General features: G+C 49.1%; 3 protein-coding genes and 3 long non-coding RNA genes across 15 annotated transcripts; 3 read left to right on the forward strand and 3 right to left on the reverse strand.

The window, feature by feature from the left end:
- Window positions 1-12,602: 12,602 nt before the first annotated feature.
- Window positions 12,603-28,318, reverse strand: PARD6B (par-6 family cell polarity regulator beta). The gene is made up of 3 exons (XM_045082087.1): window positions 28,186-28,318; window positions 23,574-23,796; window positions 12,603-15,610 (listed from the first exon to the last, which is right to left on the reverse strand). Exons 1-3 carry the CDS (start codon window positions 28,249-28,251, stop codon window positions 14,787-14,789), a joined length of 1,113 nt encoding a protein of 370 aa, XP_044938022.1. The 5' UTR covers window positions 28,252-28,318; the 3' UTR covers window positions 12,603-14,786.
- Window positions 28,319-29,768: 1,450 nt separating this feature from the next.
- LOC106005257 lies at window positions 29,769-39,610 on the forward strand. Its single transcript, XR_006607348.1, has 4 exons — window positions 29,769-30,532; window positions 37,297-37,449; window positions 37,953-38,066; window positions 39,506-39,610. It is a non-coding gene; the product is annotated as an uncharacterized LOC106005257 (long non-coding RNA).
- On the reverse strand, window positions 33,585-55,563 carry LOC101677629. The gene is made up of 6 exons (XR_001178487.2): window positions 54,899-55,563; window positions 52,406-52,513; window positions 49,108-49,262; window positions 43,840-43,999; window positions 39,481-39,814; window positions 33,585-37,107 (listed from the first exon to the last, which is right to left on the reverse strand). It is a non-coding gene; the product is annotated as an uncharacterized LOC101677629 (long non-coding RNA).
- Window positions 55,564-56,907: 1,344 nt separating this feature from the next.
- RIPOR3 (RIPOR family member 3) lies at window positions 56,908-128,687 on the forward strand. Of its 6 annotated transcripts, XM_004746208.3 has the most exons (22): window positions 56,920-58,435; window positions 101,044-101,162; window positions 109,359-109,505; window positions 112,515-112,593; window positions 114,117-114,140; window positions 114,454-114,507; window positions 115,133-115,282; window positions 115,448-115,511; window positions 115,853-115,896; window positions 116,064-116,189; window positions 116,268-116,413; window positions 117,902-118,031; window positions 119,378-119,947; window positions 120,787-120,917; window positions 121,912-122,029; window positions 122,667-122,802; window positions 123,439-123,600; window positions 124,242-124,403; window positions 124,643-124,845; window positions 125,475-125,558; window positions 127,001-127,091; window positions 127,535-128,687. In XM_004746208.3, the coding sequence occupies exons 1-22, from the start codon at window positions 58,433-58,435 to the stop codon at window positions 127,636-127,638; spliced, it is 2,847 nt and encodes a 948-aa protein (XP_004746265.2). In that variant the 5' UTR covers window positions 56,920-58,432; the 3' UTR covers window positions 127,639-128,687. The 6 variants fall into 6 exon arrangements, with proteins under 6 accessions (XP_044938023.1, XP_044938027.1, XP_044938026.1 ...); XM_045082092.1 differs by having other exon boundaries at window positions 56,916-58,435; window positions 116,064-116,413; XM_045082091.1 differs by having other exon boundaries at window positions 56,917-58,435; window positions 115,133-115,511.
- Window positions 72,152-77,348, forward strand: LOC106005258. The gene is made up of 2 exons (XR_001178491.2): window positions 72,152-72,443; window positions 75,880-77,348. It is a non-coding gene; the product is annotated as an uncharacterized LOC106005258 (long non-coding RNA).
- On the reverse strand, window positions 120,910-196,277 carry PTPN1 (protein tyrosine phosphatase non-receptor type 1). Of its 5 annotated transcripts, XM_013053182.2 has the most exons (11): window positions 196,055-196,197; window positions 187,894-187,994; window positions 152,158-152,248; window positions 148,801-148,901; window positions 145,707-145,805; window positions 139,873-140,010; window positions 136,653-136,862; window positions 136,072-136,233; window positions 135,475-135,698; window positions 132,938-133,109; window positions 129,583-132,490 (listed from the first exon to the last, which is right to left on the reverse strand). In XM_013053182.2, exons 4-11 carry the CDS (start codon window positions 148,834-148,836, stop codon window positions 132,344-132,346), a joined length of 1,188 nt encoding a protein of 395 aa, XP_012908636.1. In that variant the 5' UTR covers window positions 148,837-148,901; window positions 152,158-152,248; window positions 187,894-187,994; window positions 196,055-196,197; the 3' UTR covers window positions 129,583-132,343. The 5 variants fall into 5 exon arrangements, with proteins under 5 accessions (XP_044938030.1, XP_012908636.1, XP_012908635.1 ...); XM_045082095.1 differs by lacking the exons at window positions 129,583-132,490; window positions 187,894-187,994 and adding an exon at window positions 120,910-121,160 and having other exon boundaries at window positions 196,055-196,274; XM_013053181.2 differs by lacking the exon at window positions 187,894-187,994 and having other exon boundaries at window positions 196,055-196,275.
- Window positions 196,278-285,986: the final 89,709 nt, after the last annotated feature.

The raw sequence follows: 285,986 nt of genomic DNA on the forward strand, positions 1-285,986 counted from the left end.
CTAGTTAGAAAATAGAGTGGTTGTGGGGCGCCGGGGTGGCTCAGTGGTTGAGCCTCTGCCATCAGCTCAGGTCATGATCCCGGGGTCCTGGGATCGAGCCCCGCATCGGGCTCTCTGCTCAGCGGGGAGCCTGCTTCCTCCTCTCTCTCTGCCTGCCTCTCTGCCTGCTTGTGATCTCTCTCTGTCAGATAAATAAATAAAATCTTAAAAAAAAAAAAAAAGAACACGGAAGAGGAAGCAAGTAGGAGGACGGCCGCCGTGTTCACTGAAGAGGAGACGCCACTTTCTAAAGCTGTTCTCCCCTCAGATAATCCACACACGTAGTAAAATCTCCATCTAGGCCTGCAGTGGAATTTTTCTTTTGAAATATAACAAAAAGATCCCAATATCCACCTGCAAGAATTAACCATATCATATCTGACTGATCCTCAAAGACACTTTTCTTTCATATTTTAACATTTTTTTTTAAAGATTTTATTTATTTATTTGACAGAGAGAGATCACAAGTAGGCAGAGAGGCAGGCAGAGAGAGAGAGAAGGAAGCAGACTCCCTGCTGAGCAGAGAGCCCGATGCGGGACTCGATCCCAGGACCCTGAGATCATGACCTGAGCTGAAGGCAGCGGCCTAACCCACTGAGCCACCCAGGTGCCCATATTTTAACATTTTTAAAAAATTATTTATTTATTTGTCAGAGAGAGAGAGAGAGCGTAGGCAGGCAGAGAGGCAGACAGAGAGAGGGGGGTAAGCAGGCTCCCCGTTGAGCAGAGAGCCCGATGTGGGACTCGATCCCAGGACCCTGAGCTCATGACCTGAGCCGAAGGCAGAGGCTTAACTATCTGAACCACCCAAATGTCCCTTATTAAAAATTTTAAAAATAAAATGTGAAAACCTGGATACAAGGGACAATTTCCTAGGAAAATATAACTTGGAAAAATATTAAAAAATCTAAACAGACCGATTTCCCAGGAGAAACAGAGATAGTTGTCAAAGATCTATGCCCCCAAGAGCACCAGGTACAAATAGTTTCACAAGGGAATCCTGCAATATCTTTAAGGAATAAAAATATTCCGACATTATTCGAACTTCTTGAGAGCACATAAAAATTTCTTTTCCTTCAAACTGTCTTCAAAAGTCAGCGTAACCCTGATGCCAAAGTCAGACGAAAGTTACATGAAAAGGAAATGCCAATTTCCTCTTATGGATACTTATGCAAAAACATTGCATTAGGAAACCGAATCCAGTAGCACATTAACAAATAATCATATAGCATAACCCAGTGAGGCTTATTCCAGGAAGACTGGTTCAATGTTAGAAAATCTCTTAAGAGAATTAATTCATATTAATAGATCCAAAGAGAAAAAATATTTTTTTAAAGCCGAAAGACATTTGACAAGATCTGGCATCCTTGTTTGATGAAAACAATCCTGAATACCCGAATATACACAAATAGACACACACACACACACACACACACACACACTATAGTAGGAATTGATGGATTTTAAAAACTTTTTATTATGGAGAGTTTCAAGCATAAATAAAAGTATTTTTTTAAAGATTTTATTGATTATTTGACAGACAGAGATCACAAGTAGGCAGAGAGGCAGGCAGAGAGAGAGGAGGAAGCAGGCTCTCTGCTGAGCAGAGAGCCCGATGTGGGGCTTGATCCCAAGACCCTGAAATCATGACCTGAACGGAAGGCAGAGGCTTTAACCCACTGAGCCACCCAGGCGTCCCCACTGTGTACTTTCTAAAGTTTTTTTGTTGTTGTTTGAGCCACGTGAATTTCCTTACCGTTGCAATAATGAATTCTGTAAGAAGTAAAGAACAATTGGGAGAAGCGAGAAGATTTGCACTGTAGACGCTCAAGTGTATTTTAAAGTTTTAGGAATCAAAACAGTATGAAACACTTCTAAAGGAAACAAAGATCAGTAAAGGAGAATGAACAAGCCCAAGAACATCGAAGAAGTGCGTCCATGGTCAGGGTGAGATTTCAGTTCGCTGAGAAAGCAGGGTCTTATTCGGTACATTATGGTAGAGTAGCTGATGCTGGGGCACCTGGGTGGCTCAGTGGGTTAAAGTCTCTGCCTTCAGCTCGGGTCATGATCTCAGGGTCCTGGGATCCAGCCCCACATTGGGCTTTCTGCTCAGCGGGGAGCCTGCTTGCTTCCCTTCCTTCTTTCTCTGCCTGCCTCTCTGCCTACTTGTTTGTCAAATAAATAAATAAAATCTTAAAAAAAGAAAAAGAAAAAGAAACCTGATGGGGCATTGAAAAACCTGACCTTCTTCACCTGACCATCAGATCATTTTCAGGTGGATTAAATATTTAAACGTTAAAAAAAAAAATTGTAAAAGTACAGTAACACTTGGGGTACACTCTGGCAAATATTTATATAATTTGAGAGTGCAACTGTAAGAGGAAAGAATAAAGGATCTTCCTATAGGAAATAAAAGATTCCTAAGCAATAAATACAAAAACCAAGGATAGATAGAGTAAAAAGCAAATGACTAATTAGGGAAAAATGACGGCCAAAATGTCAACTACCGGAATATATAAATCACTTGTACATGTCAAGAAAAGGCCAGAGGTGCCTAGCTGGCTTAGTCGGTAGAACACGTGACTCTTGATCTCAGGGTCGTGAGTTCAATCCCCATGTTGGGTGTGGAGCCCACTTAAAAAAAAAAAGCCAGTATCTCAATTTGTTAATGTCACACAAAGGACCCAAATAAAGAAGATGATAAATGGGGGCGCCTGGGTGGCTCAGTGGTTAAAGCCTCTGCCTTCCGCTCAGGAAGTGTCCTGGGATCGAGCCCCGCATTGGGCTCTCTGCTCAGCTGGGAGTCTGCTTCCTTCTCTCTCTCCGCCTGCCTCTCTGCCTACTTGTGATCTCTGTCTGTCCAATAAATAAATAAAATTCTAAAAAAAAAAAAGAAGATAATAAATGAAACACAAATAAACAATTAAAAAAGAAAAAAAAAACCTTGTCTTAATGATCAAAGATCTGCAAAGTAAAGTAACGAAATGCCTTTTTTTTTTTTTTTTAACTGAATAGGCAGAACATAAAAACAAGAAATCTAATGTTTCGGAGGGAAAAGCTTCACACATACTCCTGGTAAAGATGCAAAGGAGAAGACCCTTTCTGAAAGAAAAGTGCATATTTTCTTGAGCCAAATCCTTTCCTTCTCCAAAAAACACGTGTGCTTTGCCTTGATGATTCCTCTCCTGGGAATTTATCCTAAGTAAATAATCAAACAAAGAACAAAAACACGTATTTACAAAGCTGTTGCCCACAGCTCTGTTGACAACTGAGAAAAAGATGGGGTTCCCTGGATGGCTCAGCCGGTTGGGTGGCTGACTACTCTGGGTTTCGGCTCGGGTCATGGTCCCGGGGGCCTGGGGTGGAACCCCGAGTCCTGCTGTGCGCTCCGCGGGGAGTGGGCTCGTCCCTTTGCCGCCTGTGCCTCTCCCCTGTGTGCACTCTCTCTCTCTCTCTCTCAAATTAATACACAAATAAAATCTTTATAATCAAGAGAAAATGAAAGGAGCTAACAATAGGGTATTGGTTCTTCAAAACGATGGCTCATCTGTACAATGGAATACGCTGAAGCCGTTGTTACAAATGATGCAAAGATATTTTGACAGAGCAGAGACACTCACAATATATTGTCCTCTGAAGAAAGCAAACTACGGAATAATTTATATGTTGCTATGACCCTGGTTTTGTCAAAACACAAGTGAGGTAATATATATTGATGTACATATGTACCAAAAAACTCAAGGGTGGTTATCTCTGAGAAGTGATTTTGGGGGGAGGTGACTTTTTTCTTTTATATATGCGTTTTTTTTTTCTAGAATTTTTCCCGAAATCTTCAATCACTTCAGTGGACACTCGGCTTGCTTAGACAGTCTGCGTTTCATAAGCAAAGTTACACACGCAAATGCATGTTTCCTCTTCCTGGGTACAAGAACCTCTGAGCCCAGAGATGAATATATACAAAAAACTTCGCTTACAGTTTTTACTTTTGTTTCCGGTTGATGGGAAGAGCATCTAGGAACAAGTCCTTCAACAAGAAAAATGCAAAAACAATTAGCCTTAGGAAGAAAGGAGTAAAAATAAGCGGAATGTCTATTTGCCAAGGAGACAGTGGTTCGATGTTCTGAGAAGCCCTAATTGAGAGCCAACCACCAGGATGGAAATGTGCATCCACTCAGGAATAAATTATGCATGGCCGCTGTTAAATATTTCATCCGTCCTTCACCATTATTTGTCTTCACGTGGCTAAAAGAGGAAAGACATCATAAGCACTACGGGGCCGGTCATCCATCCTCTCCTAGAGCGGCCACTAACATTCAAACACAAACCCTCCTGGAGAGGAAAAGCTCTGACCATGATTAAAATAAGAGATGACTCGGCAGGTCCGGTTGGAACTTCATGTCTTAATTAAGGGATGTCAAGGTGACCTCACCTTCCGCATGGTCTTCCTTCCAGATCCTGCGCGTTTTGCTTGGGTTAGCACGCTGCTCGAGAGAGAGACGTTTGCGAGTTCTTGGCGGCGCCCAGGCGAAGGGCTTTTGTGTTTCTCTGTATCCATGCAGCGAGGGGAAAAAGCCAAGGAGGTAATTTGAGGAGTTGTCGGGAGCCGATGGAACCCGTGCAGGCCTTGGTCCCTTGGCCAGCTGCCCTAGCTGCCCCGCCTTCTCTGCTGGCTCTGTCCGTCGACCGTTGGTTCCCTCCCTCTCCCCTGGCCCCGTCTGCTTGGCTGCTGGAGGCACACGCCAGCCACACTGGGCACAGGCCCTGTGAACCCCAGCCAAGACACCCTGGGCCTGCCCGCTGGAAAAGCCAAGGTCTTAGGGCTGCCTTCTGCGGGGGACAGAAAATTTATGACGATGGCCATTTGGGGGTGAGGTTTATTTGGAATCCTTACTCAAGCCTTGCCTGGCATTTTGTGGATGTGTGTGCTAGAAATTTATTTTTACCTTCCGACAGACCAGAGGGGGGGTGTGTGTGCATGTGTGCATGTGTGCGTGTGTGTGTGTGTGTGTGTGTACATGCTTCTACCCGATTTAAAATCAACGAGTTAAAAGCTGTCTGTGTTTTTAGGTCAAGAAGGCTTTTGCACATTTTTCTGCTTTACCACACGGGAATTCAAACAAGTGGAGTCTGCACTTCTGTGCGTGCATTCTGCAATCCTTGAGGCGGGTTGCTCCTCAAGCGTGACTGACTCGAGGTTCTTTCTGCCTCCAGGGGGTTGTGGGGCCGGTATCTGGCCCACGGTCCAGACGCCCCACGGTCCAGCGTGGCTGTTCCCGATCCTCGCTGGCATTACTGGAAGTCCCGCATTCTCAAGCCCTCTCCAGGCTTGCTGGACCCACACTCTGCAGGCATTTCCTGAGTTAATGATTGAGTTTCTGAGTCACTCGGCATACAGAGTTTTGCCTGAGTCACCGCGGGCTCATACCTGAGACAGCTCCTGAAGGCCTCTGGGAATGTTGGAGAAAACCTGATTTGCAACTCACTAGCTCCCATAATCGGAGGCTAGCCTGGCTGGCAGCACCAGAGGCCCCGGGAACAGGACCCCGATGTTGTCTCAGAACAGCACCGTGTTTCTTTGGAGCATAAACTGCTCTTCGTCAGAAGCAATGGGTGGGGGCACCTGGGTGGCTCAGTGGGTTAAAGCCTCTGCCTTAGGCTCAGGTCATGATCTCAGGGTTCTGAGATCGAGCCCCACATCGGGCTCTCTGCTTGGTGGGGAGCCTGCCTCTCCCCCTCTCTCCCGCCTCTGTGCCTACTTGTGATCTCTGTCTGTCAAATAAATAAATAAAGTCTTAAAAAAAAAAAAAAAGAAGAAGAAACAATGGGTGAATGCCATCTTCTTGGGGTTCGTGCGCTGCTGGAGATGGCGCGGGCGAGGAATGCCGCACAGATAGAAATCAGGGGGTGGCACCATGAGTCAAATTCCAGCCTTTCTCGTCCTTTCTTTCAGCACATCATCCAGCCCAGAAATGCAGCCTGGGGTTTTCAGAGGCTTTTTCTCCGCACACCTGGAAGCATCTGCAGGGGCTGTTAACTACAGTCGATCACACCGCAGTTCCGATACGGCGGACTGGCCTACCCTAGAGGCGGGGTCCGCTGCAGAGGGGGCCGGAGCCTGAAGCTTCTTTTGCCAAGTGAGCGAGCAGTACAATGTATACGAGGGAGGCTTTTTGTCATTTTATGAATTTTAGAAGAAACGGGAGCCATGCCCATGAAGGCAGCGCTGAGCAGCACCGGAGAGGGACAGAGGGACTGCGCTGCATTTCAGAGCTCCCCGGACTTTAACGTGCCCAGGAATCACTTGGGGGGATCGGGCTGAGAGCACAAGGCCGGGCCCCACCAGCGGAGCTTCTAGTCGGTAGAACTGAGGGGGGCCCGACACCTGCGTTTCTAACGGGGGCCCGGGGGGCTGTGCCTTGGGTTCCCTCACTCAGTCCCTCTGGGCCTCGGCCAGCTCCCTGAGAAATGGACAGAAAGGCTAACGTTGGCCGAGCGCTTCTTACCCCTCAGGTACTGTTCCAAATCCTTGGGACACATTACCTCATTCCCTCCTCACAGTGACCTTCGAGGGAGGGGGGACACAGCGCAGGGAACAGAGTCGCTGGTGGGTCCGTGGTGGCTGATGCTCTGAGACAGGGCTGGCCAACAGGCAGCTCGTGTCATGGCAGTTTTAAAAATCAGACCGTCTCACGGGAAATTCTGGGTTTCTGGCATCTTCTGCAAAGTTCAAAGAGCGGGCAACACGGAGGCCGCACATACCACGTGGCAATTACCGAGTGTTACACACATGCACACACACAGACGTGTAAAAGTGGACTCTGGTTTACAAGCCCACCGGCCCTGCCCCACCCTGGCCCCCTGGGTATCTGAATTTACCCATTTCTCTAAGACCAAGATTCTCTTATTTCTATATTTCAAAAGTAACCAACTTTGACCTTTCTGCCATTTCAGATTGAAGTTTCTATTGGATTTATGCATTCTTTATATATTAGATTTAGATCAGAGTTAAATCAAATCAAATCAAACAGCAGTACCTGAAAACACAAGTCTGGATGCTGTCATTATTAGATTTAAACTTGTCCTTCAAATTCACAACACTGCCGTTGGACCCCAAATAGAATTTCCCCGGTACTGTTCCCTTTGATAAAGGACTGCTCTGCCCCTTTTACCTTTGCAGAGTACTTCATGCCTTTGACCCTCTCTGTTATAAAACCTGAATGCCCACATACTTTTTTTTAAAGATTTTTTTTTTTTTAACTTACTTGAGAGAAAGAGAGTGATAAAGAGAGCATGAGCAGGGGGGCAGCGGGGAGAGGGAGAAGCAGGCTCCCCGCTGAGCCGGGAGCCCCACGTGGGACTCGATCCCAGGACTCCAGGATCATGACCTGAGCAGAAAGCAGGTGCTTCATGGACTGAACCACCCAGGCGCCCCTGCCCAAATACTTTATCAACAAAGCTGCCGGGGTGATCACTATGCTCACTTCCTGGGGCCTTTCCTCTTTCTCGTGGGGGCAGCACCCTGATTCCTTCCCTGAGGGACCAGCCCCGCCTCCCCCAGGCCAGATTCCAGCGGGTGACCCAGCCAGGGCTGGTGAAGGCTGGCTCTGAGGCTTCGGGTCTGATCCGCAGGGAGTACAGGCTCCTATGATGGAAAATACACCGGAGATGCCACCACAAGTGGGTCACTTGCCTGGGAAAAGAGCAGAGGAAAGCAAAGCAAGAAATGCAGAGAGAGTCTGGCCGGTGCTGTAAAATCCAGTACCCACGAGCTCCGTGGGGCTCCATATAAATCCCGTGAATGTAAAAATACAGCTTCTCGGCTGCACGGGCTGCTTCTCAAATATACAGCAGCCACGTGTGGGCCAGCGATGACTGTTTGGTATGAGGAAATATGGGACATTCCCATCACTGCAGAGTTCTAATGGACAGCACCGGGAGATGGGATCTGTGCCCCAGTTCCAGCCCTGGTTTTTCAGCTATGCAGCCAATAAAGCTTCGGATTTCCACAGCTGGAGCTGGGTTTATTCAGAGCCCACAGAATCCAAAGACCTCCGACTAGCACTCGCCAGACATGACCGTGTACATGCTTTGGGTTTCACTGGGGCCTTTTCGTTCCCTGGAGACAGCGCTGGGGAATGCCCTCCTCGGGTCCAGAAGCGTGGTCAGGCAGACGACCCTCGGGAACACTCCTCCTGGCTCACCGTTCCCATCACGTCTTCAATTAGAAGACGAGCAAAGATACAGAACAGGCGGATGGTGGACACAGATGTCTTTTCTAAGCACCATACATGTCTGTTAGCCTAAGAATAATTAGAATTGTGGACGACTTAGAACAAAAGCAGTCTCCCCCATTAGCAAGCGTTACAGGGCGCCTGGTGGGCTCAGTCGGAAGAGCACGTGCCTCGGTCTCGGGGTCCTGAGTTTGAGCCCCGTGTTGGGTGCAGAGATTACTAAAAAAAAAGAAAAAAAAATCAACTTTAAAAAAAAAACCGTGTGGGGCACCTGGGTGGCTCAGTGGGTTTAGCGTCTGCCTTCGGCCCAGATCATGATCTCAGGATCATCCCGGCTCAGCGGGGAGCTTGCTTCTCCCTCTGCCCCTCACCGCCTTGTGTTCTCTCCTGCTTGCTCTGCTCTCTCCAGTAAAAAAATCTTTTTTAAAAAAATGTGTTTTGGTGGCTTATTTAAGGGTCGGACTCTTGGTTTTGGCTCAGGTCATGATCTCCGGGTTGTGGGATCGAGCCCCGTATCAGGGTCAGTGCTCAGCATGAAACACTGCTTCTCCCTCCCCCTCTGCTCTCCTCCCCCACCCCCTCTTGCTTTCTCGAGCTAATAAATAGAAACTTAAAAAAAAATTTTTTTTTTTTAAAGAATGTATTTATTTGACAGAGATCACAAGTAGGCAGAGAGGCAGGCAGAGAGAGAGAGGAGGAAGCAGGCTCCCCGCTGAGCAGAGAGCCCGATGCGGGGCTCCATCCCAGGACCCTGGGATCATGACCTGAGCTGAAGGCAGAGGCTTTAACCCACTGAGCCACCCAGGCATCTCCCCCGCAAAAAAATTTTTAGGTGCTTTTACATCAGCACCGTTGAAACAAACCAACATGCTGTGCCTCCTGACATGGCACAAGGAAGATGTGACGTCATATCCGCGGTATTCTGGTCCGAAACGTGTAACTTGAATCTAATTATGAGGAAACAGACAAACCCAAATTGAGAGACAGTCTGCAAAAAGTTTGTCTTTACTTTTCAGAAGTTTCACTGCGATGAAAGACAAAGAAAAGCTGAGGAAGTGTTTTGGATGAAAGAGAGCAGAGATGTGCCGTCTAAGTGCGATGCCTGCTTCTGGACGGACCCTGATCCGGGGACCTTCCCTGTAAGGGACATTTGGGGGACAACTGGTGAGATTCTCGTATGGTTTGTGTATTAGATATTTTTGTATCACTGTTATGTTTTCTGAATTCGATAAATGAACTTTGGTTGTATAAAGGAATGTGTAAGAGTATCTGTGTTCTTGGGAAATGTGCGCTTGTCTTTAGAGGGCTAAGGGGCTGTGTTCTCTGCAACCAGTTCTCCAGTGTTTCAGGAGAGACTGCAGAGAGATAAACCACATGTGGGTATTATCTGGGTGAGGGGTGTCAGCCAGACTTCCATGCAGCTCTTTGCCATGTCTGAAGTGATTTCCAAATATAAAAGCATGCAGGCAATAGTGCTTCCCCATCCCCCTTAAGAAAAAAATATATATATACTAGTATGTTCTATGGCAAATCTTTCAAGTGGAAAGCAAAGTGCTTCACAAGTGTTTTTCAAATAGCGCATCCTGACTTTGTTTTGGGATGTCCCAATAAACATTTTAAAGAATGGAATAAAAAAGTCAGAGCATTTGCACTTAATATTAAGTTTCACTTTGTGACACCTGCAATTTTATACATATACGTGTGTGTGTGTGTGTGCACATTCATACACTGTGTACTGAATTGCAAGGACCAATACATTTCTTACTGTGGGTGGGTTTAAAAAAAAAGTTTGAAAGCTGTTCTACTAGAGTATCTTCAATAGGGTGACTCACATTCTAATTTATGGGAGACACCAGTTCATGCCTAGCAACCTGTCCTGTCCATAGAATTAATAACAAACTCAGTCACTTGGAAGTGTCCTGATTTGGATTATAAAATTATAGTCACTCTTATTTTAAATGCATGAACTCCTTCTTATAACAAAGTACAGTATACATAAGTATGCTTGATGGCCAAAAAAGAACTTTAGCCTTTTTTTAAATAGGAAGAATGAATTCACATATTATTTATATAATTGAAAAAAATTCAAAATTACCTTTGCTAATATCATATTAAGTAACTTTGTTGTCCATCCCTTGGGATTATAATGAACTAGCTAATTATAATAAACTAGAAAAGAGTTATTTCATGTTACATGAAGAACATTGGTTTTGGAATAAATACCATTTCCGAGAGGTCTCTTTAAAATGGGAAAACGAGGGGCCCCTGGGTGGCTCAGTCCTTAAGCGCGTGCCTTCGGCTCAGGTCATGATCCCGGGGTCCTGGGGTCAAGCCCTGCATTGGGCTCCCTGCTCAGTGGGGAGTCTGCTTCTCCCTCTGCCCGTCCCCCTGCTTGTACTCACTCTCTCTCAAATAAAATCTTTTTAAAAATGGGAAAACTAAATACAGATTGTAAATAAAATACGAACTCTAGGGGCGCCTGGGTGGCTCAGTGGGTTAAAGCCTCTGCCTTCGGCTCAGGTCATGATCTCAGGGTCCTGGGATTGAGCCCCGCATCGGGCTCTCTGCTCAGCGGGGAGCCTGCTTCCTCCTCTCTCTCTGCCTACTTGTGATCTCTGTCTGTCCAATAAATAAAATCTTTAAAAAAAAAAATGAACTGCACTGAATTTTAATATTAACTTATAAAATACACAAATTTTATAAAGTAAGATTTGGGGAAAAGGTTCTTTTTAAAATAGTACCTAAATCATACATGGTTTTTAGAGAACTAAAAAACACATCCTGAGGACTCTGAAATGATTAAATCCAGCGAAGTAATTTCCTTTACATCTACCTTCTAGTAGAGACAGCCGCCCAACGACACACAGGAGGCACTGACGTCCGTGCTTTCTCCTGCAGGGAAGGGCCGTCACTAAGCGATATGCTGTCATACAGTCAACACTTTCAGTGTCTTCTAAGACACGCCGAAACCTCTGTGTAGGAGCTCGGCTGCCAAATCATTGACATACACTCTCTCAAAGCTTCATCACCCACAACCAAACTTTCGTCAATCCAGAAGACGGGAAGATCAAAGTGCACCCAGTTGTGGCTGTTTGTCCAGGCACCTTAAGGCTACGCAATCAGAACGGAGGGGCTCATTTTGCCTTGCAAACTTCTGTTTTTTCCTCAAAATCAAACTTAACTCTTTGCCCAGAACTGAAGACTTGGAAGCAGTAGGGATTTAAGATTCAAACGACACTGGGGTCGTATTTTGGAAGGGGGTGGGGGGAGGGATGTTTTAATTCCACACCATTGTTTCACGGATCCTGAAACCCAGAGATAAGTATCGGGTCCTGAAGGCAACATGGTCTGTACCAATCGGTGAAGAGTTCTACATAGATGATGTTGAATTTCAACTCTTAAGGATTTCCAATCTTATTTTTTTTTTAAAGATTGTATTTATTTATTTGACAGATCACTAGTAGGCAGAGAGGTAGGCAGACAGAGAGAGAGGAGGAAGCAGGCTCCCCATCGAGCAGAGCCCGATGCCAATCCCAGGATCCTGGGATCATGGCCTGAGCCGAAAGCAGAGGCTTTAACTCACTGAGCTACCCAGGCACCCCCCAATCTGTTTTTAAATTGCGGGAAGGCATCAGAAGGATTATCCTCCACTCTGGTTGACAGAGTTAGAGCAGAGATCAGCTAAGCCAATGACAGTGATGAATTTGGGATTAGAAATAGTTCAGTAGGAGGGTCCGATCTAGCTCAGGGCTCTTCCGTCATCCAGGATAACCGCAACCTGACCTGTACGGGCAGTACCACCCAGGGTGGTACTAAACAGCAAGGCTAAGTGAATTTGAATCTCAGAAGATACACTGTCCCATTACAAACTACTTTTGTCTTGTTGCAAATCATCTTACTGCAAATGGTACCTCTCCGCACCAGTGTCACACGTAACCTCTCACACGACCAGTGTAACTATGTTTTAAATACTACCTCCCTGTCTGTAATCATAAGCTCATACACAGCCACAGTCGCTGTACCTACAACTAAATTAAAAGTTGAGGAAGCCAGGACATTGTTGTAACTTATATTTGTAACTTAATTTTCTTCCCCCTCATTTGCTATCATATTGGTGCTTGCTAAGTATTTGCTGGGTCATTTTTCATATATTTGCAAACAAGAAAGTAGCCTTTATACAAGTCTATCTTTATTTGTAAAAAATAATATACAACTAAAGCTAAATTGATTTTTAAAATCAAAGTTCATTTAGTGATAATGTACATTTTATAATAAAATTGTAGTAAAATACTGACATTTGAGAGTTTAAACAAAGTATCATTCATGTAAAAATCATGTTGTCGCATGTAAAATTTAATTAGAAAATTCATAGTTCACAAAAGTACGTATATTTTGTTGATAGCTCATGAGAACATTATCATAAATTTACTCAAGATACAGAACAAAATTCACAGTTAGGCTTGACATTTCGTACTATAAAATTTTACACTGAATCCACTGATCCTTCTGTTAATAAGGTACACTTGGAATAATCGATTCAGACTACCAATGACCGGACATTTTATTGTATAACCAAGAGCTATTGGTTTTACAATACGTCTAGTAATCAATTATTTCACCAATAATTTAAATGAGAAATCTAGTTTTAACAGCACTGACATATACTCTTAGCAGGATAATTAAAATAAAAAGCACTAGCAGCTTTGATTTCCATTTTCATGAATACATACAAGACAAATCTGTACTTAATAGTTAAAATCTGTACAAAAAGTCAAGCCCTGAAGTAAGTATTTTTCCTCCAAGAGAAAAGTTCAGATGTTAAAACTCTGTTAAAAAATAAAAGAGAGAGAGAGAGAGGTAGTGTGTGAAAGGATTTTTTACTTAAAATGTTGAACCCCTGCACCACTTATAGTATAAATGAAATTTAACCTACATGTTAACATTTTACTGTTCTAGAGTCAAATTTCTATACCTCACAGAAGGTTAAAGCTGGAATGCCATTAGCAAACGGTGGTAGAGAAGTGGAAGAAACTGGGTGAATTCAACAAAAAAGTACATTGCATTACATAACGTTGTGCAGTTAATAGTTCCGCGATAATCTGTTTAGTGGTAACGTGAGCAAAATACACTAAGTATTCTGAGTCAAGTGACCTGCCTTCAGTCCAAGACTTCTTCATATATCTTTACCCTAGACAGAAAATATCCTTCAAAACGGAGTCACTGAATTCTTCATTGCTTCCCTAGTACGCAGCTGTTACGGAGGAACCCATTCTAGCCCTACTGTAAAATGAATGAATAACTCACTCTGAGAGAAGGAGCCGTAAGCCACAGGGGACTTAAGCGCTGCCCGCAGTCCTGGGTTTCTACATACAGGCCTACTGCGGGGCCCGTCAGGCGAGGGAAGTCAGGCGAGGGATGGAAGTCAGCAGCCTCGCCCTTCACTTGTTCTAAGTGGATGCCCTGGAAAGTAATCAATAGCCTCATAGAATCACTAGCAATACACTCTACCGGTCCAAGGTGAATAGTCTTATCTTTTCTCATAAAGTACAGGTAGTGTTCCTAGAAATCCCATTAGGGAAAAAAACCAAATCATCTCATGTAAAAAAGTGCACAAGTGTGTCGTGTGTGTAAAAATCTCTTAATTTGGGTGCATTTTTAAATCCAAAATGATTCCTACTACTCAAATACATAGCAGAGTATTAAAAGCACACCCACGAAACACACACCAACAGCAAATGGAATGATTCCAATGAGACGGGGGTGCGGGTGAGGAGACGAAGGGAGTCTCAGGTGTAACCAGCTGACGGCGCTGCCTTTTCAACGTTAAGTTATACGCACAAGGAGTGAGTCTGTGAATGTGAAAACTATGGGATGAACAAGCTTGGAACTTGAACAACAGTTACAGTTTCTTAATTCAGGAACACGGTGTCAATGCTTTATGATGTAGGAAGCGACTCCCAAAAACAGGCGATTGGTTTGATTTCTTAAATATTAGGGGGAAAAAAAAGCATCTGAAAAAATTACTTGTAACAACGAACAACAGAGGAACAACCTTAAAAAATCAAGATAAAATATAGGGAACATAGGAGCTGAGGTCCCCAAGGTACCAAAGGGCAGAATCAGACTTCTTCACATTAGAATTTTAAAAAATATAGTTAAAGGAAAAGCTAACTGGGCTCTGCACAGCAGGTTAAAAAATATGCAACCACTTCGAACGGAAATGATCTGGTCCTCTCAGTTCTGAGAATGTGCTCTAACATCCAGTTCTCTAGAGACAAAATAACAAAAGCACGTAATTTCATTAGCAAAGGCCCCTTTCAGACTTAAACTCACCTCTGACAAACTGAAGTTTATATTAACAATGATCAAACTACTATTATAACAACATTTCAAGCTTGCAATATTAATTTTCTCATGCCTACTCCAGGTCACTGGTTCAGAGGTATATATGCTTTGAACAGCCAAATCTACAAGTCCCTGTGGCATCCTCACTCCAAAGACATTCGGACAAAGGCTTCATAGAGTTATGATCGTTCCGTCTTCTTCTAAGAGTTTTTGATCCGGAGCATGTGTTTCTGTATTTGTGCCACTTGCTACAGGTGCTAAGCTCACTTCGTTAGAAGGAATAAAGCCGTTCTGTCCAGACTCAAAATTCAGTTCTATCTGCGTTAATGATTCGAGGCTCTCCGTATTAGGAACAGCTTTAGGAATCTGCTGTGGCATTCCATTATCTTCGATAACAATGTCATCTTCATCACTGTCTTCGTCCTCTGGCTCAAAGCTTGGTTCTACCTGCTGGACACAGCCCAGGAGGCTGTTATCTGTGGACTGGCCGGAGCTGCCGGAAGTCCTACTGTTCCGAACCACATTATTCCTCTGGTTTGCTGGTCTCACCGTTATAATGAGGTTGCGGCTGTTGGCGATCATCATGTCTGTTACTTGGTCAAGACTCTTCCCTGAAACTTCTATGCCATTAACTTCTAAAACTTCATCATTAACAGCTAGTAGTCCTGTGCTTTGAGCCAGGCCTCCTGGGACAAGTCTAGATATAAAGATCCCTGGGACCTTCTCTAAGCCATGTGGCGTGACCCTGACACTGGAGCCGTCGCGGATGTAGAACCCTAAGGGTTTTTCAGTGCCGTATTTGTAAAGACGAACCCTACGGTGTGTTTCTGGGAGAATGTCCACGTCTATAATAGAAGACACAGGTCTGAAGTCTTGGGGCATACTAATGACTATGTGTGGCTTTTTTCTATGGTTGTCAGGACGCAATACATTGGTTAAAACATTCTTCTTCTTTATTAGTGTGTCTGTACCAAAGGCACTGTAGTCTGCTTCTTCTGTTTAAAAAAATAAAATAAAATAATTACAGAGATGATGTAAAAACACCCAGTTTACCCACAGTTGAATCCATACAGAGAGATAACTCACATGTATTTGGTACATAAACAATTTACTTTTTTTTTTTTTGACAGATCACAAGTAGGCAGAGAGACAGGCAGAGAGAGAGTGGAGGAAGCAGGTTCCCTGCCAAGCAGAGAGCCTGATGCGGGGTTCAATCCCAGGACCCTGGGATCATGACCTGAGCCTAAGGCAGAGGTTTTAACCCACTGAGCCACCCAGGCGCCCCAGTACATAAACAATTAAAATATTAGCCTATTCTAATCAGATCAAAAGGCAGCGCAGTAGTAAGACCTGCTGTACCAACAAGAAACCACTAGGTGGCCCTCTCAAGCACACATCATAAAATCCCAAATGTTTAATCTGATAAAGCTCAAGGACTACTTACAACAGTAAGAGGCGAAAATCAAATTCTTGTTAAGTTTACACACACATTTTAAACAGCATTTCAAGTGAGTTACTTAAAACATATTTTTCTTTCATTTGTTTAAGAAACTCTAGGTTGGGGGCGCCTAGGCGGCTCAGCGGGTTAAGCCTCTGCCTTTGGCTCAGGTCATGATCCCAGGGTCCTGAGATAGAGCCCCGCATCAGGCTCTCTGCTCAGCGGGGAGCCTGTTTCCTCCTCTCTCTCTGCCTGCCTCTCTGCCTACTTGTGATCTCTGTCTGTGTCAAATAAATAAATAAAATCTTAAAAATAAATAAGTAAAGAAAGAAAGAAAGAAAGAAAGGGACACTTTTGATTCCCAAGGTAAATCAAGGGAACAAACTTCTATTACAGGCAGCGGGGCAGATGATGTAATTCAATGAAACAGACAATATGCATGAAATGATCATGTAAATTAGATGAATGTATATCTAGAATTTAGGAATTTTAGTCTACTGCAAATAAATGTTCTCCCTCAGTTTTCTGGGGGAGATCTTATCTTCAATTTCTCCACTTTTGAAAGAGGCTGAAGTCTAAGATTGAACTTTTCTTCACTGTGTGAAAAAGAAGTGTGGAGGCCCCTTTCTTGGCGGTTGTGCCACAGTCTTTCTTCCACTACAGGAATTTGTGTGGCCAAATCCCATTTGCCATGGAGCCTTGTTTTTTAAGTAAAAATGTTCTCGTTTTTAAATGCTGACACCTAATTAAAATAACAACAAAACAAACACCAGTTTGAGTCAAACAACTTGCATGGATAGCGTTCCTGCTTCCACCCAGAGGACCTACCCTCTCTAATGTAAAACTAAGGGAAAACAGGGCACCTAAAACCAGATCTGCCTTCTGAAATCAAACTGCTGGAGGAAAATACCTACAAACAACACCTCATCAGAGAATGACAGGTTTAAAAAAAAAAAAAAAAGAAAAGAAATGAAATTAACATCAGGTGGGAAACTTGAAACCATGTTTCAAAAATAACAAAGGAGGAGAAACTAAAAATTCAGAATTTTCAAGGATAAAAATATATATATCCGAAGAACAAAGGAGACAAAATCCCCCTCCTGCAAAGAACTAGCTCAAAATCCTAGTCTCAGCAACTCCGGATAATAGTACTATCACCACACTGTGACTGTACAGGCTCAGTTTATATTCTGTCCCTTGACTCTCACTCTATTGATAAATATTATCATCTTTACTACATAAACCAGGAAATGAAGAGTACAAAGTAATGATTAAGAGTACAAAATACAAAGACTGGACCTTTATTTTCTTACTAGACCAATACTTTACACATTCACAGAATGAGTATTAAGTGTCAGGTGTGTGTGTGTCTGAGTATGGAGAACTTTTTTTCCTCAGGCTGCTTCAATTCTCCAAGAGCTAGTTGCAGAGAAATGTACAAGACTTGGAGTACCTTAATTTTTGGCATTTCCCCCCCTCTGGGGATAATTCTGTCTTTATTTAGAAAGTATGTATACCCTGTTCTCACAGAGACAAATTTGTTTATAATTTGGCTTTGGAAATTAACTCACTGATATGAGAATCATTTTGCAACATTTGACCGAAAGCCTCTCAACGATGGTCTCCTTCTCAGTATGTTTTCTCAGAAGTATATATTTTCATTTTAAAAGAACCAATTAAGAAAACCCACATAGGATTTATAAGGAAATTTCCAGACCATACACACAGAGAGTAAAACTAAGTTGCCTACATGGGAAACCTGACCAAAAAAAAAAAAAAAGAAAAGAAAAAAGAAAACAACCCCAAATCTGCATAATTTGGCATCGCATCCAGACTGTTTGAATGCTCTCTGCTAAATTCTCAAAAGCAATATGCCCCAGCACAAAGGCACCTTTGTTCTCCCATCTAGCTAATCAGTTTCCAGCCACTGGGAAAAGAAATATTTTGGCAGAAAGCCAGGGTGCAGAGTGTTAGTTTAAAGTGTAAAGGTGACTGTCCACAGGGGACCGGGAATTCACTTTCTACCTGAGTCTGTGTGTCAAAGCACTGAACTCAGAATAAGATGAAAAGTTCGCAAACCTGGTTCCCAGCAACCTCTGTCGCCACAAGAACCCAGGCTTATGCAACAGTACAAGAGCGAGGCTCCCCCAGCAATCCCTCCCTCATCCCAAGCCTGTCCCTCGGCCACTATCTCGGCTGACGGCAATCAGCAAGGATCCACTCGGAATGCCTCTGAGGAGCCAAATTGCTGGTCTCAATTCCTTCCGAGCCGAAAGCTCCTGCCCTCCGCTCACGGGAGCAGCCTCGCACGCACTCCCTCTGGAACGGTCACTCTTCAGACCGTTAATTCTGAAAAACCTGGTTATCTCATTCCTTAACTCACAGGGAGTCGCAAGTCACAGATTCAGAGCAGAAGGTGAGGGTCCACCAGTAGTGAGTGGCAGGCACAGATCCAGGAAGGAAAAGCCTACAGTGTTAGAGCCCATCTGGAGAAAACCGACCAAAAATGAAAAACCAAACCCTCATATAACCCCCTTCATCATCCCTGTACAGTAGCGAAACAGTCACAGTTCATGGTAGGGTCATCGAGGAAGTTCAAGATTAGGACCCATTTAAAATTCTGTGAGAAGACAGGGAAGAATGAAGTAATTTTTGAAATCATCCTGTTCCGGGGCTGACCACCTTCTGCCCCGAAGAGCCAGACGGTGAGCGCTCCGGGTTCGCGGGTCACCCAGTCGCTGCCGCAGGAGCCAATGGGCCAGACATAAAGAACGGCGAATGGCTGCGTTCCAAGAAAACCGCCAGCAAGCTGTGTTTGCAAACCCCTGTTCTAATCCAAAATGGTTAAAAAGAACTAAATCTGGCAACTTTAAAAGGATTAAACATCACCTAAAGCAATACTCAAAGCATGCAAATCCCTTCATTTCCTAATATAAGGAATCCTAATCACCAAACATTCCAGAAGCGCCCGCAACCTGGCCAGGCCGCAACCTGGCCAGGCCTCGAATCCCGGCCGCAGATTCAGTGAACCAGAGAGGAGTGGGGGGCTTGCTCTCGTGGAGCTTACAGTCTGCAGGAGGAGAGGGCCATTACCACCTGCAATCTCATTATTTCAAAGGGGCCAGGAGCCTCGGTGTAGACAGACTGCACTGCGCCGCGGGCGCCCAGCCTGTGTGCAGGGTGCAGCAAGGCTTCTCCCGGGGAAGTGAGGTTTGCGCTGAGACTGGAAAAGCAGCCAGCAGCTAATCAGGTAGGACAGGGAGGAATGCTGCCGAAGCAGGGTCCAGCAAATGCGGGGAGCAGGATGGGGGAGGGGCAGAAACCCCCCGGGGAGGGAGGGAGGGGAGGGAGGAGGAGGAGCCAAGGGCCCCTGCGGAAACCAGGCCTAGGGATGATGGACTTCAGCCTAAGGGCACTGGGAAGAAAACAAAGGTTTGGGTTTTTCTGTTAAACTCACCCTGACTTTAAGTGGGAGAGTGACCCTGAGGGAGACGACAGGCGTTACTGCCATCATTCTGAATAGTGCCTGGCCTCTAGCAGAGGCAGTGCTGATGGGGAAACAAATCTGAAAAATAATTAGAACTGCTGGAACAGGCTTGGTGACTGGCTGAACTACAGGTGTGTGTCACAGGTGACACCCAGGTTTCTATCCTGAGCAACTGGTGTCCTACGCTGTTCTTCAAAACTCAACTGACAATTATGATGCATCTCTCTTGGAGCATTTTGAAATCACGGCGGGATTCACTGAGAAGTGATCGTCAAGTGCACCTACAAACTAACGTCCGCTGCACAGCCCTAAGGATTGAGGGGCCTGGGCCACCAGGCAGTGTCTCAAGTGTGACAATGCGTAAAGCAAGCAAGGCTCTTCTAGGGTTTCCAACAAACTCTTTCCAACAAATGCGCCTTCTGGTGTCATCCAGAAGCAGAAGGTAACACAGCAAGAAGCTGTGGTGTGGATGTTCGGATCAGATCCGGTAGGGAGTCCGTGCGCATCCAAGGATTCCAGACTTGGCCGCCCCTCCCTGACTGGCTGGGAAACCTCTAAACTCCAAAAGGGGACCGGGGCTGGCAAAGTATCTGGGAATCCCTTCTGCGAACCTGACTTTTCAGATAGCAGGGATTTTGTTTTCTTTGGTTTCTGCTTCCATGATAATAGTCCTAGAGTACGGGGGCTTTTCTTCTAGCAATAAATTACGGTAAGACACAAAACCTTTCAAGATACGCAACGATACAATCTGAAATCTGAGTTCATACTATATAGTTTATGCATTCAACTGTGAACTTTCACTTCGAAGAAACTTCTGGTAGGGGTATCAGATTTTAAAAGACCACGTGATTTTAAAACTCAAAATGGTTTAAAAAAAATTTTTTTTTTAATCACTTGGTACCATGTAAGTGTAATTGCTGCCCTATTGATTCCTAAACTGGCATCAACAGGCCAAGAAAACAAAGTGTATTGTAATTAAGCAGTAAAATGTTACTATACTTAACATCACGCTTTGTATTAATTTCCTAAATTTACTGTTCAGTGAAGTTTGCCTAAAATCAGCTTCTGCTCAACATCTGTTGAGCTTTACAAGAAAAAAGTATCACTGTGAATCACAAGGCACCACATAAGTCTTGTTAAGACGGACAATAAACAAGATAACTCACGCATACAGAAGGTAACTCCAGGTCTGATAAAGGTGGGAGGGTCAAGGGGCTTCCGTGATCCAACAAGACCCCCCCTCCCCCCTCCGAGGAAGTTATTTGAAGTTATTTGCGAGTGATAAGATCTGAAGGGTGGGGGAGGGGGTTAGTGAGGAGAGAAGCAAGAGCAGAAGCACCGGGACAGCAACACCATTTCCACGTCCGAGAGCTTGAGAGCTTGCGTGCCTGGTGGGCCTGGTTGAGCAGGACCGCGGGGCGGAGGGGGGGCGGGAATGGAGAAGGATGAGGCTGGGAAAGCCCAGAGCAGGAAGGATTTCACTCTGGGTGCAATGGGCGGCGGGGGAGGGGGGCGTGAAACAGGAACGACTTGACCAGCTTACTTTTATGCTTTCCTTAAGTCACGTTTGTATTACATTTATATGTTTATATTTTAACGGATTTTAGGGCACCTGGGTGGCTAAGTCGGTTAAACATCTGTCTTCTGCTCAGGTCGTGATGCCAGAGCCCTGGGACTGAGTGAGCCCTGGGGGGGGGGGGCTCCTGCTCAATAGGGAGCCTGCTTGCCCCCCCCCCCCCCCCCCGTCTCACTGCCGTGTGCTCTCTCTCACCAACTCTCATAAAGAAATGCAATCTTAAAAAAGAAATCAAGATTGTATTTATTTATTTGATAGAAAAAGAGACAGAACACGAGCAGGGAGAGCAGCAGAGTGAGAGGGAGAAGCAGACTCCCCGCTGAGCAGGGAGCCCCGACGACGACGTGGGGCTGATCCCAGGACCCTGAGATCATGACCTGAGCCTAAGTGCCCCATGTTCATATTTTTAAAAACAAACGTTCTGTTGAATGCACCGCCTACTTCTAAATAAAACTTTACTTTTTTTAAAGACAGGGGAAGGGGTAGGGGCGGAGGGAGAGAGAATCCTAAGCAGACTCACCGTGCCCTGTGGGGAGCTAACAGGGCTCAGGGCTTGAGCTCACAACCGTGAGGTCATGACCTGAACAAAAACCAAGAACGGGAAGCTTCACTAACTGCGCCACCCAGGCGCCCCTTTTTAAATCGAATTCTACAAGCTGCTCACTATACTGGACATTGATTTCTAGGACATAGAAAACTTCTGTTCACATATAAACATGTTCAAAAGCAAAGAGCAGAACACAACGACCCTTAACAGATGTGAGGACTGATCCCACAACCACTACGTGTTGCAGCGCCAGTAATAAAAAACATGCAGTGGCATGATCCAACTCTGACCATCTAACAGAAAGGATAATCCAACAAAATTTTGTTGGATGGCAGTGGTTTAAAAATAACCACTCCACGCCTGCATACCCCTTCCAAATACAACAAAGTATTTTAATGAAAATTACAACTGCTACCAAGAAAGGCCTACTCATCGATAATTAATATTACTCTGCTTAAAATGACCAGTTCCACGTGAATGCTTGTCTTCTCTCCCCTACTGATGTTCTTTTGTCTCCAACAGTCCGTGCAGCTTTCCAAGGGTCTATCCCTGGTCTTCATCCCTACAAGGCCTGACGTCTCCTCCGGAGAATTTCTCAAATATCACTTCTCCACAGACTTCCAATTTTCTCTGACTGGGCCTCCAGATTTCAATCCAAAGTTCCTGTCTACCATTTCCAATTTCCTACGTGGCATGGTTAAAACTCACCAGCCAAATATCCTAAAACCAAACCCATTTTCTTTCCAAACTAATCTCCCTCTTCCAAATTCTGGTTGTTTATGACACTGTTCTAGCCGTCAGACTCGAACCCAGAAAGCTGTTCTCTGCTGGACTCCTCTTCAACTCCCCGCCATCCCGGGGGGAGCACAGCGACTCTCAAATATCAGATATGCCCTCTTCAACGCTGCCACTTTCGTCGCCTGCCTCCTCCACTGGGGCGGCTTCCCAGCTGTCCCTTCACCGCCGGCTCCTGGCCCTCTCCTCTAAGACCCTGCTCACTTCAACTCATCCCCAACCGCCAAATTAATCTTCCTAGATTAATACTCTAACTACACCACACGACTGTTACGTATCTATGAAATCCATCTCAGAGGTCTTTGGGAAAATCAATTTGTGCGTTTCTATGTATTCTGTAAACAGTTAAGTGTTATGAACATGTCACCCTTGGGAGGTTTATTTTGTTGGTGGACTTTAGTTCCTCCAAACCCAGAAAAGCAAAGCTATATAATCAGTGGAATTTCAAAGCCCTAGGAGTGGTCTAACGTTTATCAACTGGGAAATAAAGTTTCACCTTCAAGGGTAATTCCTAACCATTCTCTCAAACTGTTTTCTGGGTTGGTTTATAAACACTGTAAGGCTTTCATTATCCCACCAATACTAAGTTTGCTGCTGTCATGCTGGCTTTCTAAACCTCTTCATTTACCAAAACCAAAGAAATAAAAATGGCACACATCATGCCCAGGCGCGGCCAGGCAGACACACAGACTCACGGGAGGCCAGAGTTTAAAAAAAAAAAAAAAAAAAAAAAGTTCTACAACTCAAAATTCTTGTCATATAGGATGGTTATTTCAAATGTTCTTTTGCAAGACTAATATCAGTGTTTAAATTCCTCCATAATAATGACTTGCTATCTAAGTTTCCAGATAATTAACTTTATTTCTGTGAAGAGTATTCTAAATAAGTAACTTTCCTTCAGGTAGTTATTAAGTAGTAAATACAGCACTTGAAAGTTGGTTGCCACCAAAAAACGAGCATCTTTCTCTGATTCCCAAGTCCCAGTCTTTACACCATATCTTTCTGAATGGACACAGTTCTATTCAACAAAGTGAGAATTCAATGCATAATCCTACCCGTGAGGAAAATAAACTACTTTTATTTCTAAAACAGTGTCTCTACACAGTGGTACTTACCCTTTTTTTGTATAAAAATCCTAAGCAGTGGATTGGCCGTTGAAACAGCTTTGTGGTAATTGTCATCATTATTTATAGGTAACAAGTCTCCGTGGATGTCTGCATAGCCTACTAAAACGTCAACATTGGGTATCTTATGAACGTGTTGCAGTAATCCATAAAACTCCTCAAATTTTCCAGGTTTGGATCTTTCCAGTGAAAACCGACGAAATTCAGCTCCAAACTATAAATACAATGAACATCTTAATTAAAAACAAACAAAAGTAACAGGACCCAATCTGAAAATGCACTCCATAGGAACATTAACAGTAGCAGTGTTTCTCTTAATAAGAAAGAGTGTTGGAGTGACACAGTCTATTGTCACAAATCTCATTATTTGGAGATAAAATAGGGTAAGACAGACAGGAACGTGCCTTCTCACTGCTACATCTCCGAGGGGCATTCCCATCAAGGATGAGGCTCCACTCAATCCCTGGGGTTCCCAGGCCTCCCCGGGGACTGTCCCGCAAGAGTGACTCCGCTCAAACCCTGCCTGGAGCTCAGATCTTGACAGCAGTCCTCTCCCCGCCCAGACCATGGGGTAAGAAAGATGTGCCCAAGTCTTTATTTTGGTAATTAGCAAAAAGCACCGAAGTTTCTTCCCCCATGAAACGAATTATGATTTCAGAGGAAGTGGAAAGAACTAATAGCAACACATAAAGAAGGGACTTTGAGCTTCTTGGCATGAAGGCACAATACAAATGGGAGGTCTATCCTACAAGGAATAGGTCTAGAGATAAGGAGCATCTTCCCTATAATCATGCTGGAAAAAAGCTTTATTAATACATAAAATATACATCCTACAACCATCCTATTAATGCAAGGAGTGTGGATATGCTTGGCCCAGTGCCTGGGCCCTACAGACGGAGGGCTCAGGCCCGCCACAGGAGCTCACCCATGAGTGGTAAAGACGACAAAGACATCCGAGAGGTATTAAGGAACCACAAAACCACCTCTATCACGCCCCGTTCTCATTCCTCTAGAATCATACCTTTGCTCTCCAAACGCCAGATTATTAAAGCGGTTGGTATTCAGCACTCAGGACTGGCTTCATCTGGTCCCCGATAAACAGGATCTATGACTGACTATGGGCCCAGTGTGCCGTTTCCTCCAGGGGGAAACCCAGGTAAGGTTAATCAGCCTTCCTCAGAAAGCGCCCGGGTCATGTAAGCTCAAGGAACCCTACAAAACTATGATCCCACTCTTAGGGATCACCGTGGAGACCAGATATCAAACACTCAGTTGAGTCCTCCAGCTGATTTTTTTTTTTTAATTTTAAACAAATGTTTGTCAAATGTATTCAACCACTGAACTCCTTTTTCCTCTAAATATCTACTACTAAGAAATACTAATGTATTCTAATGTAATGTAATACTAACACAGCCTTAAGCATCAGCAGAAACAGTCTCCATCAGAATAATTTGAGCAGATTACAAATGTGTCAGTTCCTCTTCCAAAGGATCGATGTGATATCTCAAGGCACTGTATCTGTTACACTGAAGAAGTTCATGTGCTTGCTAATACCCACACCTACTCATCAGTATTAAATTAAGTTTAAAATTCACCCAAACCACCTCCTCTAATGAATCTGAGTTTTCATGACACATTCCTAAAACATAAACACCAACATTGGTCAAGAATATAAGGTGACTCATACCTAAAACTCTCGAAGTTTAGTCACACCTTCACGTTTCAAAGTCAATAAAAACTCGGCAACACCCTTCATATCAGAGCTAGTCTTATGATGTTATCAAAAGTCACAGTTTCTCCTCCTTGGTCTTTATCCTGGTATCACAACCTAAAGCTACTGCCACGGATCTGCACTAGGGTTTATCACTGTCCCAGGTACGTGAATGAGAGTAACATCTAACCCATGAACATTTTAGGGCTCCAATGACTTTGCTCAATAAAGCTTTGGGGTGAAAATCCTTTACTCAACTTGTTTTTCTCTTCCTTAAATGTTATGATAAAAACAATGAAAAACTGTATGGCTTCACAGCTGACGTGCCCTTTTGCAAATGTTAGCAGAAAACAAAACTGAACAAGAGAAACTTACTCTTCTTGCGGAAAAACAACAGGATTAAGAGAACGTATTACTACGTGAAGAAAAATACTAAGACAGAGATAAAATTAAGACCCAGTAACACCTATTCACTGTGTGAAGCATCTGTAACTCTTATGTAGGCCAGTCTAGTTTGTCTTGGCCACCCAGGATGTGGCCTTCTCCCAGCATCTGCTAGGAGAATAGACACCCTTAGCCCGGCATCTGTTGGTACGTTCAAGAAACTGCAAAGTTAATTTCAATACTGCTTGCCCAAGAATAATAATTAGAACATGTACAGCCCAAAGATTGTTCCAAGGTCATTAAAGGATTCCACCTTCATTATCGATTAAGAACTTGCCCCGCTCTGCTCAGGTGATACAGTTGACACTGTTTTTTACGCCGAAGAAAAAGAATCTGAAGTGTGGATCTATCTGCACATCACGGGGTTGCGGTTACAACCTCTTGACCATCAGTTTTGTAAAAAGCTGTGCTATCTCCAAGGCAGCTGACAAAGGGAAATACTGTTTCAAACATCTGTCCAAATACTTTGTAAATGATAAAGATGACAAGTGTTTCATTTAATCAGCTAAAAATAAATGTGTCAACAGCATCTATTTAAAACAAGGTGTCACAGACCCACTAAAACCAGTACCTAATATTCTGTCTACACACCAACTTCGAGCACAACAGAGGAACCACATTTCATTCAGTGCAGGTTCTCAGAAAGCCTTGATTCTATTTCAGAGACACGGCTCACTACAAGTGCAGCCTGACAGCTCAAATATATAACATGTAGGAAAGACTCACAGTCAGCGGACAGAAGAGAAGGGGGCCAGAAAGCCTGAAATTCCTGTCCCAGAGTGCGCCAGCTTTCCTGTCCAGGAGACAAATGACCATTTGATTGTACTTATCAGTGCACCTAGAATCTCTGCCCATTTTTTCCCCTATGATGAAGAATTAAAAATTGCTACCAAGATTAGGACCACAAACTGCATTCGAAGATTATGCAATATCCCAAGTGTTTGTCTTTTCTTAACCTCAACCCCCACAGATGCAAACTAGATTCATGACAGAAATGCCTGAGAAAGTTCAACCAGTGGGCACAGAACCACTCAGGCCACTATACCGCTCGAGGAAAAACCCTGTATATTTGGAGTCATCTTAACCCCTAGCTCAAGCACGTCTCTTCCATTTGCTCTAGCGGTTCCACTGAGGACACGGGGAAGAGCACATTCTCTCAACTGCTATAATTACATTTCTGTTCTTATTAAACAGGACGGTTTCTGTGAAACTACTGCCCCTCCTGCTCCAGAAGTTACAAATAACATTTAAATGATGTTTAAAATGAATGCAGATCTCAGTTACAGCAACTTACAGAACTTTGCTTATCAACGAGATAATAAAGCCATTCCCCCCACAGGCTCCGGGCTGCTCTCTTTCCTCCACTTCACTCAAAACCACTCCCTGATTTGGGATTTGCCCGGTTTCATCATTTCTGAAGTTGATATGCTTGTACTGTTCTCCCATTCTTGCAGGTGTTTTGCTTTTCTCAACTCTTTTTAGTGCTCTCAAAAACAGTTTTAGTCTATAGAGTCTAGAAGTTATTCTGTAAAAAGGCTTCCAGGTTTTGTCATAAAAGCAGAGTCCCGCAAAGTCTTAACCTTTCTGACCCCTCCCTTTTGTCAAGAGAATCAAACTAGATCATCTAAACTTCTTCGGCTCTTCAACCCAGGAAATGCTTGCTGAAAGTGGGGCTGTGGTTGCCGATCACCTTCAAATTCCAGCTCAAAACCCCCTCTGGAAAGCATTCTCTACCTAATCCCTAAAGACTACCCAGCTCAGGCAGCCTTGCAATTTAGGAATTCAGGGGATGCGGCGGGAATGATCAGCAGACTGGCATACCGTTGGTCAAGAAGGAAAACACTTGATGTGAAAAGGTAGCCCGATGGAATGAGAAGAGCATCCAGCCTCAAACTGTAAAGAGCTACTCAAACGAAAGGTGATAGTGTTAATTTTATAGATTAAACGCATACCAAAGGTAGTGCTGGAAAAATCCCTAGCAGGAAGCAAAGCGAACTTTAAAAGGTCCCTTTAGTGCACTGGGTTCTCCCTTTCACCCCACTCGATGCACCCTTGAACCACAGAAAGGGGTAACACTTTGTGACCACGCGTCTTCCAAATAGCTTTTCCTCCGAGACCAGGAGCTAGAATTTACCCCCAAGCCTTCGTCCCACACTGCGCTCAGACGCCTCCCATCCCTTAACAGGAGTGAGATTCAAGGAGATTAAGTGCTCCATGGGTCTTCCCACCTGGGCCAGGAACAAACACACGGCCCCTCCTTCGCCCCCTTCTCGGCAAGTTTACTACCCACCACCTCCTGCCTCCGCACCCCACTGCCGCACCCCCCGCGTTGCAGACACCGGGCAGTCCCCCCCCCACCCCGGGCGCCCCGGGCAGCCCCCGGCCTCCCCCAGGCCCGGCCCCGGCCCCCATCAGCCGGCCGCTCCGCCCAGCCCCGGCCCCGCGCACCTTGCTCTTCACCTCCATGGTGCCCAGGCAGCCGCTGCCCGCCCCGTGCCGGTGGCTGCGGTTCATGCTGAGGCCGGGCCCCGCGGCGGCCTCCTCCGGCCGGGCCGCCCCTCGGGAGCGCAGGGAGCGAGTGCGCGGCCGGCGGGTTGGGGACGCGGCTGCGGCCCGGGCGACTCCTCACAGGCACCTGCAGAGGGGCGGCCGCGGCTCGGGTCTCCGCGCAGAGCTCCGCTCGGCTGCCTGCTCACGCGGCCGGACCGAGGGTCGGACTGGCTGCGCGGCGGGTGGGGACGCGACTCCCTCCCTCCGGGCCTCGGCGGCGGCCGCGACGGAGGAGGAGGAGGGGGAGGAGGAGGAGGGGGCGGAGCAGAGGCGACAGGCGCCGCAATCTCGCTCTCGGCCGCCTCCCCCGCAAGCCCGCGCGCGCGCACCCGAGGCGGGCGGGAGCGGCGGCGCGTGCGCGCGCTCACCTGCAGCCTCGGCCAAAGCCTCGGCGGCTCGTGCTCCGCCCACACCCAATAGGAACCGCGCACCTGCGCCAGCGTCGCCAACCAATCGAAACACGTTTCGCGAAGCGCGTGGGCGGGCCACCTTCTTGAAAATCCCGCCCACCACCGTGCGATTGGCTCCGCGCTGCGAGGGAGGGGCGGGATCACCTGAAGCCTTGGGCCCCCTCCTCGGATCAAGCAGGAGAGCTGGAAGGCGCATGCGCGGGCTCTGGTGTTTCCGCCTCGGGAAGGCCGGCCGGAAGCGAGAGCGCACCTGGAGAGGAGCTGGGCGGGTGCCTTTTGCGCAAGCGCAGGCACGCGCCTGACGTCCTGGTCCCGGCGAGAGCGCGCCGGGCTGGGTTTGGCCGGTTGCCGAAGCGCGTTGGAGCTCTTCGGTTCCCGGCGCCCCCACCCCACGTCCACTTTTGGGTGCTGCAGCAACGCCTCTCCACCACCCAGTTGGGTCGTTTAGGCGTCCGGCTGCAACCCTGGTTACAAAATAAAACTTTTCTCGCTCTGCAGCAGTTAGTAGGGGAGAATATCAGGGCTCTTCGTTCTCGTCCATAGAGATTTTTCTGCAACTCGTCGGGTCCCAGGAGGTCGAGGGAGCGCCGCGGTTGGGGAGGGAAAGTGAACTGAGGCCAGGATGGCTCCCCTCAGGTCCGGCTTCCCTCAGGACTTCTAGATGGGCCCGCCCGGGCTTTCTTTTTTCTTTGCTTATTTTGTATTTATTTTATTTTTAAACTAAGATCTTCCTCTCCCTCCTCCTCCTCCTCCCTCCTCTCTCCATTTCTTGGCTGATTGCAGTTTCCACCAGTGGCAGCCTCTGGATAACGTTCTTTTCTCCGAGGGTAGTGATAGAGCGGTGTCCTCTATAAAGTCTGATAAAAGACTGAACCCTTTGCTCTAAATGCCCCAGAGTCAGGTTTCTCCTTACGGGGACGCTGTTTAGCATTGGCGATGCCGGGAAAGTGGAGAGGAGACCCTCAAGTCCCCCCATCCACGTAGAAGGGCCCCCTTGACCCCTCCTCTGCGCGGACCTGGGCTTGCGGGGTGGGGGGGGGGGGGGGGGGGCGGTGTCTGAGCCAGGAGGAATTGGTTAGGGTACTTCACTCCACCTGAGTCCTCAGGGCCTTCCCCTCATCTGCTTACCTCAAATCCCTCCTGACCCTTGTACATCCTTCCCAGCACCTGTGTGACAAGTTTGTTTTTTCATGTTTTTGGAGTCATCTGCCTCTGCCTCAGAATGAAAGCACTGAGGAGGCAGCCACCGTGTCAACTGACTGTTGCTGAGCCCGTAGAGTGGTACCTGCCTCCTAGCAGGTACTCGCACGTGACTTCACTGGGTGCCTGTGGTTTCTCCAGGCTAACTCCCCCCACCACCACCACCCCCGGGCTCAAAGGTGAGAAGCCCGTCTTTCCCCAAGGGGGTTGGGTTCACTAAGTGTTTCTGGGGGAATTTAAGTTTTTTCTGGCGGTTTTGGGTGGAAGTACAGATGGAAAGGATTCCATCCTAAGCTGAATGATAATAAGGCTGTGGCCTCCACCCCCTGTTCGAAAGCACCTAATTTGGGCTGTGCTGGACATTAAGTGTGGTGTTGTGATAGGGTAGCTCCATGGTTTGGACTCAAGACCCGTTAAGACCTTAAAAATTATGAAGGGCCCCCGAGTATTTAGTTTGTGTGTTATGTCTTTTAATATTCATTGTCTGAGAACTAAAACAGAATGTTTCATCAAAAGAACATACAAGCACACACATTCCATGAGTCATCAGGGTGACATCATCGCACACCATGTCCCTTCTGTAAAACACCACTGGATACCTGTGAGACAATGACGGTGAGAAGAACAAGTAACAGGTCAGTAGTGTGAAAATAGTTATAGTTTTGAGAATCCCCTGAAAAGGTCCCAGGGACACCCAGGGCACACACACACACACACACACACACCCCGCCCTGCCCCGCCCCTGCGTTTATGAACCGTTGAGTAGAGAACATGTCACAGCCTTTAGGAATCTTTATTCTCAGCTGTCACCTTCTCCCCAACTGCCAGGGCCATGCCCTGGAAGCCAGGCCCCACTTCAACATGAGCGAGTGTGGGGTGGCTGAGCTCTATTACTATTATCCATACTGATTTATCAGGCCCTTTCCAAAAGGAAGTTCACGGACGCCAACACACCTGCGTGGGCCCTGCATTCCTAGAGGCATTGTCATGTCCTCTCTCCCCTCCTCCGGGTGTGGTATCCCTCTTGGACTTTCCTTTCTACAGGGAGGACCGGGCCAGAGCTTCCTGGATCTCCTGAGTGGAATTTGCTCTGAGGCCTGCGTCACAGGTGTGCCTGAGCGGTGTAAGGAAGGAATGTGGAAAATAGTTTGAATTTGATAAAGGTATTGTGGAGGAGGGAACCTTTTCATTCCATGAGCTATTGTGGCTGCGCGTTTGTTGGCAGGGCCTGAAACTCAGCCTTCCTTGAGAAGCGTGAAGCCCAGAGCAACAGCACAGAGGAGGGTTTATATTTCTGTTTCTTTAGTTCCCAGACTGAGCCCTAATCTCATTTCTCTCCGTCATCCCTCCCCACCCCCAAATCCTCAAGCGAAAGCTGATCATGGAATGAAAAGCTAGTCCCATGCCTGGGAGAATTAGTACCCAGTGAGTTAGTGAGATAAGTAAGGTGAGTATGACACGGACTCGATAAATTATAGGGTCTCAAAATCGTTAGTTGGGAATGGGCTACCACTGATTATCACACCCACACGCTGGCAGGTCCGTCCAGCCTGTCTCCGCCCTCTGAAGAAGCCAGTAGGGGTTACGCCGGTGCCACATCGCCCTTTTCAGTACTTCTGTCTTTAAGAAAGGGAGAATGAGGTGCCAAAGAGTCCTATATACTAGTGGCGAGATTTTATTCAAGACATTTTTCTTGCCAGCTCTTTTTCCCCTTGATTGCTCAAGTTCCAGTTCTGATGGAGCTGGTTAATAATTCTTTAAGAGTTGAAGTGTATATTTATGAATCTCAGACTACTCACCAAAGCATTTTAAGCCCTTTAGCAGAGGTGGAATTAAGTCACATGACCGGTTTTCTAGTTAATAGCTTATAACACTTTGGTACTTTGTGTGGGGGTGGGGCGGGAGTGCTGGAAGCTCAGGAAACGAACGAATTACCTCCTGTAGCCTTTAGGAAGCTAGATGCCCTTTTAGGTAAAAGCCGTCTTCATGGGAGGCCGTATGTGCCAGGCACAGTGCCGGAGCCCTACCCTGGAGAAGTTTGCCCTCTGACCTCTTCCCTCTCTAGGACTTAATTTCTCCGTCTGTGAATGCAGGCGCTGGATGAGCTCATCTCCGCAACTCCTTCCAGCTCTTAACATTCTTCGGTTCCCCAGGGATAATGGAGATTGATCATTATTTCAACATTACCGGGGACGAACTAGAATGAAATGGGTAATCTTCCCATCAGGCTTCACAGACGGTCTGCCGTCATCAGCTAAAATATTCCAGTCCTAGGAGGTGTGGATGAAGATGATGATAATTCCCATTTATCTGAGGGTCCTACCTGGTTCCATGCACCGTGCCGAATGCTCTCCTGTGGATTATTTTATTTACTTGTAAGTGACATGGAAGAATCTTATGGTTGAAAACACTCAGATCGGGATGCCTGGGTGGTTCAGTGGGTTAAAGCCTCTGCCTTCAGCTCAGGTCATGATGCCAGGGTCCTGGGATCGAGTCCCGCATCGGGCTCCCTGCTCAGCGGGGAGCCTGCTTGCTCCTCTCTCTCTCTCTGCCTGCCTCTCTGCCTGCTTGTGATCTCTCTCTGTCAAATAAATACATTAAAAAGTCTTATTAAAAAAAGAAAGAAAGAAAACAGTCAGATCTTAATATTTTTCTGATAGACGTTAACTTGAGCCCTTGCTCTGCTCCGCATTGATTGGGTGACCTTGAACTTGTTCGTTTAACCGCTCAGAGCGTCAGAGTCCTCTTCTATGAGACGAGACAGAAGCAGCCACCTCATAACATTGTTGCAGGGGTCAGCGGAAAAGCAGTGCATGAAGCCGCTCTGCCAACCATCAAGTGTAACACGCATGCTAGTGGTTATTATTTAGCAAGTAGTACTGCCTACCAAAGCCTTTGGCAGAATTTCAAGAAATCCCTTGAAATAAAACAGAAATGTATAATAAACCATTCTTCTTGTCTTCACACGGGGTGGCCTTGTAATGGACATCTCTTAGCTGAGATGCAGCCCAGAGTAGTTAAAAATGTGACTCTCAGGTGCCTACATTCAAATCCTGCCTCTGCTATTTCCTAGCTGTGTGACCTTGGGCAAGCTCTTAACCTCTCTGAGCTTCCATTTCGTCATCTAGAAAATGAGGATAGGAAGAGAGTTGATCATCTTCATTTGTGTGCAAAGCATTCAGGAAAGGACCCAGCACAGAGTGAGGACTTTGTAAAGGTTACCCATTATTGTCATGATTGCTAATTATTTTTATGACCTAGTGCCATAACAGAATTCGTTAATGTAGTAAGTATTTAAAGCCTCAGCTATGTCTACAGCACTGCTTTCAGCATGGAGATAAAGGATAAAAAGTGAGGATAGGATTTCTACCATCTAGCATTTCACAGTTCACATATAGATTGGTTCCGCAAATATTCTTGAGCTTCTACCATGGATCATGCAAGGAAACAAAAATCTGAATACAATAGAGTTCTTGCTTCCAAGGAACCCACGTCCAGCTGAGAAGTCAGAGCCAGGGAGAGATGTCTTCAGGAAGTGGTGGCCGCTGTAGTTAAGGGTGGTGGGGGGTTGTTGGAGTTGACATTCCAGAGATCACATTTGACTCTACCACCTGTGGAGCCCATCTTTCTCTCTCTAGACCATTTACCTTGGGAATCAACCGAAGATAGTGATAACATCTATCCTCCTTGAATTAATAAGTATTTATAGTCTATTATGTGCCAGGTGCTATTCTAGAAGGTAAGCTTACAGTAGTAAACAAGACGTGACAACATCCCTGCCCTCCCAGAGCTGACATTCCACAGGGTAGAGACTGAACACACAGATTAATCAAAATGTGTAGTGTGTTAGTGATACGTGGAGAAAAATAAAGCAGGGAGGGAAGATGGGGAGGCCAGGGGGGTAGAGCAAGGTGTGGAAGGAGAAAGAAAACCCAACAGGAGGTGGCAGGGGTGACCTCTCAGGGAAGCTGGGGTGAGAAAGTGATCCTCCTGCATCTCTGTGTGTTTGGGGGAGGGGGCGGAGCGGGGAAGGCTTCCTTGCAGGCAGGGGCTCAGCACGAGCGCAAGGATTAAAGGCGATAAAGCTCAGTCTGTCCTGGCACGCGGCAAGCACTCAGAAGACACCAGCTGCTATTTTGAGCCATGACTCAGGGCTGAGGCCAGGGTACGCAAGGAGGGCGGGAGCAGAAGAGAGAGAATGACTAAGTCAGCCTGGGGGTGGGGGGGCGGTCTGGGGTGTTTCACAGTGAAGTGACTCTCTGGTTAGCGATCGGGCAGAAGAATGAGTGGGAGTTTGCTAGAGGCATGGCGGGCTGTGGGACGGGGGAGGAGGCATTCCAGGGAAAGGGAGCTTTGCAGCAGAGGTGTGGGGGCGGGGAAGAACATGGTGTGTTCCCTAAGCCATTGCGTGGGGCGTGGGTGTGCCCGGTGCTGGGGGCCCTCTCCTCTCTGGAGGTGGGAAAGTTTGATGAGATGGGCCTCACGTGCTCTCCTGACCAGTTTGTGCTTTCCCCAGTGGTGCTGGGAGACTCCTCGAATGTTTACAACTGGGCGATGAAAGGATCAGATTTGTATTTTCATAAGCTCTACAGAGGAGGGAGGCACCGGGGGCAGCAAATTAATGAGTGCAGTGGGGAAGGGTGTAATTAAAAGGCAAAATGAATGGTATGGCTTATGGGACACGGGAAGGCAGGACATCCATCTATCCATCATTCACTCATTCAGTTCTTGTTCGGTGAGGTCCAGCCCTGTGCCTGGCACAGGCGAGACGCTGGGGCTGCTCTGGGGACCAAGACCATCTGTTTCCATGAGACAGACATGTGATAAGTGAATTCATTTTGGGAGGGGGGTCAAGGAAGTGTCACAAACACGGTTGTTTGGGCCCAGGCTGGTAGCTGAAGGGAGTGGAGAGGCTGGGGGGTGGCCAGGCCAGGGCTCACCTCCCACCTGTGTGGCTGAGAACATGGCTTTGTCATGGCAGGTCTTCTGATTCCTTATGAGGTTGGATGGTTTTACGTCACACTTCCTGATTTTTAAATGTCCGCAATTGGTCAAACAGGGTGGTGATTGAGTATAAGTGGAGAGAGAGAGAGAGTGAGAGAGTGTGTGTGTGTGTGTGTGTGTGTGCGCGCGCATGCGCGTTCTAATTAGGATGGGTTGTAGGAAAAGCTCTGAGGACATGATATTGAAATATTATAAGGTGTTGGGGGTGGGGAGAGAGAAGAGCATGTGGCAAGAATCCAGGCGGGAGAAATGCGGTGTGTTTGAGGAATTACAGGAAAGCCTGTGCCTGGAACTTCGAGACTGAAGGAGAATGGTTCCAGAAGAGGCGGCGTGTGAGAGGTGGGCGGGGCCCGGTCATGCTGGGTCTTTGCAGGCGGGGGTGTGGGGTTTGGTTTTTATTCTGAGTTCACCGAAAGGCTGTCTCTGAGTAATCAGAGATAACTTTAAGCTTTAAGTGGCATCATTCAGATTCTGGATTCTAGATTTAGAAGAGGGAGGAAAGGAAGAGCAGTTTTCAGGGGGGCGGGGGGGATGGCGAGGCCGGAGTGGTTCTCAAGGACGCCAGCATCCTTGGGTAGAGGATGAGCAAGCTGAAGGACTGCGAGGCAGGCAGCACAGCGGGATGAATTCTGAGGCCCTGGAAACCTCAGGAAGTGACATTTGAATATGAGGTTGGTGTCATGGTATGGAAGTCACAGAACCAAGATCCTCGGTCTCTTCTGGATTTCATCTCGTGGGCCAGAGTGCCCCAAATGTCCCTGAGGTTACCAGTCATTCTGGATGCTCATTAAAAATGCAGATTCCAAGGCTCCCCTTCCACAAGCCCATTTCCAGAGGTCTGGAATGGGGCCAGGGAACCTGTAATTTGAAGTATCATCTGTGGGATTCTTACCCTCCGGTAAATTTGGGAAGTGCTGATGGAGGCGCTGGGTGTCACGGGGTGTCTCTGACCTGGGAGCCAGAAGCTGGTGTTTTCAGACAGACATGAGGAGAGACAGATAACACAGGCAGGGAGACCAGTGAAGAGGCCCTTGGATTTGTCAGGACACAAGACTGGGAAGGTCTAGACTTGGGTCATAAGCAGGCTGTCCTTGATTCTTCGGGCTGCTGTAACAAGGTGCCACCAACCAGAGGGCTTAAACCGACAGAAATCTGTCCTCTTACGGTTCTGGAGGCCAGAAGTCCAAAATCAAGGTGTTGCCAGGGTTGGGTCCTCCTGGGGGTTGTGAGGGGGAAGGTTCTAGGCCTCTCCCCTTAGCTTCATGGGGTTGCCGGCCATCATGGCTGTTCCTCGGATGTGAGTACATCAGTCTGTCATCACATGGCATTCTCTCTATTTTAACCTTCAAGTTAGATGCTGCTGGAGGGTTGAGGGAGAAAGACTACACGATTTGTTGGGAAGCTGTTTGCCTGGCATATAGTTGATTCTCTGGAAGCTTGTTCTATAAACAGCAAGAAACATTTCCTGGGGGACTTTGGTGGTGCCAGATCAATGGTGATGTGGGTGAAGAGACACACGGAAGTCCCCTATAGAGTGGACGATAAGTAAACGAGGACCATGGCACCAACGGCAAGGAAGATGGCTGCCGGGGGTAACCGTGAATAATGGCAGCTAAGACTACGGACGGAGCAGTGAAATGTGCCTAAAGCACTACAGTGTACTCCCCTTTTATCTTAGGGTGGGTTTGCCTGGGACTTTCCCAGTTGTATCCCCGAGCGTCCCGGGACAATCCTTCAGTCTGACAAACCCAGTTTTATCTTCACAAAAATACATGGATTCATGTACTGTTATCACCCGCATTTTACCGGAGGAAACCGGAGCATAGACACATTAAGCAACTTGCCCGGGGCCCCACAGATAAGGGGTAGAGCTGGTGCCCAAACCCAGGCAGCTGGGTTCCAGGTCTCTTGCCCTCTGTTGCCTTTGACAGGGTACAGTGAATTTCAATTGTTGGTATGAAAAGATTTCTTCCATTATGAAATACATAATTTTGTCTGGAAGCAGAAAGCATGCCTGTGTCCTTTTCCCCTTGCCCTGAGACAATCCAACAGGTAAGAAGAAGTCAGTTAAGAGTCAGGTTGCAAGACTTGTTGCCTTCTAGGAGCCTTCTAGAAACATGATAGCCTCCAGGGGATCTGCTCCACAGCTCTGGCATCTGATCAGAATTCCTCATGGGATTTTTTTCAGCAGAGGGAAGATGGTTCACTATGGAGAGAAGTTTCCAAAATGAAAATAAAGCAACAAACAACCCAACTTGTTAGCAAAGATCCAGTGACTTAGCCTTATTAAATTCAGCATTAAGGAGAAGTGAACGAAATCCTTTAGATTTAGAAACCTTCCCCACCCCCAGGGGACATTAAGAACCAAACATACATATGTATTTTTTAATTTAAGGGAATGCCAAATTTTTGTAAAATCAAGCCAATGAAGAAAGCTTGAGAACCACGACAAAGCCAGTCAAAGCCGATGCCCAGATGCCTGTGATCTTATGCTTTCTCTTGGGAAACAGAAAAGATAGCAAGACCCAGGGAACCAGGAGGATGAGAGGTGGGTGATGATGGGGAGCGCGGCAGGGGAGCCCGGCTCAGTCCCCATGCCCCATGCCTCTGAGGTGGCCCAGCTGGGACAGGGCACCTCATCTCTCCGAGTCCTGTCCTTACTAAAATGTGCTACTGAGGAGCTACTCAGAGGTTGTATGGAGAATCCCACCAGATGATAAATGTGTCACCTGACGCTGTCACTGGCACATGCCCTGTGTTGAATTAATGGTACCTGTCACTGCCCACGACTCCTTTGGGCTTGCACTTTGGTCTATGATTAGGAAGAGCCCTGAGCTAGCGTGTGTGGAAGGCTCCCGCGGCGTAAGGCCTGAGCTGAGTGAGCTATACGCACTCTCCCATTTTGCCCTCACATGAACGCGGGTCCTACTATCATCCCATTTGCAGACGTGGGGACGGAGTGTAAATGGCCTGTTTAATGATTCACACACAGGGGAAGGGCTTAGGACTCAGGTCCATTCTGACCCTGCTTTCTATGGCGTGACCTTACAGGAGAGCTTGAAAGGGGAAAGAGGAGTCATCTTTCTCCTTCCGGGTCCCTCTACGTTTAAGGAAGACCTGTTTGTCTCTGAAAAGTGCCTGTGGAAAATCTGAAAACAGAGCAAGGTAGGCCCAGCCACCTTCAGGGCTGGGGAGTTTCTGCCCGTGAACTGAGGCAAAAACTTTTTAGGCTGAAGTTGTTTCCCTCACGGTTGAACCTGACCCAGGCTGAGACCCTGCCCACTCCTCCTTTTCTTCACCCTGAAGTCAATGGTCCGAAAGCTTCCTCTTAAACAGCAGCTCTTCAAATTAAGAGCTTTGTGCATGGGGCCTGTGTTTCCTGTTCCTTGTTCAGGCTGGTAAGAATGTTTATCTGAGTCTGCCAACTTCGTCTGACTTTGTAACCGTGAGCCATGAGTGCTGCTTTTTATTTGTGTGTGGCCCTTGCCTCACTTTTCTTATATATATATTTTAAAGATTTTATTTATTTATTTGACAGAGAGTGTGAGAGAGGGAACACAAGCAGGGGGAGTGGGAGAGGGAGAAGCAGGCTTCCCACCCAGCAGGGAGCCCGACGCGAGGCTCGATCCCAGGACCCCGGGATCACGACTTGAGCCGAAGGCAGATGCTTAACAACTGAGCCACCCAGGCACCCCTGAAGGGCCAGATTCTAAAGAATTTTCCACTCATTGCATATGAATACTTTCGTAAAATATAATAAAAAATGAATTGCCAGTAAAGAAGGAAATTAAAAAATCCCAAAGTCCTATCAAATGCAAGCCCTGATTCTGTAGTTAGGGTTCAGCAGGCTCCATTTTGAACAGCACAGTGCTGGAGCCCACGATGACGGTACAATGCACTAAGTGTCCCCACAGGAATGAGATCCCAAAGGACAGGAACAGAGAGGCGGCATCCTGCGTATGGTAGAAATAGCCTTGAGAAACCAGTCTGGGGCCTCCATTTCCCACTTGCCAAATAGTCCGCCCCACGGGCTAGTGTGTGTAACTGGTGCATAAGCACTAGACACACGGAATCTGAGGAACACTGCGCATCTCAAATCATCGGGTTCTTCTGGAAGTTCAAGAACTCAAAACTGCTTAGGTGAGATGCATATAGACTTACCTTATAGTATTCTACACATTAAAATATTTTAAAGTAATTTTTATTATAAAAGCAAAGCATTCTGTAGGGGAAAAGTTTCCCCCTCACTCTTCCTTCTAGATCTTTCGTTATAAATACAGCAATGTACACATACCATACAGATTTTTTTATTGGGCAAATTTTGCTTGTTTCACTCAAGAATATATCATCATGGGAGCGCATGGATGGCTCAGTGGGTTAAGCATCTGACTCTTGATTTTGGCTCAGGTCATGATCTCAGGGTCATAAAATCCAAGCCCTGCCTCAGGCTCTGTGCTGGGCACAGAGCCTGCTTAAGGTTTTCTCTCTCCCTCTCCTTCTGCCCACTCCCCTCCACCACATGCGCACTCGCTAAGAAAAAATATATATATCATGGTGGTACTTCCACTTCACTACTTACATTCCTTCTTCATTCTTTTCTCCAGGCTACGTTGCTTTCCAAGGGATAGGTATGCTGTAACTTATCTAGACAGTCTTATGATGGTGGACGTTCAAGTCATCAGCACTCAGTGTTTCACTGAACATCCTGGGCATCTGTCTTGTGCACTTCTGTGGGTATTTCTCTAGTCATAATCCAAGAAATTAGTGGGTGTGCACATTTAAATGTGTAGGGACGGCCAAAGCTGTCTTCTTGAGGGACAGTGCCAGTCATCAGCAGAGTCGGAAGTTGGAAAATGTGCTGTTGAACGGAACACCTCCTTTTGCTGATCAGCAGACGGGACGGGGGGAAGAACCTGATGGAAGTCACATGTGAGTTCCAAACACAACCAAGAACACGGCCTCCTGATTCTCTGCCCAGGAAGGTCCTTGTGTTTCTGTCAACCTCTAATAGCGCTATGGTCCTTTACCTGGGCTGGTCTGGTGCCCTGCCCAGACCCAGGAGCAAAGGATTTGAATAAGCATATACTGGTCACATTTCAACCTCGGCCCTTAAGATCATGTCTTCAGTTACCTAAGAAAGGGACTCTGACTTGGGTGTCTTGGCAGTCCTTTTGAGGGGGGAACATCTGGTCCCTTTGGAACAAATCATTCTTCCCACGTCCAGGGACAGCTGAGTCTACTGAGTGAAGCATGGAGCTCGGCCTCTGAGCTTAGCTCCGCCCCGCCTGGGATTTGGGACGTGGTGCTCAGCCTCTCTGTGCCTCAGTGTCCCCACCTTGGAAACTGGAGCCCTTCACAGAGCTATCCTGAAAGTAAAACAGTAATTGTATGGAAAGGGTTGGGAGGCTCTCGGGATGTTTGTTTTCCTTCTGGAATGTGGGGCTGAGGCGTCCAACAGAGGGCAGTCTGAGCTGGAAGCCCGGTTCTCCACACTGAGGAGCATCTGCAAGGCGTTCCCCGGTGCTAATTTGTTCCCAGAGTTGAGATTTAATTGAGGTCAGAGTCATTTGCACTTATAACGCTGGTGAGCTGCTCTGAAGAGGTGATTTAAGGACAAGAAATGGCCGCATCCCAAAATTCCTCAGACACTCCCTTTGCACTCATTTCTCTCTGAATTCTTCATCTTCTAAATATCATCATCTGTCTTCACTTCTCTATCGTCAGCACACTCCATTTCCGTCCACGGCATCACCGCCTCTCTGGCCATCCAGGACCGTAACTCTACTGTGAACCCTGGACCCCCTCACTCCCCATGTCTGCGCAGCTGCCTCATCCCGGACGAGTGCCCTGGTCCTTCCCTGTGCCCGGGCAGCAGCACCCCCAGGGCAGACCTCCCTGCCAGCCAGCCAGCACAAAGTACCACGTCCGGACAGGTCTGGGGAGGTCCAGTCTGAGCACTGGGGCTGGGTGACCTGATCTGCTGCTCTGGCTGCCTGGGTGACACCCCTCCCCTTCCTTCACAGGGCACCAGGGCTCGCCAGCGCCCGGTCCAACCCTCTGCCTTCCTTTCCCACTGTAATGGCGGCCCTTTAGGGAGAGGGGACTGTGGAAAGCCAAGGCCTTCACGGGTCTGATGTCATGTACTTCTCAGGGGATGACTGACAGGAACCGTTAGTGTTCCCGTTGATGGACGGAGAAACTCAGAGCCTGCGGAGTACAGTGACTTGCTTCTAGTCACGCAGCTGGGAGCGGTAACACTGAGATCTGACGCCCGATGTGTCTTAACTGTTTCCCAAACAGTGGCCCTCAACCCAGCTAGCGGTGTGTTAACAGTGTCCCATGAAATGTCTAAAATGTCAATGGCTTCTGTCTCAATTTCTATTTTAAAAAGATGAGTAACTGTGTTTGAGTTTCCCTTAAAAAAACCAGTCGGCGTGGGAGCCTCCGCTTGCCCAGTGAGCACAGAAGCGACAAGTGTGCATGTGTCCCACCTTCCCACTGGGTCTTGGTGACGCCAGAGCACCAGCACGGTGAAGCTCTACGATATTAACCAGTCTTCACTCTCACACTATCTTGCTTCATTTCCACCACAGCAGAACACTGCTGTGGTCCTGTGCCCAGCTCACGAGTGTACTATGTCACTGAAAAACCAACGTCACATAGGAAAACACAGCAACAATCCTCTACATGCCTGTGTTCCGTCCGTGGAGCAGTGCCTACAAATAGAGATCTGGAGTGATCTCTGCTAACCTCTTAGGAACAGACACAAAAATGGAGAAAATACACTTTTAGAAGCACCAAATGTTAGAAATCCAAGAGAAGTAAGACTATAAAAGGTTGCAGTTAGGACGGTGGCCCCTTTGCTAAGAAAGAGGCTCCCTGGGGCGCCTGGGTGGCTCAGTGGGTTAAAGCCTCCGCCTTCGGCTCAGGTCATGATCCCAGGGTCCTTCGATGGAGTCCCACATTGGGCGCTCTGCTCAGCAGGGAGCCTTCTTCCCTTCCTCTCTCTGCCTACTTGTGATCTCTTGTCTGTCAAATAAATAAATAAAATCTTAAAAAAAAAAAAAAAAAAAAGAGGCTCCCTGAAGTCGGGGACTGTGTCTACTTCCCTGGTCAGTTACCAGTGCCTGGCACATAGGAGACGCTCAGGAGATGTTTGTTGAATGAATGAGCGTCCGTGATATGGTCCGACCCAGGATGAACCTGGATTTCTGCACTTGGCTCCCTAAGAAGAACTAAATGATGACTAAAGTTTTCTGCCCTTTGTGGTTTGCAGCCCTCTCTCCTCCTCTTCTCCCTGGATCCTCCCCTCCCCTTGTGCCGTGGCTGGGGAAGGAGGTCGGCAGAGGTGACGTGTGGAGCTCAGGGCCCCACGATAGAAGGTTCTGATTCCACATCTGCTGAGGGAGGCTGTGCCTGGCCCCCATTTCTGTGACTGGACCCCGGACCTGGGTCCCGGACGTCTTCTACGACTCCTTCTGCAGGTTACAGTCTTCAGTGTCATGGCATCAAACACCACCTGCGCTGGTGGCCTTCCCTGCTATCTCCCGCCCCAATCTCTCCTCCGAACCCAGACGCACATTAACCTGCCTGCTCAGCCCCTTCATTACTCCTATCTACTAGACATCTCAAACTGAACGCAGTCCAGACTGAACCCCTGATCTCTCCACCCACCGTCTCGTCGAGCTCTTTCCATCCATGCGGCTGTCGCTTCTAGGCGACTACTGCTGCACTCCTCCTGGACTCCTCTGCTTCTCTCACACCCACATCCAACCCTCTTGGCTTGACCTCCCAAACAGCTCCAGAATCCAACTCCTCCTCACCACTTCCACGACTTCTACCCCGGACCAAGTTGCCGCCATCTTTTGTGCGGTCTCTTGCAGTGCCTCCTCCCTGGTTTCTGGCCTGCTCCTGCCCCTCTCCAGTCTAGCCCCGACTCCAAGCCAGAAGGGACCCAGTAAAACCCGAGTGAGCCATCAGGTCCCTCCTCTGGCTGAAGCCCTCTGAAAGCTTCTTATCTCGCCTGCAGTCAAAGCAAACCCCTCTCCACAGCCTCCGACAGTCTCTATCTTGCCTGCTTTCCCTAACCTTATCTCCCACCACCCTTCCCTGCACTCACGGCCTCTGCGGTTCCCTCTGGCACTCCCGTACGGCTCCAGCTCCGCTTCTGGTAAGAAAGGAAGGCGTTCTGCACAGACCTACTTGCTTTCTTTATGATTTGCATCCCCCATGACACCATGAACTCCACGTAAGCATGGACCTTGTTTTTCCCACTTGATTTCCAGAAACTAGAACTGTTCTGGTCCGGAGCAGTGCCCACGAGTAAATGAGGGTGATCAATCAGAATCTACGGATGGTTGACCCCTGAACAAAGCGTGGGTTGGGAGCATCGGCCCCGCCCAGTCAAAAATCCACGATAGCTTTGACTTTCAAAAACTGAGCTAGTAATAACCTCCCGTTGACCGGAAGCCCTGCCGATAACATAAACAACAGATTAAAGCAACAACAACAGCAGATTTTTGCATGTTATATGTACTGCGTGTTGTATTCTTACAGTGAAGTAAGCTACAGAAAAGAAATTGGTATTAAGAAAATCATAAAGAAGAGAAATACATTTGTAGTACTGTGCTACACTTACCAAAAAAAAAAATCCACGTGTAAGCGGACCCACGCATGTTGGACCCCCATGTTGCGGAAGGGCCGGCTCCGGTTCTAAGAGGCAGTGACCATCTTAGACGGAACCCAAGACGAGTCCACCTCTGCTCACTCTGGTGAAGGGTGAGCCAGCATGCGAGCACAGGCCAGGGCCCCCAACACGACATATGCGGTGAATTACTTAAGGTTGGACCGAGATGCAGGTGGGCTCTGCAGAGGTTCTGACCAGTGGCCACCTCAAGACTGAGGTTAGACAAAGCGACTTGGGAGCTTTGTGACTTACCTGGAACAGGAAACAGGAGGTACGCAGGTAAGGGCTACCGAGTGTGAGTCAGGTGCCGGCACGCTGCGGAGGTCCTCACCTGAGCGCCCTGATGAAAGCCTCACGCAAGCCCGCGGCTGGCCGCTCTTCTAGCACTGTTGCATGATGAAGAAATGGAGGCCTGTGGGAGTTAAGCAACTTGACCATGAACACTCAATGAACTCTCTCTCCTTGACATTCTGCTTCACTGAGTTTGGGGTGAGGCCCTTAAACCTGCCTTTTTTATGATTTTATTTTTTTATTTTAATTTTTACAAAAGATTTTATTGATTTGAGAGAAACAGAGATCGAGAGAGGGAGAGCGAGCGAGCATGTGAGCAGGGGGAAGGGCAGAGGGAGAGGGAGAAGACGACTCCCTGCGGAGCAAGGACCCTGAGATCATGACCTGAGCCCAAGGCAGATGCTTTAACCAACTGAGCCACCCAGGCCGCTCCTAACGACCGTTTTTCAGTAATCTCTACACCCAACGTGGGGCTCCAACTCACAACCCCTCGATCAAGGATCGCATGCTCTGCTGCCTGAGCCACCCAGGCGCCCCAAACCTGCCTTTCTAGAAAGCACCAGTGGTTGTTTTTGTCCTGAGGCAACTGGGGAAACATTGAACTTTCCGGAAACATGAGGACCAACTATGGAAGTCAATTTTGCTGTCTTTAGGGCTGCCGCCCTTTTGTCCACTGCCGTGCCCAGAAGTCCTAGGGTCACTCCTGCCCCACACACAGGCTCCCTCTGGGTGTCCCAGACTGCATAAACGCCAGATGGAAAGCAAGCTAGTGGCATGTGCTTGGCGTTTTTCCCAGTTCACTTTCCTCCCCTCCAGAAGTCTCATTTGCCTTCAGCTTGGTGGGTTTGCACTGGCTCTTAAGTTTGATAACTGTATCTTTTATCTCTGTCACCTCCCTCCTGCCCCACCTTTCTCCCTTTGAAAATATTTCAAGACTTTTTCCATGGCTGTTAAACCATAAGGTAAAGATTCAAGTACCTTTAAAAAAAAAAAGCGTGACACGCAAGAAACGATTAGGTCTCAACAATGGGAATCCAAATGGAATGAAACGAAACTTCAACAAATATGTATTTGTTTTTGGTATTTACTGCTGAGAGCAAAGCTAGGGAGTTTAAGTGGCAGAAAGAATACACGTCCCCTGTTTACTACTGGGCGGCTGTCCTCGGCCCCCAATGGAGCGCTCCTGGGGTATGGTTTTTCTGACACTTGAACACACCACCTCCCTGCATCTCGGGGTCTGGGGTCCTCGAGTGTCCCCAGTGGAGCGGTGGATCACATTTTCCCAACAACGAGCACAATTTCTCCCTTAAGGGAACTTGTTATCAAGAGATTTGAGGGACTGGAATGTGTAATACAAAACAGACATGCAAAGTCAACGGAGTTTTATGGCTCAAGAGAAAGAATGACTTTATTGACTATAAAATAAAGTCCACATGCTACAAGTTGGCCTGAACCCACCTTGGGCAACTTCTTTTCCCTCCCAAATAGATCTGAGATGAAAAATCTGCCAGCCGCTTTGTAGCGCGGTGGGACCGGAGGGGTAAGGTGCTGTTTGAACCACAGTCTCCTGGGAAGAGGGGCTAAGCCGCCCCGGGGAAGTTGGGGGGATGTGGGGGGACACACTCTGCTGGTCAGTATTCCCGCGCTTTCGGTCATGCCCTGGATGGTGGTACCATGTTCAGCAGAATTAGGACTTAAGTCATTGTCTCTATTAGGAAATCAAGCTCCGTTTAAGGAGATGCATAGCGCCGTCAGGCTGACATGAAGCAGACTTGTGAGAACAGATTTCTCTGTGTCGGCCTGGCAGGATAAGGGATGCCCAGAGAGCTGGTAAAACCTTACTTCTGAGTGTGTCTGTGAGGATGTTTCTGGAAGAGATGAGCATCTGAGTCGGACTGAGGGAAGAAGGTTGCCCTCACCAGCACAGGTGGGCACCACCGGTCTGTGGAGGGCCTGAACGGAACAGCAAAGGCAAAGTTAGGGCCGGCATGTCCATTTCCCGCCGTCCTCAGACTTGGGCTGAATTACACCACCAGTTTTCCGGGTTCTCCAGCTTACAGAGGGCAGACTGGGGGACTTCTGGGTCTCCATAATCTCGTGTGTCAGTTCCCATACTAAATCTCCTCCTACATGTATCTTTAGATCCCCTATTGGTTCTGTCTTTCTAGACAACCTGAATACATTCCCATAATTTTTGTTTCTCTTCCCACTTGGCCAAGTGGAACCACGTAAACTTCTGTTCATTTGCTTCCTTCTTTTCTTGTGTACCCTTTGACTCTCTGGATGCCCTATACCAACGCCACAAAGTTCTGCTCAGATGCCTTCTCTTCCAGAACATCCTTCTGGAAGCCACCATCAGACGCCATCTCTCCCAGCCGGCCTGTGCCAGCGGCTCCCACACACTGCTCTGGGCGCCACTGTACACACCGTCTCGCTCTAGCCCGAAGCCGGGTGCCGGCCCATACGCTCTCGCTCGTCCTCGCCCTCTGAAGTCATCCCCTGTCCCCATCTCCAGCCCGCTCGTCACAGAGATTTTTCTCACACGCAAACCTAGGCTGCCACATGCATGCCCCAAAACTTCCGCGGCTCCCCCGAGTCTGATGCTCACGATAAGACTCCACCGCCTAGGCCACAAGCACCCTGCATGGCATGGCCCCGTCTAGCCCTTCAGCTTTGTCTTTGTGTTTTGCCTAAAATGTAACTAAGAGGCCATAAAATTCACCCTTTGAAAGTATACAGTTTAGGGGGCATCTGGCTGGCTTAGTCGGTAGAGCATGTGACTTTTTTTTTTTAAGATTTTATTTACTTATTTGACAGAGATCACAGGCAGGCAGAGAGGCAGGCAGAGAGAGAGAGGAGGAAGCAGGCTCCCTACTGAGCAGAGAGCTGGATGCGGGGCTCAATCCCAGGATCCTAGGATCATGACCTGAGCTGAAGGCAGAGACTAACCCACTGAGCCACACAGGCACCCCCCACCTTTTTTTTTTTTTTTTTTTAAGATTTTTAAAAATTTATTTGGGAGAGAGAGAGAGAGCTCGCACAAGTGAGGGGAGGGGGCAGGGGGAGAAGCAGACTCCCTGCTGAGCAGGGAGCCCCATGTGGATTTGATTGCGGGACCCTAGGATCATGACCTGAGCTGAAGGCAGACACTTAACGGCCTGACCCCCCCAGACACCCCGATGTCTGCGGCTCTAACCTGATCAGACCTAAGTCCTCTTCGTCAACCCTGAAATGAAATTCCTCAATAAGGTAACCTATGTCTACAGAATTCTCAGACTGTAAGATAAAGGCGAGTCAAAAGTAACTTACGATAAAATCATGTGGGGGCACCTGGGTGGCTCTGTTGTTGAGCATCTGCCTTTGGCTCAGGTCATGACTCCTGGGTGCTGGGATCGAACCCCACATCGGACTCCCTGCTCAGCGGGAAGCCTGCTTCTCCCTCTTCCACTCCCCCTGCTTGTGTTCCTTCTCTCGCTGTGTCTTTCCCTGTCAAATAAATAAATCAAATCTTAAAAAAAGATCCTGTGTGTGTTACTGCTGGAAGTCCCAGTGCAGCCTCCAGGGGCTTGAGCTTCCAGGTGGAAACACGACGGCCACAGGTGCAGGTGGGTCTAGGTGCTGGGTGCGGACCACCCACGCGCCTCAAGCATGCTGGGTGCAACCGCTGCCGGAGCTGTTCCTCTAGAATAGCAACCAACGTGAATTCCCAAAGTTCAGCCTTCTCTTGATTCGCATGGTCACAGCATTCCAGGAAAGTTCAGTATATATAACCACCATGAGGAAAATACTCTGTGTTTGTATGTAAAACAAAGTTGGGCTCCAGGCTGACCTAACTAACCCAGCAAACCTTCCAGAACCTTCCAGACCTCCTCTCACCAAGTGAAGTCTCCTTCCGGGCACCCCGTGCTACTTCTTCACATCACTGGACACCATTTGTGGTCATATGTTCACATGTCTTCTTTTTAAAATTTTTTTAAAAGATTTATTTGAGAGAGAAAGTGCATGAGCGGGGGAAGGGGCAGAGGGAGAGGATATCCAAGCAGACTCTCTGCTCTGTTCCTAGCATCATGGTTCAATTTAGGCAGTGCATATTTGATTTGAAGCTTTTACTAGAAGTCTGCAGCAAAGAGAGACACGCATGCTTGGGGAGGGGGGGCAAATGGGTCTTGTCAAAATTGTCCAGAGCCCGACGAGGGGCTCCATCTCTAGACCTATGAGATCAGGACCTGAGCAGAAACCAAGAGTGGGACGCTTAACTGTCTGAGCCACCCAGGCACCCCTGTCTTCCTTTTATTTAAGTCCCTGTCCCCCACAAGACACAGATCCCATGACGTCTGCATTTGTGACCTTCCCATCTTTGTATTCCCAGCCTTGAACGTGGCGGCGCCTGGTACTGGACATTTCCTGAATGAATTCCTAACAGCGTTTTTGCCCGCTTCCTCTCTTGTCCCAGGAGTTCTTAGAGTGCTGTGGCAAATTTATCTGCATCTCCGGTGCTGACGATGGTTCCTTTTTCATATGGAAAACAATGGTCAAATATTTAGTAGGTGAACAGAAGTGAAGTTACCTTTGGGCTACCAGTGTCCTCACAGATGGGCTAAGGACACATTTCGACACATGCTTCCACAAATCCTCCAGAAACTCTTTTGCTAGAGACATGGTCATATGGAAATACTCCTAACAGTTGTGGTTTCAGCAGAGAACCTTCCTTTTCATTCTGTGAACAGTGATGATTTCCGCTCTAGCTGCTGTGTAGCAAATGACCCCAAAACTTAGTATCTTAAAGCAGTGATGGCTTGGTTGTTTCTCACCATTCGGTGGGGTGGCAGTCTGGGCAGTATTGCTGCTGACCTTCTTGGGCTCACTCCTGGGGCTCACAGTCATCCCACAACTCAACTGGGGCTGGAGGGTCCAAGGTGGCCTCCCCCACACACCCAGCAGGGTTCTGCTGTCAGCGGAGTTGCCGTGGTTCCCATCCACACAGACGTCTAGTCTTCTAAGGAGCTAGCCCAGGCCTCTCCACTATTTGTCTTGAAATTCCAAGCAAGTGAAAGGAAAAGCAGAAAGTCTGGGGTGAGGGCCTGCTTCCAAAGCTGGCAGACCACCGCTTCTACCTCATTGTGGGAAAGCAAGTCACAGTGCCACCCAGATTCAAGGCGGAGACAAAGGCGTTCAGAAGGAGCCGATCAGCACACTGCGAAGGGCAGGGGACCCCAGAAAGACACTCACCAGGGGCTCTTATTGTCATGCCCGCCATAGCGATCTCCCTGGAGCACACTCTTCTTCCTGGTTCTGGAATCCAAAAGGCAGCACTGGCTCTTATTGATGGAGATCCTCTGGGATGCTGGGTCTCCTCTTGGGACTTGGCATCTCCTTCTCCGGCCCTAAAGATGGAGGTGCAGAATATAGAGATGATGTGTTCTTTCCAGGTTGTGTGGATTAATCTGGGGAGCGGGGCCTCATTTCTCCTCCGGTTAAGCCCTCATATCATTTTATTATTGTCTTGCCATTTGCCTTGTTTCTCTTCCAACTCAACAGCAATAAAAAATTGGGTTAATGGAGCCTTCTGGCTAGTGGTTCTGTAGACTTCACTACAGAAGGACCTAAGAGTTGAGAAAGCACTGGTTCTGTAGCAAGACTGCTCGAGTGTGAATCCTGGCGCTACACCTTGCTGTGGGAGCTTGGGGAAAGGACTTCACCTTCCTATGCCTCAGTTTCCTCCTCCCTGACCTGGGAATCATGAGGCCAGGGGTGAGGCTGTTGCAGGGATGGAGCAGGTGTGCAGAACAGCTGAGAAAGCACCAGGTCAGGGTTTTTTTTTTGGGAGGGGGGCATTAGGGGAGGAAGAGGGAGTGGTGGCTTAACCAAAAAGCAGTCTGTAGTCTCTGGTAGTACATCCGTGAGAGCAGAGCCAACATGTGCATGCCTCCTGCTCATAACTGTGTCTCATTCTAGCCCTATTACGAGGTATTTGTGCTTTCGGTATAAATTATAAATCTAAACACATGCAGGGTTTGTTTTTCCCCCAAAGCAGATTCCAACCAGCATGAAACCAGCCAACCCAAATAAATTGTGCACTTAAGTCCATTGTTTCCAGCAACATGTAAACTGTTGGGTTGCAGAGAATGGCTTTGAAGAGGGCGCCCCATTAGTGTTCCTAGCATCAGGGTTCAATTTAGGCAGTGCATATTTGAAGCTTTTACTAGAAGTCTGCGGCAAAGAGAGACACGCATGCTAGGGGAGGGGGGCAAAGGGGTCTTGTCAAAATTGTACAGGATGCATTTAGGCAGTGTTGTCATAAAAGCACAAAATACAGCACCAGCCCTGAACTCAAGGAGCCTCGCAGAATTCCTCAGCTGGGGAAGTCATTCTGGGAATGCAAAGATCGCTTTCAATGTTATGTTTGTAAGGAAATGACAGTCACCAAGTGGAGAATGTCAGGTCCTCAGAGAAACCCTGTGGGCACTCACGTGCAGAGAGCTGTTTACTTAACTGGAGTTGGTTCTGAAAGTATTTGACTCTGGAGGGTCCCAAAGGGAGTGTGGAGGGTGGCTGGGATTTGCTCGCAGGTCAGGCCTGGGCTTTTGCTAATCCCCCCAGCTGATAAAGCTCCAATCTTCAGGGCAGATTCATTCTTCTGTTGAACTAAGGTTTATGGCACTGGCAGACACCAGAGCAGGAACCTGTCGCTCTAAACATTTCCCCAGCAAAACAGAGCCTTCTTCTATCTGATGGACTGGGAGCTTGTCACAGTGGAGCAGAGGTGCCTGGGGTGAGGCTCTGGGTGAAGAGGAGGCTCTGAGTGTGGAAGAGAGGCCTGAGAATGAAGGATCTGGCCATTTATCTCCAGGAAGAATCCAGCAACGTGACATTCTCAGCAGCGCTGAAGGTAGACAGTGCTGACAGAGAAGGGGAGTTTTGATGTCACTATCAGGCAAATCATGGATTGTACCAAGTAGGTTGAGTTTGGGGGTTTGTCCTTTCTGTTAAGCTCACATCCCCACTGCCCAAGTGGGAGGTCCTTTCGCCACTCTAGACTTTGTCCCTGCGGTCCTGTTGGGGCATTAATGGCAGTAAGGAGTCCAAAAAGCCCCAGGAGTGAGGTCACCTGGTCCCCAGTCGGGCTTCTCCAGGAGAACTGGACAAATGAGGAGATCCAGCCCTTAATTACCCACCACCTCCTCTGCTCCGGGCACTAAGGGCGCAGCGGCAACACAGCTGTCCTGGGCAGGACGGACTAGGTGGAGGAGAAGAACACGAAAACAGCTCGTCTCATGGGATGACAGAGGATGATGGTGATGATAACGGATATTCAGCAGGAGCCAAACACGGTCTGCTGTCTTGTGCTTCTCGAGTTGAACATGCATGTGACTCACTTTGGGATCCTGGTAAAATGTGGGATCTGGTTTGGGAGGTCTGGGGTGGGCTGTGGGACTCTACTAACAAGCTCCAGTTGGCTGGTCCCCAGACCTCGCGTTAAGAAGGCAGGCATTATTTCACCCAATCTTCAGAACATACCACTGAGGCACTCTAGTTATTCCCACCCAATCTTCAGAACATACCACTGAGGCATTCTAGTTATTTACAGACAAGGAAACGGAAGCCTGGAAAGGTGAAGGGACTTGCCTGAGGCCATACAGCTAGGAACAGAGGACCGGACTCCAGGGTCTGCGTGCTTACCCAGCTCTGCCCTGGTGAGGCAGTGGGCCTGGCATCAAGGGGGGCCCAGTGCCAAGTAGGGGCTCAGAGAAGGCTCTGAGAGAATGTGCCTCTTGTGGGCACCAGCAGGTTGAGGGTTAAAGTATCAGCCAGGTGAGAGGGATGAGGGTGGGGACAGAGTTCCCAGCTAGGGGGCTTGGCACAGGACAAGCACTCAGGCTGTTTACTCAACAGAGCAGGAGAGAGGTAGAAACCCAGGCTCTGCAGGGCACAAAGGCTGCCGTTTCTGGCCTTACCCTGCGGGCCTGAGAAGGAAGGTTCTCTGGAAAGATCCTATAACCTGTTTACTCATCCGTCCCTGGTGACACACTTCCTTGGGGCATCCCCTTCATTCTCAAAGGCACTGTCCCACCCAGCACTCACTCCCTGGGCTGCAGGGAGCACTTGGCCCTGTGGGTCTCTGTTTACACATCTGTCTCCTGCGAGAACATTTCCTCCTTATTCATCTTTGTCCCCGAAATACCCAGCCTGGCTTGCGGGGTGACAGCACCTTCTCGGCTTGCAGCACGAGGGTGCTGTGGGGAGAGCATGGGTGGAAAGAACTGGGTATGCCGTGCCATCTGGAAGCTGTGTGCCCAGGGAGGCTGTAGCGAGGGTCCTGGGGCAGTGGGTAGTCCTGGGGCAAGGATCTCCCTGCCAGGCCGCCTCTTTCCCTGGTGTCCCCCAAAGGCCCACAGCTCAGGCATCGCTTTGACAACTCTGGCCATATTCATGCCTCGGGGGCTCCCGTGGACTTAAGATTTTTCCTGTGCACTGATTTCCTTCCCCCCAGCCCCCCACCCTGACTTCACTGTGACCAATTTCCGACCTGCAGCAAGCAGAGTGAAGAGCATCAGGAGGCCCCTCGCCCCTCCCCTGGATCCGAGTGTTAATGCTGTTGCCACAGTCCGTCTACGTTCTCCATTCCTCTCCGGACCTACATGTTAAAAAAAAAAAAAATAGCATGGGTCAATTTTTCTCTGGGTTCATAATAAAAATATAAAAAATATCAATAATAAACACGCAAACAAACAAATACTGGGATGCCTGGGTGGCTCAGTTAAGGGTCTGCCTTCGGCTCAGGTCATCATCCTGGAGTCCTAGGATCCAGCCCTGCGTCTCTCTCTCTCTCTCTCTGCATCCTCTCTCTCTCACTCACTTGGACTCTCACTCTCTCACTCTCGCTGGCTCTCTGGCTCCCTGCTCAGCGGGGAGTCTGATTCTCCCTCTCCCTGCCACTCCCCCTGCTTGTGCTTCTCTCTCACTCTGACAAATAAAATCTTTAAAAAATATATTTATATAAACTGTAACATTCAGCCTAATTTTAGATTCATGAAAAAGTTGCAGAGAAGGTGCAGGGAAGTCCTCTATGCCCCGCACCCGACCTCCTACGTTACTCCTGTGGTGCGTCTGTCCCAACAATTGAACCAGCGTGAGTACGTTACGTCTAACTCGACCCCACGTCCTATTAGGATTTTGTGCCTTCTCTCCTTACCTGGTAGACTCACTATTTAAACTTTAAAAGATTCAAAACAGGAAACTGTCCACGGAAAACCATCATCCTTTGCCAAACACGGTTCTACTAGCCAGATGCTATTGGTTGCTGAGTGACCTCAGCCCGAGGCCTGCTTTCTCTTGGTTAAAAAGAGAGATGAGTAAATGTTGCCGAGGTGGTAAGTCAGGTGGGCACAAAGCTGAGACTTCCTCACAGGGCCTGCAGCATTGTGTCGGGCCCAGTCCCCGTGGGAGCCCTGTGCATGGTGTCCCTGGGCCACATGCTCTGACAGCTGCAAAGCCCACATCTGGGGCCACGGGGCTCCCAACCCAAAGCTTCCTTCTGCACTGGAGGATGGCATTTCTCTTCTACACCAGAGCTCCCCCTCGCGCTGTTCCCTAAGCCAGGAGTCAGTCCTGGGAAGAATTCCATCAGTGGCGGGGGGAGCACCGCGTGCCTGTCCTGTCCCTGAGACATGGTCCCATGTGCTGTCGGTGACGGGGAAGGGGCCTGTCTAATCGGCTCTGCAGCGGTCGCCCGGTAAGGCCCGGACTTGTTCATATTCATTCCCAGCAAGTGTTTCAAAGTGATTTTCATGTTTCCTAAGTTAGAGTAGGTGACGTGGTTTCCTGAAACCAAGTCGGCACTTTTTTTTTTTTAATGAAACATTTGCAAATGTATTTGTCAGACACACACATTTATCAGTGAAAAACATGCAATTCTCAGTGCCATTACACAGGATTTTTCAAATTGTTTGGTTCTCATTTGATCTCTAGTTAATTATTTGTCAGTCACTACTCTTTCTCCTCAATTTAAAAATTTTATGACTAAGACTAAATACCAGCTCCTAATAATAAAGACACATTAACCCATTTAAGAAACGTGAATTAAATGTCTAAGTTGGCCTAGATCTACGATTAACTTCAACTTTTTAAAGAGTAACAGGATTTTTGTCTTGAGAGATTGGTTGTTAACAGCCTGCCTTCCTTGACAGAAACGTGAAGATAATTTCATTTACTAGTGACTGTGAAGCAGGCAGAACATACTCCGCTTTGGATATTAAGGCTGAAAGAGAAAAAAAACTACTCGAGTCTGGAAAATGTATTTCCTTCTACTGATATCAGCCAGTATCATAAAGCCATAACAAACAGAAAAGCTGAGTCTCCCAAGAGAGAGAATTTGCTTTTAGCTTTAAACGGCCAGCATGGAAAACGTAATAAAATAGAGAACACAACTTTTATCTCCTGCCCAGATACAGGATGGCTACCTTTGTAAACGGCTGATACAACTCTGTCTAACTTGGCTCTGAACAATTCCATAGGTAACCTGATGGAAAACCTCCAGCCATATCGAAAGCAGAAAGAACAAATAAGAATTCTCCAGAATAGGGGCGCCTGGGTGGCTCAGTGGTTTGGGTTGCTGCCTTCGGCTCAGGTCATGATCTCAGGGTCCTGGGATCGAGCCCCGCATCGGGCTCCCTGCTCCGCAGGAAGCCTGCTTCCCTCTCTCTCTCTCTCTCTCTGCCTGCCTCTCTGCCTACTTGTGATCTCTGTCTGTCAAATAAATAAATAAAATCTTTAAAAAAAAAAAAAAGAATTCTCCAGAATAGAAATCTGCCAATCCTACATCAGGAAGTTCCCTAAATAGCCGTGTGATCTCTCTAACAGCCTATAACAAGTAGGAACTGACTTTGTACACAGCATTTTACGTGCTGCTCACCTTCTCACCTGTTGCAAAGGATTCTCATTCTAGCCCTGACGTTTTCAGTGTATCTGGGTATTTGTCATTTGTAAAACCCACTCTGCGGAGAGGGCCTTTCAATCTCACCTTTCATAAGATGCATGAAGCCCTTCAGAGTAACAGATGTTTGTGAATTAGGGAAGAATCCACTTGCTCTCAATAGGCTGCAGCAAATGTGTTCGTCTTCATTTCCCTGGAAACACAGGCTGTGAAGGAAAAGAGTAGCAGGAGGGGATCACAGAGGGGACGGGAAAATGTGGCCAGAGAAGGTAAGACGAATTCATGCTCTGGGCTGCAGTCACCGTACTGTCCAACTCGATAGGACTGACTCCTCGGGAGACATGGGGAGAGCATTGTCTGTGGTCTGAAGGCGAGAGCGGAAAGCTTCACACACACAAACCAACTCAGTCGTGAGGCACCCAGTTCCTTTAGGACCAGCGAGTTCCATTAGTTCTGGGGCTTCCTTTGGCCTGCAGCAGTATTTCCCAAGGGCATGGTCTTTATCAATACCTGGACACAGATACTTCGGGGGATTCTCTTATCTTCCTCAGCCGTGACTTCGCAATTGTGGAAAGTATCAGGAAAATAACAGCAAAGTTCTTTCTTGGCGTAGGGTTCAATGGCATGGAAGTAAGGTTCTGACACAAAGAGAAGCATTTGGCCTTGTCTTTTAAAAACCATCATTTTGGGGCACCTGGCTCAGTGGGTTAAAGCCTCTGCCTTCGGCTCAGGTCATGAACCTGGGGTCCTGGGATCAAGCTCCGCATTGGGCTCTTTGCCTGCTTCTCTGCCTGCTTATGATCTCTCTCTCTCTGTCAAATAAATAAATAAATAAATATTTTTTAAAAATGTTAAAAAAAAAAATAAAAATCGTCATTTCCACTCTAAGTGCCGGGCAGTGACTCACAGATATTCCTGGCAATGCACTAAACCCTCCCCGCGAGGCTCGGGGAGGGGGTGTCAGTTTTACACCCACCTGTCTGCATCGAGGGAGAAGGGCTTTGGTGCGCGCGGGGCGGCTCAAGTCGGCACTTTTTGTCCTTTCGGCACAATATTGTCCTTTCCAATATTTATCTGCTGTCCTCGTTTTCAGGAGACCGAAGCGCCCGAGGAAGTCTCCAGGATAGCTCTCCTGTTCCTGAGGCGTTCACTCTGTGACAAGTCACTGCCGGCTCAGGGGTCCCACATCTGAGGTGATCACACCTGAGCAGCTGCAGAACTGCCGGCTCAGGCCTCAGCACGACTGGTGATCTCTCCACGGATGTACTGGAGAATTCTCTCAGTTAGTCCAAGGGGCCATGTGCTTGGATGAAATTCTCTCTGCACCCAGGTGCGGAGGAGGAAGCTGCTTGAGACACAGGTAACAGATGAGTCCATTTTCACTTTTTTTTTTTTTTAAGATTTTATTTATTTGGGAGAGAAAAGAGAGAGAATGAGCAGTGGGGAGGGGCTGAGAGAGAGAGAGAAAAGCAGACCCCCTGCCAAACAGGAAGCCCCATGCTAGGCTCCATCCCAGGACCCTGGGATCATGATCAGAGCCAAAGGCAGATGCCTAACTGACTGAGCCACCCAGGTGCCCCTCTTTTCTTTTTTTAAAAAAGATTTTATTTACTTATCTGACAGAGAGAGAGAGACAGCAGCAGGCAGAGGAGAAGCAGACTCCCCACTGAGCAGGGAGCACAGGCGAGCCTCCATCCCAAGACCCTGGGAACATGACCTGAGCCAAAGGCAGATGCTTAACCCCTTAACCAACTGAGCCACCTAGGTGTTCCCATTTTCACTTTTCAAAATGAAACTGTTAACAGGTAAGAGCACCACCCTTAAACCGTTTTTGCTTCCTTCTCTCCCAGCACTAATGACCCAGTTTGGTTTAAACCCTTTGAGACTACTTTTCAGGCCTGACACGTGTTTCTGTAGTATCTCATTCTTTGTGTGTACTAAGGGGAGGGTTACACAATCAGGATTATACCAGATATGTCACTTTGACCCCCTTCTCACTCAGTAATATGTCTTGGAGACCCACTGTTGTTGTTACCTACACACTTAGCTCATTCTTTTTAAACCACAGCCTGGTAAGCCATAGCATGGCCCTTCCACATTGTGTAATCAGTCATTGTTTGATGGGTGTTTACATTATTTTCAATTGCTTCCTATGATAAAACTTTTTTTTTTTTTTTAAGCAGAACTCTGTGTACATGCCTCCTTAGGCACATGCATAAATTATTCTGGGTGGTGGCGTATATGCTCATTTCTGATTTTCAAAGGTCTTGTCAAACTACCCTTCAGAGTGTGTGTGTGTGTGTGTTTGTGGGAAGGGGTGTCAGTACTACTCTTTGGGGCTGTTTATTCCTGGTTTCTTGTCTGCAGTGGCTGCAGGGTGGAAGGGAGCCAAGGGAGAAAGAACTTCATCTCTAGGTGTTACAGGCTGGTTGGCTCCGCAGGGCTGGCCTCTCTGCAGTGGTGGTCAGTGGGGGCTTTGTTCCCTGGTCCATCCCTGAGCAGAATCCGAGAGCTGATGGGCCAAGGTGACAAAGGGAGCCTTTCGTGTGTGTCGTGCCTGGATCCCACCCCGACAGAGACACCAGTCGAGTTTGTAGGAGTCGCACATACAAATGTAACAGAGGTGGGGGGGGGTTGTGGGGAAAGCCTGAAAACATTAGGTGGTAAAAAAAGGAACAAAGCAGTAAAAGAAGCTGACCACTAACTAAAGACGTAAAGGGAAAATGCCAAGCTAAATCGCACCCAGGGAGAATGGGAGGTGCAGAGGGGACCACGGGGCTCGGGGGAAACCAGGACCACAGGAAGAGGTGTGTGGAGGGTCAGATCCCAGATCCGGACTGACGATGGAGGGACCCACGGGGGAGAGGGAAGAAAGGACAGAAGGAGTGAGGAGGGACATGAAAGTGGCAAGGTACGAAGACGAGGCAGAGATGGAGCAGGGCGGGCAAGGCTGTATCCCTGTCTGTTTGTGATTAGCACACAGCCCTGCGAAGAACGAAGAACGGAGTAAACAGAAACTTCCAGGCGTCCCCACACCCCCCTCTGAGGAGAAGCAGAAATCAGATGCTCTGTGATTAATCGTAGAGAGTTCAGGACACGACCACAAGCGCTGTGCGGACTTGAAATTAGCTGCCTTTTCCCGTCCCCTTGCCAAGATGGGAGTGGGGGGTGGGACGTGAGGGGGTGGGGGCCCCGCCTGCGGGGGGCCGCATGGAATTCTCCCTGGCAGAGCTCAGTGACACTGACGGGCAATCGGCCGCGTCCAGAGCAGCAGGCAGCATCCGGGGAGCGCGGGCCGGCCGGGGGGGCCCCAGGCGGCTTCCTGGAACCCCGGCTCCACGGCCGCCTACACCCGGACACAGGCCAGATAAGAGGCCGACTGCGCTATCAGAGCCCGGCAGTGCAATGTCCCCTGGCCCTCAGCACCGCAAAGAAGACCAGGGGACAGTGGCTTCCTTGTGAGCAGCCTCCGAGTGGCTAGTCTGGAAGGACTTCCTCAGCCCCACCCCTGCGGCCGATGCAGATGCAGCGGGTGAGGGTCGCAGCTCACCTCAGCGACAGAGAAAGCCAGGCGGCCTGGAGGAGGAGGCGTGCCCCAGCCTGAACGCCTGTACCTGCTGGATGGTGAGTGATTCTGGCATGTGGACCAGACGCTAGAGGGAGGTGAGGTGTGAGGAGGCGAGCACTTGCTCACACTCCAGCCTGGAGCTCCCCAGGAGAAGGGAGCCAGAGAGGGGGGAATGGGATAGGGGGGGCTTGCTGTGTGGTCTTGGGCGAGTTCTCTCCCCTCCCTGGGCCTCGGTTTGTCCATCTCTGCAATGGAGTGGCTGGAACAGAGGCTCTTTAAGGGGCTTTTACTGTGACTGTGTTTCTTGTGTATCTGTCATATGCCACTGTGCTAGGCATTTATGAAGCTCTAGCTCAGGAAATCCCCATGAGCCTTCAGAGGGGCACGTGTACCCTCCTGGTATCTGAGCAAACAGAGGCTCAGAGAAGTGAAGTGACTCACCCAAGGTCACACAGCTTTTCAGTGGCAGAGATCAGAATTAGGTCCTTGCCCTTCTGACTTGACTTGCCCTAAACTCTCCACTTCCAGTAGTCTGTATTCTGTTCTGATTCCATGATCTCTGCAGGAAGCAGGGGTGCAGGAGGAGAGGGCGTCCAGGGGAGGATTACCTGTGGGATGTAGGCAGAGAGGCTGGAGAGAGGCAGCCACAGGCTGAGCGGTCTTCACCTCTGGATGGGTGGGGGCATGCGTCCCAGGCAGGGGCTCCTGGTTGGAAGGAGCAGTGCCGGATGCCATGTGCTGTGCTCGCCTCCCTGCTGTCAGAGGCTCCCCAGGATGGGAGAAGAGGGTTAACATCAGGCAGGGGTGGAGGGAGCTGGGCGTGGCAAGAGTGGCACATGCCTCTACTAGGTTTTGTTCCAATTATATTTTGCTTTTCCAAAAATCTGTTTCAAATCATTCTGGGCCCCCACTGCTCCTCTGGATGAAACAGAATTGTGAAACACATACAGAGTTTTCCACACGCCTCCCCCGGGGGGAATCACGTATTAATATTATTGGAGGCTATCTGCATATGCAGCCCCACAGCTGTGGCAGCAGCAGCCAGATAAGCTGCGGATCGAGTCCATGAGTGTCTCCCTGGCACGGAGGAGAAGGATGCACGTTACATCCGAGGCCCGGGAAGCACACAGCAGGACCGAGGCAGGTGGGAAATCCCTTGGTGCCAGGCATCTGGGCAGAGCTGGAGATCCCGGCACCCAGATGTGGTCGCTTTTCTCTCCTCTTGGAAAATTCCACCCCGCAGCAGCTCTGTACTGACGCAGGCCTCCCTTCCGTTAGGGGATTGGCTCAGAACCTCTGCCTTGGGCTTGAGTCGAGACCTGAGTGGGGGTCCTGGCGCCACCACTCCCCACCCCTCCCCCAGTCCTGAGCACACTGGGACGACTGGTCATCCTACCCACTTCTGGCCTTGATTTTTCTTGTAGACACTTCAAGGGTCTACAAGTCACCTTCCATCTCTGGGCCTCTGTTTCCTCACCTATAATATGAAGGGTTTAATTTACCCTTTCCTATTTTAGGAAACTCTAAAATCTCTGTGTAATTCTTAAAATTCCGAGAGCCTGCTTGGAGGGCACTGAAGTTCTCAGGAAGTAAGAGAAGACAAGGGTCTCCCGTGAGCCCTGCCATCAGGGAAGGTCTGGAGGAGGGGGCATGCAAGTGGGCTTGAAAAAGGGACTGAGGGGTTCACTGCTGACATCAGCCATCCCAGGCCTCTGGCCCTGTGGGCCTCTGAGGGGCCAAATGGATTGCTTTCATGGGGAGTGATTTAACCCAAATGCGTGCTGACTAGGTGGCCCGTACCTACTCTGCATCAGAAGCTCAGCACCCACCCCCAGGACCCCCCAGTTCTTTCTGGGGAGCAGATGAAGGGGTATCTCACATGAGCCCACAAACTGGGCTCTTGCCTGCTCGTCCTCTCTGGCCTCCTCCGGCCTCCAGCCTCCGGCCTCCGCCTACCTGAGACTCTCAGAGCAGAGCCCCTCGTGTCCCCCGCCTTGTGGTGCCCAGGCTGCTCTGGGCTCTGGGCAGAGATGGAGGGACCAGCTTCTTCCCCAATCCGTGCCACGTGGTCCCTACACCGTGGTGTGCTGGACACAGCTCGTCCCGGCTTTGGAAAGCCAATGGTCAGACTGTCAGAAATGTGGTGAATGAGTTGCTAAGCAGAGCCATCATTAAAAATTAAATTTCGCAGACTTCTAATTAAATCAACGATGTTACAAAGGTCATGAGTACTCACTGCTCATCCCTTTCCCTGTCTGAAAGGATATCTGGCTGCTCTCGAGGCTCCCAAGGTGACTTTTGTCCACGCTGCCTGGTCGAAGCCCACCTGATAGTCCGCTGTTGTGTATCTCTCCCCGAGTCCCCGTGCAGTGACCCCGGGTTGGTGGCCCCGGAAATTGGCCCCCGTGGGAGCCCTTATACCATGGGAACTGGTAACAGGACGAAGCAGGGCTCGGTTTATTGTTTTGCTGATTGCCTAGATTTGAGGGAAAAGACAGGAAAAGTTAACAATGAAGATGAAACGTAAGACTGTCCCCATCTGTGGTTGTTCGGTTGTGAAGAGCCCCACAATGAAGGCGCAGGTTTCCTTCACTGACAACCTGCACTTTGTTGTGTCACTTTTGTCTGACTCCTTAAGGTAAAGGAAAATACGCACCAGCCTCGAGCCACTCTCGCTCGTCACTTCTAAGTGTGGGCTGACTACAGATACAAGGGCTGGGGGCCAAAATCAACAAACCCTTTCCATGTGACTCAGTTGAGTATATATGAAACTTCCAACGGGGTACTGTAAATTTTGTTTTTATTTGCAAATTGTGTGCTGCACACCCTTTATACCAGTACAATCTATAATAAACCCAAGTGTGCATCTGTGTGCATATATTCATGTGTACACACGTATGCACGCACATACATGTATACACACACACACAAGCTCTCTCCTGGAGTGCCTGCTGCTAACGTTCACCAGCACACCACTGGTCCCACAGTTCATACGCTTGTGCCCAGGGTCTCAGAAACCCTGGCATGGACCGTCTTTGGTCCTTATCCAGAGGGAGTCAAACTCCAGGTACTGAGCCTGGACACAAATACTTCAGTTTCCTCCTCTTGCCTAAAACATACCCACAGCCCAACTCCTCACTCCCGTTCTGAGCAATGGAACGGATACAGAGACTGGGCTGGGCAGGAGCTGTTGTCTCCACAGGCCACCTCTGGGCCCCAGCGTGGACAGTGGCGGCCCGGGGTTCCCTCACCACCTTGCCTGGCTCTGTGTGCGGGGGCACTTCCGGTGACCTGTCGGGCAGCTCCTGGTTAATTTCATTCACTTAAGGTCTTGCTCCTGCCGTACTTTATTTTCATGTGCAGAGCACGACTCTCTAATAGAAACGGCATCTTGGAACAAGCAGGAGGAGCAGCTAAGCGAAATCTATAGGAAAGTTAAGACAACTTTCTATTTTTAGAAACCCTGGGAGCCAGGTGGGCCCTTTCCAGTTCTCCCAAGCCAGTGAGCGGCAGAGGAAAGTATTTCTCATTCCTGAATTCTGTCTCTTATGGTCGAGGCCAAGGCAGAGGCCCAGGTGGGGACCCTGGCTCAGAGCAGCACAGTTAGGAAGGCGAGAATGGAGCCATGCTCACAGCACTTTTAAAAACAATTATAAATGGGTTTTATAATTATTTTATTTTGTGTGCTCAGAAGGGTGATCCTGAGTCTCAATCTCAGTGGCCCTCACCCCAAGCAACCCAGTAAGAGTCAGGTGTCTACTCCTCCAGACCATTTGTTCACTCATTTTTGCATTTTTTGGGTTAATTTTAGTTTTCAAATATGGATTCTATATGTTCTATTCTGCATCTCCCTGTTTCCACTTGATAATAGATCCTGAGTGTTCATCCATATTGGCTCATGGAGACCTAAAACCTTCCTTTCGATGCCTGCATATCAGAAGTCCCAGGAGGTTGGAAGAGGGGATCTATTTTGATAACCAAATCTCTATTTTCTAATCAGGTCGCACACTTTCTTGACCCCAAAACCCAAGTAGAACCCAAGTGCTTCTACTTTTCAGTAAAAAGAAATTCTACTGGCTTTCCCTTCAACCTGTGTCTGGAAGCTGGCCTATTCCTGTCCCCTCCCCTCCCCTCGCCCTGGCCCATAAGGCCAGTTCTCTCTGGGCTTTTACAGGTGTCTCCTCACTGGTGTCTGCTTCTCTTGCCTCTGTGATGGTCTGTTCTCTATCTGCAGCCAGCGGGGTCCTGTTAAAATGAAATCAGATCCTGTTCCTCCTCTGTTCAGAACACCCTCCTGACTCCCCAGTCCTAGGTCCACCTCACCCAGAGTAAAAGGTTAAGTCCTCACCATGACCGCAAGGTCCTATAAGATCTGGACTTCATCTCCCCTGCTCTCCCCCTTGCCACATTTGCTGTTCTCAATTGTGCCAGACACAGTCCTGCCTCAGGACCCTTGCACTGGCTTTCCCCACTGCCTGAGACACTCCCTCTCCAGATTTCCACATGGCTCATTCCTTACCACTTACCATCATCTGGCATATTTTTTTTCCTTTACTTTTTCTTTTAAATATTATTTACTTACTTATTTGAGAGCGAGCAAGCAAGAAAGCACAAGTAGGGGAAGTGGCAGAGGGAGAAGCAGACTCCCCACTGAGTGGGGAACCTGATGTGGGACTTGATCCCAGAACTCAGGATCATGCTGAAGGCAGACACTTAACCCACTGAGCCACCCAGGTGCCCCGTATTTTTCTTTTCTTAAATGTCCCCTACCGGAATGTGAGTTTCCTGAGGGTACAGGTGTATGTGTATACACACCCACTTTTTTTGCCTGTTATGTTCAGTGTTCTATTCCATAGTAGGCACTCAATAAAACTTGAAGAAATACCTGGTTTGCTTTGTTGCCAAGAGTGACAGAGCAGTCAGACCTCCTGGGAGAACTGTGAATTGGGGTCACCAGGAATCTCTAGCCAGGGACTCCATTTCATTTATGAATGCCATACTTCTATGCATGTGTCAACACATGCAGTTGCCGTTCATTTGCAGGACGGTGAGAGTCAGCAGACGCACACATCATCAGACGCGCTGTCAAACCAGCCCAGGCCCAGACTGGACCCCTCAAGTGGCTCCTGTGCTCAGCCCCTGTCTGTCTCAGGTGAGCTTGCAGGGCTGGTAAAACAACACCATCTCCCACACCGGTGTTCAGAAATACTGAGGGTCAGGCAGGTTATGGGATCTGTTGTGGGATCTGCTATGGCCTGGCGGCTCTCACTATGCTGTCCCTTGGACTGGATCGGTCACCCCTGGTCCGGAGCATGCCCGTCCCTGCCTTCCGAATGAGCGAGGACGGGCCCTGCAGATGCGAGCATGTGGAGGAGGGCAGGCACGCACCTTCCGAATGCACGGCTGGATGCCACCCCCCTCCACCCCACCAGGGACCAGACAGTCCTACACCTGATTAATAGCAGAGGGAAAGGCCAAAGACCTTGCTCACTTGCCCAGCAGCCCCTCTTAGATCCCTGGTCTCCAAAGCTTCCCTCGAGACTTATAAAAGAGAGCTCAGGTTAGAAGTGAATTAATCATACCTCCTCAGGACACGCTCGCCCTTCCATCTAGCAGTCTCGCCACATTTATTTATAAAATAAAACCCCCCACAGAGCCACCCCCCAGCCTGGGGACTAGAACTTTGACAACTATCTATAACCCACTTACATGCTCCTTCCCACCGCAGTAGCTACAATCTTGAATTTTGTGTTTTTCTATGACTTCTTATTTTTAGGTTTTTGGGTTTTGTTTCTGTTTGTTTTTTTAGAGAGACAAGGAGAGAGTGTGCATGCATATGGGAGAAGGGCAGAGGGGGAGAGAGAGCATCCAAGCAGACTCCCTGCTGAGCAAGGAGCCCAACACGGGGCCTGATCTCCACCCGGAGATCATGACCTGAGCCAAAATCAAGAGCTGGGACTTAACCGAGGAGCCATGGAAAGGTGCTCCTTTCTATGGCTTTTTAAAGAATGGTGGTAAAGGATACATAAAACTGACCATTTTAGCCATGTTCAAGTATACAATTCAGTGGCATCAAGTACATTCTCAACATCATATGGCCGTCCTCACATCTGTCTGCAGAACTTCATCATCTCAACCTCCCTTTTCTAAAAAAAAGTATTTATGCCCAAACAGTAAATTATTTTTACTTATTTTTGAACTTTATAAAAAGATCTAGGTTGTCTTGTGCCACTTCTGTTTTCATGAAGCTTTTATCACTACAACTCATCCCCGTGGTTGCACAGGGCTCCGTGCTTCCTCATCTCCCGCTGCCAGATGTGGCAAACCATGTGTTTCCCACATCTAGAGGCTTCCGGGTTGCTTGGCACCGGCGCGCTTGCTATCACAGGCACCGGTGCACTCGCTGTCACAGGCACCGGTGCGCTTGCTATCACAGGCGGCGCCGCTCTGAGCATCCTCGCACCGGCCCCAGTACGCACACGCTGGCGTGCGTCTCCTGCGTCCACCCGGAAGCAGGACTGCTGGGTTGCAGACAATATGAAATCACTCCCCGAACTATTTTCCACAGTGGCTCTGCCAATTCACAGGTGCCCTCGACCGTGCGGCATTTGCCTGATGGCTTCCTTTCTGCCACTGGAATGGGTAGAATTTCCCCTGCATCTCCACCGCTGCCACCATCACAGGCCTGGCTGCCACTTGCTGTGTGTCTCCAGGTCTAAGAACAGCCTTGAGCGGGCTGCAGGCTCGTGATGTCTCCCATCTTCGTGGCAGAGCTGCACCGGGAGGGGAACCGAGCCTGACGGCCACACTACAGGAAGGAGAATGTGGAGAGGGCATGTAAGACGGTGTCCTCCTAGCATCTATCGCTCGCTCCTGCCTTTACTCAACCTGGTTCTTACCACAGGTAGGACCTAGGGGCAGGGACAAATCCTTGCTTGTGACAGGTGTCACTGCTCACACTCACTGCTCACACTCTACCTGTATTGCTGTTAATCCATTCAACCCTCAGACCCCAAGAACGGAGGGGCTCTTAAAGGCCCCACTTCATAGATATGGAAACTGAGGAGGAGTAAGTTTAAGTGACTCTTTTATTTAAAAAAAAAAAAAAAAGATTTTAGTTATTTGAGAGAGTAAAGGCAGAGGGAGAAAGAATCTGAAGCAGATTCCACACTGAGCGCACAGGCAAACATGGGGCTCAAACCTGTAACCACAAGACCATGACCTGAGCCAAAACCAAGAGCTGGACGCTTAACTGACTGAGCCGCCCAGGCGCCCCGAGAGGTTAAGTAACTTGCCTGGAATCCCACAGGTAGGAAATGGCAGAGATGGGGTTGCATCTGGTCTGTTTGGCTCCCTCCAGAGATGGCTCCCTCCAGAGGTTATGCCATCTCTTCATAGGGCCTAGGAGTTAAATGTCACAAATTCTTCAACCCTACAGACTTGGGTTCATGTCCTGGACCCCCTACGACCATGCTGTGTGGCTCTGGGCAGGTTACTCTCTGCACCTCTAAAATCGTGGGAGCTCTCCTTTCTAGAAGCTTCATTAGATACTCTTTTTTGTACCTTATTGTTTCTTTTTTAAGATTTATTTATCTGAGAGAGAGAGAGACCGCGCACATGAGAGGGCATAAGCAGGGGGAGTGGCGGAGGGAGAAGCAGACTCGATCCCAGGACCCCAGGAATCATGACCTGAGATGAAAGCAAACGCTTAACCAAACGCTTAACCAACTGAGTTACCCAGGGATCCCCACCTCCTTGTTTCTTTTTTTTTTTTAATTTATTTATTTATTTGTGAGAGAGAGTGAGCGAGCGAGCGAGCACAAGCAGGCAGAGGCAGAGAGAGAGAGACGCTGAGGAAGGAGCCCAATGCGGGACTTGATCCTAAGACCCTGGGATCATGACCTGAGCTGAAGGCAGCAGCTTAGCCGACTGAGCCACCCAAGCGTCCCCAGCCTTCTTGTTTCTTGTTGACTTGTGTGCCTATTCCCCGTATTTCCCTGGAATCCGTTCATTAGCTTATATCTGCCAGTGCTCATCCCTGGAGCGCAGAGGGGAGGAAGTCCAGGGATCAGGGCACGGGGTACCCTAAGCCAACTGCTATTTCTAGGAGAAGGGATGTGGTGCTGGGCAAGAGGAGAGCAAATGTCCATTCCAGACTGGGCAGCTCTGGGCCAGTGACCTTTGTGACCATCCTATTTCGAGAAAGGCCGATCTGGCTGAGTGGCAGCCTGCTCCGGCCACCTCTGGCCTCACCTATGGGAGGCGGGCGGCTGTGCGCGGACAGTTGCACACAGCATGTCTGGAATACCTATTCCTAAGGGTAATTCCCAGGGATAAAGCATGTTTATACTTTTTGGGGGGGAAAAATTCCATTTCTGTTGCCAATTAGTTCTGCTTGAGAACAGCTTTTCTCAACACCAACACGTTGGCCGACCAACCTTGAGTTCTGTTGATTAGCTCCAAAGTGGGGAAAAAAGTAATTTCTTTCTTTCCTTCCTCCACCCCCAACCGTGAAACCCGGCTGTTCGTGATGAAAGGGGTCCTGTGGATCGTTTAGTTTTCCTTGTCATGACTCCAGAAAGGCTATAAAAATAATCAGTGGGCCCCGCTGGCCGTAATTGACTGTAGAGAGCAGTTGGCTACCACAGCGTCTGAGTTATCGGAATCTGTTGCAGACGCAGGAGGCTTCAGTCAAGCTCCTCTGATTACACCTGCTCCCCCCTAACCCGGGCCAGCGTGGGCTGGGAAGTGCTGGAGGTTATCTGAGCGTTTCTCTTCTTCCCCAGGTTCCAGGGAGTTCCTGGAGGAGGGACCCCTGGTGAGATGGAGAAGGGGGAGGCTAGAAGGCAGGGGGTTCTGATGTGCTCTGCCTACACCGAGCCCCTGCTCCACGGTGTAGCCATGAGCCTTGGGCCAGGGACCTGACCCCTGGGTGCCTCCGTTTCCTCATTTTAAAGTGCTAACAGTCTCTCCTCCTGGGACTGATGTAGGATCAAATGAGTTAATGCATGTGGGAGGGGCTCAAATCCTTCATAAAAGTCAGCTTTTACTTCTCAAAACCCTCTCCCGCTGACACCTGAGTCGTGTGTGGTTGTGCCAAAGCACCTCGACCTAGTCCCCTGCTGATGGACTCTAAGTCGGTTCCAATCTTTTGTGATCGCAAATAATGCTGCATTGAATAGCCTGTGGCTCTGTGTACCCGCCCCTCCCCTAAGGTATGTGACCCCCACGATAACCTTGGCTCTGGACTTTGCTTCTTGGGGCCTGCAGAATGAGAGATGTGCGGGTGAAGGGTCAGCCCTGGCCTGGCATGCGGACAGGCCGGCAGGAGGCCGGGTCGGGCCCTCCCCAAGCCAGGCGGGACAGATTCCTCCTGAGGCCCTCAGGGGAGTGAGGCGCCAAGCGGTGAGTTTCAAAGGGTTGAGGCCATCCAGCTCCCAGGTTCCTGGAAAATGTCCTGAGGTGGATCTGGGGAGAGGGAATCTGCACTACGCAGGCTCTCCCCATCCTCTGCAATCCTCTTCCCCGAGGAAGCCTCCTGAGATCTGGACTCCAAACACCCCTGACTGTCTCTGCACTGATTTAGCACCAGTGGTATCCAGCTTCCTTTGGGGAGGCAGAAGGCATGGCCATTGAGAGTCTTAGAAGTGCAAGAAGGCTGGGTTTGGTCCTAACTTCTCAGGGCTCCCACCCCTGTAACCCGTGCCCTTCTGCCTCCTCCTCTGTTCGGGCGGGGTAATGATTACGGTGATGGCAACAACTTCTCCGGAAGGTCTTCGGAGGTTGCAGTGACGTAACATGCTGTAACACTAGGAAGTGTCTGACACCATGTCAGGCGTGAGAAATACAAGCTTGTGTGAGGAATGTCTCGCTACGGGTGGGTCCAGATCTCACCGCACTGAGCTGTGGGTCCTTGCAGGCAGAATGTCTCATTTGAAGCAGAGTCTAAAGGGAGTCCAGACTCACTGTGTGGCCTTGAGCAAGTCATACCCCCTCTGAACTAAGTTTTCTCTCAAAAACGTGGTTGTAATGGCACGATCTGGCAGATGGGTCTTGAGGATTAAGAGAGGCAAAGCTCAGGGTCTGTGAGTGCCGGATACGTGGTGGGGACTGCTGACCCTGATCATCAGCAGTGGTAACGGTGGTAAACAGCCTCCCAGAAACCGGAACAGCACTGTGCACACAGCTGGTGCTTAGGGAACACATATGGATGGATGGATGGTGTCAAGTCTGTTTGTTATAAAGTGGGGTCTGGGAGAGGCCCTGTTAGGGGGACTCATTTCCCATGCTGCTGACCCCTTTGGGAGAACAGAGGAGAGAGCGCCACAGGACCATACCTGCACTTTCGACATCTACTCTACTCTGTGATCTGAGGGATCTGGGCTCATCACCCCATTTTACTGATAAAAAATCCAGGGCCCAGAGAAAGGGGAGCTCACTGGCCCCTGGTGGCACACACAGCAGCTCTCACTTGTCCTGACTTTGTGCAGTGGTCTTCACCCTGACCCTCTGCCCTGTGCAGGAAATGGACCTCGGGAATGAGATACAGTGTCCCTCTGTGGCCACAGCCCTTGCACATTTCTGACATTTTTGTGTCCTGGGACAAAGGGTGAACAAACTCACACGAACTATTCTGGTTTCCTGGTGGAAAAACACTTCTGACCCGGGGTGGGGGAACTTTGCTGTTGGTTTTGCTTCTCTTCAGCCCCTCTCTGCCCTACGTTAATGACTCAGCAGCAGCGATAGTAGCAAATCCAGATCGTGAAAATCCAGGGATAACCTTAAGAATTGTTTGCGGGTACTGAATGGGTCAGAGGCAGATATCCACTGCCTTCACGTGGCCTTCTTCCTCCTCTAAGGACACCAGTCTTTGGATTGGGGTCCAATCCAAAGGGTGACCTCATCTTAACCAGTTCTGTCTGTAAAGACTCCATTTCGAAATAAGGTCACACTCAAAGTTCCTGGGTTGATGGGACTTTGTGACATCGGGGGGCCACCACCCCTGGGAAACAGTAGCCCTTCCTATAGTGCCTCTCACACCGACTTCATGTGGCACCAATGATGTGTTGGGCACTCCTCTGTGCTTTCATTCCCTCCCCGGATCAGGCCTCTCCACAGTTCTAGGATTATCTCTGTTTGAGGCCAGAGAGGTGAACTGACTCGTGTAAGGTCACACAGCTGGTAAATAGCACATTTGGGAGCAAACCTATTCTTTCTGACTCCAAAGCTGGTAAGGTTTTGAGACCCTCCAATCCCATTCCAAGGGCTTGGAGTCATCATCCTTTCTCTCCGAGTCCCGGCCATTCGAGCTATGCTGTCTCCTGGCCCACACCTCCCTCCTCTCTCTCCAGACACCTCTCCCCCAGAGAGGCTATAAAGAGGCAGGGGAAGTGTTGCGGGGGGCTGGATCTTGTTTTCACAATGGCAAACATGAAGCTGCGTTCTGCCTGGGGTCACGGGTGCCCGGCTCTCCTGCAGGCAGAAAGCTTGCGACCCTTGTGCGCGTAAGAGCATGTCAGACGCATACATGTCATCCTTGACATCTGGTAACATTTTAAGTGTCTTGACTTGGGCTTACAAATTGAAAAATGGTCCATTAAGGTGTGATCTATTCGTCATCGAGACAATGCTATTTAATGCTCACAAAGTGATTCACTCTGTTGGGTCCACAAACCCAGACTCCTTGGGCCAGACCTGGCGAAGGCATTTTGCAGGAAGGATGAAGCTGTTTCTCTGACAGCCAGGGGAGAGCGGGGGCCTGGTGGGCCGGAATGGAGCCTTACAAAGAAAAATGAGTGGCTGCCAGATGATGTATGGCTGTTTACCCTTTAACACGTCTGTGTTGCGGCCATGGAAATAACTTGCTTTGGCTAATGGGAGATGTGTGCAATCAGGAGTCTCTCAAAGCCATGAGCTCGGAGCCATGAGGAAGGATTGTAATTTCCAACAACTGGGGCTTTGGGGCCTTAGGAATTGTATGCTCTGTCAGCATAGAGAGCCAGGAGCCTTCTCCCAGCCAGTGAGCAAGTTGGAGGCCCCTGGGCAGATCAGGGGCTCCCTAGGAACAAAGTCAGCCTGCAGAACTTTGCCTCCCCACCCCAGAGGAGTGGGATGGGGGATGTTAAGAGTTGAGAGAGTGGCTAGCAAGTGTGTAGGAGCCAGCCACATCACAGAGAGCATTGCCCCAAAGCCAGACCTGCCTGGGTTCAAATCCTGCCTCTCCCACCAACCAGCCAGGCCTTAGACAGCCCCTCTATAAAACAGGGATTCTAACAGAACCTACCTTGGAGGTGTTCGGGGATTTCCTGAGCTAGCGGCACAGAGAGAGTTCTCAAGAATGCTAATCATTGTTATCATGCTGGGTTGCTGGGGTACAGAGAGGAGCCGGCCAGGACAAGAGAGAAACAGCGCTGTGCCTTCTGGCTGTGGGTCTAGGGGCAGGCTCCTAACTTGCTGCACGCACCCAGTGCAAGAGGTTTCTCCCAGTTTCTGCCCCTCGGGACAATCGGGAAACCAGTAATAATGTCGGCTGTCACCCAGCTCGGCCAGCCCATGTGCCCAGAATCCAAGAAGTGGGATTAGCTTGAGTAGGGAGAACGCAGGAGGAGGGCTAGAGCTAGGGTTACCATGAGCCGCCACCCACGACAGGTGGGCTGTCTGTGGACTGCCAGTCCGTGTGCGTGGCTGCAGACATTACGGGTCTGATTCATGCCCCCAGCTCAGCAGTGAAGGGAGGACAGACACAGCCATGAGGTCCCCGTGCCCCTTCTGCTCAACTGGCTCCAACCCCAGACGAGATGGGAGATAGATGTGTGCATCTCTGGGCCCTTAAAACTGCGGCGATAGTTAAGAGGTGGCCATCACAGCGGGGCCAGCTCAGATTTGGGGATCACAAAGACCTAGGGCAGGGAAGGCTGGACATGCCTCCAAGTAGAAAGTCTGTTCTGACTTGAAGTCAGGCATCTGTTACCCTGTGAAGGCTGAAGGCTGAAGGCTGATCCTCCCCCCTCCCCATTCCCATCTCCCTCAGGGCTGACTGCCCAGGAGCAGTGGCCAGCTCATGGTACTCATGCCAGCTGGCTGCGGCTGTCCCACGAGGGTCAGTTTCTCGAGCTATCAGATGCTGTGGCTGCCGGCTTGTTTGTCTCCACAGCATCAAGCCTGGCCAGCTTTTGGGCAACAGCAGCTCCATGGAGAACATAATCCAGGAAGGAGGGACAGCAGAACCCAGAGTGGGGATGGCTAGGTGGCCGGTAAAACGCTGGGCACCCTGACCGCAGGCAGCTCTGAGCACTGGTCCTTTATTTTAAGTAAGTTCTCCGCCCAATGTGGGGCCTGAACTTACAACCCCCAGATCAAGAGTCGCATGTTCCACAGACTGGCCAGCCAGGCACCCCTGAGCACTGGTCTAGGTCCCCAGGAGAAACTCACTGGGACAAAGTGAGGGTAGAGGTGGGGCTTCACATTGGGGAGGGACCTTCCTGGGGGTTCCCGCAGAGCACCTGGCCTTGTGGCAGCTACTCAGCGAGGACTCCCCCCGGCCTCTCTCTGCCCGACCCCTCGGGCTTCATTTCCTGATTCTGTAATCTCACTGCTCCAGCCAGCTGTCCCATTCCTTCATTTGTTCATTTTGCGTCCTCACGATGAGCCCAGAAGGTGGGGGTGCACCAGTTATGCCACTTCCGAGATCGAGGGACACACATGAATTTAAGCAGCTGGGTCAGGGGCACAGAGCTAACAAGGGGCTGGATTAGTTATCCGCCGCTGCGTGACACATGTCCCCACAACTAAATGCCTTAAAACAACACAGGTCTCTGATCTTACAGTTTCGGCAGGTCGGGGTGCAGGCGCGGCGGCCGGGTCCTCTGCTTCGGGCTCTGTCACAGGCACGGCGAGGTGTCGGTGGGGCTCCACTCGTCTCAACACGGAGAGGCAGGATCCGCTACCCGGTTCGCTCAGAAGTGCAGGAGTCCCTTCTTCTGGCGGTGGTGGCCCTCCGTTCCCCACCACGGGACCCTTGTCCAGCATGGCCGGTCGCTTTGGCAAAGTGAGCCTGCCGGGAAGGTGCGTGCGTGAGGGGGCACGTGCGCATGCGCGGGCGCGTGTGCGTGCACGTATGTGCGTGCGTGTGCACATGCGCACAGGTGCCTAGCGTGCGGGTGTGCGGGTGTGCGTGTGTGCGTGCGGGTGTCTGGGGACGCGGTTGAGTCACCGATGATGGAGGTGGCATCACATGGCTTTTGCGACTTTCTAGTAAAGCAAGTCGCGGGGTCCGCTGGCACCGAGGAGGAGAGAGCGAAGGCCAGGCGGCGGGAACCCCGCCCGCCCCCCTCCCCGGAGGACCAGCAGCCGCATGCTGGAGACGGACCTTGAGGCTGCATCTTTACCCACAGCATCACGTGCCTCTGTGGGGGTGAGAGGGGGGAGTCTTTTCATTAGTTCCCGTAACTGAGCTGAGATTTCTCACAAACCCTAGTCCCAGGGCAACAAGGAAGAGCACTCGATTTGGTCTAATCTGGTCAATTTAATCTGACCCAGTACTTGAGCTCTGTAGGTAATGTTCTGTCTCGGATTTCCTTCTGCTCCATCCTTAGCCCTGCCAAAGTGGCATAGGGTCTGGAGCCCTGAGGCTCGCTGGTGGATCGGGTCGGGGTCTCTAGCCATTCTGTTGCCTAGGATCACTACAGGCCTTTCTGGCGCTTGCGACTGAAGCTGGCGGCTAGAAAAACACATGCTCTGGGCCCGGAGCCCTGCCTGGCTGACTTGTCTCTTCACTGGCTCAGAGCCCTTGTCTCCACTGCATCTGACCCTGCTGGGGCTGTCTACCCCTCTGAACACAGGGTCCCCCCTATGAAAAGCGACATCCTGGGTCCTATCCCAGCCATGGGAGGACACCGTGTAGCTAGGGAAAGTGCAACATTGGGGAAAGTTTCCTGTCAACCTGGAGCATCTGCACTGTCCCCCCAACTTAAACTGGTGGGCAGTGGTCCCAATGCAGCTTCCGCCTCAGGTCTCCAGAGGGTCACTGCAAACCCTGCCTTTGGAGCAGGTTTTCCTTGTATTGAACAAACTAACACACACAATATAAATAAATAATAACATGAAAAAGAAGTAGCTGATACTTAGAATGCTTGTAAATGCCAGAGTCTACACTAAGCACTTCACACACTTACACACATTCATAGCAACTCTCTGAGAAAGTTCTTTAAGTCCCATTTTACAGCATGCGGAGACTGGGACACAGAGATGTGAAAAAATTTGCTCCCGGTCCAAGAGTTCTTAAGTGACAGAGCTGGGATTTGAACCCAGGGGCTACCTGGGATGTCTTCCCTTCTTCTATGCATGCTCTCCTTCTGCCCTAGGTAGCAAGTGTGGGGTCATGGGTGAAGGGAGACCTCTATTTTATTGACAGTTTGGGAAAGTATTCTGCCTTTGCTATGTTTGTTGGCATCTAAAAGACTTTAAAAAAATGTTTTCTCATGGTGGTGGGTTTTAAGCCTACTGTTTTGTGGCAAAATCTGATTTCATTATGAGCAACTGAATATTGCCACGATCCTGCTGTTTGTTCCTCTAAACGAACAGAAGTTTTCCCTGGTGGATGGATATCTGAGGACCAAGGGGAAGACATCTGTTTACCCAGAGAGGCATGGAGGAAAGCACAGTCCTATTTTTCACACTATAACTTGTTACAGAAATGATCACACAATTAGAGTTGTGGCAAGTGTGCTGAAGGAGAAACTTTCAGAGCAGTGAGTGTGTTTAACAATTGCCTTCATCTATTAAAAAAAATAATCTAAAAAAAAAAAAAAGAAAAAACAATTGCCTTCATCTGTTCAGGTACTGTGACACAGTACCATGGACTCAGTGGTCAGAGTCTTCATCACAGCTCAGTCCCTATCGGCAGACTCTGGGACCTGGGCAGAGGGCCAGCCTCAGATTCCCTACCTGGGGAAGAAAGGGCCATCCCTCACCTCAGAAAGGATGAGGCGGCTGTGTGTCCAGAGTGTGAGCAGGCATGCGGACAAGGCATGCTGTCAGGACCCCCCCAAGGCTGAATGATGCCAAAGTTCTGCGACTGCCCCCCCATTGCTCTCTCTCCTCCAACCTCCTGCACTCCCGCCCCGGTCTAAGCTGATCTAAAGGAGAGAACCACAAATACTGATACTATAACTGCTGTGGACTATGTCAGGCTGTCTGAGTACTCCAGTGTCAGATTCTCAGAGGTGGGTGGTATCATTCACATTTTATGGAAAGCTGAGGCTCAGAGAGGTGAAGCAACTTGTCCACAATGACACAGCAAGAATGTGGCAGCCTCGGTTTTGTCCCCAGGTCTGTCTGACATCAAAGCCTTTGCTAGGCTTCCATTGCTGCTGTGCCTTCCAGGTTCCTGAATGGAGGCGAGGGGTGTGGGGAGAAAAGAATTTGCTCCCCCCGACCCAAAAAATAAAAAACAACTTCCAAGAGCCAGACTCCAGAAACGCCCAGAGCTGTTAGTTACCTGTCGTGGTCCCTGCCTTCCCCTCACCGCAGAGGAGCCAGGCCAGGAAGCTGAGCTGCGTGCAGATATGTGAAAACTTAGAGCAGAAGCCTTCTGAAATGTTCTAGAACAAGCAGGGAAGTTTCCTCTGGGAACAAGGTAGAGACGTTCCAGTCCATTTAACTGGAGGAGACGAGGTGGGCCGGAGGGATGTTAATGTTGCTAGTTGGTGGTTAAGGCTCTCTCCTGAGGGTGCTTATGATTTATGCCCAGGTTTTTAAACAAACTTCAACAAAGCTAGAGTCAGTGTCCCAGGAAGCTAAGGAAAAATCATTCATGGAAACAACACTTTGAGGGAGATAAAAGGATATCCCAGGCAACTTGCCTCCTTTTAGACTCTGCTTGTCCAAAGCAGCGGCTGTCTTATCACAGGGATCCCTTGCACGGGTTTCCCAGGTCTGGCATCTTTTCTCTGCATTCTAGGCCTCTTGCCTTGGCTGGATCAAATGGGAACAAAAACAAAGTTCCAAATGTTCTCACTGTCATACTAGCCAAACCCTTTTTTTAGTTCTCTGTGCCTCAGGACTCTGTGAGTTATAAGTGATGAAAGCCCAGCAGAAAAAAAGAGAATGTGTTGGCTCCTATAACTTAACAATCTAGAATTAGATTTCACGTCAGGTATGGCTGGATCCAGTGGAGCGGTTGGAAGTTGGGGATCATAGGACTGATTTTCAGTGAGCTAAGCTGGTGGAGATCGCCTTAGCTGAACCCGTCACGGTGGCTACAAGGATTTGGGCGTCTGAAGGGCCTCCACGGTGGGCACTGACAAGGTGTAAGGGAGCATTCACCATGAGATGTCTGTGGTGCTGTTAGCATAAGGTCAAATCAACAGAGAGATCTTGAGTTTTGTGTGATCCCAGGAAACCTTAAGACTGAGCCATTTCAAGCTTTGAGGAACCTTACAGAGCACCCGGGTTGGGGAGGCAACTCTGTGACAAGTATACTATCCTTCTCATCCTTCAGTTTATGGAAGACGTTGCAAATCGACCACAGCACTTCTTTCTAGTGAGCCCCAATACAGCCGCAGAATCCATCTCAACACTACAGTGGAACCAGCCTCCATCTGCCAGTTGGTGTTAGAACATGAGCCAAGATTGATCTGCAATTTCTCTTCTCAGCCCATGGAGACAAGAAAACAGAAGGTCTGAGGTTTGGTTCGCCCAGTGTCATGTGGGAACCCAGTGACTGGCCCTCCTAATGCTCGGGCAGCCTCCTCCTGTATCATTCTCCTGATTCTAGCCTAGAGAGGAGGTCTGTCCCTTAGTGGAGATTTCCACTCTGCACAGCTGCTGCACAGGGAAAACAAACAGACCTGAGGTCAGGAAAGGCAGAGAGTTTAGCCGCTGACCTCTCTCGCCAAGTACTGTCTGGAGCTGAGTGCAGGGTGGGGGACCGGGCAGGGTAAGTTGGGGGACCCACTGGTCCATCCACAGACATCTCAGTGGGCTTTTGGAGGCCCCACCTTCAATGCAGTAAACCCAGGTAACGTGCTCTAGTAGGCTGACATGCTCAAGTGGGGGTGATGCTAAAGTTACTCCCTTTGGGGGTGGAGGCAGGGTTATCTTGGGGTGGGGACACATGGCTGGCAACCAGTCTAGGAAAGCCAGAAAGTAGAGAGAAAGCCCTGACATAGCTATTACTCACCAGAGGTGCCCCAGACCAGCTGATGATTTGACTGGAGGAAGGTAGGGGTGTCCTGACCCCAAGGAGTCTATCATGACATATGTGATATATGGACTTAATGGTTGTAGTGGGCTGACATGGGGCTCGCCGTGCACCTCTCACAAAGCCTAGAGCTTTGCATCAGTTAATTCAGATTCACAAGACAATGCTATAGAATAGGTGGAGTTATTGCCTGGGAACAGACATGGAACCGGAGGCTTGGAGGGAGGGGACAGAACTCCCCGTGGCCACACTTGAGTAAGGGCAGAGCCAGGCTTGAGGTCAGGTCTGCCTGAGCCCAGTTCTGAGAGCTGCACTCCTTGGGTGAGCAACTGTCATGAAAGGGAACAGAATAGAGTATTCAAGTCGCTGGAGAGCCATTAAGCACATCGCTCCCCACAGCAGCTCGCTTTGAGCAGGGTGCTGGGTGGGAACATAGAAGCCCATGGGATCCCTGCCCTCATATCATTCCCAGAAAGGGTGGGGTGTGCACTTGGGAGAATGTCACCACCGAGGCTGAAGAGCAGAAGTAAATGCCTGTTCATGACTCTCCCTGCTGAGCTCATGGTCCGCAGATGGGTGCAGTCCATAGTCTGGAAACTTCTGGGCTATGACAAGCCCCTAGTGTGTAGGTGAGAAAACGGAGGCTCAAAATGAATCAATGTCCCCCCACATCACACAGCCAGTGAGCACAGGACCCAGGACGGCAATCCATACTGGGTCCCGGTGCCACTGACTCGTCTGGGGGCCCGTGAAAACCAGTAAGAACTGAACAGTGGAAGTGGCAGGGCCTGGATGAGCCTGAGAGGAGGAGCCTGGATGGAGAACCCGCCAGAGGGTTCTCCTACTGCCTACAGCTGTCTCCCCCTCTAGCGGGGTGGGGGCGCTGTGATTGTGACAGCACCCATGATGTCCCCTACCCGGGCTTAAACCTGAGCCCAGTGCCTGCCTGGCCCTTGGGAAGCCCCCAGTTTCACAGATGGGGCCAATTATGGTTGGAAATTCATCTTTAATTTCTCTGGCTTGCCCATTCTCTGGGGGGTCTGGTCCTCATCAGGGCAGCCTGTCTGACGACAGAAGCAGATGTTCCCAGGTAGGCCAGACACACCCACGCCTCCGGTGGGTCTGGCAGAGGCCGGAAGGAGAGTCGAGGTTGTGGCTAATCCTCTCCCTCATCAGCAGTCAGCTCCCCGGAGCCCCTAGGGAGGCCGTGGAGCGGCTGCTGATTGCAGAACCAGCTGCAAGGGAAATGCGCGGGCAGATGTGGCCACGGTCTCAGAGCTTCACTGCGGTGAATTGGAAATGGTGCCGCTGCGGAGCCATCAGACGCCAGCGTGGATCCCAGGGCCACCACTCGCTGTTAAGCCTGTTTGCCTCAAAGAGACCCACCTTATCCCCAGCAGCGCCTTTAGTCCTGGGTCACTGCCTATCCAGTGAAGGCTACTTGTCCCTATTGTTGGCTCACTGTGGACAACAGCTGTACTGTGGGGGCCCAAGGGAAATGGAAGACCTATTTCTCCCCCAGCCCCAGCCCGCTCTCCCAGGCCCTTGACCTGCCCTCAGCCTCAGGAGTTCCTGGCTTCACCCTTTGTCCAGGACCTTCAGAGAGATTCTGATAACAGTAGCTCTGAGGCTGGGAAGGGGTTGTCGTGAGGACAGCATGTCCCTACAGCCAAGTTCTAACCTCCCGGCCCCTCCTCGGAGTGCTTCAGACCAGAGAAGGGGAACTCGTCACCCGGGACTTGCAGGGACACTGCTCTGAGTCCTAAACTCTGCCAAAGTGCTTCTGCCTGCTTGGTTCTGCTCTGATGTGGTCTGTTGGGTTCTGTGTCATAAATCTACTCTGACAATTTCAGGTAAAAATGGGACACCTTGAGAGGTTATAGAGATGCTGTTTTTGGTCATAAAAAATAAAAATTCAGAAAACCTAACAAAAATAATTTGAACAAAGATTTTGTTGGCTCGAGTAATGGAAAAGTCAGTGGTAATGTGGGTTTCAGGTAAAGTTTGATCCAGCCATTCAACACTTTGGGAGCCAGAGTGCCACAACACCTACCCCTTTTCTACATACATCTGTGTGCTTATGCCCCCAGAATGGCCACCCCGTTCCAAATATCCCTGACCTTTCAGCTCAAGTATCTGCACCAACTGGAGCGCTCTTCCATGTCTCTTGGTTTACATTCCTGCAGGAGGGAATCTGATGTCCAGGTTCATCCTTCCTGGCCAGGCACCAGAAGTTTTATGTTTCTGGTCAGTGAGTGAATCATCTCTCCAGGGTCCAGTGTCCTAGGCTTGTTCAGATAGTGGTGGCTAGACCACAAGGGGCACATGTCTGTCCCACCTCAGTAGAGGCAGGATGTCTGAGAAGGGGTCATGGACCAGTTAGCCATCCTGATACCTCCCAGAGAAGTGGGGACTCAGCCCCTGCAAATTCCTCCCTGAACTGGAGACGATCCAAGGAGTCTTCTTTTGTTCTTAACTAATAACTTCAAGGAAGCTTTAAGTTTGGTTCTGGCTAGAATTTCTTTGCCTCACTGTTTCCTGAGGCTCTGTTTCTGGTTCTTTCAGGAGGAGAAATTCAGACTCTGGCTCTGTGACCTGTCTCTGCTATCAGTGAGTCCTGGGTCACCCTAGGAGTGCCACGGACAGGAGGCAGGGTGACTTCTCCAAACAAATCTGCATTATTTTATTACTTTCATACCAGGAAAGAGGCTTCATCTTCAAAACAATGCACGCACGTCATCGATTAGGCTGGAAGAACTTGTTTGGCCAAATTTAGAAGCCACAAGAAGGTCAGAGAATAAATTTAGAACTGAACTCTGAACCTTGAGGGCCCATCGGTCACGGTTAACTTTTCCTGCCACCTTGAGTTGGATTGGTTTCCCTCTGACTCCTGTGTCCACAGAATTCCACCTAGGCCTGGCCCTTCTCCTTATAAGCTGTGTGACTCTAGGAATGTGTTTAGCCTCTCTGAGCCTTCCTTTCATTATCTTTTAAAGAATGGATGGGGGGGGGGGTGGTTGGCAATAAAAACATCTACCTTACAGGATGTTAGGAAGATTAATTAAGACTTTTTGTTCTAGGAAAATATACATAACATAAAATTCCCCACCTCACCCATTTTTAAGTGTACAGTTCAGGTCGTTAAGCACATTCCCGTTGCTGTTCAACCATCACCACCATCCACCTCCAGAACACCTTCATCTCCCCCAACTGAAACTCTGTCCCCATTAAACACTAACTCCTCTCCCCCAGGCACTGGCTCCCACCACTATTCCCTCCCTCCCTCCCTTTTTAAGATTTATTTATCTGTTTGCTTATTAGAGAGAGGGGGAGAGAGCGAGCTTAGGCACGCAAGCTTGGGGAGAGGCAGAGGGACAGAGAGACACAGAGAGAGAATCAGAGGCAGGCTCCCTGCCCAGCGCAGAACTTGGGGCCAGGGGCTGGAAGGGGGCTCTCAATCTCATGACTCTGAGATCACAACCTGAGCCAAAACCAAGAGTGAGATGCTTAACTGACTCCGCCCCCGAGGCACCCCCCACCCCCCGCCCTTCTACTTTCTGTCTTTAGGACTTTGACTGCTCTAAGGACCTCATGGAGGAATCACGTCATAATTGTCCTTTTATGACTGGGCTCCTTCAGTTTGCATCATGTCCCCAGAGCTCATTCGTGTTGCAGCCTGAGTCAGAATTCCCTTCCAGTGTGAGGACGAATGGTGTTCCCGTGTACGGGGAGACCACATTTGTTTACCTGTCCAGCTGCTGAGGGGACACGGGTTGTTCCACCTTTTGGTTACTGTGTGTAATGTTGCTGTGAACACGGGTGTATGAATGTCTGGTCAAGTCTGGGTATACACCAGGAGTGTGATTAAAATATTTGGTGGAGAGCCCTTAGCCCATGCTTCGCGTAGATGAAACATTCAGCAGTGCAGCGAATAAAACCCGTGTTAGGAAAATAGTGGGTGAACTTTAAAATGCAGATTAAAGAAAGGGTTGTCAGATTAGCAATGACTAAAAAGTAATGTTCCTCAAGCAGTTGGGGTACAGTGAGCTATGTAATAATGTATAAAAATGATATATATTCCACCTATAAAATAGGTACCATTGGTGGATCATTTACTGTGTGCCTGAAACAAAGCTAAGCTCTGTGTATATTCTCACATTTACTCCTCCCAACAACCTAAATGGGTGGGTCTATTATTTCTCTGTCTTACAAATGAGAAAACAGAGGTCCCAAGTGGTAACGTGGCTCTCCAGGTCTCATAGCCAGCAAGTGGCAGAGCTGGGATTCAAACCCAGGACCGCGGCTCTAAGAGTGGAAAAGCCAAGGAAAAAAATGCCTTCTAAAGGCTGACTATGGCCCCTAGGAAGGATGGGAGTACTTACTTTCCATGTCGCATTCATCTGTATTTTTTCCCTAAACCAAGGGAAAAAGGAGCATATTAGGTAAGAACAAAAAAAAAAAAAAAGAAAGAAAGAAAGAAAGAAAGAAAAGGAAGAAACAGTTGTCTCTTGCAAGCAGGCATCTTTGATGATAAAACATTTATGTCTTGTGTCTCCTGCCACAAACTCAGTTTGTGTCCATTTTTTTCCAGTTGAAGAAGAGCAGAGTGTCCTGGCTGTGTCTTCTGGCTGATTGCTTAATAATCATGGACACACACACACACACACACACACACACACGGCCGGACACAGGAGAAGAGACAAAGCCAGCAGTAGCCAAAACTCTGCTAGATCGATGCGGACTGTTACAGGCACAGCTTTCCAAAAAGCAGAGCTCAGTGAGATAAATATTTTTCCTGTGAGAAGAGGCTTAAGTCGGCGATCTTAACAACCCCCCAATTCATTCCAGATCTGCTCAGAGCGGCTGGCGTCAGGGCGCCCATCTTGATGTACTTAGGATCACTGAGTAACTGCAGCGTGCCTGTGTGTCTGGCTGGCTTCTCCCACGTGGCGGGGTGCCACGGGGTGCCGGCCAGGGCGGGCAAGGAGTCTGTCTCCAGAAGATGCTCTCCCCACACCTCCTGAGCTTCCACAACTTCTTGGGGTCCCTAACTTGCTTCCCCTGGGAAACCAGCACTATTTGTTCTCAGCTGGAGGCCTGAGAATTTCAGCCTCTTTTCTTGGCAAAGACTCTGTACTTTTGGTTCCGGAGACAGTCTGCAGGAAGAATTTAGAATTAGGGCCTTCGGAAACCTATACACATGAAGAAGCCTGGGTTATCTCAAAGACTGAAAATCACTACCCAGGCAGAAATTTGTTGACTGATTGATTCATTCCCTCTCTGGGTTGTACACTCAATAACTGTTTATTGAGCTCCTCCCAAGGGTTAAGATTTGGTACGGAGCTAGAGTCAGACAGTACGAAGCTGCTGGAGGCACAAGATCCATTCGGTCATCCGTGCACCCGTTCATTCATTCAGCAAGTATTTACTGAGTCCCTCCCAGGGGCCAGCGCCTCTCCTGGGACGGCTGGTCCGTTCGGGCGTGCATTCTCACTGGAGGGACAGACGGGAGACCAGGAAAACGTAGTGAAGAGGATATCTGCTGGTGTGAAATGCTGAAGAGAAAAATAAAACCGAGATGGGGAACTGAGAAAATGGAGGGGGGGGGGCAGGGCTGGTCCCACTGAGATAAGTAGCCTGGGAAAGGCTCACGAGGAGGTGATATTTAAGTGACAAACTGCGGGAGAGAAGGGAAGATGATTCAGGGGAAAAGCATTAATCACGCTGACTCACGGACCACGCAAGTCCCCTTTCGGGGATCTCTCAGCCCCGAGTATGCCAGTGAGAGTCTTTCTGTTGTTAACAAGTCTTGAACGCCTCGCGAAGACCTACTGATGTCTGTACCTTAAAGGAGCGGGATGAGCGGACAATGTGGCTTACCTGCGCTCGGACACGGTTTTGTGTTCAGTGCGACTATCTCCCAGGTCCCACTTCTGTTCTTCTTGATGGCCAATGATGCTGGCTCTTCATTTACAGCCACGATTAAATTGTCCTTTCAAAATAGGCTTATTTTCTGAAAAGCGGGGTCATTTATAGAAAAGTATCAGCACCTTGAAATACAGGTGGTAGTCCGGTATGGGGAAGCGGGGGCGTCAGGAAGGCAATAAACTCGTGAAGTCTGGGACACACGTCAACAGGACAAGCTGCTCGGAGCCTGGCTTGGGATGTGAAACCTTCTGGTGGGATTCAGCCTGTCATCAGTGACTCCCTTGAATGCTTCTGGAAGAGGATGGCATCCCCCGGGGAGAGGGTGGATCTGGGCAAGGGGCTCAGAAGAGGCGCTACGGGGGGCAGGCTCGAAGGCAAGGGCAAGCTTGGACTTACCTGTGAAGGACATGCAAGATGTTGGAGGGAATATCACACGCCAAGTGATGGAAAGAGGAAGAAAACTGGCCGGGCAGGATGGGAATATGGGAGCAGAGCTGCCCGAGGAGGCAGACCCTCAGAAAACCGCCCTAATTTATCTCGTGCAGTGACTAATCCTAACGTGAATTCTAAGACTTCCCTTCATTGAGCACTGCTTTCTTGTATCTTCTTGGGTCATCTCAGCAGACCCACGAGGCAGTGCTGCTGTTACGGCCCCATTCTACAGACGGGGAACTTCGGGCTCAGGCCAAGTCACCTGTGCAAGGTTAGGCAGCCAGTGAGAAGCCATCAGGACTTTTTTTTCAACCTATTTTTTAAAATGGAGATAAAGCTCCATAAAACTTACACTCTTATTTTTTATTATTTTGAAAGATTTTATTTATTTCTTTGAGAGACAGCGAGCGAGCACACGAGCAGCGGGGTGGGGTAGAGGGAGAGGGAGAAGCAGACTCCTTGCTGAGCAGGGAGCCTGACACAACACGGGACTCCATCCCAGGACCCCGAGATCACGACCTGAGCCAAAGGCAGACGCTTAACCGACTGAGCCACCCAGGCGCCCCTAAAACTCATACTTTCGAAGCATAGAGTTAAGCACATTCACAAAGTTGTGCAACCATTACTACCATTTAATTCCAGAACATTTCCACGGCTCCCCCCAAGAAACCCCACCCCCATTAGCAGTCACCGCCCCCACTAGAAGTCATCGTTCTCTGCTCCCAGCCTCCAGCAACCACTCATCTGTGTTCTGTCTCTATGGATTGGCCTATTCTAAACATTCCATAGAAATGGAATCATCTGCTCTGTGGCCTTCTGTGTCTGGCTTCTTTCACTCAGCATTCTGTGTCCAAGAGTCATCTACGGTGGGACACGTACGGCTGCCTCCTTTCTTTATGTGACCCAACACTGTCCCACTGTCTGGCTGTACCATGTTTCACGAACCACCCGTTGGTTGATGAACACTCGGGTCATCGGGTTTTGGCTTCTTGGCTTCAGAGAATAACCCTGCTGGGAATATTTGCGTGCGTGTCTTACGGGGACGCGTGTTTTCATTTCTCGCGGGTGTACGTGGAGGAGTGACAAATGCCCTGCCCACTCGTAACCGTGCTGAACCACTGGAGGAACGGCCGAACTGTCTTCCGAAGCGGCCGCCGTGCTCTCCTCCCAGCCCATGGGGTCTGAGGCTCTGATCTCTCCAGTCCTCGCTGGTGCTCGTTGTCTGCGCCCCAGAGGAGGGTCAGTCGTCCCAGTGGTGGCGAAATGGCATCTCGTTGTGGATTTGATTTGCTGGGGGAAGCAGTCAGAGTGCGTTTAATTCGGAATGTATGGTCCCCACCGCCTGGTGTTGCCAGTCTGGGTCCAAGGGAACAGAGAGGAGGAAGATCTGGCGGAATCTGGACATGTGGGTGGGTGGCCAGGGCTTGGGACTGCTCCGAGGATGGGGGAGAAACATAGGAGCAGGGTGGCGGACTGTGGGGTTCAGAGACTGGGAGAATTTGGGGGTGCAGTAGCGTTGGCGAGGGCACGTGCCATGAATAGAACCGGATGATTGGACACCCCTGTCTCCCTGGGTCCAGGGTCAGCCTCTTCCAAGGATAAGGCTTTGGCCTCAGGCTTTCTTTATTATTATTTTTTTTATTGTTTAAAATTTTGTATTTTTAATTTAAATTCAATTAATAGTGTATTAAGTTTTCGAGGTAGAGTTCAGTGAGTCATAAGTCTTCTAGAACACCCAGTGTTCTAGAAGAACACTGAAGCATGACATCACATGCTCTTCTTAATGTCCAGCCCCCAGTGACCCCATCCCCCTGCCCCCCTCCTCTCCAGCAACCCTCAGTTTGTTTCCTATGATTAAGAGTCTCTTATGGTTTGTCTCCCTCTCTGGTTTCGGCTCATTTTCTTTTTCCCTTCCTTCCCCCTATGCTCCTCTGTTTCGCTTCCTAAATTCCACATATGCGTGAAATCGTATGATAATTGTCTTTCTCTGATTGACTTATTTCGCTCAGCATTATACCCTCTAGTTCCAACCACGTTCTTGCAAATGGCAAGATTTCTTTTTTCAATGGCTGAGTAGTATTCCGTTGTGTGTGTGTGTGTGTGTGTGTGTGTGCGCGCGCGCGCGTGCGTGCGTATCATATCTTCTTTATCCGTCATCTGCTGATGGACATCTGGGCTCTTTCTGTAGTTTGACTATTGTGGGCACGGCTGCTATAAACTTCGGGATGCAGGTGTCCGGGCTTCCTTTACACAGAATGAGACCGAAGCTGAGCGACAGAATTCTTCCTCAGAAAAGCCAGTGTGAAGGGGATCTCGAGGGCGGAACTCTACCAGGGCTCTCTGTGCAGGCTAAGGATGTCATGGCGTCCCACCTACTGTCTCCAAAGTTGTGACTTTCAGGGTCCTGCTTCCCCAAGGGTCTGCAATTCCCAATACACTGGGTCAGGGCTCATTCCCATGTCCCTGGTGTGGGGAACAGGGCTCTGAAGACCACAGGTGCACTGTTGCTAGCTATCAGCTGATTTCTAATCATTAATGCATGCACTGCTCCTGTTTCTTGAGGATTTATTATGCACCCTTAATGACGTACCCTGCTCCAATGCTTCATGCATTTAATTTCCATCCCCACTTTACAGATGAGGAAACAGTTTCCGGGAGGTGAGGGAGGTGGTGTGGCCGACATCAGGAAGCCAGTGGGCTGTATGGTCAGGGTCTGAACCTCGTCTTCACCAGGCACCCTGGCAGCCTTCCATTTCAAGGCTTCCTCGACAGATGTGTTGGTTTTCTGTGTAACAGACTGCCATGATCCCAGCCACTTAGAACAATCCCCATTTACAAGTCCTAGTTTGGTGAGTCAGAGTTGATGGGGCCAGGTTCTCTGCCGAGGGCATTGTAAGGCTCAATTCAAGATATTAGTCAGGCTGAGTTGCCATCCAGAGGGCCTGGGGACAAATCCACTTTCAAGATCACTCTTGAGGGTTCCATGTGGCTATAGGACTGAGGTCTCTTCTTCATGACCAACGGCCAGCCAGGTCACTTTCAGCTTCTGGAGGCCCATCATATTCCTTCCCACAAACCTCCCCCATTTTCAAAGCCATCAATGGAGAAACTCTCCCTCACATGGAATCCCTATCTTACTTTAAACCTCTTTTGACCAGAAGAGCCAGTCCTGTTTAAAGGCTCACCTGATAATGTCAGACCCACCCAGTATAGTCTCCCCTCTGCCACAGAAGGTGACACAATCACAGGAGGCATACCTCATTACATTCACAGGTTCCATCCCACTCCAAGGAGAAAGGATTATGCAAGGTCATCTTAATATTCTGCCTGCCCACAGAAGGTCTTAGGTTTTACTAAAAATGGTCATGATAGCTAGACTAGTACCAGTACAACCGTTCATTGGTTAGAGCTTCACAGTTTTCAGACTGATTCTATGTCTGTACTCCTGTTGGAGCTCAGAAGCGGTGCTGTGACGTATGTGCTTTATCCCCATTTTGCCCACGAGAGAGAGGAGAACGCCTACCTAGCCTAGCAAGGGCTCAAGTCCACATTACCAACCCCCCAGCCCAGAGCTCTTGGCATCCACAGGACCCCTGCTTCCTCTTAGAGCCCTCAGACCTCATCACCATCCTTGGAAGGGGTGAAGCACCATTTCCAGCCAGCCCATCCTTTGGGGAGTGCCTCCCTGTCAACTCGCCATATTGGGTCATCGGAACTCCAGCTTTTACGGGAACTGCCACTGGGCTGGGCAAACCTCACCTCATTTAGCAGGAAAAACCAATAAAGCCTGAGGGGCGCAGAATCAAAACCGCATGTGCTCAGGAAGGGCCCAGCTTGGCAGAGGCCCAGGCTCACAGCAGGGGAGGCGGTCTGGCTCAGGCTGTGGTACACCAGCCAAAAGCAAGGGGCCACCCGCTCCGGTGGGAGCAGTGTGTCAGGTAGCAGTCAGCACTGTCCTGTGTCAGTGGGCACCAGGCGTTTCCCTGCCCTGCGTGTGAGCCCCCGGATGCTCACATCTTCTAGACTTCCCATAGGGTACCCCCCCTTTTAATATGTAAACTAAGGCCCGAGACTCCAGCGAGAAATCTAGGACGTGGCCCCTGTGACCCCTAAGGATTCTTGAGGGTTTCAACATTTCTTCTAGATACCTTTATGCTGACATGTGCTGATTTTTTAAATTTCTTTGCTCTTCTGAAATCACTGTCGTTTCTCCTTGTATCCCATGCTGGACACTGCTCGGACTCTTTCATTTTCCCTAAAGTACTGCTGACACAAGCCCGCCAGAGTGGGCTCTAGAGATAACTGTTGTGAGCCTGTGGGAAAGGATCTGGCTGACTTGAGCTGAGGGGGTCTCCCGGAAGGTCACTGGGAGTGTGCACAGGCCTGGAAATGGGCCTGAACCAAGAGCTCCGGAACTCAAGGCGGGCTCACAGCAGACATTCCGGTCAGAGCCCCACTGAACCAGAATGAACGCAATCCAATGTGTTCCGTCTTCTGTCTGCCTGTCCCCGCTTTCCTTTTCCAGGGAGGCTGTGCCTGCTTCGCCTGGTGTGGCTCTTGGGCCTGTCCTTGTTGAGGGGACCTCCCCGCCCCCCGTGGGGCTCTGGGGCCAGGCCCAGCAGATCTATAGCAGATGGGCAAAAACTAAGTCCTCAGAAGGAAAATGGGTGCCATCAGGAAGAGAGAAAGTCTAGAGAACTGGGGGGCAAGGGAAGGGGGGGGAGCATATTTGGGAGTAAATTTAAGAATCCCCATGCTAAGATTTCATTGCCTGGAGACTTTCATGTGTTGTCCCCCCCCCCCCCCCCCAAGCCCTCCTTTCCTGTCATCAGCAAGTGCGTTTCTGTGCTTTCTTATACTGAACTAGTATCTTCTCTCCCACCCACCAATGCTTGGGGCCCACCTCGACACATCCAGAGTCTCCTTAAACTGCTGGATTAAATGAAGTGTTTTCTACCTGAGGTTGAATTGTGTCCCCCCAAAGATCTGTTGAAGTCCTATCTCCTTGTCCCCGTGCATGTGACCTTATTTGGAAATAGGCTCTTTGCAGATGTCGTCAGGTCAAGGTCACTAGGGCGGGCCCTCATTCAGCGATGGTGCCCTTATAACAAGAGGGCAATGCCTTGTGAAGACAGAGACCACTGGGACAAGGCCGCATGACCCTCCGAGGCAGAGACGGGAGAGGGGCAATGGCCAGGCAAGAGGCGCCGAGGACGGACAGCCACCACCAGAAGCTGGGAGAGGCAAGGAGGGACCCTTTCCTAGATCTTTTAGAGGGGACACGCCCTGCTGACACCTTGATTCTGGACATCTGGCTTCCAGAACTGTGAGAGATTAACGTTTCTGTTGCTTTAAGCTACCTGGTGTACCGTATACTTTGTTACAGCGCCGCAGTACCGTATACTTTGTTACAGCGCCGCAGAAAGCTGATACACATCCTCAGGGCTCTAACCTTGGGATGCAAAGCGGTAGACAAAGATATACATTGTAGCTTGGTTTTTCCTTTTAACAGAGAGGGAAAAAAAGCATGTTCTTGTCACGGTAAAGCAAGTTACAGAAGGTAACATCAATGATCCCTATTTTACAGATGGAGAAACAGGCTCAGACTTGTCTAAGTCACAGAGCTAGGAAGAGGCAAAGTATGGACTTAACCTTGGTTGTTTTTTTGTTTTGTGGTTTTCTTTTCTTTTTTTTTAAATCAAGGCTTACACTCCTCACCCTCCCGTGACTCTGTGGACGTGTAGCTCACAGGTTACAGCACAGTCCCCACATCCCCGTCCCCAGAGGTCCCCTTCCTTATTCCATGAGCTCAGGACTTCGTACTAGCCTCGTGCGTATGGGAACCACCTGTTCCAGCCACATCTTCTGTAACATGAGCCTCCCCAAAGAGAACCCTCTTTCCCTGGTGATTTTCATTACAAAATCGGAGATGCATTCCCCCCACACTCCTCTCCCAGTAGGCCAAGTAAGAATGTTCGGCAAAGAAGGAATTAATTGATAAACAGCTTGTAGTACACAAACTCCAGAGTCCGCCTGGGGTGTTTTGCAACACTTTTTGGAAACTCCAGGATTACAATTCCAGCACAAACTGTTTATTTCAGGCTGTGAAGCCACATGCATGTCTTGCGTGCCTGGGAATCCGGGGGCTTTGCTCTGAACATCGGAAACGGATCCCCTCTCTTCGGTGTGGGCATTTGCCACGGCTGGTAGAGCAGGGCTGCAATACCTGGGGAGACCAGTAGGGGTCTTCTTCCAAAAGGAAATGGATTTTAGGCTGAAGATTCTGGAAATTCAAGACTTCGGGTTCTAGAAAATAAAGTTGTTCCTTTGGGAGGGAGTCCACTCTCCTTACCATGTGGGTTAGCCTCTGCCATAGAGTCACTCAGCCCTGAGGATGGGGCAATAAAAGTGAAAAAATCTGACTTTTCTGGCCCCCTGTCCCAGGGAAACACAGGAGCTAGGGCCTGGGCACCTGGGCCAGCCTCTGTCTCTGCATCTGACACCAGGAGGGAGAGGAAATGGCCCATCGCATTGTAAAAAGAAAAACTGAAATGGCAGGCTGGCTAGATGTGTCTTTTGTAAATTGTTTATCTTGGGATGACCAGATGGCTCATCTCTGGGAGAACCCCTGACCATTTCCAGTGCTGTTAACAGCCTCCAACAGCAAACAGTCCCTCTGAACCAGCCCATGTGCCTACGCAGGAGTCCCAGACCTGCTGGCGGGGACCTTGGGCATTCCTGGAGGCTGACTCTGCCCCACTGGGACCTGGATCCTCATTCAGATGTGAGGGCCAGGTTAGGCGACCGCAGGGAAGGCGCAAGAACAGCTTCGGGGGGGGGGGGCTTTAAGTGTTCATACCCGCTGGGCTCCCCAGTTTGAGCCCTAGCCCCTCACCCACCCAGGGTCTCGCAGTCAGGTCCCTATTCAGCCTCTCCTCACATGCCACTACTCAAGTGCTCAAAATGCGTTTGAACACCAGTATTTTCTCCCTACCAGACGTCTCCACCCACCCCCTTCCCCCGGCTGTGTGAGTGTGGTAAAACCACTTGCCCTCTCTGAGCCACAGCATTAAGCTGTAAACAGGGTGAGGGGCTCACCCTCCCTGGGAGGCTGGGTGAGAATGGGTGGCGGTAGGATGGGTTAAGTGAAGACTTTGCAAGTCTTCCCCAGCCCCTGCCTTTATTAGAACAAGATCAGTTGTGATTCATTCAGGGTTGGGGGGGGGACACAACAGGTACTCTTGCCTTCCTGGACAGGGGATAGGGAGCTCTCGCCCGTCCCTTTCTGGGCTCCCCCGAGGCACCCCTGAATGGGGCCTCTCTTCGGAGCCTTGTAAACACAGTTCCAGGGGTAAGACTTGAGTTCTAGGTGTGTCCAGAAGCTGCAAGCCTAAGGAGGGATGTCAGAAACCTGATGGACATTTTTAAAAGCTCACTGTGGTTTTCACGTTGGGGCAGAGGGCCAGGTGGAGGCAGGGGGACCAGTGAAGACCACAAAGGTGGCAGGGGTGGGGGCCTGGCGCTGGGGGAAGGGATGCAAAGGAGGGAGCCGATTCTGGGTGTTTGTGAGAAGCAGAGCAGATAGTGAAATCTCTTGGCCGAGGCCCTCTGCGGAGGAGGGAGAGGCTCTTGAGGACTTTATAGCCTGGCCGGGAAGACGAAATTCTCACCCAAGGGGCTCAACTTCAGTGGTCTACAGAGTAGAAACTTAATCTTAGAGGTGCAGAGAGTAGGTTCCAAACTCTTAAAATGTAGAAGGACAATGCTGACAGATCTGGCCACATAAATACTTGGAGCTTTTGCTATACATACACACACGCACACACAGACACATCATGAAGAACAAGAAAAAAGGTGAGTGAGGGGCTGGAAGAACACTAGAAGTCACCGAGAAAAAGCTAGGTAGCTGGGACAAAAGAACATGAACTGGTAAGTTCCAGAACGGGAGATGCTAAAGATAATCAGCTTACAGAAATGCTCTCGATCTCATGAGCCATCAGGGAGAGGAGGGTGAAAAAGCCCACTTACCCACGCCCCCGAGAACAACACGCGAACGAGAGGAGAGGAAGAAGGGATCCAACTGTCCAAGAAGGGGAGAATCTGAACAGGACTCAGTGGGAGACTGGGGGTGGGGTCCAAGCCTCAGTGATGTTGGCAAAGCCCCTGCCAGTTCTGGAAAGCTGGCAGTGAGGGCCTGTGGATAAGAGGCTGACTCAGAAGCTGGGCTGCCTGGGCTGGAACTTCTAGATCCTACAGGCCAGAACAGGACAAAGTTGTACACATGGTGTAGCATTTTGGTGAAGGTCAAAAGAGTGGATTCAGGTCAAGCACAAGGTCAAGGACCTGGGTCTCTCTCAGGCCCTCTGTCTCTGCGAGGCTGGATTAAGGTTAGGGTTAGGGCCAGGCTGAGGAGCAAGGAGGTGGGGGTGGGGAAGGAGCTGGAGAGGGAGCCTTGGCGGGAGAGGGAACAGCACTCTTCAAGGGAGGGTTGGCAAAGGGCCAAGGGCAGGGTCCGTGATGACCTCTTGAGCCCCCAGCACCTTGGCCTTCGAGGGACTCTTTCTCCATAAGAAATATTAAATCGTGTATGTTACGACTGAATTGGTATAAGGTTGGATAAGTTCCATTAAAAAATACATGCTATTAATATGTAACACGTACGATACCATATAATAAAACATTCTGTTTAACCTACAGGTTCATTTCTTTTTTTTTTTTAATATTTTATTTATTTATTTGACAGAGATTGCAAGTAGGCAGAGAGGCAGGCAGAGAGAGAGAGGAGGAAGCAGGCTCCCCGTGGAGCAGAGAGCCCAATGCGGGACTCGATCCCAGGATCCTGGGATCATGACCTGAGCCGAAGGCAGAGGCTTTAACCCACTGAGCCACCCAGGCACCCTACAGGTTCATTTCTGATCTTCTGGTTTTAAAAGTAATCTGACCATTCCCGGGGGCCCCATGCACAAGCCCCCTGTGCCTGTGACCTCGGCCCAGGGCGAGGCACCGGGCCTATCTCCCGGAGTCAGCAGGCGGGAATGGCATTCTTGCTCTGCCGTTGGCAGGGTTAGGAGAGGCCGCAGTAATGCCGTGCAGGTGAGCAGCCGGGAGGGTCTGTGTCCCCGACGGCAGAGAGTTCAGCTCATTCAGTATGGATTGAATCCAAGTCCTGACTGTGATAAGTGAACCCCGGCCCGTGTGTGTGCATCAGTGGTCAGGGTCTTTCAGATGAAACCAGTAGGCTGCCTTTGGGCCTCTCTTCGCTGCCAGGCAGGGGTCTCGCGCAGGGCTCGGATGTGACAACAGATGCCCGAGAAGGCGCCCAAGCTCTTCTCTGAGCTCAAGCCGTCGCTCTCAGTCCCCAGGCCCTTGGCCACATCCCGGTGTGAGGGTGTGAGTATGCGGGTGCACACACGGGGGGTGGGGGGTGCAGCAGCTGTGACCCCAGGGCCACTGTAGCTTTTGGGCTGCTGGCCCCCCCCATTTGTAGCCAACAGAGTAAGTCCCTTCACTGCCATTCTCGGCAGCCGTGGAAATGATCCCTGACGCCCATGACGCTAATTCACTAGTCCTTGAGCACAGACTGAAGCGCGGCCTTGAACCCAGTGTTTCCCACTGGAGGCGATTCTGCCTCCCGGGGGACATGTGACAGTGTCTGCGGACATCCCCCCACCCCGTTGTCACCCTGGAGGGGGCAGGGCTCCTGGTACCCAGTGGTGATAAATACACAGGACGAACCCCGCAGCAAAGAATGACCTGGCCCAAAGGGTCAGTGCTGAGGCCAAGACCCTCCCACGCCCAGCATACACCGAGGGCTTCTGGGTAGAGTCCTCCACATGGTGCTCGGTCACGGCCAGGGTGTGGTGAGTGTGCACATACGCCAGAGGCACACTCCCACACACGAGTTACAGTGACATGATGCTGCCCCTTGTGAGTTCCGGCCACTTCAGCCCCACAAACCTCAGTCTCCCAGTCTGTAAAATGGGGGTAGTAACAGTGCCCGCCTCGGAAGGGTGTTGTGGGGAGATGCCGCGTGTCCAGGATGTGGGAAGGGGGTGCCGCTCAGTGGATCCAGAGCGCCATAGAGGCCAAACTCTCTGGGTACCAGGGATGAAACGAGTTAATTCTTAGAACAGGGCGGGGATACACAGCAAATGTTCTCACAGTGTTGGTTCTCATTAGCAGTATTACTGCTCTCGGTTTTTGACATCAAACAGGTGCCTGGCCAGGATCACGGAGCCCTGCTTGGCCTCACCCTGACCTGCCAATGTGGTCAGCACCAGGAAGGGTGTGTCTACACCATCCCTCTATTTTGAGCCCTCCTGGCCGCCCTCTTTTGCTTCCTCCCTTCCTTTCTTTCAAGATTTTATTTATTTGACAGAGAGAAAGAGAGCGAACGCATAAGCAGGGGGAGGGGCAAAGGGAGAGGAAGAAGCAGGCTCCTTGCTGAGCAAGGAGTCCGCTCTGGGGGCTCGATCCCAGGACCCTGGGATCATGACCTGAGCTGAAGGCAGATGCTTAACCGACTGAGCCCCCCAGGCACCCCTCGGCCACCCTGTTTTCTAGAGCTGGTCCTACAGCCACAGACCAGTGTGTGAGGCTGCCCGGCCCGTGCTTCCCAGAGGATCAGCTCCCATGCCCCCATCTCTGTTCTCTTGCCTCCAGGCCCTTTCTTTCCCAGCCATGGGCCCCAGCTGCATGCACACTCTTACCCCCACGGCGGCCCCAAGAGGCCCCTTCCCCAAAGAGCCGCCGTCTTTCTCAGGGGCCCGGGGCACACCAGGTGATGGAGCCTGTTGGTGGCGATCAGATCAGAGAAGGGGCCATTTAAATCCAAACACCCTCTGGATATTTCACAGAAATTCATGAGTTATCTTTACCTCCTAAAAGCTCAGTGGAGTTGCCTAGGAGTGTAGATAATATTTGTGGGCCTTCAAAAAAAAAAAAAAGTTTTTCTTTCTTTCCTTCTTTTATTTTTCTTAAGAGGAAAGTTTCTCCTTTGACCCCAGGTTCATCCTGAAAAGCAACATTCTCCGGGTCAGAGGACAGGCAGTCAGCCCTGCTTAATTACTATGCAACCAAAGACATGGCAACCATGTGTTCTGTTTTCTTCAAATTAACATTTTTTTTTTCCTAACTATGAGGGAGTGCATGTCCTCTGCAGAACATCGGTAAGGTATCGTCTCAAAAACAAGACTGAGGCCAGGTCGTGTACAGCTTGCCTCTCCGTCTTCTTACTCCACATCGTACTTCGAACACGTTTTATTTTCCCATGTCATTATTCCTCAAAACCATATTCCCACCTCTCGGGACCCCATAAATTTCTTCCGTGTGGCTGAGCCATTTGGGCTACTGAACCTTCCCTCCCACTTGGCCCTTTGTGGCCTCACCTGGGGTTCTCATCTGTCAAAGGGTCACAGGTGTGCTGTGAAGACTGGGGAGATGATGCACCTGCCCCCCCCACCGTGACTGGTCCCTTTGAGACTCTAGGCTTCAGCTGGAGCAGGTCATGGACACCTCGCAGTACTGCCCTGGGCAGGAAGGTCACAGGGGGCTATAGGCTGTGTGGTAAACTGAGGGAAGGGAGCCTCTTGGATCCCGGAGCCTGACTCCCACGCCTGGTCTTGAACCATCAGAGAGTTTCCGTTTGCCTTGTGGCCCTGCGACAACAAACTCTGGGGGGACAGTTAGGGCTCCCTGAGGAGCTGCCTGCTCTTCCCTTCCACTAGAAACCAGCACTGTCTGCACATCTGGCTCTCCATCAGGCCACCTGCAGAGACACACCTGGGTTTCCCATCCCCCCTCCCCCTCCCTCCCCGGCGCCCGGTCCTATTTCCACGGGGGGGGGGGGGCAGAAATGTGGACCACCAAGAAGCTGGGTTCCTACCTGCTCTGCTGAAGCCAAGTGTCCTTCAAATCCATTACTCTTCATTTAAATATGCTGTTATTTGTTAAAAAAACACTTTTTATCATACAGAAGACAGTCTGTTCTAAATAGGAGGTTACCTTAAAAGAAATTCAACAAGAACCCTGAATAAAGCTCAGCTCGTCTCTCTCCTGCTCATCATGCTGTGCTTGGGGTCAGCTCTGTGCTTGGCTGAATGAGGGGTGAAAAGTGTTAGATTGCTGGGGAGCCAGGACAGAAAGTGGACTGAGGCAAGAGAGTCACGGTGTCTACTCTGTGTTCCTTACTTGGCCCAGAGTGGCCTGCGCTTGGGCGACCCTGAACTCTAGTCCTCCCCGGTCCTCCCACTTTACAGACAGGGAGACAGGGGCTCAGAGGGGAGGGAACCACATGCAGATCCCCTGGTCCTGCTTTCCTGGCTTGGGAGAGATGAACAGATCCCTAGCAGTGGGGAGAGAAGCATCTAGAAGCATCTGGTAGGAACAGGGCCCACTGGACTCAGCAGAGAGAAGGGGTGTCCAAATTGGAGGGCACCAGACCTAACATGACCTCTGTCCTCTGTGGGTTAGCTATGGGATTTTCCCTCTCTGGGGACTATCAAATGTCTGGGCCTTGTTTGTGGGGGAATCAGGGGGTAGGTGGGTCAGGGATTGATTGCGGAGGGCAAAAACCTAGCTCAAGCTGGTATAGGTTGTTCAGAGTGTCTGAGCTTCTCCATAAGTGGTGGTCTGCGCTGGCCCAGGAGGCATGGACCTTGGGCCAAAGAGGAAGCAGTCTCCCCAGTATGACTACTCCCAGCCCCTGGATGGAGGTGCCATGTTCAAGGGTTTGGCATGCAGTAGGCACCCTGTAATTGCCTACTGAGACACAGCATTGTCCAGCAAGGTGTCCAGTAGGGCACAGTGAGTAAGTAAAGGAACTCAAAGGGCACCATTCCCAGAGCCAGAGGGTGCTGGAGGCCTTTCCTGCATATTTCTCCCTGGATGCAGCTTAAACCCCCCACCCCACCTAAGTCTGGTTCCAAAAGCCCCTCAGGGATTCTCTTTTGTACCCGAAGCTCTAGCCACACACACTGAACTAAGTTCATCTAATTGACCCTGTCTCTTGCCTCTGAGCTTTTGCACATGCTGTTTCTGACACCTGGCACATACTTCCAGCACATCTTCTCTTTCCCAATTCCTCCTCCTTTAGATTTCAACATATGGCTTCCCCTAAGGGGTCTCCCCAGTTACTCCCCTTTGGCTGGGTTAGGGGTTCTGGTCAGCTCCCCAGGCCTCTTGTTCCCCGTCACAATCCAGCTTCATTTCTTCATGTCCTAATTCCTGTCTCTTGATGGACTAGTTCACAGCCATATGCCAAGTGCCTGCATTCAGTAGGTGCTCAATACATGTATATTGAAGGGACAAATCAATGAAGGAATCCTAGGGACAGTTCTGAAGAGATGTCCTTCCATTGTTCACTTGTTCAGTCATGTATGAACCAGTACTTTTGGGGTTCCCCCTAGTTGATGAGGTCCTGGACATACAGCTGTGAGAGAGACCAAAAAGCCCCCCGCCCTATGGAGCTGGGGCACATGGAGGGGGCCTCACAACTCCCAAGCCGCTGACCAGACAATGTAGGATGGCAAGGACTTGTCTAAAGGATTTGAAACAGGGTGAGGAGGAAGGCCACTCTAGCCCGGGGGGCTGGGGAGGGCGTCTCTGAGGAGGTGACCTTTTTGCTGGGACCTAAAGGCTGGGAGGGAGCATCAGGGGTGACTTTCAGGAAGGGCACGCCAGGGAGGGAGAGGCCACGGCCTGGATGTGGCTGCAGCCATGGAGCTGGGCACTGGGCTGGCCCTCCCAGTCACCTCTGGGCCATCCAGGCCAGTCAGGGGGCTCACCGGTGAAATGAGGGAGTTGGCCTCCATCGGGCGCAGACAGTCTGGTTCCCAGCCTGGCCTCCTCCGGTCACCCATCCCTCTTAGGTATAAACTCAACATCCTGGGCTATTTTGCCATTTCCTTTTGTGCTAGACCAAAGGGTCTATTTTGGAAACTCCTATAAGCAAACTAAGCCCTGCCTGGCATTTGAGCGGATATAAAAGAGCACTAAGTGAGGGACTTGGGCCTAAAAGCCACCCAGCCCTGAGAGCCCACGCTGTTAAATTTAGAAGCCTTACCTCCAAATGAGGTGAAATTGTAGGTTCCCTGGACTGGCGGGTGGCTCTGGCCAGCAGTGAGCTGGACAGATTTAGCGGAGTGGGCTCGGGCTCCCTCCAGCCGCGTCTCGGGGGCGGAGGCCCAGGACGACGGCCCGGGGTGTCTGGGGAGCAGCCGGCTGGGTGAGAAGCCCCTCCAGCTATCCTGCTCTGGCCACACTCACCAGCTGTCTCCGAGCCACCCGTCTAAGTGAGCGCTGCCCAGGGTGCCCGGCCAGAGAGAGGCAGCGAGGGACGCGCGGGGAAGACGCAGTTCTGCCTGCCATCAAAGGTTTGGGACCCGCATGACTTCCGTGCCTCTCTCTTCTGCCCAGGGGTGCAGTGAGGCCTCTGGCTTCTCTCTCATGCCCTGCACAGTGCTGGCTTTCCGGAGCTGCTCTGGGCCTCCAAGTGTCCCACCCCGGGGGCTTTCCAGACTTGCCCACAACCTAGCAGTGAAAGGGTAAATGCCAGCCACCGCAGGGGAGGGGGAGGGGGGTCCCCAAGGTGCCCAGTCTCTGTTCTGAGTGGTCAGTGTCCCTGTTGTGTCAACGACTCAACATTAGGACTATCAGCCTCGGTCAGAAGTGACCAACACTCCTGGGGGCTTGTTAGGAGCTACCCGCTGAAGGCTCCTCTCATTCTGGGGGTCTCAGCCAGGCCATCCTGTCCCCAGTCCACAAGAAGGGAGATGCTTTTGCAGCAAGAAACCCTGCTGGGGGAGACTGTAGCAGTCAACGGGTCAACCTTAGGCCTCATCGGGGCCTAAGGAAGGGCTGCTGGCCCCACTTTTAGAGCAGCTGAGCTGGGACTGGGAGCTGATGCCGGTCCCAAGAAGCCCATGCAAACCTGGGTTCCCACACCCTGAAGCCTGCAGGAGATGGGCCTTGATTTGTCTTGGCCTCCCCAGCTCACTGCTGGCTATGTTTCTACTTGGCAGGTCCCTTTCATGACCTGTTTCCCTTCTGGGGCCCCCTTCTCTTCCCTTTAGCCTGGGTCTAGCTCAGGGGTGGGAGCATGTCCTCAGGCCAGCCTCCGGGGGGGTGGGGGTGGGGCAGAGGCAGCCCAGCTTGAAGCGGCCAGGCTTTTAAGACCTGTTATGCCTATGTCCAAATCCCAGCGCTGGCATCTCCTACCTGTGGGACCTTGGTTGAGTCCTTTCTTCTCCTCTCCGAGTCTTAATTTCTTTATCTGTAAAATGGAGATATGAAGAGTACTTACTTCATATAATCTTGGGAGAATTAAATGAGATTTTACATCGTTAGAGCAGGTACCAGGCAGCCTGCTGGCTGCCCGGGGTCAGAGGTAGTGCTGGCCATCTCGGGGGTCATTCAGTAAGAGCTAAAGCTCTTGAAAGACTGTTTCACGAGGGCATAGCCATGCTCATCATTTACATAATGTCTCTGGCTGCTTTTGCTCTAGAACAGGAGAGCTGAGTAGCTGTGACAAAGAGTATACGGCCCGTGAAGCCAAAAACTTTAGTATCTGGTCCTTTACAGAAACTGTGCATCTGCCCCTGCCTTGGAGTCCAGCACTTAGTGGAAATTCTTATCCGTATCCTTCCTCTTATCTGGCACTGCGCGCTGCACAGCCTGGTACAGCGGGCCAGCAACTCCAGCCCATCAGGCCTTGTTCTCTGGGCCCGTAAGGATTGCTGTGACTGTTCCACGTACCCGGGAACACTGCAGCCATGCCTGCAAGTCACTCTCTGTCTAGTGGGGGACCCACAGAAGTCACCTCTCACAGACCACTAAAACTAGTGGAATGGGCGGTGGGGGAAGGGTGTTCCAGCCCCTACCCCCAACCCCCTGGCTGGAGCCAGAGTGCTCATGCCAGCCAGTGACCTTGGTCCCCTTCCCTGCTCCCCCCATCCCCGGCCCAGCTTGGCTGGGGGCTCTCAAGAGTTTGAGAAGGTTCCCAGCACCACTCTGAGCACCTGCTGACAGACAACGGGGTGCTGATAAGTGTCTTAGCAACATGCAGGGGAAAACAACAACACCCCCTCCCCCAAAAGCAAATTTGTAGCACCTGCCAACATCCAGGGTACAAATACTCCTACCAGGCCGAGGTCAAGCTACCCAAATTCCAGAGGGCGTAACAGTGGACGCTTGTGAGCTGGTCCAGGCTGGCAGCAGCCCAGCGGGGACAGTGGGGACCTCCTTGTGGGGCCTCCGTCCCTCATCCATCAGTGTAGGTCAGCCATAGCTCCGATGCCTCAGGGATCGTGGAGATTTAGTAAGATAATTTTCATAAGGCATTGTGCGCAGGGGTGGCTTCACAACAAGTACTTGGTAGATAATGGCTCCCAACAGGGCTGGTGTTCACAGACCCACACACGGCATGAGAGGGTCCCTGGCGCTGGGGGTTGTCAAACAGTCAGTGGGTGTTCAGCAAACACTCATCAGCTCTCCCCACCCGATCATGGCTGAAGGGCGCTCACTGGGCTCATCTGTCTCTGCGGTCACCCCCAGGGCTGCAGCCTGGGTCAGGCCACTGCACAGAGACAACCATTCTTCCCGTGCATCCCCTTCTCATTGTGTGCGCTCCGCACCTTGTCTACTGGGGCCTTTTCTGACTTTCCATTTTGCAGCTGTGACCACTGAGGCCCAGAGCCAGTAAATGGCACAGCTCGGATTTGAGCCCAGGTCTGGGTTTTTGTTGTTTCCAGTGCTCGCCTATGTACAGCACACTCGGGGTGGGCAGGGGATAAATGGGAGGAGGCGAAGGTTTGTGGGGGCTGCACAGATCTGCTGGGGGGCTCTGGAGCCTGTAGCGGGGACTGACCATACGCACTGGACAGATGTGGCTCGAAAGAGAACGTTATGGTTTGGGGGAGCCCCCAGTGTGAGCAAAGGTATGGACAGCGGACTCCACTGGCTGGAGAAGGACGTCAGGACGCAGGCGCAGTACCACCCAGGGAGAGGAGGGGGCGGTGCCGTGCAGCTTGTCTATAGGTGTGGCTTGGCCAGTAGGGTCCCCAGAACCCCTGGACTGACTCCAGCCTGGCTGAGGAGCAAGGTATGAAACTGTAGCTGCGGAGACTTAGGTTAGATACAGAGAACCTTCCGTTCGTTGCTGCTGGGAGACACTGGGTGATATTCCCAAGGGATGTGGTGGCATTTTTCCGATCTAGAGGTGGTTTGGAAAGAAAGCAAAGACAGCCGGGGTTCTAGGGTGGTCTCAGCGTGGGCTGGGTTAGAGATGGGGCAATGCAGCCGGGGATGCCAGCAGCCTGGCCTCCTGTGAGATGGGCTTTGTCAACGCCTGCTCAAAACCCTCTGGGGGCTCCCAGTCACCCTGGCCCCTTTGCAAGACCAAAACCTTCCCTGGGGTTACCAAGGCCCTCCATGACCTCCACACTGAGGGCCTCTCCAGCCTCGCCTGGAGTCATACGCTGCTTTCTGTTTCTGGATGACACCGATTCTTCTGCACCCCCTGGCCTTTGCCCAGATATCCTTCCCTCCCCTCCTCAACCTTACCCTCTCAGCCTTTGGTCGCCTCTTCCATGGCTAGATCAAGTTCCCCCTGGACTCCCCCATCGCTTTGCCATAGACTTCCTACTGTAGCTGGTAGTTCATCAGCTCCCTGCCAGACTGGGAGCCCGGGAAGGGCAAGGGCTTTGCCCGTCTTGCTCAGTGCGTGTCTCCCGTACGGTGTCTGGCACACAGTGCTCAGTGAGGGTTGTGGAGCGGGGTGAGGGTTACCGGCAAGGAGGAGTAACTGAGAGGTCAGCAGGGTCTGGTTTTAGGAGGAGCAGACACCCCCCCTGCTGGAGGGCTCGGGATTGCTCAGGCATTAAGGACCTGAGCGCAGAGTACAGAGACCTGGGTTCGAACTTCGCTCCTGCCACTAGCTCCAGGCAGGTTCCCTAATTTCACTGAGCCTCAGTTTTCTCATCTGTCGCCTGGGGACAGTACCAGCCGCCCCCCTCTCTGCGGCTATCGTGGTGGCGGGGGCTGGCCGCGGTCAGCACTCACCAGATGGCGGTGCGAGGCTGACTCTCCCGTCCTCTCCCCATCTAGGTGACGGCCATGTCGGTGAGGCTGCGGTTCCTGTCCTCCGGGGACGCGGGGGCTGTGGGGGTCGTGGGCCGGAGCGCCTCCTTCGCGGGCTTCAGCAGCGCCCAGAGCCGGAGGATCGCGTAAGTTCTGCCCCGCTGGAGGGTGCGGGGCTGGTTCGTCTCCCGGTGCCCGTGACCCCGCGGGCAGCTCTTCTGCCAAGTCTGCAGCCCAGCATCGTGTGTGCGCATGCGTATATGCGGGTGCGTGCGTGGGTGCGTGCGTCTGTGCGTGCGTGCGTGCCTGTGAGCGTGACCCTTGGCGCGGGGAGGAACCTGTAATTTCCTTGAGACCCAAATGGGTGTCATGTCAGTTGGTGTTGGAAGTCGCATCTGCCCGAGCTTATCAGACCCGCTTGGCAGATGAGATAAAAGGCTCAGAGAAGAGGAGCTGCTCACCCAAGGCCACACAGCAAGACTGATTCAGAACCGGAACTGAGGCTCCTGGGGGCGGGGTTAGGATGGAATGTTCTTCCTGTTTGACAGAACGGACGTGGGGCCACTTATCCCAGCTCTGTGACCTGGGGCCAGTGACTTCACCTTCAAGTCTCGGTTTCCTCATCTGTGAAATGGGGATCATGAGTGTCCCTCCCCCACATAGCTGTCACGAGAGTACAATGAGGTGACACGCAGCAAGCAGCCATTACATGCTGGAGCCCTGCAGATGCTTGTGGAAATTGTCAAAGGAGCCGATGGACCTTGGGGTCAGTGCAGACCTTCTAGACTCGAATGAGTTCATAGCCACTCCATGTGTTTCCTCCAGGTACAAGTAATCCCCAGGAGGTAGGTTCCTTTCCACTCCTGGGGGCTGCTGCCTAGTCTTGGGCTTCCTATGGGGCAAGGTGCAAACCTGGGGGGCTGCCTGCCCATTAGCCGGCCTGGGGTGTGGGGCATCCTGAGGAGCCCAAACACCTGCCTGTTCGAGCCAGTGTGGTAGACAGGCAGCTCTCCCAGCCAAGCAGAGCTCCGAACCTGGTTGGTCAGTGAGTCAGTCAACAACCAAATCTCATGGCCTTCTCTTGCCTGAAGCCCTCCACAGGTTTCCAGTCACCTAGAAAACAATCTAGTCCCCTCTCCTGGCCAAACAAACAGCTCCTTAATCTCCTTGGGCCCTTGGCTTCACTGCCATGTCCTGAGCCCCAGAGCAGGTCTGCCTATGGTTCTTCCCTGGGGTTCCACAGCTGCACACTCGACCCCCAGGGATGCCTGGCCCCTGAGGTCAGGCTCTCCTAGCTCGCCCACTTGTCTCCTGGCTACTCAGTTCCAGCATGTACCTGGGAGGAGTGACATCTCAGGGCTGAAATCCTGGAGTGTCTCAATTGGAAGCACCCTTAGGAATCCCTAATTCATTCCACAAATATTTATGGAGCACCTCCTCAGCCCAGGCCCAGTCCCAGGCTTTGGGGACAGACCCAGGCCCCACCCTCCTGTCAGGGCTGTGAACAAGCAGCCAACTGTAATCAAGATGGATTCAGCTGGTGGCAAGTGCTGTGAGCAAATTACAACAGGGGGCTGTGGGAGGGCAGCAGGGGTCTCAGTGGAGGCCCTCAGTGAGGCAGTGGCACGTTTAAGACCAGGGAGAAAAGCTGCCTATTTTGTGCAGACAACTGGGAAACTCCTCCAGGTAGAGGGGGCAGCCAGTGCAAAGGTCCTGAGGTGGGGATGAACTCTGAGGCAAAGGAAGTGGGTGTGTCGCTGTCTTGTGGGATAGAAGTGAGAGAGGGAGAGCTGCAGGGCTTTTGGGGAGATAGTGAGGACATGTGCAGTGTAAGGGGAGCACCGAAGAAGCGAAGCATGAGAAACGGAAATTCCCAGAGTGAGCGCCCAGTACCCCACCCTGAGCCTCCAAGAGGAGAAAGTGTGGATGTCACTGTGAGGAAGGCATACAGTAGGCACTCCATAAGTGCTGCTGAGAAGGGCTAAGTAGGCTGGCCAGGGAATGATGATGTTCCTTGATGGAATCGCCCCCCAGCTGCCTCTGCTGGACTTTATCAGGGTCCCTACCCCATGGGGTCTGTAACCAGGGCTGCTCCGGTCACCCAGCTAAGGGGGTCATCCAGTCACATAAACCTCCCAAGCCGTGGGGGTAGAGCTTGTTCACCCAGCAGGTGCCTTTCTCTAATTCACACAGTGGTATCCTGGGGACTTTGTTCCTGTGGCGGGCAAGGGTGGGGGCGTTCCACAGACCCTGCAGCCAAGGCCAGCTGCATGAGTGTGCCATGTGTGTGCACACTAGCGCCCCGGGCTCAGATGTAATGTTCTGCTATTCCATCTCGAAACCCTTAATATGTTTTGATAAAAGCACCCTGCATTTTCTTCTGTACTTCCTCATGAATGGTCCTGCCTGTTGCTCTCCCCCTGCCAGAACTTTGGGGGCCTCTGGACTTCCTGCATCCATGGGAATGTCCCACAGGTCCCCAGTCAGGATCTCTGCCCAGATAACATCCCAAGATGGGTCCCTAGCCTCTTGTGGCCCCACTCTGGGATTCCTGGGGTCAGCTCTCTGGGCGGGAAGAGGACAGAGGGCATCTGACCCGGTCCCACGAGGGCTCATTGGCATCAGCAAAGACAAGATCACATCTCGCAAGGTCTGCGTCCTAGGCTGAGAAAGATGACCTGATGGCTGGATCTCTCCCGGGGGCAGCTTCTTCTGGAGGATCCCCTACTCAGGGAATTCTGGAGAAGTCCCAGCCTGGGTGGGTTCTAGGGTCCCTGAGTGACACCTGGCCTCAGTCTCTTGGGCCTCCTTGTCCATGGGGAAGGAAGAAACTGCCCACAAGGACAGGGAAGTAGCACATCTATTTTTAACTTCCTGTCTCTGTCCGACTCCCAGGAGTCTGGACCCTTGGCTCTGCGGCTGGACGACCTGGATTGGGTTTCAGACCTCACCTCCTGGCCTTATTTCTCCGGTAATCCAACCAGGCTGAAGCACAGCCACGCTGCGGAGGCAGGCAGGAAAAATAACCTCAGATAGGAGAGCAGGAGATGGAAGCTCACTGAGGCTCCCTTGGTCCCCAGCCCCCACCCCTATCCTGGCACCTGAAACCCCTTTGACTTTGGCTATAGCTTTTTATTCCATAACCAAAGAATTCAATTGAGGAGGTGATCTATCTGGTGGGGAAATTTTACACTAAGGTGTGAATGATGGCTATTAAGGGCATATCTAATACATATATAAGAATGTAATATGAGGCCATATGGACTAAGGCGGGGAGAGGAAGTAGAGGCCCAGGCCCTGATGCTGTCCCATTCTGCCCCAGTTTATAGGCACGGCTGCTTTTAACCCCTTCCTGCCACTCCTCAGCCAGTCAGCTCCCCCCCAGGTTGTCAGGAGGACACCCGTCTGAGCTAGGAGCCACCGTTCTGGCCACCCTGGGCATTCCTCTGTTGGGATGGCTGGGGCACGTGGGGGTGAAAACTGACCAGTAGCCTTTGATTTTCAAGGAGAGGGGGCCAGAGAAAGAGGAGTGGTTAGGGGTGCAGGCTCTGAGGCCAGAGGCAGTCACGGGACCTGTTTCCTTGACTGTAGAGACGGTGACACCTCAGACATATGTGTAAGAAGGGGCTAACCCACATGAGGCTTGACCTCCGAGCGTGCCCTGTGTGTGTCACACACCCTCCCCGCCCACCAGTGTCCCCAGCGTTGGGAGAAATGGTCAGCTTACACCATCGGCGCACCGGGTCCTGGTCTGAACTGTGGGCGGTTGGTCTTATAATTGCCCCCGCCCCAGCCGCAGCCAGCTCTGCCTGCCTCCAGACCCCGCACCAGCAGAAGCGGGTGCTGACAACCCCAGGCGGAAGGACCATCCTGGTGGCCTCACGTGAGGGTGGGGACCACTGGGTGGCACGTGGCCGTCTGGAAGCTTGCCTGGCATGCCAGAGGCTGTTTCATACTGAGTCCTCCCCGAGCTGGTAAAACCCCCGCCCCCAGAGGCCACTCCCTCCCCCGGGAGCTGTGTCACTAGGCCCGCCTGATGTCACCACCTGAAGGACACACACACACACACACACACATACACACACACATTGCCTTCCCAGGCTGAGCCAGCGCTCAGAGCGGCCACCACAGCTGGCTGCCCCGGGGAACCTCAGACAAGAGCCCTGAACTCACAGCCCCCCGCCCCCCACCGGAGGCAGACACAGCTGCAGCAGCACAAGGAGGTCTCCAGGCAGATGGAGGCGGGGCCCGGCGAAGGGCACCCACCTCCTGGGGACTGTGGACCCCCCAGAGCCGGCAGGTGAGCAGGGTTCCTGCAGCCCCCCTCAAAGTGGCTGCCCCCGCCTCCCGCCTCCTGTCTCCCCTCCGGCTGGCCAGGGCCCCAGCCTGTCCAAAGCCCACCTCCCCGAAGGCCGCTGCCCGCCCGTGTCTGCCAGCCCGGAGATGTCAGCTTCGTGGAGGGTCTGTTCCAAAAGGTGGGTGAGGTGGCCTCAGGCAGGGTGAGGGAGGAGGGAGCACAGCCCCTTCGCCGGCCTCCAAAAACGAAACTTCACATCATATACGAATACGAGCGAAAGCAGGTAAGGGATGAGCGTATGGATATACCGAGCTTGTGCCCAAGCTGACTGGAGGGGCCTTCCCAGCTCACCCCCACGTAAATTTAAATTTATCATCCTGCTTTTGGTTTTGCCGTTGGCGTTTATTATCTTCTGTGACTCTGACACATACATAACACTGACCGTTTGCACAACTCAAAGCTCTTTCCATTTATTTGCAACTTAGGCAACTCTCATGTAGCTACCTTTTTCTCTGGTGCCCATTTTACAGAGGAGAAAACTGAGGCACCGAGAGGTTCAAAAACTTAGCCAAGATCACAGAGCTTATAAGTGGGGTTACCACAGAGACCCTGGCATCTAGCTCCAGAGCCTGGGCTGGCTGTCCGGGGGCTCCCCCCACCCCCTAGCTGGCCTGGCAGCTCCCCAGGACATGGGTTTTGTCTGTTTCAGTTACTGTTTTACTTCCAGCCCCTAGAGGGATGTTGGTGTGCACTTAGCACTCACCAGTCAATATCTGTTGGAGAAATGAGTGTCTCAGGACGGTGCCATGGGGTCAGTCCATTTTACGGATTGGGAAACTGAGGCTCCAGGATGCTAAGTACCTGTGACCTCAGGCTGGGACTGGAACATGGGTGCCTGACTGGGGGCTCCTGTCTCTCAAGACAGTGCAGGCTCCCAGGCTGGCGAGACCCCCGATCTGCCCGGACCCTTCCTTGCTGCAGTAGCCTCTGGGACGCACTTAGCATTGCTTGGGCAGGGCCCGGCATCTCTGTTCCTTCCACGTTGGTTTGTGATATAGCTGCACAGCCATGGCAGGAGCCCAGCCAGAGCCATGGCCAGGACGGCTCCTGTCTCCCGAGTCAGCAGCAGGTGTCTGTGTGTGGACCGCGCAGTGTCTGGCTGGGCTGGACCTACAGCTGGGCTGCCCGCGGAGTCTCCTGGGGTGCCAGTGAGCTCCTCTGGGCCCTGCCGAGGGAGGGAGCTGGAGCTGTGTCCTGCTTGCCCCCTGCCTGGGTCTCCAGACCACAAACCTCCCCTCCTCCCATGGACGGATGGAGAGAGGCTTCGAGGGTGGGACCCCGGCCCCTTGGTTCCCCTCATGTGTCTGACTCGAGGAAAGCCCGGCTCTGTGAGTGTCTGAATGAATGAGTGAGTCCCAGACCCTTGATTTTAGGTCTCAAAAGAGCAGGAAACTCCAAAGGATGCCCAGGGAGAGAGGCATAGCTGGGTTTCTGCCCCCGAGTGGAGCGTTAGTGAATCCCCTCAGACAGTGGGCCTCGACCAGCAGCACTGGCAGCCCAGAGGAATGAGAAATGCAGATTCTCAGGCCTCACCCGAGACCCGGTGACCCCGAAACTGTGGTCGGGGGGGGTCATATCAGATGACCCTGAGGGTCCAAGGGAACCCTGCGCCCCGCCCCTAGGTTGGTGCTTCACCTCCCAGGCTGGGCATCTGCCCACGGGTGGGTTTGGATCCCAGCTCTGCCACAGGCATGATCCAGGGCAAGTGACTTATCTGAGCCTCAGTTTCCCTACCTTGCAGTAGGGTTAAAATCAATGTTTATATAAAGCCCTTAGCAGGCAGGGGAAACAGCAGACGCTCAGAGAACACCTTCTCTCTGTGCACCCTCGTTATGCTTCCCCGTTCTTATCCTCGAGGTCTTTGAAGCCGGGGAGCTGGCCATGTCCTAGGACCTCCCTCCCCATCGCAGGCTCCCCCAGGCAGGGAGGACTCCCACATCCAGCTTCACCCTGCTGCGGTCGAGCCTGGCTCCTTGCTCTGCGCCCGCCGTCACACACAGATTGGATGGCTCCTCCTCTCCTCCATGGCTCACTCTGACCCCCCGAAACACCCTTCTGGGGCTCACCCCTCCTCCTGTTCTTCCTCTGAGGTCCAGCTGAGTGCTTGGGTTCCCAGACGTCTCTGCTCTCTGGTCCCCACATCACGCTGTATTTCCTTCCCTCGTTCTGTTCAGGTCAGCACTTACTGAACACCTACTGTTTTCCAGGCTGTGGGTCCAGGGAATGAATGATACAGATAGGATATGATGATTATAACAGGGGGAAACACTTATTAAGCGCCTACTGCCTCCGCTGGGCCAAATATTTGACCTGGTGTCTGAGAGAATTCTCAGCACTGCTTTCTGGTTTAGGGTCTATTGTTTTCCCATTTAACAGAAAAGTAACTGAGACTCGGGTAGTGCATTAGCATAGAGGTGAAGTTCCTTTGACAAAGAAACTCCCCCAAATACAGGGACCTAAATAAGACTGCTTATTCTCCTCTGCACCCCTCCCCACCTCCCACCTGGCGCATGCTCCCCCTCTCCCCCACCTTTCTCTCTCTCCCCTCTTGCCTCCCCCCACCCCCAACCTCTCTCTTTCCCCACCCATCCCCCACACCTCCCCCCTGCCCTGGACCTTAGAGCAAGGGTTGAAGCTGACTCCTTAGCACACCTGGGAGGAAGACAGGGAGGGAGGAAGTTGGAAAGAAAAGCTAGTGGCTCCTTTAAGAAACTGACCCAGATGTTAGCCTGAGTGTCATTTCTACCCTAGTTTCTTCTGTGAGAAGGGAGTCGGTGAAGCTACACAAGGTGCAGAATCATCTGGGAAACAGGGTCTTTAGAGGCTGAGCCTTTAGAGGATGGACTAAAGCCTGCCTGGTGGTGAGTGTGTCAGCTTGCCCTGATCTTGTACCTAGTAGACGAGGCATAGGATCACAGGACTCTAGAAGGGGCTTAGATGGCAGAAACAGCTCCTAACTGTAATGAGGGAACCTTCACCTTGTAGGACTGCAGTGACTCCTGACATGCTGCTGTATCCCTCAAGGGCTGACAGACACAGCTGACACTGCCAGGAGACATCACTTCTTAGGATCATTCAGTCCATGCTACAACTCCAATAGGCTTAGCAAAAAAGAGAACCAATTGGCTCATGTAACTGAAATCCCATGGGCAGATTTAGCTTCAGGCATAGCTGGATCCAGGAACTCCTCGTCGTGTGGATTTGGCCTGCCTCCCCCTGCATCTCCATGTGTTGGTTCCATTCTCCCTACCATGATGCAAAGGACGTGGCTGGCAGTTCTGGGTACATGTTCCCCCAGAATAGCACCGCCAGAAGAAAGAAACATTTGCCTGCCTGTGAATTTGGAACCAAACTCCAGGCAGGGTTACTGGCCAGACATGGGTCCTGTGCCTCTCCCTGAGCCAGGGGAGTGGAGTCTGTTGACTAACCCAGGCCTGGGACACATGTTTGACTCAGAATGTGTGTGTGTATGTGTGTGTGTGTGTGTGTGCGTGTGTGCGTGTGTTCATTTGTCAGGCTACCTCCCTCCAAACTACATGTATAAAGAGCAGAATTAGGGAGATGCCCCAGAGGAAAACTGAGGTGCTCTTCCCAGAAGGAGGGGCATGGATCCCAGACAGACTAAGCCAACAGGTGCCTGGGCCATGATCTGGCCTCCCGGCTTGTTTGCCTGTATAGACACTGTATAGACAAAGCACAGGCCTTTGGGCTGCTCGAATGTATTCCTCTCCGTGTTAATTTCTCACGTCACGTTCTTCTTTGTCTTTTTTTAATCTTCAAATGCAAGCCTTCATTTTACAGATGAGGAAACTGAGGCCCAGAGTGTCTTGGCAACTTGCCTCAGACCACATGGCTCGGTGGCGATGGGGTGGGACTCAGCCAGGCCTCCTGACAGACTGCGGTTTGGTCACTGATCTCAGAGCGCCTGTCCCCGGGGAGGGCTTTGTCCAACATCCCTGCTCTGACCCCCCCGCCCTTCTCACAGAAAGTCCATCCACGGGAACTCCGTGAGGTCTCGGATGCCTGCAAAATCCTCCAAGATGTACGGCACGCTCCGGAAGGGGTCTGTCTGCCCCGACCCCAAGCCACAACAAGTGAAGAAGATCTTTGAAGCCCTCAAGAGAGGCCTCAAGTAAGGACCCTGTTTGTGGCCCTGAAAGTGCTCGTCCTCTGTCGCCGCCTCCTCTCTTCTCCGCCCCTTGCTGAGGAACACGCTTGGGTCTCGTCCGAGGGATCCAGCTCCTGCTTATTCCTTTAGCCCACGAGCATATCCTGGGGGCAGCCCCACGCTCGAGCCTGTCCTTGGGCTCTAGGGACACAGTGCAGGCTGTCGGAGGACGCTGGTCTCGCGGAGTTTATGGCGTAGAGGGGAGACAGCCACGAAGGAGTGACGTGGTCAACAGTAACTGCCACCAGCCCTGAGGGCAATGAAGGAAGGTGACAGCGAGGCAGTGCGTGGAAGGCCTAGCAGACAGGGTGACCGGGGACACTCACCGAGGAGATCCGGGTGGTTGCGCTGGCCTCTGGGAGATAAGCGTCCCCAGCAGAGGAAACAGCACAGGCAAAGGCTGTGAGGTAGGAGCATATAGGACAGGAGGCCAGGGTGGCTGGATCTGAGTGCAGGAGAGGCGGACTGGTTAGCTGCGCAGAGCCCAGGACGGGAAGATTCGGCCTCTTGCTCCACACCTTTTGCTTGAGGGCTTATGAAGCGCTAGGCACAGGGTGTGGGAGTGAACAGAACCCAGAAATCCCTGCCCCGTGGAGCTTCCTAATGGGAGACAGACAGACAATAAACAAAATACACAGTAAGTCAGGTGGTGGGAAGTAAGTCAGGGTAAGAAGGCATGGGGCTGATTTTAAATCAGGGGTTCAAAGAAGCTCTCATTAAGAAGGTGACATTTGAGCAAAAACCTGAAGGAGTGAAGGAGTGAGACCAGCAGATAATGGAAAAAGAACATTCTAGGCCAAGCCAGCCACACGTACAAAGGCCCTGGGGCAGGAGCATGATGAGAGCATCAGGGGTGTAGTAAGCAGGCCAGCTTGGGAGCTGAGAGAGCGAGGGAGGTGTGAGGAGGTCTGGGGGACAATGGGGACCAGATGATATGGGGTGAGCCGGGAGCCATGAAGGGTTCCATGTGGGGGAAGGGCGTGATCTGAGTCTGGTTTTGATACGATCTTCCGGCTGCACGTGGAGAATGGACTGCAGGCGCCTGGGGCAGAAGTGGGGAGGCCGGTCAGAAAGGGACTGCAAGGGCCCAGGTGGGAGACAATGGTGGACGTGGCCAGGTGGCAGCTGTGTGGTCAGGGGACAGGGTCAGTTTCAGGATATATCTTGCAGGTGGAGCAGACAGGATTTGCTGAGGGAGGGGTCGGGGGTGAAGAGGGAATTGAAAGGAGGTAGTTGGGGCACAAACCTGAGGTTCACGGAGGAGGTCAGGGCTCTGGCTTAGGCGCGGTGCTGCCCCATGAGTAAGTCACAAGGGGGCCGCTGCCAGTAGTCCCTCCCTGTTCTTCAACCCCGAACTGGGCATCCGGGGCCATCTTGCTGCAGTCCCGGGCCCGCCCCTACCCACCCCTTCCCCACTTGCCACCTTGCTCTGCTCAAGTCTCTCCCATGGCTCCCTACTACCCTTGGGAGGACATCAGGGTTCTTTCTGACCTTCCATCTTTCTAGACTTTTCTTCTGTTATTCACTCCCCATCCTCACTGGCCCCCGGATATGCCAGCTTCCTCCACGTGCCTGTGCCTTGGCTCTTGTTGAGCAGGAGCTGGGCAGCGGGGAGTCTCCGCAGGCCGCCATTCGCCCATGTCCCTCGGTCAGCACACATGCACGCTGTCTGAATCCAATGCTGTTCCTTCCTGCTGGGATGCCTGTCCCTCCCCACCCCCTGTGCTCCTGCTCTCCGTGCCTCACTAATTAGTAACAGTGACAGCGCAGGTACAGCTCATACACATCATCCCCTCGAATCCCCGAAGAATGCTCTCAGAGAATCTCCTAACCTCCTCCTCCCCTTCAGGAGAGGAAACTGAGTCCCAAAGTTGGGAAGCAACTTGTCCACGGTCCCGCAGCCAGGAAGCAGGGCATAGGGTCCCCGCCAGCTCAGGGTAAATGTCACCTCCCCCACTTGCCAGGTACTGACTGCCAGCCCAGGGGGCATCCAGTACACTTGGCCCATGATGTGTGCTGCACGACTGACCCAATGCGGGTGCAGAGTGGCAGTGGGGGGCACATGTGCCTAGAGCCCATCCTCAAGGGTTCATCTCCCGAGACTCCCTCTGGTGATTCCTGTAAGGACCCCGCATTTGGGACTTGTCTGGGCTCACTCAACAGCATCCCCTTCTTCTTGGGGAGCCCAACCCCTGAGTGAGCAATGGCCTGGCCGGTGGCGGTGTAAGGGGGCCCAGAGAGGGCGAGTCACCTTCCTGGGGCAGCCCAGTAAATCCATGATGAAGCAGGATGTGACCTCACCCCGGACCCCAAGGGCAGACTTCAGGCTTCAGGTCTAAGGCTCTTCGGCTGGAAAAGAACATGAAATGTCCCGTCCGGGCCCACAGCTTTCTCTGTGCCTCCCAGAATGGGTCTTCCAGCCCCTTTCTGCTCCTTGGTCCTAAACATGCAGACACCAGAACGGCCTGCCTTTGTCGGGGAGGGAGGCATGCCCTTGTCGAACCCTCCATGGGCTGGGGTGAAGACAGGGGCCTCTGAAAGTCACTGCCTGGTTTCAGATCTCGGTCCAGCCTCTTCCCTGTCGTGACTCTGGGCTGAGTTCCTTGCCAATTTTGAGGGTCAGTGTGCCCATCTCTAAAATGGGTATAATAACAGTAGGACCTATTTGTGCGGCTGTTTGGTGAATTAATGGACTGCTTTTCCCTTTTGCACAGCCCTGGGCCCACAGCCCTCAGCGTGTGGGGTCTGGAGGCTGAGCGAGCTGGGGCCAGGCTTCCGGGGCGCGGGATGGCTCTGTCCCTCTGACCTCAGGTCTGTGCCTCGACTAGCTCCTTTCATCTCCCTTTTCACCCCCAACCACCACTGTTCCTGTTGGCAGCTGTGGCCGCCTCAGTTCCAGAACATGGGTCACCTGGCCCTTTCTTTTCCTCTTCTCGTTCCTTGGCGAACTGCTCTTCCTCGTTGCCCTCACAGGGAGTATCTCTGCGTCCAGCAGGCGGAGCTGGATTACCTGTCAGGTCGCCACAAGGACACCCGCAGGAATTCGAGGCTGGTGAGACCTCTCCCTGCCCCTGCCCCTTCCCACCCAAGCAGCCTTGGTGGGGTGCAGAGATGGGGTCCCCCTCACCCCCGGCTTGCATCACGGGTGTAAATCTCCGTCTCGGAGCTCAGAGGCCTAAGGGATGGACTGTCTGTATTTTTCGATGATCCCACCTCACTTGGCCCCAGAGGGATTTTTGCCTCACAGGTGGATAGGAAGCTCTCACCCTCCCTCCCCCTACTCCCCTCCCCATCAAGCAGTTCACCCCCACTCTCTGGCTCTAGAAGCAGCTGTGAGGTAGGCAAGTGTACAAAGTCTCCTCAGTTTTAGCTGCTCCCACTTCACAGATGGGCACACTGAGGCAAGAGAAGGGGTGGCCATGCCAGGGATCTGGGGTCTTGCCTCCCTGGACATGGCTGCTTCTCAGCTTTCTGCCAGTTCCTTTTCCTTTCAAAGGCTTGAGAACTTTCCTATTTCTCTAGAGCTTACGTGGAGTCTCACCTCCATTAGCACACACGTCCCACTTCTCATAAACGCAAATGTGGGAAAACACACACTTTGGGGGGTTTGAACCCACCTGTCCTTTTGCTTGACACCCCCTCCTCCCCCGTGTTCAGTGTCCCAGCCTGTTTCACCCCTGAGGACAATCTAGGATTTCTCTTTCCATATTTTCCTTCCTGGTCATGTAGTCATGTAAGCGCACAAAAGCGTCTTGAGAAGGTTTCGGTCAACAGTTGTCTTAGAAAGACGAAGGTGCAACCTACGTCCCACGTCTGGCTTTCTCTCTCTAGTGAATCTTTAACCTCGTGGAAATTCCTCCCGGCTCAGGCAGGGTGATTTGAGCTACGTGGGCATATGAGGGCCTGTTCGGAAATAGAGTTTTTCGGCACATGGCCACGGCCGACACTGACATGTTGGGTGTGGCTGCGTGCGGACCACGTGGCAGAGACCCCGCGACCCCCAAGGCCGAAACTATTTCCTGTCTGGTCCTTTATACGAAGATCTGCCCAGTTGATATGTTCTTTTTCTGGCCACCCCCAGCCCCTGGCTTGACTGGGCCAGTCTTGATTTGCATTTCCCCAAGCCTGAACCCCCTGCCCCTGGGGCGGCCCCTCCCTCCGTCCCTCTTCCCATGGTCAAAATCACCCCTTAAACAATCAGACTGTAACGGTCCCCATTTTGTCGAGGGCTTACCGTGTCCTTGACTTTCCACGGCAACCCTATGGGGCAGGTGCTCTGTGTTATGGCCACCCTATTTTGCCCGAGGAGTTGGAGGCTCAGAGGTGTGGAGTAACTGGCCTGGGACACACAGCTGGGAAGCAAAACCAGGCTGAGAACTGCCTCAGCCCAAAGCCCATGTGTTTATCGCTCTTCCCCTGGACTCCAGAGCAGGCCACTGACTGCAGGCTGCAGAGGAGGGAGTGGCTGCTAGTTTTTTGTCATCTGAGTTCAGGTGCCCCTGGGATGTGGCCTCATGGGTCTTGGAGGAGCACCTGGAGACCTGAAACACCCCCCTTCTTCTCTCCCCCCCCCAGGCTTTCTATTATGACCTGGACAAGGTGAGCGAGACTTTCTGTCCGCAGGGCTGTAAGCGGGGTGGGCCGGGGCTGGGCCCTGCTGGGTGAGAGGGACCATGTATTTCACTCCTCGGGCTGTCCTGCCGGAGGCACGCCTGGGTTTCCTCCCTATTTTACAAATGGGGAGACAGGTTCAATGACAAGCCTTCCTCGAGGATGGTGAGGGGCTGGCCTGCCTTTGAGCCCCATTCTGTGTGTTAGAACCCAGAGGAAGGGGCAGGGGCTGGCGGCCGGGGCGAGGGGGGGTGCGGCCCACACTATTTTGAAAGCACCTTTTTTTTTTTTTTGGGAGAAGCAAACTCGCTCTGTGGAAAGGCATATCCGGAAGATGGAGTTTCACATCAGCAAGGTCAGCCTGCCTCCTGGAGGTCATGGTGTGGGGCTGGGACTTCTTGGACTTCCAGTGGGTTGGCAGGGGAGAGGCTGAGAAGGAGCAGAGACTGCAGGGCCTCGGCCCTGAGGTTGGGGTCCGCGGGAAAAGGGGGTGCTGGGCTCCCCAGGAGTGTGGGGTTTAGAGGGAAAGACCTTATGCTCCATTTTTACAGGGCGAGAAGTCTGAGTCCAACCACCCCATTGCAGAGATGGGAGAGTAGAGGCCCAGAGAGGGACAGGATGGGCCCAAGGTCACACAGCAAGGCCTTTAAGCTTTATACTCTGCCAGCTCTTCCATGCCCTTGCTTTACTCTCCCGGCGGCCCAGTGGCTCGGCAGGGTGTCACAAACCTCCCTTCCCCGTTTTACAGTCCAGAAGTTGCACAGGGAGAGGGGAAGTGGTGCATTTGCCCACCCAGTTCACTAGTTTTTACTGTGCACTGCCGGGCGCTGCGTGCAGAGTGCGTAAGCAGTGTGGTCTCTGTCCCTGGGCTCACGTTCATGGGCGGGGGACCCCAGGACCGCTGACCCTGTAGTGCAGGGCTGCGTGGCGCCCCGCGCCCCGGCATGGACAGCACCCAGCGGCCCGTGCACCTGTCACAGGTGGATGAGCTCTACGAGGGCTACTGTATCCAGTGCCGTCTGCGGGATGGAGCCTCCAACATGCAGAGGGCCTTCTCCAGGTGCCCGCCCAGCCGCGCCTCCCGAGAGAGCCTGCAGGAGCTGGGCCGCAGCCTGCAGGAGTGCATCGAGGTGCGTGGGCAGTGGGGGACGCAGAGGGCAGCCTATGGGGGGGGGTGCCTGGACCCCGAAGAAGCATCCCTCTCTGTCCACCCCCCTCCACTGCCCGGGCCTCTGGCTGGCAGGATCTGCATGCCCTGGGCTGGTCCGCGAGCCACCTTGTGTGGGGCTTTGCAGGACATGTGGCTCATCGAGGCGGCCTTGGAGGTTCACCTGGGAGAGTTTCACATCAGGATGAAAGGTAACCGAGCTGAGAGCGGGAGGGGGTGGAAGCCAGTTCAGGCGGGGGCCTCAGGCCTTCTTGGGGGCCCTGGGACTTTTGCAGGGTGGGGCTTTGGTCAGAACCCCAGGGCTCCAGGCAAAACTCCGGGCTTCCTCTCATGGGACTTGTGACCTCAGCAGAGGCCTGTCCCCTGAGTTGGACGTGAAGGCCCAGTCCTGTCCACTGCCCGTCCTGACGACTTATCCCTCCCTGATGCAGACACCCACACTTGGGTAGGGGGTTCCCCAGTGAGGGCCTGAGGTCTGTGGGGTGGGGGCAGAGTAGGCCAGAGAGGAGATGAGCCTGTCTCTGTGTTCCAGGCTTGGTGGGCTACGCACGCCTCTGTCCCGGAGACCAGTATGAGGTAGGGCCACCTCTGCTGTCAGGCCTCAGGGTTCCTCCCCACCAGGCCTTAGGGGGTTGGGAGCTGCTGGGAACCAGGGTCCCTGCTGGGGGACCCCCCAGACAGGTGGCAAGGGGGCGGGCCTACCTGGGGCAGCTGACCTATCCCTTCCTGGGCCATGCCCACAGGTACTCATGCGTCTGGGCCGCCAGCGCTGGAAGCTGAAGGGCCGGATCGAGTCAGACGACAGCCAGACCTGGGAGGAGGAGGAGAAGGCCTTCATCCCCACCCTGCACGAGAACTTCGAGATCAAGGTGGGTGGGGCCTGGGGCACGGGGCCAGGGTGCCCAGGGACTCAGCTCAGATGCCATCCACAACTGCCCTCCACCCAGGTGACAGAGCTGAGGGGCCTGAGTTCACTGGCAGTGGGCACGGTGACGTGCGACATCACGGACTTCTTCACCACCAGGCCGCAGGTGATCGTGGTGGACATCACAGAGCTGGGGACCATCAAGCTCCAGCTGGAGGTGCTATGGAAGTGAGTGGGGGCCTGCTGCCTTCCTGGGCTTTGATGCCCCTCCCCAAGGCCAGCCCCAAATTGCCACCCACAGGACTCCCACCCACAGCGTGAGCGGTGAGAGGCCTCCCTTGCTCCCCCTGGTGGTCGGACTGCAGCCTAGCACCCACCAGTGGGCATCCTGCCCTCATCCTGCCCCAGGGACAGGCTGGAACCTAGACTCCTTCGTAGCCTCTGCCCACCCGACCTTCCCCGCCCCTCTGAGTTCTCGTTCCCTCTTACGACTAGAGACCTGTGCTGGCCAGGACCCTTTCCAGAGGCCTCCTGGGCTGGGTTCTGTGGGGGAGCCTAGTTTCCGCCCAGGAAGACTCACCTACAGCCCCCTTCACCGCCTTCCCCTGCAGGCACAGGCGGGCACTCACTTAGCTCCCTTGGACCAGGACCCCATGGATGGGGGACACTCAAGAAAACAATCCCTGCCTGGGGTGGGGGGCTCTCCATCAGGCATTGCAGGGGGCAGGGGTTGTTTCCGGCTGTTCCCTGAATGCTGGTGGTCTGCACAGGCTTTGTGTTTGCTCTTCCTCTAAATGAAACCTATCGTTTTGAGAGAATTCTCTTCTCTTCGCTCTGCACAGCAGGTGCTGCGGGAGCTGAGGGCTGAGGCACGCTTCCTCCGGGCGGGTGCTTGCTCTGACTCTTGGGGCCAGTCTCTCCAGTCTCTTCTTCTTGGGGTGGGCATCCAAGCCTGGGGTCCCTGCTGCTGCTTTCTCCCCAGCCGGGTGAATTGGGGCAAGTGAGCGGCCCCAGCCTCAGTGTCTTCACCTGTCTAGTGGGGGTGGGGGACACTTCTTTCCCGGGACGCCCCTTTGAGCCCACAGGGACTTCCATGGGAGGGAGGCAAATCCACGGCGGCAGGCATCTCGCGGCCTGTAGCTGTCCTCGGCAGGCCGGGCAGCCTTCCCAGGAGGCGCCTGCAGCGTCTGGGCCCCACAGAGCCAGAGCCCGAGCCAGGCCTTTGAGTGAAGGAGAGAGAGCAGGTTTCCGTGTGGTAGGGAGATTCCTAGACCTCCTGGCTCCCAGGGCAGGCTCAGGGAGGGGCCGGCTGAGCCCCACTTCCCCTGTATTTCACACGTTCCTTTTGGATTCCCGGCCTTACCTGTGACCAGGACCGACAGAGGTCCTTTGAGAGATAATGGTGCCCCTTGTACAGATGAAGACAAGAGGGATGGTGATGTCGCTGACCCAGAAAACGGCAGAACCGAGTGTCCACTGTGCCTCTGCTGAGCTTCTCAGGGGGACCTCCAAAGGGGGTGCCATTCACATGAGCCGTCTGGCTCAGGGCCTTCAGGGGGTTGAGCATGTGCACCTAGAGTCCCTATGCTGTGCCTGTGACTCCAGGCCAGGCCCCTGCCAAGCCTCTATCCCTCTTAGAAACCCCCCAGGTCTGGTCTGTGCTCCGGGGTCCTCCCAGGCGTGGGTGACGCCCTGCCCTTCTGTTCTCTCCTCCAGCCCGTTTGATACTGAGAGCTTCCTGATGTCACCCAGTCCCACAGGCAAGTTCTCCATGGGCAGCAGGAAGGGCTCCTTGTACAACTGGACACCCCCAAGCACCCCCAGCTTCCGAGAGAGGTATTACCTGGTGAGTGAGCCTCCCCAGGGCAGGGATGCTGTGGCCACGCGGGGATTGCGGACGGGGGCCGCTCCCTGGGGGCTGGTGTGCGGGGCTGGGCCGAGCAGCCTGGCGCCTCCGGAGGTAGTAAGCCCTGGACTCAGCCTCCCTTGTTTTGGGGCCATCCTGGGTGGGTTTTGGGGCTCTTCCTTCCTGTCAGCCCTCCGTTCTGGGGGCCTCTGGGCTCGGTTCTGGGCTTGCCTGGTTCTCCTGGAGGCCTCGAGGCATGTTCTCTGGAGGGTTCTACCACCCCCGTCATAGCCTTGGCCTCCAATTTACTTGTTTTAAAATTAAATTTAATATATGTTCCTAGTAGGTAATACCTTGACATAGTGTATAGTAAAACATCTCTTTCCCATGACCTCCAGAGATCCGGGTCCTCTCCTTAGCACAACTATTGTTGTCAGCTTCTTCCATATTCTGGCCATGGTGGGCCCGGCATACTTCAGTTAAAAAAAAAAAAAAAAATCACATCTGGCCCAGAGTATGGACTCTGTAGCCAGACAAGCAGGGCGTCACATTCCGTTTATGCCTCTCACTTGCTGTGTGACCTTGGGGGAGGCACTCAACTGCTCTGGTCATCAATTCTTGTATCGGAGAACTCAAAACAACAGCACCGCTCTGGTGGAGGGTTGCAAGGATTAAACAAGTGAATACACGAGAAGGGCTTGGAAGAAGGCCTGATGAGAACGGCTGGTGCTGTGGGAACATCAACAGTTACTAGTCGTCTAAGGGGAGGGAAGGGCTGCCGCAGAGGGGGCGAGGGCTCGCCCATTCCCGTCACCCATTCAGAACTCTGTGCCAGGCCCTGTTCTAGGCCAGGTGAGGACGGTGTCCTCAGGGAGCACCGCCTGCCCAAGGGCGTAAGGACCTTGGGAACATCAGCCAGGAAGGGGACTCTGGGGGCAAGGTGGGACTTGCTCCTTAAAATAGTTTGTGCAGGGGAAGGTCCCCAGTGAGGGTGTCGTCTGAGTGAGGGCCTGAGGGCACAAGGGCACGATCACAAAGACCAGGGGGAAGAAGGTTCCAGGAAAAGAGCACAGTCCCTGCAAAGGCCCTTGGACAGGAAGGCACGGAGCCTGGAGGTCATGAGCAGTGGTGTGGTGGCCGCAGGGGCTGGAAAGGCACAGTGAGTTAGGACCATGGGGATCTGGGCAGAGACACTGCAGGGTCCTGTCAGCACCTCCCGGCTACCGGTAGCCTTGGTGGGCCTCAGTCACAGCGGCAGGGTGGGTGTCTAGGGAGGGAAGCGCCGCTGGGGGCTTTGTCTTGGTTCCTGGTGTGACAGTGAGGCTGGTCCTGTGTCCCCTCCCCAGTCTGCCCTGCAGCAGCCAGCGCAGCAGGCTTTGCTGCTGGGTGGGCCAAGGGCCACCCCCATCCTCAGCTACCTATCTGACAATGACCTTCGGGGCCCGGGCCTGCGGAGCCAGAGTCAGGAGCTGCCTGAGATGGACTCCTTCAGCTCCGAGGACCCCCGAGACACAGAGACCAGCACCTCAGCCTCCACCTCGGATGTGGGGTTCCTTCCCTTTGCCATTGGCCCCAACACCTCCATTGAAGAGGAGGCCCAGGAGGACGCCCAGCCCCTGGGTCTGCTGCCAGAGATAGCCCATCTGGCGGGAGCCGCCTTCGTGGAGCAGCCTGGCTGGAGGAATTTGGGAATAGAGGACCCCGACCTGCCAGGAGGCTCCCCAGTGCACAACCATACAGCCCCGGGCAGCCAGAAGGACCATGACGAAGGAGAACCCGAGGACAGAGTGGATGGGCCAGAGGTGACCCTTGAGAGGCCCCTGCAAGAGGTCCTGGATTTACTGCGCTCCGTGGACCCCCAGCCACAACTGCGGGAGCTGGAGTACCAGCTTCTCAGCTTCAGGGACCGGCTGAAGGTGGGTGTATGCGTTTACCAGGGCCTAACAAGGGGGAGTCGTCTCTAGGGGCAGCCGGCCTGGGCCGGCATCCTGGTCAGTGTCTTTCCTCTGAGCCTCAGTCTGCTCATCTGTCAAGTGGGGAGAACCATGGCCCTCACTGGCTGGGAGGAGGATTGTAAGAGGAAGTCGGGGATCGGGGCAGATAACCTGCTCTGCGCCTGGCCAAGAACATCATCTAGCATCTTTTTTTTTTTTTTTTACTATTATTTTAAAGATTTTATTTATTTATTTGACAGAGATCACAAGTAGGCAGGGAGGCAGGCAGAGAGAGAGGAGGAAGCAGAACACCCAGCCTCAGCCCCACCTGCCTGGGTCAGAAGATGCTAGATGGGGGCGCCTGGGTGGCTCAGTGGGTTAAAGCCTCTGCCTTCAGCTCAAGTCATGATCCCAGGGTCCTGGCATCGAGTCCCGCATTGGGCTCTCTGCTCAGCGGGGAGCCTGCTTCCCTTCCTCTCTGCCTACTTGTGATCTCTGTCAAATAAATAAATAAAATATTTAAAAAAATAAAAATAATTTGGAATTGGTGGCCAATATTTAAAAATTGACAGCTTCCCACAAAAATCTAAGTTTCCAGCTTTTTTTTTTGTTTGAGAATCAAACAATCTGACAGCCCTGGCCCTGGCCCTGTGGGCTGTGAGCCAGGTGAGGCTTTTCAGACCTGTGTCCCTTGTGCTCCTGCGCCATCCCTTGTCACAGGCTATCTGCCTGTCCTTCACTGGGGGCGTTTCACTGGGGCAGTTGAGGCTCGCAACCTCTTCCTAAGGGTCCGAGCTGAGGGCTCGCCGCTCCGTCCACAGCCCCACCGAGCCCCCCAGGAGCACGCCTCCGCCGAGAGCCTGATGGAGTGCATCCTGGAGAGCTTCGCCTTCCTCAACGCCGACCTCGCCCCGCAGGAGCTGTCCCTGTTCGGGGGCTGCCCGGGACCCCGGTAAGTGCGCTCCCTCCCAGCACAGACCCGGGGAAGCAGCCTCCGTTCCAGGCCTCCTGTGGGCTTCCAGCCAATGCCATCAATGGCCCTCGGCCCAGTCTGTACTTACCTCGTCTGTCTGTTGTGCTCCCCGCCCCTGCGTGCCCACCACCTGGCGCGGAGTGGGCCGGTACTGACCACTGAGTGAATGACAGTCCCGCAGCATGGTCCTCAGCTCTGAGCAATGGGCTGTTTCGTGTTCATCTTAAAAAATGACAGTAAAACACACAGTAGAACCTCTGTGCTCTGCCTCTCGTACGGGCAGCAGTGAGCAGTGACCCACGCTCCCTGTTCTTCTGCACAATCTGCCCTCACCTCTGACATCCACCTCCTCAGCTCAGCAGCCCCGTCTGCCCCGCTCACACCTGGCTCCAGGACCAAATCTCAGCGGCAGCAGAGGATACACAGTAAACTTCGTCTCCTCCTCTCACGACCCCATGGGGAGGGGCTGGCACTCCCACCGACATCCCAGGGTCACCGTGTCCTCGGGCCTTGGGCTCGGCTCCTACCATGAAGTCCACATGGTGCCAGGCCTGCTGGCTGGCAGGGTTGCCCTCACCCCTCATTGCCCTGAGCTTGGTATTCCTGTCCCCACTTTACAGATGAGTACACTGAGGCCGGGAGGGCAGACCAGTCCTGAGTCACTAAGGATTAGTTTGTGACCAAGTCCCGAGCTAAGGGTTAGTTTGAACTTCTGACTTCAGGTTGCCCACCTTGGAAAGTGTCCCCGACTCGCCCTGTCTCCAGGGCCCACACCACGCCAGCGCCTGTTCTGAGTTGTTGCGGGCATTTGCTGCTTTTCTCTGGATTTCTCCTGGGTGGAGCTCTTTCTCCCTGGGGCCTGGAGTGAGCCTCCCTGATCAGAGCTCTCCAAGAAGGGAGGGTGTCTTCCCTCCTCGGAGGGAGCTGGGCTGCTAACTGGAATGGTCACCCAGTTCTTCTCGATCCAACACAGAAAGGACAGGATCCCGTTGCCCCCAAGGAAAGCGTCATCTAGGGGGCTCACGGCCGGCACCCTGGAGCTGGACAGGTTGCTCACGGTCCACCTCCAAGTCTGCAAAGTTCTGTTGCAGGTGACTAAGGGATGGGGCTGGGGGGTCGGGGGTCGGGGGCGGCTTGGTGGGAAACCAGGTTGGGGATGGGGAGTCCTCTTTGCAAAGAACTGATCTTGACGGTGGTGGGGAGCACGTGCAGGCAGGACAGCCCCACCCTGAGAGCCAGGGAGACTCTGATTCCTCTGTGGAAGGTTCAGGCCTGGGAGAAGAGTCACGGGGCTCTTATGTATCCCAAGTGCTGGACCAAAATCAGACACCGCGGCTCCTTCAGCTGCAGACACCAGAGCCCCCCTCCAAGCTGGCTCAACCAGAAAGAACTTTCTGGGTCACAGAACTGAAAGGCCCTGGAGTTGGCTTCAGGATCAGCTGGATCCAGGGTTTCAAATATTCTCAACTGGGTCTTGCTCAGCTCTGCTTGCCTGCACTGGCTGGCTTGCTCCGCCAGGGAGGCCCTTTCTGGTGGCAAAGGTCGCCCCTGGCAGTCGCAGCCTGCATCCCACCATCTCTGCCGCCTTGGTGCCTCAGGGATCCCCGGATGAGAGCTACTGTCAGGATAGAAAGGATGGGCAAGGGGGAGGTGGGAGCTGCAGTCGTGATCTCGGACCTCAGGGGGCGTGTTCTGGGCTAATAAGGAGCACTGTGGGCTGCTTTCCAGAAACTGGCCTCTCCTAACTTGTCGAGGGTGGTCCAGGAGAGCCTTCTGGAAGAAGCTGCGCAGCAAAAGCAGGTTCTGGAGATGCTTTCTGTGCTCGATTTTGAGAAGGTCGGCAAGGCAACATCCATCGAAGAAAGTAAGTAACTGCCTGCCACCCACGGGCCGCTCTTGTGAATGGCAGGAAGCGAGGGGCTACGAAGCCCAGGGGAGCCTCGCCTTGCCTCCTGATTGACGTTCACAATTAACTGGAGTCCGGGGGGGATGCGCCGGGGTGGCGGCGACTGGGCTGAGCTCTGACAGACTGTAGACTGGGCCGCCCTGAAGTCGGCGGCACTCTTCCGTCAGCTGTGTGACTCTGGGCAAAGGATTCACCTCTCTGGGCCTCGGCTTCCCCATCTGTATAAAGGGGAGGCCCCTGGAGAGTGTTCAGTGACCTAATCCCCAGGACACTTCTGAGGCACAGAGCGTGCACTAAAACACAAACAGTATCAGTGCCCCCCAACCTGCCTGCTCCCTACGGAAACTCCGTGTGTCCACGAGAAGCTGGAGGCTGTAGCTGTCCCAGTTGCTACGGAGACCGCGGGGGAGAGGCCTGGCGAAGCTGAAGCTGCCTATCCTCGTGGGTCATGTGGGACGTGGGAAGGGAAGTTGCGTGGGGTCCGGTCACCCCTCACCTCCCTGACCCCTCCGGCCTCAGAGCGGGAGGAAACCTGTGGGTCGCTCGTTGCCGGCCCTTCCCCACCACCCGCGGGGGCCTGACCCGGGCTTTCAGTCGTTCCGCAGGCCGCTCGGAGGAAGGGGTGCCTGAAGCTGTGGGAAGGGTGCACAGAGCCCGGCAGGGTCCTGTCCTGCGCCGGCACCACGCTGCTGAACCAGCTCAAGAAAACGTTCCTGCACAGAGTCCGAGGGAAGTACCCGGGACAGCTGGAAATAGGTACCCGCACTTCCCACAAGCAACGCTGTACTGAGTGCGCTGGGGATTTGGTTCCAGCCCTGCCTGCATCCCCCGTGTCTTCATGGCACCAGAGGGAGGACACTTCTCAGCTGGCCCACGAGTCGCCTCCTCTCCCCGGGAGTAGGAAGGAGCTTGCGAAACCGAAGTTGTCGGCCTTTGCCGCTTGGTCCGTGTCTCTGCAGATGGACCGTGTAGCTTCCACCAGAACATTAAAGGGGTTAAGAACGAACGCTTATGGGAAGGGAGGGAGGAGAACGGTGTCCTCCAATGCTGGCTGGACTCTTCTCGGAACTCAGAGCATCTCCCTTCCAGTGGCTCGGGAACTGGGGCCGCTCTAACCAGCGCGGGGCTGCTACTCGGCCTGAATGTTCCCAGACACGGGGCACCCCGCCCAGCCCAGCCCAGCCCAGCCCAGGGCAGGAGACGCACCCCCAGAACAACGCCCGTCTCGGGGCCTGCAGAGCCCAGCTATAGCACGCTCCTTCCGTCAGGCAGGGGAGGCCCAGGGAGGGGCGTCGCCCACAGGCCACTGGAAAACCTTTTAAACTGACCCAGCCGCACCTGGCGGAGAAGCTCCACAGGGCCTGGTCTTCCCTCACGGCCTCTTCTTGTGCCGCCAGCATGCAGGAGGCTCCTGGAGCAGGTGGTCAGCTGTGGGGGGCTGCTCCCCAGAGCCGGGCCTCCCGAAGAAGAGACGGTCACCTGGTTCCAGTTCCACAGCTACCTGCAGCGGCACAGTGTCTCTGACCTGGAGAAGCATTTTGGCCGGCTCACCAAGGAAGGTAGGGGCTGGGAGGCTGCTGGGTGAGGTTTTATCATTTTCAGGGTCTATCTGAGCCCTTGCTAGAAAGCCTTCCTAGAGATTCCAGGAGGCCCTTTGAAACCAATCCAGACTGAGCCATGGTGATCACACGGGCCTGCCCTGGGATCTGTTTCCCCATGGCTGCTGGCAGCGGCCAAAGAGACCTGCAGCCGTATCGCCGACGGCAATCAGTGGGACCCTGGCCCACTTCTCTTCCAGTGACCCTCGTCGAGGAGCTGCAGTGCGCAGGGCAGGGCAAGGCGGTCAGGAAGCTGCAGGGGAAGCGGCTGGGCCAGCTCCAGCCCCTGCCCCAGACACTGAGGGCCTGGGCGCTGCTCCAGCTGGACGGGCCCCCCCGAGTGTGCAGGGCAGCCAGTGCCCGCCTGGCCAGAGCAGCCAGGAACAAGAGCTTTCGGGAAAAGGTATGGCGTGAGGTTGGGAGGCGGCAGCCTCCTGGCTACGTGTGTGTGTGTGTGTGAGAGTTGCGGGGAGGTCGGTTTTCTCTCTATCCCTGTGATCTGTCGCTTGCATGTAGAATTAAAGGGGCAAGACCAAGGCCTTCCTACGGTCTCACCTTAGCCAGGTGCCTTCTCGCATGCTTCCTAATGAACCTGTGCTATTTTGGGAAGCCGGTGGCAGCTCTCCTCTGGCTGAGGTGCCCGAGGGGATGGGGCCATCACTGTGACTGGGAAAGGGGACTGAAGGGAAGAGCTGTTTTGTCCTCGGGCCTCAGGCAGCAGCTCAGCTTTCGGCCCCCAAGGCCACCTCCCTCTGCACGCCCAAGTCTTCGGTTGGCCCTGGCTGGACATCTGATTTCTCAGATGCCACATTTTATCTCGATTTTGATTACCATGAGCCCAGGGACCAGTGTCTTTAGAGATAAACCAAATGCTGCCGCAGTCACCCCGAGACCGGGTGGCCATAGTGCAAAGATGACTAGATCAGGGCCCGATTCCCCGATTCTTGTTTAGAGAAGGGTAAGCAGGGCGTGACTTACTGCCAGCGCTGGGAGGCCTGGAAGCCCCCTACTCACAGCGACTTAATTCCCCAGGCTTTGCTCTTCTACACCAACGCTCTGACGGAGAACGATGCCAAACTCCAGCAGGCCGCGTGTGTGGCGCTCAAACACCTTAGGGTGAGTCTAACCTGCCCCCGCCGAGGGCAGGGAGAAGCCTGAAGTCAGTTCATGTCAAAGGTATTTCACCAGGGAGCCCCTCCACCAAAAAAAACTTACCGCCAGCAAAATAAAAAAACAAACAAAACACCCAAAAAACAAAAACAACAAACACCCTCCAAAAAAACCCCCCAAACCAGAAAACAGCCCCTGAAGAGATCGTTTTAGAGAAGCAGATGTCTGGTCTGCCCACAGAGGCCGCTCAGCAGTGGTCAAGGAGCGTTGGCTCTGCCTGTGCTCGACTAAGTAAGTGGCCCCAGACACTCGCTTCGGAGGCCCTGGATTCTATGTTGTAATATTCTCAATAAAAAATTTCTAAAAGCACCATTAGCTCATTGTAGGAAAAAAAAAAAAAGTGAAACACAGAAACACAGAGTTTAGTCATCATCCTAATACTTAGTGGAAAGTACTGTTGGCATTTTGCTGTGTTTCTTTTGTTTGTGGGTGTGTGTGAGCATTTAAGATTGTTGATCATGCTAAAAACAATTTAAAAGCAGTGAGTTTAACAGGAATTCTCAGCGGCAGGCGGGTAGCACTCTCTATGAACGGGTCATCTTAAGTTAAACGGACTCCCCCACTCTCGTGTGATACCAAATTGAGGTTCACCTTCCATTTTTATTATAAATAGTATCATTACGAGCTTTAAAAAATATATATGGAGTTCTGAATGATCTCCTTAGGCTGAACTCTCCTTGAGTGTGGAGTGTGACTCCAGGCCAGAGAATAGGAAACGTCTGGAGCGTCTAGATTCAGCTCAGCCACTTACGCTCCCAGAGGAGAGGTGAAAGGGTGCTCATCTCGCCTCCACCTCACCTGCATCTGGAGCTCTCATTTTAGAAAAACCATTGCCGAACTGCTGGAGGAAAAACAGATTAAACTTACTCACCCCATTCTCTCTGGAAAGAACCAGAGAAATTCTAAGATGACCATCTAGTTATAATCAACCAACCAGTAAGGCGGTAGGGGTGGGGTGCCCTGTAGAGGAAGGCAAAGTGTGCTCTGGTCCTTGGCCCCGGAGGTGAGCAGCCAGGGTCGGCTGTGCCCAGACCTGATGCTCTCAGTCTGACCAGGAGGGGACAGTTAGGAGAGGAGGAGACAGGAAGGTCTCGAGGGAAGCAGGTCTTCTCCTTTTCAAAAAAGACCTTCTAGAAGGTATCCATAAAGCTCTGCCAATGGCCTGGCTCATGGGCAGGTGTCAGGATGGAAAAGGTGAGGCACTTCTAAAGGCACTCCTGATGAACTTGAGGCCACATAAGAAACCTGTAAGCCTTCAGAAAAGGAGGGGGCTGAGGCCCCTTGGTCCGTGCCAGGGCTGGGGTCTTGCCGAACTTACAAAAGTAGATTGCACTTGCTACTTAAAATGTCCCCTAAAGGATCCTCTTCCCCCTCCCCACCTCCAACAGGGCATCGAAAGCATCGATCAGATTGCCAGCTTGTGCCAGTCTGACCTGGAGGCCGTGAGAACAGCAGCCCGAGAGGCCACACTGTCATTCGGTAAAGTGTGGTGCAGTGGGGCACCGGAGGACTTCCGGGAGGTGGTGCCAGAGAGGCCGTGGCCAGCCCTCCAGGATGCAGGATAGCACATGGGCTGGGCACTGTTAGTGACCCGTTTAACTGCATTTGGCCAAGATAGGTTTCCTTCATGGTTGAGGTGGCAAGAAGTGCTTTTATTTCCCTCTTAAACTTCAGTTTATGATTCTGGGGAATGAACACCAGATGCGAGGCAGGAACACGGTTCAGCCAATTGTCGTGAATGTAGGGGCGAGGCACTGGGTCCATGCGAGTGGCCAGCAGGAGCTCCTCCAACGCTCCCCGCCTCTGCCCCTTACAGGAGCACCCAAGACCCAGGCGTCGGCACGAAGGCCATCTTGGCTCACCAGAGCGGGAACACCAAGGGGGGGGGGACAATCCAGTGACATGTCACCTTACTATTTCAGGTGAGAAAGGACGCCTGGCTTTTGAGAGGATGGACAAACTCTACTTGGAACAAACAGAAGACGCCTTCTGCCAGGAGGCGGATGTTGAAATCACGATATTTTAAGCCTTGGCTGATGAACTCCAACGTTGGCTTCCTTGTCTTCGTTCCCACCCAGCCCTGACAGGAACAGAGTTTGGGGTGGGGGGTGTGCTGTGTGCTCCCCACTAGGTGTGAGCTGGCCTGCGCTCCTCCCTCCGTCTCAGACCAGTCACGACTTCTAGGGGCACAAATGAGGCCTTCCGTACTGGAGCAGACGAGGCTGGCCGGTACTTTGAAGGTTGTACGACTAACCACAGGATCAGCTTTTTGGTCCTGACAATGTGTCTGACCTTCCCCAGCGAGCTGCATGGCAAAAGGGCCAAGGCCAGGCAGGATGAGGCCTGGAGGGAAAGGTTCCAAGAGGAATGCACGACACTTGGGGTTCTCCCCGCAGGTTCTGGTTCAGGCAAGCAGGCGGACTGCTCTTGCTGAGGAGGACACGGCGGGTCCCATCAGCAGCAGCGGGCTGTCCCCTCTGCAGGCTGGGGACAGTGGGAAGAGGGAGCTGGGGTTTCACAATTCATGCTCTTAAGCCGAGCTGCAGCCCGAAGGTTTCGCTGTGGAGCCTGCTGACCACAGACCTTATTCTCCCGTGTTCAACGGCACAAAGAAGAAAATGCCACCGGCCGAGCAACCCTGAGTGTCGTGGCAGGAAGTGTTCACCTTGCCCTCTCCCATCATCAGGGAACAGAACTCTTGAAGCAAGTCAACGTGACGCCTTTTATAGGGTTAGACAGTTAATAAACTGTTTTGGAAGCCATAAACTGGTTTGAAAAAAGATTTCACTGAAGAACATGTTTAAGGAAAATTAGTTTCCTATTTAAATCTATTAAAAAAACCTCAAAGATGCCCTGAGCTGCTTTTGTGCTGAGCCGCAGAGACAGCCTGTGGGATGAATGCGACTCCCGACAGTGGCGCTGGGGACTCTGAGTGAAGGCTTCTCATGTAAACTTCCTGTATATGTTCTGTGCTTTTAGACTGAATTTAGTATTTATTTGCCTTGTCCTTAGGTTCGATTTTCTGAAATTTCGATTAAAACGATTTGTCTGGGTGTTTCCCTTTACCTGGAAAAAGCAGAGCATAGTGGTTGTTTCCCCAAACCTCCCATGGAGGGACAAAGCGGCCCCCACAAGCCCGTCCCGAAGGTGCTCTCTGTGCCGTCGGTATTCCGCGTATTCCGCGTGTTCGCGAAGCCTCCCCGAGAGCCCACTCCTACACAGACACCAAGCAGCACGGCCCCTCCTCGTCTTGCCCTTGGCCTCATCTGATTTCTGTGCCAGTTATGATTTCAGCCATTTTTCTCCCCCCCACACTGGCATTCCACCACTTCCTGAAAGCTTAGATGCCATTTTGTATCTGAAACAAAGACTGAAGTGACAGTGGGTGTGACACCACCTTCCCATGGCCACAGCCCTCTGCGGCGTTCCAAGGTCACATGACCACAGTCTGCGGATCCTGCCAGGAGGCCCAAGCGGCCAATCACACAGCCCTGGAGGGTATAAGGGAACTCTGTACTATTTCTGCAACACTCTATAAATCTGAAATTATTTCAGAACAAGGAGTCAACCACTCTCTTTAGAGAAGATGAACGGCGTACAAGGAAGGACTAGGTGAATGTTCTATCCTGTCACTTCTCCAGCAAGCACAGCTCGACAGATACTGAGGAGGACGCGTTCTGAGCAGTCCTCCAAGCAGTCTGGGTGGTTTGCTAAGGTAGCCCGAGGCCCTGGGCATTCAGAAGGTGGCTTCTGTTGTCGTCCAAGAAGCTGGGTTGACGCCGGAAGTGTCACATAAACTCACCAGGAAGGGAATGGTTCCCCAGCTCAAAGGTGAGCACAACCCCAGGGGGCCACAGTAACCCTCGGCCGCCTGAGCGACAGTACGTGCTTTCTGGTGGCGGCGGCAAGAAACAGGAGGTACCCGTCCTCCTTTAGGCCCATTCAACAAAGGCACGGGAGGCACCCCAGATCCATGTTCTTTAGAAAAAAATTTTATTGTTGCAACTAAAATGCAAACCCATCATTTATGTGGCAAGTTGGAAATCTGTACAGTTTGACAGTTCTGTGAGGTCACAGAAGACCCTGAGACGCGCGCCCCCCACCCCCCATCATGCAGCCATGTATACACACACCTGAAAAGGTATTATACCGAAACACCTCGCTTTTTTTGTGTGTTTTTATTTTTGTAAAAATGGTTTATTCCATGGCCATTGTAAAAAATAATGACCAGATGAGTAAATATTGGCTTAAGGCATATAGCAGAGCAGCTCGCTACTTCTCTAACATATGTGTAACAAGATGGAGAGCCATCTGTTTTCCAAGGATAGGAGGTTAAACCAGTATATCCATTTTGAAATGCTACTATATATACACACCCAAACTACTACATACATATACAGGACTTCAAAAAACAAACAAACAAGCCCAACTCAAAAACGCCTCCAGCCTGGCACCTCAGCCTCACCCACACCTCACCAAGGCTCTGCGGAGCGATGCCTCGAATGTTCCCGCCGCAGAGTTTCTCTGCACGGGCTTCTAACATGGGAAAGGCAAAATGTGAAAATGCTGGCAAAAGAGCAGCTTGTGAGCTACAGCTGCCTTGTTTTTTGTTTTGTTTTGTTTTTCTTGTTAAAAAAGCCACTTAATGTGGAGGTCTTAAGCTCCCTTGCAGGAAGAGTCGTGAGCACCATCAGTCCCCAGGGTTCAAGGGCAGGGGCAGACGTGGCTCTCAGCAAGGCCCCCAGAACGGGACGGTGGCAGGCGGACTCCGAGGGACTGTCACCCAGATTGCTTTGGGCGTGTGGTTTCCAACAGTTGCCTTGGTTCCAAATCACAGTCTGCTCGAAAGGAGCGTGAACTTCTGACCATGGAGGCTGATCCCCAGGGTGTTGCGGGGGGGACCCTGCTTGCCTATATGTCCAGAGCGTGAGGTGTGACTACGGCTTCCCATACCCTTGGAATGTCTGAGTTACAGTGGGCCCCAGCTGGACAAGGCCAGGCTGGGCCTCACTAGGAAGTCACCAGAGTGTCATGCCAGGAATTCGGCAAATATCTGTTACTGGAAAACATCACTCCACTGCTGAATGGCGGATTTCAGCAAGTCTTAGGAACCACAGCCATGTTAATGATCAGATCATGCAAAGGTAGATTGGACTTGTACAGGGGCACATTAATAAGCAGAGAGCTAAGTGTTTCAAGCACGTGGTATCTGATTGGGGCACGAGACGACCGAACATGCATTCTAATACACACAGGGAAAGCAGTGACTGAGAACAAGGTTCTAGCAGATACCGGGAGGGGATAACTGGGTCAAAGTCATCTCACGTCATGTATCTTAAATATCCAAGTGTTCAGTATATATTATCCCATGTTCTATAAACATATGCCAAACCTCTTCTCACGTTACCCACAATGTCACGAAATAACGACTGCTTACAACCGTCCACCTTCCTAGTACTGGTCTGATGCAGCAGGCTCATGGCAAAGTCTTATGTTCCCAGCACTACCTGAGGGTTTATTATTGTACTTTTTGATAAAGCCCTTGATGCAAGGCTGACATCAAAAATTTTTAATACGTTATGGGTTTAAGAAAATGCTAATGCACTATGGATGCCTTTGGGGAAAAAAAGACAAAAACAAAAAAATAAATATGGAGTGGAGAGGCTCACTGCACACGGTCTCCGTGGAGGTCTAGCGGGGAGGACACTGGGTGCTGCCTACCCGGGCTGCACTGGGCCACACCAAGGGGGAGCACGTGGCGGGGTGGGCCTCGTGACTCGCACAGGCCACCAGCACCGGACTCTACTGTGCTCTCCTCAAAAAATGGGTAGTGGATTGGATACTCGAAGTAAAGGGAGGGGAAACAGAGTCAAAAGGAGTGAGAACCAACAGCCCGGGGAGGGTGGTTTTAGTGCAGAACAAACGTCCCTCCAGGTCCCGGCTGGCTACGCTGTCCTCGGCCCTTACCCACCACGGCCTGCCTGCCAGGCGCACATGGGCTCTAGCAGCGGAGGCGGACAGTGGGGTGGAGGTGGAGTGGAGGTGGGTCAGATTATGTGCTGCTGCTGAACAGGAACTGGAATGAAACCAAACATTTTCAGATGAGCCCGGACCCACCCCCGCAGAGCGGCAGACTCACGCACTACCCCAGCCTCCCCAGCCTCCAGCGAAGGGGGTTCGTTTCTCTTTTAGGACAGCCCGTCTCCCCAAAAATCACCCCTAGGGAAAGCATTGTTTACACATTGCTAAACCATCCGATGTACTCAAAGATGGCCGCTTGCAAAAAAAGACAAAATATTTAAAAAATTTTTAAGAAGTCCTGTGAAGTGATTTCCACGACTAGAGTTCTGAGGCTAAACCTCCGTCTTCCCTGTACATTACCAGCGACACGCATCTTGCGTGTGGATCTCTACTGCAACAGCATTTCTATTCTGAAGGAAGTGGAAACTGTTCCTTCGGGACCTCAACGGCAGGTTGAGAAGCTGGTGGCCACCCTGCTGTGACCTCAGACCATGACGCAGGGGCCTGGGGGAACCCCGTTTGTGGCGGTGGGGTGACGAGGGCAGGGCCTGCGCCAGATGGCCGGAGCGAGAAGGGATGGATGGAGAAATGAGCAATGGGAAACTGGTGGGACACCCTGAGCAAAAGCAGAAGCCGGGCTTTGCTTTCTAGAGATGGCCTTCTGTTGTTTCTCTTCTAAAAATGGGAAAGCTCACAGGCGCTGTCCTAGCTCAGTGTGCGCAGAGCAGAGGAAGCGACTGAGCAAGACGGCGCCCTGAACCCTTAAACCCTCTTCTCCAAAGGATTTTACATTCGTAAAAGCACGGGAAATCTTTCCCTGGGAAATCCAATATAAACTGCGTATCTGCTGACACCACCTAAGGGTACAAGGAAGTTTCGTTAAGTGCCTAGTCTCTTTTTTGTTTTTCCCAGAAATAACAAAAGCTGCTTTTTATAAAGGTTAAAAACAACAATGTGTTGTAATTCTATTATTTTTTTTTCAAAAACAAACAACAGTAACAAAAAAAAGAGAGAGAGAGAGAGAGACATATTTGGCATTTTTTCTACTTACTCCTGAATAGGTTAAGGCCCTGAGATTAGACTCTTATATATTTTTGGGATCACAGGGCTCCTTAAAACCCCAGTGCATCAATCCTCAATTCTCTCTTGCTAGCCCTTCACAGTTCCAGCCTTTAAAAACCTTTGCTCTGTTTCTTCTGAGACTGGCTCAGATCCTTCCACAGCACTGAATGCTAACGCCGGGCTGTCGGCCAGTGCTTTCTGTACCCACGGTCTTGCCAGCATGTCCGTCAGTGAAAACATACCCTGTAGCAGAGGTACGCGCCGGCCGTGAGGACCGTGGCCATGCACATGTTGACCAGGAAGGGCTTCCAGGGAGTGAGCGCCGGGTCCTGCTTCTCCTTGGGCGGCGAGGGCTCCCCCTGGGCAGGACCTGCCCCCACGGCCCGCCTTCTGACTTCAGTGTCTGGACTGGTGCTGAGGGAGGAGATGCACAGAGACGGGTTACTCACTCTGAGGAAAACAAAAGCGGCGATGGTATCGCTACAGTGGGAACTGCCAAGACCTTGGGAACACGGATATTGACCTGAAGCCCACCTGTCACACACACACACACACCCTCCCCTGCCCCAGAGACCCAGACGGCCGCCACAGCCAGGGTATGGTTCTGGAGCCCCATGGACTCCTTGGTGATGGAAGGTGGGTGAGACTCTGCTGAGAAATACAGGCGCTGGTGCAAAGCTAGGTGCTAATTTGCCCTGGGGTTTGCTTGGACAATGTTCCCCTTCAGTTCAGGGAGGGCCACGGTGCGGCCCGCATGCTCTCTCTCTCTCTCCCCGGGCCCCTGCACAGGAGCCTTTACTGCTGTTGACATGAGGACATCACGTATTCCCTCTGCCCCTCAGCCTGCCCTGTCCCCGGGTTGAGGCCCCAGCATCGCTCAAATCCTGCCAGTAAGACCATTTCTCAGGACTCCTGTGTATAGACCGGCTGCCCTCCTGGTGGCAAGCCAGAGCGCCCCCGTGCGGGGACGATGTGAACTGTGCTCTCCTTCCAGGCCTATCTCAGGAGAGGCAACAGAGGCCCTTCCTCTCCCCCAGGCCTTTCCTTCTCCCCCTGCCCTTGCCTCCCGACAGAAGACCTGACCACAAGATGTCCTGCTTCTCACATGCATCTCCACAGCTTTTCTACCCTAGCAGCACCGTGTGTAGTCGGCAGGACCCCTGAGGCATTACCTCCCCAGGAGGTGGCACAAAGCACCTGCTTTTCTGCTCCCCATTGTGGGGCCCTAGCTGCAGGGCTGAGGCCTGTGTGCACGTGGGCCCCCACTGGTGTCCAGAGGCACCTATGTTCTTGGCACAACCCCATTTTTTCCTGGAACTCGCTGACTTTTGGCTTCCCAGATCCACACTCCCCTCCCTGCCACCTTCTCGCTCTCTCTCTCTCTCACACACACACTGAAAAGCATCCCCTCTCCCCCCAGTCTTAGCGAATACAGAACAGAACACATGACAGACTAGACACCAGTCACGTGCCAGCTCTCACCTCGCTCACTCTCAACTCTTGGCAGGCCCTCAGATGGAGCACACTGGCACGCCCTGAGAACGTCACCAGAGACCCTGGGAAGCCAGGCACGGTCTCCTGAGCGGACTTTCACGGAGCTACTGCCGAGCACATTGCACGGCCCCACTGGACAAGTCCCAGAGGTGATGGGGCTGTGATAGGGACCCAGTTGCATAAGGACCCTGCTGACTTAGTTGCACACGTCAGCACTGGGGCCTGGCACTCAGCATTTGGCAAGGCGCCCAGGTAAGATTCTGATGATGAGTTTAGCTAGAGGACCATTCACGGACATGCCATGTCTAACCTGCTTACTTCAGTATTGTTATTCCAACGTCTAGCTGCATTAGTGCATTCCTGATTGTATCCTTTAACAGTTCCAAAGTATCCCAAAGTAAGGAGAAAGCACGAGTTACCTAATCCCTACATATACAATCAGCTTGTCTCTTGTCACCGTTTTCAGTGATGCCACAATGAACACCTCCCCCTATAGATCTCTTTGGACTCCTGTTTGCAAAGTGTTGCAAACCAAATTTCTAGATGTGTACAAATGCTGGGCCAAAGCGTGCACTCATCCAGGAAGCAGGAGCAAGGGTACTGTCTCCACAGGCTGGGGCTCAGGCTCACACCCATTCCTTCTCCATGCTTCCATGCCTCATGCAGGCCCTCCTTGAGCACCCTGGGAAGGTAGGGTATCTTCTCGATGGCTGACCACCACAGCATACACTTCCATCTCCTTATTGTCCACAGGGTCTCATCCATAATCCACTGTACCTGCCCCAACAAGATGGTCTAGAATACAGAGCAGGGGTCATGTTCCAGTGATCTCAGTATTTCACATGCATTAGAATGTGTTCAATAACCTTGCTAAATGGCATTACGTTAATCAAAACTACACAAAAGGTTAAATTAGTACATGGTCTAACCTGGAGAGCACGTTTCAGGACTGGGTAGAAGCCAGGGGCAGGGCTAGGTCATCTCTGGGTGGGACTGCTACCCGGATGCAGGATTCCAACAGGCACCACAAGGTGGTGCTAGAGCCCCACTGAAGTAGGTACCTGGGGGCATGGGGGACAGCTGCCAACCTGTGACAGTGTCAAATGCTCCTGGCTCCTACAGCGAGGGGAGGAGCGGTGCTGGTCCAGGGGTCCCATTCCCCAAAGACACAGAGGCGATGCTTGCCAAGAGGAGGCTGGGTCCTCAGGGTTTCAATATCAATGTGTTTCTGGATCAGAAGGTCAGTCCCCCTCACCCTCAATAAGCCAGGCCCATTCGGGCTTACCTTTCCACGCTGCAAGGGACATTTAGAGGGGTTCTGGTTTCTTCCTTGATAGAGCAGTCTTCTTTATCCTCCCCGGTTTCGTCCTTTACCCACTGGTGGTTGGGGAAGAATTCCTTGCACTTCCCATTGTGTGGCTCCAGGATGCGTTTGGGGGGCCGGGGCGGAGGGGGGACGTGTTCGGGTGGGGGCTCCAGATCCTCATGGGAAAGCTCCTTCCATTGCTCCTAGGGAAAGCAGCAGAGAAAGCCCTGTTAGCATTCACGGTGGGCTGATCTGTCAGGAAATCTGCTCCCCTTTAAAGTGAGCAGAGGTGAGGGGCTCTCTCTGCTTCCTGGGGCTACAGATACGTATATTTGGAAGATGAAATCTTTTGAAAATAAAGTCTATTCTCCCTATCAATGTTCTCTACGTCAGCACATCCATAGCAGAAATCGGATCGCAGTGAGCATTTTCACAACCTTCTAGCTATTTCGCCACGGAAGACAACTATTTCTTCTGAGCCATGGTGGAGTGTTTGAACTTTTACAACTGACAGCCTCCTTCAGAGACAAAAACTCAAAATCGACATACCGGAATGTAAGCAGAAGCGAGGCTTACCTGCACTGAAGAGTCTCCCATGATGAATTTGGCACCTTCGATCACAGCTAGGTAAGAGAAACGGAGCTGGTCTGCTGTCTGGATTAGCCCCATCCGAAACTTCCGCATTTCTAACAGAACTTTCTTGATGTCGACAGAAGAAGGGTCTTTCCTCTTGTCCATCTGAAAGCCAGAGAGGAGACATCATTCAGTCGGCCTCAACTCCCAAGTACAATGTGGTTATCAACGTTCTGGACGAGTCCGCCAGTTTCTACTCAGGAAAAATTACAGCAGGGAGACAGAATTCTAGCAAAGGTGTGAAAGTGCAGCAAAATCGGGACCACAAGAGCACGGGGGAAAGAGTAAGAGAAAGGGAGTCTCTGGATCTTCCCGATTCCACATTCCACTTAAGAACATCACTCCGAACAAAGCTATTTAGTTTAGAGCTACTGTCATAGGAGGAAAATTGTTAAAAACGAAAGATCCTGGCCAGTTTACTGCAGAGACAATGACAGAAAAGCTCGGGGAAGGGCACAGGGCCCAGCGAGGGCCTCCTAAAACGGGCTCCCTTCTCTTCCCGGGGCCTTCAGGGGCCTCCTTACCAGCAAGAGGCAGGTGTCAGCCAGACAGAAGGTCCCCGACCTGCCGATGCCAGCACTGCAGTGCACCACGACAGGGCCGTACTCCGTGCTCAGTGACCCCGACTCACGAACTTTAAAAAGAAAGTTCAGGAATGAAGCTGGTGATTCGGGGACTCCAAAGTCAGGCCATGTGGTATAGTGGAAATGTAAGATCTCTCGAGTTTCTTGAGACTGAAGGAAAGAAAAAAGAAATTCTCTAAGAAAAAAAGATTCTCCAAGAGAATCATCTGTACAGAAATCACGGCGTTCAAGTAAGCACGAAGTGTACCCCATCCCACCCCCATCTAACTCGAAGAACAGCTTCCCTTCTCAGAGTTCCTTCTGTCTGCTCACCCAGCCAAGACATACCAAGCACTGGGGGGTGCCTGACACTGGACCTGGAGGCTGCTCCCGCCTTGACTTCCCTTCCTTTAGCATGGAACGTTCTCGTCCACATCTCTCCTCCAATGCCCCATCCCCTCTGCTGTCTTCATGGTTACAAGTGATTTCTCTCTACCCCACAAATCACAATGATGCTGCATGGCCACCCAACGGCAACCCTATCCTAAAGCACTGTAGGGTTTCCCATGGAAGAGTAAAACATCGTCACCGCATGTGTGGCTCCAGCTCTGGGTAATGCAAGGCTTCACACGACTACCTGGAAGTCTCAGAGGACTCTCATTTTAGAGGAAAAAAGTAACCAGGCCCGGCTCCAAGATCTGGCAGCTGGCAGCTATGGTCAGCACACAGCTGAGGAGGAGAGCGTCAACACTACCCGCCCCGCCAGCCCCGCAGCGTCCCAGTGCGGCACACATCAGTTCACTGATGCGAACTCTCGCTTGAATCCTTCAAGGCCTGGATTCCTGTTTTCCCATTTTCTCAACCAGGATACTGAGGCTTGGAGGCCAACCCTCCGTGAAGTGAGGAGGCAGGAGTTAAAAATCGAAGTGTCAGCTCCGGAGCTCCTGTTCAGAGCCCGCTGCAGGTGCTTCTGAAACGAAGGCCCTGAAACGTGTCCCCAGATGTTTCTCCCCCTGGCCCCGTCTGCTCCCAGTGGAACAGAACGAAGAATGGCCTCCAGTGCCATTTCCAGCCCTGCTCCTCCCTCTAAACCTATGAAGAGTCCAGAGGCCTGTGAACCAACAATGCCTCCCCACACTTAGCAAAATGTCCACAACATGCTTACCACGCCAGCCACCACCCCTGGCAGGATAAGGTAAGGACACTGCCCTCACCTTCCCAGAGCTTACAGCTTCAGTTCTAACAGCCTCCCGGGGCCCGGTGTGATGAAAACTTGTGAAAGAGTTTACGATAAACACCAGTGACCTAACATCAGCAAAGAATGCTCATACGGAACCCTGCACCAGCTCTGACACACGGAGGTCCTTCTGCAGAACTGGAAGACTCTGCAGGCGACATGAGGGTCATTTCTAGAACCACCCTAAGTAAGGCCATTTTTTCCTCCCTCAAAAAAGGTCTCCTTGTATGGCTTAAAATGAGAGATGCCCTTTCTATTTTTCAGGGAAAGAAAAACACTTAAAAATAGATTTTAAAAAAGGAGTAAGAAGAAAATATACTAACAGCAAGTTCCTTCTTTAATCATTAAGAAGGTGTGGAGTAGCTCCCGCTCGCACCCTCCCTCACAGCTGCCCACCTCTTTCTCAAGGAATTTGCTTTAAACCTGTGCTTGAACAGATCCACGCCTGAGAAAAGAATTTTTAAGAACAAGGTCTGTTCGAGCAAACAGCCTCTCCCAACACCAAAACCTCCGCGCTGCTGCAGGCGTGCCACTGAGCGGACATCACGAGCCCCTTCTGCTCCGTCCGAATTCCATTTCCCTCAACAAGCGGGAAAAATTTTCTCAAGGGTTTACCAGAAGTCCCTCTTGATGTCAGGGCTTGCGCATTTTAAAAAGCATGAAAAAGAGCGGTCTACAACATGATCCTCCAGGCACATTCCAACACGCTGCTGCTGTTAGTCCTGAAAATGCTCCATCGAAGCCCTCCGTAAACCAGAGTCCCCGAGGCTTGGGGGGCTGCGGCAGGCCCGGGCTGTCATGCTCAGGAGCCGCGTCGCTGCATTCCCCAAAAAGCCACGCCACTTACTTCGCTCTGCTTACGGCAGCCCGCGCTCCGTTCTAGCTCTCACTCCAGTCAGTTATGCAACAATAGGAGGCAGGGGACTGGAATGCAGTCAGCTGAACACGAACATGTGAGCTGAAGTCACGGGCAGCCCCCCAGCCAAGCCCCCATCCAAGCTGGCACTGCTCCCGCCATCCCTCCGATCTGGGTGGGGACCACCCTGGCTAACCCCGCCACATCAACCCCACAGAACGTGCTGACCCCGGCAGGGGCTGAGCGAGGTGCTGTTCTAACACTTAACTGTGCTTCTTGCCGTCTGAGCCCTTAAAAAAAACCCCATCTGGAAGAGGGGGAAACTGAGCCATGGTGAGGCGAGATGCCCCTGGCTCTATGTCTGACAGTCTGAGACGGCGGGGCTGGGAGTCCAGCCCCACGAGTGGCTGGAAGGGAGTGGGTCTGACCGCCACGGCCGAGGCTGTTCCCAGGAGCTGCCCATCCTGGTGCAGGGTCTTCCGGGTGATGGCTTCTGGAGAATTATTTAGAATCCCTGTGGGTAGGGCCTTCTGTGGTGCTGCTGCTTAGCCCTATGCCTTGATCTGTTCCAAGACCACCTCCCAAGGAGAGCCAGCAGCTGGTGCTAGACGTTCCTCCCAAGACAAATAAGCCCAAAACCTCACTTAGAAAATGTACACTAGTGACTATGACCTTGGGAGTCAGCCCCAGAAGGGCCCTTCTTCCCTCGCTTCAAGCTGAAGAGACTGTGGACAAGAAAAGAGGCAGTGGCCGCTATGTGACCTACGGCTACCATGTCAGTCCCACGGCAGTTGCAAAGACAGGAACAGAGAGAAGTTTTGGCTGAGAAACTCCCTTTTCCCTAGAGACTACAATGAACTAGTGTTACAGTTCAGGGAGAAAGCTCTTGGAGGAGGGGCCTGAGGACCCCCCCCCACCCCTAGCTCCCCTGGTAGGTAAGCAGGTAAGCTCTGCTTCCCACAGGGCTAAGACCACATCTCGGTCAGAGTGTACAAAACTCAGAAAAAGTGGCATTAGGTAATAGCACCCAGGTGGAAAGACATCTCAAGCAGCGGCCGTGGGAAGGAGGGAATACATGCCATACTCACTGTAAGGTTTTCCAATTCCAGCTGCCGTACTGTGTAATAGGACTTAATATCTTCGGAGATCAAGGTTAATTTCAAATTTGTGTCTTCAAAGATCATTTCTTTCTCTTCTTTTTGTGGCCAGTACTGAGCACATTTTAACTAGGAGAGAAAATGATGAATTACTATTAGCAATGGACTGTTTTCCCTCGAAGGGAGGTACAGAGTTCCTTCCATGAGCTTCAGGACAACCCAAAGGTAAACTGGGGTTTTCTGATCTTGGATGTCACCATCAGCATAACCTGCCTGCCTCTGAGGGAGATGTGGGGGGGGCAGTGGAGACCCAGGGCTGGCTGGGCAGAGAGGGCTTGGACCTCCAAACACAGCTGCCCCCTGGTTCTCCCTACACAAGGATAGGCTTCGGGGGTCTGGCCTTCCAGGCCATCTATGAGGTGAAGCCGGACTGTGCCACAGCTTTAGTCTCTCACAGACTACTTTCTGTAGCCATTTTGAAGACTACCGAGAACCGGATTGGTGCTGTTGGCCCAATGCAGACCACGTACCCGGGGGAACGGAACCAAGTCTGGAGGAGACTGTGGGACACCTGTGCAGGCTGGAGGGCTGTAACTGAATGTTTAGAGAAGGCGTGGACAGGGGCTCCTCCAAGGCTTAGGGTCACCCGCTGCCCCATCACACCCTTTCATTCTGGTTTGGCTCAGTACCAAAAAATCCTTTTGATTTTCTAGTTTAATAATTCCAGGAACTATTCATTTAAATATAGCTCATTAACTTTTCTTCAAAGCCAGCAAACTCCCAAAGATTTGGTTTCACTTAAGAGTTGGTTTATTTTGTTTTTTTTAAAGATTTTTTATTTTTTTCATTTGAGAGAGAACGAGAGTGAGACAGAACATGAGAAGGGAGAAGGTCAGAGGGAGAAGCAGACTCCCCTCAGAGTCTGGGAGCCCGATGTGGGACTCGATCCAGTGACTCCCGGATCATGACCTGAGCCAAAGGCAGTCGTCCAACCAACTGAGCCACCTAAGTGCCCATCACTTAAGAGTTTTAAGAAAGAAAGTTTGACTCAAATTTAGTGGTGTACTTTGAGTCAAGTTTCTATACTATACCTTTCTGTTTGGTGATGGTGATGTTGTGGACCAAAACAGCAGGCAGATGGGAGCTAAGTTGCAAGGTCTATAAGCCAGAGGGTCGGACAATGTGCCTAGACAGAGGGAACCCCAAAGACACGATGATTTCTACCACATGAAATTATCAGTGTGTGTAGCCAGCTCTTTGGGAAATGGTACAAATCCACGCCCACTGCACCTGAATGCGGACTGGCCCCCCGGCACCTCCTCTGAGTTGCAGGACGAACCGCCTGAAATGCCAGGGAAGGTGAGGGAGCCCCTCCAGGCCCAGCCTCTGCCAGTCAGAAGAGACCAGTGGTGCGGATCAGGGACCAGGGGGCATAGCGGGAGTAAACACTATGGATGTGCTGTGGGAATTCAGAAGAGGCGAAGGTTCCAGGCCAGCAGAAGTTACATGCAAGAGATGAGAGAAAACCCTATGGAAGGAGAGGCCTCTGTCATGATCCCAGGGTCCCTGGCTCAGCGGGGAGTCTGTTTCTCCCTCTCCCTCCACTCTCCACCCCCCACCTCGTGCTCTCTCAAATAAAATCTTAAAAAAAAAAAAGTGGCCCCTGACAGAGGCGTGCCTAGGATTTCCTAGGCAGTGACTGCCCAGAAGTTAGTCTCAAGAGGAACAGGGAGCAGGGCCAAGGGAAGACCAGGCCATGGCGACTCCGGGGGCAGGCTCGGGACCCGCAGTGTCACCTGGGCAGGGAGCACCAGGAGGCTCCCGAGCAGAGTGCAGACAGAATCAGGAAGGCCCACCAGTCCTGCTCTAATGGAGCAGCACTGCCTAAAAGAACAAGAGAAAAAGAAGAAGCAAACCGAGAAACCACAGACTGGGATGCCGACACAGCATTAAGACGTCACGGTCCCAAAACAGAAGGCCAACAGGGCCTGGACTGGGCCTGTTTGAAAGATTGAGGCAGTTTCACCCACATCCCCCCCTAACGCCAATGAGAAGTTGCTAAAGATGATCCCCTGGAACAGGACCAACCCGCCAGCATTAGCGCAATTCTGCCACGCGGTTCATGGAAGCAGCAGTGACATGGCAAGGTCCTCTGCGGACCCAAAGGGGGGGTGCGGCTGAAAGGGGGCCTGGGGAAGACGCTTCAAGGATGCCCGTCTTCCCACACTTCCAGTCATCAGACCCGTGCAATTCCTGAAGACCCCCGAGGCAGAGAGACTGCCCTGGTGGGTTCGGCGCCCCAAGTGCTGGAGCGAGCCCCCAACACCGCAAGCAGAGAAGTAGAAACGCAGGACAGTGCGTATCTCAAAGAAGAGGCCGGTGTTTCAGGTCTACGTAGACAGGGAAGGTCTTCTACAGCTCACCTCCACACAGCAAACACTCACTTTCAAAACCAAGTCTAAAGCCCAGTAAGTCTCTGTGATGTGGTAAAGACTCAGGAACTCCGCTACCGCGCAACGCTAGTGCGCGCTAGGTGTCAATCAAGCAGTATTTATTTTTAAGAGCTCGCAGGCATCCACAGCAACATGCCGTGCTCTGCTTGCTGTCATTTCCTGTAGACGCTTTTAACACACAAAATAAAACAAAACACAAAAGTAAGCTCAAGAGCACGACTTATTGCTCTTCTATTAAACTGATCCATCCCCGCCCCCCCCCCGAGGAGAGACGTATTTTATTAGAAAGCCGTCCTTCCCTGGGTCAGCAGTGAATGGCAGCACCCACATGGTGGGTGTCCGTCACAGCTGCCCTTCCCGCCTGAAGCTGAATGTGACAGAGAGGCCTTGGGGCCTTCCCAAACAGCCAGGCAATCTTCACAAAAATCCAGAGTCTCATGTGCACAAAAGTACTGAAGTCAAACTGCACCTTTAGTTGGGGTTTTGGGAGAGAGAGAGAGGCGATATTTCTGGTTAAACACCTCCTTGTTTGTCTTTTTCTCTGCCTACACAATCCCCGCCCTTGCACCCAAATACACTCTTCACGGACATGTCTCAACTCCTTCTTTAAATTGGACCCCCAAGAACTTGGGCTACTTGGATGAGCTCCGTCTAACACACATAATCATCTTCTGTACCACTGTTTTCCAGGAAGCACAAAAGCCCAAAAGGGTAACAGGCAGGTCTGCCAAACATAAGAGGGGCACATCCTTTACCATTCAGAGAAGGAAGGAAACCAGAAAACAAATACGCATGGCATGGGAGCATTCTGCAAGCTGGTTCTGACTGCGGGCTGTATGCAGAGATCATACCTACATTAGCTGAGCAGAAAGACACGGTGACTTCTTAGAATTTTCCCCAGTCAGTTCTAATGGGGATGATAAATGTTGATGACAAACTGAAATCGTTGATTCCCAAGAAACATTAAGAATCTCAAACCACCTGCTGCTTTCCACGCCAATGTGCATGGCTGAATGACCCTGAGCAGGAAGAGCAGTTCCACGGAAAACAGAGGCTACTGTCACACGGTCACAGTCAACTGCATGAAAACCAACCAGCCAGGTTTTTTTTTTTTTTTTTTAAGTGGCCAAGGGGAAAAGCTGCCCGTTTACAGTCAGCCTTGGATGGGAGACAAACCAAGGGCAGGCCTGGGGGCCAACAGGCAGCTACAGGACAGCACCCTGGCTAGACTGGGCCAACAACAGCAAAGAGGTTTCACTCAAATACAGTAAAAAACAAATAAAAAGGAAATGCTACCATATCCAGTCATTTCTGAATAACGAACTCGATTTCAAAGTCCCAAACCCTCAATGCCATTGAGAATAGTGCTTCTCAAGGGGAGCAATTTTGCACCCCAGGGGGCCCTGGACAATGTCTGGGGACATTCTGGATGGCCACATGTAGGAGTGGGTATGCTAGTGGCCCCCCTGTGGGCAGCACTGAGCCCCCAAGACCCCAAACGCTCATCAGGGCCGAACAGATACACAGGCCACCCTATCTTTGTCACCTTCCCTTGCGGAGAGTGTGTGGTATGGGAACCTAAAGTTTGTTTCTTTATTCAAAATTGCTGACAAGAGTGGTGACGGGTGAGAGCTGGCTTCGCACTTATAACTTCACATTTTACTAATCAAGCCACTGAAGCAGAAAACATTAAAAACCACTTTCACTGAAAAAAAAAAAGTCTCGGAAGCATTATTCCATTCTTCCAACACTCAAGTATGCTCTCCATCTGTTATCATCAAGCAAATAGATGCTTTAAGAATGGGACTGAGGCAAAAGCCATGATTTTAAACTTGCGCTGTCCTAAGAGGACCATCTACTGTAACTAAGGCTGTCACTTTGTGGGGGGGAGGGGAGGGGCCTGGCGGTGAGTGCTTCCCCTTTGACCACTGATGTTTCCTTTGATGTGTTACTTCTCTGCACTTGTATCTGTTTCCTCTAAAGCCATGACTGTGCTTTCTTTGGAGGGGCAGCTTCTCTGGAGCCTGCGTGTTCTCCTGGCAAGCCTGGGACCGAGAAGGCCGGGCCAGCAGGAAGAGCAGCGGCCCCGCTGAGCCCGAGCGCACTGTGCCAGCACCTGGCAAGGCCCTGGGCACACGCAGTTCTCCGTGCCTGGGCCACTCGCTCCTCCTGGTATCCACACTCCTGAGCCCATCCCAGGGCCTCCGCCTCTGAGGCTGGAGAGCCCGAGTGTGCTGGCCATGGCGGGAAAGGGGGGAAGGAGCCAGGGAAGCAGGGGTGTAGTGTCCACTTGCTACGTGGCTGCCACACGTACACCACACTGTACACCACATCGCCTTTCATGGGAGACAGGCCTCTAGCAGGCAATCTGCAGAGTTGGAGGGGGGAAGTGTGGGGAGCACGAGCGGTGGCTGATCCAGGGAAGCACTTGGAGAACCTACAAGAGGGGTGGGGCCAGGCGGGGACTCCGCTGTCAGGCCAGGGAACCTGGCAAGAAACCAATAACAGAAGTTCTGGCTGGAGTTTGGAAATGGAGGTGGGACTTCGGGCTGTAGGTTAACGAGGTCCTGTAGCCACATTTACATACAACCCAGGAGCCAGTGGGGGCCGCACAAGGGTTTTTGGCTAGAAGAAGTGTAGAGACACTTGGTTTCGAAAGACCATTCTGGACACCGGGGATAGGATACACGGAGGAGAGCAAGTCGAGAGGCTACCGCGGCGACTGCAGGGACAGATGCATGGAGGGTGCTGCCCAGACCATCACGCACATCCGGGACACATGCTACCCCTGGCAATGTTTTAGAGTTGCAGAGAACTTGGGAGAAATGCCGCATCAATCCTCCAGTAAACGCACAGGCAGACAGCATCCATGTTAACGAGGCGGCCGAGCGCCAGGCATCTGGGTATTTGACAGAAGCTTTCCCAAATGGGGCGGCTCCCACAGCTCAGTCAACAGGAGGCAAACTTGTCCAGCCAGAAAAGCAGAGAGGAGGAGGATACAGAAGAAACTTCCTTTTCAGAATAAAGCTACGCTTACACAGCTCCATAACGGAACAGTAGCAGCCCCAGAACCCCTGGCAGAGGACCACAGAACACGCGCACGCACTCTGGGGAGAGCGACTGATGGGGGCGGGGGGCTGGGTGGAAGAGGTCCAGAGCAATGACTTTTCCCCCTCTTTTTAATTCATTTACTTTTCGGACTAATAGACATGTATTTATGTAATGCTTCTTTAAATTTTTCTAATAAAGCAGATACAACGTAAAAGAAATACAAAAGCAATGTAAAGAAATAAACTCAGACAAAAATGTCAACTTCACGGAGTGGGACACATATGGACGGTGAGGTAAACAGCAGATAAATCCATGACTTACCGATCCTTTCTCCATTACTCTGTTGAGCATGACAACGCCCCTGCTTTTCTGCTCCCACACCATCTCCCAAAAGTGACCGCACGTGTTAGGCAAAGGGCCCTGCAAATACACAATCCACAAAGTGTATACCATTTTACACACAGACATGTGCTCAGACACATCGCACGTGCTCCAATGTGAGCACACCGTCGGCGCTGAGCAGATGACAGTGCCCTTCGGCAGAGCGGGGGCTGGAGTTGGGACAGGGACTGCCCTCCCTGCCTAGCGGACAGTAACCTCAATTCTATTTTCTGCCACATAGTGAAAGGTTATTTCTGCCTCTCAGGGCTGGTTTGGGGCTGACCCACAGAGGACAGAAAAGGCTGATTCTACTTTCTGGTGTGAGCTGACGGGTGGAGGGGCTCCACTGTGGTCCCTCTGGAGCACGGACAGAATATGGAACAAAGCTAGGGGTACAGGCAAGAAGCAGTAGGGGGAAGCGATCGTCAGCGACACTTCCAGGGGCTGGAGTCTCAGCTCCAGTCACTTATCATCCATGTGACCTTGGACAAGTCACTTTACATCTCCATGCCTCCGTTTCTCCACCCACTGCTCTCCACTGATCACAGTCCTTATTCAGAGGGTTAGGAAAGTTAACTACATTCTTACAGTAAAGGCCTTACCACAGCACCTGGAAGACAGTAAATAGCCAGTAAACCGTTAGCTATTATTACTATCAATAATGATGGGACTGACCATGGACTACCTTCGTCCTTGGACCAACGAACATCTGAGATATAGACACATATCATCAGCCAAGTGGCCCAAGGGGTCCAGCGTGGGCACCAGGACATGGTGGGCTACCTGCCAACCTAGCAATGGGCACAGATGTTTACTGGATACCAAAGTAGGAATGCCACCCGCTGTGTCAAGTTTTAGTACTGCCCAGAAGGGACATCACCTCTCACCTCCATGACAGAGCGTGTCACTTTCTCCAACCAGCACCATGTCTAGAATGGTTTCTGGTCTCACCTCTTCTCACCCAAATTCTCCTGATTATTTGCATCTGTTCCCTTGAAGTCCCTCCACACCTTCCCTGACCAAATGAGCCCTCAATGCCCACTCACTTTCCTGAACTCTGCTCCCTCCTGCTGCCTAAACCAGACACATCTGAGCTCCACATAGAGCCTCAGACAACAGAAGTCAGATACATCACCCTTTCTAGCCAATTAACAGAAACATGGCTCCCAAAAGACAGGGGTCCCGGGGCCTCCTGGCTGGCCACCTGGGTCTTACAGTCTGCAGCTTGGGCCCAAGGACCCGGTCTCACAGCTATGGCTCTCACCAGTTACCAGCCTGTCACTGTGCCTGCTCCCCAGAACCCTAGCTTAGGATGGCTTTCAGGGATGAAAAATCATATAAGATCCACAGCAGCACTTAGCTAACACTTCACTGCAGAAGTGACAGAGGGCATCTTGGACATTATTCTCTACATTTCCATACCACTGCCTTAAAAAACAAAACAAAACCACAGATTTGTATTATTTGCATAATGAATAGCATTGAAAATTTTAAAAATGGTCATGGTTTTCTTCATTTTTGTGGCCTGGAAAATGTGTTGCTCCTACTGTCTAGACGTACAACTCTGGGGTCTGGCTACTTTGATCCCTTTTATAAATGCCAGGGCAAAGGGGGACTATGCAGGCAGCTAGGTATGCCCATGGTACCACCTGACAAAAACAGAGAGACTTTCAGATGTGCAAGTAATTGCTAGGGCACAAGGCTGGGGAAGACAGTAGTATGACAGTTTGCATGGCTATATCCTAGCACTCCATTTGACTTTCTACCTCTATCCGTCTTTGCTTTGGACTTCCTATCACATCAAAGGTAAATGGCTAAGATTAAGAAGTAAGAAACCTTGGGAAAAAAAAAAAAAGAAAAAGAAAAAAAAAGAAACTTGACTTCTAAAAAGAGAAGTTACCAAGAAGCTGCCTTTCCCCTAACCCCTTCCCGCCAGCCTGCTACCACCAGGATCTCCTTCCTTATCACCCTACCCCAACAAACCCAGAGGTGCTTGAAGACCACAGGCTGAGGCCTGGTAAAAGGCCTGCCCCCTACACATATATCAAGAATTTCCTCAATGGCCCCAGGGCTGAACATGGCGTGGCTGATGTTCCATACACTGGGGGGCATCTGAGATGACAGTCCTCACAGACAGAGAGGAACTGGGACAGGAGCAGACGAGGCAGTAAAGCAGGGCCATGGTAGTTAAGCTGATCAGCTCCCTGCCCCAAGGCAGCCTCTGTTCATTCGCTCTCTGGCTTCCCTATCACCTTGATCTCCCAGTATTAAGTACCGTGTTCAAAATCACCCTATACCCCAAAGCCATACAGAACACTGATAAACATGGAATGAGAAAGCAAAAACTATGACTAAAAAGAAAGAAATGTCAAGTGCTTAGAGCAACTTACAGGTAACAGACTAAGACTTGAGAAAATAAATTAAAAAGAAACTTCCCTATCCTCTTTCCCAGAGACCCATGGTCTTTGGGCCATATGCCAATAAGTGTTTCACAAGGTCAAGTAGTAGTGAATCATTTTATGATTTTTTTCCACAAAGATGCCAAAAGGCAATGGGAATTTTAAATGATTTTGCATGCATATCCACATCATCTCAGGATGCTTTATTTCAGGGCCAAAGAATGAAGACCATGCTGAGGAATTCTGAGAGGACACCTGGACGAAGCCTACTGGTCTACTGCTTTGATTTCCGTAAGCAGCCCTCAGTGCCCTGAGGTGAACACTTACAGGCCCTCCTCTTGCCATGGCCCTGCTGCCTCTGTCAGCGGACCACAGGCAATTCTGGCATTTCATTCAGGCTGTTTCCTCTAAGGCCAGCAGTGGCATACTTCCTGGAAAAATCACATGTTACAACCAAACCCTGTCTCTGAAGGAAGATATTTTTCCTTCCTCGCTTTTTTGGATTGTGTACAACCTGGCCTTCTAAAGGAGGCGGCAGGTTTCATCTGAAGTACAAAGGACAGTACTGTGCAATTCTCAAGTTGACATCGAGTAAGGCAAAAACCCATTAGAAAAATTTTGAACCATCCATTTACCTGGGTAAGAATGTAACTCCTTTGGGCTTCTTCCATCTTGATCAAACTGGCATTGATGTAGTCATTATCTTCCTGATGGAGTTTAATCCGACTATGGTCAACTGAAAGGCAAGCCAGAACTTGGACGTTAGTCCTGCAGGACCAAAGCGTCCGCAAAGGTCATGCACCCAATGGGGAAAGCGAAAAAGGTGAGTCGGTGGCATTAAGGGCATTTGCACTGGCTCGCCTTTAATCATACATTGGCTTTTAATTGAGATTAGCCATCAATAAGGGGATGACTTAGTATTTTCAGAAAGGTTTCTGGAAGTGTTTGAAACTGAATGTTAAATAGCAACAGGGACAAACGACACTGAAACATGGGTTCTGTCCTAATTGGACAATCTATTCTTAGGTCCTATCTTCCTACACTTATCACTGCCCCACAACTCAGAAGGCTGTGAGGAGGGGTGCCAAGAGATCTTTTCTTGGATGCCTAATAAAAACTTTCACAAGGTAAAAAAGAGGGGATTCAATCTTTAAAAGGGAAAAAGATCCACCAAAAATTTCATCCAGTCCCTAGAGCTCTAGTTGGTAGGATTTATGATATTTCCACCTAATCTATGTCTAATGGTTTGAAGATAAAATGACCTAAATATATGGTTGTGTGGAAAAGGTTACCTGAATTCCTTTATATAAAGTTGTTGTTGTTGTTTTAAGTTTTGAGTGTAATATACTTAAACGATTCTAACCTATGAACAAAAACAATTAGAACTGAATTCTAGGGCGCCTGGGTGGCTCAGTGGGTTAAGCCGCTGCCTTTGGCTCAGGTCATGATCTCAGGGTCCTGGGATCGAGTCTCACATCGGGCTCTCTGCTCAGCAGGGAGCCTGCTTCCCTCTCTCTCTCTGCCTGCCTCTCTGCCTACTTGTGATCTCTGTCTGTCAAATAAATTAAAAAAAAAAAAAACAAAACTGAATTCTAATATTTCAAGGTCAGGAACTGTCATATTGAAGACTTAAGAGATAATTAATTGGAAAAAATAAACTCTAGAGTCCAAAACACCAAAAATACATTAAATGTAACTTGCAGAAGTTTTCAAAAATAGACTCTCATTTGGAAGGTCTGCCCAGGTTACTGAAAATGCATAGCTCCTTTTTTTTTTTTTCCTTTTACCATGACTTTGTCACAAAAGCAGCGGTTTCCTGAAGGCCACTTTCCTTATCCTGCGAATGCAGCTAACAAGAACAGGTGGGAATTTTTACTTCTGGTACAACACAGGGGATGATGAAGGCAGGTGACTGCTGTCAGAAACACTGCTTTTTCTTCTGTAGCCCAGGTGGAAAGGAGAGTATATGGGGACACATAGTTTGGGGCTTTCTGTTCTAAAAGATTTCAAGGAAATGTTTTTAAAAATCAGTCACCATTTGGAATTATGTTTCTCAACATAGAGGATTAATACAACCTGGAATACTTGAGTAATATTTAAGTCATGGAGATAGATCTTAAAGAAAAATGATGAGACCATATAAACCCTTGGGGGTTTATATGAATGGGTTCCAACAGTACTGGGTGGCCTTGGACAAACAATTTCTCCTCTGAGCACTGGGCTTTTCATTGGCCAAATGGAAGACAGACAAAAGATCACTTTCTACCTTGAATCATTCTTCTCATGTCCCCCCTGACCTTAAGAGCAAATTATCTGTCCTACTGCAGAGTTGGGGGGAAAACAAGAGAAACAGGAGGGAGACTGGGAATGAAAAGGTTTGGGAGCTGTTTCCTGGGAAGAATATTTTAAATATTCCTTTCTTTCCCCCTCTGTATCTGTAAAACTGGCTCATAAAACCATTTAGATGAGCATTAATGAAAAATGTAGAAAAGAAATATTAAGAGGACATCATTGCCTCGTGTACCACAAGGACAGTGGTGGTGGGGGTCTCTTGGCTCTGCATGAAAGATGCCAACAGCAGTTTAGAGCTGCTGGTGGGGGCTTTACAACCGAATCACCCAAGGGGAGGTTTTTTTTTTTTTTTTAAATAAAACATGCTAGATGCCACAGCCTAGATGTGCTGAATCAAGAGTGTCGGGACACAATCACATGGTACTTGAGCACAAGCACTAGACTTCAGATGTGCCTGACGTGCGCCTTTAGTTAACAATCGTCTCAATCACAGAGAACGTTTATGAGCCAGGCACTGGGCTAAGTGGTTTGTTTTATTTTATTTCATCTTCACGCCATCCTGAGATCTGTGTGGCTCCTGCTTTACTGGAGATCAGAGAACGGACTCATCTGCCCGAAGCCACACAGCTGGAAGCGGCAGGCTGAGACACCGCTGGGTGGGGAACCGAGGCAGCACGCAGAGGCAGACTGCCCAGGACCAACCTGGGTCCGCTGTGTGCCCCCCTCCCTGCAACCAGGTGCTGCACAGCTCAGGGCAGGAGGCACTGCTGACTCTCCCTCGAAGAGCAGCAGACGCCAGCACCCATGGGAGTTGTGTGACCTAGCAGGCGTGTGGGAAGCACCTGGGCGAGGGAAGACTGACTGCGTCTTCTGTGTCGCTGGCAGATGGAAGGGACTGCCACGGGAGACACTGGCAGCTACAACCATCTCTGATGGACAGGTTCTAAGATCCCTGGAGGGGAGTCAGAAGGTTCTCTGTGGCCTAGAGGAGGTGGCGAAGTTCATGCCCTTTACTCGGCTCCAGTGTTTCTTGCTTTACACAAATTCTAAAACCTTTAGTTCTTGACTTTTGAAATATCAGCAGATTTAGAGCCAATTACTCAGAAGGCAGAGGAGGCTGTCAGAGGCCAGCAGGCATGCTGGGAGATAATGGCAAGAAAGAGCTGGAAGCATGATGATGGCAGTGGGGGGGTGGGGGGGGGGCTCCAGGAACGAAGCTGTCTCTCGTGGAGGGCAAACACCACTCCCATTCTGTGGCTGTGTGGGGTGCCGGCACAGTTCAAGACACTGCTTGGGCTCTAATAATACTGTTGCTGAGTCATCCAGAAAAGGTTATATTATGCCTACTATACTCTGCTTCAGCTGGGAGGAAAAATGATTCATCATAAAAATAGTCAAAGCTAAAAAAAAGTGCTTTGAACTTAGCTGAATTTTCCAGAAAATGAAACCTTATTCCTTCTACAATCATGGAAGAAACGAACAAACCATTACTCTACGCCTCTGATGCTTTGATTACAGGAAACAACCATGTCATAAAGCTGTACTTTTATGGCTTTACGACCACAGCCCAGGGCTCAGGGGTCCTGCCGGAGGGGTCCTCCCGGAGGGGTCCTGCTGGAGAGGCCCTGTGCTGAGAAGACGCCGCCACACGCGCACCCAGTGGAAGCGGGGAGACTGGCAATGGCGATGTGAATACTTACAGGGACTGACATCTCTGTACCTGTTTCGGTTTTTGTTTTTAGGAAGCTTAGCCACTCTACATGGGAAGTCACTGGCCTCGTGTCGGATATCCTACAAAAGAAAAAAAAAAAGGATAAAGAGTTCTCTTTTGAAATCTCTGGCATCAGGAATCCATGCAGACATTTAACCAAGTGCGAGCTACGTGCCAGGCACTGAGGGGACCAGGGACAGAAACACACATCAAAGAGAACTAGGCAGTGTGGGAAATGCAAGGTGATAATTCAGAGCCATGTACAAGGTCAGGAAGAGAAAACAGAAGAGGAACAACCACATGCCTGCCGTGGGAGGAAGGCGTGGGGCTGGGAGCTGCAAAGATGTGGAAGAGGGCAGGGAGATGGGATGGGGGAGGTGGTATCTCCTGCAAGGGACAGTGAGTGGGCTCACGGGAGCAGTGACAGGCGGCTAGGGCACACAGGTGGGCAGGCTAGATCTTGGAAAGCCTTGAACGTCATGCCTGGCAGTGCCATCTGTAGCCCTGTATAAAGCTACAGTGATTGAGGGCAAATAAAATGCACTTTTATGCCAACAACCGTCCCACTGCTTTCTGAGGAGATGGCAGACAGACCCCATTACAGTGAACTTTCCGAAAGAGGAGTGCCTGGGTTGACAGAAGACCCAAATCATGCCTCCTGCTAGACTGATCACAGGCATCTAATTCCACTCTTCTCAAACACCACTATAATTCCATTTAAAAATCTTTTCAATTTGTATTTTGTTCTTATTAAAAGAAACCCACACGACAATGTGAATGTACTTACTGCCACTAAGGTATATTCCTAAAAATGCTTACAGTGGTAAATTTTGCTATGTATATTTTACTACAATTAAAAAAAAAAAAAAGGCAAACTCACAGGAGAGGGCAGAACAGAAGATAGCAACAGAATTTTGGAAGCTAGAAACCCTATTAGTAGTTGGCTGGTCTGAGAAAGCTCAATTACAAACCAGCAGTGGGGAAAGCAGAGCACCAGCCCCTTTCCACCACAGAATCCTGCAGAGGCTCCAGAAATGCTGCTTCGGGATGAAGGGGTGGGGTTCAGTGCAGGCGAGCGGGCTGGAGCTGACTGAGAAGCAGCGATCTCCCCACTGCCCCCCATTCCGTGCTGCTGGGTGCCTGCCACCCCACCCCACAGAACTCCAGAGAATCATTTTCTGGAGAATATAAATCAGAGCGCTTCGTATGTGATCCAAGTAGACAAGAGGGAAGACCAGAAGCTACTATCACCGGGGCATACAACCAATAGCCCAGCTAGAGGACTTGCGACCAGATTAGGGCTGATGGGCCCCTTCCACCTTCTCAGGGCTCTCAGTCTGCTCTGTGAGCCCCAATTCTTCATCACACACAGACAACCACTGATTCCAAGATGTGAGAAGAATGCCTCGAATATAAAAGAGATTTACAAGAAAAATGAAACAAGTTGAAAACAAGTAGTTTGGGGACACCTGAGTGGCTCAGTTGGTTAAGCAGCTGCCTTCGGCTCAGGTCATGATCCCAGCGTCCTGGGATCGAGTCCCACATAGGGCTCCTTGCTCTGCAGGGAGCCTGCTTCTCCCTCTGACTCTGCCTTCCACTCTGTCTGCCTGTGCTCGCTCTCGCTCACTCTCTCTGACAAATAAATAAAATCTTTAAAAAAAACAAAAAAAACAAAAAAAACAAGTAGTTTGGAAGACAAACTACAGAGAAAAGAAAGCTTTAAAAAATGTATTATAGCTTTAAAAAAGCTTTAAAAAATGTATATCCTCAGTGAGATAGATATTGTATCTATGAACTCAGAACAAAAATGTTAGGGAAAGGTAGAAGAAATTCTTCCAGAAAGTAAAGCACCCCTGTCCCCCAAAACCCACAATAGAACATTTGACAAAACAAAAGACAAGGAAAGAAAACACTAAAAAAAAAAAAAAAAAAAGTTCAAGGAAATCTTCCAGACGCATCAAATGCTCACCGTAATGATAAAAACAGACCTACACTAAGGCACATTAATATGTGATTCCAGAATTCTTCAAAGAAAATTTCTGGGAGCACCTGGGTGGCTCAGTCAGTTGAGCACGTACTCTTGGTTTCCACTAGGGTCATGAGCTCAGGGTCGTGGGATCAAGCCCTGTGTCGGGCTCTGTGCTCAGTGGGGAGTCTGCTGGAGATTTTCTCTCTCTCTCTCTCTGCCCCTCCCCACAAGTGCACATGCACTCTCTTTCCCTAAAACAAATAAATCAAATAAATCTTAATAAAGAAAATATTCTGTAAGTTCCTCGAAAGAAAAAATAGTTCACTTTCAAAGGATAAGGTCATCAGAATGGCTTCAGACTTTTTGAGAATACTGAAAGAGAGCAATGGAGCAATGCTTTTTAGAACCTGAAACAAAAGGATCTCTAGCCTAGAATTCTATACCAACCCAATTATCACCCAGCCAGCCAGGGCAATAAACGAACTAAATTAACCCTGCAGAGCAGCAAAGTCTCCAAAACTGGACCACACCCATGCTTGCAGCTTCAGCAAGACACGGAGCATATCTCCCCCCTGAGGAAAGAAAGAAACCAAGAAAGAGAAAAATATAAGATACAGTAAGGTTAATAAACAAACAAACAAACAAACAAAACACCTCACGCAAGAGCAAAGGCAAAGGGAACTTCCACTGAACCTGTGGAGGGAGGCACTCCCTAAGGGACCTAGGAGCAAGGGGACCAGACTGGAGCAGTCCGACGGCAAGAGGCCGACGGGTCTGTGACCTGCGTTTGTCCACCACCCCCACTGTGACTGAAGGAAACCACCAGAGGGAAATCAGGAGAAAACCTGAAATCCAAGAAACAGGGAATCCAATCAAGGAAGAAAGAAGAGGTTTCAGGATGATAGCTATGTCTGTTATGCCTCCAGACCAAGCAATCCAGACAGAGGAAGAAAGGAGGTCCCCAGTACAGACGCCTCTAAAACAAAACCTGGAAATTGCTTTAATACTGCGGCCACTGTCCTCATGTGGCTACTGAGAGCACACGAGAGGGGGCCAATTGGAGAAGAGGTGCTGTGTTAAGTATGCAAATGCACATCAAATTGTGATGACAGTACTAAAAAAGGAAAGTAAAATATCTCATACTTTCAGTAGTATTTGTTGAAATAACATTTTGAACACACTGGGCCAAATAAACGACTATGCCTCTCATCTGCTTCTTTCCACCTTCCTTCCCATGGCCACTGGGAAGGCGAGATTGCACAGGCAGGATGCCCTGTATCCCTCCTGGCCAGTGATGACTGACCTCGTGGCAAACTGCCCGAGAGGCTCTAAGAGGTCCGGGAAGAATTAGCAACAGGCAGAAAGAACCCTTTGCAGATGAAAGTATACAAGGCAATTATTAACTATGGGAAAACTTTAAAAAGGAAACTGCGGCACAACACCATCTGTGACTCTGTGCGGAGGCCAACAATGACGGATACCATTTTAACGAAAAGGTGTTCTAACAGACTGGGCGAACAGGGAAGGGGAAGCAAAGGGGAGGAAAAGCAACAAGGCTGGCTGTTCGAGAAAATGAAATCCTCCACCTGCGTGAAGGTCTAAACCAATACGAAGAAAAACATTCTCCTTAGAGATATGGAGATCTATACAAGCGAGAATCAGCAGCTCACAAAGAACTGAAAATGGCTGTGAGCAGAGACGCCACCGCAGCGGGCCGAGGTGTGGACCGCACAGGACCGGCCTGCATCACCAACCGATCATGGCCCTCTTTCACTTCTCAAGCCATGTGCAGATTCGATGGGAATTAAAAAAAAAAAAAAAAAAAGCCACACTCTGCTAGTCTACTTACTTAAGAAACTGCAAAATGGCGGGAAGGCCTTTCTGATTCACACTAGAGATGAGCTAATAATTTAGCAGCACCTTTATAGATGCTAAACTTACCTGAGACAAGCAAAATAATCCAGCATAACACACTCATGGTGTCGTCTGAGGATGAGATCAAGCTTTCAGAGATATGCTATACAACAGAGAAAAACCACTAGAAGGAATAAAAATCTAAGTCTTAAGTATGTTTTTCTGTTTCACTGGAAGCACTTAGCAACAAGGAGGAATGCCTTGCGAGGTGAAACGATCTGGTCAGTCCAGCTGGTGCGACTGAAGAGTCGGAAGAAATCACTGAGACGCCTAAACCACCGAACCAACAAATATTCGCTCTGCGGAAATAAGGGCCAAAGTATCCGTAACTGTGGGAAACTGATTTTATTCAGCTAAAGGATTAGATTAATACATACTTTTTTATCGCATTTGCCACCATCCCCCCAAAAAAGAGAGAAAGGGAAAGAAAGTAAAATTTGGAGATGTCACTTAGAAAGATCTTGAGAAAATAAGAGGTACTTACATAATACTTGTTAAAAACTGATTTTAAAATTAAGGTAAACTCACAGACTAAAATGCACTGATCTTACATGCAATAAGCTTTCCTAACTAACTTGAACCTACAAATAATAAAATACACCCATTTAAGTGTTTCTCTACATTACAGTGGCATATGAGAAATACATACATGCTCTGAATACAGTACTTTTATTTCATTAGGTCAAATAAAATGCCAGGATTACAGTCTTGAACTTGAGCAGTGATGAAGTACCTTTACAGTTAAAGGTAATTAGTAACAGTAGTTTGGAAGTAAAATGGACTAGATCAAACACCTTCAAAGAATTATAGCAAAACAAGATTTCTACATTGTGAGACTGTATCAAAGGTAAGGTAACTATCTATGTAAGGTAACTATCTATGAGCTGCAGAAAAAGCAGATTACTGACTAATGAACAAGCCTGAGGAGATTTCCATCACCAGCATAAAATATCCCCAGATCATTTATCATGCTGATCAAGATTAAATAATCCAGCAAGTGTGTAGAATTTCCACTCAGAGAAAATAAAATAAATAATAAAATAAAAGGTCTTAAAGGTGATGATGAGAAGATGAATGCAGCATAAACTGGGAGCCAAGACAAAAAGGAAATAATGAACTTGCCATGAAACAGGGGTCCCAGAAGCATCCCTTCATGAGAAACAACAACATGTCCAGACCAAAGTGTATCCCTTAGCATTTCAGGGAGAGGATCACATTAAGTGAGAAATTATACTAGTAAGAAATGAAATATACCAACGTGTAACAAATAAATTCTTTATTTAGAGCCTCCTTCTCTTAGCCAGTTCTTTACTGGCTTTTCAAGAGCCTACTTCGTATTCTTCTAGATTTCAGAAATGTGACAGAATAAAACAGCATGTGGACTAGATATCCAAGATTCATGCTTTCCTGGAGCTAATGTGATAATGTGTTCCTGAATGGGGGCTCAAGTTTGGCCCAAACTTATAGGCAAATGATTGAAATTACACTCTATCATTTTATACGGGCACTGGGCACCCTAATGATCTGAATCATCTCTATAGTGAACTACTGTCACGAGAGAAAATTAAGTTCTTAATTGGGTTAGAAAGCAGTGCTACAAATGTTTGATAAGTTATAAACAAAACATATGAACTGGAAATTTAAAAAGAGGCAAGGAAGTGAATAGGGCTTTAACATTACCTAAATAATTTTTTTTTAATTTAGTTTTTTCAGTGTTCCAAGATTCATTTTTTATGCACCACACCCAGTGTTCCATTGCAATACGTGCCCTCCTTAATACCCATCACCAGGTGAGCAAGAACTTCTAAAACTGGTTCTTGATTCCTATCCACCCCCCCCTTTTTTTTTAAGATTTCAGGGGCACCTGGGTGATTCTGTCATTAAGCATCTGCCTTCGGATCAGGTCATGATCCCAGGGTCCTGGGACTGAGCACCTGCATCAGGTTCCCTGCTCAGTAGGGAGCCTGCTTCCCCCTCTCCCACACCCCCTGCTTGTGTTTTCTCTCTCTCGTGTCAAATAAATAAATGAAATATTTTTTAAATAAATAAATAAAAGATTTCATTTATTTATTTGAGAAAGAACAAGAGCGAGCAAGGGAGTATGCACTCTTGAGGTGGGGAGGGGCAGAGCAAGAGGGAGAGCAGCCCCCCCACTGGGTGTTCCTTTCCCCCTCAAGTGGGCTTGACCTGACCCTTGGCTTGATGTGCGGCTTGATCTTAGAACCCTGAGATCTTGACCCTAGAAGAAATTAAGAGTTGGATGCCTAACCAACTAAGCCACCCAGACACCCCTATCCTGCCCCACTCATTTAAGGAGGTAACAGATAATGTCCCAGCAAATACGAAGGGCTAACATACTTAGAAAGTTCTGCTAACAGAATGAATTAGGGCCTGAGGTGAATTCACATTCAGGAAAGCTCATTATCCATTATTCAAACACCTCCCAAATCCAAGGAGGCAAAGTAAAACTTGGGTGAAAAGCTGACAATTTTTTATTTGAGATTTCAATTCTTTTTTCTTTTTAACCCGCACAGGAATAAAAGCCAGTCTAGCCTTGCAGAAATATTTTCATGTTTATAGTAAGCACATCGTTAAGTCAAGCATAGCAATTTTGGTTTTAACACCCTTTTCTCTTCAGTCCCACAATGAGGTCAATGTCCCTTACCGGCTCCGTGGTAAAATGCATTAGTCACTTTTAAGCTGTTCCACACATGATGAGGTAGCTAGCATACAGGCACTCTTCAGCAACTGCAAGCTGACAGAAGTGCCAGGGCCCTCGCCCCTCCGTCCCTCCCAGCACAGGCCCAGGCCCAGGCCCAGGGGAGGACACAACCAAATTCTGTTGACAAATCAATGAATGGTCCCAGAGAGCCCCCAGACTCAGAGTCCTCTACCTCTATACCAAATGCTTCATTTCATGGGACAGAAAAGCTCCTGAAAGGAGCTTTTTATGTTTAAGCAAATGTCTGATCTGATCCTATTTTCTCAATTACCTGTTACAGAATGGAAGTAATTGGAATAATAATACCATTATTTTACTTTGCAATTGGGACAGAGTATCATAACAAGATAGTACCAAAATAGCTACTAATGTGTGGATTCAAAGCAGAAAGGGTTCTCTTTTAACGGTTCTGACAGTGATCTGTTGTTCTACAACTCTAAAGGAAGAAAAACTCCAGTGGTATTCTGCATTCACCAGGATCAAGCTGAACTACAAAGTCCCACCACACCTTCAACATCTACACTCCCCGGCCCCCATTTTAAGAATGGTGGCCTAATTTGATTGTTCGAGCTATAACTTAGTACTTTATGGAGGTCCTGACTCTCAGAAATGGACACAGCAAGCTCGACTGAGGGGAAGTGCTGAAGTACAGTAAAGGCAGTAATTTAAAATGCAGTAAGCGAGCATACAGGGGTGTTCATTTCCTGGAACTCTCAGCAGTTGCCAGCTGAACAGGGAGATATATATAGAAGCGGGGGGAGGGCGCTAACCTAAAATTTTAAAAACCAAATCTAGTAATGTGTGGACCAAATTTTGTTACTTGTAAATCTCATTATAAAGGTGAACATTAAGTTACTGTATACCAAAGTACAGTATTTCTGTATATACTCTAAAAAATACAAAAATTATCCAAGTTAGAGGTTAAATGCCTTCCAAGCTAAAAGCAATATCGTGTCCTTTATATATGAAAATTAATGGAACGATATCATTTACTATAAAAATCTTAGAAAAATATTATTATACTCATACCTTCCTATAATCGACATGCAAGCATTCATATGATCAATGTTGTTAAATTTTAAGATACACTACAATGCTGAGATAATAAAGAAAGGGCTTAAAATTTAGCTAACCAACACCAAGCTGGTTTCGGTTTAAGTTTTGAAATGACTGTATAAAATTTTTAAAAAGATGTTGAAAAGTAAACCAAGAATCTTCTGTGGGAGCTGAAGGAGGGACTGGGAAAGGAAGGAAAAGCTGGTCGGCATTTAAAAGAATGCAGAACGTACAATCATGTTCCTTGCCGGAGCCTGAGAAAGCGCCGAGTCCTCTTGTACACGGCCCCCGGCGAGGTCAAGATAAGCGAGTTACAAATCACTAACAGAACAAGTATGTCCACGTGGGAAACAACATGGAAAAAAAAAGCATCATCAAATCGCTTTACATATTCCTCTCCAGTGAGGGCAGGCGGGATGGGGGGTCTGGAAAGCCCTTCACGAAGTTGGCAAGGGGAACATCTGGTGGAGATGGCGGAGCCGATTCCACGCTCTGATGCTCGCCCTCCGCTGGGAACACCGAACAATGGTCCATTAAACGTAGAGAAAAGCACAAAGCATAGCTAGGCTCAAAACCAGAATGAGAGTGAAGGCAAAGGAAACAAAAGCCCTCCCACTCAAAATGGCCTGTAAACACAGTACCCAAAACACAGCAGATGACTAGTTCTGAAAAAGATAACAAATCAGCTAGAAATAAATCCGTCTCATGTGAAATGTGTTACACACCCTGTCAGGCACTTTCAAGAGAAATATATTCAAGATCAGGGATAAACGAAGGAAACCTTTTCAAAAAAGATGTTACGGATAAAAACAGGGAGAAATGAAACCCGAATAAGTAGATAGGAAAGAACAAATGAGAAATTTGGGAAAGGAAATTTAAAAACAAAAATAAGACACAAAACCTCAACAGAGAGGATAAATGCCAGATTGAACACAGTCAAAGGAGGAGTAAACAAAGCTAGGAGGGAGGAACAGAGGAGCATGAGAAACACGACACAGGAGAGAGGCCACAGCACATACCCAAGCAACAGTCAGTACCCAGACACATAAGGGTAAGGGTTAAGCTGCAAAATATTAAGGATAAAAATCTTCAAAGCAAGCTATAATATCTTTTAGAAGCTTAACACAGCTTTAACATTATCACTCAATTTTAAAAACTCTGTGGTTATATAGACATTTAAAGTAAATAACTTTTTTTAAGACTTTATTTACTTGACAGATGGGGATCACAAGTAGGCAGAGAGGCAGGCAGAGAAGCAGGCAGAGAGAGAGGAGGAAGCAGGCTCCCCGCTGAGCAGAGAGCCCGATGCGGGGCTCTATCGTAGGACCCTGGGATCATGACCCAAGGAGAAGGCAGAGACTTTAACCCACTGAGCCACCCAGGCACCCCACCTTTCTGTATTTTTAAGAGTTCTTCACTTTAGGGGCACCTGGGTGGCTCAGTGGGTTAAAGTCTCTGCCTTCGGCTTGGGTCATGATCCCAGGGTCCTAGGATAGAGCCCCGCATCGGGCTCTCTGCTCAGCGGGGAGCCTGCTTCCTCCTCTCTCTCTGCCTGCTTCTCTGCCTACTTGTGATCGCTGTCTGTCAAATAAATAAATAAAATCTTAAAAAAAAATACAGAAAAGGACCACTGTCATGATGACCCTAAATCATTTATAAGAACAAAGCCACTTTATATATTTGTAGTTAATAGCTATTTTTGATTCCCTAAGATCTTAAGCAGTTTCAGAACTGAAAATTATGTTCCATCTTCAACAATAGCACTCATTTAGAAATGGAGGATTTGACCTTTAAAAAAACTTTGTGATTGGTGAAAGCATATCAATATGGTCTTCTACTACCGAAAAACTTTGAGGCAGATAAAATTAATTTGGAAACAGCATTCTGAGTTCATTACAGTAAGTTACTATAACCATAAGTTATTTGTACATGAAGTAGAACAATTAACAAAGAAGTATGAAAACTGCTTTTTCAAGTGTCACTGATTCTAAATCTTATTTTCACAATCCTTGGTGTATATTTTTTCTAAAAAATCACTTATGTTTTCTGTTAAATGTCATGACTTTCACCTTGGGCAGAAATCAATAGGCAGAAAATGAATCAGACTTACAGTAATTGATGTCAATAAAGCACACTGGAACCAGTATCTTTTTAAATGCTGAGAACCACAAAGCCATTCCTGTAAAAGAACAGTCTCAAAAACGCACTCTACTTTCGCTTCTGTTTTGTTTACCTTCTGCTTTCCATAAGGGCAGTTTAAGTACTTCAGGCCCTGGGGTGCTGGCACTTGGCTGGAGGACAGTGGTACAGCTGACTAAGGACACAGCAGCCGACAGACATGAGAGTGGAAGGCATAAACCTTCTTTACAGGGAACCAGACTGCCAACCACCAGCTTCCTCCTTCCACAGTTAATTCCCCTAAGCTCAGCGGTCACAGGGAGGGACCTCAGGAACCCACACGATGTTCCCTCTGAAGTAACTGAGAGTCATGCTTATAAAATGGATATGGTACTTCTGTGGGTAATTCAGGAGGGTGAATGGAAGAAGATACAATGTCCAAATGAAAGGAGCTTTGGTTAAGAATTTCTTAAATACTGAGAGAACAGTACAAGATTCTGGGGTCTTCACCAAGGCTTTTTTTGCATTTATTATCATCGAATGAATAAATTTTCCGAATACATTCTAGATGTAATATTCTTTTCTATACACCACTTAGGAGATCAGGGTGAAGAAGAGAGGAACTTCCTATGCCCAAAGCATTATGAAGTGGTAAGTTCTTCAGTGAGGCCACAAAAATCAAGTGACAATCTGGGGAAGAGAGGAAGCTGGTGACCAAGCTCTTCAATATGGCTTTCCAAAGAACTGTCCATAGTGATTAAGGAAGCAAGGCTCACATTCAGTACGTGAGTCCCTTCAACTCATCTAAGTATATGCTGAACCCTGACCATGGGGCAGGTACTAGGATATGAGGCTGAAGGACCTCATGTTCCACTGGGGAGGACAGCCAGATCAACGGGATGCTCCCTTCCGAGCCAGGTGCTGTCACGTGGCACGCCCACAAACACACCCACCACCACAACTCATCCGGGTTACAGAGTATCAACCCAAAACAGAAAGACTGAGGCCCGCAAGCAAGCGGACATTCTACCCACGCCCGCACCCCACCATCAGCGGTGCTTACTCTCAGAAAGGCAGAGTGAGCGGTTCAAAAGCCCCAACTTCTATGGGCACTTGCATCTTTCTTTTGGCTTCTTCCCCTGGATTAAACTGAGGGTCTCAGCACTGAGATGTACCTAAGAACAACGGTATCAGGCTGCTGCATAAAACCACACACATCAGACTTAATGGGCCATTTAAGGATTTAAGGATAACCTGATCTACACACAGATTGCTCGTCTTTTTTTAAGAGCCTAATCCATGAACGAGATGGACTCGGCAGACATGAAGCTAGCTGCGGATGTTGCTACACCAACAGCAAAGGTCGCAAAAACTTTAGGGCTTCAGAAGAAAATCTTCTCGGGCCAATCTGGTGAAAGGGCTTTCACTTAACCAACTGAGCCACCCAGGCGTCCCAGAAAGGGCTTTCAGACAAACCTAAAATCATCGGTTTATTGTACGCTTGCTATTTACCATGCCAAAACAAGCTAGTCTTACACGAGGTTACAAGAGACAAAATCCCATAGCCATAGCCTGTGATCCCATAGCCGGTGGTTTCATTTCTCCATTAAGAAGTCACGCAATGCTCAGGGTGACCTGGAATCCCTCCTTGAGAAAGTATATCTGAATGCAGCAATCAAAGTAACATCATGGGAATGACTTTACAGCCACTAGAATTTAGTTATTTTAAAGTAACTTATTCATCGCATAAGCATTAAAAGCTTGTTAACTGGTGGCACGCTCCCTCATAAGACGTCTGGACAAGGAGCTGTACCAGCTCAAGATACCACTGCTACGGGCCACAGGGGCCCTTGAAGTGTTTTTGGAGAAAGGTTCACTCTTTGTTTTGTAAATTCTTTGTTTTGACAAATGTATGGTGACAAGTATCGACCATTACAATATCAAACATTTTCACTGCCCTAAAATCCCCTGAGCTCTACCTATTCATCCCTCCTCCTCTCCCCACAAATCTTTGGCAAGCACTGATCTTGTTGCTGTCTCCATAGTTCTGCCTTTTCCAGAAAATTCATATAGTTGGAATGATATCATATGATATTAGGGCTTCAGAAGAAAATCTCAAGATATCACAAGGCCAAACACAAGTTCAAAACTGGTTCTCTACCTCTTTATGGGAATCACACTCAAGACGGGCAAGGAGACAGGGGTGGGAAGAATTTGGGGCTATTTCTGCAAACAACCTAATGGCATCTTTTGATGAACAGAAGTTCTTAATGTCAGTGTAATTCAATTTATCAATCTTTTCTTTTTTATGGTTTGCTTTCTAGGGCTATCTTAAGAAATATTTGCCCAGGGGTGCCTGGGTGGCTCAGTCATTATGCGCCTGCCTTCTGCTCAGGTCATGATTCCAGGATTCTGGGATCCAACCCTGCCTCCAGCTTCCTGCTCAGTGGGAGGCCTGCTTCTCTCTCTCCCACTCCCCCTGCTTGCATTCTGTCTCTTGCTGTCTCTCTATCAAACAAATAAATAAAATCTTAAAAAAATATATTTGCCCATCTCAAGTTCATAAACAAGTTCTCCTTACATGGGTTTTTTTGAGAAATCAACTAAAGAAGAAAAATGTTTCCCACACATTTTAATTTATATCTTCATTATGTTTCAGAATGTTGGAAGGGAACACAGAGAAGACAATGCCCCAGGTCTATCCCAACGGCTGTTCGTGTGCATAGGAAATGCAGCTTTTGTAAGGAAGCCTAACCAACTTGGCCCAACTTGGTGTTCAGTGTCAGCTGTACAACGTACACATAGTGAACTCTTCTGTCCTTTGCCTACCGATCTTTGAGAATACTAGTATTTTTCTTATTCATATAACCTCTTCATATATTTTAAAGCCACCAATTCTGTCTCTGTTGGAAGCCACTTTTCCACTTTATTTGTTGTACATTTAAAAACTTCTTTGTATGGGAAACGAAATTTAAGTGTGGGAGGATGGTCATAAAACTGTCAATGTGCTAACAGTGGAGTGGCCACTGCTAGTTGGCAAGATGATGAGTGGTTTTTATGTTCTATTGCTTTCCAGTATTTCCTACAGGGAACATGCATTGCCTGTGTAATTAAAAGTCTAAAAGTAGTTTTAAATTTGTATGCGTTCCAAACTATTGACCTTTTCCTGTGCAATTTCCTCTACTGCTCCTAACTGTAGAAAGTCTATCTTCCTCAATATGGCAATATCACTTTTTAAAAAAAATTCTTAATCTATCTGGAGTTTATTTTCCTTAATTACAATTTTCAACTATGCCCATTATTAACCTTTAAGTCTCACACTGTGCTTCTGGTTCAATCAGTTTATCAGTCCCACCAAACTCAGTGCAATCTTTGTGCTTATGTATTTCAGTAGCTCAAGTTGTATATTAAAGAGAGCTCCCCCTCCTTTTCCCTAAGTTGAAATAGTAACAAAATGCAGCTGCATCTGATAATTCTGATTTCAGAATGAACAAATCACTATTTTTCATAGACAGATGAACGAAAGCCTACAATTAGGTAGAGTTGTTTTTTAAAGTAGACCATACAGCCTAGATTAATTTTTTGCAACTATTTAGCAAATTAAAAATCATCAAGAACACAAGAGATTAAAGTATGGAGATTTTAAAAACCTACAATAGTAGTTTTGTAGTTAAAATGAATACTGTTCCTTTATTCTTCTGTAAGGAAAGAATGGACAGGATGACTGGGATATAAAAATCTCCCCATCTATCTAGTATGTATTACTATGTATATAAGCTTGTAGCAAAATAAAAGAAAGAATTAAAAACACCATTTCTAGTCACCATGTTCATAAGCAGTTCTGTTAAAAAAAAAAAAAAGGGCAAAGCATTGTTCACCATATCAACTGCCTGACTTCTAACCTCCAGCAAAACAAATTTTATTATTAAGTATATTTAACTAGGGGCACCTGGGTGGTTCAGTGGGTTAAAGCCTCTGCCGTCAGCTCAGGTCATGATCCCAAGGTCCTGGGTCCCAAGGTCCCTGCATCGGGCTCTATGCTCAGCAGAGAACCTGCTTCCTCCAATCTCTCTGCCTGCCTCTTTGCCTACTTGTCTGTCAAATAAATAAAATCTTAAAAAAAAAGTATATTTAACTAAAATACACCTTTTAGACAATATACAGGTAGCAGTTTCCCAACAAATTAAATTAGTACATCTTCCTACCTTGTCAACATACTTAGTGAGATGATTTTTTTTTTTTAATGTTCTATCCCTTCCTCCTCTACACTCTCCAGCCTTGGGCTTTTAGTCTTCTGCTTTCGAGCTGAACACATGAAAAGCACATTCTCTACACAATGGAAAGAGGCAGTAAACCTTTGCTAATAACATACAATCAATTTTTAGAAGCTTTTTTTAAGGCTGAGAGATGCCAAATCCTTCCTCAGGAGGGTTTGCTCAATATCTCAATGCCACAACTAAAACTAAATAGGAACCAAATCCATATACATATTGCTAGACACAAGCTGGGGTCACTATTGTTACATAAATAACTGAAGCTATTGGAGATGTAATATCCTTTAAAGATAGTACAATAGCTAGATATTCTTCCTCCCAAGGCTCACTAACTGACTAGCAGGAAAATAAATCCCAAGGGCCAAGTGGATCAAACATTTTGCAAAGATCAGGATAAAGAACGTTAGAAGCACTAAATCTAGGGTCACTTTCATGTTACAGCAATACATAAACTTAAAAAAAAAAAATCACTAGCAGAATGTTGGTTTTCCTCCTGTGCTGGAAAGCAATCTTCACAAGAATACTCACAGTGAACAGTACAAAATTTACCTAGGATATATTCATTAGAGGACAGGATAGTTTAAAAGCCAGAATTATACAATTCTTTAAAAGGTCATCGGTTTTGCCACCCAAATATAGTCCTTACAGCAGATTCTTCCACAAGATGCCGAAAGCGGAGTTTGGACAATGACCTTCAGAATCAAAACCACAATATATCATTGTACTTGGAGCCAATTTTTGCCCTCGCATTTCAAGTTGTGCCGTGTTGATGCGGCAGGTGGTTAGGTCATGGTCCTCATCCTCACTGAGTTCCCACTTAGTGGGGGACGACCACCTGAGGCCTTGAACAAATACTGCAGGAAGTACTGATTGGAGGGGAAATCTATTCTACAGGAAAAGGGGAAAGATACCAAAGTTAGTTAGTAAAAATGGGAACAGTAAATTCAGGAACAATTAACTCAGAGAAGCCACATCTGGTACAGAGGAAAGAGACCTTCCCAGCCCAGCTGACCAGTCGCTTCTCTTTGCAGACTGACTGGCATCAATGGGAGGAAATAAATCAGACAGCTATGCCCAAGCTGTTTTGCCCAGCCCATCCCAGCACTGTTGCTTGAAAGGAAACCTTGGCACAGAGGCACAGGGTACAGAAGGGATGGCCATTCTTCCTCCGGGCAACTTCAGAAGCCCACTGCTTGGGCCACAGACTAAGCTCCTGTCCTCACACCAAGGTCAGAAAGCACAGCGGGCCGCCGCAGCACACTACAGTGGCCTGCACCCCATGCAGAGGTGTGCTCAGACTCCTAGGGATGCCCAGGGCACAAAGCACACTTCCTAAACTTCCTGCCCCCATTCAACAGGGCTGGACAGGTTTTCCAGAAGAGATGACAGATGAGTCTCTCCTGCTCAAAGGAGCAGACACTCACTAGGTCTAGCTTGCTGGGCAGCGCAGCCCAGTTTTTACTTAAGCAGGGCCTCAGTGAGGATCTCCTCGGGGAGTGTGCTAAGGTCAGAGAGCAGCCAGGGAGAGCTGTGACTCCGGAATCAAGAGAGCGCCACAGCAGGAGGACTGCAGTGGGTACAAAATGACGGCAGTAAGAAAGCACTGATGACAGAACTAAGTGTGAGAATTCTGTTCTCTCTTCGACCTCAATACGAGGCTCAATACGAGGCTCACGGGTGATTTTCCAGTAATGAGTAATTTCCTGCCTAGGATACCCAGGGAATGCTTGGGTGTGAGAGAAACGTTTCTTGGAAGGATGTGTCTCTACCCCCCACCCCCACCCCTTCCCCTGCAGGCAGAGCCATTTTCTGATGTGATACATTCCTGGAGAAGGCAACATTCCATCCGAATACACACCCTCCCTACCAATCTGGGATGGCACAGGCCAATGGCGGGGATAGCAGGAAGGATCTTACATGGGGCTGCCAAGCCAGGCTGAGGCAGGGCTCAGCTGAGTACAAAGCACTCCCAAATTATGACACACGGGGACCCCGCAAACACTATTCAGGCAGGCACGGCAAGCACGGTCTTGCTAGCTCCTTGTGCCCAAGCGAGGCTTGCCATGATGCCCAGCTCCCCAGAAGCTGTACTCTAACTGTACTTCCAGGCTGACCGGCACCAGACCCCGGATGCAATCATCTCCTTTCCTTGATCCTTCACCTTCCTCTAGAGGTGCTTCTGGCTTCTCCAATCCCAGAGTATTCAGGGTCTTTTTTTCCCTTCTCTGAAAAAAGCATTTGTTATGGTGCTAGGACTTACTTCAAAACAAAACAGAGCTAAAAGGGGTTCATGGGGTGGGGTGTGGGGAGTTCAGATGAAAGAAGATGGGTCCTGAGTTTATAATTTTTGAAACTAGGTGATGGATACACAAGGGTTCATTATACTAATCTAATTCTTTATGTTTGAAAGTGTTCTTGAAACAGAGTCTAAAAGCTCAGTTTTTCAAAGTTAGGGGATGATATAATGAGATGTAGGTTTGGGAGTGACTACTCTGGTTTTAGGACCGGGAAGGTGACGGCAGCAATGGCAGTTTCCCCTTCCTCCCGAGTTCCTCCACATAAGTAAAAAGAGCAATAAGGATAGAAGACTAACTCAGATAACAACTAAACAAAACCAGAGACAAGACACCCGTATGATCCTGCAAGTGCAAAGACATAGGGACAAACCACTCACTGAGACCCACATGGCATCAGCATTTGTGTGGGAGGAAGGTGACTCAAGACCCCGGCTAATTCTGACAACTCTGAGATGGGAAGAGCCCCCAGTCACCAGTAGATGTGTGCTGTGAAGTGTGACAGCCAGTCTGTGTTAGTAGCCAAACCGGAAACAGATTCTGCAGGCTCCAGTTCAAGGGCAAGGCCAGGCTCTCCTGCCACCCAAGGTGCTGGGGCGTTGCAGGCCCTAGAGACTCTCAAAACTGGGCACAGAAAGGCTCTCCTATGACAAAGACCTGCACTGAGGAAAAGCTTCTAGGAGGAGAACAAATTAAGCAAATACGGGCAAAAGGGGGCTAAGGAAAGAGGAGGCTTGGATGAAGCAGATCTTTGAAAGTTCAAGGTAATTTTAAAATAACTTCACAAAGACATCGGAAGAGGGAGCTGGAGAGCCCTAAACTAGATTATCCACCTGACCCACCCCTTCCTTCCAAAAACTACAAGGAAACTGTTCACTTAAAAATGATGTGAAGACAAGGAGCACTTGAATTCCACACAGAGTTAGTCTACGGAAGACAGCAAGGGACACAGCACTATCTTTACAGAAAATAAAAGCCAGCTAGAGAAATGACCACGAAAACTCATCCAACTAGCAAACAGAAATTAAGAAAGTGGTAGAAGCTCTGGAAGAACAATATAGACAAGAATGAGAACTCAAGAATCAAGGTCATTGAAAAGAAGAATGATCTGAAAAGAGAAGTAAAAGACATCAGGAAAAAATTAAAAGTTGAAGGAAAATATGTTTTCGGAAATGAAGACAAAACAAGGAGGATCACGAGTGCAAAACAACACGCTTAATTCCTTGAAAGAAAAAAAAGGGGGGGGGTTAAAACAATTTTTAAAGAAACAAACAGAAATAGCCTCCTTGTACTACTATAATTTTTATGTAAAATTTTTTTAAATCAAAAAGACTTTTTTAGAGAGAAGGTATGAGCAGGAGAGGCAGAAGGACAGGGAGAATCTCACACAGACACCATGAAGCTCAAGGCAAAGCTCCATCTCATGACCCTGAGATCATGACCTGAACCAAACCCAAGAGTCAAACACTAATGGACTGAGTACCCAGGTGCCCCATATAAAAAAATAATTTCAACCTAAATATAGTATAGCTTTTAAAAGTAATCTCTACCCTCATTGTGGGGTTCAAAACCATGACCCTGAGATCCACAATCACATGCTCTGATTGAGCCAGCCAGGTACCCCGCAATTTTTTTTTTAATAAATAAGGAAAGATTTTAAAATTTTTGAGAGAAGGTGAAAGAAACAGATTACAGGCAAAGAAGATCAAACTGAACAGGCTGAGTCCCTGAAAAGGGAACCCAAAGCAATGTAAGAAAAGAAATACTGAAAACTCTAAATCAAGACTTAACTAAGGTTTAAAAAAAAAAAAAAAAAAAAAGAGGTATGAAATTCTTCACTGAAAGAATACACTTTTTGGAGGACAATGAATGAATACACTTTTTTGGAGGAGAATGAATGAAAATTGTGACCATGGTATGGTTTAATAAATGATCAGACTTTGAAATAAAAGGTTAAAAAAATCCTTTCAGAATCTTGCAAAAAAGACCTAGTGACTTTTAAGGGAAAGATAATTAGGCTGTCAGACACTCATAGTAATGCTTTATACCAGAAGATAATAAAGCAATATACTTAAATCACTTAAGGAAAAAAATGTGATCCAAAGATTTTTATATTCAGGCAAAGTGGTCTTCAAATTTAAAGGCAGCAGATATACTGTTAAGAACATGCATTATCAATTCACAGAATATTGTTCCATAACCTGTCCAGAGATATCTGGTAGAGAATGAGCATCAAGCAACCGATATGACAAAGGAGACTTGGGGAAGAATGGGTAGTAGCCTTAGTATGTGCTAGTTGATTTAAAACCAGGACGGTAAGCGGTAAGGGAGACCGTGCACTGTATAATAACATGGAGTACAACTATCAAGAGGGGGTATGGGAGGCAGAATGGAAAGAATTTTTATCTCGTTGATGGGTTTTATGAATATCGGCTGAGAATCTTCAAGAATCAACTGAGAGTAGCTCAAATCAGATGCTGGCGACGGAGGACAGGAACAGGAATAAATGCCCACCAGGTACCATCAGTCCTGCTCACAGAAGGGCACCACAGTAACAGCCGAACACGGAGGGCACCAAGGGTACATGATAAAGATTTGTGCAAGAGGAATCATTAGAGGAATACAAACGTTCTTCAATACCGAAAGTTCCTTCTCAGAAATTATAAAAACAACATGTCCCAAGTAGAGAATACAAAGATGCAATAAAAACAACTTAACCAAGGTAAACAGTCTAGTCAGTGTCTACTCTCCCAAATCTTCTCCAAACATACGCAAACATAAATCATGAATTCTTACTGCTTGTTTTTACAGACGGGCTCACACTAGACACATTATCCTATAATATAATCTCGTAATCCAGCCATCTAACCAGCCTTCATTTACTCAGGGTTTTTTTTTTTTTTTAAACCGCGTTTTCTAGGAGTCTATCAATTGCGTTAGCAAATACACTATATCTGCATCTACCGGTACTTTAGCAATGATCTACTTTTCTTATTACTTTACCTAGAACCTCCACAATAATGGTCAATGAAAGCTGGTTTAAGTTAAAAACCACTTCAGCATTTTACCAGTTAAGTTCGAGATATAAATTCTATTTAAGTAGGTTCCTTCTATTCTTATGTTACCACATTTTAATTGTTGAGAACTGCTAAGTAAGGCCAGTTAGAACTCCACAGTAAATTTTTTTTTTTTTTTTTTTAAACCAGGGAGCGTCTAACCTCCCCAGAGAGATGCTATTCTGGACAGAAAGAGCTCCCTGCCTTCTCCACTGCCCAAACTCTAACCTCACAATCGTACCTAACCAGTTTCTCTCTTTGGGCCTTTTCCATTTGCTTGGATAAAGTCCCTTGGCAGATACTTCTGCTTTTAATTTTTCTCCAGCCCACTATCTGCTCTGTGGTGCTCTGATGTGCTCTGGAGGCATGCAACCAGGCAAGCAGCATCAACCATCCTGCTTCCCTCCGCCCGCTTCATGATTTTGGAACTCAGTCACTCTAAAACAACATCCTTTTCATGCATCTACTGTTTCTTTCCTTTTTATACACCCCAAATGAAAAATTCTCATTGAGAAAAATCCAAGCAACACTGAAAACCAGATCACATATGAAAATCCTATGACCGCTGACAACCAACTGCCCATGTGTGTATCCACTGGAGTGGTGCGTATCTTTCTGGTTATTTGTCCCACAGAGGAGCAGTCATCGACGGCCGCATGATCTGTTACCACCTGAGAATGTTCATTCAAGAGTAAGAGCGAAGGTCTCAAAAAGCCTCCTTTGTTACTGATACTTTCCCTGGATGTTTAACTCTTCTACTTACTCTGCTTTTTTAAAATCACAAGCAACTAGACATTTTTATCACTGTCAGGTCTTTTTCCGACAGTTAATACTTCGGTCCATTCTGAATGACACTAAATGGTTCTCTCTTGGTTAGAAACCATCCACAGTATCTTTCAGCAGCCAAACTAGCCAGCTAGTCTGGCTGAACTAGCTAAACAATCTGTAAACAACCACAATACTGGTAAAGTACGTTCAGACTGACAATTTGTTTTCAATCTACTTCTTTTCGTGTAGGCAGCTGTTTTTTAAACAGCTTCAGAGAAAACACAGAGGGCATGCCAGGGATATATGATTAGGGGAAGGGATGCTTCTTATAGGCAGATTTAAAAAAAAAAAACAACACCCTATAATTAAAGCATCAAAAATAGCATTACTGATACAAGGGTCTATGGAAAACAAATAATACAAATGAATACAAGTAAAACCGAAATCTGAATAAGATGGGCAAATTCTATCCATGTCACTCTCCTGGTTGTGATACTGTACTAGTTTTGCATAATGTTACCATGGGGGGTAATGGACAAAGTGTACAATGGATTTCTGTATTACCTCTCGTTGGCAGCTGCATATGAATCTATAATTATCTCCATAAAAATTTCAATTAAAAATATAATTGACAAGAGTGCATGGCTGGCTGAGTTAGTAGAACATGTGACTCTTCACCTCAGGGTTATAAATTCCAGCCCCACGATGGATGTAGAGATCTCTTAAAAATAAAATATCAGAAGAGCACATTGATGGCTCAGTCGGGTAAGTGTCTGCCTTTGGTTCAGGTCATGATCTCAGGGTCCTGGAATCTAGTCCTGCAACGGGTTCCCTGCTCAGCAGGGAATCTGCTTCTCCCTCTTCCTCTGCCCCGCTCCCCAACTCATGCACACTTTCTCTCTCTAAATAAATAAAACCTTTAAAAAAATAAAATTTTAGGGGCACCTGGGTAGCTAAGCTGGTTGAGCATCCAACTCTTGATTTCAGCTCAGGTCATGATTTCAGGGCCTTGAGACTGAGCCCTGCGTCAGGCTCCGTGTTCAGAGGGGACCTGATTTGGAATTCTGCCCCTCCCTCCCATGCTCACACTTTCGCTTGCGCTTTCATGGCTCTCTCTCTAAAATAAATCTTTAAAAAAAATTAAAATCTTAATCTGCAGAATACAGACAAAATATTTGTAGTACTTACACAGTGACAGGGATAGAGCAAATTTTTATTCTTTGTTTTTACTTTACAATGAAATACAGTATCAATTAGAATTATAAAGGTTTCTTAACAAGGTTGAAAGGACATAATCAAGACTTTGGACATTTAAAAAATATTTTATAAAATCTCAAGTAATAGGAGGAAAGTAAATACAGGACAGTTCAACAAATCACAGAATTCTACTATAAAACAAATCCTTAATTTTTAAAATCTGTATAATTGAGGCGCCTGGGTGGCTCAGTGGGTTAAAGCCTCTGCCTTCAGCTCAGGTCGTGACCCCAGGGTCCTGGGATCAAGCCCCGCATTGGGCTCTCTGCTCATTGGGGAGCCTGCTTCCTCCTCTCTCTCTGCCTGCCTCTCTGCCTACTTGTGATCTCTGTCTGTATAATAAATAAGTAAAATCTTTTAAAACAAAAATAAATAAGATAAAATAAAATGAAATTTGTATAATCAAAGGGGAAGTACTACTTTCTAGCAATAAATAAACTTCCAGGAGTCATTCTCTCAAAAGGTGACATACAGGGGCGCCTGGGTGGCTCAGTGGGTTAAGCCACTGCCTTCCGCTCAGATCATGATCTCAGGGTCCTGGGATCGAGTCCCGCATCAGGCTGTCTGCTCAGCAGGGAGCCTGCTTCCTCCTCTCTCTCTGCCTGCCTCTCTGCCTGCTTGTCATCTCTCTCTGTCAAATAAATAAATCTTTAAAAAAATAATAATTAGAAAAATTCATAGAAAAAATTAAAAAAAAAAAAAGAAGAAGAAGCCCTATCTTTAAAAAAAAAAAAAAAAAAGGTGACATACACTAGAGACCAGTACTCTGGCCACTCTGGCATGCCTTCCCTATTCCGGAAAAGGCTAAGCTATTTCTAACAGAGAGGCTCGCCCACCCGCTCCTTCAGGCCTCGCTTACCCATTCAGTGACCCCTTGCAACCAGCTTGAAGTCCAACCTTCAACACCCTCCTGGCACCCTTAAGTGTCCTTCATAGCACTTCCACAACAAGATTAATCATTTGTGTGATGGCTTCAGCTCTCTCCTCCCTAGGACCATGAACAAGACCACAGGTCTATGTTCCCCATCACTCCTGTCCTTGTCAGTGCCTAGCACACTGCCTGGCACCTGCAGGTGCCCAATAAACTTGTGATGAGTTACGTGCCAGCATGACTTACATGGATTTATAGATGAGCGTCATAATGGTTTATAGGGAAAATTAGAGGACTCTCCTGTTCAAGACGAACTGTTAGGTAGATTACTTAAGTGCTGAGTCCTTCATATGGTTCATTTCATTCCACAAACATTTCTAAAGGATTTACAGAAGTATCCAATCCTACACAGCAACTAAATTCTATAGTTAGCAAGAAGCAAAACCACATGCAATTAAGATTAACTTTGGAAAAAACACCCTCAATGGCCAGCATAGAAGCCGCAGATATTTTAAAGCCCAGATCTTAACCCCTTGTTTCTCTTTCAACCGCAGCCTCCCTTCTCCTACAGGAGGTATCAAGGTGCGGTCCGCCAGGACAATGTGGTATTCAAAGGAACGTCTTCGGTTTGGGGTGGGGGGCAGGGAGGATAACACTATGTCCTGTTTAGCTAAGGAAGGTTCAGTGTGTGCAAGTCCACAAGGCAATGCTGGGCCAGACACTGTGGTACTTTAGGTACTGAGAACACGAAGATGTGAAATACACGATCGCATATTCTCAGAGGGTTCACATGCCAGCTAAGAAGGAAATAAATATACATACTCACACACACGTATATATAAAGAATAAAATAAATATAATAAAAATATAATAAATATTTAAAAAATAATAAAAACAAAAGTTACATCATATAAAATACTAAATATTAAAAAGGGAAAGCATGCTGCAAAAAAACACTATTTGGCCTCTCAGAAGCTGACAGATGTTCTTTCTAGTGGCTTTCTTTCAGTAACCAAATCCTGATTTCCCCCTAGGCAGAGGATTCCTCGGGTGGACCAGGGCCAAGAGAGCAAAACAGCTGAAGGCAACTGTAAAAGGCCAGAGACCAGGAGGGCCTAGGGCCTGGATGCCCTAAAGGAAACAGATCAGGAGGAAGGGGAAGCAGTTCAGACATACAGCCAAGAATGAAGGTGGAGGACTTGGCCATCAGCTGGATGTAAGGGTAAATCAGAGAGTTGAAGATTAGATTTTGAGTTAGTGCCACCACAGACAGATAGGTAAATATAAGTATCCCCTGATTTTATAATCACGCAATGGACTTCTCAAAGCAGAAAAAAATTCTTAGTGGTTTAAAAAAAAAAAAAATCAAGCTATAAAGCAGTGGTCTACATCACAGAACAAACCTCAAAAAGCATACGAAAATCTACAGAAACCTATTTAATATAAAAAGAATGTATTAGAAAATACATAAAATCTTTTGGGTATCCCACTGCTGATCCCATTTTAAAAGAATGTAGCATATTTGCACAGGTTAAAAAAAAAAAAGACAAGTGCTTGAGTGATTTTGTGGCAAAAATAATTATATATTTTTCAGAAGAAATGCTAGGAAATTACAGAGAGAAAAATCTAAAGTCTCATTTGGGTAAGATTTGCTAAAAAGCAAGACCCATTGTTTGTAACAGCATCTATGACCAGACAACCTCCCCACCCCCCCCCCCACCCTCTTCTGTGCCCTTGATTAAGGGAGAAAAAATGCCAGAAACTTTCACCACACTATGCCAGAATGTACTTGTGGAACCATCTGTAGTTCGGGAGAGCCCCCACATTCCTCCTTCAGCTCCACCTGACCCATCTTCTTGATTATAATGTTGCCAGATGGAACCTTTCAGAAGCAGTACCTTTTAGAAGCAGTGCATCAAACCCTCCTTTCCAGGTGTGCATTACAGTGTCCCTTTCTGCTCAGAAGGGAAACAGAGCCATTTAGTCAGGGACAAAAAGCTGGGTATGAATGGGCCGAGAACCTTCAGCTCTATGGTCTCCACAAGCCAGTTCGAAAGTGTGCGAGCTGCTAGAGGGGAGGGCTCAGCCCTGTTATCTACATCAGCTAACAGCCCAATGTCCGAGCATTTTGGTAGTGTTTAGTGGAGGACAAAAATCAGATACAGGTTGAGTTGTCTATGTGTTCAGGGAGAGGGATGTTAATATCCGCAGGAGAGGAGAGACCTGGACCACAGGCAGACGCTTTCCCACAACACTGCCAGGGCCAGGCCCTGCTGCGCCATTCAGCCCTCCCAGGTCCTGCCTGCTATATTGCCTGGTGTTGCCAGTCCTTGCCCAAAAAGAAAGACTATCTTTGTACCATGTGAAACAGGAGTCAAGCTGTAAGAGACCATAGTCAAGACTGATCCCAAGGTTTAGCCTCTCTCCTGGCAGAAGACATCTTGGACTCTACAACACTGCAGAGGACAGTTCTAGAGCGGGTGAGTAGGAAGTGCACTGCATCACATCATGGACTATCGCAGAAAGGTCTTCTCTGAAAACAAAATCAGAACTAAAACCAAGGGAGGCAACATTCATTATAAAAGCTGTTATTTTCTGCAATGGGATGTATAAAAGAGGAGAAGGAGATTGAAATTCATTTGGTTTATAAAGTGTAGTCATCTGGGATTCTATAATTTCTCACAGCAAAAATAACATGGGATAACTCTGCCGCAACATTTAATTTAGAAAACCTCAAAAAGAGTATATATTTCTTCCCAAAGCAGGACAGATAGGGTATTTGGTTATAGAACGGAGACAAGCCCCTGCTCAGAAGCAACAAAATGGTAACCAAGGAAAAAAATAGGCCAATGCCAATGCCTGGGGACCCCAGAGGAAAACAAAAAGAGGGTAAGGAAAAGAGAGAGCCAGGCCCCAGAAGAGTCCTTAGGAGCTGTCATCGCTCTCCAGCCCCAGAAACTCTGGCCTAACTGTGTTCTTCTCAGTTCTTCTCTTCCCCCCGCATCCTTAACTCCAGCCTGCCTCCAAAATCCACAGGCATCCATACTACACAGAAGTGAGGAGCAAAATCACATAGAGTGCCAGTGTAGCATGGGAAGCGGAGACATTAACCCATACCCACACCCACCTTCCCCGCATGTAACCACATACGTATTACCCCCAAGATGGACTCCGGAACGGTTCTTATTTGTAAAATCACTATTATGTGCACTACTAATCACTATCACATACACTAATTCTATGGGGAAGTACCTGTTATATTAATGGGAATATTTCAGGTGTACTGCAGATGAAAAAGTTTCCACAGGTGAGCTTGGAACCTAATCACTATTTATAACACTGATTCTATAGAAAACTGTTCCAAGTCCCAGACAACCAACTTTCAAACTTTTGAAGCAGACACATTTGTGTATTAGGGAATGCCTGTACTTTCATGCTTGGTGACCATTTTGACTCTATGCCAGCCAGAAACATCCATCTGAACAGAATTCCTGTGAGCTGACCCAAATAGGATTTAAGGGGCTGCTGTGGATGGGAATAAATTTTGAGGTACTCCATGACACAGACCATTAGCCACGGCTTTTACCCAGGCATGTCGATTTACGAAGGGCTCTATGGAGATAGTAATAATAAAAAAAAATAATAAAAACTCACCAACACAAAATTTTGCCATACACTGACCCTGCTCTACTCTACGGACATACTGTGGTAGCTTTCCGGCTGTTTATTAACCCTTCCCAACCTGCTTCAGCCTGGGCTTGCTTCTCTCGTCCATGCTCCCCACTTGGCACAGGCAGGCCATCCGTGCACCCTCAATGCAGAGGCAGCGAGCAACAACAGATGGACCAGACAGCAGAACAGACAGTTTACTGCTGGTCTGCAGGCAGTCAAACATCACGAGGTACACGGGAGAGAACCCACAGAACTTGGTTACCATGTCTATAGCCAACACCACATGCCCCGTATCCTTATAGGGAAGCAGCCTCAAGATCCAACATGCCGGTAATTGCTAGTGGTGGTTGCGGTGGGGGTGGGGGAAGCAAAGAAGGGAGAAAACAGGACAAAGAGTGCGCCTGTGGGTGGGGACTCAATGACACACAGCCTGCAACATGGGGACCGAATAAGTTTGCTTAAACCCAACACACTGGAACACAAATGCTTATTGCTTCCCACACAACCTTCAACACGTTTTATAAGACTCCTGCCAACAACCCCGTCTTTAAAGCTATTTCTACTCTGTTCTTAACTGTTCTACCTCTGACCCTTCAACCTTGTTTACAGGCATTTTTAGGTTTTAAAAAATCTCGGTAAATAGGGGTGCCTGGCTGGCTCGGTCGGTAGACCATGGGACTCCAGATCTCAGGGTTAAGCCCCATGCTGGGTGTAGAGAATTACTTAAAACAAAACAAAACAAAACAAGCTCAGTAAATAACACAGAGGAGTCAGATCTGCTGCTCTCATGGACATAAGCAGAATGAAGGCAAGCAAGTGCTATAATCTAAGAAGAAATCTCTATTCCGTTTAGACTCCGTTACTCTGATGAAAGGCAATCCTGGGGCTCCAGGAAAGTAACACATCTGGAGGAAAGGCCGCTGGACCAGGAAGAGCAGGACTCCCTTTGGGTCAGAGGGGTCACGAGAGGGGTCTCAATTCACTTGAAAACAATCTTCGCCCCAAGCTGTTTACCAGAACAGTTTTAAAATAGGTGCTCAGCAAATCGCAAAACTAAGTGCTTCTATTCTAAATTTGGTTACGTTCTCGTAAAAATTCCAGTTTAAAAGAAAGACCTTCCAAAAAAAAAAAAACAATCAAATACAAGAAGAAGCCAAGCCAACCTTAAGTATCCCTTCTTCACCAGACTAGATGTGTCATTCCGCTCCAAGCCATAAAGCCGAGCTTGCCCAGGCAAGAGACAAGGCTTTGGCGTTTATTTTTATTCCTCTCCTCCTCTTCTCCACTCAAACAAAACCGCCTGTTTCGTAAGATCCAGAAGATGAGAGAAAGGTTAAGATCCACAAATAATGGAATAATCTTCAGGGCTGAACCAACGATCATATGTTAAGAAAAAGTAAAAAACAAAAACAGTGACTTCGTTTCAGATGCAAATGCTTCACCTGCCCCCAATTTTTTTTTTTTTGCTCTGAACTTTCTGGCAAGATCCAAATCTCAGGAAATTCCAAACAAATGAAACTCTAAAGGCAATTTACTTAGGAAAAAGGCTCTAACTTTAGAGACCCAAGCACATAGCCCCCATTCCTGCCTAGTTCTGTTCTTTACAGAGTTGCACCAAACCAACCACAAAATCATATGCTAACAAGAGCTTTGCTTCCTGCAAGTTGACAACTCTCTGCTTTTAATAAATGCCTCTGTTTCCTGTCAGCGTTGGTCAGTCCCGGCTACCAAACCTATGAAGTCTGAGCGAGGGAGACTTTCATACCGTGGCTGTCTCTCATACTTGGCCAGCGTGCTGGAACACAACAGCTAATAAGCCACAGGGAAACTGCCCCTCCAGACTGGCATGGTCTGCGCATGGCACAGAGGCCGGGCCAGCTGAGGAAGGCAAGGACAGACCACAGATGAGACTCTGTTCCATTAGGTGTGGGATCTGTTTATGTGTATGCATGAATATATCTGGGTTTAGGCCCACTGAAATGAAATCCGAGGATACACAAGGCACTCTGAGGGAGACACCCAGAATTACACATGGTTGTCCCTCAGACTTCTAATGTCACTGGGGGAGGGAGGGTATGTCAGACACAAAAAAATAATAAAAAGCAACAAAAACAAAACAAAGAAAACAAAGTGTGTGCTGAATCGATGGTGGGTTAGTAACACATGGTCTCCACAATATTATAAACTCGATCCTCCTTATCAAACAGTTCATGAACATTTTGGGGGGAGGGGAGTGCCCAGGGAGAGACAGGATCTCTGAGTGGAGCTCTACACAGGGCTTCATCTCACAACCCTGAGATCGTGACCTGTGCTAAAGTCAAGAGCCGGACGCTCAACCAACTAAGCCACCTAGCCACCCCAATTTGTGAACGTTCTGAATAGCACAGCTCATCCACTTGTTCAGGAACAGCTTACTGGGCACCTTCCATATGCCAGGTACAATGAGGGGTACTAAGAGATACAAACGACTCAGACAAAAGCAGTCCCGACTCATTTTTAAGACTTGACAGGTGACTTGGAAATTTGTCAGTGAACAGGCAACTAAAGGACAGTGGATAGGACTACAGCACAGCCACACAACATGCTACGAGAAGGGAAATACGGGGGTCATGGGAGGACCTAGAAGAGGTACCTAACTTGGATCTGGGGAAAGGGGAGTGGATCTAGGGAAAGAGGTACCTAACTTGGATCTAGGGAAAGATGTGACTGAAAGGAAGAACTAGAAGTAGCAAGGTAGAATGTTCTAGGCAGAGGAAACAGTACACGTAAAGGCTCTGGGAGAGACAGAGAACATTGCCATTTCAGGAACTAAAAGTGTTTTGAAGGCTGCACCAGACTGCGAGAATGTGCCCGCGCATGCTCTGCATTCAAGGGCCATGACTACTTCCTGAGTGAGGAGCTGAGACAGCCCCGGAAGAAACAAAGAGTCAGATGAAAAGGAGCAGTGCGGGGGGACCCCTGACGAACGTCCCCAGTAGAGGATCAGAGAAGAAGCCCAAAAGGGAGAGCAAGGATGAGCTAGAGAAACGGAAGCTATAAAAAGAAAAAGGAAATAATAAGAGCAAGTAATGGAAAACAGAGGCTAGAGAAAAGTGAAGAAGCAAACGAAGGTCAGCCATGTTAAACGGTACCACGGTAAGAATGCAAAGAATCCCCTGGAGTAGCGACAAGGAAGCCAGCAGTGACATTCTCGGGAGTTACCGTGTGGCTCGGGAGGGTGGAACCTAACTTCCTTGAGTCAAAGTGACTGGAAGGTGAACAATGGACATAGTGACCTATTTATTTCGAACACTTCGACTGGAGAAGGAAACTAAAGAGCAGTGGCTGGAGGGAGAGTCACAGCTGGAGGAAGCCTGAGTTTAAATGGCTCAAGTAGGAGGACAACAGAGAGGGAGGGTTAGGGACACATGCCTAAAAGGTCACTAACCTTTTAGGGCAAGATGCCTTCAACAGGTGAGATGGGACAGTGTCAAGACAGCACCTAAGGGCTGCCTCAGACAGGAACGAAGGGCCCCTTCTCCCTGTCAGAGAAAAGAGGCGGGAAGGATGGCAGCGGAGTTTCAGACCTGACAGCCAGAGGTTGGGGGAGACAGATCTAGGCTGAAGACTGGATTTCTAGCAGCTCAAGTGGCAAAACTGGCTGATTTTCTCCACCAGGAAGATTTTCTTCCCCTAGCATTTAGGAGCCTGAGCGCAGGGAGAGAAAGGCTGGTCCGGGGCTGGAGCAGGTCATGGATGCTGATAGCAAGCAGATGGGCAAAAAGGCTAGGATCGTCGGAGAGACAGCATTTCCCGTCCTGACCACTGTGGAAGAAGGGGAGAGAGGACCTGGGGCTGGGAAAGGAGCAGCTGGAAATCTGGATCAGGACAAAAGCCAGAGATGGGGAAGTAACTGAGTGAGGGAGTGTGGAAGCACAGGAGGCCGGGACCGCAGAGCACAGGGTCTGAGTGTGAGGATGTGTGTCAGGGAGAGAAGATCCCGAGGACCCGGCCTTGCCCACGGGAGGGAGGCAGCGAAGAGAGAGGGACATGCGGTTTCCAGGGATGAGGTGGGCATGCTGGGTGGACTGCCCACATGAACAGTGACATGGCCCAGGGGTGACAGCAGCCTTGGAACAGAAGACCCACTGTGAGTCAGGTAAATTAAGAGGAGGAGGCAGGGATGGGGGTGGGGCAAGAACTTAAACGCTTCCCCACTATGGCAATTTATTGACTAGGAGGAAATCTTAACCAACTCCTAAGATTAAGATACACCCCCCCCTCCCCTCCAACCCCAAGTGTTTTTACTTTCCTTAGCAAATCTAAAGACAAAGGATAATCAATGCACCAGGAGTCTTATCCAGAGTCTGGACTTCTATAAAGAATTCCTTTTTATAATATTTCTTATTCACTTCCACCTTAAAAATGGTTGCTTCCCCTACCACACCCTGCAATATTTTGGCCATTTAATGGCTATGTTTTAGTGATTCCGTTGAGAGGCTTGTGAACCATTCTTTTTCTGCCCCACACATCTACTTCTGCTATGTTCTACAGACATGGATATGATTTCAAAATAAAACCAGAAAACACACACACTCACTTAATCATCCCGCTCACCATTAAAGAAGAAACAGTCAAAATGCCTTTTTTTGTACTTAGTCATCCCTTAGTAAAGAAAACTCTCCTTTTCAGATCTTTAATTAGTGATCAATGACTTTTTTTTTTTTTTACCACATGCAGGACTTCTGCACATAATCTTCACAGCTAGAATTAGAAGAGAAAAGGGAAGAGGACTCACAACACCATAATGATACCAATTCTGACCACTTCTACACAGCAAGGAGCACAGTAAGCATGTGAATGAGAAACAGGCAGTAACCGGTAAATCCTTCAGAATTTCTCAAGATGAACATTTCTGTGTCTAAACATAAGCGACTGTAGTCTCAGAATTTGTAATCATATCCAAAGTGTTTAAATGCCTAAAAATTAAAGCCTATTACTCAGCCATTTAAAAGTAGGATAATTATCAGCAAATTTAAGTTATTTTATAAGGTACTTGACTTGAAAGAATCACTCAAACAAAGCCATCTGTGTACCAAAAGCTGCTAATAAACAGACCACATAATGGGATAAGCCAGCCAACATCATTAAAAATATCCTTTAAAATCCACAATGAATAACTGAGACCTTTAATCTCATAGTGTCAGCTGCAAATCAGGGGTCTAACCACGTAATTTCAATTTATTCATAACAAGTCAGGCTTATACTTAAAGATTCTTATAAAGAATCTTTATTTTGCCTATTAAAATATATAATAATTCTGCTAGTTGTACAGACTGAGGAGACTGCATAAAATCTACAGCCAAGTCACTGATCACGGCAGTCAGTACCGCACTGACTTGCCAGCTAAGTGCAGCTCACTGTGGCTGGTGCGCCCTGGCTGCAAGCTGACGGCACACCAACCTCCTCCTGAGGAAGACACCTACACAGATAAGTCAGTGCACGGTGGCACGCGGTCAATGCCATGATGTGACCTCCATTATGCCATCCTATCAGAAGGGTTCAGAGGCTATTAGTGCAGTCAAGGTAAGAAATAATGGCACAGGAAACAAAGGGAGAAAGGAACTACATGTGGGAGGGCATAAAATGCACAAGAAATGTGTGCTAGGGATGGAAGAAGGGTTAAAATCGAAGAGAAAGGAAGTTACATACGTTTCCATGTTCTCAAACGCAGGTAATGTTAACACTTAATATGAAGGGTAAGAAGGAACCCAGATTCGGGGTCTGGAGAACATACAGGGCTTGCTCCTGCTTGCTTGTGGGATCCCCACTTAGACATTACTTTTATAGATTGTCCTTCCTTACCTGACAGCTCCTCCATCTGTTTTTCCTGCTCTCAAGTGTGCCCTGGGCCTAGGCCTGTGAGAGTTTTTATCACTCTGAACTGAGACCATCTCTATTCAGCCCCTTTGCTGGCCGGACTATAAAGCCGCCAAGGGCGAGGACCAAGTGTGTCTTGTTAACCACTATCCTCACTGTCTAGTGAGGCCCTAGCACCCAGAAGCTGTTCATGTATTTGCTGAGTGACTGAATGAATGGACCCTGCCTGCAAGAAGCTTACAATCTAAAACAGAGAGGAAATGAGGTGGATTAAAAATTTCATGGAGAAATTGTTCTTTAGGTTTTCATTCCATATATACAAAAAAGTATAAAATGGCTAATGCCATCCTGTCACATGATGTAGGGGTACTAAAATACTGAACTGGTTTGGGGATCCCCTTTTGGGATTCTGCTTTGGGGGGAAAGGTACAAAACTTAGAACAAAGACCTTGACTGTTTAATAATGGTAAAGAATCTTCCCTGTTTGTTCTAATTTGTCATATACAACATTATCTCTGTGGAATAACAGATGCTCAAGAAGGATCAAAGAAAAAAAATGACCTACAATATCACACGTCCTTCTGCTCCTGAACAAGGATAGAGACCTTAACAACACACATTCTCTATAACCTGCGTATTTATTTTACTTGTATCATGGCTACCATTTATTTCATTCCTGGACAGAATAAGGTAGAGAAGCCATATAATCAGGAGTTCAGACCTGTGACAAATGGTCTCATCCCTAACCAAGTCATTAAAAACACTACTTCTTCGGTTTCTCAATGCAAGCGTATTTGTGCAACTCATTCTTTTTATCAAGTCCCAATTTAATTTCCATGTTGGTCATCAAAAGCAGTTCGCGGAAATAGCTGAACATGGGACAAAAATACCCTTACACTCAGTCGCCCAAGGTGGAAAAAAATGGTGGCAGCTTCCAACTTCCTCAAAATAGTAGGAGGGGCTAACCATGAAGAGGGGAAGGGGAAGGGCCAGAAGAAGCACCTGGTTCAAGATTTCATCCTGGATGTTAACATCAAGGGCTTTCTCCTCGGCATTTTCCGACTAGCCACCAAATTTGCCTCTGGCTAGTCTTCCCTTGCTTTGATCTTCCCTAATGACAGTGTACCAGCTACTTAGCAAGGCTAAACATCTTTTTTTTAAATCATCTTAATTCTAATACTGATATCAAATGCCAAGGAAAAACCCAACTTGGACTAGAAGCTGCAAACTCAAGAACATCCAAAAGCTGGGCGGTTCGTGTAAGGGAGGGTGGCGTGACCTGCCGTGGAGCTGTGCTAAACTGAAGCACACACACGTGTGTGTCCAGCAGGGGGGGGGGCCCTAGCAGACCACGGCCAAGGTAGGCTCAGACAGGGTAGTCTTCAGATTTTTCAAGAGAATACCAGAAATCCAGGTTTGTATGTAACTTCTCCTGATTTAGAAACAATGACAAAAATTTAAACTCCTTCTAAAAAAACAAACAAACAAATGAAAACACTGTGTGGACCAACCAAAACAGGACTGTGGGTGGCCAGTCTGACATCTAGGAAAAGAGGACAGAAAACTGAGTCAAGGTCTAAAACTACAAACTATCTCTTCTATGTCATAACAAACCAGGAGACCTCGCACAATTCCTTGTCTCTCTGCGGCCGAGCACCGGCGTGGGCGTGACCACAGTGCTGTTATCAGGCTGGACTGCGGACACGGGCAATCTGAGCAGAGAACATCAAGGCTCTGATACCTAATTGTCCTCCTAAAACACTGCCTGCTGTCAAAGACCAATTTACGGTGCACACTATATGGCAGGGCGTGTAAAGCACTTTGCGCAGTGCGTCGAGCACAGAAGAGATTCGATCAATGTTCTCTGTTTACTGTGCTCTATTACAAATGAGGGTAGAACGTGGGTCAGACCATGCACTTCTCCCTTGAGCAGGAGGTATTAGTCCAATTACAAAACCCAATAATCCTTTTTAGACATAAAAAGGATTTCTAAGGAGAGCTTCTAAGGAAACAGCACTCATCAATGGTACGTAGTTATTTTACGAAACAAGTGGATTTACACCCTCACTGGGCAATGTTAATTATTTTTAAGAACATAATAATCGATTTTTAAAGTTTTAAGTGGAGTTAATTTGGAAATGTAAAGCTCCATCTCACTATTAGGTAAGGGGGAATCACATAACATATAAAGCTACCAAGTCCAGCAAGAGTAGGACACAAAGCCCCACGTTTTCCAGAAAAGCTGCCCCATCCTCCTGGCTCCTCGTGTGACTGTGCACTTGTAGAAAGTTAGCTTCGAGTCATGCTGTAAGGCTATCTCATCTAATCTCCGCATTTTACACATCCTGCGTGTAACTCTTTCAAGGTCCCACAACAGTCGAAGGCCGACTGAGAACCCGGACCCAGCCGTGTTTTTCCATGACCTCACAAATCCCTGGGGAGAGGTCTATTCAGGCTGGATGGTTAAGGGTGGTAGCCGGGCAGCCTGGGACTAACGCCTGGAAACACAACTGTCCTGTGTACAACTGACTAGCGCTGGGGAGAGATTTAAGGCCCAGCCCTTAGGAGCAAATGGCCCTATCCACCGTGGGCACAGGGTGGGGAAGGTTTCCGACACACAGCCAACCAGAGCCTCGCTTCAGCAGTACACCTCAGGGTCCATCACGCTCTTTTAAAAATCCTCGAATATCAACGGTGCCCTTTTAGCCACCAGCTTGGAGCAAGAGTTCCAAACCTCGATGAAAGGATCTAATTCACGCACCAGAAAAGGGGAAATGTCACTAAGCAGAGGAATTAATGATTTTAAAAGAATATTACTATGCTTCAAACTGTCCAACTTCCAAGGCACTGAGAAAGTATTTTGTGAAATGCAGGCCAGTGGAGAATATAGATTGTGTCCTACATTCAAAATCTTTCTAGAAAGCATGTTTTAATGTCAAAGGATATTAAAGCAAGCTGTGAACAGGAGACTAAAATTAGCTCAAACCACAAATAACCTAACACACTTATCACTTCCTTATGATCAACCTACAAAAATCAACATTAAAAGCATTTACAAAACTAAGGGTGTGATGCCAATTTACACCTTTAACTTCAGCTGCATCCTTGCTTCTTTCCAAAATACACCTGACGTGTGAACATTACCAAAAAGTGACAATTTATTAATTTGAAGACAAGCAGGAGGGAAACCATTAGAGCTAAGTTTTGCCCTGTCAATACAACAGCACGAACCAGTTCTTAAGTGGTTAGAATGGTAACCACCTCCTCAAACTGAAGATAGGAAATTCTAGGGGACGGACCACACCCATCTCCAGCTGCATTTCACCCGGAGAACTAGGGACACACCGGATTCTTACTTCTAACCAAAGCTTGGCTCCATCTCCTAAAAACTTTTATTTCCTACTTTTTTTTTTTTTGAAGATTTTATTTGACAGACAGAACACAAGTAGGCAGAGAGGCAGGCAGAGGGAGAGGGAGAAACAGGCTCTCTGCTGAGCAGAGAGCCCGACGTGGGGCTCGATCCCAGGACCCTGGAATTATGACCTGAGCCGAAGGCAGCCGCTTAACCGACTGAGCCACCACCCCAGCACCCCTATTTCCTACTTTCAAAAACAACATCTTCTTCCAACAAACCAAGTCTGTTGGGAAACACAAAAGTTTCCTGTCATCAAGTGGTGGAGCAAGTTGCAAGAGGAAGCTCCGTTGACAAATACACGTCCATAAAAAAAACCAACAAAACAAAAGCAAGCAAACAACAACAACAAAAAACCCCAACTAGGTTGGTTAAACTTCTACAGTGATTCTCTCTGCACAATGACTATGTTTTGGTAAGTTTTCTGGGGAGAACACAAGCTCACAAAAAATGGAAACAAGTGGTTAAGGAAAGGTGAGGTAGGACCTGCCAACGGCTCCGGCGCTCCACGCTGCCGTCACTCAAACGCTCAGAAGCATCCTTCCTCGCAGGCAGAAAATTAAGGGGGAAAGCAGTGGACCTGGGTGCTGCGACAAGAACAGAGGAAATGAAATACCAGTCACGACACTGATATTTGCAGGGCATGCTGAGAAAACTGTTAGTGGGATGTGAAGGACTATTTAGTATACTTTGACAGAAGTGGTATCATGATGGGTGCATAAAAAATCCACTGAAACCCAGCATCACAGGGATGTGGCTTCTCAACGACTGTTCAGAAGACGTGACCAGCTCTCCCCTACTGTAGCTAAATCACTGGGTGTGCAGGGGACGGCTCCGGGAATGTGGCTTTGGGCCTGTAAACCTGATGTGGCTTAATGCAACTTCCTGACCTTACCCCATTCTGCCGCACCCACTCCCTCACCCCATCCCAGAGGAGGATGACCCCAAAGATCCCGGCAACAGGGAGCTGGTCTCCAGGTCAGGCAGAACAACAATGGCGATGCTCCTAGATTCTCCTAACTCTAAGATGCCGTTAAGATACACTCCTATGGGGAGGACAAACAAAGCCAAACAACAAAGACACACAAAACAAAATACCCTCCCCCAAAGAAGACCACAAAGTATCTTCTTAGAGGCACCTTCTCTCCCCGCACAAGTGAGCCACACAAATATTTATGACCCAGTGAAGGCATTTCTTTCCTTGGCCCGTGCAGAAGCAAAGTAAGCCCTATTTGAATAATGAAGCAGGACAAAATCTAAAAGAGATAAATATAACAGTGACAAATGTGTAACCATCAAGGGAATTTGAAGTTGTTTTACCACATTCCGTGAAATGCAACTTGCCTATTTGTTCTCTTGAGTGAAGTTATATTGAGAAGTGATTTCATCCACAGGCATTTTTAAGTAACCTCTTGTTCTTAAGAGAACTCCAACTATTTGGAATAATTACTTGATGTTCGCTTTCCTGTAAGCAATTCGCCATAGTGTATAATTTTCTGAGTAATCAGTACTCATCAGAATAAAAACTAGCTAAGCTGTTCGGTGAAACTTAGTGTGGCAATTGTAAAATGAGATTCCTCAAAGGGAAGAGATACACCAATAAGAAGCCCATTAAGTAAGAAAAAAGGTCAGGGGAAAAACATTTGATGAGAATAACGGATCAGGAACACTTTTTCCTTCTCCAATCACTAATACATTTAAAGAAATACAATTTTGGAAACCTAGTTTTGCTATGCTCATCTTATCTTTGCAAGCGGTGTCGCTTGCCCACAAAAGCCACAAACACAGCCGAGGTTTTTTTTCTCCTTCTTCGTCTATAAAAGAAAACATGCCCCACTCAGTCTTTGGGAAAAAGCCTCGGCAAGTAAAAGAGAAGGAGCCCAGGACACAAGCCCACCTGGGTCCAAAGGTTTCCTTCAGCAACTGGCAAACCCTCAATTAGGATCTGGAATTTCTGGGCACTGCACCAGATTCAGAGTACGAAGATATATACACATATACATTTATTTCCAGGGAAAATATAGACTTTAAGTGTCTCTTTGCTAATAAGCCATGTTTACTCTGTGAGTCCATATGGCAAAAGTAACTTCTTGAAGCACCAGTTCGATCTAATTACCCTGGGCGATGTGGAAAACATACTGCTTCACTAGAATCACAAGCATTCAGAACTACAAATTCAATCATGTCACAATTTTTTTTTTAAAAGATGAAAAATCAGTCATTAGTCGCTGTTACTTTGTCTGCAGTGGGACCCGTATCACATCACATCCCATCAATGGATATGGGGGACTAGACTTTTCTTGGACTATTTATTTCAGGGGGGAAAAAAAAATCTTCCATGTGAAATGGTCTTGTTTCCAGTTTTCAGACATTCAAAATTTATAAACTGTCAGTATGATACTCGTGATTATGTCAAGCTGCCTAGCTGAAAGGGCAGCAGCAAGTGAACTGTGAAGTCCACTCCTACCAACGACTATTTCTAAAGCGCTGGAGACTTGGGTACTTTCTTCTCAAACATGGCAGCTGTGTAAACGATCCCACTATTCAGATGAAGTTTAGACCAGATGTAGGTTTCTAAAATTACATCATAAAGGGCAGCTACTCTTGGGTACCTAGCTGGGGTTGAATCTTTCGTAAATTCTCAAGAATCAGTTCCTCTATCTTTTACGGGAAAAACCACCCAATTGCTACTTAGAGAAAAACTGCGAGCACATTGCATATGTCAGTGCTACTCCTTTTCCCACATTACTAAATCAAATGAACCCCACTTATTACAAATGTTTGGTACTTCTTGGGGTGGGGGGAAGAAACTCAATTCTTTTGAGTTGTTAACTATACTCACAAAACTCATACACATTTTGAAGTCTAACTGTACTCACCAACACCCACACCTTACAAAACTGAGTAACCACTGCAGTGTTTACAAGGGTGACTTCAGGAACATTCGATTCTCTTTGTGAGTACATTAAAGACTCTTTATTACTTGATGTGAACTCTGTGATCAGTTAGGCCAGGATCATTTTTACCAAGGAAGGGACTGAAGAAGAAAGGAAGGGGCCCAGTTACCATGGTTAGTGACAGAGCTGGGACCAAAAAAAAAGCGAAAGATTCAACTACTCTCCTGGCCGGAAGGGTGGTCTGATCAAAGACCAAAAAACATTTGCCTTTACCATTTATACTTAGAGGGGGGGGGGGGGAATCACACTTTGTAAGGGTTGTTACTTTATGGAGAATCATATTTTATATTCCATAATCAAAAATATTTCACAAAACAACCACATGCAAAGCCCTTCTAGAAGGCACATGAGAGCAAGTCAAGAGGGATAAGGACTAAGTAATTCTTAGAGAGAGCACCTCCAATTCTCCTATTAAGTTCGCCTTAGTCCAAGTACAAATTTGCTATTAAATGTAAAGTTCCTATAAAACGAACTGGAGGTATCAGCTTCCACTAGGTAAGAATTCAATCCTTTCTTCCAAGCCACCACAGCAGACAGTATGAAACTGCTTCAGTCGGTCATACCTTAAAATGTGATTTTCTCCAAGAGTGACCTCTGCTACCAGTACTAATGCAGGCTAATCTAATTGTTTCTACCATTCCTTCCCCTCCTAGAATGGGAGCTAGGAAATAGGTCTTGTTTGTCTGTATACTGCCAGAGCCTGGCAGAGAGCTGCCAACCAATTTAATCCCAACATTTCTTGGGCACTTTGTGCCAGGTGCAGAGGACACCAAGATGAACGAGAGAAGGAAAAGCTGACCTCAACAGCTTGGACTCAAGAGAACACAGGCCCTGACAGAAACAGTGCCTTTAAGAGCAGGGTTTTAGATGAGATGGGTATGAAGCTGTCTGGAAACACATACGCAGGGGAGAGAGCAAAATCCAAAGCAAGGAGGCGCACATTTGAGCTGGGAGACGTGAGCCAGACCGTGGGAAAGGCAGCCTGGACAGAGTGTTAAGCCAAGAAGAGGGAAAGCTAAGCATGAGTTAGTTTGGAGGACGCTGCACCTTCTCGTGTGGCTAGAATAGAATGTGCATGGGAGGGGTGGGTGCAGCTTGGCTGCCACACGAAGGAGTTTGGACCGGACAGGTATTTCAAAAGCACTAGAAGTAGTTTGACCAAGTGACAGGATCAGGTCTGTTCTTAAGACAGTTATTCTAGGGATAAGGTCAAGAATATACAGGGTGGGTGGGGGAAGATGTGAAGAGACTGTGAAGGGACCGTATTAATTTGTTACCAGCTGCCCTCGTTTCTGTGGTGTGAAATGAAAAATGACAAGTGTCTCACGGGCAAAATTTGAGAACCTACACCGGTGGGGTGGTAGAAGGGATGCCATGGCCAATCAATGAAATATGGTAGAGGGAATCAAGGACTATGCTCAGCGCTCAGGGATAGTCAAAACATGTACCTGAAATGACTGGTACCAAACTACACGGTCTTGGACAACGGCCTAGCTAGACTTCCCAGCTCCCCCCAGAACACAGGCAGTAGGAAGAAACATGCCCAGCCTATTTGTCAGTATTGTCTGGTGACAAATTAAGCAACAAATGAACAAACTGACAAAGTAACAAAAATGAACAAATTCACGTCAACACGAGGGAGGGACAGCAGCTTGCATCTGTTGCTGGCAGGAAGGTTTAGAAGAAAGTACCTGCTTTATAAAACCACGGCGTGGGACAAAAACTGCCAAAAGCATTCTGCAGTATAGAAATCAGAAAACTGACAATTCACAAAGGGGGCCAGGGGAGAAAAAGAAAAGGCACAACTATTTCAGCAGTTGATAGTCTGAAAAACCCTTATAGGGGCATTTTTAAATGTATTTCTATCGTGAAATTCAGTATACACTCAATTACATTATTCAGTACCAGGTATGGAATTTAGGGGAGCCATTCATGCTAAAATGCAAACGCAGTGAGGAAGCTGTGGAGCTCAAGGGCAGATCACCAGCAACTGACAGTTGTCCGCATCACCGTGATCCCCGGGCTGACTTTTCAGAGCCATCTGATACAGTTTACCTGCTTCCAAAAGTACCAAAGTGTACCTATAGATATGCCAGCGAAGCCAAAGAAATACTAATAGCAAGAAGTCCTCCCCTCCACTGTTTCTACCAGTGCTCCCAGTTACATTGAGTCCAATTACAAGGTCTTCCCACCATTTCCAAAGTGGTGGTCAGACACCTAAATTTAGTCCACTCAAACCAGGGCTACACAAGAACATTTAGATCTAATGGGTCACTCAAAATGACTAGAACTTCCCAATCTCTCCATGTCATTTCCGTTTGTCATTTTTTTTTTTTAAGTGGAGTGAATCATAGTGTATAGATCTTTTTCCTCTGCACAAAATAGTTTCTCTCTGAAGAGAATGGTACTGATATAAAAATTACAACGAAATTTTAACATTCATCTTCTTGGACTGTAACAATGTAAGCTGTACACAGCAGCAAGGAATTTGGGTGAACTACTGTTATAGCATGGTTTAACCTAGTCAGGCATTTGTTCGTATTTCATAATGAAAGCAGCTATAAAAACAAATGTCAATTGGAAGAGCAGCCCACTTTACAAAGCTTGTCTCTAACATGGAATAAATCTTGACTTCAAGTCACGAGCTATTGTTGCAATCGTCTTTATCTGAAACAATCACATCATTCACACTGAAAAATAGTGAACAGTGTCAGAGAATCGAAGAACTGGAGATGAAACCAACAGCAAAACACCTGACCCAAACCTTAAACTACAAACGGAGGGCAGCTCACTAGCTATTTTCATTCATTCCAGCCCTCTCCTCTTTCATTCCAGCCTTGGAAAACCAATCCCTTTCCCGTGTCTGCCATTTCTCCCCTCTTCTGGACAGCCAGACCAACTCAAACTCCAGGCTCGCTAAGTATGACTTTCACTTTTCCAAACAGGCACACAATCACTTAAATGACAGAAAACAACTTTTAAAGCCATCTAATAGGCTAGCACAGCTGACTTTTTATATATCTAAATGCTGATTAGTATCTATGGGCTTAACAATTAAAAACACAGTTATGCTCACTTTCTCAAAGTAGGCTAGCACAGAATCTTTGCCCGAACGTTTGTTTCCTAAGCCACCACATTCCTCAGCATTCAAGCCTAATGCACCCTTTGTTCTTCTCCCAATTGTTTCCAAGCGTTTGCATCTTTTTGTTTTAGTTAGGAAAGAAGTATAGTGAGAAATAACCGCACAGTCTCACTTACAAAGTTGTAAGCCAAAATTACCTATTATTTTTAAAATCACAACAGACTGCACAAGGTCAAAATGACTTTGTAGAGGGCTGCCCTCACTGTGACATGCTATAAAATATTAATTTTTTTACTTCCATTTCCTACCAATGATGAACACATTTCTTTGAATTCTTGAAAAATAATGGTTTTGGGAAATTGACACACACTTTGGGAAATTTGCCACTTTAGACTCAAGGTCGTTTGAACTCTATTTAAAAATGCCATGGTTGCCCAATAAAGAACTACTGTTAAACCCCAAAAGGAAAGGAGATTCTGATTTCAATTTTAGAAAAGAAAAGTATCTGTATGGTATAGGTGAGAAAGCCTATAGTGGACAATTCTCTAAAATAAAAAGGAACCACCTCCAGGAACATGCAATCCACCAAGAAGCTGGGAAAATCTCAACACACTGCAGTGTGGCTAACTCCTGGCGTTCAAATGTGGTAGCCACACATAAGAATGGTGAGGGAAATTAACTGAGAACCAACATGCTTCATGCTGGGGCGTGCATAACATGGCTTTAACAATGCTTGGATGATAGGTTCCCCACTCTGCCCTAAAACAGTAAGAAATAAAATTCAACCAAGAACTGTTTTTTTCCTCCCCAAGAACTTTTTATAATATGAATTTGCTGTTGCCAACTTAGTTTCAGTACCAAAGATTTTCCCCAGTGCTTCCTAGAGGCCAGCTCCACTCGTGATGGGATATATTCTAATCAATACTTCGAACCAACAGTTTTTTCATTTAAAGCCACTTGAGACTCTACTGCATTAGATTTGATGTAGAAAATCTGTCTACACATTCTTAAAATTACTAGTGGAATTCATTCAATTAACTCAGAGGTGAGACAATACAAATTTCATATATTGATTCAGCACAGTTATACAGATAACAGTGGTTAAAAATACTAGTCTATTAGAAGTTAATATCCATTACAGTCCTAGTAAGAATCCTGTCAAATAAGCTTGATGCAAATCCACATGAAGCCAGGCCTGCCAAAAAAAGGCTTTTGTTAGCCAAGCATACCAAAGAACTGCTTAAAGCTTTCTTCCTTTTTAAGTGGAGCTCAAAATAGATTTTAATACTACCAGCTGATGGATCTCACAATTTGCCTTTTGAGCCTATAAGCTGAAAACAGAATAAAATGCATTCTCCCTTCACACAAGTAACAAAAATCTCCCTATTCTGTCCATCGCCTATTTAAGATACTGAGCGTGGTTTTGGTTAATCCTCACAACCCCCGCAATGACATTTAATCAGGAGCTCATATTTTCTTTAGAGGATTTAGCTGCTTATGAAAGCAGACCTTCTCGTGTTGTTAATCTGATGCTGCAGACTGGTGAGAAACCCTACCTTCCTAACTTTTTTTTTTTTTTTAATCTATGAACCACGTAACCCACAAGGAGATGAAGACTGGGAGGACTCGATTATCTCAACCAGGACAAAAAGGATAAGATGCTCAGTGGGGAGAGAAGCTGTTTTAGAGAGAGCCAAAAAAAAAAAAGTTAACCTTCCCGGTTTCCTGCCCGGAAGGGTACTATTTTGTCCCCAGAGGAGTGGGTTTTGCAGGTCTTCTGGCTGAAAGGCACTTTGGTCGGATCATCTCAGGGCTCGCCCCTGCTCCCCATTCAGCACAGAGAGCAGAAGTCTCTTCCTCTGACAGATCCTCCCTGGCCCCCCTTGAGGCGGTCCACCTTCCAGGCAGTGACTCTACCCCGTTACGGTGTTTTGTTTTCCTCACCGCATCTGTCCCAATCTGAAATGATTTGCTCATGTGTTTGACTGCCCTATTCGACTCCAAGCTCCGCGAGACATAGGGTCCTGTCTGTCTTGTTCTGCAAACACTACTTCCAGCGCCATGCCCAGCACGGAACAGGCAGGCCGATTCATGTTCACGAAATGAATGAACAGGAAGGGGGGAGAGGGCTGTCATCCTTGGGACTTGACACACACTGAGACGAGGGGAGAGGAAATGTGAAGGAGGGAGGGGGGGAGTAACCCTTTCCCCCCAGGGAGACAAAGGAAGAGAGTCTGAGGTGGTCCAGTCTAGAAAAGGAAGTAGTGGGGGTGTTCCATCAACCCCAGGGGACAAAGGGTGGATAAGCAGGGGGGCGGGGTCAGGGTGCGAGGGATTAGCGCTGAGAGCCCCGACCGGCGGCCTCCGGCCTTGAGGATATAAGGTGGGTGGGGGATCAAAGGGGTTTGAGAGGCCCCGGAGAGACGCAGGCCCACCCGGGGGACAAAGAGAGAGGAGGCCCGCCTCGGCCGCCGTCGGATCGAATCCTCACGCTGCAGGGCCGAGGCGGAGGGCGAGACCCAGAGGGAGGGCCGGGCCTGGGGGTCTGAGGGGAAGGTTCACGCGGCCTAAGCGAGGGGCCTGCCGCGCTCCGGGGCGCTAACCCCACCTGGTAAATGGCCGCCCAGCTCCCGGCCTTGTCGATCTGCTCGAACTCCTTTTCCATCTCCATGACGGCCCAGGGCGGCTGCTGCGCCTCCTCCGGGGCCCAGTGCACTGCCTGCCGCTCTAGGCCGCGCCGCGCTCTCGGCTCTTCAGCACCGCTGCAAGCCTCTACTCCCGCCGCTACTGCCGCCCTAGCCGCCGCTGCTTCTTCATGTCAACCCGGCAGCCGGAAGTACGCACCGCGCTGCCTCAGGCTCCGCCCCCCGCGTGAGAGAACCAATTAACATTCGAAAGTGTCGGCAATAACTTCCGCGGGGCGGAGCCGGGGGGAGGTGCTGGGGGAAGTGGCCTCAGCCCCGCGAGACGTCAAGCGGCGTGCGTTCTCTCCTCCCCACGCGGGACTCGGGGCTTGGGCGTGGCCCACGCCGGTTGCCTGGGCGACCCTGGGAGCCCCGCCCACGGAGCGTGGGTTTGCAAGACCGGGTGGGTCTTGGGTTCAAGCCTCAACGCAGCCAGTTGAGTTACAGAGTGACCTTGAAGAATTATGGATCTGTCCTGCCGCGCCGGGACCGGCCTCAGTGCTGCAAGCTGGAGTGTGGGCCGAGGGCTGCATGCCTTCTCCTCAGGCCAAATGTCCAGCCCCTTTTTCTTTTTCGAGGGTACTGTCCTTATCTGAGACGCAAGGTTTCTGTTTGAGGTCTCCTATCCTGGGCACTGCAAGAATGAATGGATTGGGGTCTTGGAATGATTTTCAATATTTCTCAAAGTAGCAAGGAAATCCTGCTCAGACTGGACTCAGTGGAACACAAATTACGTGGTACATTCATGTATTAAATAATGCAGATTTCTAGAAGCACCTTAAAAGGATTCAGATACCAGGAATCTGTATTTTTCACCAGCAACTCTAGCTGTTATACCTGTGGTCCTTCAAGCACATGTGAGAAAGGCTGGTCAGGTTGCCTTCCTCTGTGGTTCCTACGGTAAGCCATCCATTTCTGGGCCTGGCACATTATATAGAGATTGTGAGCTCCATGGGGTCAGAGGACCTAGAGAACCGAATCATCTCTTTTTCATTGTTCCCATCTCAAGCCTGCCCAGGGAAGCTGCCTGATGGCACTGGTTGAATCCCAGATCATCCCTTGACGGCTTGTGGCAGGCACTGTGCCTGGCATTCCAAGTACACGTTCTCATTTAATTTCTACAACAACCCTACAATATAGGCACGATTATTATTCCCATTTTATAGATGAGGAAACTGAGGCACAGAGAAGCAAAATCACTTGTCCTCAGTAGCATTGCACATTGGCACAGAAGCCAAGATTCTCACTAAGTCTGCAGGGGAGACTCAGGCTCAAAGAGCCAGGCGGCCGAGGTCCAAATTCTAGCTCTACTAAATAGCTAACTCGCAACTTTGAGCAAGTTATCTAACCTCTCTCTGCTTTTGTTCCCTCCTTTGTAAAATGAGGACCGTAAAAGTACCCACCTCATAGAGATGCGTGAAGATTGAGTGAGTATATATATTGCTATAGATCTTGCTTTTAGTATAGTCAGTGGATGGATCAGCACGTAATTAGACCACATTATTATATACTTTCAAATAATACCAAATAGGGAGGTAAATGAGTGATTACTGAATAAGTGCAATTGGTTTGATAACGAATGTCTTTATTTTTTTTAAGATTTTATTTATCAGAGAGAGAGAGCGTGCACAAGCAAGGGGAGTGGCAGGCAGAGGGAAAAGCAGGTTCCCTGCTGAGCAGGGAGCCTGGTGCAGGACTCTATCCTAAAACCCTGGGATCATGACCTCAGCCAAACCCAGATGTTTAACCGACTGAGCCAACCAAGCATCCTAGCCAATGTTTTTAGAAGTTCAGTATTCCGTAGTGGGGGGGGTGGGATTAACCAAAGATGCCCATTCTGGTGAAAAGTTGGAAAGCCCTACACTTGGCTAAATGCCTAAATCTTAGCCATTTAGGTGATTCTCCAGTCTCCTGCTCTCTTCCTGCCCTTATTTCTTTGAGTGTAGTTTGTGTGGAGCTCACAGAACTGAGAGCTCCTTGGAAGAACAGAGACCAGAGCTGGTTCATTCCTGTCCTCCTGAACCGAGCGAAGTAAGTAAACAAATCAAGTACCTATCTGGAGCTCAGGTGGCCCCCATGCCTGCAGGGAGTACCACTTGGTGACTAGAATGGCCTCAGAGTGGCTCCAAAGCTAGGCACAGGTTCCTAGGGCCGGTGAGACAGCGGCTAATGCGGGGTCTGAGTTTGGGCTCTTTCATGGCTGTATTAATATCCTAGAGCTGCCGTAACAAATGTTCACCAATGTGGTGGGTTAAAACAATTGAAATGTATTGGAGAAAGACAACTATCATATGATCTCCCTGATATGAGGAAGTGGAGGTGCAACATGGGCAGGGGGGGTTAAGGGGGTAGGAGAAGAATAAATGAAACAAGATGGGATTGGGAGGGAGACAAACCATAAGTGACTCTTCATCTCACAAAACAAACTGAGGGTTGTTGGGGGGAATGGGGTTGGGAGAAGGGGCGTGGGGTTATGAACATTGGGGAGGGTATGTGCTATGGTGAGTGCTGTGAAGTGTGTAAACCTGGTGATTCACAGACCTGTACCCCTGGGGATAAAAATATATGTTTATAAAAAATTAAAATAATTAAAAAATTATTAAAAAAACAAAAAACCAAAACAACAGAAATGTATGTTTACAAAGTTGTGGAGGCCAGAAGTCTGAAATCGAGGCACGTGAAGCAGAGCCGTGTTCCTTCTGAAGGCTCTAGGGGAGAATCTTCCTTGCCTCTTCCAACTCTTGATGGCTGCAATTATTCCATGGCTTGTGGCATATCATTCCAGTCTCTGTCTTCTTGAGCACCGTTGCAAGGATATCCTGCTCATTACCTAGTTTTCTTCTCTGTACCTTCTCTTCCTCTGTCTAATCTCCCTCTGCCTCACTCCTAAAAGGACGCCTGCCACTGGATTTAGGACATATCCTAATCCAGAATGATTTGGCAATCCCAGATAATCCAAGACAATCTCATTTTGAGATCCTTAAATTAATGGTATCTGCCAAGCCCCTTTTACTGAAAAAGATCATATTCTAGATTCTGGGGTTTAGGACTTGGACATACTCTTTTGGGAGGCCCCACTCAATCTATTACCATGGTAAAGGGTAAAACTGGTCACAAATATCGATCCTGAATAAAATCCCTAATTTCAGGTATCTGCTAATCCCATGATAACCATTCTTCACAGAGCAGTAGAATTTTTAATATTTGGATTATGAAACTCTAATTCATAAAACCCTCCCATAGTTTCGCATCCTTCTTGGAATAAAACCTAAATAAATCCTAACCCTGGGCCACAAGACCCAGGCAATCTGGCTTCTGCCCATCTCCCCAGCTTCTTCCCTCTTCTCGTACTCTACTCCAGACCAGCTCCTAATACAGTGAACTAGTTTCCACCTCAGGACCTTTGCACCAGCTGTAACTTCTGCCTGGACTACACTTCTTGCAGATCTCACCGTTCAGGTCTCAGGTCAAATGTCACCTCTGTAGACAGGTCTTTTCTGACCACTTTCCGACTCAGAACAGAGCTTGTTTTGTGAACCATGGCATTCACCTCTGTCTAAAATTCCCCTGTTTGTTTATTTGTTGGCTTGCTTCCCTCTCCTGCCCTCCACTATAATGTTCTGTGGGGGCAGGGACCTTGATTTCCTGTCTGTGTCCCAAGCATCTGATACTAGGTCGGAAGGGGGGACCTAAGGCCTTCCGTGGCTCTCTGCAGCTTGCTTTTCATCTGTAAAGCTCTGCCAGTTCCTGCCAAGGCCTGGTGGAGAACCAGCCAAGTTCTGCAATTCTTCGGAGATTTGATGGTGATGATTGGTACTCTTTTAGTGATGACTGTTTAGAAAATAAATAAATGACCATATGTCATGATAGCTAAAACCTTTTCCCGGCAGGCATGCCTGAGGAATGGGCTCATGCAGTTTACTGGGCCTTTCCCTCGTGGATTTAGCTAAGGAAGGAAATCAGTGACCCATTAAACTTTTTAAAAAGTCCTAAAGAGCTGTCAATGGAGAAGGATGGCTGTTTACCAAGCCTCCAACAGATCATCTGCTCCTAACTTAGCCGTGTCAGCTAGTTTCCTGGTAAAAATCTGTCCTGATCGTTTTCCTGGGAGATAGCCCAAGGTAAGAGCTTGGAATCCAGAGTGAGACCAAATTGGTCTCGGATAAAATGTCACTTCCTCAGAGAGGCTCTCTCTGATGTCTTCTAATAAACAGAATCGCATCACTCTATCCCTTTTCCCTCTTAGCCCTTACCAGGCATTTAAAGACTTATTTTCTCCCATCTGCTAACACGTGGTGTTATGTTCTATATTTGTTTTATGTGTCTATCATCCATCTCCACCACAAATACAAACACCATAAAAGAAAAGAGACTAAGTGGATTTGGTTCAATTCTGTCTTCCTTGAGCGACAGGTCATTCCCACATGAGCACAGGAGTCCTTGGAAGTTTCCAGAAACCAAGATGACAGGGCTTCTTTCTAACCCCCAGACCCAGAGCTCAGGGTCATCCAGCTCCCTTTGTCCACCAGTAATGGCACATGGCCAGGAGAGGAAGTGGCCCTGTTGTTTGAGAATCCCACGTGCTCTCCTAACATAGTCTGGCACCTTGACTGGATGGCTTGCTGGTTTGGGGTCAGCCAAAGAGGTCCCTGAGATGGAATAACTAACTGTGGACAAAGCCAAGGCCCACAGCGCTGGAGACTGAGGCATAGTGTTTTAGTCTCCAACCACAGACTGCACTGGGGTCCTGCATTTTATACTTCCCAACAGCCCCGCAAGTCTCGCATGATTCCATTTTGCAGATGAGGAAATGGCTGTTCACAGAGCACAAAGAGGTAAAATCACTGAATACCCAATATAGAATGCTGGCTTGGGCACAATGCATAGGAAGCTTTTAAATATTGCATCTGCTACTTACTTGCTTTCGGGCCTTGGGCAAGTTGCTTCACCCCCTGGTGTCAGGCTGGATGCTTTCCAGTGAGGAAAAACCCAACCAAAAGTGGCTTTCACAAAATGAGGAATTTACTGGCTCATGAAACTGGGAAGTCCAAAAGGGCTTGCTTCAGGCACAGCTGCATCCAGAAGCTCAAACAATCCTGTCATGACTCTCCCCAGCTCTGTTATCTACTGCCCCTGTGTTAGCTTCAGACTCATGTAGGCTTTCCCCCTGAGGTCACCAGGATGGTCCCAGCAGCTTCAGGCTCACATCCTGACAGCCCAGCAAACCTAAAAGAAAGAGTGCTTCTTTTCCTTGCTGTTCTCAGCACAAGTCCTAGCCTTGAAAATCCCATTGGCCAACTGAGTCTCACATCTCTACACCAATCTCTCTGTCCAAGAGAAATATTGGCAAATGACGAGATAGGCCCAGAGAGGTCAGCTTCTTAACCAAGGTCACACAGCTGTAAGTAGCAAAGTAGGATTTCAATATAGGTAGTCTGGTTTCAGCACCTGTATTCTCGGTCATGATTCTATATGGTCTCTCCAAGAACTCCCATGAGCACTATACAAAAAAATCACCATGAAAAGATCATAACAGTGATAATAATTATCACTTACAATAACACAGTAGAGCCTGTGTTATTTTCCCCATTTGAAATGAAGCGCAGAAAGGTTAAGCAACTTGCTGTAGGTCACACTGCTAGGAAAGGGCTGAGCCAGGATTTGAACCCAGTTCAGCTCTAGGTGCTGCTCTCAGTTCTGACATTCTGCCCATAGATACAAGTCTGCCTTGTTCCAGAATCCTGAGTGAAGTTTGCAGTCCAGAAACTCCTCACTCACCTCCTTCCTGGACTCCCCTCACCCTTCCACCCCGAGAAAATATTTTAGATTACCCCAAGTCATTAAAAATAAAAACAGAAATAAATACGTAAATCTAGCCGGGAGCCGTCTGCCCTGAAGGGTGACTGCGTGGCTGAGGGAGGAAGAGGCTCTCAGGGGGAACTAGGGGAATCACGTGTGTTCCGAGAAAGGAGGGTCAGCGGCACAGGGGAAGGTTCCTGGAGGGAAGTTAGACCCGAGGATGGAAACTAGACCAGGCCCCATGCTTTCAGCAGAGGAGGAGCCTGGGAGGGTTTCCAGAGGCCACTGCAACTTCCCCTACCCTCCAGTTTAGAGGGTTGGAGGTCGGGGATACAGGGAACACACAGTGATTCTGGGTAGAGGTTCTGGAATCCAGCTGACTTGGGCATGCGTGTGCCCTTGGACAAGTCCCCCACCCTCCGCAATCCTCAACTTTCAATCTTCTTCCATCAAAGCAGGGATGTGATGGTCAGACGAAAAGGTGTCCAGCCTGATCGCCAGTTCCCTGCAAGGAATTAATATCCATGGCTGTTGTCATTCTGACTGTGTGGGTCGCCGAGTGGAAAAAGCAGGCTGCCATGGGCTTCCAGACATTTTCATAGTATATGTTGTAACCTGCTGTCTACCATCTCTAATTTTTGTCCTGCTGGTGGAGATGAGCAAGGCCTGCTTTTCAGGCACATGGACGATCTGTGCACATCCTTATGAAGATTTTGAGCTTCTCAGTAATTTTTGAACAAGGGGCCCTGTGTATTCACTTTTGAACTCGGCCTTGCAAATTAGGTAGCTAGCCCTAGAGGTGAAATCTCAATTTTCGAATTCTTCAAGTGGGCTAGAAGCTGTTTCCGTCTTTGAAAATGGAAATGGTCTCTCCCCTTTATTCTGGGAGAAACCATTGCTCTTAGGGGAAGTCCTAAAACACTAACATAGTGCAGATACAGATTCCCTATACTGGACTGTATGCTATCGTTTAGTAACAGGAATTAGAACAGCTACCTGTATTGGGTGTTAACTGTGGGCCAGGCTCTGTGCTAAGCTAGCATTTTACCTCCATCATCTCTCTAGATCTTTCCAACGAACCTGTGAGTGGGGCTGTCATTAACCTCATTTCAAGATGAGGAAACAGAGTGGTTATGTAATAACGCACCCACTGTCACACAGCAGCATTGGCATAATGAGTCGAGTGGGTCTAAAGATAGCAGCCTTTTTGAGAAAAGGAATTACGTTCTAAGCTTACATTTAGATAGAAATGTTCCGGGAATCCTTGGGAGAGACATGTGTCTTTTTCATCAGTATCTGCTGTACTAGTTTTTGTATTTGAAGATGGAAATAGCTAGTCATCTGAGACCCGAGTGTGCAGAGAGGGAGCACCTGGCCCCAACTTTTCTTCTCCTTGTGCTGGAGACAAACATGTGGAGAGGACCCACACTTGGGAGTGACCGAAAGCAGAGGGACCCAGACTAGAGGGAATGTGCTTACAACTCTGATGCTGGCCTCACCTGGGCTACGGGGGCTGCACAGTGGATGGGGCACCCTTGCTGCCCATTTCTGGTGTAGATAAGGAAGAGGGGGGTTCTAAATTCTAGAGACAAAAGGCCAGGAAGCCTCCCCTCCGTGAGAGGGAGACTGGCTCCCACAACACAGTGGCAGGCTGGAGAGAAAGGAGGGTGAAGACCAGCATGAGAGAAAGAGTCATCCACACACATGGGCCCAGAGAGCTATTTGGTTACAAATTCATTTTGCATGTTCCTTTTCTGCATTGTAACCCCCCTATTATCACCAAGGCTTCAGTAAAATTTCATCCCCTGCTATGGACGTGTCTTAGCTTTGAGGTCAGATATTTACTGTCACCAACATCAAATCTCCTCCTTTTTTCATAGAAATAGGATTGCGACCAGGCAAATGGTTGCCCAGCAAAAGACCACATTTCTTTCTAGACATGCGATGTGACTACATGCTGGCCAGGAAGAGGAGGATGGAAGAGATGTGCTCCACTTTTAAGTCACAGGGGTGCTGGGGAAGCTTTCTTTCACATTTTCCTCCATCCTGCTGCCTACCAGGTGGACATAGTGGGCTCCAACTTGAACTGTGCATTCAAGGGCGACAGTGCAGGGGAAACAAGAGAACAAGATAGAGGGAGCCTAGGACCCTGACTCCGAGGAGCTGCCCCGTCCTCCCCAAACTGATTGCACACAGATTGTTACATGGCAGTGACATAAAAAAGGGCCGCGCTTCAGCTGATACGCATGGATCTGGTCATCTTGGTTGCTTACGGGCATCATTCTGATTGTTAGAAATGAACTTTGTTGAAGCCAATGTTAGTGGTGGTCTTAGTTACGATAACTGAACCTGTATTCCAAGGAACTCAGCCATGATCTTGGGGACTGTTGAGGAAGAAGGCTGGCTACTGCCACCAGGTCAAGATGGTGTTGGGGACAGGGGCAGCATCCTGGTGCAGGCAGTTAAAAACTGGTCATGAAGGGCAGTGAAGTCCTGAGAGAGATGGCTCACCGTGGTTGCCAGCAGCCCCAAGGACGGTCCGTGGGACATGTAAACATCCTGCCATTGATTCTGAGTAATATCCTGCAGAAAGAACCTGATAAAAAATGTGGTCTTCTTATTGTCATGGGGTCCTTCTTGAAATTTGGAAACAGTGCCCAGCTGGTGTTAATTCCCTTCTGAGGAAGACACTTGAGGTTGTCTATCTACTCATCATTGCCTTTCTCTTTCTTCTTGGCTGACAGAGCCCACCTGTTAGAACAGAGGCTGAAAAAGTGAGATGTTCCTTGTAGAAGCCACCTTTACCATCGGAGCATGGACAGATGACTGTCCCAGCCAACGGGATGTGAGGCAAAGTCTGCCCAGGAGCTTCTGGGAAAGAGCCACACATAGAGGAAGTGTGCCTTTCCTTTGCCGGGTTAAGGCTGGAGGGGGCAGAGAGATGGACAGCACCTGGGTCCTTGGCAACATCATTGGGTTGTTAAACTGTCCCTGGAACCACCAAGGTCTCAACTTCTTTGTAAAGACATAAATGGTTTTGTTGTTAAAGCCACTTTGGGTTGGCTTTTTGGAGACTCGCAGCCCAAAACATGCTCACTGATCCCATGCGTTTGTCTTCTTTCTCTACTTTCCTGTAGCCTTATGGGTCTTCAGAGCACCAGTTGTGCTGGAAGTCAAGATCTCTTGGAAACCACCTAAGTCACTGGTCACCACTGTCCCCAATAAGAACCTCCCTGTCACTCCTTCCTTCTTCATTTCAGGAGGGAGATCTGTATCTGGGTGGGGGGAGAGCAGAATTTCAGCCTTTGCACGAACTTCCATTTTGGCATGGATCGATCATCCAGTATTGGTCCCATCGGGTCACCTATGTGTCTCCCTCAGCTGACTAGAAGCCCCTCAAAGGCACGGACTGTGTAGTATTCATCCTGGCACACCTCCAGGGTAGCTCAGGACCTGGGCAAGAGGAGGCGCTCCCTGAATGCTTATTGAATGAATATGTGGAAGAATGAATCATCTAAACCCAACGTTATCACCTCCCTAAACAGAGCCGAGTTCCCTCCCCACTGTGTCCTCCTACACTACTCTAGGACAAGCCAGTTCTTGCAGAAATAGAGCCAGGAAGAAAAAGTTAGTCCAACTCTCCTTGCAAAGCAGCTTCTAATCCTCTCCTCAGAATCCCTTTAACTCACCCGCTGTCAGCCTCAGTTCCGGCTTAGCACCGAGCCGGCTCTGACCCAGGTTCTTCTCAAAAAAGAGAAAAAGAGAGGAGGGTGAGAAGGATGGGAACTGTATTTAAGACGCTTCCAGAAACATCGAAGAAGTAAAGATAGAAGAAATCCAGAGCGGGTGTTCTCTCCAGTTGGAGTTCTAAGTGCTAGCATTGGGGGCGGGACATTTTAATTTTTCTCAGTTCTTTTTCTATCACAAAAGGAAGACACATTTAATGAAGAGATCTTGGAATGTGCATGTGAAAGCGAGAACACCTCCTTCTTTAGTCTTGCTGCTTATGATGCTCACTGTTAACATCTTAGTGCATGTGCTTTCACGTTTCTTGAGTTCTCCGCCTCTTCCTCTCTACCTCCATCTCTCCCACCTCCACACCTCTCCACTCTTCCAATCTGCCTATCTCCAGGTCTCTGACTCTTTCTCTCCTTCTCTCTCTATCAAACTTAACTGTTTCCAAGTTCTTCACCCTTCAGAAGGAGCCATTCCTCCTTTAAGAACCCATCCACATGGTCTAATTCCCATCTTACAAGGCAGCTGGAAATAAGGTTGCCTCCCCTCCCCAGTGCTTTCTAGAAATCCAAATACAGTGTCCTTGAACTCTGGTTGTCACCACCTCTCCTTGCTGTAAATTGTTGCTTCAGTCTCCTCTCCATCTCCCCCTTGTTCTTCATGGATCAGTGTGGAATGCTTTCGGCTGCAAGGAACATTCGATCTGACTGATGGCAGCTTGAGCTGGTCAGTTTATTTTCTCGACAGAAAAAGTCTGGAGAGAGGTGTTCTCTCATCGGGCTGATGAGCTGTCCCCTGTTTCCTCAGTGTACAGTGTTCACACCTGCAGCTCTGTGGCTGAAAGTTTTCCCTGCCCCTGGGAGTGGGCTCAGCTCACCTTAGGGCCTGGCCAAGAGTGTTGGGTCGTTTTGTGTCTTCAGAAGCAGCTCTTGATCAGTAACAAATGCAAGTTGGTGAATAAGTACCTTAGTCCCTTGTCTCTTGGGGAGGGCAACACAGAGGCCCCACCTGCCCACAGTGGGGATCTGCTCACGGATGCCCCTCACTTCCCTGTCTCATTTCCCCACTCTTGAACTGGTGCCTCCTGAGATCTCCTCTTAAATAAGTTACTTGCATTCAAATCCTTGCCTCAGAGTTGGCTTCTAGAGGAACTCAGCCTAAGACAGAACACTTTTGGCTCTTCCTTTTGTCTAATTCAAAGACTGCAAACAGGAATGGCTTCTCTGATCATTGTGATGCCGCAAACCTTTAGCATCTTTAAAATAGCACTGCATCCCAACTTCTAGTCTTCAAGTCATCAGAAATATTGGGTTTCCATCTAGGGTCTTCTATAATACCTGCTTTGCACCAGGTACTTCACTTAAAATGTGATGTTAGGAGCCCTCTGGCCTGCTGAATCACTCAGCCAAGTTCAGAGGTCATCCAGCAGTTGGGGTCAGCCACCTTTCTTCAGGGCTCCACAGTGAAGCCATTTCAATAAAATGGCACCCCATCCCACTCTTAGCTCCCCCCATTCCCCTCCCCAGTTCCAAGTCTCTAGAGCCATGAGTCTAGCCTGAACAATGATGGAAGGAAGGGAGGGTGTAAAACAACTCTGAACCAAATCTGAGATTACTAAGGACATTTTCAGTGAAATATAACACATATACAGAAAAGTAAATGTGTTGTAAGTACAGAGCTGAAAGAATTTCCACAGACTGAACATATTCATGTATCCAGCATCCAGATCAAGATACAGAACTCTACCAGTAGCCTAAAAAGCCACCTTGTAGCCCTTCTCGTCACTTCCTCGGCTCGAGTTCTACCATCACCCTCACAGCGAACATCCCGGATTAGTTTGGCCTGTTCTCGAACTCTACACAAATGGAATCACGCAGCGTACACACGTTTGTTTCTGCCTTCTTTAATTCAACATCATGACCGTGAGATTCATCTGTGTTGAGGGGAGATGTGGCTCACTTGTTGAGACTTACATTTGAACTTGAGGAGTTTTAAGTTTTGAAAGCTGGAATGAGATAGCTTTGGTAACAAAAAGAGCCCAACAAGGAATGGCGGAAAGGTAGACCGAGGAGACCCATCCCTAAAGAGCTATATGGTTTGGGGCAAATGACCTAACTTCTTATTTCTCTGATCCTATAAAATGGGAATAATATGGGTTCCTACCTCTTAAGGTCATTTTGAGGCTTTAGTGAGCTAACATACCTGAAGTGTTTAGAGCCGTGCCTGGTGTGTGGGGAGCACTCTGTAAGGACTTGCTACTCCCTCTACTACTGTCTCTACTACTACTACTACTAGTATTACTACTACTACTACCACCATTACTCAATGATTTTTATTATTACCCAGAGGGGAAAGGGAGGTTTCAACAGTGAATATTCGATCGTTTAAAAATAAAAATAAAAATAAAAATAAAATAAAAACTATTTCATAGTTACATCTCAACAAGTTGAGACATATCACTAAACCGGTTAGACGTGTGTCATCTCAGTTAGAATGCACATCAACCTTGAGAAGCTAATATGATAATGCTCATTTGACAGATGAGCCAGCAGAGGCTCAGAGGGAGAGGCAAGTCCCTCAGGGTCACACACTGGGGGTGTGGTGGATCCAGGGTTTCTCTCACCACAGAATCCTGCTTTCCTCTTTATCCCCTACTGGATCTAGCCATCTTCAGGGATGTGCTGGGGTGACTTCGCTGGGCTGCCTTTGGCATAACCCCCTCTCCCATGCGGTGTTTTCTTTAGAACTTACCAGACTATTTTCTGTGTTGATTTTCCCATCCACCTGACCACAAGAGGCTCAGTCGTTCTTGTAGGTTTCAAGAAATTTGTGAGTTACCAGGTGAGTCAGTCATACTCAGCAAACACATCCAAAAGTAGCTCCATGGGGGTGATCTGGTGGCTGGGAATGTGGGGGGTTTTGGCTGAAATTAGTCAACAGAGGTAATAGAATTCTCCTACTACAAATCACGAAATTGGTTCTGGCGGACAGGAACAGAAGAGGAACTTATTAGAGGGACGCAAGGCACTTCATAGAAATAGAAAGAACTTTCTAGAGAGAAAGCTCCAGAAGCAAGTTTGAAAAGGATTGGAAACAGGATGCCCTGGGGGGTCTTGGCTGGATCAACTGGCTAGTGTTGTCTTCAGCTCTGATAATGTGTCACTTAGGATGTTTTGGCTTCAAGTGACAGAAAACTCAGCTCGAACTGGCTTAAGCAGTGAGGGAGTTGGTTGGTAGGGCAATTCCAGGGTTGGTTGACTCAGAGGTTCCAGAATGTACTTGGGAACCCAGGCTCTCTTTCTTTCTTCGTCTACCATCCACATATTAGCTTCATTTGAAAGCTTCTTCCCTCTCTGATTGCAAAGTGGCTGCCAGCAGTAATTGGGCTATAACATTGTTAACACCCAGTAAAGGAAGAAAGAGGCTTCCTTTGGCTCTTTCTCTTTTTTTCTTAAAGATGCATTTATTTGAGAGAGAACGTGTGAGGAGGGGAGAGAGGAGGGAGGTGCGGAGGGAGAGGGCGAGAGAGAATCTCAGGCAGATTCAAGCAGAATGAGGAGCCCAACGCAGGGCTCCATCCCACCGCCCTGAGATCATGACCTGAGCCAAAATCAGGAGTTGGAGGCCTAACCAACTGAGCCACACAGGCATCCCTCTCCTGGGTCTCTCTTAAGAGTGTGGAGGCATTGCTTCCCAAAGCTTCCCAGAAATCTGTTCAGGGGTCTCAGTGGTCCAACTGGTTTAGGCCTGTTCACCCCCAAACCAATCAACAGGAAGAGGCCCATGGGGTGATTCTTGGCTCCCAGATGACATTTGGCAATGTTGGGAGACATTTTCAGGTATCACAAGTAGGTGCGTTGGCAGGCAAATATCTTACAATGCCCAGGACAGCCCTGCCCCCTCTTCACACACTACAGAAAATTATCTGTTCCAAATGTCAATGTGCAGAGGTTGGGAAACCCTGGGTTAGACTAACCACACCTGCCCTGTACCTGGGGTATAATCACTGGTGGAAAGGCACCTACAGTGTCCATTGCAAACTTTTTTTTCAGAATTCTTTTTTTTCATGCCATTTGAGATTAAAATTTCAGAGAGGGTGTTTTTTTGTTGTGGCCTGGGTCACTTGTCCATTCATAGGCTACTTGAGTGCAAGGCACCTGGGGTTGACCACTAGTTTCCCCACAGGAAGATTGGGATCTGGAGACAGTCAGTGGGAAGGGATGTTAAGCAAAACAAAGCAGAAAAGCCCACCTCAATTTCTCAAAGAATCTTTAGCTCTTGATGTTCCTGAGGGGACAAGTTTCATGTCTTATCTGGAGCCCCACAAAGTTGTGATGCATTTCCTCAGTGGTACTCTCCTCAAAGAAGAAGAGGGAGACATCCCAGAATGATATGGAAGGGGGAAATCATGTAACATCCTGGGATGATATGGGGTAGAGGTGGGTAGAGGAAGAGTAAAATATACATTAACTTGACTTCAAAGATGGCTATCATCAAGTTCTTCTCTTGAGATATGGGTTCTACTCTTCTTCCCCTCTTGAATCTGGCCAACAGGAACAGAACAATCTGGACTGGCCTTGACCTGTGTCTGTTTTGACCAATAAAACATGGTAGAATAAGTGCTGAGCCATTTCTGGGCCTCCTGTCTCATAGAGCCCTGAGCCACTGTGGAAGAAATCCAGGCTACTCCAGGGAGAAAGCGAAAGCACTGAGACACCATCTTGGATATCCAACCCAAGGTCAAGATGGTGCCAACCTCCATTGCCATCAGCCTGCAATGGCACGAGAGACCTCAAGTGAGAACACTCAGCTGAGCCCCATCAACTCACAGAAGTAGAAGTGATAACCCCAAACTGTTGTTTTTAAGCCACTGAATATTGCGGGGTTTTGTCATGCGTTGAGTGATAACCAAAACAATACATAAATACATACAAATATAAAATAAATACATATATTATTAAGATTTTTCTATTTTAATATTCACTAATACTAGATCAGAAGATGCTGTGCTGTTGGCTTTGAAGATGAAGGATGTGCCATGAGCCAAAGGGATTCAGCTGGTCTGTAGTAGCTGGCAAAGGAAAGGGAATAGATTCTCCCTGAGAGCCTCTAGAAGGATGCCGTTCTGCCAACACCTGGATTTTAGCTCCCGAAGACCCATATTTTGGACTCCGACATCCAGAACTCTACGATAATAATGATAATAATTCTGTGTTGCTGTAAGTTGCTAAAGCTGTACAAACTTGTTGCAGCAGCCGTATGGAACGATGTCCTTGCTGTCCTGAGCGTCTTACATGCGGTGTCTTATGGAATTCTCCCCACCACCCTGTGAGGCGAGTCCTGTTACCATCTCCCTTTTAGAATTGAGATGAAGGGGCTTCCTCAGGCCCCACAGCTATTACACGGTAAGGCCAGGGGCATATGTTGGCCCTGCCATGCTTACAAATACCATTGGTATAGGATTTATGTGGACTTGTGTAAACATACAGACATTGGTCTATGCCTCTGCCACATTGCCATCTTTTATTAGTTGTTTGTTCCAGGATTGAAACCGTGACCGTTGTGGAAGTCCCCACTAGCCATAAGATGAAAATGGCAGTTTTGAAATTACAAGGGTCGCTGACTCACTAGTCTTTATTGTTATTGGCACCAAAAAGACACAATTCGCGTGGGGTTCAGGTGGGCCAGATGCACGCCTGAGCTGGAATTTTAGCGCTCTGCCACTTACCCCCCAGGCTACCAAGAGCCAGTCTCCTTCCCTGTCTGAACCCGTTTTCTCATCTGTGAAACGGGAAATATACAAATGTGACTGACTGTGCTAATGGATGACAAGGGCCCTGTGCTTTGTAAGTGTCGGTTTTGTACCTTTCCCCCATTTCCCCCCTTGGCCTGAGTTTCCTGGCCAGCATCGGGATCCAATGTCGTCCCCTTCAGCCCACCATGGAGGACGGCCTGTGGATTGGTAGATTGTTCTCTAGATGCCTGTGGCTTCCCACGTCCGACATCTGCAACACTGCCTAGGGTCTGTATGCTGGGGCGCACCCAGAAGCTCATGGGGGAAGGGCCCGAGAGTTGATGACACCAGCCACAACCTTCCACCATTGAGAGATGGCCATTGTTCATAAGTGTCCTGCCTCCTTGCTCCTGCATGAGATGGTTCTGAAGGGTACTCGCCTCATTTCCCAGACGTCCCCACTGGGACTGGGCTGAAGGAACGAGCTCACTGCCATGCTCTTTAGTGGGGGTCCTCCCATCCCCATCTCACTTCCCCACCCTCTTTGTTCTTCCTGAGATTGTCTCCTGTATACACACACTGGCTTCTGGGGAGTAGTGGCTGCTGTCTGCAGTCCTTAGGTTCTACCATTTGCCCAACTTCCATCTGCCCACCTTCCAGTTGCTGACATCTGCATTAGTCTATGTGAGTTGACTTAGTTTCCCCTCTGGTTGTTGGAGGCAAGCAGGTTAGAAGTGCTGGAGAATTTATGCTTCCCTCCCCCTACGCCAACCCCACATCACGCAGCGCACAGGAGGTGTTGTAGGGCTCCCCCAGTTCCCCAGTCGCTCAAACAGGATAACTCTGGGGCAATGTTCTACACTGATGGGAATAACCCCCAGCTGCCCACAGTATGGTCTTGATAATTTGCTTGATTTCAGTTGCCCTGCCTTCCCTGGCTCACTTTCCTCTTCTCTATTGGTGTGTCTTTGGCCTTCCAGATAAATTATTTGTCCCGGAATCTTTGTCTCAGGGTCCGCCTCTGGGGAAACCCCAACCAAGATAGAAGCTCTGCTACTGGGGGTTTCCAAACTAAGATATTGATTCGATCCCACCGTAGTCTTGCTTTCAGTCTCCCCCAAAGAATCGGGTGGGGCAAGGCGCTCCTGGAGGAAACAGCACTCTTGCGGTAACTCCACTTGGAGTCGAACCTGGTGACTCTTATTCCCTGGCTGGCGGGACCTCATCTTTCCCGTCGCATTAACAAGTCTTGCGCCATACCCTTGGGTATATAACCGCCCCCTGTATTTCCTGTGAATTCCTTTGTTGCATTTCACAAAGTTACGGAAACACAGAGGATGCTCTGTTGGTATCCTTGGAAATGCCCCTTGGGTCTTAAGCCCAGGGCGTCTCTTGCAACTATTTATTTCGTTCCTTTCTGCGGACAGTCACACACATTCGAATGCTGGCCGGGGAGGCTCAATACTTTCATTTGGAAAACAAAACAAAACAAAACAAAACAAAACAAAACAAAACAAAACAAAACAAAACAAACTTGCAGAGTGGCTGATGGGAAATCCCTCAGCAACTACCCCAGACCATGACGCTTTATGTTATTGTCTAAATTTTCCTTCTTTCCTATTGGTATAAAGAATGTTTGCTAGTTGGGGCTCTCCTGCATCTACTGCGTTCCCTTCTGTGCCAAGCACTCCACGTCCCCAGGGTGCAACCACTGGATCCCCAGATTTTCCTGGTCCAGGAGGTGGCAGCGATGCCCCGCCCCACAGCGCTCATGTGATTAGCACCAGCCAATCAGAGCAGCTGAAGTACCATAGCCATCGCGATTGGTTCTGGGCGGGGCCCGCAGTACATACCTGCAATCCGAGCTAGTCCCAGAGCTGGTTTGGTAGCTCTCAGGAGGCAGCTCCCTCTTGCTCCCTTGGTAAGTTTGGAGTGGTTGGCCTGCTGACAAGTGACCTTGACTTACTGAACATCTCAATTTCAGAAGAACTTTTTTCCTTCACGAAACACTGCCCCCTGCTGTGTTATGTTGCATCTTCCAGGAGAGCCGATTTCTTAACAGTATTTTATTTTATTTATTTTTAAGTAGGCTCCACACCCAGCGTGGGGCCTGAACCCACGACCCTGAGATGGTGACCTGAGTGGAGATCAAGAGCCTGATGCTCAAGCAGCTGAGCCACCCAGACTCCTTCAGGGTATTTTTGAGCAGAGGCTGTAACTTTCCCATCACTTGTGCTTGTTTTAAAAAGCTCAGCCTAAAATAGTTCCAAAATCTGAACACATCCCTGATTTAAATCTTGTACTGCTCAGGTTTTTAGTTCAGTTGCTGTAATAAAAACCAAAATAAGGGGCTTGAACAAAATAAAAGTTTAATCCTCTCTCATGGAACAGTTCAAAGCTTAATGTCTGGTGGGCTGTGGTGGTACTATGTTGTCTGGGATTCAGATTCTTCCCAGATCGTTGCTTAGCAGCCTCAACATGTGACTTCCACTATGTGGTCTGAAAGGGCTGCTGGAGCTCCTGCCATCCTATCCATACTCCTTCTTATGTGTGAGAGAGGGAGAGGGAGAGGACACTTCTGTGCCTTCCAATTGCACAACCCAGAAGCCTACAGTCACTGAGTAGGGGATGCAAGCCCTGGTTTCCAGCCTCCTCCTCCAACCTGTCCACTCTGTTTTGTGACCTGTGTGGACAGCATCAAAGTGCTCTCCTGCCTGCTGGCTTCTGGCTGGGTTTGACCCATGAGAGACATTGGCAGGAAACAGGAAGAAGGAAGCAAAGTTATTCCTCAGCTGTCCTGTTGGGCACCAGGGGCTACTATGTCCCCCAACTGAAGGTCACAGATCCTTCAGAGTGCCTTTCCATAGTGTTTCTTCTCTCCAAATCTGGCAACCATTTCCTTCTTTGCCACTTTGGGCCCAAGTGAGAACATCTCCACTGCTTCTATCTAGGGGCTGAAGTGCCCCCAATTACTACACGGTGGTAATACACCCTCGCTACTTGCCTTGGGGGTATGGAGGCATCCCTGTGGGTTCCCTACAGCCTAGCCATACTTTTATAAGCTTGTTCCTAAACTTATGCTCCTGGGGGGCCCTGGTTGATGTGAGTCCTCTTAACAACCCCAAGCAACAGATGCCTTTACCATCATCCTGATGTTACAGATGAGACACTGAGGGACAGAGGCTAAATGAACTGTCTAAGTCACAGAGTCAGGCAATGGTGGCACCAGTGTTTGAACCAAGGCAGCCTGGCTCCAGAAACCACATTCCTTATTACTTCCCGAGACCTGGTTTCTTGGAAATGTGACAAGGACAAGAATTGGGCTGGGAATTAGCCCTCAAGGTCATCATGAACCTGCTATGGGTTTCTGTTGCTCATATTTTTGGTGAAGGGCTTCAGTGGGTCTGGGAGCTGCAAACCCAGATGCCTGCAGGGGTCAAAAAGTGACAGCAGCAGGGAAGTGGGCCGGGTGATTGCCACAAAGAAACATGCTTTCACCTTTTTTACATTCAACATTTGACCCTCTTGTCCATCTTGCCTTTACCTGCTAGCATAGAAAACCGGACACAGAGATAACTCATTTAGATACTGCCCTTGACGGACAGTAACAGAGACTTGACTCCAGTGGCTTAAGCAAAGTAGAGATGCGTTTCTCTTCTATAAAACCAGGCTGGAGGTCAGCATTCTAAGGCGGAAGGGAGGGTAGCTCTATGATGTTGTCGGGGATTTCGTTCCCTTCCATCTTTAGCACAGACTTGCCCTCCTTGAGGTCACAAAATGGCTACTTGAGCTCCAGCCATGTTTGCAATTATAGGGAAAATGAAGGAGAATGGAAAGACACCAAAGGTCTTTCTTGAAAGTCGCACCATCAACTTCAATTTGCAACACACAGGACCACTCAACTGCAGCCCTATGGACAGACAGACATTCTGGACTGAATAATTATCCCTTGTGGGAGACTGTCCCAAGTCTTGTGGGATGTGTAGCAGCATCCCTCCCTCTACCCACTAGATGTCAGTAGCACTCCCCCTCCCCAGCTGTGACAATCCCAAATCATCCCTAAATGTGAAGCCTTAGGGCACTCACAGATTCCAGAGAAGCTGGAAAAGGTGATTTTTGAATATATCGCCACCCCCAGTAGTGCAGGAGTTTCTACTAGTAAGAAAGGAGTGGAGATTAGTTACTTAGATGGCAAATCACGGTCTTTGCTCCAAAAGAACTTGTTCACTTTCCTCTCTTTTCTACTAAAAGAGATATGGGGACCTAAGATGAACAACATTGGTGTCAGAGGTGATAGAGGTGGGTGGGGACTGGGGCAAACTGAGAATAAAGGTCCCAACTAAAGGGGCTGTTTGGCAGCTTTGTTATTGAAAGGGAGTCTGGGACCAGAGTTACTAGAGCTTCTGATTTTTTTCTAGAAAAGCTGGACGTCCAGATTTTTAGGTGCAAGCCCGCATTTGTAGGTATCAGCAGTGAGTTCAATTTTTATAAAGATTTTTACAAGTGATATTTACCAGGATAATAGTTTGCAGTGACTTAAAAATGTATTATGGAAAATATCAAACATACAAAAATAGAATCATGTAACTAACATCTCAGTATTTATCTTCAACAATTATCCCCATTTTGCCAATCTCTACACTCAACCTGGGGCTCGAACTCACGACCCCGAGATCGTCGTGATCAAACTCTCTTCCGACTGATCCAGCCAGGTGCTCCTCATTTTTATTCTCTCTCCTCAACTTGTTCTTTCTCTGCTCCAGTGTCTTAAAGCAAATTGCAGGGTTCTTGTCATTTTACCAGTAAATATTTAATGATCACACTTTTGAAATGAAATCACCATGCTATTAGGACACAGACCAAAATTAACAATGAGATGTCAGTGTAGACCAGATGATTTTTAAGGGCCTTCTAGCTTTGCCGTTCTAAGCTTTATTAACGGATTCTCCTCCTTACCTCCTGATCATCCTCCCTCTTCTCCCTCTGCCCTTCCTTTTACAGAGACAGACACACAGACATACATGGAAACACACAAGAAGCACATAGACAAACACACAGAAATACACATGGACCAACTCACAAAACACCACACACAGACATCCCAGAACATGGACACACGTGCAGAAACCACACACACACACACACACACACACACACACACCCCTCTACTGCTTCTTGGGGAATAAAGCACACATCTTGAACTTCGACCCGCCAGCACTTTAAACTGGGCTGGAATCAGTGCCTGCCTGATTCTGACAGATGTTTGACCCTGAACTTGTTCACTCGCCCAGGCCTTCATTTTCTTTTGTGCAAAACAGAGAGAACAACTCCAACTTGCCCCGGACAATGATGCAGGGAGGGATGTAATTAAAGGATCGCACCCTTCTTGTGCAAGTCTTAAAGTACTTAATAATCACGGCGGCGACAGGAGCCGGCAATGATGAGGTGATTACGAGCCTGGGCGGAAGCACAGCGTAAACAAAGAGGCCCGGGAAGGGCTCTGCTGCTCTTGCATCTTCCAAGTCCAGACGATCTAAGACCCACAGCCCTCCTGTCCCTGAAGCCAGCCTCACGCTTGCTGTCTATTAATACATGAAGATGTTTTGGCTGCCTGGCAGAAGAGGTTCAAAATCCAAATTCCCAACTCAAGCCATTAAGGGAGATAGATTTTGTAGCTCAGTTCCTAAATTAGAAGATGATTTCTGGGTGTTTAAATATCTCTCTTTATCTCTGTACCATTTATGCTGCTGCTGACACAGCTCTGGGGCCTGGGTGGGGCCCGGGGTCAAGGGGAGGCTGGGTGACACATTCTTTAAGTACGTCCTTGGAGATATCCAAAGAGGCCCCTGGCTCCTCCCGTGCTTTGCCCAGGACACTCCCAAAATATCCAGGGGACAGATGCTATTTTTGAGGTTCAGCTTAAAGGCCGCCTTGTGGCCCCCACGTAATCTGGTTTCACTTTGAGCTTGCTTTTGAACAGCTCCTGCCTTTGACTTTTGTTCTTCCAGGAAACTTGGTTTCTCTTGGGGTTGGTTGTTTGAGTAACATGTGAATTAGCTTCAGCTCTTCTGGCCTTTTCTGGAGAACCAAACCCGATTTTGATGTTAAAAAAAAAAAAATTGTTTTTAACCCTTTGCTGTTTCTTTCCTATTATTGAGTGGAGAGGATTGTTCTTGAGATAAAAACTCCAGATGCCAGCTTTCAAAATCCAGGTCTTCCTGAGAGGGTACAGAGGTCGGTTTCTGGCCTAGAGTCAACAGAAGAGGAGGCATTTTTGTTTCCTGTTGTTCTGCTGTCTTAAATACAGAGCAGACAGAGGTTGACGCCTTTTGAAGATAATTTCAGCTGCAAAATATTCTGAAATTAAGAAGTGGCCATTTTTATTTCTGCAAAGAGAGCAAGATAATAATGAGGATGATGATGGTAGCAGTGCTGTGTGCCGGGCACGGTGCCAAGTTTGCCCGGGTACATCTCATTTAATTTTCTCCACAGCCCTGTGAAATATGTACGGTTTTTATCCCCATGATGAAGATCTCCACCTCTTCCAGGAAGCCCTCCCTGACTCCACCCCATGCCCTTACTCCAGGTTGAGTGCTCTGTTCTGTGGGCCACTGGGGTGAGTGCTGTTGCCACGCTCTTTGAAATTACTTGATTTCATATCCTTGAGAGCAGAACCCATGTCTTATTCGGCGTTTGTATCCTAAGGGACCAGCCCATAATAGGCATAGAGTTAATACTTGTTGAATGAATTGAGTAAGACCTTGGGCAAATTACCGAATTTCTCTGAGCTTCACTTTTCTCCTCTCTAAAGCTGGGCCAACAACAACAATAATAATAGTGAATATTTATTTACTAAGACTTCATGTGGCAGGGATGTCTGGCTGCTCTCCCAATCCATTCCTTATTGACAGACCCTGATTTTGTTCTGGGAGTAATGTGTCTCCCATGCATCGAGGGGAAAAGCAAGCAGAAGTTGTTAGGTGGAGCTAATGGCATGTATATGCCTTGCTTCCTTCTTCTTTCTGCCATCAGGAATGTGGACCTGATGGCTGGTACTCTAGCAGCTATTTTGGTCCATGAGGAAATCTGGCCACTGGATGAGCGAAAAGATAGAAGTCTAGGACTTCAATGACTCTTCGTTATTCCAACCCTGGATATCACACCTTTTAGTTTCTTAAGTATGTGCACAGGGACAGGGCAGGGGAGAAGAAGCTCTATCTTGTTTAAGCCACTTCTGTGGGTTTCCTGTTTTATATAGCCAGATCTAATTCTAACTGACAAAACTTGGTCCGTCCCCTGTTGAATACTTATTATGCATTTGGTTAATCATCACAATGGCATATGTAGGCAGATATCATTCTTATCACTTTTATTTTATAGAAGAGGGGACAGAGGTTCAAAGGGATTTGAAGTAGGTGTTCTGCCTCCAGAGCCTGGACTTGTGGCTGCTACATTAAGCTGCTTGCTTTACGAAGATCTTGGGAGTGCTATGGATGCTGTAAATCACGGGACATGTATTCACTCCCTCACCTACTTGTTCACGTATTAATTCTTTGATTTAGTCAATAAACATTCACGGGGAGCCAACTCAATTGACTTAAGTTAGGCTTGGGTGTTATGGAGCAAACTGAGATGGCTGTCTGCCCTCCAGGACTCCCTCGGTGTGAAGTTCTATTGTTATTACTTACAGGAAAAGAAAGTGGGCCAGGGTCCCATATATAGAGATGCACTGGACCACACCGTAGGGCACCATCTACATAAACTGTAATATAAAACCATATCACTTCCCCTAGAGTTGGGCAGTCTGTGACTTGCACAACTGTATGTGGCAGCCTTGTTAGTCACAGAGCTAGGATGCAAAATCCTGGTCTTTGGGCTCCTATTTGGATGCCTTTTCATTTGCTTCCTGCACTATTTTGGTTTGCTCCCAGACCCCTTTTACCATGGGTTGATGCTGGTCTCTGTCTTCCACACTGTAAGTGTTTCTCACATGTCAGGGACTCTTTGGACCTCTGTTCATATTTGAGAGGGAGGCACTAAAAACCGTTTGGAAGCTCCATGTGTTTTGCTGTAATGTGGCTGGGCTGTGAGCCAGCTTTTTCATTCTGGGACCCAAATGTCATTATCAATCAGTCATTTTGCTGAGGAGGTCCACTTCCACCTCTCCATCGAGGATTCTCCGGGATTCCTGCTGGAGCCAGGCTGCCTGTGTTCTGGAAGCTGAACTAGGGAAGGGAACTGGGTCGGACCATTTTGTTTTTAGCTCCTGGCCTCATCCCCAGCTTCTGCAATGTCCGGTGTCCCTAATGTCCACCCCCTTTCTATCCCAGTGTCTCCAGAAAGTAGTCCTCAGACCTCTGCCAAGACGGGCAGTTACTTGACTGCACAGGTTGGCAGAGGGAATCGAAGACCTTCTACCGACTTCCGATGAGGCCCCTATGCTCAGTTCAGCCCTGTCCCCTACCTTCAGGGGCATCTGGTGCCACCAAGACATTTTTTTAAATGGAAGACATAACTTATTGAATAAAGTGTTAATGTAATTTGACCTTCACTTAATAAGAGGTTTTCCTCATTATTATTATTTCTTTTGAAATGGCAATGAAGGAATTTTCAAAATTCAAATTAAAACTTTTATCCCTAAAAGTATTCATTTATTTCATTTTTCCCCCTAAAGTTAAGGAAGAATGATTATATAGATAATAAGATAATTAAAGACTTAATTTTTTATTTATTTCTGTTTTTAAACAACTGTGTTGGTTTTTGCTAAGATGACATTAATCTACTTACTCTCCAATAATATTTTATTTTTATTTTTATTTTTATTTTTAAAGATTTTATTTATTTATTTGACAGAGAGAGAAATCACAAGTAGACGGAGACGCAGGCAGAGAGAGAGAGAGGGAAGCAGGCTCCCCGCTGAGCAGAGAGCCCGATGCGGGACTCGATCCCAGGACCCTGAGATCATGACCTGAGCCGAAGGCAGCGGCTTAACCCACTGAGCCACCCAGGTGCCCCTCTCCAATAATATTTTTAAGTTGAGGGATAACATACATACAGTATAGGAGGCAACGTGCTTCTTACCTATGTTCACACCTGGGTAATTACCACCTGTTTCTAGAAGATTTCTAAACCAACCCCCTACTGCAAATTTCCCTTTTCTTCCCAGTCTATTACCTCTCTCCCACCTGAGATGACCCCTGTTGTGACTTTTATCACCGGAGATCAGTTTGACTGATTCTCGAACTGTGGCATTATACTGGACGTAATCCTTGGTGCCTGGTTTCTTTTGCTCAGTTGTGTCTGTGAGACTCATTCACGCTGCCGTGTGGATCAGCAACTTTCCTTTTCGTTATTCGAGCCTGTATCTCCTGTCATCTCTATCTGTTGTCTGTCTATTACAGTTTACGTAGCCATCTGTTGTTGAAGAACACTTGGGCCATTTCCAGTTTAGGGCCATTATGAATAAAGCTGCTCTGAACATTCTTAAACATGGCTTTGGGTAGGCATGAGGCCCCCACTTGGAATCCATGCAGGATCTGTCCTTGTTATTCTGTGTAAGTCATGTTGGTGCTTCCTGGCTCCCCCCATCACGGGCTCAACCGCCCTACTCAACACTTGCCAGTTAGATGTTTTACCAACTTCTTAACCTTAACATGCCCTCCCCCGGAACACACCTTCATCCCAAGCCAACCCCATGCCCCCTCCCTAGTCTTCCCAGCTCAGTCACCACTGTCACCACCTATATGTGTGCCAGAGATCAGGCCCCAGCCTCCCCCTGTCTTCCCTACCCCTTCCGGTGTCACATCCAACCCACGGATTCCAACTTGGAACTGTCTTTTAAACCTGTCCCCTCTTCACCATCTCCACCACCACCTCCAGGTCCAGCCCACCTTATCGCTCCTGTAGCTAACTGTCCCACCTCTTAACTGGTCTCCTTGTTTCCATCTTGCTTTCCTCCAACAATTTCTCCAAATGGCAGCAAGATGTTCTTAAAATGTGGATTGGATCATGTTCTCCTTTTGAATGCCTTCCCACTGCATTTGGACTCTAGACTAGACTCTTAAATGGTGGTCTACAGGGCTCTCTAGCATCTGGCCACCATCTGTCACGTGTCATCTTTCCCAGGCTCACACTTGGTCCTTGGAATTTACCCTCCCCCTACTTTTTTTTTTTTTTACCTTGGGGCCTTTTGTATATGCTGTTTCCTCCAGCACCCAGTTACTAAACCCCTGCATGTATGAGCAAATGTGAATATAGATTCTTTTCCCTTCTGCCCTCTTAAAATGTTACAAATTACTACATGCTCTACACATGGTTCTACATGTTGTTTTGTTTTCTTAGGAAACCTTGGCATGAGCTTTACTTACCAGCTCACACAAGGCCACCTCTTTCTTTTATACCAGGAAACACACTGTATGTGCAGATGCACTGTCTTTTTTTCCAGCCTTTATCGATAGGCATTTTTCCTCCTCCCTTTTTTTTGCTATTAAAAACAACATACAGTGAATATGTATGTCATTTATGTATGAATAGGCCTGTAATTTAAATTCTTAAAAGCAGAATTGCCAGGGTAACAGGTATGGGCATTTTAAACTTAATGACTATTGTCAAAAGCATTTTTCATTTTTTGGGGGGTGCTTTTGTTTTGTTTTGTTTTTATGTGGAATTGCTCATTTTCTGATGTGCCAATACAGTGGACTGTCAAAATAGGATTTTGCTAATCTAATGGGGAGGGGGAACGATATCTCATTTCTCTCCTACGTGTGAAATCGAACATCTTTTCATATGTTTACAGCCATTTGTTTTTCCTTCTCTGTGAAGGATCTTTTTTTGGCCCATTTTCCTACTAACGTTCATGTTTTTCTTATTAATTATTGGAACATTTTGTATATTAAGTAAATTAGCCCTTTGTGATAAGCCCAAATTAGCCCAATTTTTCTTTTGACATTTAATCTAGTAAGATTGGTTTTAGCCATATAAATTGTTTTTAACATTTTTATGCTGTTAAATTTATTAATTTTTCATATTAGGACATCAGGCTTTGCTTCATTATTAAAAAGGATCTTTTACAGTCTGAAGTTATAAAGGATTTATATCAGTTTTATTTTACTACATTTGTGGTTTCACTTGATATGTTCAAGTCTATGGTCTATGATCTACTGGGAGTTTGTCCTGGTTTAGGTATGAAGCAGGGATCCACCTTAATTTTTTTTTTTTTTTTTTTGGTCCCCTATGACTATCTGGTTGTTCCTTCTTAATCTCCTTCTTGGGTTTAAATGTCACCTCCTCTCTGACCATCCTGGTCAAAGTATTTTCCATCTCAGTCCATTGTCTGTGGCTTTAACAGAAGTTACTGTAATTTTAAAGACATTTGTTTGCTTGCCTTTTTTTTTTTTTTTTTTTTTTTTTTGGTCTCTCCAACAAAGATGTCAGCCCCTTGAGGGCTGGGACAATGTCTTGTTCACCATCACATCCCCCGCAGCTTGCAGGGTAGGTGTCTGCCACGGTTGTGATGTTGTTTTTGCCTTCCAGCATCTGCTGTTCCTTCTTCTGGCATTACCACCCCGATTTTCCTTTGGGCAAAAGCACACCTCCACTGTTTCTCGCCCACCTGGTTTGGGCGGTGGAGATTCTGGCCCAGGCTTCAGGGAGTGGGGTGTGAGCCATCGGAGGTCCACTCCCTGGCAACAGTGATTGGCTGGGATGGGCACGTGACCCTCAACGCAACCAATGAGATAAAATATGGGAACTGTTAGGCATTATTTAGAGGGAGGTATCATCACCAGAAAAATCCCTCCCAGTGTTTCTTGCTGCCTTTGACTTTATGGGACAAAGGCATCAGCCTCCTCCCCTGGGGAGAAAAAAAATCCTAGGCAAGAAGACTTTGGTCTGTCTGTTGTTGATCTTAAAAACAAAAGAATATTGTAATTCCACATCTGGGGGTCTTTGGTGGTTCAATTAAAGAGAAACTTTGGTTTATTTCAATCCAACAAATTTTCTCGAACACTTATAAAGTCCAAGACTTGAGCTGAATTCTGGGCCTGGCCTCAATTCCTGAGGGTGATTTTTTTTGCCCGATACATTGTGCTTCTAAAAATTTTTTGAAAATAACATACATTAGAACTTTAAAATAGACAAAAATATAAAGGCAAAAAAAAAAATCCAAATGCCCTTATTGACATAAAAAAAAAAAAACGAGTAATACTTGTACATGGTTAGAAAAGTGACATCATTCGGAAAGACTCAAAAAATAGTACTCAGGTGTAAACAATCACCCTCAAATTCAGGGAGTTAATTAACTTTTTTAAAGCTCACAGATGTAAAAAAAAAAAAAAGGCACCAAGTCTATTCCCTTATTAACAGTTTCCTGTGGCTGCTTGTAGAAAACTGGTATGCACATACAAGAATATTTACATAACTATGCCAGAATATTGCTTTGCTTTTAATGTACAAAAGAGATTCCAACACGCATTCTGTTCTGTCCCTTTGTTTTTTCATTTAATAACGTCAGTAGAAAAATGGACAAGGGCTACGAACATGAACACGCAGGTCACAGAGAAGGAAATACAAATTGCTCATAAACATATGAAAGGATGTTCAACCTCCTTCATAATAAGAAAAATTCAAATTAAAAGTACTCAGGGAGATCGTTTCTCACCTATCAGATTGGCCAAAATCCAAAAGTCAGGTAACACCCCGCGCTGGCAAGGCTGCAGGACAAACAGTCCTGTATCTGTTGGTGGAACTGGAAATTGGCACAATCCGACGGAGGGCAATGGGGCCCTCTCTGTCAAAGTGACAAATGTATATTATCTTCTGAAAACGTATCCTTCTTGCTCAAGTGCATAATGACATATCCTGGGATTCCGTTTACAATTTATTTATTTATTTAAGGATTTTATTTATTTGACAGAGAGAGAGAGTTCGAGAAAGAGAAAGAGAAAAGCAGGGGGAGCAGGAGAGGAGGAAGCAGGCTGCCCGCTGAGCAGAGAGCCCAATGCAGGACTCTGTCCCAGGACCCTGGGATCATGACCTGAGCCTAAGGCAGATGCTTAACTGACTGAGCCACCCAGGCACCCCTGGGATGGTGTTTAGAATAAAGTCTTTTGTTTTTTAATAAGGGAAGCCCTGTGAGGGAAGGGGCCCTATTGGTTTTGCTCCCCTCTGGGTCCCCAGCTCCAACATCAGTCCCTTGAAAATAGCAGATATCACAGAGACAATGCTCGCTCAACCTCCCTAGCTCTCGGCCTTCCCCAGCCTCCCTTTAATTAGGTTTGAACTATGTGGCTCATTTCTGCCTAATGGGATGAGCAGAAGGATGTAAGCCACTCCCAGCCTACCCTTCAAAAAAGTGCCATCAGACCTTCTAGCACTCTCTGCCTGCTGCGTTCATCTCTAAGACCACCTGTTCCAGATGGCATAGCATGAAGGTGAAGGGGATTCAGTCCGCATCATGATGTGAAAGCAAGAAATAAACCTTTGTTATATTGAGTCACTGCGATGGGGGTGGGGGGAGTTGCTGCTGCAGCCCATCCTGTTTCATCCTGACTAAATTGTGGGTGCTCAGGTGTGTTTAAGTGTGTGCAGCAATGAGTGTGCTTGTGCACAGAGCTGGACTGATGAGAATAATTGAAGGCTCAGTTTTCAACCATGTTGTTGGGTCTTAAAAGTACGTATTTAACATCCTGGAAAATAGTGCACATGGTCCTCCATAAAGTTTGCCTCAGTTTACACTCCTACCAGCGGGTGTAAAGATAAGTGACACATGAGGCTCCCACTCTGTTCCGGGTCCTAAGCTAGGTGTTCTGTACATGTATACAATGTATACAAGTATACGTTGAAAGTATGTGTTAAATATGTATGTATGGAAAAGGAATAAACTGATATAAGTGAATTAAAACTATGTACTTCTATCTTTTTTTTTAAAGGATGTATTTCATGTATATATTTTATGGGCTTTTCTAAGACCGACTGACTACTTTAGAGGTATGAATATAATTTGAGTATAATTTCATCTGTAGAGTCCAGAGACAGGAGACAGAAATACAATACAAGGTTCATTTTCCCACTGAAATATGAATTAAGGTGGTGGCTCTACATCATTAAGTTGTCAGAGGTCGGGTCCCTAACTTTTTGCTCCACTGGCACTAGCATGTCGTCCCTACCCCAAAAGCCAAATGGCTGACCACCATGTTTGCTCTACCAAAGGCTCTGCTCACATGCCATTGCCATACTTGGCTCTACCCGCCACCCCCCCCACCCCCGCAGCTCCTTGCTGCAAAGGCGGCTGGGAAATGTAGTCCTCATTCTGAGCAGCCATGTGGTTCTATAATAAAAGGGGAAAGCTGATATTGGGGGACAACTCTCAGACTCTACCATGGGAGGTATTATTAAAGAGTTCAGAATTTTGATTCTGGAACAAAATAGATTACTCATTCCCAATAAGAGGACTATGCCATATGGTTTCAGAATTTCAGCTGACCATGACTGCCAATTTCAGGAGGCCCCACTTGGCTGGTTGTGGGGTTTGCGGTATGCCTTATGGTCCTATCATGCAATAAGCACATGTGGGTTCTCAAACTAATCAACAGTAACAGATTAGAGCCAGCAATGTTTATTTTTAAATGTCTTCTCAAGGGTGTCGTCCTCAGTGTCAGGAGAGAGATTAATATTTGCTGATTATGTAAGAAGTTGCATGCAGAAAATTTAGATTACTTTTGGTTCTAAACTTTTAATCTCTTTCAAAAATGTTTTAATGCCATGGATATATTGGCATCTAGGGACTGTCCTGATCACCTGCTCTTTATTCTAGTTCTATCTGTGGTATTAATAGTTTCTCCAGGGGCACCTGGGTGGCTCAGTGTGTTAAAACCTCTGCCTTTAGCTCAGGTCTTGATCTCAGGGTCCTGAGATAGAGCCCCGCATCAGGCTCTCCACTCAGCAGGGAGCATGCTTCCCCCTCTCTCTCTGCCTGCCTCTCTGCCTACTTGTGATCTCTGTCAAATAAATACATAAAATCTTAAAAAGAAAAACAACCAACAGTTTCTCCACCCCAGTCCACCCCCCCCCACCCCGCCCCTGCCTGAATACAACTTTATCCTAAGTAAGTCTCCTCATTCATGGAACCCTCACTAAGTCCTAGGGACTCAGTAGGTGAATAATTTACATTTTTTGTTTTTGCCTACCTAGCACCCTCTTCCACTTTCTCTGATAACAGCATCACAGTTTTCTGACAGAACGCTCCTGCTTCCCTCTCAGTCCACCTAGCTTAGGTAGAGTTCAGCCTACTTCTGTACTTAAACAGGGCCATTGGACCTACACCTGGCAAATCAGTGTATTCCATTCTCCTGGGCCACAGTAATTGGTTCAGGGAGAGACATGTGATCTGTGGCAGCCAATGATACTCAAGTCTGAACCACTGGCTAGAGGATTTGTCTAGCAACGGGTTTTGAAGCTAGTGCCATGTGTGTCCCCACCTTTGACATCTTTTCATCATTCTTTCATTCAGCAGGTACTTACTGAGCACCTACTATATGCCTCAGCAGTAAAAAACAAAACAAAAAACAAAGCACCAAATGCGTGCCTTCAGGGAGCTACCATTCTACTGAGGATACAGTAGACAATAAAGAAATATGTAATATGGTCGGAGGGTAATGGGTAATATGGAGAAAAAAATCCAGGATAAGGAGGCAAGAGAATGAGAAATTGCTATTTTATATAGGTCTGGGAAGAACTCTTTGAGCAAGTAATATTTAAGCAGACACCTTTGGGAGTGTGGGAACTGCCATGTTCCTATCTCTCGAAGGGGTCACTGTGGAGAGGATGGCAAATGGGAAGTCCCTCAGGCCTGAGCGTACTTGCTGTATCTGAAGAATAACAAAGAAATCAGTGTGGCTAGAGCAGAGAGCGCCAGAGGGAGAGAAGAAGATGAACGGACAGACAATGACCGGCCTGGTAGGCCATGATGAAGATTGAAGACTTATCTGAGGCCACAAGGGAACCATCAAAGAACTTAGAGCAGGAGAGGAAAGATGAGATCTGCACTTCAGAAAACTCACTCTGGCTACATGGTGGAAGGCAGATCGGAGTTTGAAATGTGAGTTGAGAGGTCTTAGGGAGGAGGCTCTGAAGTGAGCCACCTGTATTAACAATTTTCACATTTAAACTTGGGCATCGGTGTTTTCTGAACTTCAATCATCTGACCACTACCTTCATCATATATATCCCTTGCTGCCTGCACCTCACCTACTTAATGATTTTCTTTAAATGAACACATTAACTTGACTGATGTATTTATTTCCAATGGAAACATCTGATCTCTACTGAATGAGTCAGTTCAGGTTAAGTTCTGTTGCAGTAACAAACCACCCCACAGTCTCCCTGGGTTGTTAACTAGGAAGGTTTCTTTCTTGCGTCTATTTTCATGTCGGTTGCAAGCAACTGCTGCTGAGTCTGCTTTACTCTGGGATTCAGGTGGCGGCAGCAGCCCATGCCTGGCCCATCCCCTGCGCATCTCTCCGACACAGAGAAAAGAGCAAATGGCAGAAGCACATGCTGTCTCTCCGAGCATCTGCTTGGAAACTTAACTCACATTCTGTTGGTCAAGGGATGTCACAGAGCCAGCCCTGAAGTCAGTGTCACTGACTGTAGGAACTGCCAGTAGGAAGGACTAATAAACATTGACAATAATACGATCTACCACATCTATTATAAATGGAAAACCAACAACACTCACCCTCAGTAGAAGGTGGCCACAAAAAATAAATATTATGAAAACATTTACTTTATTAAATTGCAGCCAAATAACCTTGCCATATGAAGGCTCTGAGGCCTGCCCTCCTTCTGTTTGAAAAGGAGATGGGTAATCCTTAGAAAGGCAGTAAAGACACAGCAGTGTCAATCTCACAGGGTTGCCCTGATATAATCAGAAAGATTGAAAGAAAATGTCCCCCATTACAATCTTCCCATTAAGCACTGTTGGTAGTTGGTCCACACTTTGGGAGACTCGGCTTTAGAATCACTCTGGAGGAAGGAAACAAAGAATTTGGGGGAGTGATGATCATGAAACCACGCACTTGGAGATGCTTACAGTATCGCACAATTCATGTGTGCCCCCCCAACCCCCAGCCCTGCCTGAAGTTATGCAACCTAACGGTCCTGGAGACGATTTCCGTGGGTTACTTCATTTAATCCTCACCTCCGCCCTGCCAAGTAGTTAGTATTATCTCCATTTTCCAGCCGAGAAAACGGAGGTTTGGAGCGTTCAGCCCTAGCTCAAGACCACCGCTGGAGCCGACAAGGAAGCTGTTCCCAGGCTCCGGGAATACCTGCGGCCTGAAGGTGTAGTTTCAGGTTTGGCCACTTGGTGTCACTCTCTCCAAGCTGTGGGGAGACTGTCCAGAGGCGTTGGGCCATGTACCATGGACTCGGGACACTGCCAGTCACAAACTGATCCCCAGGGAAGCACAGCCCCCCCCCCCGCCCCCACCATCCTGTCCTCCGTACTGTCGCCCTTGCGTGTGCAGAATTCCTTCCTGTTCCCTGTGTGCCCGTCGTGCGCGGAATAAAAACTGGGCCCGTTCTGTGTACACCCCGAGTTAAGTGCTTGGCAGGCATGGTCTCCCACAAGCCTCCTGGCACCCTGGGGTCTTCGCATCTCAGAGCTGAGCCAACGCAGGCCGAGAGATCTGGAACACGTGCCCAGCTATAAAGGGGCTCGTTCGAACTTGATTTGAACCCAGATCTGGGTTAGACGTTTGGGGTTTGGATGCCTAGCCCGTGCATGGGAGGAGGGATTTATTAATTCTCATTTTTTTATGGACTGTATTTCCAACCTGCAGACTTCAAACTCCATACTGTTTTTGGCAATGAAAATAACCTATTTAGGAGCTTGCACATTTTGGGGGGTTTTGTTGTTGTTGTTTGATGTAGAAGTTAGTTTTCTTCTGACTACCAAAAAAACAAAAACAAAAACAAAACAAAACAAACAAAAAAACCCACCCCACTGAGGACTTCCTTTTAAAGAAGTTTTTAACCTACCAAATATTCTTTGATAATTATTTTTAAAAATTAGAAAGCCATCTAAGTAAAAAGAAAATAAAGGTCACTCTCAGCTCATATCAGCCACGCAGAGGGGAGCCCTGGTGACACTTTGGAGCTCATCTTTCCAGGTACCTCTCTCTTGCTCTCATCTATTCGTGCATTAAACATTTTTAAAAAAATAAATTAAAAAAACATATTCACATGAAAAAAAATAATTGAAAAGGTACCAGAAGATTTACAGTGGATAATCTCCTTCTAATCCTCACTCCCTGCTCCCCAGCTCCAGAACTCCAAGCTCCCTCCCCAGAAGTCATCTCCGTTCTGTTTCTTGGGGATGGTTACAGAGATACACAGAAGGTAGATAAGCAAATATGTACATGGATTCCTGGAGCTGTTTCTTTAAATAGAAACATCGACACACCCTGTTCTGCACTAGTTTTCTTTCTTTCTTCTTCTTCTTCTTCTTCTTTTTTTTTTTTTAGACTTAACAATATACCTTGGAGATCGTTCCAGATCAGCAGTAGGAGAGCATTCTTCACATATCCCATTGTCTGAATATAATCATTTATCTAGCCAGCCCCTGGTGATAGTCATGTCTGTTATTCTAGTCTCTTGCTGTGGCAAACAATGCTGCAATTAGTACCCCTTCCACGGGAATCTTTCCATGTATGTGGATGTATTTCTATAAGATAAATTCTTAGTAACTGAGCTAGCAGTCATAGGGCAAGTGCATTTTAAAATTTTGACACTTATTGTCTCAATTCTTACTAAGGTCCTACGTACTAATTGACATTCAGACCAACAACCTACGTGAGCAGTGGTTTCCCCACCCTCTAGCCAAAGCCAACCATTATCAGGCTTCTCGATCTTTGCCTTACAGAGGGGGATAAAGGTTCTAATCTGCACGGTCTTTCCTTTTATGTTAGATTCAGAATTTAAAAATATATCTAAAGGCCATTCATATTTATTTTCTGGTAGCAAAGCATTCGTGTTCTTTGCCTGTCTTTCTGTTGGATAATCATTTTTTTAAAACTCATCAGCAAGAGCTCTTCATGCACTAAGAAAATTAGGTCTTTGTTTCTCGTATATGTTACAAATGGATGTATTTTAAAATATGGATTTATCAGATAAAAATGGGATCCCATGGTGCACAACGTTTTGGAGGCCTGTGGTTCTCTGACAATAGACTGTGGATCCCTTTCCAGATTGGTGAATATGCCATGGCAACAAAATTATTTATTTGCTACTTACTTAAATTTCACCCCCGGAGACATTGGAAGTTCACCGAATGTAAAAGACTATGGATTTATGGGAACACAAGCGTCAGAGGGGAGGATTATGAAGCATCCAGTATGTGCCATCTGTTTACGTCTGTTACTCAATCTAAACTTCCACGGTGAAGGACCATCGTTGCCAACTTACAGATGAGCTCCCGAGGTCCAGAGGGCCAGGGGATTTGTCTAATGTCTCCCTGCTGGTCTCTGAAAGAGCTGGGGGTTCAAACCCACCTCAGTCTGTCTCCCAGGCCTTGGCTATCACCTTCCATCACCTTAAATCCCCACATTCCCCACCAGCCTGGGCGCAGGTGGCCTTGGGACAAGGTCTCATCCTCCCTCCCACAGTCCCAGGCTGGGGCATAGCATGCAGTCTGGGGATGAAGCCACGGGGAGGCGCCAGGGTCACATCACTTGCCTACTGTGTGGCGTTGGGAATAGGCTGGGTCCAGGCATCCTGGCATGGGACAGTCCTGGAGGCTGTCCTGGCTCAGGGCCAGACGGAATATCTCCTGCCACCCCCAGGGCAGTGTCCTCAGCCTTGATCTCCCTTGAGGAACCCCCTGCCGGCAGCCCCGGGGCCTCCCAAAAGTCTGGCCTCAACTCAGCCCCTCTGGAAGCTTGGATCCCTGTTGACCAGAAATCCTGCATAATTCTTTGCTGTGGGGGTCTGTCCTGTGTGTTGTGGGATCTTTAACAGCTGGCCTCTGCCACCTAATGGTGGTACCTCCCCTCAAGGTGACAGACCAAAATATCTCTAGAGATTGCCAAATCTAGACATTGCCAAATGGCCCTCGGTTATAAACCCCTCCTGGGGACCCACGGGGCCTAGGCAGGTCACACCAATGACGGAGGGCAGTAAGAATAGTTTGCATGCAGAGAGCTTAAATATAGGAACTTATTAATTAACATCCTGGGAGGTGAGGACCGATAGCATCTCTGCTTTACAGAGGAAACTGAGGCCCAGAGAGATTCAGTGATTTGCCCAAGGTCACGCACCCAGAATGTACTGGAACCAGGGCTTGAATCCAGGTTGCCAGACTCTGGCCTCCTTGCCCATAAAGCATCGTCTACTGGCTTCAGGAAAATGCACATGGCTCATGGGTGAGATCTGCAGGAATGTCCTCTATTTCCACAAAGAAAGACCTCTTCTCCTGGCTTCCTTGTTACCTGTTTTCATTTTCCCACTTCTGAGGGAGAGTCAAACCACGAGCTTTTCCCTTCTCCTTCCGATGGTACTATGAGAAACCCCAGCATCAAGTGTAATGACACTTGGCAGCGGACGCCCAGCCCAACACCAGGGATGCACTGGGGGTTGGGGGTGCTGAAGGGGCCCAGAGGGCGCAGCCCCATCAGTCCTGGTGCTTGGTTTCCAAGTATATGCATTGGCCCGATTTTTCAGGAGAAGCCAGAAATCTAGATTTCTAACATAAACTTTTCTAATTTTTATGTAATAGTAATTAATTTAAAATATTTAGAACCCTGTAACAACCAGACGAAACATGTCTGATGCCTGATTTGGCCAGTGAGCTGCTAATTGCAACCTTTCTGAAGGGCATGTTCAAAGTATGGGAACAAACACTTTCATTCTCTTAGAGCCCTCTGCCTTTCATTATCATTTATGTAATCAATTTTTCTTCATGTTCAATCATACTTACATTACATGCGTACTTTTCCAGCGTCCACTCACCTATCAATCCATACATCCAGGTCTCCATCCCTCCATCATCCATCCATCCATCCATCTGTCACCCAGCAATTCGTTAGTTCATTTACTCAACCATTATTATTAGGCCCCCATTGTGTGCTAGACCCTAGGCCAGGCCTCAGGGACATAGTGAAAACTGTAACCCAATTCCTTTCCTCCAGAAGCTCATCATCTCTTAGTAGAAATGAGAAGGAAGCCAATGACAGACAAAGATGGAACCAAATGATGTAAAGTTCAGACTCTGCCATTTACCAGCAGGACAACCTTGGGCAAAGTATTAAGGTTTTTGAGCCTCAGTTTCTCCCTCTGTGGAATGGGGTTAACAGCGGTACCTGCCACCTGCCCACAGGCCCGCTGTCAGGACTAGGTTAGGTGAGGCAGTGTATGTGGGGTGGGGCACATGGCAGGCCCTTTACAGACACCGTGCTGTGGACACGGGAGGCTGCAACGAGGCGGGGGGCGGGGCCTGTGGTGATGCGCAGGGTCGCTGCCCCCTCCAGGGAGGCTTTGTGGGGGCCGTGGGGTCCAGAATGTCTCACCATGCCCTGTGTCGGGAGAGGGGTTGCTTTGTCATTGTTCCGCACAACTTCCTCCTGGTCGGCTGACACTCTCGCCACCCTGAAGGCGCTGGTTTTCCCACTCTTGCTTCACTTCTAAAGGGCAGCTCTTTCTCGGACCGCCCCGCCCCGCCCCGCCCCACCCCACCCCCGTTTGTGGGAAAACTGTATGGAACAGAAAGGGCTTGCGGGCTCCCTCTTCTCCAGATTTGTTGTTATTTTTTTCTCATTTAAATTGAAAACATGCTTATTAAAGAAGATTAGAAAAAAACACATCAAACGAGAAAGAAGAAAAATTATTCTTTGTCCTATCCTTCTATTCAACCACACTGAACGTTCTGGTTTTTTTCTTTCTCTTAAGCCAGGGTGTGTGTGTGTGTGTGTATGTGTGTGTGTTTACATAGTTATTAATCATACTGCTCAACTATTCAGTGTTGTGTTTTTAAAAAAGTTTTCCATTATATCACAAGTATTTCCCCCCATTGCTCATCGTCATGAACATGTTCGAAGGGCTGCATTCAATGCAGCAAATGTTAAGTGAGCACCTACTACAGTCTGTGGAGACAGAGGTGGCGTAATGATAGATCCAACCTTTACTGCGTGCGAACCCCGTGTTACACGTTGTTCTCATCACTTGTGCTAAATCCTTTCTTTCTCACAACAGTCCTATGCGGCGCATCTCACCATCATGCCCATTTTTCCAGATGAGAAAACTGTGGCCCAATGTGGCACAGCTAAGATGCGCAGCCAGCATTTGAATCTAGGTGGGCCAGTCATGGGTGACCCCAATCCAGAGTGATAGGAGCTGGAACCGGGAAGGTACAGGAACATGTGACAGCCTTCCAGGAGGCTCTAGATCATGCAGGAGCATCAGGGAAGCCTTCCTGGAGGAAGAGGTGACATTCTGGCTGAAGATGTCGTAGGTGAGGGTGCTGCAGGCAGAGGGAGCTGTTTGATGAGGATGGGAGGTAGGAGTGAGCATGGACTGTCGACTAGTGGACGACACTAAATCTGGATAGAGAGGTTGGCAGGCCAGACTGTGCAGGAACTACGGGCCCTGTGGATCCTGGGGGGGCCCCCAAGGGCTGTGAAGCTGGGATATGGCATGACTGGGGAGGCTGTCCCCCACCTGCTCTAGCCCCCACAGCCAGTCTGTCCCCCGTGGCAGCACCCAGCACCCTGGGCACTTCTGGCCTGTTGGTTGCCTGTCTGCTATTCTAGACCGAAGAAAGTCCTGGGAAACGGGAACCTGGACTCATTTTTTCACTATTGTGGCCCAGGACCAAGATCCGTGGCTGGCAGGGAGAGCGCTCAGCACGAGAGAATGGTGCACAGCATGTCGTGATGCCGTGTGGAGACTTTGCCCATGTTGTCTGCCACAGCCGTGGGGGACGGAGCCCTTTCTGTGGCCCCCCTCAGGCCCCGCAGGGCACAAGGCCTCTTTAGGATGGGTCCGGGTCTTGAGGTGCGCCAAGACTTTGCTAAGACTTGCCCACAGTGTCTTGTTCGGTTTAGGAGATGCCGGGAGGGTAAGTTACCCCTTGCCAGGCCCTCTCAGCGCTGTTCTTGAAGTTCGCAAGGCGGGGGAAGGAGCAGGCTCGTGTATGGTCACCCCCCCCTTCACCCCCCCTTCCCCAGCCCGCTTGGCACCTGGCACGGACCTGCCCTCCTCCCGTCCACACCACCCACTGCAGAGGTGTGGAGAGACCTCGGGGGCGGCGGCCCCTTCCTGCGCTCGGGCTGAGGGCCTCCAAGGTAAGTATTTACTCCTGTCCCCCTCAGCCAAGGGCGCTATCTTATCAGCTCAAACACTTCAGAGTTCAGGCCAAGAAGCCAAAGTCAATTCTGAAAAAGTCTTTAAAAGGCCAAACACACACACACTGGGTTGGGGTGGGTGGGGAGCTTGCAGGGGGGTGGCGATGAGGTTGAGGAAGGGCTCCTTCCTCCTTTAACAGCCTCAGAAAGGCCTTGCCTGCCCAGAGATGCAGGCCCCAGGTCACCCGCTAGAGCCTGTTTGCCCCGAGCGGCCGCCCCTAGAACAGATCGATAAATAATGAAGTGCACGGGCCTTAAAAAAGAACATACCACTTCATACGCAGTGATGTGGAAATAGATTGTAAAGTGGAAAAAGAAAGAGCAAAGCTATAAAGCAGTGTGTACACTCAGACCCTTTTTGTGTAAACAGAGAAGGTGGGCATATGGGTCTCTGCATGCCTGTTGATGTAGAGAAAACTTCTAGAAGCCTTTACTGGGTATCTGGAAGTGTTCGCTGCCTGGGGGCGGAGTCAGAGGGAGACTTCTCATTAGACACTCTCTGGGCCTTTTGAATTACTTTATATCATGTCAACGTGATACTATATAAATAAATGAACTGAAAAGAGGATTAGTCATTTTGTTCTAGGCGAATAGTAGCACAAAAGATGGAGGGGGTAATGTTTGCAGACGGCATAGAGACTTCTAGCACGGATCAGTTTATTGAAGGTCTAGCTCAAGGGGAAACCTAAGCTTATTTATGTTCTCTCCGTGGTGGGAACCACATTCAAACAAAGCTTTTAAAGCTCTCTTGTGTTTTATAAACCTAGCTGCTTTCAAAACGTCATCTCCCTGAATCTCTTGAAGGTTCTATAAAAGTAGAATCAGATCACTCTGTAGGCTGATTAATTGATTCAACAAGTATTTATTGTTTTAGGTGGTGAGGATATAGCAAAGACCAAGATAATCAAGATGCCCGATCTCATGGAGTCAGTGGGTTGAGAGGGAGTACTGAACAAATACTAAGTAGATAAAACAGCCACACAGAAAAACAAATATGACCACTTCAAAGAGTTAGAAGCACTGAGGAGAAAACGAGCCCAGGAAATGTAGTTGAGGATGGGTAGTGTGAGGAATGTTGAGTGAGGGGTTCTCTGAGGAGACGATGCTTGAACTGAGACAGGAAGGAGAAAAAGGAATCAGTCACAAGAAAATCAAGGAGATGGTAGTTCCAGTGCAAAGGCCCTGAGGTTACCTTAAGCTTTGCTTGTGTGAGCGACAGAAGGATGGCTGGTGTGGCTGAAGCTTAGAGAGAGGGAGAACTAGAGAGGGTTGGGGGATCCAGCTGCGTTGGACAGAAGCTGACCCTGTAGGCCTTTTGGGCACGGTAAATCATCCGGTTGAAGGAACCGAGGCTTAAGAGTGGTACGCAGTTAGCCCAAGCTGACACATGCAACAGTGGCTGAATCAGAATTCAGACTGGGCTTTCCCAACTTCATATCCAGTCCTCTAACCCTTCATGTGACAAACACATGAAGTATGTATTTCCATATTGCATAGCCCATATTCTGAGAACACCGTGTGTGTATGTGTTTTCTAATTGCACAGAAAAGTGCCCATGTCATACAGTGAATTCTCATCAGGTGGGCAAACTCATGTAATCAGCACCCAGAGGAAAAAAAAACCCAGAACATTCCAGAAGCCCCCTTCATGTCCCCTCCCTGTAAATCTCCCGAACAGTTAACCACTGTACTGAATTCTAACCCCATCTATCAATTTTACTGCTTTTGAACTTTATATTGAGGGAATCACACAATATGTGTTCTTTCCTGTCTGGTTTCTTTCGCTCAGCATTACGATGGGGGAGACTCATGATATCCCAGCAGAATTTTACTGTTTTCCAGTACAGACCAAGTCCGTGTGTGAACCATGAAAGCTTCCCTCCTTACAAAGGCCACAAGAAAGGAGCTTATACTGGGAGCAGTTCAAAGTATGTCATTAGAGGAAAAAGGCAGGTACAAAATCCTTATGTGTAAAGTAATCCCACTTCTCGGTGGGGTGAGGGGGCTGGGAGTGAGGGGTTGGGTGGGAGTCTCTTTTTATGTGGAGTCCAGGTGGTCCTGGAAAATATGTTAAATTTTCACTCAACCACGGTGCACCATGATCTCTGAGCCCATGGAAACCACCGCAGGATGGAGGGGTGTCTTGTGTTGGGAAACACGCTGGGCTTGGCTTAGCCAGCTGGGCTCACCTCTACCATCTTCTCCTGCTTCTTCCTCCTCCCACCCCACTCCCTTTTCAGCCCAATGTGCATGGTGACATCGTGTAAATTCAGGGCTGGTACATTATGATTCTATCGCAGAGTCAAGGGCTTCATGGGAGATTCTCCCTGTATGGTGAGTGTGACACGTGGACTTCATTTTTCCTTATTTGTTTATTTTACATTTTCTAAAAAGAATCAAAATCCTTGTATATTGAAGAATAAGCACAGTGGCAGCAACAAGCTGATGCACGAAAGGATGCTCTGGTCAGCCCAAGAAAGGGGACGTGTGTCAGCAGACACACTGGGTACCGGGAAAGGAGCATGGACCCCGTCCTCATGGCCTGCAGTGGGGGGCAGCACCATGGGATCCGCAGCCCTGATGGTGGTTAAAGCGGTGGCTGCAAGGCCAGATAGACCGGGGAGGGAATTCTGACCTTGCCCTTTACCCGCTATGTGTTTTGGTTACTATCACTGCATAATAAACTCCCCAAGACTTAGTGGCAATAAAGAGTTACTCTGTTCTCATGGATTTACATCTCTCAGGCTCTGTGGGTTGGGAAATCAGACAAAGCATATCGAAATGGCTTGTCTCTCTTCCATGAGGTCCGGAGTTGCAGTGGGAAGACTCGAAGGCTAGGGGTGACTTGGTGGCTGGGAGCTGGGATCCTCTGTAGTCTTTACTTGCGTGACTGGCAGCTGTTTTCTTGCCTGTGCCAAGACACACACCCTTTCTGTGACTTCTCCACATGGCCCCTTCACGTGGGCTAGAGTGGGCTTCCTCCCAATATGGCGGCTCGGTTCCCAGGGCAAGCATTTCAAAAGAGCAAGATGGAAGTGCGGGGTATGTGCACGGTCTGGTCTCGGAACTCATGTAGGATCATTTCCACGGCGCTCTGTCCGTTGATGCTGTCGCCAAGGTTGCCGGAGATTCAAGGGACAGGGACAGATAGGGAGAGAGGGACCTCACCACTCAGTGGGAGGAGTGTCAAGATCACTTCGTAAGAACAGCTGGAGGAGGAGGTGGTAAACTTGGAACCTCACACACTGGCAGTGGGATTTACAAATGGCGTAGCCACTTTGGAAAACAGTCTGGCAGTTCCTCCAAGGTTAAACATGAAGTCACCATATGACCTGGCACTTCCATTCCCAGGAATACACACACACACACATGCACGCACGTGCACGCACTGTCACACAGAAACAAATGAATGGAAGATCAAAATGTGGCATGTCCATACAGTGGTGTATTACTCGGCCCTGAAAAGGAACGCAGCGCTGATACACGCCACAACATGGATGAACTCGAAGACATGCTAAGTGGAAGAAGCCAGTCACAGAAAAACCACATAGCATACGAGATGTCTACAAGAGGAAAATCCAGAGACAGAAAGCCAATTAGTGGTTGCTGGAGTCTGGAGAGGGGGGAAATGGGAAGTCTTGCCTGCTAAGGGGCATGGGGTTTCTTTCTGAGTGATGACAGTGTTCTAAAATTAGATCGTGGTAATGGCTGCTCAACTCTGTGACTATGCCAAACCTGCTGGGTCGTATACTTAACAAGGTGAATTTTGTGGTATGTGAATTATATCATAAATTATAAGCTATTAAAACAAATGAAGAAGGAAAATATCATGAGGGATGGGAGATACTTGTGTGAGTCTCTTTAGGAAATACATTGTGTGTACAGGAGTAATCTTCTTATGCTTCAGTGTCCTCATCTGTAAAATGGGACTATTTAATAATCAAATGAACTCATGGGGTCTTTAGGGGTTTAAAGGCTATGTTGGGCTAGGACAGCGTGGCTGGAGCAAGTCAGTAAGGGAAGTTTCTGACAAACACCAGAAGGAGGCAGGTGGGAAGCACATTATGTCCAGAATCCAACCCCTATCCCCACCTCCACCATCTTGTGCCTGGACTATTACAGTAGGGTACTCACTGGTCTCCCCACTTCTGCCCTTGTCCTCCACCCTGCCCTCTATACACACACACACTCACACATGCGTGCATGCACACACACACACACACACACACACACACACAGAGTCCATTAATGTAGCCAGAGGAAGTCTATCAAAACCTAGGATTGACCATGCCCCTCCAAGGGAGCCATGGAGGGTTCCCACCTCACTCAGGGTAAAAGTTGAAGATCTTATGAGGCTCTTCAAGAACCATACCCCTGTCATCTCCGTGACTTCATTTCTTTCATTTGCCTCCTCTCCCCCTCTTGCCTAGGCCTCCTTATTCCTCCTCTGACACACAAGGAACAGTCCTGCCTCAGGGCCTTTGCACTTGCTATTTTCTGTGGTAGGAGCATTCTTCCAACAGATATCTTCCAGGCTTTGTTCCTCATCTGCTGCAGGTCTTTGCTCAGATGTCACCTTCCTAGTAAGGCCTTCCTTGGCCCAATACCTCTTCTACACCTTTGCTGCATTATTTTTCTCCATAGAATTTATTACTATCTGGCATTATATCTATCTTTCTCCTTTTTCTTCTCTTCCTCCTCCTCTTTCTTCTTCTCCACCTTCTTCTTGTTGTTCTCCTCCTCCTTCTCCTTCTTCTTAAGATTTTATTTATTTATTTGAAAGAGAGTGTGTGCAAGTGGGGGGTGGGGAAGGAGAGGGAAAAACAGACTCTGTACTGAGCGCAGAGCCTGGCGGGGGGCTCGATCCCACAACCCCAAGATCACAACCTGAGCCAAAATCAAGAGTCCAAAAGTCAGACACTCAACTGAGACACCCAGATGCCCCTCTTTCTTCTTCTTTTATTCAGTGTCTATCTTCCCTTTCTGTCTGTTCTTCAACTGGAATGCAAGTTCTGTGAAGTGGGGGAATTTTTGTCTGTTCTGTTCTTATCTATAACCCCAGGGCCTGACACATGGCAAGTACTCAGGGAATGCAGGCACCCTGAATGAAGTATCAATACAAAAGGAGTGAGTGAAGCCATTCTGATGGAGGGCGACAGGGACCGGTGTGGACTGAGGCGAACCAGGAGCCCTTGTCCCATCTGGAAGGTACAACAACAACTACTTGGCCACAGCCTAAAATTTCCATGTGGTGGGAATGTGGGCCCAGTTGGCTGAGCTCCATTTCAAGGGAAGCCAGAAGCTTCTATATTTATGTGTAATGTCTTGATTTTGAAACCATTGCTATCAAAAAATCCACATCTGTTGCTTACCTAGGTGGGAGGCTGCCCTTTGTGGTCTCACCTAGGTCAAAATGCTTGCTCATGGGTTTCAGAGAACACCGAATTTCTGGGAAAGCTGACTACAGTTCCAAGACAGGGTGCTGAACGAGTAGACTTGGCCTCGAAGTATGTTTTTTTTTGTGAAACAAATGGCATTTTCATATTTAGGTTCTTGAGATGATCTTATTTCAGGGTGAGTTCCCTTCTCTTTTCAAAACTCACAAGTCCACCCTCATATTTATGCTGGGCCCAGGCATCTTTCCTCCACTCTGGAGCAAAGATCAGAAGTAAATATTGGCAGAACATGAGTTTTTACTGTGGCTCAGATAAGGAACAGCATGAAACGGAAATAGATTTTATTGCTCCTCCTACAACTTCCACCCCAACCCGACTCCCACAATATTTGCTTATTAATTTTACTTGGTACAAATTCTTGGTGTTATTTTTGTTGCCAATGGGGCTGCCACACAGGGCGGACTGTAGTCTAGTCTGCCCGAGTGGCGCCCCCCAGAGTTGTGCCGTGGTGGCCTACGTATATGTCTATCTAGATCGTCCTATTCTCATTGACTGAAGCATGGGAATCCCTCTTGCTTTGGCCAATTCTTTCTGCTTTTCCAAATAACTGAGTGCAGGGAGAAAAATACAAAAAGTAGGAAACGGTTGAGATGAAAAATGTGTCCTTTCTGCCTTCATCTGGCCTTTCCAAGATCCTCTCTGGAGAAGCAACTGTTAACTGTTGCCAGTTTCCTGGGTGACCTTAGATACACGAGCAAATCTCTCCTTCTCTCTCTTCCTTCAAACTCGTATATCACACGTCCACATGCATGTCATGCAGGATGACACACTGTCTTTCCTGTTTCTTTATCATATCTTTTTGCACCAAAAAGGTTTACGCGAGGGATCAGCAGATGACAGTCCTCAGGTCAGATCTGTCCTGCTGTGTCTGCTTCTGAGCCTACAAGCTAAGAATGGATTTTATATTTTCCTCCATTTTTTAAAGGATTGCAACAAATCAACAGAAGAATAGTACTTCATGACACAGGGCAATTACAGGAAATTAAAATCTCAGTGTCCACAAATAAAGTTTTATTGGCACCCAGTCCTGTCCATGCACTTAAGCGCTGTCTGTGGCTGCTTCTGGGCCGTGATGGCATGCTTGAGTAGTGGCAACATGTGTACATACTGTGGCCGGCAAAGCCTAAAGTATGTACCACGTGGCTCTTTCCAGAAAAAGTTTTTTTTCTTTTTTAAAAGATTTTATTTATTCATTTGAGAGAGAGACAGAGATAGTGACAGAATGAAAAGGGAGAAGAAGGAGAAACAGCTGAGAGCCTGATGTAGGGGGTTCGATCCCATGACCCTGGGATCATGACCTGAGCCGAAAGCAGACACCCAACCGGCTGAGCCACCCAGGAACCCCCCAGAAAAAGTTTCTGACTCCTGGTCTATGCCATCCATGACATTCTGCTTTATTATTTTTTTTTTTTCCACATAACCTTAGGTCCTGGAGTTCTTTTGATATTAGTGCCTAGTGATACACCTCAAGGCTTTAAACAAAGCCTCATGCGTATCTCAGTGTCTTGCTGGGCTGCAATTTATTTATCCCGTTCTTACCCAGACCCCTGAACTCTTGTTTACATGACCAGAGTTTGTGTTGTAGGAAAGCGTGACAATTCCTGACAAAGATAAGAAATCTCAGGTGGCCAATCTGTTTATTATTTATATCTTGTTCCTTCAGAAATAGGATTTGTGGCTGCTTACCACAGGAGGGGCCGACCCAGTAAAGCCGTAAACCCACTAAGGCAGAGGTGAAATACCAGGACAGGACTGGAGTCAAGAAGCCTGCTCTTCCCGGCGGAGGAAGCCTGGATTATATTTGAGCTGGAGGCTTATTTGAATCATATTTGCAGATGATGCAAAAATCTTTGTGGGTGTTTATTTTCCTCAAGAGGGAGGTTGAAGGCAGAAGGCCTGAGAAGTTGGAAAAAATGCCACAGAGGATAACATAGAACAGTGGTTCCTACCCTTACAATTGCCAAATCTTGAAGTAAATGAACTATTATTTACTTAACATTTTTCTTTAGCTCATATATGTATTTAAAATACAGTTAAATACAGTTGTTTCATCTGGAGAAATAATATCCATGAATTCATGATTCTGATGAGTTAGCCATAGATACAGGCTTTCAAATGCTCATAAATACTTAATAAATACTAAGATTAAACACACACACACACACACACACACACACACACACACACACAACTTTACCCATATACCACCTACAGTAATCTTGCAAACCAACGGCAGTAACTGGGCTAAATATTTTTACATTCTGAGGTATCAGACACAGGGGACTGCCTTGCCAACTGCCATGTCCCCCTTCCTTCCTGTTGACAGAACTCTGAGGAAGGTTCTGTCCAGCCCTGGGAAGTAAGTCACATCTGGCATAAGCCAACCATGGTCAACCTATTCTCCCAGACCTGAGATTGGTCTGGGGGTGGGAGGAGTGGGCGGGTCATATGACCCAGTTCTGGACAAAGGGAAACACTGCTGGGGACTTCTGGGAAACAATTTCCTCTCTGATAACAAAGAGGCACATGAAGAAAGACCATTCTTTCCTTTCCTTCCTGCTTTGGATATTGGCGTGAAGAGGTGATGAGTGAGCTGTGGCAGTCATCTTGTGACATTAGGTGGCCAGCTTAAGGACAAGTGGCTGACTTGCCTTGGGGTAATGGAGGTTGCAAAGATACTTAGTCCTTTATGACAACCTTAAGGACACTCTACAGTCCCCAATCTCCAGATATCTTTTAGATAAATAGTGTTATTATAGTCTGAACTGCTGTAGTGAAGTAGAAGTATCTGAAACTGTCTTAATAGATCCAACTGGCTTTACCCGTTAGAGCTTAACTCCAGGGTCAAACACACTCATGGTCATGTTCTAGTTCCACCAGATTCTCCTAGCTCTATTACTCTGGGCAAGTGACTTAACTTTTCAAAGCTTTTGTTTCCTTGTCCATTAAAAAAATCATGTAACATTACTTATCTTAGATGAAACTCATTGCAAGTACTTCAATATAGTAATTGCTGTTATTATTAATATTATATTAATTTCTTTAGTATTCAAATAGTCCTCTAAAAACAGGGCAAAGGCAACATGAGCAAAGACAGAAAGTTGACAGCACCTAATTAAAGGCCACCAGCTGGGCACAAGAAGAGCAGAAAATGATCTGAGCGTCAGAGCTGACCGCAAGCTGCAGATGAGTCAGTGCTTCAGAGAACAAGCTCAGTGTAAGCCCGGGGGACTGGACTACCAGTGTGATTGGCAGACTCCTTAGCTGTGAACCTTCTGATCCATGATTCATGACTCACACCTTTCCAGGAGCATAGACTCTACATTTGGTCATCTCATCTTTTTAAAGGAAGTGGGAAGCTGTCCTGGGTCCAGAGGCATGGAGACAGTGGCCTGGGGGCTATTTATGTAAGAGGCTGGAAGGATTCAAGAGGAAGGTCAACACTGCCTTATGTTTACTTTTACAAAACAGCTGTTGGTCATGTCTACAGCAGCCTGAATGGAAGGACAGGGGTACGGCATGAAACAGAACAGGAGTACAGCATGAACAGAAGGAGCACTAGATGGTGAGTCAGTAGACTTGTGACTCCAACCATGTGACCCAGGCATATTTTGTCTCCCTTGCAGACCAGAGTATCTCCACGTCTGTAGCAGAGATCCAGGCTGACCCACAGTCCTGGGGAGATGACTGTGACAGACAGAAATGCATTTGGCTGCAAGTAAGTGGAAAAGCAGTGGACCATGGCTCAAACAGTCAAGGGTTTACATTCCCCACATAATAATAAGTTCAGAGGGAGGTGGTTGTTGGTCTTGATTTAGTGGCTCAGGAAAATGAGGGCTCTTGCTAGCATGTCTGCAATTTCCATGGCTTCTCCTCATGGCTTCAGGACAGATGCTTCAGTCCTTCTCCAGGTAGGAACAAGCCACAAGGGCAACACCAGCCATATCTGCCTGCTGAATCCCACAGTAAAAACTTTCCCAGAACCCTCAGAAGGGCTCCTCTCACATCTCATTGGGCAGAGCCGGTCACATGACCGGTCACATGCCTGCCTCAGCTGCAAGGGATGCTGGGAAAGGGAGGATGTGGGTGCCACCAGGAAAGGAGAGAGTGACGAGGAAGTGGCTCTTGGGCTGGCGACCAGGGGGTTTCAGGGTAGCAAACCCTAAATTCTGCCCCCTGCTCTCAAGATCTGGGCTTCCGGAGCCAGCATTGTGCACCTGTGGACCTGCCGGTTACAGTATAAGATGTGAGAACAAGACCCAAGTTTGAATCCTGACTCCCAACACGGGCTCTCTGTGGGACAGAGGGAGAGTCGCTTCGTGTTTCTTCGTGTTTCGGAGACTTCCTGTCTCACTTGTACAGAAAGTAAAATCCAACTCTTTACTATGGCTGTAGGACCGACTTCAGGGGTGAGCGGCCTGTGTAGTGAAACGGCACTGCCCCCCATGCTCTCGGGCCCTGTGCTTGGGTTAATGTTCGACTACCACCGTCTTGGAAATCCTAATTTCAGAGCACGGGGCCCTGCGTTTTCATCTCGCGCTGGGGCCTGCTAATCCTGCAGCGGGATCTGCGTGGTTTGTCAAGCCTTGCCCCAGCCACGTCTTTGCTCCTCTCTGGCCTCATTTCCTGATATCCCCTTCCTCTTCCTCACTCCATTCCCAAGGGGCAGGACCGGGGTAAGGTGGCTCTTCCTCTCCCCTCCAAGGGGCAGGACCGGGGTAAGGTGGCTCTTGGCAGCCGAGGGAGACCGTGAAGCAGCTGGGAGCTGTCTGCAGACCACTGTCTTCATGGCCGAGCAGCAAGTCCTTCCTGGAAAGGGGCTGTGGGGGTTCGTCTCCATGCTTGCTTTATTTTTGCCTTCAGATACCTGTTTACCATCCTTGGTAACACACTTTGGGGCAAAACTTTAGAATGTTGGCAAGAAGAAAATGAGGCAGTGCAGCAGAGGGGTGAAAAGCTTGGGCTTTGCAGTCAGTGCTTCATCATCTTGCTGTGTGGCTTTGAGCAAGTCACTTCACCTCTCTGAGCCTCTGTCTTGTTTTATGTAAAATAAGGACGATAGTATTTACTTCATGGTGCTGTGTGCACATGAACAGGCTGGGGAAAGGCTCTGCAGAGGGCCTGATGCCTGGTAATTCATTCAGCAAGTGGTCAAACTCTGAATGGATTATAAAGTTTGTGTGGGAAGAAAACAAAAGGTCATCTTTTCCTTGAAGCCAGTTCTAGTTTTCTCTCCTCTTAACTCCCCAGAGCACTTTACATGGATTTCTCCTGGTCTGTTTTTGCTATAGCTATTTGTTTCCTGGTCTGGAAATAGCTCTTTACCCATCTGTATAGTCTGGATCTTTTGGTTGAAAGTGACAGAAACAAGCCCAACTCAAAGTGGCTTAAGAAAAAAAGTATGTATATGAGTGCATTGGTTTACATAAATGAAAAGGTTTGAGATGGGTTCAGCTTCAGCAATGGCTGGATCCAGCTGTGTCCCTTTGTTCAGGAATCATGCTCTCCAGATCTCAGCTCTGTTTTCTTTTGTGTCAGTGAGGGTCAGCCTATAGGAGGGCGAAGACAGTCCCCAACATTCCCTAGGCTTCCAATCTGCCAGGTCAGCCAGCCAAGTGGATAGAAGTATACTTTTCTGTGTAGCCTCAGCCCATGTCTAGGGTTTAGCTCTGGTTAAGCCTGACTTGGGTCACATGCCCATCCCAGAACCAGTTTCTGAGGCTAGGGAATGGGATATGCTCATTGCCCAGGACTGGTCCATTTACAGCTCCTGTTGGGAAGATAACCTACTTCCTCTTGAGCCACACGGAGTGATGGCAGGGGAGGAGTGGTTCTCCCAAGGAAAACCAAGGCTCTGCTACCAGAAGCTTGGGGGCTGGAGGGAAGGATCGACAGTAGTCAGGTACAAACAACATTTGGCCGTTGAATAGTCCCCTCAATTGTCCTATTATCTCTACTCCCAGGCCTCCTTTGGACATGCTTTGTTAAATGAATGAGTGATTGTACAAGTACACTACTAAAAAAAAATAATAATCCATCTAATTTATCAGGAAGGGCATGCTCTTAGAGATAAGTTCCTAGGAGGAGCAAGCCATCTACTGATTTCCCATGTCCTGCCCATTTTTATTCTAAACGCATAGGCTGGCATCCTTCCAAACCGCCAAGCCTTGACTGGCCTGCCTGGGCCGAGTGCTGCGGCTTCACAGCCCGTCCCACGGTGGGTCCCCACCCGCCGCAGGCCCGGACAGAGGACGGTGAATCAGGAGCGGCTCACTCTGCCCCAACAAAAAAGGCTCCAGAGGTTCTAGCCCAGGGAGACGAGCAGGGTCTGAGCGAGGCCACCGTCACCGGTTCTCTTTCCTCCTCATTTTCCTCCTCACGCTTCCCCTGGGTTCTCTTCCACACCAAGGACTTCTGAAGAACCCTCTTCATGCCTGAGTCATGCGGGGGATCAGGCAGGTAGCCCTGGAGGGGGGCAGGCGCAGGGGCCTGGGGTACGGGAGCATGCACGCTCAGTGGAAGAGGAGCCCGCGGGCTTGGCGGCCGCCCACAGTGGCCCTGTGAAAATGTGGGAGCAGGGTAGCCAGACCTTCTGGTTGTTTTAAATAGACTTCATTTTTTTAGTTTTACGTTCACAGAGAATTTGAGCGGAAAGTACAGAGTTCCCATGTACCCCCCCCCCCCAACTATCAACAGCCCCCATCAAGGGTACCTATGTTACAGGAAGGACCCATTGGTATCGCCCAGAGTCCCTCGTTCACGTTGGGGGCTCACTCTTGCTGTTATCCACTCTGCGGGTTTGGACAAACATACAATGTCTCTATCCGTCTAGAACCATAAAGAGTAGTTTCACAGCCCTACAAATCTCCGTGCTTGCCTTTCATCCCCCTCTCCCCTTAACCCCCAAGGACCACTGATCTTTTTATTGTCCCCAAAGTTTTACCTTTCCTAGACCTTTGAGTTTTCTTATTGCTTTTCCTTGCAACATCCACGGCTGCCACGGACTTCCAGCACCCGCTCTGCATGGCTGATGCTCAGGCCAGACTGGTTAAATATTTTGAAAACTATTCCTGGAAATAACCCTTTCTTTAAATGCTGATGACAAATCCTAATTTTATGAAAACACCACGGAGGCAAATCAGATAGTCTGCAGTGGGCTCGTAGGCCTGCAGTTTGAGATGGCAGATGTGGGGCTTAAGAAGGGAGAAGCTGGAGTCTGGTAGATCTAGTCCACCTCTGCCACTTCCTCGCTGTGTGACCTTGGACTAGTCCCCTGATCTCCCTAAACCCATCTGCCGGATGAAGGCCTGCAGCATGTGACTATGGAGCGGGACCCACCCCATGCCACTGTCTGAGGTTGGATGTCCTGGCATTTCCACAAGTTCCCTCGGATTACAGGATGCACGACAAACCAAAACATAGATGTATTGCTCTTGCAAAATCTGAAAACCATATCAAAAATACCCAAAACTATGCAAACTTTGGGGGGAGAGGGAAAAGAAAGGCCAATGAAGACTTGACACCTGCCTGGCTGGGCAAAGGGAAAACCTGCATCCCAGAAACCCACCGTGACAATCACCAATCTTGACGAGGGCTCGTGTTGTAGATTCAGGATGGGAGCCAGGTTCTGGAATCCTGGCTGTGCTGTGTATCAGCTGTGTGACCTTGAGCAAAGAACTCGACCTCTCTATGCGCCAGAGCATCGGGGGTGCTGTTCTTGTCATGGTCTGTGTGACTGGTGCCTCCCGAGCTGGGCAGTGCGTGGTTGTCCCTGGCAACCCTAAGGTCCTTGTCTGGAAAATGAGGGTAGTATTTCCAAGGATTAAGTGAGTTAACACAACACGCTTGAAGTGCTGCCTGGTGCCAGGCAGTGGCTTCCGACGTGTCGGCCAGGAGAAGGGTTAGTTTCTGTTCTCTGTGCCACCTGCTTTACCTGCGCTGAACGCAACTGTGCTGTGATCACCCCATTTTAAAGAAAGGCAAACCGAGGCTCAGAGAGGGCAGGGTCTCGCCTAGGGTCACCCCGCTAGTAAGTAGTAATGAGGACACTGAAAACAATAAGGTGGAAAGGCGGGGGACATCTAACCCTAACTGAGAGTCTAAGCTGTTGCCCTCGCTGGGTCCTCGGCTTCAAGTGTGTTATCTCCAGCCTGCCTCCAACATCCGTGCACCGCTCCCCCAGGGCCCTTGCCCTAGGAGGGCATATTTCCTACGGCCCCCCAAATCCACGTAGGACCTGAGAGAGGGTCAGCTCCGGGCGGGCCGGAGACAGCATGAGTCTGGTTCTCAGAGTTGAGTTTGGGTTCCCAGCGGGCACCCTGGCCCTTGTGACCAGAGTTTCACCCTTCTTCCCTTTTATCCTCAGATTTCAAAGCACTTTACGCTCACACTCTAATTAGAGAAGACACCTTCCTGCCCTCCCGAGGGGGCAGGCATTTGTAATTAACTGCTCTGCGAGGCTGCAGGGCATGGAGCTACAAACGCTACTAATTCTAGGATATACTCACAGGATGTAGCCAGGACAGCCTTGACCGCCACCTACTCAGAGGCCCGCCCAGACTACCTGATTCAAAGGCATTCTCTCCTCTCCCTCCATCTCTCTCTCCCTCGCACACCTGCTCTGCTTCTGTGTACTACTTAGCAGGTTTTTAAAAATCATGTATTTCTTTAATAGCATATGGACTTCAAATATCTTAGAACAGCAGCTCTGGGCTAGTCTTGCACTTTGCTTCCACCAGCCTCCTGGGGGTACAGAGAGGTTCACTAACCTCACGAAGGTCACACAGCCAGGCGGGAAGCTCTATCTGATTGCTCATTTGTTCCTTTATTTGTCTGAGTGTTTTACTGCTGTCTCCTCCGCTCCCCACCCACGCCCCCATCCCACCTCCCATCTATCCATTGACTCGAGACACGATTTGAACAAAAGCTATATACCCAGCTGGCTTTGGGGCCCCGAGGACACAGAGCGAGCCTGCTCGCCGCTGCATCCCCAGTGCCCAGAACAAGGTCCGCATGTAGTAGGTGCTGGATAAATATTTGTGGGTTGACTGAATTTGAGATCCTGTGCTCAGCCTGTGTGAGAGCCCCATCTTTTTCAGTGCCTGAGGGACAAGGAAAACCACATCCACTCTTCCCTAATTCTCCACCCTCCTTCATAACTCCATACCTTTGCTCAAGCTGTTCCCTCTGGTGGCCTTCCCTTTCCCATCATTTAGACCAGGGGTTGGCAAACTACAGCCTGGGGGCCCAATGTGGCCCATCGCCTGTTTCTGTAAATAAAGTTTGCCTGGAACATGGCCACATCTGTTTGTCTAAGGATTATCTATGGCCGCTTTTGACCTGTAACAGAATTGAGTAGTTGCAACAGAGACATGTGAAGCCTGAATATTTACTCTCTGGCCCTATCCGGACAAGTTTGGTTGACTCCTGATTTAGCTGATTTTCCCATATCTTTTAAGAATGAGTTGAGGGGCACTTGGGTGGCTCAGTGTGTTAGGTGCTGCCTCTTGGTTTCGGCTCAGGTCATGATCGTAGGGTTGTGAGATCGAGCCCCAGGTGGGGTCTGCATGAGATGCCCTCTCCCTCTCACTCTGCCCCTCTTGCTCATGCTTTCTCTCTCTCTCAAATAAATAAATCTTTTTTTTTTTTTTTTTTTTTTTTTTAAATGAGTTGAAAAGCTTCCTTGTCCAGGAAAGCTTCTGGTGATTTCTCAGGCTGGATTAAGAATCCCTACTATGTGCTCCCATAGCCCCATGCTTCTTTCTAAAATAGTGTTTCTCAATCTACCCCCATTCTAGGAGCCCTTTAATATATATTTTTTTTCCTAAGTGCCGACTCCTCTCCACCAGTGAAATTTTAATATACAGATAAATGGTGTATCTGTTTATGTACTGTGGCCCTTTGGAAGGCCACAAACCATTGTAATATCCAAAATTTTTTTGCCCCCATTGAGAATACATCCTAAACTAACTCTAATCGCTCTGTGTTCATTGAGTCATAAAGATTGCACTGTGCATATACTATGTGCTGGGCTCTGTTCTAGGCCCAGAGGACACGTGGTAAACATACCAGACATAGCCCCTGGGTCTAATCACTTACTCATCGGAATCATCCCTTGCTCTGAGCAACATGGTGGCAGGGACTAAGCTAATTCAACTTTATATCAGAATCATTTCCCAGGGCCTGGCGCATAGTAGGTCTTTAACTAGTTCAATGACTGATTAATGCAAGGAGTTGTGGAAATGTAAAGGCACATGATTTAGGGGATGATCGGGAAAAGTAAAGTTGCACTGGAATAGAAACACGGACTGTTGGATGGATGGTACCATTCTGGAGATTTTCAACGAGCCCACAGCATAATGTCTTCTGGTCGGCCATGGTGGGGGGCCCTCCTTCCCTAGGCTGTGCTACGGATGTCACAGACTGTCAGCTCCAACTGTGGACATGTATTTTGGTTTGTTCTTCATGGTGTTTAAAGACGAGCACACACAGAAACTAGATTGATTACCAATCTTTAGAAATTGGGAGACTTCATATAAAAATCTGAATTTCTGTCTTGAAAGGGAATGATCTGGCAGCCTGGGACCTGCATTCCTCATTGGCGGGAATCAGATGCAGATACCCCTTCAGATGGGACACACACTCACCAGTTTACCCCAGTCCCTACCCATCCCTGCTGTCTGCTCAACCTGGAGCCAAGAGTCAGTTGCTTCTCTTACACCTGGCCCCCTTCACTCTTGCCAGGCTCCTAAAGGCTTTTGAGCTTTTGGTCCCCAGGGTCTGCAGGTAGGAAGGTCCCAGTTAGAGACCCAAGCGGCACATCTATGGCAGGTCCTGCCCTCTGGCTTCCTCAGGGGTCTGGTCTGGGGGAGGTGCCCATGGAGGGGGGATGGGAAGGAAGCCAGGGTATTTCTCCACCCCTCCCCCCCATGCCTCAGGCATTAGAAGTGCTCCTAGGTGGCCGCAAACTCTTGCTGGCCTGGCCCTCACTGGCCAGCTGGACTGTGGGGTTCAGTCCCACCTTTTGTCTCTATAGCCCCAGAGCCAGCAGCATCTCCCCTCTCCGGACTCCCTCAAACCCTCCTATTGTACCTCCACCACATGTAACCAGACCCTGTATTAAATTCCCTCTGCTGAAGGACCTGAGTGTGTGGACGCAAGTGAACCCTCCTCTCTGGGAGACAAAAGAACATCAGGCTCGATGGTCTCAGGGGCCTCTGGTCACTCCAGCTGCTGAGCTCCCTACGGAAGAGATGGTGTGTTTGATCTCCACACCCCCCCCCCGCACCCTCCCAAGCTGGAGAACTCTACAGGGGGCCTGGTGAGGCAGGAGGCCAAGACCCTTCTGGAGTTGCTGGTCCTGGACACTTGGAGGAAATGAGGTCAGTACTGCGGTGGCCACAAGGGAGGCTTGGATGTGCCCCTGACCACCAGGAGGGGCAGGACAGGGGCTTCGAGGTGGGAAGCCAGGAGACAGAAACTGGCACCTTCCCAGTTCTCCTTAGGCGACTGGGCCTGGCCTTGCCAAGCTGGAGGGCGGAGTCAGGGAGAATCTCTCTGTGCATGTCTGCTGTAATATAAATGGTGTAGCCCTGTTTCATTTTTTTCTTGAACTTGGGAAATTGCACCCCTGTGTTCGTGGTGATCACATTGGTGGGAGGATGATGAAAACCAGAAAGGAACTATACCAAATGCTCTTTTTGCTTCCTTTTGATGGGGGAGCTCAGGGAGTTCTTCATTTGGGGTGTGTGTGTGTGTGTGTGTGTGTGTTTACGCATGCGCACATATGTGTTATGTGTGCTTCTAGACTGCATCTAGCTGGGTCTTTTAGAAAACGAGAGTCTACATGTGATGTCACTCTACAACTTGATCTTTGGTAATAAACATCTTCCTAGGTCTTTGGCTGCTGTCTGTCCTCCCCACCATATTGGTACCCCCAAGGGCAGAGCAACAGGCCTCCTTTGCTCCCCATGTCCTCATGCGCATAAGTGTGAAAGTATTAAGAAAAGTCTTGGTACACCATACACAAAAATTGACTCCAACAGATCAAAGACTTGAATGTTAAGACCCAAACCATAACACTAGAAAGAAACACAGGCAGAAAGCTTCTTGACACCAGTCTAGGCAATGATGGTTTAGATTTGACAACAAAAGTAAAAATAAGCAAGGGGGACTCCATCTAACTGAAAAGCTTCAGCACAGCAAAGGAAGCCATCCGTAAGAAAAAAGGCAGCCTACTGGATGGGAGAAAATATTTGCAAATCATATATTTGAAAAGGAGCTAATATCCCAGATAAGTAAAGAACTTCTGTAACTCAATAACAACAACAACAACAACAACAACAAAAACAATCTGATTAAAATTGGCCAGAAGACCTAAACAGATATTTTTCCCAAAAATATGTACAGATGGCCAACAGGTACCTGAAAATATGCTCAACATCACTAACCATCCGCAAACCAAAACCACAAGGAGATATCACCTTGCACCTGTCAAAACGGCGATTATCCCAAAGATTAGAAACAACAAGTGTTGGTGAGGATGTGGAGAAAGAGGAACACTGGTGCACTGTTTGGTGGTGGGGGGGGTGTAAATTGGTGCAATCACTGCGGCGAAGAGTGTGAAGGTTCCTCAAGAAATTAAAAGTAGAACTAAGATATGAACCAGCAATCCCACATCTGGGTATTTGTCCAAAGAAAATAAAAACACTAATTCAAAAAAGATATCTGTACTCCCATGTGCATTGCAGCATTATTTATAATAGCCCTGACATGGAAGCAACCTGAGAGCCTACCAACAGATAAGCGGATAAACATGTGATATAATATATATGTAATACATGTTCTGATATATAGATCAGAATAGTACTCAGCCTTAGAAAGAAGGAAATCTTGCCATGACCACATGGAGAGACCTTGAGGACATAATGTTAAGGGAAATAAGTCAGATGGAGAGAGGTACATGTGGTATGATCTCACTTACATGCGGAATTAAAAAAAAAAAGAGTCATAGATACAGAGAACAGAGTGGTGGTTGCCAGCAGCAGGGAATCGGTGAAGGGGCAAAGGGAGTTGAAAGGTATAAACTTCCAGTTATAAAATAAGTCAGGCATGGATGGGGCTGTAAGGCGCAGCACAGTGACTATAGGTAATAATACTGTGTTGCATTTTGTACAGTTGCTGAGAGTAGATCTTAAAGGTTCTCATGGCAAGAAAAAAATTCTGTGACTATGCGTGGTGACGGATGTGAAACAAGACTTGTATGGTGATCATTTTGCGATATACTAATATTGAATCATTATGCTCTATAAGTGAAACTAATGTGTTCTATGTCAATTATACCTTTGAAAAAAAAAGAGAAGAAGTAAAGTCTTGGGTTACAGTTGGTTTGGTGCCCTGCATGGTTCTGATGTCACCTCTGAGATCTGCCTCTGGGCATTTGCACATACTGCTTCCTCTGTCTGGGAGCCTTTCCAGCAGTTTTGGTTAAGTTAATACCAAATCCCTGTTCATATCTCCACCCCAGTGTCACCTCCTCAGGAGAGCCTTCCCCAGTTTTCCAGACAAGACTCAGTTCCTTTGTCAAATATCCTACATCATCCATTCATTGTTTCTTTCCATCGCTTAACCAGTCAACCACATATCCAATAAACAGGACCCACTCTGTTCTAGGAATTGTTTCAGGCACTGGGGCCACAAGCTTTGCCCTCATGGAGTTCACACATAGGGATTATTCAATAAACAGGCAAACAGACATGTGCTATGAAGGAAACAAATTTGGGTGATGCTGTGACTGATGGGAGGGGGTGGAGGCCTCCCTAAGGACATGATGTTTGGATCAAGATTAGTCAAGAAGCAGGAACAGGCCATAGGAAGACCTGGAGAAAGCATACCAGTGAGAGAACAGCGAGTGCAAAGGCCCTGTGGCAGGAACATGCCCACCACATTGAGAAACAGGTAGGAGGTCACTACCTAGAGAGGAAAGGTGGTAGCAGGTTGTGCAGGGCCTTGAGGCCCTGAGGAGAGCTCTGGATTTTGACCTGAAGGAGAGGGCAACTATTGGACAGTTTTTACAATAAGATCTTAGGCTTCTTCACAATTCCAACTTTCATATCATCTGTAATTCTACTTCTGCGTGACTATGGGGGTGTTATCTGGCTCTCCTTCTGAGTTTCCAGAGGGGACAGCCATGTCCCTTCTGATTCCCAAATATATCTGTGTGTCTGACTCACCACACATACAGGTCTCAGGCTGGCTGCCCCCCAGAAAGAGACACCGAGACAAGGATTCAAGTTGTTTGGGGAGTGATCCCAGGAAGTAAGGGACGGGGGAGAGGGAAAGGAGAGCAGCCAGTACAGGGTACCTTTGGAGCAGGTTACTGCTGGGAACCTCTATCCTACTGGGGAGCCCTGGGACCAGTGTGAACACGTCTCCACGGTATTCCCACCAAGAGGAGTGGAAACAAGGGTTTCTATCCACCACCTCCCATCAGTCATTGGTTGCTGCCAGGGGCATGAACCCTTGGGCACTTCTGGCTTATCCCGCAGGGGCTCGACGGGTTCTGGTGGCCAGAGAGAGCCCTCGGCAAAGAGACGCAGGCACTGGTGACTGGGAGCCACTGGGTCGGGAGCAGAGGGGTGCAGTCTATATTTAAGTAAATAAATGACTGCTTACCGGTAGAAGAGCCAAGAGAAAAGGGCCTCTGAGCACATTAGCGTGGGCACCACTTCCTCTTCAGTTTTCAGAGAATCCTCAGAATTCCTTGGGGGTTGGGTTTTACTCCAGTCTCTTGGTTTTTGTGCGGTTGGGTTGGAAGTTTCTGGAAGCCTGCCCTGCCATCCCAGGAGGCTGGGCTTACCACATCCTGGGAAACTGGGGAGAGGAAATCTGGATTTTTCTCTAGGAAGCAGTTCCCTCAACAGTCCACAAGACTTTATCAGCATCCGGCCCGCTCTTACTCCGGTGGGCAGTCCTGCTGGTGAAGGGCCCTCCATTCCAGGAGCAAAGCCCTTCTCTCCTTCCCCTGCCTGGGAACGCTGGCCCGCACTTGGATGGCGCCATGGCCCCCTGCCCATCCCCCAGAAACTGGCCTGGCTGGCAACAGGCAGGTGGGGAGGAAGGCAGGGATTTGAACATGCCCCTCACCACCTTGGGAGAGGTGGGGGATGGCAGGGGTGGGCTGTGAAACATGGTGAGGTCACAGTCCCTTGGGGTGTTGCCCTGGTCTCGTGGTGCAAGATGCCTGGACCTCACATTGCACATTCCAGCCAGTGAGAAATGAAAAGGGGGAAAGACACTTCCCTCCCCTTTAAAATACAACCTGGAAGTTATCCCCAGAGCATTGGATCACACCCCATAGGTTCCGTCTAACTGCAAGGGAAGCTGGGAAATGTAGTCTTTCTGGAGGCAGCCCCAGGATCAGCTATAAGTTCCCGGCTAGGCAACTGGGGGAGGATGGATACTAAGGGACAACTAGAAGTCTTGACCATATCCCATTTCACAGATGAGGAAACCAAGGCAGAGAGTGGTTAGGTGCTTCTACAAGGTCACACAGAGAATAAGGAATAAAGTAAGAAAATGTATATAAAGCGGAGGGGCCCAGAGCAAGCCTTATTCCTTAAACCTCTTCCCATACATCCTTTTAGTAATGTCCACTGCAATTTATCTATTTTGAGGGTCTCCTTCAGAAAAGGATTCTAGAAATTTCCCCACACTTCCCAGACAGATGAGTTTTCTAAAGCCCCGGAAACCCACACCCTTTAGGTCATCCAGGTACGATCTTGAAATAACCCAAAGGTTTTCAGGATCATTTCTCAAGCAGAGCAAAGGACCAATGGCCCTTGTTTTTCTCCACGCCCTAGTAGGAGATACGAAGAGGCAAGCTCCCAGCCAGAAAGAGTCCCCTGAACTTCATGGAAACCGAAGCTCAGAAAGGGGAAGGGTCTTTCCTAGTGCTGCTCAGCTCGCTCCCGGCAGAGACAGGATTAAGACCCCAGACTAGGAGCCCTGCAGAAGCGCCGTCCTCCAGCTTCTAAAACCTGGGCCACATCATTCCTCCTCCTTGACCTTATCATTGCCTATTGTCTATCCTGGTGAGTTTAAGTCCTTTTCTGTTTTGATTTGTACTTAAAGATTTTATTTATTTATTTACGAGAGAGAGAGAGTGCGAGCAGGGGGAGGAGCCAAGGGAGAGAGAGAGAATCTCAAGCAAACTCCCCACTTGAGCCCTGAAAGGAACCCAGAGTCCACCACTCAATCTCTGGAGCCACCCAGGTGCTCCTGTTTATGCCCTTTTCTGTTTTAATCTCCTTACTGCTGTGTTAGCGAGATTTCTGGAAGAAGCAGAAGTTTACATTCAGACTTTACCTTCCAAAGCAGAACCCTGATTTGTTTAGGGATGGAAGGTGATACCTGGGCTCAGTCCATTTAGCATCTCTCAGTCCATTAAGCATCTGCCTTCAGCTCAGGTCGTGATCTAAGGGTCCTGGGATCGAGGGCTGGGTTGGGCTCCCTGCCTGGTGGGGAGTCTGCTTCTCCCTCTCCCTCTGCTCCTCCTTCTGGCTCGTGCAAGTGCACTCGCTCTCTCTCAAATGAATAAATAAAGTCTTTTTTTTTTTTAAAAAAAGAAAAAAGATTGAGCCAAAACAGTCATATTATCTCTGCTATAATATCTCCCCTTTGCTAAAAGGCACTTCCCAGCCCCCTTTGCAGTGTGGAGCAGACACGTGGCCAGTTCTGGTCAATTAGATGTGAGGAGAATCCCTCCAAGAAGATTGTGGGAAAGATTTCCTTTCCAGATTGAAAGAGCTCAAGGAGAAATGACATTCCACCCTTCCCCAACACTTTTCTTCCTGTCTTGAACTTTATTAAGATTGTGATACTTGTGACTGTGGCAACTATCTTGTGACCGTGAGACAACAAGACTAAAGACAAAGCCAAAACACAGGATGGCCAAGCAGAAGGGTAGCTAGTGGCCGGATACTGGATGACATAGAGAGATGACTGATATGGATGCCGCCTTGACCCTGAAGCCATCTCCTTCCAGACTTTTTGTTCTCTGAAAAAATTAAATGCCTTTACTAATTAAACCACTGTTAGTGAAATATTCTGAAATTTCCAGCTGAAGGCAGTCTTGCTGGTACAAGTATGCTTAGTCCACCCTATTTCAGCCCTGGAGTTTCTACCCAAATCCCAGATGGCAGAACAGTCCCTGATTTCCCTGAGCAGCCACAACCCCACCCTCTTGCTCCCTCGGAAGCCAGTTGAGAGCAGCCTGATGAACCGACTTGAATCCCTGCAGAATGCGGGAAGAAACCCCCATAGTACTCCTTGCGAGAACTTTCGACATTGATTCAACTTAAAAGGGTACAGCATTTGCTTATATTTTGAAGCTTGGATTCTCAGGAATTATCAGCACAGACTCGCACAGCATTTGGAGAATTTCTGACTTCACAAACGTGTCTGTAGGCACTGGAATGCTTGGGTGCAGATAAGAGAATCACGATGACTAAGTAATAAGTTCAGTATAGCCTACCGGCTGCTTTAATAAGCACTTCACTCACACTAACTCATTGAATCTTTACAACAACCCCATTAAGTTGATACTTATCTTTCCCCCATTCTTCAGATAGGGAAATCGAGGCACAGAGCTAGTAAGTGACACAACGGGGATGCACTCCCAGGTACCTGACCCCGAAGTTCACGCTCTTAGCGGTCACTCTATAGAGCCGATTAGCAGTGGCGGCAGCCAAAGGGAGATCTACCATTGATTTTGAAAAGAAGTTTGATGTGGTCAGCTTTGGAGTCCTCCGACCTTGCCCTTGGCCATCCTCATCACGCCAGCCTTGTGCCACGTCATTGGTACAAGATGGCAGCTGGGGCCAAACATTCCCTTCTCCTACAGCGGTGTCCGACGCAGGAAGGGAGGGGCAGGGGTGGCACCGGCAACCCTGCTTAGGGGAGAACATCTCCCTGGAGCGCCCATGCAGCGGACTTCCCTGGTGTGTCCTACTGGTCAGAACCATGTGAGGTGCTCATCTTGGACCAATCACTGGCAGACCGGAATGGGTGTGTCGTGATTGGCTGGACCAATCACGTTCATTGCCTGGGGCAGGGCACAGTGTGGTTGGCACAAATCAGGGTTCAGTTAGCCAACAAGAAGGGGGGATGGCTGTTGGGTAGATACCAGTGATGTCCAAGAGAGACTGACATTTACTGAGCATGTACAGAGAGCCAGGCTTTGTTTTAAGCGCTTTGCATATACTATCTTGTTTTCACGGTGTTATTTATGATGAACACGGTGTTATTTATGATGAATTAGAAGCCTGAAGAACTTAAATGATCTGCCCCCATCACCTCAACAGGACAGGAGGAACCTGGATTCAAACGCAAGCCCTTTCGAAACCCACTGTCAACCCCAGTAGGTACGCTTACCAGATAAAGTACAAGATCCTCAGTTAAATTAGATTCTCAGATAAAGAAAGACAACTATTTTAGTATAAGTATGTTCTAAGTGTTACATGGGGCATACTTATACTAAGAAAATTTTTTGTTGTTGTTGTTATTGATCTGAAGCTCCAATCTAACTGAGAATTCTATATTTTTATTATTTGCTAAATTTGACAATCCTACTAGAGTAACCAGGAAGGAAATATAAGCGGGGGTTGAGGTGTGGGGGGGCTTAGCCACGTTTTGCTTGTATAATAAGCACCAAGGAATATTCCTCAGTTCCACAAAGAGATATGTGTTTTTCTGTTTTTCAAGACACCTGACCCCTCTTGGATTATTGTTTTCCTCCTTTTGAAAGGAATGTAGGTACAGAGAAAAGATCCCTGCTCTCAGGAAAACAACTGTATATGCGATGTGATAAATGGCAATTGGAATTTGGCCGGAAGACCAGGAAGGCGGTAGGGAGAGGTGGGGAGTGTGGAAAACTGGAACATCCCTTTCAAACACTCCCACCCCCTGTTGAATGTGCGCCCAGCACAGTCAAATCTTCCAGTATTTTAGGGTGGTAGAAATCTGGGTTTTTATGTAAAAATCCTTTGATTTGTGAACATTGGCTCAAATTTTATTAACATGCCATGCGGGCCAAAGGAAACGTATCTGCAGGCTGTGGACAGCCAGGAAAAAAAAAAAATCTCTGCTGTTTAGCCTTATAAGAGGAGACTGCAACCCTGTGAGGAGGGGAACAGAGGAGAGGCAGCTCTGGCAACTGGACAGTGCTAGGGACTAGGAACCGCAGCCAGACCTAGGTTCAAATCTCTTCCCTTCCAGATAACTGCTGTGGGACGGTAGTTGGGTTGCATAGCCTCTCTGTTTTCTAAACCATTTAGAGGAAGTGATCATATGCATCCTACTTCCTGTGTAGCTGTGAGGCATCCACTGACAGGTAGAGTGCCTGGCAACTAGGGAGTGTATGCTAATTCCTCTCCCTTCCCTGGGAAGCACTTACATAAAGTTCAATTTAAAGATTACTTGTTTAAGGATTACTTGTTGGGGCACCTGGGTGGCTCAGTGGGTTAAGCCTCTGCCTTTGGCTCAGGTTATGATCCCAGGGTCCTGGGATCAAGCCCCGCATCGGGCTCTCTGTTCAGCGGGGAGCCTGTTTCCCCATCTCTCTCTGCCTGCCTCTTTGCCTACTTGTGATCTCTCTCTCTCTGTCAAATAAATAAATAAAATCTTTAAAAAAAATACAGATTACTTGTTCCAGTTCTTTCTCCCTTCTTCCTTCTGTTCCTCCCTCCCTTCTACTTCTGCCCCTTTTCCTCCTCCACCTTTTTCTTCTTTTTAAATTAAACAGTGTGAAGGTTTAGGGTGACGTTTCAGGAGACCCGGGACCAGGCTGTGGCTCTAATCCAACCTCGGAATGACACGTTAGGGCCTCTTGCTTTGGGGGCCTCAGTTTCTCCCTCTGTGAAATGGGCAGGTTTGACTGGCGATGCAGAGGCTCTTCTGGGTGCCAGGGTCATGCTGGTCTGTGGAGCCTTAGCAGGGAGGTGTGAGGGTTGGGACGGTGGCCTCGGGGGTCATGGGAGGGGTTGCCGTGGCAGGAGGCTGAGTCAGAAGCCCTCTCCGTGCTGGGAGCAAGGGAACAGACCAGCATATAGTGCTCGGTGACTCGCAAGCCACAGGAAGGCAGCAGCGTGTGTCATCAGGGAGCCCGTAAACACCCTCCAAGGAGACCAAGGTCCCTGCTTGTCTTGGATCCGACCACAGGCCCTTCCCAGGGATTTAGGGTCAGAGCTCTTAATAAATCATCCTGCCCAGAACATGGAAGCCCGGAGCCATCCTCCGGGCTTTCTGAGATCTGACCTCCGCTGACCTCTCCCGCCCACCTCCCTCTGCCCGGCCCCAGACTGGTGAGTTTCTCGAACACACAATTCTCTTCCTGCCCCTTCGGGACTTTGCCCCCACGGTTCCTTCTACCTGGAATGTTCCATCCCCTTCTCCAGGCTTCACCAAGATAACGCTTCCTTATGGTTCTAATTTCAGCTCAAAGATCACCTCCTTCTCTGTTGTGCCACCAAACGCAGGCCCTCCTGCGGTCTCGCTCATCTTCTCCTCAAAGCACTCACCGGCATCTGAGAACTGCGTTGAAGTGCTTGTCTGTTTGATGTTTGCCCTTCTTCTCAGGGTGGGGACTCGGAGGCCGGTTTCCGCTACTCCAGTCCATTCACCCAATGAATGAGTGAACGAATGAATGAATGAAGGTCTCTGGAGGGTGCCAGGTCAATTTCACAGGCCTGGGGAGCTCAGCATCCTTTCAAAGGGACAACATATCAGGTCTCTTTCCTCAGCCTCAACCCTTCAGTATCTCTCCATTGTACTTAGAAAATAATACCAGCCTCCATCCTGGGCCTCACAGCTGCCCCCCAGGAGCCAGCCCGGATCAGCTCTCTGACCTCCACCCTCCACCAGCTCCAGGCTGTACTGTATCCTCATTCCAGCTCCGGCCCCATTGGCCTCCTTTGGTTTCCTGCCTCAGGGCATGCACTTTCTGCCTCTGCCTGGAATGCTTGCCCCCGGGCCCTCCTGTCCCTCAGGTCTCAACCACCTCACCTCAGGGAGACCTTCTCCTGCTTCTGTTCTCCCTCCCTTGCCCCGCTGTGTTCCTTCATGGCATGTATCACTCTGTGAAATTATCTCATTTATTTACGAATGTTTGATTGACCTTTAGTTGAGTTCACGGACATGCAGAATAAAAACGGCTTTCCCCAGCTTACCTAGAAGCTAGATGCGGCCATGTAACTGAGTTCTAGCCAATGGCACATGATAGGGAGCGTGTTTGGCAGTTTCTGGAATATTTTCTAGAGGTTTAGCCGCGACCTACCCTTTCCCTATCTTCTATCCTTCCTGCCACCTGGAAGGCAGACGAGAAGGCTGGCACTGTGGCTTCCACCTTGGATCATGAGAAGGAGGGCCACACCCTAGGGATGGCAGAGTCAGGAACAGGAAGGAGTCTGGGACACTGAGAGCTTTGTGGAGTCTCCAAACCAGCCCTGAACTGCCTACATCTGGATTTCATTCACACGAGAGAAAAAGAAACTCTTTTGTTTGTTGTTGATTTTTTTTTCAAATGAAGTTTATTATATTTTCTTGTGACTACATTTGTATGTCCTAGCGCTACACTCTAATGCAAAATGTCAGCTAGAACACATGCTGTGTCTTTTTATTTTTAAAATGTGCTTGATATGTTTTTATCTACTTTGTCCAGAATTTTAGCTGGAGTTACAGGAGGAACTCTAGGCCAGACAGGGGAAGCCACTTTCCTGAGGTCACACAGCAGAGGAAGGATGGAGCTGGAGTTTGATGGCAGGGCCCCAGATCCTAACCCGCAGCCCTCATTTCTCAGAAGCTCCCAGCTTGAGGAGTTGCCCGGCTTCCTCCGGGCTTGGTTGGGACCATGGGCGGTGTGGGCTATGCCTGCTCTGCCTTATTTCCCGGGGTCCAGAGCATACCAGGAATGTGAGAGGAGACCCCAGTTGAGGGATTGGTGGGGGCTGCAACCCAGCTCTGCCAGTGGCAAGCTGTGTATCTCAGGGAAGACCTCAGCCCCTTTGAGCCTCAGTTTTCTTATCTAGTAAATGCCCGGGGCCAGGTTGGCGCCCTGTAGGTTCTCTGAGGAGCTATACTGATAACATTTGCTTCCTCAGCAAGGATAGAGCACTAGACCCCACAAGTGGAAATTCCTGGATTGCAGGCAGTGTCACTGGTATTAGGAGGTAGGCTACTCGGTGCAAACTTTGCAATGAGTTCTGGGTTCAAATCCTGACCCTGCACCTAGCGGCTGTGTGACCCTGAGAGTCGCTTCCCTTGCGTTAGCTTTCTTTAGTGTCCTCATTGGAGAATGGGGGTTTGTTCATTCATCCCACATATTTGTGCTGAGCACTGCTCCCGCCAGACCATGGCTAGGTGCTGGGGACTTGGGGAAGGAACCGGAGGAAGTCCTCCCTCTCGTGGGGCTGACGAGGGAGGGCGGGCGCCCGACAGCGAAGAAACACCACCATGGAGCACGTGGGGTGACAAGAGCACACACACCGCACACTGAAGCAGGGGGAGGGCGAGAGAGCAGGAGGGGCTCCCTGCCGCAGGGTGGTCAGGAGGCGTCCCGGGGATGGGACATCAAGGTAGGGGCCTGAATGGTGTGAGATGTGGGGTCCTGGGCCTGCTCCCGCCATCACCCCGCAAGTCTGCCCTGGCCTTGCCCAGTTGAGTCCTTCCCTAGAGGGGGAACCACGCAGCGGTCAGCTCTGTGTCCCGGTGGCAGCCCAGGGACTACAGAGTGAAGCCAGGGACCCTCGGTGTCTCCTGCCTGCCCCCTAAGCCTCCAGTCCATCAGCAAGGCTACACATTCCCGCTGAATCTGTCACTTCCTCGGGTCCCTGCTCATTTTCCGCCTGGACCGTGGCAGAAGCCCCTCCCCATCCCCCCCCCCCGCTTCCGCCTGCCCCCCCCACCCCAATCTGTCCCACTCACAGCATCTGCATTAGTTTCCTGTGGCTCCTGTAACAAGTCACGACAGACGTTGTGGGTGAAAACTACACAGACGTATCCGCTTACTCTGTGTTGCTCAGGGGTCCACAGTCTTGGGATATAGTCAAGGTGCTGGGAGGCTGGTTCCAGGGGGATCCTGCTCCGTTGTCTTGTCTGCCTCCGGGGGTCACCTGCCCTTCTTGGCTGGTGGTCCCTTCCCTTCCACTGCTGAGTGTGGCCTCTCAGGCCTCTGCTTCTTTCTGTCTCTTCTCTCTGCCTCTCCTTGTCTGTAATCCAACCACCCTCCCGCGGCTTCCCTCCTAGAAGGATCCTGTGATTCTACTGAGCGCGCACTCCGGTAATCCAGGACCACCTCTCATCTCCAGCTCCTGAAGTAAGCCACAACTGCCAAGTTCCTTTTGCCATAGAAAGTAACATTCATAGGTTTGGGGGATTCCAAGGCGGACATCTCTGCGAAGAGCTATTCAGCCAACCACAGCATTAGAACCCAAGTCAGATCCTGCGCCCCTTGGGCTCAAAACCCTCCCCTGGCTCCTGCCCCCTCAGAGTCCCTGAAAAGCCCTGACATCTCTCATCTCTGCTTCTCCTCTCTTCCTGCCTCTTCTGGCTCCAGCCACAGGGCCGCCCTGCTGGGCCTCACAGCCCACAAAAGCTCCTGCCTCAGGGCCTTTTCACACGCTGTTCCCTCTGCCTAGAACCGTTTCACCTGGCCTCTTCGCAAGGCTTGTCATCCTTCAGGCCTTGCCTCCTCAAAAAGGCCCTCTCGGACACCACCCTCTCTAGAACAATCCTTTCCTCTCCTCACGGTCACAACACTGTCTGAAATGACCCTGATTGTCTTCTTAGGTACTGTCGCGTTCCCTCACTAGAGTGTTCGCGCCTAAAGGCCCAGGAGGGGCTGGATGTGTCTGGTTCTCGGCTGTGTCTCTGCTCTACCAAGGATAGGGCCTGGCCCATGGTAGGTGCTCAAAAAATACTTGCTCCAGGAATCCCTGTGTGGCCAATTTCAAACGTTTCTCAGTGCAACTGAGAATAAAATACACATTCATTTAAAGGCATTCTGACCTTCCCAGGGACGTTTTGTCTTAATTTATTTTCTTCGCTGACGATTCAAACACTGCCTTCCGATGTAAAAAGTCGGTGAGGCATCATTTACACTAGGCAAGTGAGGACTCAGACAGGCCCGGCCTGGAGCCAGGGGTCTCCTGAGGACAGGAGTCACAGGAGAGGCAGAGGGGGCTCTTCCGGTGAAGAGAAAGAGTGCAGTGCATGACCACCTGGGCAAGCGGTGATTTCTCTCTGTGCCTTAGTTTCTGCATCTGTAAAATGGGGAGCATAATGGGGCTTACCTTGTAGTAGGGGACCTCACTGCTATCAACCTTTGGGACTGGATAATTCTGTGTTGTTGAAATCGAGCAACATCCCTGGTCTCTACGCAGCAGATGTCAGTAGCAGTCCCTCCATTGTGACAATCCCAGATGTCCCCAGATAGAGCCCCATGCCTCGCAGGGTGGGGGAGGGGGGCAGGACTGCCCTTGGCCGCCTCATAGGGCCACCCTGGGGGTTGAGAGGTGATATGGGCACAGCTTCTGGCACCGAGCCTGGCGCCCAGCTGCTGCTTGGGGAACGGGGAGCTGCTGTCTGGTTAAGCGGGTGGCCGGGCTGGAATCCTGGCTCTGCCACTCGCTAGCAGGTAGCCTTGAGCAAGGGACTGTAGCCCTCTGAACTCAGTTTCCTCATCTGAAAAATGGGATAATGATGTGCTTCCTGTCTTGGGGCCATCAGGAGAATTGGAGACCATGCCCCCCCCCCCACAGTACATGCTCAATAAATGGGGGCCCTAATGGGTGAGGGATGAGGAAAAGGAAAGATCCCAGAAATGCAGGAGCAAGAGAAAGGACACTTTGCAAGCTCTCCCTGGGGTCTCTAGAGTGTGTGCCCCTGCATTAATGGGGGACACAGAGGCACAACCGCCCACACCCAGGAGGCCAGTGGTTCAGCCCCTCAGCCCTGCTGGGCCAATTAATAATTAAGCTGGAAAAGGGGTGATGTGGCTAGAAGGCCTGCAGTGACCAGGGCCTGGCCTTGTTTGGCTTTGGTGACGTGATGGCCCTGGGATCATGGCCTTCTTGAGCCCATAAACAGGGGGTTGGGCCCCGAGACAGGCAAGGCCAGGCCAAGGTCTGTGCTGGTGGCCTCCTGCCCGAGTCACGGAAGGGGTGGGAACGGAGGCGTCAGGCGCGGGCCCAGGGAGGGGGTCGCTGTGGAGCTGGGGCTGTTGCTCACAGAGTCACTCCCCCTCCCTCCATGATTTCTCTCTCCTCCCCGGCCCAACCACTACTGTCCCTTCAACTTATTGTGCACCTACTCTATGCAGGGCCCTGCCAAAGTACTATCTACAGATTGACTCCCCTCCTCCCCCACTGAGGACGAAGGGGTGCTCCGGCCCCACTGCAAGGGAGTGAGGCCCCCGCGGCCCAGGTAAGCAATCAGAGGCTCCCAGTGCTGGAGTCACCACATCCCAGCCTGGGGCCAGAGTCTCCCAACTAACCCCACAGCCCCTGTTGTTCCCTCCTGCCTCCTTCTCTCTGTGTCTGTGTGTCTCTGGCCCTCTGTGTGTGTGTGTGTTTCCTTCTGTTTCTGTATTTCTCCTCCTCACTTCTCTGTCTCGGTCTCTCTCTCTCACTGTGTTGCTCTCTCCTCTTCTCTCCCCGCCTAGCCTGTCTCTCTCTGACCGCCCCGCCTCGCAGCCCTGTCTCCCTGCAGCCAGCCCTTGTCCCGACGCCAGCACATTATGTCCCTGGTCAGACCCTGACGTCAGGCAGGGCCTGGCGGGCGGCCATGGGCTGCTGCCGGGCAGGCGGAGGGAATGTACGCCTTCCCGGTCCCCACTGTAGTGGCCGCCTGCCCAGCTTACAGCCCCGGGCTCTGGCCCTCCCAGCCTGGCCTCGGCTGGCCCGAGAGCAGATGGTCCTTGGTGGCCGCCTGGCCTGTGAGCCTGGGGCTGCCGGCCTCTCGTGTCTCCCTCGCTTCACCCAGACCCCATGGCCACACGGGATGGTTCTTGGCCCTGCTCAGTCCCAAGAAGCATTCCTCTATGGAGGGGTCTGGGGAGGTTTGGCGAGGTGTGAGGGGGCGGTTCTGGGTGACAGATGCTGGGGTGGCCCAGCTGTGATTTAGGTGCAGGGACTTGCCACGGGGGTACGGCCAGGCATGATGAAGGAGCGCCCTACCTGAGTACAAACACTGCCCTTTGCCGAGCTGGTCTTGGGCCCCATCAGAGCTTAAGTTAAGTGGTTAAAAAAATGTAATCTTTCTTGTTTGGTTTGTTTGGTTTTCCCCCTCGGATTTTCAAAGCAATGCAATTTCCTTGAAGGACATTTTGAAGGGCATCTGCGCATCCTGGTTTAAAAACAGACTTTGGGGTTGGACAGACCTAGCTCTGATCCAGCTGGGGGATGCCAGGTCCGTGGCTTCACCCTGAGACTCAGTGTCCTCATCTGTCAAATGGGGACAAGAAACGTACACGCCTTGGACGGCTGTGGTAGGGATGAAGCAAAAATCATGTTTCCAGAGCACAGTCATCTTTTCTCTTGTTTCTTTTATTCTTCTCATGTTAAATCGAGGAATACAGGGAAAAAAAACAAGGTTGCCCTGAGAGAACCACTTGAAGATTTTCAGCTCAGTTAACATTTTTATTTTTTTTTTAATTTTTTAAAAGATTTTATTTATTTGACAGAGAGAGATCACAGTAGACAGAGAGAGAGAGAGGGAAGCAGGCTCCCGGCCGAGCAGGGAGCCCGACGTGGGATTCGATCCTAAGACCCCAAGATCATGACCCGAGCCGAAGGCAGTGGCCCAACCCACTGAGCCACCCAGGCGCCCCTCAGTTAACGTTTTTATATTGAGATCCTACTATTGCTGGCTTTGACACTTTTCACAAAACTGAAACCTGACTTGAAGTTTCATTTCAAAAGATCTTGGCTTATTTTATGGTCGTTTTGTGAGTACACGCACATTCGAAATGTTCAAAGCAGGTCTAGCGAGGGCTCTTCCCCACCCCAGCCCCTGGCTTCCCTTCCCGGAAGCAAACACAGCTGGCGATGTCTTGTGTGTCCTTCCTTCCTTTCCTGGTGTTAAATCATTTTCAGACACATGATTTCTAACCCCTCTATTCATTTGGGCTTTGGTTATGTTTTTTAATTCACTCCAGTGTAAAGCATGACATTACCAAAAAAAAAAAAAATGAGAATATACAGACACTCAAAAGGAAGGGGAACATAAGGAGAGCGAGTCACCTGAAATCCTCTGACCTCTTCGACATTCTGGAGCATATCCCCATGGGCTTTTTCCATCCCTTGATGTCAGGGCACATTCTTATAGCTCTGGTGTGTTTTCTTTTTAGCACTGACCCGAGTTTGTGATGATGTATTTGTGTACTGATCTGATTGTTATCTGCCCTCCCCTCTCCCCCAGGGACAGGAACAGTCATGCCTGTGTAGTCCCCCGCTCCACGCCCCTCGTAGCAGGACACTGGCATACCGTAGGCCTGTAATGGATATTTTCCAAATGAGTGAAGGAGGAAGTGAATTTATGAAAAGGATTGTACGATATATTACACTACCCTGTGATCTATTTATGTATATATATATAAATTTATATTTCTATATAATTTTTTTTCAGCTTAACATAACGGGTACATCTTTCCACATCTCCAGCTAGACAGCAAATCTTCATTTTTCATGTCTACACGGAGGCACCACAATAAACATCTTTTTGATGCTGGCCAGAAGCTTCTGCCTCTAACTGGGAAGTTCTTTTTCAAACACAGATTTGTTAACAGATTCCATATGATCTACCCGTGCCCCAGCCCTTTGGTGTTTACTTTCAGCCTGACACTTTACTGGTTTTTGTGGGCCCATTGTTTTCTGGGACAAGTCAAGATTTACTGTCTGTCCCTGACATCATGTTTTTCCAGAGACGATTAAGAGTAAAGAACTCATCCCATCCCCACCCCACTGTTTCCGACAGTTAAGGGTTCTGTGGATTTGCTGAAGTTGGGAAACCCTGTGTAACCCTTGCCTCTCTGGCTGCCTTGTTGCAAAGAGCACACACCAAGCTCAATCCTACCTCAGGGCCTTTGCACTGCCTGTTCCCACTGCTTCTCACAGATATTTACTCTGCTAACCTATTTCAGGTCTCTCATGAAATGTCAGAGAGCAGAAGTCTGCAACCATTTTTTTTCTAAATTAGCATCTTTCAGTCACTTACCCAGTTTTGCACTTCTTCATAAAACATGATATGTTATATCATATTATCATATGTCATATCATATATCATATCAATAATCATATATCATATTATAGTATATCAATATTTGGGGGGTTTCTTATTTACTGTCCATCTCCCCCATTGTGAGGGCAGGAAGTTAGTCTGTCTTCTTTCCTACAGAATCCCAAGCACCTAAAGCAGGGCCTGGAGCATGGTAAGTGCTAAGGAAATATTGGCTGCATCAATAAATGTTCATTTCAGGATTCTAAGCTTCCTTCTAGGGCTAAGAACTGACTGCTATCTTTCATCCATTCGCTCATTCATCCAAGATTTATGCATTGACCACCTAGCGTGCACTAGGGCCCACCGGGGTGCCGGGAGTACTATAGTGGGTAAGGCGGACATGTCCTCCTCTCAAAGGATGCGGCCCGGGAGACACACCGGCATCAGATAATGACATCCAGGCTGACTTGCTGGTCTCGGGCGGCGGAGTGAGAACGGGGCTTGCGCTCTGTTGGGTGTGGGTCCCCAGCTCCAGCACAGTCCTGGCAGAGCTGGCAAAACCGCCAGGGTGACACCAGTAGGAATGACATCCTTGTCCTCTTTACGCTTGCCTGCTGTTCTTTCAGGAGAAGTGGAGGACGAATTAAAAAGTGAGGCAGGAAGCCTTTCTGTGTTCCTCCCCAGCCCGGAGGGTCTTTGCTTGGGGAGCTAAGCTTCACCCTGCTTTCTGGCTGCTCCCCCACAACCTTGCATACCTGCTTCAGGGACACTCCTTCCCTGTGGCCCCTCTCCTGGAATGAGATGCCCAAGACTCCCTTTCCCAGCCTCCCTTGCAGCTTGGTGCCAGCAGAGGGTCTGGATTTCACCAGGGAGACATGCCTCCCAGAGACATGTGATTAGAAGAGAAGGACAGGATGCATGGGAGGCATCCTCAGTGACAAAACAGGTTCCCTGGGGCAGCTTATCCACAAAACCCGAGCCTCCTGGAGGTGTAGCCTCTTACTCTGACTCTGTGGCCCCCGCTGGGATGATGGCTATTAAAAGGCATGAAGACGGTTCATGTTCTTTGACCAGCCCCCACCAAATCCTTATTCTGGAATTGCATACTGAAGAAATAACCACAAATAGTGGTTAGTGCACAGAGATGTCCACGACAGAATTATTCAGAGGAGTGGGGAGTCCGAAACTACCTAATCATCCAATCACCAGGGAACAGTTGAGCTAATTAGGTGATAATTCCTAAAAGAATGTTAGAGACAATTCCTCCAGCAAAATATTAGAACAATACTCAGGATTAGGTTCATCTTTGAGTGGCTAACAGCCCCAAATGCCAGGGGCTTAAATGAAACAGATATCCGTTTCTCTCTTATCTAAAAGAAGTGTGCAGCTGGCTGTCCAGGGCTGGTAGGGTGTTTTTATAAATTCATCCGGACTCAAGTGTCTTTTCTCTTACTTCTCCACTGTGCCCCAAAATTGCCACTCTGATTCTGGCCATCACACCTGCATTCCAGCCAGCAAGGGGATAGGAAGAAGAGCAGGCACCCTCTCTCTGAGGACACTTGGAAATTACTTATGTCTCACTGGCCAGAACTTAGTCACATGGACACATCTGGGAAATGTAGTTTTTTTTCCGGGTGCCCACATGCCCAACTAAAACTTGAGATTTCTATCATGAAAGAAGAGGGAGAAGCAGAGATTGGAGGAGAAACTGGAGTCTTGGCCACAATAGGCAACAATTACAAATAGTGTCCAAGAGGATTTTGTAATAAGATGAGAAAAAATGGTTTTGTAGTTTGGGGAATTTGTAGATATAGCGTGATTGCAACTGGGCGACAAAATTTCAAAGCAGAGAGAGAGTTTCTCAGAGGACAAGGCTGCTAGAAAGTGGGTCTTTGTGGGAAGTCCAAATTTTTTTTTAATTTTTTCTCTTTATTCTGTATTTTCCAAATTGCCAATAATTGAGCAAATTTAACTTCCTGAAAGAAAGAATCCTGTGCAGATTATGGAATCTTCTTGAGCTATAATTCATACCCTGCAAGTCTGTTCTTGAACACGCCACGGCAGCCAAATGGGAAAAGCAGAAATGAGATTACATCTAGTCACAGACAACATGATTATGACTGCGGAAAGGTCCAAGGGACCCACAAAAACCAACTGAGACTTATCACAGGTTCAAACCACAGCGTGGCTGAAATGTCAGCTCCACGACCTCAGGCAAGTGGCTAACCAGGCCATCTCTGCGTCTGTCACGAGGCGTAAGGGGCTCCAGGAGGAGGTGGCTTCTGTAGAATGTGTGCACCTGTGCCTTGCGCAGAGCAAGCTCTAGACCACCAGTTCTCTGCTGGGGGACAAAGGCCATGTCTGAAAACATTCTTGGTTGTTTCAAGTGGGATGGAGGGGATGCTGCGGACACCAGGGAAGCTGCTAGTTTTCTACCTGGCACAGGCCAGCCTCCCACTACAAAGACTGATCCAGCCCCAAATGTCCATAATTCCCAGTGTAAAAAGCCTGCCCCCCACACACACTTTGGCCAGTTTCCCGGCTCCTCCTTCTGGAACTGAGCACATGGTAGTGGTCGGCTGGGCGCACACTTGTGTGTGGGAGGATGGGCGCAGGATGGGGTTCCGGGCAGGAGAGACAACAGCACCCCTGCTCTGCATTCATACGCTGAAGCCTCCTGGCTGCCCCTGCGGGGTCTTCTGTCGCCTGTCTCCAGCTCCCCACCTGGAAGCCGGGAACATGTTTGTACCTGGGGAGCCGGGAGAAGGAGCAGGGGGGCCACTGGTCCCCAGTCCCGGCACTAGCAAAGTGGCTGCTGCTAGGACCAGCAGGATCTGCAGACCATGTCCCCAGCTGAGCACTCTGCTCAGCTCCTTCCGGCCTCCAGAGACCCCAGGGGGTGGGCAGGCACTGTCTCCCGCTCTGTGTCAGAGAAGAGGAGGCAGGCTACCCGACGGTGCAGGAGTCAGCTGACCCCAAAGCCAACCCCCTTCCCAGAACTCGGCCCTACTCAGGGGTTTGCCAGCTGGCTGCTTATCAGAATCACCTGTGGAGTGCTAGGACCCCAAACTCCTGGGGATCCCCGCGGACCCAGTGAGGCCAAGGTTGGCTCTGGAATCAAACAGATCTTGACTTGAATCTTGGCTCCTCTACCTCATAGCTGTGCCACCCGGGGTCAGTGACTAGCTCTCTGAGCCTCAGGTTTCTCCTCTAAAAAAAAAAAAAAAGATTAGTGGGACACCTCGGGGCCTCAGTCAGGTAAGCGTCTGCCTTCAGCTCAGGTCATGATCTCAGGGTCCAGGGACTCCCTGCTCAGTGGGGACTCTGCTTCTCCCTTTCCCTCTGCCACTCCTCCTGGCTTGTGCTCTCTCTCAAATAAATTTTTAAAATCTTTTTAAAAAAAATTAGTATTAGTTACTAGCTCAGAGGGTGGCCATGAGTTCAATGAAATGTCCTACCTCATAGGCTGCACATGGGGCCTGGTATATAGTAAATACTCATTAAGTGTTGGCTTTTATTTTTATTTTTGGAGCAGAACTTGGGCGTGCTTGCGTGTGTGTGTGTGTGTGTGTGTGCTGTCTAAGCTCTTAAATTATTTCTGATATGCCCAGCTAGTCATCTATCCAACCCTCCAACCATCCATCCATCCACCCAATCATCCATCCATCATTCACCTATGCTTCCACCATCCATCCATCTCACCATCTATCCATTCATCCATCCATCATCCACCCATCCAGCCCTCCAACCATCCATCCATCCATCCATCTATCCATCCATCCATCCATCCATCCATCCATCCATTCATCTATCCATCCATCCATCCATCTATCCATCTATCCATCCAGCCCTCCAACCATCCATCCATCTATCCATCCATCCATCCATCCATCCATCCATCCATCCATCTATCCATCCATCCATCCATTCATCTATCCATCCATCCATCCATCCATCCATCCATCCATCCATCATCCATCCAGTATCTACCCAACCAACTATCCACTAATCATCCTTCTACCCACCCATCCACCCAATCCTCTATCCATCATTCACCTATGCATCCACCATCCGTCCATCCCATCATCTATCCATCCATTCATTATCCACCCATTCACCCATCCATCTGTCCATCCAATCATCTATCCATTTATTTATCCAACCATTTATTTAACATAAACTATGTGCCTGGATGGACTTTAGGTCCTGAGGAGATAGAAATGATCAAGAATCAAGATAAAGACCCACCCTTCATGATGTGGACAATATCCGTGTTGGGAGAATAGATTAGAAAGTAAGGGAAAAAATAAGTAAAGTCATGTGGTATAAACTGCTGGACACATAAACAGGTGGGATACTAGAATAGCAAGGGTTGAGCTTCTCTTCCAGATGGGGTGAGAAGCAGATACCCTCTATTTGCTCTTCCAGACCCCCTTCTGTGTCTCAGAGTAATGCTGGGTAGACAGCACCAACCTTAGGAGCCTATGCCTTCCCAAGGTAGATGCCAGAAAACTCACTTTCTTAGGCTCTCTTGCAGCCTGGGTGCAGGCATGACAGCTGTGTCTGAGAAACAGCAAGGGGGTCCGAGGCCACGGGGTTGACATGGAACCAGGCAGCTGGGGAGGGGAGGAGACTGGCTTTGAACCCAGGTGTACTAGATCTCTCAATCTGAGCCCCTCACAGGTTCATGTCCCTCACTGTGGGTGGTTGCAATGAGTTGACAGAAAGAGAAGAAAGAGTTGAGAAGGTCAGCTGGTATCATGCCCCACTCCTCGTTTACCAGCCACCTGCTGTACTCCAGACCTGGCTCCGCCCTTCATCAGCATGGGCTCACAACAACCCTCTAAGCAAGATGAGCGAATCAGAATCCAGAGAAGTCAAGCAAATTCCTTCAAGTCACACAAGAAAGGAGTCTGTATACCCTGCTTCCAATAAGAAGATCAACAGAAGATGTGTGAGCCTATGTCTGACTCTCTGACCACATCCTGAGCAACCTGGGGTCAGTGAGATCCACATTTGAAATTTGTTTCCATTTCCAGACTGAACCCAGGGCACTCCAGAGGATAGGCCCACAATAAATAACACAAACAATGCAAGAAAGCATGACCAATATACAGGGTTTTGCTTGAAAATTTTAGAGGCTCAGAGGTTCTTCCTTTTTATATATTTTTTTCTCCTAAATATCTTCCACTTGAAAACTCAACCTTAGTTGAGTCATTCTTTGGATTTACTTTAGTTCTAAAATGGTGGCTTTGTGTTTTGGGGTGGGGCAGGGTGTAGAAAGCAATATTTCCCACATTCTCATCCCAGACTGTAGTATGGACCTACCTACTCAGGCTTCCATTTCTCCATTTATCTACCTGCCCTTCAATCTACCCACACCCTTCCATGTACCCATCCTATTCACTCACTCCATGGAACTTCCCATTCATTCTTCCATTGATTGATAAATTCAATTATCATCTATCTGTCCATCCCTTTATCCACCAATCCATCCATCCTTCCACCCTTCCATCCCCCAACTATCCAACCATCTCTCCCTCCCTCCATCCACAAACACCTACCAAGCATCTCCTTTGTGCCAAGCCCTCTGCTGGACTCAGAGGCACTGGAAACAAGTAAGACTTGGTCCTCAACCTCACAGAGCTCCCAGTACAGTGGGAGAGACAGCTATGATGGATGGTAGGAAGGTCTGGTTCATTCATTTACCCCGAATATGGTCCATGCTGCCTCCTATGGGTCAAGCAGTGTTAGACCCCGAGTACCAAAGATCAAGGAGACGAGGTCCTTGGGCTCCCATCATAGTGAGAGCGACAATAAATATGAACCAGGCAGGAAGTGAGCATTCAATAATAATTTCATCCATCCGGACACGTTTGCTCATGCCCTCCACATGCCGGACCTGGGCTTTGGGGACATGGAGATATGAAAGATTTACTCTTATCCACAAGGAGCACAGTCCGGGAGAGAGTTTCCACAGAATGTGGTGTAAGCTGCCATCGAGGTAAGAGCAGCAGCTCACAGAAGCAGGGAAGGTGGTCTGGGGAGCTTCCTGGAGGAGGTGAGGTCTGGCCTGAGCCTCAAGGACCCGCTGGGGTCTGCTCTTTAGCCCTGCTCCCTGGGCCCCCCACAGACTTCTTTCCTCCCTTCTGCAGAAGGCAAAGGTCAGACTCTGGGTACCCTGGACACCCCCTCCTTCCCACCCAAGCAGCACTTTTGGGGCTAGGACTCAAGTCCCATCTCAGGGCAAGGCCCTGGAAAACTAGCTGGCCGAACCTTGGAGACTGTCCCACAGGGACCAAGGTCCACTGGTGACATTCAGATTGTGTAAATGCGCTCCATTTTCCTACGTGGTCTTGTTTACAGAAAATGCCAACTCTGCTGACATGACTTACGATGGGGTGTGAAGGGGGTGGCTGAGGGTGTCCACCATGCACGGTGCCCTGGGGAACAGAGACATTGGTGCCAGGGGGAGGGGAAGGGACAACAGAAGCCAGATCATGCAGGACCTCATAGGCCTTAGGAAGGACTCAGGGTTTGCTGCGAATGGTAATGGACGGATTTGAGCTGGACTCCACTGGGTTAAAATATAAAATTCAAAACCTCCAGATGGCTCATGATTAGCTTATCTGCTCATTCACTCTTTCAACCAATATTTGAGTACCTACTCAGTTCCAAGTCCCGTTCCAGGAGAAACAAGGGTGAGCATAACGGCCATAGACCTTGCCTTCTTGGGACCAGCGGGGACACAGACCCTAAATCAAATAATCACACAGTGAAACACAGACAGTAACCGGTGCTATCAGGGAAGGCTTCTCCCGGGGGACGCATAAGCAGCTGGTTTAATCTTCATTCAGCCACTGTGTCAGACACTGTGCTGAGTTAGCAAGGCCGGGACACAGGTGAGCAGCGCAGACCCAGTCCCTGCCTGCAGGAGCTGCTGATCCAGTGGGGGAGACGCAGCCCAGTGAGGTCAATGCAGTTGCGGTCCTAAAAAGGGGCTGTGGAAACAGGGTGGGCTTTCTGGAGAAAGAGGGTTGAACAGGAGTTAGCTAGGTGAGGGACTGTGTTTGGAGGTGAGGGAGAGGCAGGTGGGGAGTTTCTCCTGTGATCCGCTGGACTTGGGGGCAGGGGAAGGAGGAGAAGATCTCATAGCTTTGGGGGAAGGTCAAGACTGGAGGAATGAGGTCCAAGACCACAGACCCAGGAGGGCAGAGGGAATCTGTGGGCCGCTCTCTGCCTCTGTTGCCTCTTTCTGTTTCTCTCATTATCTCTATCTCGGATTCTCTCTATGTCTCTTGGCCCCTGTTTCTCTTTCTCGTTTTCTACACTCTGGTCATCTTCGCAAGATGTCAGTAAGAGACAAGGATACTGGGAAAAACCCGGGGCGAGTGGGCAGGAAGCGAGGTCAGGGGCACAAGGACAGCTGAGCACAGGGACAGGCGGTGACTGAATGTTCTGTTTTGGAAAGACAGCCCTGGTCAGGGGCGAAGGTGGCTGACCACGAAATCCGATAACCTGGCCTAACTCTGTTCCAGCCAGCCCGCTGGCCAGCAGCCCCGTGACCTGTGGATGCTGCACAGAATTTTCCCAGAGGGAGGAGACGAAGGGGGAAAATGGCCCACGGGCAGCTTTTCCTCTGCAAGTGGGACCAACAGGAAGGGATAGAAATAAGGGAAGAGCGAATGCCCCGGTGAGACCTTGGCGTGGCCTGCTTGTCTCTACATGCTTTTCAAAGGTTTAACAACTTCGGAAGTGCTTACGTGCGCGCCAGCTCCCACGTCCTGGCTACCCCTCCCACGCAGGGCATTTGGGTTGGAGACCGTGGACTTGGGAGCCAGACCACCTGAGTCTGAATGCTGGTCTGCAAATGCCCCACTCCCTTTCCCTGCACAAGTTACGGAGCCTTTTTCTTCACGTGTGAAACGGAGAAGAGAATAGCGCCCGTCCCCTACCCGCGAGGTCAAGTTTAATGCTAGCAAATACATGTAACAAAGTAAGTGCTCAACAAAATTCAAGTATTTTTATGTCAGCCTTGTGACTGAGAAACTAATGCTAGCTCTGTGACCTTGGTTAAGGCTCATAACCTCTCTGGCTGTCTCTTCTCTTACTGGTTGCAGGCTTCGCCTCTGTGGTGGTTGAGAGGTTCCATGTGCAAGTCCAGTAGGTAGAAAGCAGTCACTTCACAGGTGACGGTAAGTCCCAAAGAAGTTCATTCTTTGCTTCCATATGTCCTGTGGGCTCCTGGGCCTCAGAGCGTCTACGATGTACTGGGTCCTAGGCTCTTCCTAGGGCCTAGGGATGACAGCAGTGGGCAGCTGGAGAGGGAGCGCAGGGAGCCCCTGCGTGCCCAAATGAGACCCAACAACAGCCTTCCTGCGCAGGCATTATCAACCCATTTCACAGAGGTGAAAACTGAGGTCTGGAGAGGCAAGCAGGCTGCCAAGGCCAAAGGGTTGTGAGCACCAACTCCTCAGAGTTGTTCTTGACCTGAACTTCTGTGACAACCTTACCCATCACTTCCTCTGTCTTCAGGGGCAGCTAGGCCCTCGACCTCTCTCATCCTTTGCAGACACCCCCTCCGTGACTGTTCCCCTTCCCTCCTCGCCCCTGACAGTCCAATGCTCCACACATAGCCAGAGCAATTCTTTCAGAACCTAGAACCTAGACCATGCCCTTCTCTGTGCAGGACCCTCCACAGTTCCTGTCTGCCCTAGAGAGAGCCCGAGTCCTTCCAGTGACCTGCAAGGCCCCTCGGCCCTCAGCCCTCCCTGCTTCCCACAGAAGCCCTCACTGGGGCTGTGCCAGCCACACTGGCCTCATCCTCACACGTGCCAGACACAACTTCAGGGCCTCCGCCCCTTGTCCTTCTTCTGTAGGGAATGCTCTCCCTCCAGAGAGCCCCCGGCTCCATCCCACTCCTGTTCAAGAGTCTGGAAGGACGAAGCTGCCGCTGAGTGGGAGGGAAAACGGGTGGGAGGAGTAGGTTTTGACGAGGGGACATGTCAGCCGAGAGCGGACTCTTAGGGCTTTGCTGAGACCTGGCCACTGCTCCAGGGGCTGGGGACCCGGCAGAGGGCGGCACTGAGCCCCTGACTTCTTGGCACTTTCTCATGAACTTGAATGCCGGAGCTGCCCCAAACTCACCAGCAAGCCTTGAACCAGCACGTGCCATCTCTCCCCGGCCTCGGTTTTCCCATCTGTCAATGGGATGGCAATCCCTCCCTCCCAAGGCTCTGGTGAGACTCTGTGATCTAACGTCTCTGAAGCAGTTGGCATCCAGTGGGCACTTGAGCGAGCTCGTTTGTCCCCCGTCCAGCCCCCACACTGGCTGTCCCCCAGGGGCCTGTGCTGTGAGCATTATTTTTAACTGTGGCTCCAGCAAGCTGGGCAGTGGCTCTGAAGGCCGCAGGAAGACCACAGGGTAAGCAACATCCCGGCTCCCTCGATGCCAGGAGGCCGTGGCGTGGAAACATAGGGGGAGGCCATCCCCGGGCCCAGGCTCTGCCTGGTAACACTTTATGCAGAATTATGTCACATCACCTGGTGCTGTTTATAAACAGCCCTGACCTTGCCCAAGCAGGGTGCTGGGGGAAGGGGCTGCAGCCTGGGCTCCCGCCCCTCCCCCCACCCGGAGCTGGGAGGGAGGCCCCTCCCATCGGCCCTCATTCACAGAGCAGACTTGGGGCGGCTGGCCTCGGGCCAGACTTTGCCTGCTTGTTTCAACACCTCTGAGCGCTTTACAGCTGACCAGCCCTGGGGTATTTTTAAACATTGGCCTCAGCCAACCTCTTCGTCACATTCCAGTCGGGGCTTGGATTTAGTGCGTGTCCCAGTTTAGGGCTGTCCGGGGGTGTGGGGGCAGTGGGAGTCATTGACAACAAACTTTAACAAAATTCCAGGACCTGTGGTCCTACTGTGTGCTGCGCCCCAAGAAATGGGGGGAATGGGGGCCCTAGGAGACCTCACTCTCAGAGCCTGTTCTCAAGGTGGTCCTGGTCTGGCGAGGACACTGTGACCGGAGCCAGAAGGGAGGCAGAGACAGCAACAACTCAGATGTCTACAGGGCCCAGCGGGTTACATACATGAGTGAAGGGGGCCCAGCGTGAGGTGACAGGAAAGGGTGGGAGCTGTCAGGTCCTATCGCACGGGGGAGACCCCTCCCCAGCCTCCTGTCAGCCTGAGAGGATCAGGACCAGCATGCCCAGACCTCCTGACTTTCCAAAAGAAGCTGCAAATCTAGGTTTCTGCGGAATTTCCTGCAAACGTTTCTTGACTTTTAAATGGTGGCAACGCTTTTTTTTTTTATCTTAAAAACATTCTGAGAGCCAAATGAAACCAGTTCGTGGGCTGGACTCAGCCTACAGAGTCAAGTGGATGGAGGCAAACAGTTTCTGCTTTCTGATGCAAACAGACGCATCAGAGAGAGCTCAGCCAACCAGGCTGAGCACCTGCTCCGAGCTCCTTCCACTATTCCAGGCCCCAGGGACGCAGCTGGGAACGGGAGGAACAACAGCTCCGTCCTCGTCCTGGCTGCTTTCTTTCTGGGCTGCTTGGGGAGCCGGCTTGTACTGGCTTGTGAATCCTGTAAGCTGGTTGTTAGACACGGCCATCATTAGAAATTAAGTTCTATGAACTTACAAGTAAATAAATTCCAATCCAAAACAAAGGTAACAACGACGCAAACTTTCCACTCTCTAATTGTTTCGCTATTGTCTCCATTCCCAAGTTTATTCACGTCCATGGCATCGTATTATGTTAGACGACAGCACGCTGTTCTATGATGGAAACAGTACAGAGTGGCAGGCCCCTGCACACCTCTTCTCAACCCCGAGTTCAGTGAATTCACGTTGAAATTGGTCACAGTGGGAGTATTGACACCACAAAAATTGGCAAAGGTAAAATCAAAGCTCCCCCTTGCCGAGATCCAACTGTTAAACATTTAGCCACAGACCAGATTAAGACACACTGACCATACGTAATATGTCAGAGAGTAATGCCGACAAGGGAGGAACATAAAGTAGGTAGAAGGTTCAGAGATGATGGAGGGGAGTATTTTAGATGGGCCGGCCGGGAGGACATGATACTCGAGCAGAGACCTGAGGAAAGGGAGAGAATGAGTCAGACAGCTATCTGGCAGAAGGAGGTTCAGGCAAAAGGAACAGCAAGTTTCTGTCTGGGGACAGGTACAAGCTTGCTAGTTTGGGACAGGGAGGAGGCAAGTGTGGCAGGAGAAGAGGGAGGGAGGGAGGGTAGAGATGAAACTGGGGAGGTAGGCAAAGGTCAGATCATACAAGGTCTTAGAAGCCACAGTGAGGAAGAGGATTTTTCCTTTAAGGGAGATGGGAGTCCTACAGGGTTTTGAGCAGGGGAATGACAGGACTTAATGTAACTTTTAAACAGTTTCCTCTGACTGTGGTGAGTGGAGAGTGGAATAGAGCTGGGAAGGTAGGGAGGCCACTGTCACATTCCAGGCGGGTGAGGACGGTGGCTAGAAAGGTGACAACAAGACTATGGATTCAGAATGTGTTTGGCGGTCAGGTCAATAGGACTTCTGATGACTGCATGTGTGGGGCGAGGGAACAGGGAATCCAATATGCTCCCTAGCTTTTGGCCTGAGTCCCTGTGAGGGGGAGGGCACCATGTCCTGAGGTGAGTCATGAAGGCGGGACCAGGACCTAGGAACAGAATCAGGGGGACTCCGTTTTGTGATGTTTGAGCGGGTGGTACCCATGTGGAGGTATCAGCTGGCCAGTTGGGCACTAGAGTCTGAAGTACAAGGTAGTTCCAGAAGCAGTGTCTTTCTCTTGCTACAGCAACCCCAAGTCAGGAGCAATGCTGCTGGGTGTTGAGGAGGATTCTGAGAAGGCCTTACACTGAAGAAGTTGTAAAGTGTAAGGAGAGGCGCCTGGCAAGTAGAGAATGGAGGAACAGCATTCTGCGGGAGGGAACAGCAAATGCCTGGAAGCAGGAAAAAGTATAGCCTTTTTGTAGAATGGTGTGGGAGGGGTGGCCAGCGTGGGAGAGGGGGCTAGAGAGGCAGAAGAGCAGATCTGGGAAAGGCTGTTTCTTTTACTGAAGGAGGCTGGAGGGCACCCTCAGGGTGTGGGGGTGAATTGTGAGCAGGTACAGGCCACAGAGAGCAACTTAGGAAGGAAACACTGCATCTCCTTTGGCCCTCATGCTGCATGGAGTCCAGAGCCCCCTGCGTCCTGCTCCGAGCATAAGCAGCAAAACCTCCAAGTCAGACGGAGCCTTGGCAAACCCAGCCAGTTTCTTGGAGAATTTATGCCGCCAAACCAGGAAAAAAAAACAACCCTGAAGGGAGGGGGGAGGGTTAAAAAAATATTCTGGAGCCCTTGGTTTCTGGATTCCCATCACGAGGAAGGACTAGGAGGTCACTTCCCAGGATTGAGGGATGACCGAGGTGACCAAGGCACTGCAGGGAGCTCGAGTGTCTTTAGGACCTTTGTGACCATCCTCTGGGAAGAGGCAAGGGGACCAAGGGTCTGGCTGTGGGACTTGGGGCCCGCCCTATCCCCAATTTGGGTCCGAGTTCAAGGCAGGCTTCTCTGCCACATACTTGCTATGTGATCTTGGGCAAGTCATAGGGTTTTCTGAGCCTCAATTTCCTTATCCGTACAAAGGGCTAATAATGGCATCGATAACCATGTCACTCACCTGCCCCCAGCAATTACTAGGGATGAAGTTGAGATAACACGGGTCGATAACTGAGCCCGGTGCCTAACTCAAGCTACTCTCCCAATAAACGGCAGCTGCCAGTCATTATTTGCAATGCTATTATTAATTATTGAGCATCTACTTATGCCAGGCTCTGAGCTGCACACATTACCTCACTTAAGCCTCATTCCTTCCCTGGGAGTGAGGATTATTATCAATTTCACTTTACACACAGGGAAACAGAGCCTCAGAGAGTGGACCAGCTTGCCCAAGTTAAAACAGCTAGTCGGGGACACAACCGGGATTTGAACTTACATCGGACCCCAAAAGTTGTGTTCATTCTGGGTTCTGTCTTCTGAGAATCAAATCAGGCTCCAGAATTTGGGGAAAGAGTAGTCCGTGTGACCCTCGGCATCCACCCAAACCAGTGGGCCCTCCTGCCTTTCCCAGACCCCGCCAGCTCAGACTACACGCTTGTCCTAGGGTATAGACAGGACACGGAAGATGGCTGTCCCGGGGCAGCAAAGGACCTGGACAAGCAGAGCCCTAGGCCAGCCTGAGGTCTTCCTCTTGAATCAGGAGTCCAGCAGGGCACCGGCGTCCCATCAATAAACGTCCCCAAAAATAGCTCGCTGGGCCTGGCCAGGACAAGAGAGGACCAGGACGTCCTGTTCCCACTGGCTCTGGCCAGAGAGTGACCGTGTACTTGGCCTTCCCCATTGGAGGCTGTTGGAAGGGAGGGCAGAGCTCATCCTGCCTGAGGACTCATGGGACTAAAGCTGGGCACCACACCTCCCGACCTCGGCACTGCGGGGCTTCTGGAAGGCGCCACTGGTGAGGGAGACCCTGCGGGGGGGAACGGGGCCTCTTCTCCTCTTAGAAGGTGGCTCCCCGTCTACGGCCATACCACCCTGAACGCGCCCCATCTCGTCTGATCTCGGAAACTAAGCAGGGTCGGGCCTGGTTAGTACTTGGATGGGAGAAGGTGGCTTCCCCGGGACGTTCACGGGACACCGGCCTCTCGAGCTATCAGGGTGTGCTCTGTTCTTCAACCGCATCACTGACTTAGTGCTCCCACATGCCCCAGAGGGGGCTTTCTTTTATCCCTTTTCAGACAGGGAAACCCTGACTCGTTCACCCACTCAGGCACACACGGCCAGGGATGTGGCCCCACCAGGATTCAAACTCGGTGGCTTAAAACAACACAAATGGTCAGAAGTCCCAAATGGGTCTCACGTGGCTAAAATCCGGGTGTCAGCAGGGCTGTGTTCCTCCTGGGGGCTCTGCTCCTGCCTCCTCCAGCTTCCAGAGGCCACAGTCCTTGGCTCGGACCTCTGTTCTGCTGACACATCAGCTTCTCTGACTGGGACCATGCTGCCTCCCTCTTATAAGGACCCTGGGCCGATATTGGCCCTATGGGATCACCCAGGTTAATCTCCCCATCCTGAGACCCGTAACTTTATCACATCTGTGAAGTCCCCTTTGCCGTGTATGATCACCCATTCTCGGGTCCTGGGGATCTGGACATGCACATCTTTATGGGGCCCTCATTATACGTCCCATGAACCTCGAACCCAGGCTTCTGGGCTTTGCCCGAGAGCACTCCAGTGTGCAGGACCAGGAATGGGCAGAGGAGATTAGGGTGGTGGTCAGAAGAGTGGGTGGCTGAGAGAGGGCAGGCCCACAGATGAAGAAGTGGGCCAGCCTGGAACGGGGGACTCGGGGGCCGGGCCCCCAGGACACTACTCCCACTGATGGGTGCCAAAGGAGAAGTAAGCCCAGGGGGCCAGAGCTGCTGACTTTCCAAAAGAATCTGGAAATCCTGGGTTTTAGGTGACATCTCCAATTTTTAAGTGTCAGCAAATGATACAAAATTACAGAGGAAAAGCCCCCAACTCACATGGACATACACACACTGGGCGTGAGGCCAGACGAGGCCCACGGGCCGTGGTTCCCGCCCCAGACCTGCCAGGGGAGGGGAGTAAAGGCTGAACATCTGTGGAGGAGCCAGAAGGAGCTCCCTGGCCAGTTCTGCCAGGTGGGGGAAGCCCGGACGGAGGGGAGTCAAGAAAGGGTCGGTGGCCTTCAGCAAAGAGCAGGGGCAGACTGAAGCCACAGGACTTGAGCTGCACTTCTGGCTGTCACTCCAGGCAGTCAGGTGGGCTGCGTGGCCTGGGACAGGTCACCCGGCCTCTCGGTGCACTCCCCAGGGTGTCCAGATTCACACATTGTGGCCTTTGCCAGGTGCCATTCTTGCCCGGGGGACTTGCACCACACAAAGCAGGCCGAGCACCTGCTTTCCGTGGCCGTGGATGGGCCGTGGATGTGGAGTAAACCCTGGGGCTTACTAAGGAGGAACTCAACACCATCCAGTTCCTCCGCTGACCCCTGCTCTCCTGGCCTTACCCTTCGTGTGAGGCTAAGGAAAGACTTTCATGCATTCATTGAACACCAACTGATTGTCATATATTCTATCCTCAAACCCTCTGAGGCTGTTGTTCCTGGGCCCCCATGTGGAGGGTAGACACACGATGGCTGGACACGCAGCTCACACTTGCTAGGGAGGGAAAGACTTGGGAAGGAGCCTCTGCCCCAGAAACTCTTCTCTTGGCCCCTGTGCCTTAGCCTTTCTCAGCGGTTTATCCGTGCTGGGGCAGCTCTTAGGGTCACCGGCCGGTAACACCAAGTGTCCTGTGTCCGCTAAACTTTGTTCCAAATTTGCCTCTTTCCAACTTCAAACAGGCGTCAACTCCCAACCTTGTTGACCAAAGGCTTGTGCTATCTTTAGAGATTTCAAACAACTATGCTCTTTTGGCCTTCTGGACTTGAGACCTGGGCAGTTTTCAGCCTCTCCACCTGAGGCTGTGCTGGGACTCCCTAAGCCATTCTTTTATTTTTTTAAGATTTTATTTATTCATTTGAGAGTGAGAGAGAACAGGCAGAGGGGCAGAGGGAGAGGGAGAAGCAGGCTCCCCGCTGAGCAGAGAGCCCAATATGGGGCTCGATCCCAGGACCCCGGGATCATGACCTGAGCCAAAGGCAGATGCTTAACCCGCTGAGCCACCCTGGCGCCCCTCCCATTTTAAGATCATAGCGCCTGCTGACTGGACCCATTATGGGCCAGGCACCTGACAGACGCGGGCTCATCTAACCCTTAACAATCCTGGGGATGGGGGCTGGAACAGGTGAGGGAACTGAGAGGCAGGAAGGGATGAAGTCACTTGCCCAAAGTCACCTAAGCATAGACAGGACAGATTCAAAGCCCCACTGGGAACGCTTGTGCCTTGTGGCTCCTCTCTGCCAGCCACTGGGTGGGGAGAGGTTTCTGCTCTTCACCGAGAACTTCACCCTCCTTCTGCCCACTTGACCGCCAGCCTGAACGCCTGAGAGTTGCAGTTTTCATTAGTCCCCAGTTTGAGGGCAGCTTCCTGGGACTGGGGGGCCGGGTTGCTAATGTGTTCAGGGGGTCGCTTTCCAAGCCCCTTCTCTCGTCTTGTAAATGGGGTTCCGTGGTGGGCAAATCTTGTTCATTCCGTCTCTCATGGAGTCTCCCTTGTGGGGGGGGAAGGCAAGCAGGGGAAGCCTACAGCAGGCTTCGGGGTCCCCGATTCCAAATGCCCAGAGAAAGGCGGGCAGGAGGGTAGGTGAGGAGTTGCCCAGTTCTTATCAGCTCCAGAGTTCTTATAGCAGGCGGTGGAATCAAAGGAGCCCAGGGCTGTTTGTTTATTTTTCCCCTCATTTTTGGCACAAGGAGATCAAGGCAAACCCTCTGCTCTGCCCACCTCCTCCCTGCTTTTCCTCCTCTCTTCCTTCTTTCTCTAACATAGCTGAGAACCAAGAACCCCAAAGTTGACACGGTTTCCCCGGCGTGACTTTGCACTGAGCCCTGGGCTGAGCATTTCACGGGAACAATGGCACAGATCCTGCAAACAGTGAGGGACAGCTCTCACAGTCCCCACTGGCAGAGGACGAAACAGAGGCACTGAAGCCACCCTTCACACGTAGCTCAAGCCTCTCCGACTCCCAGCTCCACACCCTTAACCGCTCCTCAAGCCACATTCCTCCTCTAGATCTGTATTTCCGTCTCGAAAAGTGAGTGCCAAGGTAGCTAAGAGCAGAAATCCAGTTTCAAATGTTCCCTGAACCTCTCTGTTGTGCCCAGACCCAAGTTCAGGGGCTATAAACTCCAGTAACCTCAGTGGTCAGGCAAGACACACAGATGATTGAAGGCAGCCAGGTGGGAGATAGTAGGGAGTGACGGGGACTCGGGTGACTCAGAAAGCCCCTAGAGTTTCAACTCAGCACCAGCCCATGGCCGTCTTGGGAAAACCAGGGCCCGATGTGGCCAAGGTTTTTAGGCAAGTCAGAACTCCAAATGCTTCGTGTGAAATCTCTGGATTTTTAAAATATGGTGTAAGATAGGATTCTATTTTATTTTAGTAATAAATAACATAAATTGATACTGTACTATGCTGGCAACCTGGATTCAATATTCGATGTTTTCCAGCAAGTTGAAATATCAGCTTTGCCACAGTCCTTCCCACCATTCTTTATTTCATACTTCTCTTTGGAAGCTCCAACATTAGTTTATCCGATAAAAAGACTCTGTGGCCCGCTACTTGAAACTGCATTAAGTTTATATGGGTTGGTACCTTAGTTGTTGTTAAAGATGTGGAGTCTTCCTATCTTACTTATTCTCATCTTATTTTGTGCCCCTTGGGAACATGCTTTAACTTTTCTTCCAAAGTTGATTTTCAAATGATGGCAAAATTCCAAACTGTTGGAAC

This window comes from Mustela putorius, unplaced genomic scaffold (genome assembly GCF_011764305.1).
Source record: "Mustela putorius furo isolate JIRA1106 unplaced genomic scaffold, ASM1176430v1.1 tig00000592_pilon_pilon_pilon, whole genome shotgun sequence".
Lineage (NCBI taxonomy): Eukaryota > Metazoa > Chordata > Mammalia > Carnivora > Mustelidae > Mustela > Mustela putorius.

Excerpts from the sequence above, each read along its gene's own strand:
- PARD6B (XM_045082087.1), bottom strand. The coding sequence starts at position 28,251 with ATGAACCGCAGCCACCGGCACGGGGCGGGCAGCGGCTGCCTGGGCACC. Across the intron at positions 23,797-28,185 it reads CCATGGAGGTGAAGAGCAAG|TTTGGAGCTGAATTTCGTCG; the intron begins GTGCGCGGGGCC and ends TTGTATTTATAG. Across the intron at positions 15,611-23,573 it reads GATTTTTATACAAAAAAAGG|AAGAAGCAGACTACAGTGCC; the intron begins GTAAGTACCACT and ends TTTTTTAAACAG.
- RIPOR3 (XM_045082088.1), top strand. Across the intron at positions 123,601-124,241 it reads CCCGGGACAGCTGGAAATAG|CATGCAGGAGGCTCCTGGAG; the intron begins GTACCCGCACTT and ends TTGTGCCGCCAG. Across the intron at positions 124,846-125,474 it reads ACAAGAGCTTTCGGGAAAAG|GCTTTGCTCTTCTACACCAA; the intron begins GTATGGCGTGAG and ends TTAATTCCCCAG.
- PTPN1 (XM_013053181.2), bottom strand. The coding sequence starts at position 196,117 with ATGGAGATGGAAAAGGAGTTCGAGCAGATCGACAAGGCCGGGAGCTGG. Across the intron at positions 148,902-152,157 it reads GTACAGAGATGTCAGTCCCT|TTGACCATAGTCGGATTAAA; the intron begins GTAAGTATTCAC and ends CTTGCCTTTCAG. Across the intron at positions 135,699-136,071 it reads TGGGAGACTCTTCAGTGCAG|GAGCAATGGAAGGAGCTTTC; the intron begins GTAAGCCTCGCT and ends TGCTTTCCCTAG.